General features: G+C 33.8%; 6 protein-coding genes across 6 annotated transcripts; 5 read left to right on the top strand and 1 right to left on the bottom strand.

Moving 5' to 3' along the window:
- The first annotated feature begins 1841 nt into the window (after positions 1–1841).
- Positions 1842–12191, top strand: LOC129905676 (uncharacterized). Its single transcript, XM_055981218.1, has 2 exons — positions 1842–2561; positions 2631–12191. The coding sequence occupies exon 2, from the start codon at positions 11010–11012 to the stop codon at positions 12189–12191; it is 1182 nt and encodes a 393-aa protein (XP_055837193.1). The 5' UTR covers positions 1842–2561; positions 2631–11009.
- On the top strand, positions 11696–22920 carry LOC129905674 (uncharacterized). The gene is made up of 2 exons (XM_055981214.1): positions 11696–12346; positions 12411–22920. The coding sequence occupies exon 2, from the start codon at positions 13473–13475 to the stop codon at positions 15669–15671; it is 2199 nt and encodes a 732-aa protein (XP_055837189.1). The 5' UTR covers positions 11696–12346; positions 12411–13472; the 3' UTR covers positions 15672–22920.
- An 86276-nt stretch (positions 22921–109196) lies between these two features.
- On the top strand, positions 109197–110537 carry LOC129905848 (uncharacterized). The gene has a single exon (XM_055981465.1). It carries the CDS (start codon positions 109197–109199, stop codon positions 110535–110537), a length of 1341 nt encoding a protein of 446 aa, XP_055837440.1.
- A 21960-nt stretch (positions 110538–132497) lies between these two features.
- LOC129907300 (signal-induced proliferation-associated 1-like protein 2) lies at positions 132498–267435 on the top strand. Its single transcript, XM_055983416.1, has 5 exons — positions 132498–132806; positions 261901–263890; positions 263955–265702; positions 265767–265998; positions 266056–267435. Coding segments are annotated over exons 2-5 (3846 nt in total). The 5' UTR covers positions 132498–132806; positions 261901–262026; the 3' UTR covers positions 266058–267435.
- Positions 142149–153240, top strand: LOC129907301 (uncharacterized). Its single transcript, XM_055983418.1, has 2 exons — positions 142149–148003; positions 148076–153240. Exon 2 carries the CDS (start codon positions 151169–151171, stop codon positions 153227–153229), a length of 2061 nt encoding a protein of 686 aa, XP_055839393.1. The 5' UTR covers positions 142149–148003; positions 148076–151168; the 3' UTR covers positions 153230–153240.
- On the bottom strand, positions 200949–201539 carry LOC129905833 (uncharacterized). Its single transcript, XM_055981425.1, has one exon. It carries the CDS (start codon positions 201537–201539, stop codon positions 200949–200951), a length of 591 nt encoding a protein of 196 aa, XP_055837400.1.
- Positions 267436–288358: the final 20923 nt, after the last annotated feature.

Below are 288358 nucleotides of genomic sequence, written 5' to 3'. Positions count from 1 at the left end.
GTATAGGTCTTTCCTTTTTGATAGGAGGAGAATGTTTTGTTTCTCATGTAATTTGAGTAAATGTCAACCTTTTGCTATAAAATGAGTATCATTCAGCGCTATAAAAATGTTAAATGTTTTGGGGAAGCGCACCCTTGTTGCTGAAACATGTTTATAACATTTATGTTTCATGAAATAAATGTATCCAGGTTTCGATCTTGAATTTAATCAAGACAAGTGCATGAAAATACAATTGCACTTTCACCCACATTTAAGTTGTATAAAAATGCGTATAACGTTCAATTATATGCGTATAATTGAATAAACAAAGGCTGGAAGATTTAGATAAGTAAGTATTAGTGTAATTTTTAGATTTTAGGTTTCTAAAGCAAAGCCGACGGTAGGTACTTTCTTTTCAAAAAGAACAACCCGAGCGGCAAGAAGCCATAGAGTCTATACATAGAGGAAAGAATAATTATATTATAGAAGAACGAATTACTTAATACCAATTTGGATTTAAGTTAATCTATAATTTTATATGTGAGTAATAATAATTTCAAATATCTGTGCATTTTAAATTCTGATTGTAAATTTAATTTACCAGCGAAATCAAGAAATATCTATTTCTAAAGACCAGTTGAGAACAAATTCCTGAATTTGGGCAAACCAAATATATATGTACGTATATGGTACATATATATATAAGATACATATTTGTGAAACTAACGATATCTCATATTACAGAAAAGAATTCCTAAACCGTGAAAAGAAGGTAAGCTTCCATTAGCGAAAGCTTAAATCTAGAAGTGTAAAAAGTAATTTAAAAATGATTTCTTTATGTGTAGCTACATAGGTCGTCAAGATATTTGGCGGCCTGAACAAAAGAATAGCGATTCTAACGTTATTTTGTTACAAGAGCCAAGAAGTTAAACCGAATTAAAAAAATCTACCGTCATCGGAATTAACTTGGAATCTAAAATCCAAGTTTTCGAAAGTTGGTTGTCGAGTCAAAAAGGGAAAAGAAGAATCGCCAAGGGGGCGGAAAAACGTCGTCGTTTGCGGCGGCATCATCAAGACAGTTTTCGCTTCATTGGCATTTGCTTACAAAGCAAACAAAAAAATTTCAAATCAATTTTTTTAATTAATTTTTTTTGTTTTTTTTTTATATTAAAAGCATAATTGTAAATTTTAATATCTATATTTTTTGAAAATCAAAATAATTTAAAATTTTGTTTGTGAATTTTTTGCAATTTTAAAGAATTATATATATATATACATATATAAGCACCTATATATATATATATATGCTTTTAGCAAATCTTATTTAATATAAAGAAGAAAGTGCGGTGATATTTATTAAATTTTAAATAATTCTACGAAATTCAAGAAGTGTTAAAAGGGAAGCTCCAAAAAAGAAAATACTCCAAGATTCATCGGAAGAGTGGCCACTGCGACGAATAATTTTGGGGGTAAGTTATTTCATGTTATGTTTGTCAAAAAGGACATTTAAATAATTTAATAAGTATTGCCCCTTTTTAATATAAAATAAATCTGCATTAATAACATTTATCCATAAATACAAAAGAAGTATTTGCTATAATTTTGATTCTCAAGATATAAAAAGATAAAGATACTTTTAAATAAAATTTTCCTAAAATTGAATCCTAATGTGAAAAATAATATGCATAACTACTCTGTTAAGAAATTGAATTTTAATTAAACCTATGCTATCGAAATTAATATGATTTTCTAAATTATTTGAAAAGGGGAAGATGAGGAGGAAGTGATGAACAGGTAAGGGGGGGGGGGGGTCGAGGAAAAGGAAAGGGTGCAAAGGGGTTGTTTGGCGAGAAAACAACCAGGTAGGGTGGGATTTGAATTAACATCTCGCGCATCATAACACCAAGATGTATAGAGCCTGGCATATTTTTTTTTGATAACGAGGAGGTAAAAGAACCCACAGCTGAGCTAGCTAGGGATGATATTTGTGCCAGCAGAACCTCAAAGCTAAATAACTCGTTACAAAAGTTGCAAAAAAAATCGAATTTTCGATGATTTTAAAGAATCTTCTTTGAGATAAGTATACTCGGAACCCAGGCTATGCAAAAAATTAAAATTGATTGCATTCTGTATTTAAACATATTTTTAATCGAAAAACCAAATCAAAAAATTTAGAAAATTGTTTCACTTTCTTGGGTTTTTTCCATCTGGGAACCACTGTGCGCCGTAATAAAGGTGTATACCAAAATTCAGCCCACTAAGATTTGGGTTAAAAATTACTAAAATGACTGGACTAATATAATACATTTCGTTAATTTTCTATAATGTAAACAAAAATACTATTATGAGTAGTCAATAATAAAAATCTTATTTCAGATGAGTTTGTGAAACTAGGCGCAGTGCAGAAGCTGGCAACATTTGTGGACCCAGTAATTGGTTTTGATATAAAGACTGAAACTGTTCTGTCTGCTATTTGTCTATTGGCACAATCAGAAGAGGGCAAACTTCATTTAAGAAAAACAGACATTTTAGATACCTTGCAATCTATCAAAGAAAAGAACGAAGGAAAAGAAGAATGCGAGGTTTGTCAAGAAATTAGAAGAAATTAGAAATTACTAAACATTTTAAATACAAAAATTAAATTTTCCCAGGAGATATTGAGGGACACTACTGCCCTATTGGATTGTTTACAGAAGGAGATATGAAAAGAGCAAACATATTTGAATATAAGCGCAATTGTAATAATGTTAATGGGATCGAAAATACAGTATCAATATGAAACTTTAAGGAGTTAAGCGATTTCTACTCGCCGTCTTCCCGATTTTTGCATTAAAAAAACCAAGAGGATAATATTATTTTATAATTTTCATTTGTCACTTTGACTTTTAATTAATATAACTGATGTTGAAAAGAAATCAAAAACTAAAACAAACATTTAAGAGAAGGAATTGATCATTATCCATTCAAGAAATTCATTTATTTAGTTCATTAAAGATTCCGAACTAAAGAACAATTTGTCAACTTATCGAACCGAAAACTAAATAAAATCCAAAAATGTAAATTACTGAAAAACTAATTTTTTATTGGGAGATTATTTAACTTTAAAGTCCTAAGAATTTAAATCGCTGCTCTGTCGCAAACAACTAATTTATGTCGTTTTCTTTCACTCTATTAAGGAGTACTCTAAATTTGTACTCCTTTTTCTAGAGTGATAAAACATGAGAGTAATTTTTTTGTTTGTAATTGTGTGTGTGACAAGGCAAAAATGGATAATTTCTAGAGATGCCGCGAACATTGATTTGGCCGAATACCGAATATTCGGCCACGCTCCTCGGCCGAATACCGAATATTCGGCCAAGGACACACAGAAAAAAACGTTGGTAATTTCAAAAATTTTATACTTTGTCTCAAGAACAACATCGTATTGTAACGGTGAATAACTGAACTACTTTTAAGATATTTAAATGTCTGAACACACTACCTACTACTGCAAAGGTAGACATCCAAAATCGAATTATATATAAGGACTGTTCGCCAAGATCGAACGGCGGACACATACAAGTGGTGGTCAACACATACTACAAAATTTCATATTTTGACAACATTTTCTAAAGTCTACCTTTCTTCTCCTGGGACAAGTGTTTACAGCGAAAGACTATTTTTCGAAGCAGCAATAGTCTACGAAGATAAACGTTATCGTTTACTACCAACAAATGCGGAACAAATAGTTTTCATTCACCACAACTTGCCTTTAGTAGATTATGAGTACTAAAATTGCAATTTTTTAATAAAACACACATTTTGGTATAATAATTTAAGTCATTTTTCTTCTCCGAATAGGCCGAATACCGAATAGTGGCCGAATGTTCTCGGCATCTCTAATAATTTCCTTGAAAAAATGAAATAGTAATGATGATACGGAAACAAATTTTACGGGCGACTATGATATGAGCAACTATGATACGAGTGTAACGATGTTACGAATTTAAATGTTAGGAATACAAACGCTACGAGTTTTGTGGAGGCTTTTTTTTGGTATTGTATTTGATCTGGCAACAATAAGAGGAACGTTGTGAAATAATGACAATAATGGAATGGAAGAGATGTTATCTGATTGGTCAAACATTAATATATTAGCCAAACAGAAAATGGGATTGGTTGAAATTTTTCTATAAGGTCTCAAAGAATTATGAAAATGATAGTAGTATTATTTTCAGAGAAGCAAAAGAATTGAAACTGGAAGGTTGATTGCCGTTGCACGTACATATGCTTGAAAATAAAAAATCTGGAACATTACCAACGTTAAGGCCAAAACAGTGTAGGTGGGTTTGAGCATCTTGCAGACCTTGTAGACCAAGTTTTGGTATTGTGAGGAATTTTTTTTTCGAGATTTTAATGAAAGGGAGGTCTTAACTAAAGGCTGTCGTTGTACTGTCCGTGCACCTATGCAGTTAAGGGTCCACTTGAAGCAATCCAAACGGTTAAAAATGATTTTTGAACTTTGACGATTTTTATGTGACTTAACATTTTTTATCTAGGTACCTACTCGTACTCGAAGGTATTCTTAATATGTATTAGTTATGCGAACAAAAAAAAAACACCTTATTGTTTCACGCAAACAATTAAGTCAAATTAAGGAAAAAAAAATTAAACATTAATTATAAACGACTTACACGTGAATGCATTTCGAACGCTTCGGTGGCGGTCATCATCAGCACTAACGCAATTGACAAAAAGAATTATTGGTTTTGGTAAATCCAGAGCGAAGAAGAAACAACTTACAAAAAATCTAACTCTTTCTTCTTCGCTCTGCATTTACCAAAACCAATAATTCTTTTTGTCAATTGAGTTAGTGCTGATGATGAGCGCCACCGAAGCGTTCGAAATGCATTCACGTGTAAGTTATTCGTTTTTGAGAAAATTGATATATCTCGAAAACTCTATATTGGGGTGGTGTGGCGTGTGGGTTATTTGGAAGTGTGTTGTACAGACGCCTTAGTAATTGGGTTGAAGAACAGCAGATACTTAGTGAATGCCAAGCTGGATTTCGTCAAGGTTACTCCACCGTTGATCAAATTTATACACTAAGCACTATTGTAGACATTTATCGTGAGGAAGGAAAAAACATTTGATTTCAAATCCGCATTTGACACCGTAGATCGAGATTTATGTCGTTTTCCAAAATTATGGGAGTGAATCACTCCTTTTTTGTGCAATTTTGGAATTTGTTCACGACTAATTTGACAAGTGGAGTGATTTGACGTTTACTTTGCATGTGTTTGTAATACTAATAAGTAAAATAATAACACAATCTTTTAAATTCACTTTTATTGATTTTTTACAATACTTTGTTGATTCTTTTTATAAATAAATATAATTTTCTTCATAAAAAAAATTAAAACAACCACCCAAGAATTTGACAATGACAAGTAGTCCATGAAGTAAAATGTAGAAGTATTGGTTATCACTCCGTCACTCCTTCAAAATTTTGGGAGTGAAGAATTCACTCCAAAAATTAACTCCTTTTTCAATTTTGGAATTTGAAATCACTCCTTTCGGAGTGATTATATCACAGGCAATTATATACAGATATCGCATCCCATAGAAAAAAATGGTCATCAAAATTTTTTCCAGCCGACACATTTCAGCCGACAAGAGCTTTTTAAATTTGAATCAAAAAGGAGAAGAGAATTTTTCAGCCGACAAAAAAGCTTTTTTTTAATTTAAAAAGAGAACAATAAGAAAGGATCTCTTTTCTCTTACGACCATGGCCTTACTCACTCTCCCGCGAAAATAAAAAAAGGAGTGCAAGTGGGTAGATAGAAGTGATTTCAATTTGTCTCTGACTTTCTAAGCAATCAGCTGCTGTGAAATATTTCAAATACATACCTACCTACCTATTTAAATAACAATCAGTAATTTTTATTACTACATACCTATAAATATTTTGAAAAACAATTGAAATATTAATATTAATTTTGTGCAAGTGTTGTGTGAAATTATTTTGTTTTATATTATCTACCTACCTACCTACTTTCTGAATTTTGTGTTTCTTATTTTTTTTTTTTTATTTGGTGATTTTTTTTTTTATAGGTTCCAATTGAACCAAATAAGAAAAATGTGAGTAAAATTTAACAATTCATTAAAATATCTTATTGTTTTCAGTTAGGTACCTACGTATGTACCTAGTTCTTTATTTCTTATTATTGTGGATAGGCACATATCGTCGGCGTAAAGCAAAATTGTTCTCAGTACAAAGGATTTCTTAAAGACTTAGAACAATTTTTCTCTACGCCGACAATATGAAAATATTTTATAAGTGTCGGCTAATGTTGAGATTGCATGGGCACCGATCAGATTGTTCAATTGTGTGTAGACATCTAGACATACATATGAGGTGCAGAGTGTTGGTGAAATATGAGCATGAGCGTAGTATTCGTATCTGCGTATACATTAACCCGATGTCGTTGGGCGACATGACGTCTGTCTGCGTGCGTAAGGCGGCCCATAGACAAAACATTATGTGTGTTCGCTCCGATGTGCGCACAATTGTGGTGTCTGGTGTGTATGTGTATAGCCAGAACTATAATTGGCGGATGGAGTCGGATGCTAATGTCAATTGTTGTTGTATTTCCATAAGTTTCCATCCGACGAGTGCGGTTGCGAGCGCACTCGTCGGATGGAAACTTATGGAAATACAACAACAATTGACATTAGCATCCGACTCCATCCGCCAATTATAGTTCTGGCTTATGGTAGATGGATAGGTAGGTAAGCAGGTTCTTAGATAGAGTAGAGTGAATGAATTGGCGAATTCTATTCATGTTTTTGTTTACATTTGAATTGCATTCAAACAGGTGAATTTTATTTTTTTGATGGAAGCAAGAAATAAAAAAATGAAGCAGGGTTGAAAATAAAATCTTTTTGAAAACAAACAAATATTTACTGCAACTTAATAATATTTTGAATTAAAAAAATACTACTGCACCTGAAAAATATTTGTATTGAAAATAGGTATTATCTTTATTGACAAAAACAATATTTTGCCTCAAAAAAAATTGTAGGTACCTTTTGCAAATACAAAAAAATTCTTCATAGAAAAAACAAGTCAATGAGAAGTGTGGGCAATATATAGTTCATTTTTAATATTCGTCGAACTTCTTACAATTTTAGTTGCAATAATATATTTTTTTTTAATGCAAATATTTTTCAGTTGTAAAACAATTTTTTTTATGCAATTTTTTTTCAGTTGCAGTAAACGTTTTTTTTTTTTTTCAATTAAATTTGTTTTTCTTAAAAACACCTATTCTTTTAAATTTCAAATTCATTTTTTTACTTGCGGTTTACGATTTACGGACAAGTTAAGGATTCGTAAAAATATCGAGCTCGAGATAACAAAAAGCGAAAAATTGGGTCTCGCAATAGTTTTGTCTGTATCCTCTATCTCGATCTGAAGCGATTTTCCTACTTGAAAATTGATAACTAAGAGTTTTTCGTGATACCGTAGACGGAAAATCAATTTGTTTTAAGACAAAAATAAACGGTAGATATGTACGTACTGGACAAAAAAGAAATGGTTGGGTTTCTCAAAAATGGCAAACGAGGTCGTACCTATCAAATAAAAAAAAATATACTTTGAACTGTTATTATTATATTTATATTTATGCAAAAACGAATCTCTTATATGAAAAATAAGGAACATTTCCCAAATATAATTTTTGGATTTTTAAAAAAGTTAAATTTTTGTTTATTTATAAAAAAATGGCTAGAAAAACGTCTCGATTTTCAAATTTTTTTTCTAAAAATTCTTCGTTTTACAAGAAATTAAATGGCATACCTACTTGGTTTGCAGCTAAAAACCATTTTAACGAGATAATTTTGTAACTTTAAAAGAACTTTTATTATAATATTTTAAGTTTTTTGTGTAAGTATAGGTACCTATGTTCTACCCACGTTAAATAACGTTTGTAGGTACATAGTTACTATTTGTTCGACATAGGTATGTACCTACCTACCTACTAACTCAACTTGATCAAAATTAAAGACAAAGTGTAGCAGATATGTTACCATGTAGGTACTTAGGTACTTGTTTCACCTACCTACTTAGATACTCATGATTTCATACCCCAGTTAAAGAAGACAAAAAAAAAAATAAATAATAATCATTTTTAGCAAAAAAACAGAACCGACTTCCATGGCTCAAAACTGGGTTTTATGATTTTTAAAATAGTTCCTATGGCTAAATGAAGATGAAATTGAAATGGGACTACACTGCAGCCACCAGCTTTCCAATACAAAAAGATTTATCAAAATTTGTTCACTCAGTCCAAAGTTATGCGGTAACAAACATAAAAAAAAAAAAAAAAAAAAAAAAAATACAGACGAATTGAATACCTCCTTTTTTTTGGAAGTATGTAAAAACCAAATCAATGCGCTAAAAAATGAAACTGTGCATGTATTCTTTTTTTCTTGATTTCCAAAAAATATCCCAAAACCAGATTTCATTTGCTTATTCCTAACCCTAACCTATCCCATGAAAAAATATTAAAGAACAAAATTTCATTCATTGATTAGGTACCTACCTACCTATACCTACTTTCTTAAAAAGCATTCACACTCCTTTTGCATACCTAAACACAATTACTTAATCCCGCCATTCAAAGAAACAAAAACAAAACTGAATTGCAAAACAAAAAAAAAAAAAAACAACCCAAATATGTACAAGCACATATTCCTTATTCTTTCTTTCTCTTCTAAAAGATCTTTTGTGAGTAGGTACTGCACTACTGAGTAGGTTTTGTTGTTGTTTTTTTTATGAACCTTTCTCGTCGAGCCAGACTGACCAGCGTCAACCGTTGATAGAAATAAATAAAAAACGTGCGTCAGGACGACTCGATACTCGAGCCACAAGGTCTATTTCTATGGACAGAAAGAAAAAAAAATATGTGCACAACGGTCTTGAGTTGTAATCGTATCTGAGTTTTATTTTCTTTGGTTCTCTTTTACTTCAAATGCGACGATTTTCTATTAGCCTTTCCATTTTTTGAATTGACAAAAAATATTGCAACACCACAGATCAACTCATATTTTTATTCCTCATCCCAACCTTCCTTACGAAAAAAATATATGAGAAAAAAAATGCATTTATTGTTCAGGTTGTTTTTTTTTTTTAAATACGTCCACAATCCATCTGCACACACACAATTCTATTTTCCTTCCAAAAATCCCGCCTTAAAAAAAAAAAAACAGTTAAAGCGCGATTTTGCAATGCAAAAACACAACAAAAATACAAGAAAAAATTCAGAGATACAGAAAAATAACGAAAACGATTCCAACTCAAGAGTCAAGACCGTTATGCCCATGATTTTATTTTTCTTTTCTATCCATACAAAAAGATCTTCTCGCTCTGTCTGAGCGAGAGCCGTGAAAACACATGATAATGATACTCACTCTCAAATAACACGTAAAAGAGAATCAGAGAATAAAGAAATTCTAAAGAGAAAAAAAAGCATTTTAAATTTTCTCAAATTTTTCATTGAAAAGAGCTTTTTTAAAAGCTCTTCAAAGTGGTGATTTTCAGTTTCATATGTCACTTTTTTCTATGAAGATGAGACATCTGTATATAATTATTTGTGATTATATAGCTAGGAGTGTCATTCCTTGAATTTTGGAAAACGACATTAATGTTCTATAAACTTTCTGCTCTGGAAATACCATATAAAATGTTGAGGACATTAAGGAAAATATACAAAAACTGTTCAGCGAAGGTATTGGATGAAGTCAATATGTTTGAAAGTTTCGTAACACCAACGGGTTTGAGACAAGGATGCATCTTGAGCACACTTCTTTTCGCTCTTTTCATTAATGATATTGTTTCTTATCTTAATGGAGGGATTGATGTAAGTCGTACTAAAATCATACTTGTCATACTAAAATTTTGCCTGGCAAAAATCCTCGATCGAACCCTCCAAGTGGGTGCCGGGCGGACAATGACCACCACAGTTTATGCTTTGTACGATGTCAAAGCGGTGGCAGCTAAGGTTATGTTGGATCGCTGAGTGGTTCTTACTTCTTAATAGTACAATCCTAAGAAATTCAACTTCACCATAGATTCGGGGTCCCTAATTTCAGTGGTGGTGTGAGCTTTTTGAAACCGTGCCGAAGAATGCAAGACTGGGGGGTAAACCAGTCACTTACGAGCTCTTTCGGATGCCTGGCAAAGTCCGAAATAGACTAGCCTTACACCGGTACACGGCTCTGCCGGGGCTGACCTTTTCTTTCCGTTTCTACTCGTGGGACCTTCTATGAACTCTTTAATCAAAAAAACAAAACAAACAAACAAACAAAACCAAAAAAACATGGCGGGAAGCAGGACTTGCCGGCCACTTGCTCTAAAAAAGCGAGTGATGCGGCAGTCATGCCAACGTCTACTACTTGCAGGACGGAGTCCAATCCTAATGCTAGTAGTACGAACAATCTTCCGGGAACGGCGCCTCTGATGCCACCGGTTCGCGATGAGGAAGTGAAAAACAACCAAACCGTAAACCTAGGTGGCGGAATGTCTCTCCTGGAAAGAAACGAACTTCCGGAGTTGCCAACTCTGCTGCCACCGGCTAGCGGCGAGGTAGTTAAGAACGACCAAACCGCCAACCAAGGTGACGGAACGTCTCTCCCGGAAGGAAGTATGAAAATGTGTGGAAAGGGGACGGTGTCGCTGCTGCCACCGGTCTGTATCACAGACCAAGGTGACGGGGCACCCAAACCAGGAAACAACAATGTCCAAGGGGGGGGGAGGCAGGGATGCTATTAGCAACTCTGTCTCTACCTCCAATGCCCGTAATACCAGTGAGACGGGGAAGAATATCGTGGCGGGAGGGGTTAGTGATACTAAAACCGCTGGCCACGATAAGTCATCCTCGAATTGAGCTGCTCCTTCCCTTGGTGGAGCTGCAGTTCTGAACAAGAACTCCAGCTCGGCCAAGGAAGGGGGCAAAACGAGATCCAGACCCGCTAATGAGCGTCTCCGAGCGATGAAGATCATCGAACTCGATGCTGAAAAAGCCCCGGGGGAGAGAAGTCGTTCTGAACTCGGCAAGCTCAACTGGGCGAGGAAAGTGATGGAGAGGATCAGCAAAGACACTACGTCTAAGCGAGAAAGGTCCTTTGAGGAAGAAAATCCTCAACCCAAAAAAGCAAGGGTGTTGGATGGCGTACCACCAACACTTCGAATTGGGAATACCTTTAGTGACGTGGTCAAAGAAAAGGTTACTGTTGCCGTCATCGACAGAGGCAATTTAGATGGAAACATCTCGCCTGATCATTGGGCGGACGTCAGGGCTCACCTCGGGTTCAGGTTCATCCCTGTTCTCGAGGCGAACCCAGGCCCCCTTCCAAAGGTAAGCGACGGAGGATGGCACCAAAATAGGGCCAAACTCATCGTTTGCGATGATCAGAGATCGTTACATCTCTATAAGCTTGCTGTGGGTGATTTGGGTGAGATCTGGCCAGGTGCTAAGCTGGAGGTTGTGCCAAGGGAGGAAATCCCTTGCAGGCCAAGAGCTCGTACTCTGGTCCCGGCCTTACACACGTCACCAGAGATGGTTCTCCGACTAATTCAATTCAGTAACCCTTCGATGCCCACTCACGACTGGAAAGTCCCAATCATCGAAAAAGAGCCGGTGGCGCGCTATCGTTCGGCTCTTGTTATCATTAACAAAGAATCACTGGATCCTCTGGCTGCAACCGGGGGAGTTATCCAGTATGGATTTGATAGCCTTGTGCTAAAAATCTATAAAAAAGATGTGGAGATGGCAAGGCTTGCAGGCCATACGGCGCAGTCTGAAATGGAGGAATTGGGCATATGTAAAGCACTTTCAGCAATGGAAGTGGATGCATCATGCAGCTCTTCCATTCCAGATCAGCTGTCATCTTCGAAAGTTCCCGAAGAGGGAACAAAACAAACCCCAGTGTCAGTAAATGACACGAACCAAAACCCAGCGTCCGAAAAGGACGCGAAAACAATATCTTCCGTATTGGAAGATGATGAGATGGCTGGAAGTTTGTCCGACATGGACACTGTCATCGTTGCGCAGGAGGATCTTCTTTCTGAGGATGAGCTATTAAACTCTACCTCAGAAACGGAAGACCTAAATGCCACAGTGGTGGAGGTTGATCGTACTGGTTGTAGCCATGCTGCAGGTGGTACAGATTAATCTCCAACACTCCATAAAGGCTTCGGCCGCCCTTCTTCTCCGACTAAGCAAGTCCGGAGAGGATATAGTCCTGATCCAGGAACCTTGGATTGTAAAATCCTTGGTGAGAGGCTTCGGGACGAAAGATTATTCTCTGCTGTATGTGACGGATAAAGGTGAGCCTAGATCCTGCATACTAGCAAAGAAAACACTAACAGTATTTTTACTCCCTAATTACAGCGATCGTGATATCACAACCGCTACACTGCAGACCTCCAAAGGAACATATTGGATTACGTCTGCTTACCTAGGCCACGATTGTGGGCCGCCTCCGGGGGAGACACTTGGGCGAATGATCGCAGCAGCAGCGAGCCAAAAAGTAGATCTCCTCATTGGCAGTGATGCTAATGCTCATCACACAGTGTTGGGGAGTACTGACGTAAATGAAAGAGGTGAGTCACTTTTTGATTTTATTCTAAGTACTAGTCTCCTTATTTGTAATATTGGTAATGAACCTACCTTTGTTACAAAGAACCGACAAGAGGTATTGGACATTACCCTTGTATCACAGACAATTCACCACAAGATAAGGAATTGGGCTGTATCTAATGATCACTCATTCTCAGATCATAGGTATATCCAATTTAGTCTCGAAGATGAATGCACAAAACCCACCGGTTTTCGTAATTATAGGAAAACGGATTGGGTGAAATATAGGGAAACTTTTACTACCTGCTACGATAATCAGGACAATATTTTCCCTTCTAATACAGATGATCTTGACTTAAAAGTCAACGATCTCACCAAAGCTCTAAACAATTCCATGGCTAACTCTTGTCCCCTTACCATAATAAGAGGAAAGAAAAAACCGCACTGGTGGAACAAAGAGCTAGAACCGCTCAGGAAAGACTGTAGAAAGGCTTTCAATAGGGCTAAACAAACAAGGAACCCATTAGACTGGGACCTGTATAAAGTTTCTCTAAAAAGTTACAAGAAACAACTACGGAAAAGTAAAAGATCCTCCTGGAGGAACTTCTGTAGTAAAATTGAAGATTCTTCTGAGGCATCTAGGCTCAGAAAAATCCTTTCAACTAATCCAACCATGCCGAGCTCCCTAAAAGACTCTAATGGCGATTGGACTAGCTCCTATTTTATCAAATTAGCAAAGATCCTATTTCCAAGGATAGACTAATATGGGCAATAAATAGCTTCCATCCATACAAATCACCTGGGCCAAATGGTATCATACCCGCTGAATTACAACACGTCTCAGATATCATACTACGAAAGTTGGAAATTATAATGATAAGCTTCATAAGCTTCTCGTATATTCCAAAGGCCTGGAGAGAAGCAAAGGTGGTTTTTATACCAAAGGCGGGAAAATGCTCTCATGTCACTCCAAAAGATTTAAGACCTATTAGTCTATCATCCTTTCTGCTTAAAACTCTAGAAAGAATGATAGATATCCATCTAAGACAGGAAATTGAACCATGTCTGATCTCTAAGGCACAACATGCCTACACTAAAGGGAAATCGGTGGAAACTGCTCTCCATTCTCTGGTTAGCACCATTGAATACTCTCTACACTACAAAGAGTACACTCTTGTCGCCTTTTTAGACATAGAGGGTGCTTTCAATAATGTCAGGAACTCAGCAATCATGAATGCTCTTGACAATCTCAAAATAGAAGACCCGCTTAAGAACATGATAGAAATCATGCTTAGTAGCAGGATTATCAGTTCAGAGTTGGGAAACTTCAAAACCCGTAGAGCAGCCAACAGAGGGACCCCTCAAGGAGGGGTCTTATCGCCTCTCCTATGGAACTTAGTAGTCAACGAACTGCTGCTAGACCTAGAGGGAGAAGGTTTTAAGGTTATCGCCTACGCGGATGATGTGGCAATTGCCGTATCGGGCAAATACCCACAGACACTTGCAGAACTTCTACAAACAGCTTTAAACAAGCTAATTCACTGGGCTAGAGGATGTGGATTGGATATTAATCCCCACAAAACGGATCTTGTCCTTTTCACGAGGAAATACAAGATTCCAGACTTCAAACTCCCTACAATTAAAGAGGTAACACTTACTCTATCCGATCAAGCTAAATACCTAGGACTCATTTTTGATAAAAAACTGACCTGGAAGCTCAATATTGAAGAAAGAGTTAAAAAGGCCAATGTGGCACTCTTTTCATGCAAAAAAGCCATTGGTGGAAAATGGGGATTTTCTCCTAACATTGCACACTGGCTGTACACATCGGTCATAAGACCAATACTTACATATGGGATGGTAGTTTGGTGGACCGCACTGGACAAAACGATAAACTTAAACAAGCTTATCAAAGTCCAAAGGTCAGCAAGTATGTGCATAAGCGGTGCGCTGAGGTCAACCCCTTCTGACGCCCTAGACATACTTCTAAATCTCACACCCCTAGACATCTTCAGCAAACAAGTAGCAGCTAGCTCAGCTACTCGTCTAAAAGCAACCTCTCAGTGGACCAGTAATCATATTGGCCACACAAACATTCTAAACAACTTCGGATTCCTTCCGGATCGTCTAGACTATACCACACCTCAACTGGTGTTCGATAATAATTTCCAGAACTCCATTCCCTCCAGAACTGAATGGGAGAACCTTAGTACTCTGGATAATGACTCTTTACACTTCTATACTGATGGTTCAAAAACCAATGAAGGTGTAGGAAGTGGCATATTTTCGGAAAAACTGAATCTCAGTCTCTTCTTCCGCTTACCAGACCAATGTAGCGTGTTCCAAGCAGAAATTCTGGCGATTAAGGAGGTTCTCTCTTGGCTCAGAGAAAACGTAATATCCAACACGGATATTCGGATCTTCTCGGACAGTCAAGCAGCCATTAAATCTCTTGCCTCCGTCTCTACAAACTCAATCACGGTCCTCGACTGTCAAACATCTCTAAGGGAGATGTCTGAGCAGTTTAACATTCACCTCGTATGGGTGCCGGGACATAGAGACTTCCCAGGCAACTGCAGGGCAGACGAACTTGCCAAACTAGGAACAATTACTCCTCTTCAACCAGAAAGGAACAATATAGGAACACCTATCGCTACATGCAAACTTATGCTAAAGCAGGACGCTTTAAAGAAAACCAACCTCAGATGGACTCAGAGTAATACTTGCCTAGCTACTAAACAAATATGGCCTTGTATAGACTTGAAACGTTCAAAGGGTTTGTTAAATTTAAACAGAATGCATATTAGCTGCACCATAGGTGTCCTTACAGGACACTGTCTAATAGGTAGACACGCAAAAAGAATGGGCGTGTTCTCTAACGATTTCTGCAGAAGTTGCATGGATGAAGAAGAAGAGGAAACTGTTCAACATCTTCTGTGCACCTGCCCTGCTCTCTCTAATAGAAGAAAACTCTATCTAGGAGAATTCTTCTACGATTACACTAGTGATCTAGTGAAAACGGACGTTAAAAGTCTATCTTCATTCATAAGAAGCACCGAGTGGTTCGGCTAGTGAGTCCCAACTTGCTAGTCTTTTGTGGTATCACAATGGATCCATAAGGGTCTAAGTGTGTCGGGTAATTTGCCTGACAGCCACTTCTACCTAACCTAACCTACCATGCACTTTATAGGCGTATGCCCCTACTCAAAGAATTAAGAAAACTGCACTTGGGAACAGCTAATTGTGAAGAAGATGAAGTTATTGGTATACTGAATGGACGTGATTGGCTGGCTCTTTACAACTTTGTGAAATCAGCATTAAGATATCGAAACCAAATCTTAAGAGAAGCATTTTAATTAAATTTGTAACCAAATGAAAAAAAAAAGTACTGCAAACCTTATTTATAAATGTTTTATTATTGAAATCATAAAATTGTCAATCTGGCAGACGGCTTTAGCCATGTCTTTATAGAATTGTTAACCGAATTCAAAAATGTACTTATGATTGTAATAAAATCTATTTTCTAATCTAAATCTAATCTTTTGGAGATATCCGTTAAAAAGGAGACATTAAATTAAAATTAAAAAAACGGTTCTTGGAAATCACGTACAAATCGTCTGTATCGAGTTTTTAGCAAATCTATCCATCTGTTTAAGCTCTTTTTTCCAATTCTTCAAATTGAAACTTATAACGGTTACAGGGTATAATTATTGGCAGTATAAAAAGTACAATTATTGGCAGCGGCAACGATTGATGTCTCAATGCACGTATTATTGGCACCCCCTGCCACTAGGTACTTTATATGGAACGATATATTGGCACCCCTTTTTAACCAACCATTGCCTTTTAGCCAACCATTGTACTTATGGATGTGTATTCTTTTTTAGATATTTTATAGACAAACCTGCACCAGAGTGTCGAATAATTAGGCTACGATGGATTGATTATCTTCAGTAAAGGTAACGACCCTAAGCAAAACTCGTAATATGTAGGCAATGATTAATGAAATAAAACCACATTTAATTTTTTTTCGAAAATGTGTTAGTTTATACTTACTTTTGTGACTGAGTGTATATAACCTGCTAAAAAAATTGAAACAACTGAAACTGAAATGCAAATTTATTTCTTTTTTATTGTTTAGTGGGTCTCTGACCTCCTTAGCAGAGGGTGGTGTAGTCAGTAGAGCTTATCAGTTAACTTATAATTCTTAGCCTTAAAGCTTATTTTTACATTGCTGCTGTACCTTTCTTACATTTTAAACGTTATTTCTATTGACTATTGAATAGATTTTCTGAAATAAGTACTATAATTTTGTAACTCTTTTGCTAATCATTACCTAAATTTCCAGAAATCAAATACATACACAAAAATCGTACTAATTTTTAGATTTTATTTGTTAATTTTGATTTTTACTTAGGTATACCCAAGCTATTTGTTTTTTACAAATTTCCTTGTGTACTGTTAATTTGTACAAAACAAATAGCTTGCAATGTAAAAATAAACCTTAAAAGAATGATAAATTATTTAATAAAAAGAATTATTAATTAACTAATACTGTTTAAGTAATAAAAGTAAGTACGTATACACCCGAGTGTACCCAATAATTCTCTTGGATACATAAACGTTCGAAGCTGAAAGCTTTTTGAAGATCATCCCGAGCATTTAAAAATTAGACTACGCATGGAAATTTCTCAAAGTTTTCTATTAAAAAAAATTATTTTAAAATCATATATGGGAATATGCTATACTGCTATTTTTTGTTTAAACTAAATCTGTAAATGTGAAAATAAAAAAAAAATAGAGAACATAAGCAACTTTTGAGATACGAACCCAGGATAGTGAGATTGGGAGGCAATCACCTTGTCACCTAGACTATCACGACCATGTTGATTGAGATATCTTGACATTATTAGGGTTTTTCGGATTATCCGCGTTATATATATGTAAATATAAAGTGAGTCCACTACTGTACTCACCCTGAACGTTTCGCTTCAAATTGCAATGAGCGTGGTCACCAGGAAACTGCCAGCGAGATGTTATTAGCGATTTTGGCTACGCAAGTTGTAGCGGGGCGTAGGAGGTTCCGTGTTTTGTTGTAGGCTTGCAAGTTGGGAGCAAACCGTAATCACTGTATCCTTGTTGGTGTGAAGCGGCAATTGTGTGGAACGTGACGAGTTTATTAGGGGTCCCACGTACGAGAAAGCTTAAAACTGTCGTCCCGATTGAAATTTTGATGTCGTTTTATTTCGATCGCTTCACGAACCAGGCGCGGTATATAGTGAGGCTCTTTTGCTAGAACCTTAGCTTTACATATATATAAAGCGGATAATCCGAAAAACCCTAATAATGTCATGTCTTAACAACCGCGAAAACCTTAAAATTCATATGAGATATCTTTTATCTATAAATACACTCAGTCACAAAAGTAAGACAAGACAAACAATTCGTCGCTATTGATTGACATATTTTATCAGAATGTAAGAGGCCTCAGGACTAAGACCAACAAGGTCTACTATTCATCTTCTGTTTGCTCGTATGATATTATTTGCCTCACAGAAACTTGGCTACATAGCGGCATCAATGACTCCGAAATTTTTGATGAAACATTTAACGTATATTGACGAGACAGATACTCTGATCCAAACATCAATACTGTTGGAGATGGGATTCTTATAGCTGTAAAATCTTACTTAATAACTTCACCCATCAATGTTCCTGTTGCACTTGACAAAGAATTTCTCTGCGTAAAAGTATCATTTAAAGACAAAAACCTTTATGTTTTAGCATTATACATTGTTCCTGGTAGCTCACGAGAGGTTTATTCTAAAGCTTTTGAATTTCTCAATTTTATATATGAGTTATTGGATTATCACGATGAAATCTTATGTCTTGGAGATTTTAACCTTCCTAATATCGCTTGGTTACGCTCTCAAGACACAAACTTTATGCTACCAACTGGAAATCTTCGATCTGATGACGCCAAACTAATTGACGATATTACTTCACTTGGACATTTTCAATTGAACGATGTTCTAAATTCAAACAGTAAAATGCTTGACCTCGGTTTTACTACCATTGAAGAAGATATTACGCTAAGAAAGTCAACTGAGCCTTTGGTTCCTGAAGATGACCATCACCCATCATTAATCTGTTCACTTCATATTAACTTTCAATGTTTAAATAATGAAATATCTGACAATAATAATTATTACTCCTTCAATTTTAAAAAGACTGATTTTATAAAACTAAATTCATTGTTGTCACAAATTGACTGGTCTCGTTTAAATAATTGTCTTAATGTTAACTTAATGGTATTTGAATTTAACAATATTTTATTTGATTGCTTTCTTAATTCAGTTCCTATAACGATAATAAAATCAAAATCTTTTGTTCCAGATTGGTACGACAGTGAAATCAAAAGTCTTAAAAATCGCAGAAACAAATTATGGTCTACTTATAAACTATCTCCAACTGAAATAAACTTTAAACTTTACTGTGAATAAAGAGATAATTTTAATAGAAAATCAAGTTTGAAGTATCTGAATTACATTCAGAAGGTGCAAAGAGATCTGAAAATGAATCCTAAGTGTTTTTGGAACTTTAGTAACTCCAAAAGAAAATCATGTTCATATCCGTCTGTTCTCAAACTCAATGACATTACAAGTCACGACCCACGGGTTATAACACAACTGTTTACTGATTTCTTTCAAAGTGCTTTCAACTGTGATACTCCAATCTGTGATACTTCAAACCGTGATAAATCTGACGAAGTGGCTCAAAATTTTGACCAACTGAAATCTTTTACTTACTTGACTGATATGAACTTTAACATTAATACTGACAAAATTGTAAAGTTCATATCTAACCTTGACGATAGTTGTATACCAGGCCCTGATGGTATACCTTCTACTATTTTCAAAAACTGTGTAAGTCACTTGTCATTACCTTTGTCTATTCTTTTCAACTTTTCAATTTCTTCTTGTGTGTTTCCGTCTATTTGGAAAAATTCTTTTATAATCCCTCTGCATAAAATAGGAAAAAAAGACGAAATTAAAAATTATAGGCCTATTGCCAGATTATCTGTGATACCTAAGCTTTTTGAGGCTATTATTTGTGAATCTTTATGTTTTTATGTTAAATCTCTTATTGTTCCTAATCAGCATGGTTTCACAAAAGGTCGCTCCACAGTAACTTTTTTAATAGAATTGGCTGAAAACTGTATTGATTCCTTTAAAAATAAAAAACAAGTAGACTGCGTATTTACTGACTTCAGTAAAGCCTTTGACAAATTGTCACATAAAGTTCTGCTTTTTAAATTGAGAAAATTGGGATTTAGCGATTACTTTGTAAGATGGATTAAATCTTATTTACTTGACAGATCTTACTCTGTACTTTTCAATGGTTGCGAATCAAACAAGTTTAAGATCAATTCTGGAACTCCACAGGGCAGCCATTTGGGTCCTATTCTTTTTATTCTGTTTATTAATGACTTACCATCCGTTTTAAAACACTCAAAGTGTCTCATTTATGCCGACGATGTGACTATCTTTAAATCTATTTCAAATACTCGTGATTGTGAAGAACTCCAATGTGACCTTAAATCGTTTTTCCACTGGTGTACTCGTAACTGTTTGAGTCTTAACATCGATAAATGTAAAACTATGTGTTTTACTAGAAAACTTTCTTTTAATTCGTTTAATTATCTGTTTAATGGTGTGTCAATTTCTCGTGAAAATGATGTTTCTGTGCTCGGTGTCACATTTGATCGCAAACTCGAATTTGTTTAACATATTAACTCCATTACTAATAAAGCTAACTCAATTCTTGGATGGATAAAGAGAGAGTCGAAACAATTTTCCGATCCCTTCGTTATAAAACAACTTTTTATATCTTTCGTTAGGCCTGTTCTAGAATATGCTTGCCAAGTTTGGTCGCCTCACTATGACTGCCATAAAAATAGACTGAAACAAGTGCAAAAAAGATTCCTAAGGTTTGCCCTCAGAGGACTTGGGTGGACTAACCCTTATGATCTCCCACCCTATAACAATAGACTGAAACTCATTGATCTTCCCAGTCTTGAGAACAGACGTTCATATTTATGTTTTGTATTCATTGTTAAATTAATCAATGGTAATATAGACTCTTTGCACCTTCTGTCTCGTAATTTCAATATTCCACAAAGAAACTTGAGAAACATACCAGATAGTATACTTATTTCAAACTGTCGTACTAATTATGAACAATTTTCACCTCTAAATAAAATGTTTAAACTTTTTAACTTACATAACAACAGTTATTATAATTTGTTTGACAAAAGAATAGCAAATTCTAGTAAGTTTAAATTAACATTTTTCTCTATAGTCAATTAAAATCATATATCCTAGATTAAGTATAATTATTGTAAACTAGTAAATTAGTTATGTTAACTAAATAAATAAATAAGTATACACCCCTAACTTTGTTTAACCAAGACCTCAAAAAAAAAATCTAACACATTTTCGAAAAAAATTTAAATGTGGTTTTATTTCATTAATAATTGCCTACATATGTACAAAAAAAAATGTGTCAAATAGTATCCAAATCGAGTGACTGGGGGACGTTTGGATCTGGTTTTGAAAGTTTTTGATCAAAAATTCACTCAAAAAGACCGAGTTTTGATTAGGGTCGTTACCTTTATTGAAGATAATCAATCCATCTTAGCCTAATTATTCGACACTCTGGTGCAGGTTTGTCTATAAAATATCTAAAAAAGAATATACATCCATTGTTTCCTCAAGGAGACCAAGTAACACACACCAAAAGCTATAAGCAAAAACCCCCATACCATAAACGAATCACTGCGCCGTTTTTACCAGTGGTCAAGGGGCAGTTTCATTTTTGTAATATATTATTTATCAAAGCAGTAGCCAATAAGAAACTTGAATTTTTTTTTCGAAACATTTTTAAATATATATTTGAAAAGCAATTTCTATTGGCCGCTTATTTTAAAATATTTTGATTGACGGTTACTTTGATTAAATAAAAATTTATAAAAAAAACCCCCACCAAACCGAAACAACTGAAATGTGAACATTTTGTTTCTTATGTTTGTTTTTTCTTTTTTTTGGGGGTCACTAGCCTCCTGACGAGAAGGTTCTGCATATTCTTCAATTATAAATAGGCACAATGCACGAAAGTGTTGCTCATATAGCTAGAGTTTGCTTCTTAAGCATTTTATGTAGAATGAAGTCAAACATAGAACTTAGCAATAAATTAGTATTAAGTATTGAAATGTTATGAACATCAACTTACCTTTTTTTTAAATAACGCCTTTTTTGTTTTAGTGAAAGAATTGTAAAAAACAAAAATCAATTATGAGCGGAGGAATCAAAATACTGTTGCAAAGTCGGGACTTTTCGAAATTTCACAAAAACTGCATTAAATCGAAAACCATAAGGATTTGGGATGAACAAGTTATCAAATTCTGAGAGCCCTAAAGTTGGCCTATCAGCATATTTCGTTTGATCCATTACTTTTGGGACACCCTGTATAATTTTAGCGAGATAACTAAACTAATACATATTAAGAATTCCTTCGAGTACGAGTAGGTACCTAGATAAAAAATGTTAAGTCGCATAAAAATCATCAAAGTTCAAAAATTATTTTTATCCGTTTGGACAGTACAACGATAGCCTTTAGTTAAGACCTCCCTTTCATTAAAATCTCGATAATCATTTTTATCAAAAAAACAAAACCGACTTCCATGATTCAAAAGGGGGTTTTATGGTTTTTCTAATATTTCCTATAGCTTAAACTGAACGAAATTGAAATGGGACCACATTGCAGCCACTAGCTTTCCAATACAAAAAAATTTATCAAAATTGACTCACTCTGTCCAGAGTTATGCGGTAACAAACATAAAAAATAAAAAAATACAGACGAATTGAATACCTCCTCCTTTTTGGAAGTCGGTAAAAAAATAAATTCCTCACAATACCAAAACTTGGTCTACAGGGTCTGCAAGATGCTCAAACCCACCTACACTGTTTTGGCCTTAACGTTGGTAATTTTCCAGATTTTTTTATTTTCAAGCATATGTACGTGCAACGGCAATCAACCCTCCAGTTTCAATTCTTTTACTTCTCTGAAAATAATACTACTATCATTTTCATAATTCTTTGAGACCTTTGGCTTATATATTAATGTTTGACCAATCAGATAAAATCTCTTCCATTCCATTATTGTCATTATTTCACAACGTTCCTCTTATTGTTGCCAGATCAAGTACAATACAAAAAAAAAAAGCCTCCACAAATCTCGTAGCATTTCGCTGGCAGAGAATTATAGGGTTGTATGTAAACTCACCTTAGTTTTGAGGAAATCGATCTCAAAGTTTTTTAAGGCTGGTTTTTGGATAAAATAGTTACAAAGCTGTAAATTATTGACGTAATCTTATAAAGAACCATAAAAAAAGTCATAAAACCATGAAAAAAACGTTAATTTCACCATAAAAAAGGATTCTATGAGCATTTAAAAAAAAATGACATAGAACCTTTCTATGAAAAAGTTTGTTAAAAATTTTGAAAAAGGTTCTATGTTCAACATAGAAACTTATAGTTATAAAGAGTTAAATGGATTTTATATGGAAAAAAAAGTGAATTTCATCGTGAAATATGCTTTGATTTTATTTAAGTTTTGTACTAAACAGTAAAAGGTCTTGTCATATTCTATTTTAAATAAAAAAAAATACCACAAATCAAGTAGTTGCATTTATAGAAAACAAAAATTCCTGTTTTTATTGAATTAGGTACACGGACCAATGACATTCTATAAATAATTAGAATTTATATTAAATTAAGCGGATATTTGCATGCTTTTTTACTAAAAAGACAGCCGTCTTAAAATCAATCATCTACAGTGCAAAATTTAGGTATGCCAAAAAAATTGAAAGTTTGTTTAATCTTTTAATTTCAATAAAAATGCACATAAAATCATTTCAATCATAGCAAATATCTACTAAGAATTGAAATTTACTTTGATTTTAACAGATTTTAAACGTATTCTACTTATTTTTATTAGAAATCTTAACAATTTAAGAGGATGGGATCTTAGAGGAGTATCATCTTGATTCTAGGTGCCTCATTTGTCTCCATGTATAAATTAAGTAAATTTACTTCAAAACTATAAATAGAAATAAACATATATAATTGTAAAGATGAACAACGAAACACTTCCATTATTAGAGTAAACTCTGACCTTTGGAAAAAAATACTGAATTTGCCAACTAAATACAACTAAAAATTAGTTAACTTTTTTTAATATTTTTGTTTTTTTTGAGTACTAAGTTGAAAGCTGAACCTTGTTTGCAATTGCTTTATCATAGTATTTCTTTCCATTGGATTTAGGTTTGTCCAAAGGTATCTTTTTGGTACTTTTTAGTTTTTTTTTGACTTCTTTAGTTTTAATTTAAGAAAACTAAGTGTTTCTTTAAGTTTTGGTTTATTAATACAAACTTTAGGAATTTCCCAACCTCGATTATGAAAATAAAGTTTTCAAAAAATCACTTCCAATTCTTGTTATGTACACAAGAAAACATTACTCTAACTTTGACAAATAAAGAAAGAGAAAATAAACCTGTTTTTGTATGCTATTTGTCTTTAATAAATTAAAACCGTTTTGTTAACAAGATTTCAAAAGAATATATAAATATTAAACACTTTATTTAACTTTTCTTAAGAAACAAAAATTTATTAGAAAGTTCGAGAGCACAAAAGGCAAAGAACAGTTGCTGAGTTCGTATCGTTCGAGTGGCGTATCTTCTCAATAATGTGCGGCGTCAGCATAGATACAGAGTCGCCACTCAGCCAATCAGCGTCGACAGTGACCCCTATCCATGCATATGGCGTTACAATAGTTGCGTCCAACCAAGTGAGATCACTATGAGCGCTCAGAGATTATTTAAGTGAGATATAAAATCTCAGCTGAGTGCTCACTTTTTTTGTGAGATTCCTGAGACGAAAACTTTTTGGATTCAATTTCTTAGGTTTTTTCTCTTTCTTTAATTTTTTGTTTTTGTTATTCTTTTGATGTTTGTTTTTTGGTGGTGTGCAGTTATAAAAGTGAGAAACTTGTCCCACAAAGTTATTTTGCTTTCTTTCAGAGCTTTTTTTATTAGGTATAGGAACAAGCACTCCACATATTATATCCTCTACCTCTAAAAATATTATATCCTCTACCTCTAGAAATTCGAGAATGTCTTGGAAGGTTCTCGTGTTTGCTTCTCAAAACTTCCTTTCCAGGAGGGGGCGCACAGTGGGGAACCTTGTATGGGAAAGTGGAAAAAAACTCTGTAAAATCTAAAGTACTGGACCGTTTTTGATGAAATTTTCAGGAATAATAGGAAATAAGAAGATAAATCAACACCAGTAATATCCGCCCACTGCCCCACTCACAAAAGTGAAAAATGGCTATTTAAGTTGAAAATACTCGAAAACTAGTACTTTTGCATGAAATTTAACGAAGACAATGTGAATTGCCGTAACCAAGATATATTTTTCTGAAGAATTTTGGTGTGCTGAGCTCGAATCCGAAGTCAGAAATAATTTATCAGCTCCTGTTTTTGAAATATTACCGTTAGAAAATGCAAAAAAAGTTTTATTTTTTACGATTTCGGACCTTGTTCTTTTATATAAGGAAAATTGTCTGAACATATTTAGTAACGGTTTCTATTAGAACCGATTTCCTTCTTTCAAGACCTGTTTAAATTTTTCCGATATCTTTTTTACCGCCTGAGATATCTTGAGTGATTTGGCATGTTATACCTACCATAGAAATTATACCGTCATTATCTCCTTTATTATACAGGGTGTCCCAAAAGTAATGGATCAAACGAAGTATGCTGATAGGGGATCTTAAGGGCTCTCAGAATTTGGTAACTTGTTCATCCCAAATCCTAACGGTTTTCGATTTAATGCAATTCTTGTGAAATTTCGAAAAATCCCTACTTTGCAACAGTATTTTGCTTCCTGCTGCCATTATTGATTTTTGTTTTTTACAAATCTTTTACTAAAACATTACCAAATAATTAGGAACAATTAATTAATCAAAATATTTCTTATTCCATACGCCATTTCGCTACAAATTAACTAACAGTTTCAAGTTTTATAAAAAATCAATTTTTATCTTTTAATTGAGAGCAACACCGCAAAAAAAATTTCTAGGGTGTGAGAATGGTTTATTATTTTAAAAAGTTGCCTTTTTATTGTAGTTTTTAAAAATGTATAAAAGTTTCCAAAGTTGCAGTTAGATCGCAAAATATTACATTTTGAATTCAACAAAACAGGGTTTTTCAGAACAAAAAACAACAAAAATAAACACATTTTCTCGAACTGTTATTTGTTTATTTTTCTTTGAACAAAAGCCTCTATTTTTGTTTGTATTTTTGCTTTGAAAAACCCTGTTTTGTTGAATTCAAATTGTAATATTTTGCGATCTAACTGCAACTTTGGAAACTTTTATACACTTTTGAAAACTACAATAACAGGGCAACTTTTTAAAATAATAAACCATTCTCACACTCTAGAAATTTTTTTTGCGGTGTTGCTCTCAAATAAAAGTTAAAAATTGATTTTTTATAAAACTTGAAACTGTTAGTTAATTTGTAGCGAAATGGCGTATGGAATAAGAAATATTTTGATTAATTAATTGTTCCTAATTATTTGGTAATGTTTTAGTAAAAGATTTGTAAAAAACAAAAATCAATAATGGCAGCAGGAAGCAAAATACTGTTGCAAAGTAGGGATTTTTCGAAATTTCACAAGAATTGCATTAAATCGAAAACCGTTAGGATTTGGGATGAACAAGTTACCAAATTCTGAGAGCCCTTAAGATCCCCTATCAGCATACTTCGTTTGAACCATTACTTTTGGGACACCCTGTATATGAAGCCAAACCCACTTACTACATTTTAAGATATCTCGGGAAATAAAAAAGATATCGAAAAGATTTAAACAGGTCTTGAAAGAAGGAAAATAGTTATAATAGAAACCGTTATTAAATGTGTTCAAACAATATTTTTTATATAAAAGAATGGGGTCAGAAATAGTAAAAAAAATTGCATTTTCTAACGGTAATATTTCAAATATGGGAGTTGATTAATTTTTTCTGATTTCGGATTCGAGTTCAGCACATCAAAATTTCACAAAAGTATATTTTAGTTTCAGCAAAAAAAAAAATTATTTTGTAAACCAGTACAGGTAGGGAGGTACTAAAAAAAAATCAAGCCAGGCTTAAAATTTTAAATGTTTTTTTTTTAATATAAGGATATTTTCAAAAACTAATGTCAGATACAAGTTCATGGTATCAAAATACATATTAAAAAATATGGTTTTCAAAAAATCTTTTCATTTTCTTTTATAATCTGCATATTTAGAAAATACGTTTTGCACATTTGTTTAGCTTCAAATAGTTCTAAGAAATTTATTAGGACGAACTAGGATGAGATTTTTGGTGGTAAATGTTGCTGAGATTCAACACTATCATATGATATCATTGCCCACAGAGGCAAACCGAGGAAGTAGTTAAAACAATTTTTGTACTTAAAATTTTGGGAAAATTATAAGTACCTATCCTTAAAATGAAAAATTAAAAAGAGATTTTTTTTTCCGCAAAAATTATTACTCATATTGTTAATCTGTTTATTTTTAATATATATTTACAAAAAAAAATGTTTAAAAGGTCAAAATTTAACTGATTTTATACCATTTAAAAAATACTCATATTTACATCAGTTTTCATAATTTTTCAACTTTGAATACAAATTTCCATATATAGAAATTTTTTTGAAAGAAATGCTTTCACATCCTGATTCTGCAACATAATTACTGTAAGAAAAACTTCCAACATATAAAAAATCCAGCTTTCACACCAATGAGTTTTTTCCACTTCTTTCCCACTGTGGGGCGCTTCATACTTTTGGAGGGATATTTTGGATGCTCAAGGGTGCGTTCAGATGTTTATCTTCACAGTAGTAGGTGGATGCTTATCTTAAAAGAAGTTCAGTTATTCGTTACAATATAAATTTGTTTAAAATATAATTTTAAAAGCTTTATAGTCTTATTAAGAACAAACCTATTTCTTTTACGCTAAATATTCACTAGGTTACTGTACGTTTTGTCAAAATAAATAAAAAAACAATTTAGTTTGATCTTCAAGTTTATATTTTATTTATCATTTTTTTCTTATTTTAATTTCACTTGAAAATACAAAATTCTTGAAAACCAACGCGAACCGCCAACGCCGAGGAAAAAAAATAATTTAATTTCACTAGGAATTGAATTGAATTGAATTGAATTGAATTGAATTGAATTGAATTGAATTGAATTGAATTGAATTGAATTGAATTGAATTGAATTGAATTGAATTGAATTGAATAAAAAATTATTGTAATTCAAAGATAGTTGCTTAAAATGTTTTGTTGCTGTGGCTATCAAGGTTTCACTAGAAAATATAAAGAGTGTGTTTCATTATTTTTTCCGAATATTTCGAAAACGTGGAACACACCTATGGTGTTTCTCTATTCCTCGGAATATGCCGGATAAACTTTTTTATTGTTTCTTTATCCATTCCGGAATATTTGCAATGCATTTTTTTTTTCATTTCAAATCAGACCTGGAATTTATGGAATATTCTTTCACAAAAATAATATCTATTAAAATGCGCCCTGAAACAATTCTTGCACATACAGCCTAGTACGCTGCTGATGCTAAACGAAATTTTCCATACAAAGTTTCGTTAACGAAATCTTGAACGAAATTAAAATTGTTTTGTTTTTGTTTTTAAATTTATTTTCTGATGTTTTTTCTTGAATTTTTTCATTTGTAGTTTTATTTATTTTTTTTTTTTTGTTTCGCTTCAGCAGCGAACTAGGCTTAGGGTCAGGGGTTCAAACGTGGTTCAGCCTCGGATCAGGAATTTAACTCGCCGATTTCGGCGGATTAGCAGTGGATGAACTTTGGTTCAAGGATGGATTTAGCTATTTAAACCTATATGGAACTAGAATCAGTGCTAAAGATCAATTTTACCACCGAATTCAGAAGATAAAAGTTGCTGAACCACGGATTAAATATTTGTACAATTGGCCCTTAAATAAATAAAAATTATGAGAAAAAGCAATTAATTAATACAAAAATTTTCATTCTAATTGTTTTTATTTTCCCATCTTAAGACTAGTACGCAGCTGAAGCGAAACGAAATTTTTCATACAAAAATTCGATAACGAAATCTTGAACGAAAAATTTCGTTTTGCTTTTTGTTTTTCAGTACGCTGCTCTAGCGAAAAATTGGGGAGTTTTCACTCATTTGTCACCTACTTTCGTAAGCATTTTAGTTGTCAACTGTGGAGACTTGAAAATTTTTCGTTTCGCTTCAGCTGCGTACTAGGCATTATTCATGTAAATAGAAATATAAGAAAAAATAAGATTTTTTAAAAAGCAAACAGTGAGACATAAGGGGTATTCACGATACGATGCAACTGGTCTAGAATCATTTCAAAAGTGTAAAATCTTACAACACAACAACAAAAAATACGTATTAAAATTTTACAACAGTTTTGCACTTTAGCTAAACCCTAACCCTATTGCAAGATAAAAATACAATAGAGTAAAATTATTTTTGACAGATGGCAGCTCGCCGTCTTGATAAGCAGTTTATCTCTTTTATTCTGTTTATTGTGGATCGCCAATCATGTTTTGTTGTAAAATAACACTGGTCACAAAGTTTTTGCCACAAGAACCAAAATACACATTTCTAGTAGTTTTTGGGGTGCTGAATCCGAATCTGAAGTCAGAAAAATTTGATTGACTTCCGTTTTTGAAATAATACTACTAGAAAAGTATATTTTGGTTCTTGTGGCAAAAAAAAAGTTAAATTTTGTTGACCAGTGTAATTTGTGAAAATTAATCTATCCAAACAAAATAAAGAATTAAATTATGAAGAATGTTAAAAACGAAGAAGCAACTATTTACTATAGATAAGAAGAGGTGCGTTCCCGATCTATTGTAAAAAAAATAAAATTTTACACTTTTACTAGGCCTGTTGCACCAGATCGTGAATACCCCTACTATAGATTTTTAAAAAATCTATGATTTTAACATGATTTCAATATGATTTTGTGGTGCTTTTTCATTCGTTTTTTTGGCTTTTTTGTAATTTAACTTCAAGAAATTGGTTAAGCTAACATGAATTAATTAATTATATAAGGGGTATTCACGATCCGATGCAACTGGTCTTGTATCATTGCAAAAGTGTAAAATCTTACAACACTACAACAACAAAATATACGGATTAAAATTTTACAACAGTCTTGCACTTTTGCTTTACCCTAGACCTATTGCAAAATCAAAATACAATAGAGTAAAATTATTTTTGACAGATGGCAGCTCACCGTCGCGTCGCCCATGATAAACAGTTTGTCTTTTTTATTCTGTTTATTATGGTTGTCGGCTTGTCGGTACTCATGTCCAGTAATTTAGTTTCTTTTGATGTAAAATAATTTGTGAAAATTAATTAACCCGAACAAAACAAAGAATTAAATTATAAAAAATGGAAAAAAAAAGAAGCAACAGTGGAGGAACAACCCTGTTAAAAAAAAAAACATCATGGATTTCATTCATGCTTCAATATTTACTATAGATACGAAAAGAGGCGCTCACGATCTATTGTAAAAAAATAAAATTTTACATTTCTACTAGGCAGGCCTGTTGCACCAGATCGTGAATACCCCTATAGTAGTTAGGGCCAGTTGTACAAATTGAGGGTTAACCCAGAGATCAGCTGAACTCGAGTTTACTCTTGAACAAGGTTCAACTTTGAGTGTGTTGTACAGTTGTGGATCAGGTGAGAGTCAGCTGAATCGCAGTTCAGGTTTATATACAAGAAAATTTTAGTATATAATATATACCTTATGTCACTGTCAGTTGTCCTTATTTTAATAAGAACAAGTTCTTGAAAATGTATCGTCTTTTTGATTTAACTAAAAACCAATCTATTAATTGGAATAAAATACACAAAAGTAAATTATTATTTGCTGAAGCTAGTTTTTTGCCATTTCTAGTGGCATTAACATTAATTGGAAAGTGGACTGATCAGGAGGATTCTAGCGTGATTTTTGGTAAAAGCTGTGTTATTATTTTGTTTATTATTTAGCATCACAAACACATCAAAAACAAATAAAAAAACACCCCAATCATTTGGGAAAAGCATATTTATTTCCACCACCTTTCAGCTGAACTTTCAAAAAGTTCAGATTAAAGTGAGAAAGCAACATTTTTTCCACTAAAAATCGTCTGAACCATGGCTGAACCACTGCTAACCCACCAATATCGGTGGGTAACACATGATCGTGGTTTAGCAGTGGGTTAAGACCTGAACCTCGATTGTACAACACTGCAAATGAGTTGAACCGAGTTCAAACGTTGATCCGAGGATGAACCACGTTTGTACAACTGGCTCTTACTTAATTATTTAACGTCTCTGTTAATTTGTTTCGGTTTTGTCCGTAGGTCTCACTGTTCACCTTAGCCTGTCTCACTTATCGCACCCCTCACAAACAGTGAGACGTTTTGACCTTTTCTACGTTTTTGTTTAATGTGATGCTCTCATTCTTTCTTTAACTATAACTTTTTCTGCAACATTAAGATAAAATGACTTCAAAGTTTGGTTGATATAGCTTTGAAACATTCTAAGATAAACAAATTTAAGAGAAAGTAATCTCACTGTTCGCCCCTTCCCACTAAACTAACTCAATTCATCGAAAAATAACGGGGTATACTAAAACAAAATGAATAAGAATTCTACATTTAATTTTTTTTGGATTTCTATCACAACACTTCGAATTCGCATATTGAATAACACTTACCAAAGTACCAAATAAAAATCAGGTAGATGTAACAGTTAACTTTGAACTCATTTATTAAAACAAAAAAATAAGTGCAGCATATTGGCCCATGTATATTTTGCATCCACTTTGACAAATTTTTTAGTGTCAATTTTTGACCAGGTTTTTACTGCAAATATTCCTATGTGTGCCGGTCTATTCCTTCCCTTCCCTTCAAGCAAACGAGTTCTACCACGACTATACAAATTAGTATGGAAATTTTAATCACCGCGGAGCCGATTTTATATGTATTGGTTTTTTCACCACGATTTCTCCTTCGACTTTGTTCATACACAAAAAGTTGCAAGTATGTGAGTGCAATGCCGTTTTTCTCGTTTTGAGGTCGGAATGTCTTTTCTGAACTCAGTTTTCTTGCTTCAAGTGTTGTGCCGTCGTCCTGTCACCTTCACCAGAGTGGTGGTTGATTGCATTCTTTCGTTAGTTTGTGCGCCATTGTGCCATATTCTCTCGTTTTGTGAAGAGAAGTGGAAGAAATGTGTATGTATGTGCCGTTGTGGCACATTCATTTCTATCCAGTAAAGGAAACAAGAGAAAAATTGAAATGCCGTTGTGGCGCATAGTATAAGAAGACAAGGTATGATCATTAGAGTCGCCATTTTACAAAATGGAGTAATAAGTATTTGACGTTAAATCTGGCAAAGTAAAAAGCAATAACAATTTCTAAGACAAATTTGTAAACAACAACACTTTCAACGGGGCAGCTGTCAAACAATTTAGGAAGCCATTTTTTTTCTTTCATCTGAAAGTTCTCGATACAGACTTTTCTCGTGATCATACTTCTCTTTTTATACCATGGTTGTGGCGTATTCTTTCGTTTTTAGAATAAAAAGATATGTTTGTATATGCCGTCATAGCACATTCTTTCATTTTTAAAGTATTGTAATGTTTTTTTCGGGTTCACAATAAAACTTATTTAATTTCCACTTATATTTCCATTCAAATAAGAACACACTTTATTTCAACTCAATTTACTTTTATTATTCGCTCAAACAAACACACTTTTAAATCACTTTATTTACTACTAATAATTCGCAACACTTTATTTCACTTTGTACTTTACTCTTTCACTTTCAAGATTAAACTGTCCGGTCGGTGTCTACGCTGCCCTTTTATACCGGAATTTCGAGATTCGAGAATGTCTTACAATCTTATCCACAACTGTTTTGGTTTCCTGGTTTGGAATGGCAAATGCCTCGGGCCATTTGCTGAAGTAGTCCATCACTATAAGGATGTATCGATTTCCGTTGTTGGTTTCGGGAAAAGGACCTGCTACGTCTGTTGCAATTCTCTCAAAAGGTGCACCCACATTGTACTCCTGCATCTTGCTCTGGATTTTTCTAGCTGGTCCTTTGCTAGCGGCACAAGTATCACATTTTCGGCACCACTTTTCAACGTCTTCTCTCATACGTAACCAGTAGAATTGCTGTCGTAGCTTTTCCAGCGTCTTGTTGATGCCTAAATGGCCTCCAGAAATTCCACCGTGCATCTCTCGGAGAACATCATTTACCTTTGACTGAGGTACGACTAGCTGCATTACATAGGATTTACCATCTGCGGATTCCCACTTACGCCTGAGTAGCCCTTTATGCACATGAAGTGAGTCCCATTGTGCCCAATATGCTTTTAGAGTGGGGCTTCGGTCGGAGATGTCGGCCCATTCTGGTTTCTCTTGATGTTCCTTCCATGCAAGGATGGGTTCGATGTCCGAATCTTCCTGTTGGGCCATTCTGAGTTCTTCATTACTCCAGCCGCAAATGGGATCAGCTCTCGTTCTTCTAACAGCGACAACTTCCTTTTCTTCTAGTCGTGTGCAATGCTTGCAGTCTTGATTGCACGGGCGCCGAGATAATGCGTCTGCATTTGAATGCAGCTTTCCTCTCCGATGTTGAATCTGACATTGATACGTCTGAAGTATCTCGATCCATCTTGCTACTTGACCCTCTGGATTTTTGAAGTTCAAAAGCCAATTTAGTGCACCATGATCTGTGCGAAGAAGGAACTTCTGTCCATAGATGTACTTATGGAAGTGCTTTGTTGCCAATACTAGAGCTAGAAGTTCCCTTCTGGTCACGCAATAGTTTCTTTCTTGTTTCGAGAGTACCTTCCTGAAATAGGCAACGACCTTTTCTTCTCCGTCATGAACTTGCGATAAAACAGCACCAACTCCAACATTACTTGCATCTGCGTCAATGATGAATTGTTTGCCTGGAGTCGGATAGGCCAACACAGGAGCTTCACATAACCGCAGCTTCAGTTCCTGAAAGCTTTTCTCACACTCACCTGACCATTTAAAGGGTTTACCCTTCTCCGTAAGTTGGTGCAAGCTTTTGGCGATTCTCGCAAAATCCTTCACAAATCGTCGATAGGACGTTGCCAGACCGAGGAAACTCCGAAGTTGATGCTTGTCCTGAGGGGTTGGCCAGTTCTTCACAGTGTCAACTTTTTCAGGATCAGTCTTCACTCCTTGGGACGAGATGATATGCCTCAAATATTTAACCTCGGTCTTGAAAAGTGCAAATTTCTTTGGATTCAACTTAAGATGTGCTTCTCGTAGCCTCTGGAATACAGCCTTTAGGTTTTCACAATGGTCATCAAATGTTTTTCCGTAAACGATGACATCATCCAAATAGACCAGGCAAGATTTCCAGGTTAATCCATTCAAAACGCACTCCATCAAGCTCTCAAAAGTAGCTGGGGCATTACATAGCCCAAACGGCAAGACATTAAACTGCCACAGACCATTTCCTGTGGAGAAAGCCGTCTTTTCCCGATCTTCTGGATGGATTTCTACCTGCCAGTAGCCACTCTTCAAGTCCAAAGTCGAAAACCATTGTGCTCCTTCCATTGCATCTAGAGTGTCGCTGATTCTTGGCAGTGGGTATCTGTCTTTCTTCGTCACATCATTCAGCCTGCGGTAGTCGACACAAAATCGAGTACTTCCATCTTTCTTTTTGACGAGAACTACCGGTGATGCCCAAGGGCTTTTGGAATTTTCGATCAGACCATCTTTCTTCATTGTCGATATCATTTCTTCAACTTCACCTTGTTTGGCCTAGGGGAGACGTCTTGCTGGTTGACGAATCGGCCTAGCATCTCCTGTATCGATTCGATGCTGGATGAGTTGTGTTCGGCCGTACTGCCCGCTGGGTGAAGAGAAGATATCAGCATATTCATGAAGAAGCCTTCCCGCAACATTAAGCTGATGTTGACTCAAGTTGTCTGATTTAAGAATTTGAGTCTTTAGTTTCTCCGAGTTCATAGTCATCTGTGTGTCCACCTCGTTGATCTTAGTTATTGCAGCCACAGTTTCACATTGCCCAACAATTTCTCCTTTCTTAAGCTTGATTGGGTACGGTTTGATGTTAAGTATCCGTACAGGTACCATGTTGTTCTTTGGTGCCACAAGAGTCTTCCCGATGATGATGTTTTGGGAATTTCGTTCAACTTCTGGCTCAACCATGAGGTATCGATGGCTTCCAATATTCCCCTTTAGTTTCGTCCGCACAAAAACTTCTGAAGAAGGAGGCAGGCACATGTCTTCTTTGATGACAGTTCTAATTGTTGTTGAGTTTTCATTGCCAAAGACCATTGGAATCTCTACGTTTCTGTATTTCAGGACTTGATAACCGATATCCAAGATGATTCATACTCCTTCATGAAGTCGATTCCAATGATGCACTCATCACATATATCTGCCACCAAAAACACATGCGAAAACTTTAGTTCTGCCAAACGGATCTCAAGACGAACTTCTCCGTACACTCTTGCTGCTTCTCCTGTGGCGGTCTTCAGACGGTAGCTGTTGGTGTTATGTAGCCATGTCATCTTTACCAAGTCTCTTCGTACAATAGATGCGGTGGCACCGGTGTCAATTGTAGCCACGTGTTGTTTGCTGTTTATGATTGCCTCCACTGTCAGACTTTTGTTGTCTCGTTTAGTCTGTGAGACTTGAATTGTGGTTCTGGGTTGGTTCTTACTCGTTTCCCGAATGGGAAAACAAGTTGAGGATGAGTGCTGGTTGTATCGCTTATCTGTTGTTGGGCATTATTCCTGTTTCCACAGTGTTGGCAAGCAGTTCTTCTTGGTGGCAATCTGCACTGCCGCTGGAGATGTCCAGTCTTGTTACAGTTCCAGCATCGAGCAGCTCCGTCTCGCTGGTTTCTTTGGAATGTGAGTTTTTGACAAGAGCATTCCTCCACTGCAACTTCTCTTACCCGATGAACGCCTTGAGAAGCCTGTTCTGCTGCTTCCATAGTGAGTGCAAACGCTAATGCTTCAGGAAGGGAACGTTTTCCAGCTGTTCGAATTGCTCGCTGAAGATTTATATCAGATACAGCACGTACAAAGGCTTCTGTCGCAAACTGATTGATAATGTCGTCTCCTGCTGTCGGATATGCCAGATGAGCTAACCTTTCAATATCTGCTTGGAGTTGTTGCAGAGTTTCTCCTCTTTTCTGGACTCTTGTATTGAGTTGGACGCGGAAGACTTCCTACATATGGCCATCTCCAAAGCGTTTTTCAATGACCTGGACAAGAGCGTTAAAGTTACCATTATTTTCTAGTGGTAAAGTTTGTAACAACTCAGCAGCAGGACCTCTAAGAGCAAGAGTCAGCGCTATACATTTGTCTTCGTCATCCCAGCCATTTGTTGTGGCAGCTGCTTCAAACAGTTTCTTGTAGATCGACCAAGAACTTTGTCCATCAAAGGTTGGTGGATGCATTTCTTTCTTCTTTAAATACTCACCAGAACTTTCTCGCAACTTAATTTTTCGAACCTTGTCAAGTTCTTCGGTAAAACTTTGCATTTTAACTTCCATTCCTTTCAATTTGTAATCGAATTTTATTTCTACTTTCTCGAGTTTTTCTTCAACTTTCTCGAACTTTTCTTGAGATTGTTTTTCAACACCTTTGATGGAAGCATCAAGAGTAATGAACTTGTTCTCGACAGCATCAAGCTTACCTTCGATGAGGTTTTTCTGTTCATCTAGAAGGTTCTTTTGCTCTGTGCGTTGTTGTTCCATTTGTTCTCTCTGTTCTTTGTGCTGTGTCTCAATTTTTTCGAGAACACTACTCTGTTGTTTTTCTAATTGTTCTCTCTGTTCCTTGCGTTGTGTCTCTATTTGTTCGAGAAGATTCTTCTGTTCATCCTTTTGTTCTGTACGTTGTTGTTCCATTTGATCTTTCTGTTCTTCAAATTTTGCAAGGAGAACAGCCATCATGGATGACATATCGGAACTAGTACTTACTCGTTCTTCTATCATTTCAACTTCGAATTGAAATGTATCCAAATCTTCGTTTTTCTGGGTTAAATAATCCTGTAGACGAATAATGAGATCATTTTTCGATCCAGCAGTAGGAAGACCTCGCTTAGTTAATTCCGCCTTCAGCTCAGTCAAACTTAACTGATTTCGTGTTTTACCCATTTTAACTTTTCAAAACGCGAGCACTTTTACTTATTTCAAAATGTTTTACACTTTGTTTATTGTTAAAACACACGCGCACTTTTTATATTATTTTATATTTTTCGCACAAATAAATAAGTTTTATTCCACTTTTCTGACACCAATGTAATGTTTTACACTTTATTAGTTTTAAATAAAATAATAAACAGTTACACAATTTTTTATATATAAATATTTATTTATTTTAAGTTTTTATTTTAAAAATTTACAACTTTTATATTTTTTCATCTACTAACAAACATAAATAAACACACACTCAAACAACCAAAAGCTAGTGCACCCCAATTTACAGGGCTCCCAAAAATACATAAAAAAGATACACCTATACGACCACTCATAAACTACACTACAGCCCCATCCTACAAAATAGCTAAAAAAACTACAACAAATAATAAAAAACAGTATAAACCTAAAAAACAACAAAAGCATTAAAAACACTACACAATTAATAGAAAAAATAAAAAACATAAACATAACTCCAAACCTCAAATTAATTTCATTCGACATAACTAATATGTATACTAACATACCGATCAACGAAACAATCAAAATACTCAAAGACAACATCACACATACAGTTAAACTCACAACACAACAAAATAAAGAATTAATAAACCTATTAAAAATTACATTAAAACAGAATTATTTTACTTTCAACAATCAATTTTATACTCAAACAGATGGGCTCCCCTCTAAGCGGATTATTAGCCGAAATATATCTTAACCATTTCGAAAATAAATATATATTATCAACAACCAACCCCCAAAACAGCAAAATTATAACATATTCTAGATATGTAGATGACACTTTCGTGATCTTTGATGGTACACAAAGGCAAATAGACATCCTAACAAAATACATCAACAACATCAACACTAAAATAAAAGTCACAACAGAAATAGAAAACAACAAATCAATTAATTTTCTCGACATAAATATAACTAAATACAATAATACATTAAAATATAAAATTTATAGAAAAGAAACCACAACTGACACAATAATCCATAATGATTCACATCACCCACATTCACAAAAAATGGCAGCATTTAATGCTTTCATACATAGAGCATTTACCATTCCAATGGACAAAAATGATTTTTATAATGAAATAAACCTAATCAAATGTATAGCTTACAATAATGGATACAAAACAACAACAATAGACAAATTAATAAATAAAAAGAAAAAGAAAATAAACAACAACAAAATTGCAAACGCAACAACAATAGAAAATCCAAAATACACATCAATAACATATACCAACATAGTACCACAAATATTAACAAACCAATTTAAAAAACTAAACATAAACATAAGTTTTAAAACAAACAACAATATACAAAATATACTAAAACCAAAACCAAAAACAGAAACAAAATTCTACTCCGGCGTCTACAAATTAAAATGCAATGATTGCAACAAATTTTACATCGGACAAACGGGTAGAACCTTTGAAGAAAGATTCAAAGAACATAAACCCAAACCAAACACCAGATCTACATACGCATTACATTTAATAGAAAACAACCATAACTACACAGACATTGAAACTAACTTACAAACATTACATATATGCAGAAAAGGCAGAATTCTTGACGCGACAGAAGAATTTGAAATCTACAAAGCTTACAGACAAGAACAGGACAATATACTAAACGACAAACTAACAATTAAACATAATGCACTATATGAAACAGCAATAAAACTTAAACATAAACAGTAAAAAGAAAAAAGAAAACAACATTATAATTAGGGTCAATGTGGGTAAATGTAAACAGGGGTAAATGAAAACATGGCTCATAACAAGCTTCAGTTAAATCTCTTTGATGCATACATAAGTACAAATCGCGGACGCATGTATCTTTTAACTTATACGTCAAGCTCATTGCTGTCAAGAGAGAATTCATTCCACGAGCGTATTTTCCGTGAAAGATAATTTTTTAAAGTGCCAAACAAGTCGTTAGTCTTTCAGAAAAATTAAATATTTTTGCAGATTCAATTAAGTCAGTATAATTTGCAAATACTTTTTTGGTTTTAATTTTGATGTAGATTCTATGTGATACAAGCAAATTTTAAAATACAGGACATTTATGTCGATTTGCATGTGTTTACATTTACCCCAGAATATTTTTCATAATGGGTAAATGTAAACAACGTATTCTGGGGGTAAATATAAACATATAATTTTGCTGAAATTATTGGTTTTAATAAAAATAACGTATTTTAAGTCAATTACTATTGCTAAAGTGCCGCGGAGTCACATTTTAAAGTAGCCAACACCATCATTTTCAGTGGATGATGTTGCAAAATCGGTCTCTGACGTAAAAAAACAAAAAATCTGACGTTCGGAGCTGCTCAGGATGCATATTGGGCGCCTATATAAAGAATCAAAGGAAGAAAACAAAAACTTTTATTGGAATTTGAAAAAGTTTTTGTCAAATACCTTCTTGAACGTTTTTCAAGTTGTTATCCATATGATAAAGGGGAAATTCTAAATTTTAAACCACCGTTTACATTTACCCCAAATTTGTAAAAAAACACAAACATGGTGGGGTATTTGTAAACATGCCATATTTGACAGTAATGTAAACAATTTGGGAAATATTTGTTTATATTTATAAAGAAGAAGTGCCATCATTTCATATTTGCATTTGAAGATACCATTCAAGTTGTTCCGTGAAAACATATAAAAATCTAAAGTCGGAAGAAAAAACAGACATGAAATTGTTTACATTTACCCACATTGACCCTATACAAAAGCTTAAAATAAAATAAAATCAACCAAAACAATAAACAACAACAAAATAGAACTAAAGAAAAAGAAAACTACATTACTATAAAAACTCTAAACAAAGAACAACTAAACTTTCACCAACAACAACAACAGAAGATTTAAAAAAGCTCAGGTCAAATGATAGAATACAACAACACTAAACAACAAAAGTATTCGACCTGATGATGGAGTAACAGCTCCGAAACGCGTCGTCGTCACAAAAAAAAAAAAAAAAAAAAAAAAAAAAAAAAAAAGTTGTAAATTTTTAAAATAAAAACTTAAAATAAATAAATATTTATATATAAAAAATTGTGTAACTGTTTATTATTTTATTTAAAACTAATAAAGTGTATTACCTATACAACTTGGAGACAAAAAACCCAAATCATGTATGTAATGTTTTATTCCGGGTTCACAATAAAACTTATTTAATTTCCACTTATATTTCCGTTCAAATAAGAACACACTTTATTTCAACTCAATTTACTTTTATTATTCGCTCAAACAAACACATTAGGGGTTTTCACGATCTGGTGCAACAGGCCTAGTAAAAATGTAAATTTTTTTTTTTTACAATAGATCGTGAACGCCCCTCTTCCTATCTATAGTAAATATTCACTAAAAAATTTCACTAATTATTTTACATCAAAAGAAACTAAATTACGGGACATGAGTAGCGACAACCATTATAAACAGAATAAAAAAGACAAACTGTTTATCAAGGGCGACGCGACGGTGAGCTGCCATCTGTCAAAAATAATTTTACTCCATTGTATTTTTTTGCAATAGGGTTAGGGTACCTATAGCAAAAGTGCAAGACCATTGTAAAATTTCAGTCCATATATTTTGTTGTTGTAGTGTTGCAAGATTTTACACTTTTGCAATGATACTAGACCCAGTTGCATCGGATCGTGAATACCCCTACTTTTAAATCACTTTATTTACTACTAACAATTCGCAACACTTTATTTCACTTTGTGCTGTACTCTTTCACTTTCAAGATTAAACTGTCCGGTCGGTGTCTACCCTGCGCTTTTATACCGGAATTTTGAGATTCGAGAATGTCTTCGAAGGTTTTCGTCTTTGCTTCTCGAAACTTTCTTTCCAGGAGGGGCGCTTCTACTGGGATATTTTGGGATGTGTTCAGTGGGATATTTTGAGATGTGTTCAGTGGGATATTTTGGGATGTGTTCAGAGGGTAATTTCTTAATTACTAAAGGTCCGTTCACATTTCTACCTTTGCAGTAGTAGGTAGTGTGTTCAGACTTTTATCTTAAAAGTAGTTCAGTAATTCATCGTTACAGTATATATGGAGTAATCTTACAATTTCTTTCCATTGTATTGTATTTGTTTATAGCAGTGTTTTTCAAACTTTTTGAGTTCGTCATCCCCTTGAGAGGAAAAATAGTTTGGCGACCCCCCTACAGAATCCCGGAAAAAAAAAATTTCCCGTGTTGCTTGAAATAAATAAAAAGTGGAGCAGGTCGTGCAGTTATTTTCATTTTATGAATTCAACATTTTTTGCATAACCAAAAGATAGCGAAGTATACGTAAATTACTAAAAAAAGTACAGCTTTTATTTCAAAAAAATTTAAGATCAGTATTATTTTTTAACTCAAAGAAATGCTTGGAGGTCTTGCAAAACTCAAAAAAATTTTGCATGTGGTTGTGTACATCTAGTGCAGGTATCTTTTACTTGCATAAGTTTTTTCTCAGAACTCTTTGCTTGAGCACATGTTTGTAGGTACTGTTCAAACCGACCGTCTTCATTAGACAGTTGGATTTGTATATATGTTTGCAATTTTGTATGGTCCCGTACGCTAGTTTGGCAGGTAGGTCATACTACCTGTTCCTTCACTTCTCAATCCCATTTACCTCTTGCGGGGCTGTACACCTTGTCGCGGTGCAGAGGCTTAGTAGAGGTCAATGACTCTTGGGACTAAAACATTCCCTATGAGGAGATACGAAGCTAAGATGCAGCCAACCCCCCCTCCCCCTCCACCCTCCCCCCCTTTACCTATTTCCCTACACCTTCCTTACCTTCCCTTACCCTCCTCCAAATAAAATTCCCAAGTCAAGGTAGTTGGAATACGTGCCGAGGACTGAATGGTGCAGGGAAAAAAACATGTGCATCGCGATCGTACTGTCCCTATGCGATACCGGGCGACCTCGCATAGTAATTAGCCTTACGTCTACATGGGAGCTCTGTAGATAGTTGACCTTATATTTCTCGCCATACTCGTGGGATTCAAATGGAAACAAACAAACAAAAAAACACAAACCAAAACAAAACCAAAAACAAAAATCATTTACTGATTGACAACGCAATAACGGAGTCAGATGAAGAAGCTCTACTCCGCTCACCAGGGACTGATATGGACGTGGATTTCGTCGAACCACCGCCATATACAGGAGCCGTGCCCGTTCCCAATGCAAAGGGCAATCTAGATGCTCAGGCACCACAAGGTCCAAGCTCTATGATTGAGGGTAACGAACACGTCAACAAGCCCCAGCAGAAAGATTATTTTACTGGGGCTCAGAGGCGACGTATAGCTGCGCAAATCAGAGACGGCATTGAGCCCGAAGAAGCCAGGCGCAGAGAAAAGGCTAGATATGCTAAAGTACTAGCAGACAAGAAGGCAGGCATATCAGTGCAGCCAACAAACAAAGGCAAAAGGGAACGGTCAGCTGACAACTCCCCTGCAGGAGCAGCCTCGAAGAAGCATCGTGCTCACGAGAAGACCAGATTCAGCCCAAATACCAGTAAAGACAAACAAAGCAGTGCCGACAAAACTGGATCCAACCATGGAAAAGAAGACAATCAATCACGACCAAGCACATCAGGGGGCTCCTATCGGGATGCCACAGCCCAATGTAAGGTCGCGATTATGCACTTTCTCCATCCATTACAAACACTTACTGAGCGCGAAACCAAACTGGTCAGAAAAAGCGTTCTGGAAGAAATGGACAAAGCAGATAAAAACTGTCCAGCAATAAAGTTTGTAGCCGTCTCGGACAGAGACGGATGGCTCTCATTTACCTGTCAGGACACAGAGACCAAGAAATGGCTCATGTCTACGGCAGAACAAATAAAGCCATGGAAGGACGTAAAACTACGTGTCACTCAGGGCAACGATATACCCAAGCAACACGTTTGCGTTACTTATGTCCCGGAAGATGAAAATCTCACCAAAGACATTTTTCTAAATCGGCTTGGAAAACAAAACACCGATTTAAACACCAAAGGATGGAGAGTCCTCAGGATCATCAAAGAAAAAAGTGGCGGTTATCACGTTACTTTCTCTGCCGATGAAAAATCCAAGGACTCCATTCTGAAGTCAAAGTGTAAACTGTTCTTGAACTTCTCTCAGATCCAAATTAGGATCAAGGGAAACTCAAGACAGGAAAACACTAGCACACAAGGAAAGAACAAGGGCGATAGCTCTAAGGACCTTGTCACACCAGAGGAAGCAAACATAGATGCTCCTGCAATCAGTGGGTCAACGGTAGAAGTTACCAACCCCAGGAAGTCTAAGACGTCTGAAGACTTATCTCGGACCGATGAGACCCCTGGGGATAACTCTATCGCGGCACCTGGAACTGATGCTGGCGCTCCTGCCAATAAACCCGCTCAACAATAGCTATGGGATTGAGGTGTATCCAAATTAATCTGCAACATGCGAAGGCTGCCTCGGCAGTACTAAGCCACAGATTCAATAAGGAACATCTCGATATAGCCTTTATCCAGGAACCTTACTTAGTGAAAGACCAGATAAAAGGCCTATCAGGTGAGCTAATTTATGATTCTAGTAATGAAGGTAGACCTAGAGCTTGCATTATGATAAATAAATCTACAATAACCATTCCTATTCCACAGTACACCAACAAGGACATGGTAGCTGCTATCATACAGCTGCACACCTCAGAGGGTAGGTCAGAAGCTGTCATTTGCTCAGCCTACCTGGCAGGGGATTCTGCCGACCTCAGCTTTACACCACTGCAGGATCTTATCGACTACTAGGCAGAACAGGCCGGCAAATCATCATTAGTTGTGATGCTAACGCCCACCACACTGTATGGGGCAGCTCCAACATAAACAAAAGGGGTGAGTACCTTTTAGAATTCATTTTTAAAAATAATCTTGAAATTTTAAACTATGAACAGAATCAGGGAAGAAGTCCTTGATCTCACCCTATCCACTTCATTCATAGGTAATGCTATACAAAACTGGCATGTTTCGACTGAAACATCAATGTCAGATCACCGGCAAATTTGTTTTGATATATGTATAGAATCAAAACTCCCCTTAACGTACAGACAACCGAGAGCGACGAACTGGGACGACTACTGCCTAGAAATCTCGCAAACGATCAGAAACTGTCCAAACAGCATCAGAGACATTGACAGTCTCGAAATAAGCTGCAACAGTCTCAATGCAACAATCACCACTGCCTACCATAACGCATGCCCAGAGAAAACTAAATCAGGCACACGAAAAACACCATGGTGGAATGCCAAGCTCTCTAAGCTAAGAACGCTGACCAGAAAATTATTTAACAAAGCCAAGCGCAACGGAGACTGGACTTCATACCGCACTTCACTAACCAACTACAATACAGAGATTAGAAGAGCCAAAAGAGAATCATGGAGAAAGTTCTGCAATGATCTATCTGACATACAAAGCAGTGCTCGCATCCACAGAATTCTTGCTAAAGAGCACACTAATCATATTGGTCTCTTAAAAAACACGGATGGCACGCGTGCGGAAAATGGTTCAGACACGTTACAAATCCTTACGGACACTCACTTTCCAAACTCTGTAGTCATACCCTCAGATCTACCTAGTCCTTCTCCCCAGTTCAGGCTTACCAGGCCAAACAGAGAGGACTGGAAAAGAGCAAGGGATATGTTCTATGAGGGAAACATAAAATGGGCAATAAATTCCTTCGACCCATATAAATCTCCCGGAGAAGATGGAATCTTTCCAGCACTCCTTCAGAAAGGATATGAGTTAATTACACCTATGCTAATAAACATATTTAGAACAAGCTACGCATGGGGTTACTTACCAACAAGCTGGAAAGAAGTAACGGTCAAGTTCATTCCTAAACAGCGTTGCCGCGAAGAAAAAAGCAGAGAGGGCAATTTCGAATTTTTTTGAGGGCCATTTGACAAAATTGTGGGCCAAATATTTTACTAACAAAATTTTCCTAAAAACATAAAAATGCAATTTATTAAAAATTTTATTTATTCTTTTTTATTTGTTTAAAGCATTAATAGCCGATTTCATAAACATTTAACAGGCTTTTAAAATTTTAAATGACGTTTTTGTATGGGACACAAAAAACGATAAATATTTAAAAGGGGTTTATTGGCCATACATTTGTTAAATCTTATTAGTTTACAAAATAAATTTAAAAAAAAACACAGATGAACATTTTAAACTTTTACTTCACAGACATCTTTTAGCTTTGAGCCACTTATTAAAAATAAATAAATACAACTGACGTGAGAAAAATCAAATTACTAAACGAGATAAATTAATTAATTCAGTTTACATAGGTACCTATTTATGTGTGGTGAATACACATTGTAGTTGCGATGCATAGCGATGATATATATTTAATTTTGTAAAGCCTTTTAATTATTACTAAGCACCATATGAAGATGAATCTACTAAAACTTGGATTCGTGGGCCATTTCTAATTGGCCCGGGCAAAGGGCCAAAATATAAGATAGGGGGCCAAATGGCCCGATCGGGCACTTTGTGGCAACGCTGTTCCTAAATCAGGACGACGACCAACTGACCAAGCTGAATCCTTCAGACCAATTAGTCTTACCTCATTCTTCCTGAAAACAATGGAAAAGATACTAGACAGGCATATCAGGGACGGGCCATTGAAAACAACACCTCTTCACAACAACCAATATGCCTACCAGCCAGGAAAATCGACCACGCTTGCTCTTCAGGAATTAACAACGCGGATTGATAAATCCCTTAACGACAAAGAGACTGCGATGGGTTGCTTTCTAGACATTGAGGGTGCTTTCGATAACACTGATTATGCACAAATACAACGCTGCATCCTCAGCACAGGGGTAGATACTACCACATGCAGATGGATTCAACATATGCTTAGTCACAGAAAAATTAATGCCACACTGGGCAATGACAAGATCAGAATCACAGCTGCAAAAGGATGCCCTCAAGGTGGGGTTCTCTCCCCACTTCTGTGGTCCATTGTAGTTAATGAACTGATTGTCATACTTAGCAACGCTGGATTTTATGTTCAGAGCTATGCTGACGACATTGTGATTCTCATTAAAGGTAAATTCGAAGACACGATCTCGAATCTTCTACAAAGAGCACTCAATCTAGTCGCTAACTGGTGCCTAAAAGTTGGACTCAACGTCAACCCTAAAAAAAGTACCATAGTCGCCTTCACCAGAAAAAGAAACAAACACAAACTTATAAAGCCTACTCTATTCGGTGAAGCGATAGAATTCTCAAAGGAAGTTAAATATCTAGGGGTTACCCTAGACGAAAAACTCAACTGGAATTCTCATATACAGAAAACCATTGACAAAGCCAGGACTGCCTTATGGACCAGCAAATGTCTAACTGGTAAAAACTGGGGTGCCAATCCCAAAATCTCTCGCTGGCTCTATACAGCCATTGCCAGACCAATTATAACATACGCTGCACCGGTCTGGTGGCATAAAACAAAACAAAAAACAATTCAAGCCAAGCTCAATAAACTACAAAGACTAGCTTGTATAAATATTACAGGAGCAATGAGAACAGCCCCCACAGCAGCGTTAGAAGTTATTACAGATCTACCACCACTCCATCTCCTACTAAAGAAAGAAGCCATGGTCAACGGCTACAGGCTCATCGCAGTAGATAACTCTAATTCAAAGATAATTCACCCTGATATTCTCACTGAATTAAATAGGGAAGAATTACTTAAAATATCTCTAGTAGACAATTGTCTCCCAAGATATAACTTCACCCAAAACTATAAGGTCACATTCCCCTCACGACATGAGTGGGAACAGAACAGACCCACCTTCAATAGCGAGTCTCATGTATGGTACACAGATGGCTCCAAAACAAATGAAGGTGTTGGGGCCGGAGTATTCGGAATGAACACCAAAACTTATCTGCACCAGAGCATGGACAGCTTCAATTCCGTATTCCGAGCAGAGATATTCGCAATTGAACTCTGCCTCAGAGAAAACTTAAACAGAGCTGTAACAAACAAAAAAAATTTATATTCTCTCTGACAGCAAGGCCGCACTCCTAGCTCTTAGGAGCAATGAAGTCACCTCAAAGTTGGTATGGGACTGCATACAGCTTCTACACCAACTTGCCAGTACAAACAGAGTTCAACTCATTTGGATACCTGGTCACAGCGGTCACGTTGGGAATGAAATAGCAGACACACTAGCCAGAAAAGGTTCCGCATCTGCATTCATGATGCCAAGACCATTCTGTGGCATACCAACAAGCACTGCAAAACTTTACATAAACAAATGGCTAAGAGATATGGCTAATCATTACTGGACGCATTCCGAAGGTAACAGACAAGCCAAAAAATTTATACCAAACATCTCCCACGCCAGAACGAAACAACTCCTCACACTCACCAGGAGTCAGATTCGCATAACCACAGGCTTTCTTACTGGACACTGCTCAGTAAAAAAACACCTCAAGACCATGGGCATTACACAAGACGATACCTGCAGAATGTGTAACGAAGACGAAGAAACAGCAGAACACATATTGTGTCACTGTAATTGCTTAATCAATACACGTCAACGTCACCTCGGAGGGTATTATCTCGAAGCGGAAAACATCGCTGCTAGTTCACCCAAAAACATACTAAGTTTTCTAAACTCAGGATTTCTACGTGAACTTTAAAAAGAGGAAATCGCAATAGGCCCATCAGAGGCCGCAGTGATAAGGCGAATTATTCCCACCTCTCAACCTAATCTTAATCTTAATCTTAATCAATCCCATTTCTTGGAAGGTCCATTTTTTTCATTCATGGTTCGTTTGTAATCATGTGTGCCATTTGTCACGTAGTCCATTTTTGATAGGTATGTATGACTCTCAACCTGCATCATACTCATACAAGTTAACACGACACATTCCCATTCACATTCCCATCCAATTTCCGCTACTAACAAAACAAACACTAACCTTTGCCAAATCAGCATTTACGAAAATCATATTTTATTTGTTAACTTTCCAATTTCCTAGAAATTCAAACATTTAGATTATTCAACATTTTATTAATTCATCTGTTTGTTAATTTTGCATTCTTGGAAACTAAAAAACATTCTTAAAGAATTATTTGTTAATTTTGCATTCTTGGAAACTAAAAAACATTGTTAAAGAATTATTTGTTAATTTTGCATACTTGGAAATATTGTTAAAGAATGATATGTTATAAATAGAAGGTAAAATAATAAATAAAGACACTCTTTGTTAGTCAACCGAATCAGTTGTGTTTTTTTTTAAATCGAGTTATTACAACTTCGATAACTGGCGCCCGAGCAGCTTATTAGTGCGTAACATAAGAACCGCATTAAGTACATCGCGTTACATAAGAACCGCGTACCCGGCAAAAAAATTTATTAAAAATTTAAAACACAAAAGCTTAAGAAAGCCGAGCAGATTTCTAAGTGCGTTACATAAGAACCGCATTAAGTACATCGCGTAACATAAGAACCGCGTACCCGGCAGAAAAATAAAAGCTTAACACAGCCGAACAAGTAGCACCGCGTTACACAAGAACCGCGTAAAGTGAAAGTTTGACGTAAAGCACTACAAAGAATTAAAAACTCTAAATTAAGTGCGTAAAAATTAAACACAGCCGAACAGTAGCACCGCGATACATAAGAACCGCGTGAAGTGAAAGTTCGAATTCATCTAAGCACTATAAAGAATTAAAAACTCTCAATCAAGTGCGTAAAATAAAAACCGAGCAAAGTAAAAGTACGTTGTAACATAAGAACCACGTACTCAATAAACGGATTTTGAATTTCAAGAACTAGTGCGTAAAACATAAGAACCGCACAATAAAGTGTAGTGTAGTGCGAAAAGCACAGTGTACCTATACAAAAAACTTTGTTGCATTCAAACCGTGGGATTACCCAGAAGAAACCGCACCCTAGTAGCTGACGCAAAAAAGAGAAAACCGGAACCCCAATGATGCTGTAAGAACAACACAATTAAAGAACAAAATTTAAAATAAATTATCATAGCTATTAAATATAAATTTTGATAGGAAAACTTATTAAATACCTTTTTTTTTTTATATAATTTTTATTATTATTTGACTACTATATTTATACAATTGAATTCCAAGAAAAAGTTAATCTTATAAAAATCTTAATCATATAAAAATACTGTAAAAACAAAAAAATTTTAAAAAATCCTAACCAATTAAATACAAAAAATCCAATCCCACCCATTTTTTATCGTTCCTTTCCAAAATGCCTGTCACACTGGAAGAATTATCTGAGCAAATAAAACAGCTGGTTGGTGCTGTAAATCAGAACATTGAACAAATTAAATTGGTGAACAATCGTGTACACCAGCTCGAAAGTAGGATTACACCTCCTCAAAATCCTTCCAATACTACCACTTCACAAATCCCCAAAACTGAACAGGATCTTTTAGATATAAGAAAATTACCTGACTGCGTACGAGACCTTCAAATTTTTGATGGCAATGCAGTACAGTACGTTTCTTGGATCCAAAATGTGGAGTCCATACTAAACGATTACCAAATCGTTAAGAATAAACCTATCTACAGGGCAATATTACAACATATTAGGCAAAAAGTAAGAGGCCCGGCCGATGCCGCCCTCATATCTTATAACATATTTGACGAAGATTGGCAGACAATTAAAAAATGTCTGTCACTGCACTACGCTGACAAACGTGATTCTAGAACTTAAGAACACGAACTTAATAGAATGACCCAAGCAAATAAAACCATCGATGAATTTTATGCGCGGGTCAACCACCAATTGTCTCTTCTTATAAACAAAATCAAAACTGAAGATTACTCTCAGGAGACCATTACGGCCCTGACAGAGAATTATAGGAACAGAGCTTTAGAAATTTTTGTCCGAGGTCTCAATGGTGACGTATCAAAAATGCTAATGATTCAGAAACCTCAAACCCTTGCAGAGGCTTAAGGGTCCAACCCATAGAATCCGTTGCGTCCGTTGCGTCGAAGTTTTAAAATTAAATACACACGTTCTTATGGGAAGCGACCCATAAGCGACGGATCGGACGGAGACGGACTTCCCATAAGAACGTGTGTATTTTATCGAGCTGGCAGTCAAAAACTTCGACGTAACGGACGCAACGGATTCTATGGGTTGGGCCCTTTATACATCTTGTTTAGAGTTTCAAAACCTTAACTTTAGAAACTTTTCAATACATAAGAAAAATTTTAACAACAATATTACTGCTCCTATAAACCAAATGAATAACAACCAGCATTATGTAAAACCAATATGGAATAGCTCACCTCCTCCAAGACCAACATGGAACAGCTCACTCCCTCCTAGACCAACTAATCCAAAACCCCCACAGCCTATGGACGTGGACAAATCTATTCAAAGTCGTCAAATCAACTATATGAACCGACCTGAAAATAATATAATGCCAAAAAGATTTAATGGATCTGATAATCTTCCGAGGAAGCAACAACGTCTCTTTGCAACAAACGTTATCGCAGATCAAGACACTATAGATGAAGACGAAGAGGATCCATTGAACGAGGAATATTTCAAAGCATACCAAGAAACATGGGATGACGATGGCAATAATGACGATTTCGCAGAGCTAAATTTTACAACGGAAGCCTCTCTAGCGTACCATACCTAGAGTATGTTACTAGAGATGGTGAAGTATTAAAATTCTTCATAGATACTGGAGCTAACAAAAACTTTGTATGTGAAAGAATTGCTTACAATTGTAAACCAGTCACTTCTCCATTCAAAATACAATCCGCTACCGGACAACTACAAATAAATCGTAAAATTAGTGCCCAATTTTTTAAACCTATCGGCAATAATACCTCTTTTGACTTTTTTGTCCTTTCAAGACTCAAATCATTTGACGGGATTATTGGTGATGATACCCTCAAACAATTAGAGGCTGTAATAGACAGAAAAAACAATATGCTTATTTTAGCCCCAAACATTAAAATTAATCTCAAAGAAAAACAATCAAAAGAAGTCAATAATATCCAAACTGATATAAACCCTGAAAATTATATTCAAAACCTTTTATGCAAATATGAAAAACTTTTCGGACCAATCTCAGACAGTGGTACAATAGATACCAGCGTTCGTGCTGAAATACGAACTACTTCATCCGAACCTATATACACAAAATCATACCCTTACCCCGCTAACCTAAGAGCAGAAGTCGAAACTCAAATCAACAAAATGCTTTCTGATGGTGTTATAAGACCATCTAAAAGTCCTTTCAATTCTCCACTTTGGATTGTTCCAAAGAAACCCAACTCTGCAGGCGAAAGGCAATATAGACTTGTTATTGACTTCAAACGACTGAATGCAATAACAATTGCAGATGCTTATCCTATTCCGGACATAACCAATACTCTTGCAAGTTAAGGGGAAATTAAATACTTCACGACCCTTGATCTTACGTCTGGCTTTCACCAGATTAAGATGAAAGAAAGTGACATATCAAAGACTGCATTTTCAACGGCAAATGGCAAATATGAGTTTACTCGTCTGCCATTCGGGTTAAAAAACGCACCCGCTATATTCCAACGCATGATTAACGACGTTCTTAAACCTCTTATAGGCAAAATATGCTATGTCTATATAGACGATATAATCGTCTTCGGCAAAAGTATATCTGATCATTTGAACAATCTTGAGCAAGTTTTATCGTATCTTGATAAGGCAAATCATAGAGTGAACTTAGAGAAATCAAAGTTCCTAAGAACTCAAGTTAATTTCTTGGGTTATATAATCAATCAAGAAGGAATTCGGGCAGATCCTGAAAAAATAGCAGCAATCCAAAAGATTCCACCCCCAAAAAATCTTAAAGAACTAAAAAGCTTTTTAGGTCTCGCGTCCTACTATAGGAAGTTTATTAAAGATTACGCTAAATTAGCAAAACCTTTAACCAATATAACAAGAGGCGAAAATGCCCAAATTAAAGCAAATCAGTCGAAAAAAGTCGAAGTCCATCTTGACGATCAAGCGTTAAACGCATTTAAATGCCTCAAGGACATGCTTATATCTTCGGATATTCTTATATTCCCCAATTTTGAGAAACCTTTTATTCTTACAACCGATGCCTCCAACTACGCCATCGGAGCCGTCCTCTCGCAAGGCGAAATCGGGGAAGAAAGACCCATTACATTTATATCTAGATCTCTAACCGAGACAGAAGAGGGGTACTCAACTATCGAAAAGGAGATGCTAGCGATAATATGGTCCCTCGATAAATTAAGAACATATCTTTACGGAGCGAAAAACATAAAAATCTTTAGACCATCAGCCGCTAACGTTCGCGCTGAATAATCGCAATACTAACGCAAAACTAAAAAGATGGAAGTCAAGAATAGAGGAGTATGGTGGTATTCTTGTCTATAAGCCTGGACGATCAAATGTCGTCGCAGACGCACTGTCGCGACTCCCCGTGCTTAATATTATAACTTCATCCTCTGGAACTCAACACAGTGCTGAAGAAGATAGTAGTGATCTTATACCGCACTGCGAAGCACCTATTAACGTTTTTAGAAACCAACTTATCTTTTCCGAAGGCAATGAAATGACATGCTACGAAGAACCTCACCCAAAATATCAAAGACATTATATCAAACTGCACTCTTATGACGAAGAAACTCTTACAAAATTCTTAAAGGAAAAATTAAATCCTAATATACTTAATGGTATCAAAATTCCAGAAAAATTCATTCCACTTTTACAAGAAATTTATAAAGCCTCATTTAGCCAATATAAAATAAGAATTACACAAAGAATAGTCACAGATATAAATAGGGAAGAAAATAAATTTAACATAATACAAGAAGAACATAAACGAGCTCATAGAAATTATATCGAAAATAAAAACCAAATTCTTGAAAAATACTACTTCCCTCAAATGACTAAATTAATTAAAAATTTCGTTAATTCCTGTAACGTTTGTCGCTCGAACAAATACGATCGTCACCCCCCTAAACCTCATCTTCAGCCCACCCCTATTCTATCGTATCCAACCGAAATTCTACACATGGACATCATAGAATTTAAAAAAGAAAAATTCATAACCTGTGTAGATAAATTCTCCAAATTTACGAAATTTTTCCATATCAAAAACAAATCCGCTTTACACATCCGGAATAGAATAATAAAATTGATTCATTTCTTCACTGCTCCTAAGATTTTAGTAACAGACAATGAAAGCAGTTTTATAAGTCCAATAGTTCTAAATTATATTGAAGGTCTTGGCATAAACGTTTACCTAGCCCCTCCACAAAAAATCGAAGTTAACGGAACAATAGAAAGAGTACACTCAACTATTATTGAAATAATAAGATGTCTTCAACAAGAATTTCCAGACTTAACTGTTAAGGAAATTGTTAACATTGCTACAGATAGATACAATAACTCAATCCATTCGGTAACCAAGAGAAAACCTGCCGATATTTTTTTCGGACGGTCACAAAGAATTAATTACCAGAACCTACTTGATTTTAAAAATATAGTTAATGCAGATCTTAAATACGAAATCATTCGTAACCAAAAAAACCAACTTAATAGGCATAACAAAAAAAGGTCACCACCAGAAAACTATAAACATGGTGAAACTGTCTTTAAAAGAGACAAACAAATAAAAAGCAAAGATAAACCAGTTTACCATAAAGAAACTGTAGGATTAGATAATAAAGTAACAATAACAACAACCAACGGAAAACGAATTCATAAATCGCACCTTAAAAACATACCTTCTATTACAGATTAAATTGCATCCTCTGTGTGGGAGCAATAGTCAATATCTACGAATACCAAAGTCCACTCGTCGCAATCAAACAAGGAAATGGAAAAATGACCACAGGAAACTATAAAATCATTCATTTTATTAATCTTACAATGTTCGAAGAAGTCATTAGTAAAATTAATACGGACATCAACCATTATATTCCTAAAAACAGCCTTTACCTACCGCAGCTGGAACTACAGAAAGCAAAGATAGAAAGTCTATTAGAGCAACTCCAAGATAAGACCCAAAACAGAGAAAAACGGGCAATCAACTGGATAGGTTCCGCTTGGAAGTGGCTAGCAGGTAATCCCGATGCGACAGATTGGGACAAAATCGTCACCGAAAACAACAAGCTCTCCACCAACAACAACAGACAATATCACATTAACAAGTATTTAACCAAAGTAACGGACACCTTAATTGACAACTACAACAAAATAATTGAAGGAATTAATACTAATATCACAGAAAAATATGAGCAGATTTTTTTTAACAAGCTAAGCCTTTTAAAAGAGGAAATAGGAGAAATAGTTCTCGCAGGGCAACTTGCAAAAAGAGGTATTGTTAACTCAAATTTACTGAGCAAAATCGAAATTTCCGATATCCTTTCTAAAATAGAATCACTTCCATTTAAAAACGATCTTCAAGCTATTGAATTCGCTGAACCAATGATGCTTGTAAAAAAATCTGTTCTACTCTACGTCATTTGTTTACCCCAAACTGAGGATACGACATTTAACAATATTATCGTGAAAACAACAGTCAAGAATAATAAGAGAATTCATTTAAGTTTTTCGAATTTATTTATTTCACAACATCTCCAGTTTGGTATAATAGGGAAATGTTTAGAAATCGAAGAAACCATCCTTTGTAAGAGATCACAACTTCAAAAGCTCAACAAAGACGATTGTGTACTAAAACTATTAAATGGCGAAAAAGTTAAGTGCGACTTTAATTATGAAAATAGGCCAATAATAGAACTCATCAATGAAAGCACTTTATTTCTTACAAATTATGTCGGTAACATAACATACGGCAGACATTTCCGTAACCTGAACGGTTCATTCCTTATAAATTTTTTCAACGAATCTGTCGAAATCGATAACATAAAATATAGCAACTGGGAGAGTAAAACATATCATATACTACCTCCTTTACTTCAAAATAACCTCACCGAAGGGGAAATAAAACTCGACCTACAATACCTACACAAACTTCATCCTAACTTCAAACCTAACTATTCTGCTCATAGGAGCAATAATCAACTTAATTCTGTTCATCTTTTTGAAAAAACAGTCAAAAAACAAGAAAAAACTCCAACTTTCCTCATTTGAACCTTTAAAATTAAACATCCCAGTAGTTGATCCAAGCTCCCAAATTAATTCACTAGAACAAATTACTCTCAAAATCTAATCTACGAGACGCAGATACATACTTAAGAAAGGGGGAGTTAACACGAAACATTCCCATTCTCATTCCCATTCACATTCCCATCCAATTTCCGCTACTAACAAAACAAACACTAACCTTTGCCAAATCAGCATTTACGAAAATCATATTTTATTTGTTAACTTTCCAATTTCCTAGAAATTCAAACATTTAGATTAATCAACATTTTATTAATTCATCTGTTTGTTAATTTTGCATTCTTGGAAACTAAAAAACATTCTTAAAGAATTATTTGTTAATTTTGCATTCTTGGAAACTAAAAAACATTGTTAAAGAATTATATGTTAATTTTGCATACTTGGAAATATTGTTAAAGAATGATATGTTATAAATAGAAGGTAAAATAATAAATAAAGACACTCTTTGTTAGTCAACCGAATCAGTTGTGTTTTTTTTTAAATCGAGTTATTACAACTTCGATAACTGGCGCCCGAGCAGCTTATTAGTGCGTAACATAAGAACCGCATTAAGTACATCGCGTTACATAAGAACCGCGTACCCGGCAAAAAAATTTATTAAAAATTTAAAACACAAAAGCTTAAGAAAGCCGAGCAGATTTCTAAGTGCGTTACATAAGAACCGCATTAAGTACATCGCGTAACATAAGAACCGCGTACCCGGCAGAAAAATAAAAGCTTAACACAGCCGAACAAGTAGCACCGCGTTACACAAGAACCGCGTAAAGTGAAAGTTTGACGTAAAGCACTACAAAGAATTAAAAACTCTAAATTAAGTGCGTAAAAATTAAACACAGCCGAACAGTAGCACCGCGATACATAAGAACCGCGTGAAGTGAAAGTTCGAATTCATCTAAGCACTATAAAGAATTAAAAACTCTCAATCAAGTGCGTAAAATAAAAACCGAGCAAAGTAAAAGTACGTTGTAACATAAGAACCACGTACTCAATAAACGGATTTTGAATTTCAAGAACTAGTGCGTAAAACATAAGAACCGCACAATAAAGTGTAGTGTAGTGCGAAAAGCACAGTGTACCTATACAAAAAACTTTGTTGCATTCAAACCGTGGGATTACCCAGAAGAAACCGCACCCTAGTAGCTGACGCAAAAAAGAGAAAACCGGAACCCCAATGATGCTGTAAGAACAACACAATTAAAGAACAAAATTTAAAATAAATTATCATAGCTATTAAATATAAATTTTGATAGGAAAACTTATTAAATACCTTTTTTTTTTTATATAATTTTTATTATTATTTGACTACTATATTTATACAATTGAATTCCAAGAAAAAGTTAATCTTATAAAAATCTTAATCATATAAAAATACTGTAAAAACAAAAAAATTTTAAAAAATCCTAACCAATTAAATACAAAAAATCCAATCCCACCCATTTTTTATCGTTCCTTTCCAAAATGCCTGTCACACTGGAAGAATTATCTGAGCAAATAAAACAGCTGGTTGGTGCTGTAAATCAGAACATTGAACAAATTAAATTGGTGAACAATCGTGTACACCAGCTCGAAAGTAGGATTACACCTCCTCAAAATCCTTCCAATACTACCACTTCACAAATCCCCAAAACTGAACAGGATCTTTTAGATATAAGAAAATTACCTGACTGCGTACGAGACCTTCAAATTTTTGATGGCAATGCAGTACAGTACGTTTCTTGGATCCAAAATGTGGAGTCCATACTAAACGATTACCAAATCGTTAAGAATAAACCTATCTACAGGGCAATATTACAACATATTAGGCAAAAAGTAAGAGGCCCGGCCGATGCCGCCCTCATATCTTATAACATATTTGACGAAGATTGGCAGACAATTAAAAAATGTCTGTCACTGCACTACGCTGACAAACGTGATTCTAGAACTTAAGAACACGAACTTAATAGAATGACCCAAGCAAATAAAACCATCGATGAATTTTATGCGCGGGTCAACCACCAATTGTCTCTTCTTATAAACAAAATCAAAACTGAAGATTACTCTCAGGAGACCATTACGGCCCTGACAGAGAATTATAGGAACAGAGCTTTAGAAATTTTTGTCCGAGGTCTCAATGGTGACGTATCAAAAATGCTAATGATTCAGAAACCTCAAACCCTTGCAGAGGCTTAAGGGTCCAACCCATAGAATCCGTTGCGTCCGTTGCGTCGAAGTTTTAAAATTAAATACACACGTTCTTATGGGAAGCGACCCATAAGCGACGGATCGGACGGAGACGGACTTCCCATAAGAACGTGTGTATTTTATCGAGCTGGCAGTCAAAAACTTCGACGTAACGGACGCAACGGATTCTATGGGTTGGGCCCTTTATACATCTTGTTTAGAGTTTCAAAACCTTAACTTTAGAAACTTTTCAATACATAAGAAAAATTTTAACAACAATATTACTGCTCCTATAAACCAAATGAATAACAACCAGCATTATGTAAAACCAATATGGAATAGCTCACCTCCTCCAAGACCAACATGGAACAGCTCACTCCCTCCTAGACCAACTAATCCAAAACCCCCACAGCCTATGGACGTGGACAAATCTATTCAAAGTCGTCAAATCAACTATATGAACCGACCTGAAAATAATATAATGCCAAAAAGATTTAATGGATCTGATAATCTTCCGAGGAAGCAACAACGTCTCTTTGCAACAAACGTTATCGCAGATCAAGACACTATAGATGAAGACGAAGAGGATCCATTGAACGAGGAATATTTCAAAGCATACCAAGAAACATGGGATGACGATGGCAATAATGACGATTTCGCAGAGCTAAATTTTACAACGGAAGCCTCTCTAGCGTACCATACCTAGAGTATGTTACTAGAGATGGTGAAGTATTAAAATTCTTGATAGATACTGGAGCTAACAAAAACTTTGTATGTGAAAGAATTGCTTACAATTGTAAACCAGTCACTTCTCCATTCAAAATACAATCCGCTACCGGACAACTACAAATAAATCGTAAAATTAGTGCCCAATTTTTTAAACCTATCGGCAATAATACCTCTTTTGACTTTTTTGTCCTTTCAAGACTCAAATCATTTGACGGGATTATTGGTGATGATACCCTCAAACAATTAGAGGCTGTAATAGACAGAAAAAACAATATGCTTATTTTAGCCCCAAACATTAAAATTAATCTCAAAGAAAAACAATCAAAAGAAGTCAATAATATCCAAACTGATATAAACCCTGAAAATTATATTCAAAACCTTTTATGCAAATATGAAAAACTTTTCGGACCAATCTCAGACAGTGGTACAATAGATACCAGCGTTCGTGCTGAAATACGAACTACTTCATCCGAACCTATATACACAAAATCATACCCTTACCCCGCTAACCTAAGAGCAGAAGTCGAAACTCAAATCAACAAAATGCTTTCTGATGGTGTTATAAGACCATCTAAAAGTCCTTTCAATTCTCCACTTTGGATTGTTCCAAAGAAACCCAACTCTGCAGGCGAAAGGCAATATAGACTTGTTATTGACTTCAAACGACTGAATGCAATAACAATTGCAGATGCTTATCCGATTCCGGACATAACAAATACTCTTGCAAGTTAAGGGGAAATTAAATACTTCACGACCCTTGATCTTACGTCTGGCTTTCACCAGATTAAGATGAAAGAAAGTGACATATCAAAGACTGCATTTTCAACGGCAAATGGCAAATATGAGTTTACTCGTCTGCCATTCGGGTTAAAAAACGCACCCGCTATATTCCAACGCATGATTAACGACGTTCTTAAACCTCTTATAGGCAAAATATGCTATGTCTATATAGACGATATAATCGTCTTCGGCAAAAGTATATCTGATCATTTGAACAATCTTGAGCAAGTTTTATCGTATCTTGATAAGGCAAATCATAGAGTGAACTTAGAGAAATCAAAGTTCCTAAGAACTCAAGTTAATTTCTTGGGTTATATAATCAATCAAGAAGGAATTCGGGCAGATCCTGAAAAAATAGCAGCAATCCAAAAGATTCCACCCCCAAAAAATCTTAAAGAACTAAAAAGCTTTTTAGGTCTCGCGTCCTACTATAGGAAGTTTATTAAAGATTACGCTAAATTAGCAAAACCTTTAACCAATATAACAAGAGGCGAAAATGCCCAAATTAAAGCAAATCAGTCGAAAAAAGTCGAAGTCCATCTTGACGATCAAGCGTTAAACGCATTTAAATGCCTCAAGGACATGCTTATATCTTCGGATATTCTTATATTCCCCAATTTTGAGAAACCTTTTATTCTTACAACCGATGCCTCCAACTACGCCATCGGAGCCGTCCTCTCGCAAGGCGAAATCGGGGAAGAAAGACCCATTACATTTATATCTAGATCTCTAACCGAGACAGAAGAGGGGTACTCAACTATCGAAAAGGAGATGCTAGCGATAATATGGTCCCTCGATAAATTAAGAACATATCTTTACGGAGCGAAAAACATAAAAATCTTTAGACCATCAGCCGCTAACGTTCGCGCTGAATAATCGCAATACTAACGCAAAACTAAAAAGATGGAAGTCAAGAATAGAGGAGTATGGTGGTATTCTTGTCTATAAGCCTGGACGATCAAATGTCGTCGCAGACGCACTGTCGCGACTCCCCGTGCTTAATATTATAACTTCATCCTCTGGAACTCAACACAGTGCTGAAGAAGATAGTAGTGATCTTATACCGCACTGCGAAGCACCTATTAACGTTTTTAGAAACCAACTTATCTTTTCCGAAGGCAATGAAATGACATGCTACGAAGAACCTCACCCAAAATATCAAAGACATTATATCAAACTGCACTCTTATGACGAAGAAACTCTTACAAAATTCTTAAAGGAAAAATTAAATCCTAATATACTTAATGGTATCAAAATTCCAGAAAAATTCATTCCACTTTTACAAGAAATTTATAAAGCCTCATTTAGCCAATATAAAATAAGAATTACACAAAGAATAGTCACAGATATAAATAGGGAAGAAAATAAATTTAACATAATACAAGAAGAACATAAACGAGCTCATAGAAATTATATCGAAAATAAAAACCAAATTCTTGAAAAATACTACTTCCCTCAAATGACTAAATTAATTAAAAATTTCGTTAATTCCTGTAACGTTTGTCGCTCGAACAAATACGATCGTCACCCCCCTAAACCTCATCTTCAGCCCACCCCTATTCTATCGTATCCAACCGAAATTCTACACATGGACATCATAGAATTTAAAAAAGAAAAATTCATAACCTGTGTAGATAAATTCTCCAAATTTACGAAATTTTTCCATATCAAAAACAAATCCGCTTTACACATCCGGAATAGAATAATAAAATTGATTCATTTCTTCACTGCTCCTAAGATTTTAGTAACAGACAATGAAAGCAGTTTTATAAGTCCAATAGTTCTAAATTATATTGAAGGTCTTGGCATAAACGTTTACCTAGCCCCTCCACAAAAAATCGAAGTTAACGGAACAATAGAAAGAGTACACTCAACTATTATTGAAATAATAAGATGTCTTCAACAAGAATTTCCAGACTTAACTGTTAAGGAAATTGTTAACATTGCTACAGATAGATACAATAACTCAATCCATTCGGTAACCAAGAGAAAACCTGCCGATATTTTTTTCGGACGGTCACAAAGAATTAATTACCAGAACCTACTTGATTTTAAAAATATAGTTAATGCAGATCTTAAATACGAAATCATTCGTAACCAAAAAAACCAACTTAATAGGCATAACAAAAAAAGGTCACCACCAGAAAACTATAAACATGGTGAAACTGTCTTTAAAAGAGACAAACAAATAAAAAGCAAAGATAAACCAGTTTACCATAAAGAAACTGTAGGATTAGATAATAAAGTAACAATAACAACAACCAACGGAAAACGAATTCATAAATCGCACCTTAAAAACATACCTTCTATTACAGATTAAATTGCATCCTCTGTGTGGGAGCAATAGTCAATATCTACGAATACCAAAGTCCACTCGTCGCAATCAAACAAGGAAATGGAAAAATGACCACAGGAAACTATAAAATCATTCATTTTATTAATCTTACAATGTTCGAAGAAGTCATTAGTAAAATTAATACGGACATCAACCATTATATTCCTAAAAACAGCCTTTACCTACCGCAGCTGGAACTACAGAAAGCAAAGATAGAAAGTCTATTAGAGCAACTCCAAGATAAGACCCAAAACAGAGAAAAACGGGCAATCAACTGGATAGGTTCCGCTTGGAAGTGGCTAGCAGGTAATCCCGATGCGACAGATTGGGACAAAATCGTCACCGAAAACAACAAGCTCTCCACCAACAACAACAGACAATATCACATTAACAAGTATTTAACCAAAGTAACGGACACCTTAATTGACAACTACAACAAAATAATTGAAGGAATTAATACTAATATCACAGAAAAATATGAGCAGATTTTTTTTAACAAGCTAAGCCTTTTAAAAGAGGAAATAGGAGAAATAGTTCTCGCAGGGCAACTTGCAAAAAGAGGTATTGTTAACTCAAATTTACTGAGCAAAATCGAAATTTCCGATATCCTTTCTAAAATAGAATCACTTCCATTTAAAAACGATCTTCAAGCTATTGAATTCGCTGAACCAATGATGCTTGTAAAAAAATCTGTTCTACTCTACGTCATTTGTTTACCCCAAACTGAGGATACGACATTTAACAATATTATCGTGAAAACAACAGTCAAGAATAATAAGAGAATTCATTTAAGTTTTTCGAATTTATTTATTTCACAACATCTCCAGTTTGGTATAATAGGGAAATGTTTAGAAATCGAAGAAACCATCCTTTGTAAGAGATCACAACTTCAAAAGCTCAACAAAGACGATTGTGTACTAAAACTATTAAATGGCGAAAAAGTTAAGTGCGACTTTAATTATGAAAATAGGCCAATAATAGAACTCATCAATGAAAGCACTTTATTTCTTACAAATTATGTCGGTAACATAACATACGGCAGACATTTCCGTAACCTGAACGGTTCATTCCTTATAAATTTTTTCAACGAATCTATCGAAATCGATAACATAAAATATAGCAACTGGGAGAGTAAAACATATCATATACTACCTCCTTTACTTCAAAATAACCTCACCGAAGGGGAAATAAAACTCGACCTACAATACCTACACAAACTTCATCCTAACTTCAAACCTAACTATTCTGCTCATAGGAGCAATAATCAACTTAATTCTGTTCATCTTTTTGAAAAAACAGTCAAAAAACAAGAAAAAACTCCAACTTTCCTCATTTGAACCTTTAAAATTAAACATCCCAGTAGTTGATCCAAGCTCCCAAATTAATTCACTAGAACAAATTACTCTCAAAATCTAATCTACGAGACGCAGATACATACTTAAGAAAGGGGGAGTTAACACGAAACATTCCCATTCTCATTCCCATTCACATTCCCATCCAATTTCCGCTACTAACAAAACAAACACTAACCTTTGCCAAATCAGCATTTACGAAAATCATATTTTATTTGTTAACTTTCCAATTTCCTAGAAATTCAAACATTTAGATTAATCAACATTTTATTAATTCATCTGTTTGTTAATTTTGCATTCTTGGAAACTAAAAAACATTCTTAAAGAATTATTTGTTAATTTTGCATTCTTGGAAACTAAAAAACATTGTTAAAGAATTATATGTTAATTTTGCATACTTGGAAATATTGTTAAAGAATGATATGTTATAAATAGAAGGTAAAATAATAAATAAAGACACTCTTTGTTAGTCAACCGAATCAGTTGTGTTTTTTTTTTAAATCGAGTTATTACAACTTCGATAACTTACATGTTTTTTTTGGTATGAGGGTTTTTCATTCAGTGTATGTGTATGATTTGGTATCCTTTGTTTGATTGTATGGTTTCAGGTTGTTATAAGCGTAGTCGAATAAGAAAAATCATAATTTTTTGAGAAGTATCATTACTATTGTCATTATTTATGTTTCAACTAAAGTTCTTATATATCAAAAAATTAAAGTATTGTGGTGTTTTAATAATAAGTAATTATGGACAAATTTTTAATAAGACCACTTCCAGTGCAATAACAATGTGTTTGGTACAGTTATCGAGTGCCAATTAGAAAGCCTTATTGGCAAGCTATCAAGTAGCATACCGAGTCGCCAAAGCGAAGAAACCCCATACAATTGCTGAGAATCTCATTTTGCCTGCTGCCCTGGATATAGTTGAAATCATTCTCGAACAACAGAAGGTAGATAAGTTAAGGACCATTCCACTTTCTGACAATACAGTCGCAAGAAGTGTAAGTGACATGCCCGTTGACATTCGTGAACAACTAGTTTAGTTGCAAAAATAAAGAAAAGTCCACATTTCGCATCCCTACTAACAATTATGCTTCTATAATGCTTTACAGAAGCAACAATCGCATCTGTAAAGCTTTGTAGAACCAAAATTGTTTGTCGGGATTGCAACTAGATGAGTCTACAGATGTTTCAGACTGTGCTCAGTTTGTGGTATTTGTCTGTTTCGAAGCAGACGAAAACAATGTAGAAGACATTTTATTTTGTAAGGCTCTTCCTGCTAACACTACTGGCCAGTGTTTGTACGACATGTTTTTAGAAAGCTGTCACGACTACGAATTGGATTGGACAAAATGTTTTGCTGTTTGTAGCGATGGTGCCAAAGCCCTAACCGGCAACAAAAGTGGACTTATTGCAAAATTGAAACTAATAATGCCAAACGTTTCATGGACACACTGCTTTCTTCATCGACAAGTTCTAGCATCTAGCAGGTTTAGGATTGTATGCGATGAAATGGGTTCACTCGACAAAAATCTTCTTTACTACACAGAGGTCAGATGGAATTAAGAGCTGAATTATAGATGTTTTTACAAGATTCAAAATCTGAACATTGGAACCATTTTTGCGACCCCCTTGGCTTTTAAAATTATCATTCCTCGCTAATATTTTTGACCACTTAAATATTCTGAATAAGAGCCTCCAAGGAAGAGAGGAATACATTTTGACTGCAAAAGACAAAATCAGAGGATTCCTTGGAAAACTTCGGTTATGGTCAGTGTCGCTACAAGCAAGCACATTTGATTCTTTTCTCTGCGTTCAAAAGGTAGGATAAGTCTCTGAAATACAGCTCTTGCGGTCCCAAAACCAAAACCTTACGGAACGCTTAACCACCGTTGAAAACTATTGCGAATCACTAGAGAAGCAATTGGAAATGCTACATCAAAAAGCGAACGAAAATATAGTTGTATTGCATCTGCCCCCAGATGAGAAAACAGACAAGGATTATCAAGCAAAACAAACTTGTCTCAGCCTTCTCGATCTAGATGAAAATACAGAATTGTCTTTTGATAAAACACACGAGTTTACAAACCGACACAACAACAAAACCACCATAGTTTTAAACTTCAATAACAGAAACACTGCACAGAAAATTGTAGAAGCCGCGCCGAAGCTTAAGGGAACTGGAATTGTAGTACATCGCGAGCAATCTTTTCTCTATCGGAAAAAAGGTGAACTCTTTTCGATATCAAGAGTAAGCTTTTGGAGAAAAACCCACACGCAAAAATTTTTATCCGAGGATCTAAACTTAAAATATCGGATTTTACGTTCTCATACGATTCGCTACGAGGCGAGGGTTGAAAATAACAACAACTGATGAAATGTCATTTATCAAAACAACCTTTGGTGAGGATTCAATGTGCTTTTTTGACAACATAAACATTGTATATATATTCTTATAGTACTCTCATGAAGTAGAATTTTCTATTTTGCGTCGCCAGCGCTGGGATCGCTAATTTATTTTATGTTTGAACCTTATGCAGAAAATTGAAGTGCAGATCTACCAAAAGATGTCGCTAAAGTATTTTCATGGATTGATAGTACTATAGAAATATATATACAATGACATAAACGTCACATGGTTCGTGTCACAGATTAAGCAACTTTCATCATTCAACATAGGATAGGGATGCCGTCTGCCATAATATTAACTTACATTTTTTTAAACTAAATATTTTTTGTTATAATATTACACTACTTAAAAACAAACTACTCATGCCAGATTTTTTCAATTAATTTTATGTTATGATATTTTTATACTACTAGAAACTTTTGTAGAAGAGGGTAAGGAGGTTGAAGGTTTCAACCTAATAGCCTTTTCACACCAAACCCAAAAACGCGGTTTATGGCAAAAAGTTTTCAAAAACCTGAAAAGCGTTCACACCACAAGTTTACAGGTTTTTGTTTGACGTTTATAATGTTTTGACATCCAAATGTCAAGTTTTCAGTGGGATTTATTTATTTTTGTTGTTACAATCAGCTTGAGCTCACAAAATTGATCAAATAAAATAAACTCTGACAATTTAAATACAATTTTATTTATTTGGTCGTTAAATTATGTAGTTTCATTTTAATATAGAGAGAATAATATATTGGCCGCCTCTCAAATTCTTTAGACAAAGTTCCAACAGGAACTCCTCATCTTTGGTCCCAACATCATTTTTTTTTGTTTGTTTTTTTTTTTGTTCTATGCCATTTTCTGTAGGTAATTAATGAAAGAAATAAAAAAACGAATTTGATTTATATTATCAAAAAAAATTAACAAACCGCATTTGTAAAAAAACTAGTTATCTTTGCCTGTCAGTTCTTTTTTTTGTCTGCTGTCAGTTCTTTTTTTTTTGTGTGCTGAATTGTTGCTGAATTTCTCAAAAGGTTTGTTTGGTTATTTCGTTTGGAGTTGAATGTTTTCATTTTTAGGTTTTTGACGAGTTTAATCAAAAACTTGTGTTTTACGAAAACTTGTGGTTTATGAAAAATGTATGGAAAAACTTGTGTTTTTGATATAGGTTTTTGGGGTTTTTCGCAAAAACCGCATTTTTGGCTTGGTGTGAAAAGGCTATAAGGTGGATTCCAGCTATTAGAAATAATAGACTTGGCCGAGCCAGCGCACAGTGTGGGAATTCGCTAATCTAGCGGAATTAAATTAATAGCGCTTACAAGTTTATGTTTTTTGTTATTTTTTTTTTTTTGCAAAATTGATCTTAAGCATGTGAAAAACTAAATTTAACTACAATCATTACTATATTTCATGAAATTTTTGATGTACAGAGCTCCAAAAGTACAAGTTTCTTGCCTTTTGCAGACCCATTTCAAAAAAATTAATTACGGTTACAAAAAAAAGTCTTTTGTTACATTTTCGTTCGAGAATCATAATGAATATATACAACAAAGAATAAAACTACTATTTCTTACATATTAAGAAAATTTTGTGATTTACGGAGTTGTGAAGGTGCACGTTTTTTGCACTTTGGTAGACTTTTCTAAGTTTCGCAAAAAAGCAATTTGTTAATTCCAATTTGTAATGAATATACACAAAAATGAAATTAGACTAAATAATTTATGCAGCAACTAACTTTTTATTGAGGGGACTTTAAACAAAATATAAATTAAAACCACAATCATTCACACTTTAGAAGAAAAAAAATATTTTAAAAGAGTTTAAGATAGCTTAAGTTGTGACATTTAGAAGATCTAGGACTTCATGCTCGATCACATTTTTCTTTCTTTTTGGAATGCACCTGAGACTTGCGATGAAAGGATCAGAAGTTATCAACAGTCGATTGAAAAGATCTGTCATCGTGTGCAACCGCGATGTTTTTCTGGGGAATAGTTCCCCATATTTCCCATTCTCTTTGTTTCTTGCCTCTTGCGCTTCCTCCGAAAGTTGGACAATTGGAAGAATGCAAGAAGCAATCACTTGTCTGCCATGAAATAATACTTTATGGACGCTTACTGGCATGTAATACCATCCATACTTCTCAAGATATAAGGTCTTAGTCCTGGTCGCACATGCTTCAAAACATCCAAATTAATGGGAAATCCAGAAGCTAGGGCTTCTAAAATAATGTGAAACCCTTTTAGAAGCTCTATATCAATTCCTGTTATTTCAGCCGTTTTATTTTCGTCTCGGAAGAATCGCCTTGCCGTATTGCCATCGTTCGAGTTGCCAGCTTGTTGAGTTGGCATGTCAATGCGTAAGCCAGTCTCCATTTAAAATCTTGTTTGTATGAGTTCTTTCCTGGCTTTAACCTTTTCCTTGCTTTCCTTCTCTTTGACTTGCCAAACCTTAACATCAAGCCTGTATGCTATATGAAGGATACACTCCATAAAACGAATCCAAGAATGGAGTGGACTTAACCCAAAGGACATTGAAAACGCATCCAAAGACTTTCTCGAAATAATAGTGGCATTGTTCATTTCTGATGGCTTTGCACCGCATATGTAACATGTTTGTGATGACGATGTCACAGGTGATAAGGCAGTGCATACTTTGCCATCTACCATTGTTAACAAAAATACTGGTTTAATTGTTACATGAAATTCTTCCTCATGGATTTCAATAGGTGCTAATGCGTTTATTTGCTCAGCTATCAGATCAACTTCCAATTTTATCAAGTCAGTCGTTTCCTTGGCAAAAACAAGTTTTATGGGGCGACAGTATCTTGTTGACGAGGGGGCAGGATTTTGCTAAATTATGGTCTTGATACGATCTTCCTGACAAAACATTTGAATTGGAACCATAGACACGCTGAAAAGGTTTTCGTCATAAAATTCTTCAGACGTGTATTTTTGTTTATATGATCTTTGCTGGACTCCATCACATCCCCATTTAAAAATCAGAGATAATTCTTTAAGTCCTGTTTTAAAATCCTCACAATTCAACACATCTTTCTCTGCCAAACATAAACGCCTGACACTATGATCAACTAAGCTCTGAAAATCACATGTGGCAGCCGATTCTGACACAGTGTTCATATTAGGATAGCATTTCTTCTTGGATTCTTTAATTTTGTCGTATGTGGGCATTAAATTTGGAACAAATTTGTTGAGTTTCTGACGCACAATCTCATATTGATGAGTGGATAGCTGCGCATCCACAATCAATGCTAGCGATTCATCAGCAGATAAAGAAATTCGGTTAGAGGACACTTTTTTGAGTGATTTCTTTAAATTTGTACCTTAATTAAATCAAGAGTAAATAAATGTTTATGATACAATATTGAAAACAAACCTTCTTTTGGGGAACTAAGTGCCAATTTTTTAATTATAGCAGCAGTATCTCTCTTTCCAACTTTCCTCAAGTTTTTTTCATAAGCCGTTCCAATTTCTTCAAAGCTATATGAATCCAAGAGGCTTTGCACTTTTTTCATTTTAATTTTTTCACAGCACTCTTCAAAATTTTTTTTTGGCCTTCCTAATTTTTTAATATTTGAAGTGGATGGAATTTCATCCAAAAATTTATGTGGCAGAGTTAGGGTTTCATTAAGCCAGGAAGAATTAATGCGTTCGAAAACGTCCCGTTTCCTACCACATTTGGCCCACCTCTCATTAATTTTAAAAGAAATCTGACTAACAGTCGCCTTAAGTGCTTTGATTGCATCCTCTGAAAATTGAATTCCATCAAAATAGCTCATAATAAATGAAAACACCCCTTCAACACGCTTTATTTTGGTTTTGGAAATCCAAACCCCAAAAATTTGTGTTTTTGTGATTTCGATAGACATTCTGAAAATTTCAAAAAACAAAACCATATGTGAAAAGCCTAAACGCACCGTAAAAGTGAAACATTGACTTGTACGTACCACAAAAGACGACATTGGACACAACAAAACTAATATTAAAGTCAGAACACAACTTAGCCAATTTTTTTTTTTTTTGACACCACTTCAAATGTGAAAAAAAAATATTTTCGCACCTCTTCTGCAGCACTTTAGAGCTTTAAATGATAGATAATATATCAGGCTTTCAAATACATATAGTAACTAAACCGAATAACCCGAAATACATAAAGTTTTTCTCTCATGAATACAAAAATTTACTAAAAATGCCTATTTTTTTTTATCCCAACCACCAAATAAAAATGTAAACACCCTATAAACCAAAAATTTTACTTACTTTTCAGTTCACTGATATCGTATTTAATAACACAAATCAAAAGTTTTTATAAAAAACATACTCAGGACTCACAAGAAAAAAATACCAAAACTACTTTTGCAAGCCAATTGATAGTGAAATTATCACCAACTGCAACTTCAAGACTAATTATTTTTATTTTACATGCTTCCCACATAAAATTTTTTTCTTATTCGCTTATTAGAAGGTTTAGGCTGCAAGTAAAACCTGTTTTCGCATCAATTTGTGATACTCATTTTTTTAATTAAATTCCGCTAGATGAGCGAATTCTAACACTGTGCAGCGGTGGCATACTTTGTGGTATTAAAAATAATTTTTCAAACAAAAACATTAATTTCAAAACAAGCGAAAACAAAATTATAATAGAATGTGTCATTAATTTGAAAAATTACATAATAGTCCCTATTTACCTCAATTATGGAAATTGGAAACCAGAATTTGAAGATCTTTATAATTATCTTATAAATCAAAATAATGATAATATTTTAGTAATTGGTGATCTCAATAGTCGGATAGGGGATTTTCAGAACTCTCCACTTATAACCGGTGAGCAACTTTCATGTGAAAGAAATTCTTTAGACGGATGCATTAATTCAAATGGAAAATGCGTGATGGATTTGGTTGAGGATTTTGGTTTTCATATCTTAAATGGGACTTCTAAAAGTGATAGTATTGGCAATTTTACATTTATTTCTAGCCAGGGCTGTTCAGTAATCGATTTTTGAGGTTTGTCCAGCTAACTATTCAACACACCTTCCCACTTGTGTATCATGTGAGTTTAAAACCCCAGATTGTAACATTCGGCGTGAAATTGAAAACGGCTCAAGCAAACTTCATTGGATTGAATCAAAATCAGTCCTTTACATTTGCAAGAAAATACTCACTTCAAAAACCTGTGTAAGCAAAAAAAAAAACAACTATTTCTAGAAACCTCAGCTTTAAGTCTGATTAAAAGCAAGGATCCTAGAGTATTTTGGAAAAACGTGCTCATTTTAGGTGGTCACAATAAGGCAGCTATGTCCTCTATTAGTGTTGACGTAATGGCATCATATCGTAAATGTCTGTAAGTTTCGCATTACCATTCGTATATATTGATGAATTGGATGCTCCATTCTCAATGATGGAACTGCTTGTTGCACTTAAGAAAATGAAAGATAATAAGGCTTAAGGCTTAGACGGTATCCCAGCCGAGTTCTACAAAAATGCCACTCCAATGTTATTGGAATATATTCTAGTATTGTTTAATAAAATGTTTGATAAAGAGGATATCCCAGTTTGTTTCCGGTCTTCGTCTATCTTTGCAGTTTTTAAAAAAAGGTGACCCAAATCTTCCTGAAAACTATAGAGGAATTTCCATTCTCAGTTCTCTTAGGAAACTATTCACTCAAGTTCTGTATTTAAGACTTACGAATTGGATTGAATGTAATAACAAAATAAGTTGCTTTCAAGCAGGTTTTAGAGCTAATCTTTCAACAATCGACCAAATCTTTGCGCTCACAAGTGTTGCTAGACGTTTTATAGAGAAAAAAACAAATCTTTATGCATTTTTCATTGACGTTAAAGCGGCTTTTGACACAATCAACAGACACTCGCTATTATTCAAACTCGAGGGTATTGGGTTATCGACCAAATTTATAAAAGTATATGAGCAACTTCTCTTTAATATGACTGCTGTGGTTTCGAACGGCAGGAAAAGTCCAAAGAATTTAGGTCCGATACGGGAGTTCCACAGGGCTGTATTTTGAGTCCGTTAATTTTTTCTCTGTTTATTAACGATGTTGAGGATCATTTACCTGGTGGCGTTTTTTTTGGTGATCTTTTTATAAAAGTGCTGCTTTACGCGGATGATCTCGTGATTTTGACGGATAACCCTGTGACACTTCAACTTCAAATTAATAAGTTGAAACAATATTGTGATCTTTCGGACTTAAAGATCAATACTTCAAAATCGAAAATTATGATTTTTCGTCCCCAGAACCGTAGAACAGGGAACGATCGCACTTGGAATCTCAATGGTTCTATCATAGAAGTAGTTCAAGATTTCAAATATTTAGGTTCACCATTTCACACAATTTGAATTTTCGAGTTCACATAAAAGACAAATTATCCGCACCTAAAACAGCTATCAACTGCATGTGGTCAAACTTTTTCAAAAACAAAAGTATTGATCTGGCTTCAAAATTTAAAGTGTTCGATGCAACCATTAAGAGCTGTTTTTGTTATGGTAATGAAGTTTACGGATACAAAGAAGCAGAAGAGATGGAAACGATTCAGAGATATTTTTTCAAACGTATCTTTAGACTCCCACCGAATACACCGAATTATGCCATTCACATTGAATCTGGGCTACCTCCAATTTTCATAAGGAATCTAAAAGCAAATGCAGACTATATGATCAAAGTCATGCAAAGATCAAACAATAATTTGCAGAAAAGGATTCTTCAAGTGGCGTTACATTGTAGGTATTCCCCTTTCAAAGATTGGAATGAATTGGCTTCGGAACACAATTTAACTTTGGCGTTGGATCTGAACGGTTAAGATTCGTGGAGAACTTCCCTTTACGACTGTATTTTCACGGTAGATGACCAAGTGTTTCAGTCATTTCTCGATCGAGCGAAGGTGTCGGTATCAAGGTCAATATACAGTAAACTTAATCTTTGTCTAGGTTCATCAAATTACTTTCGAAGCGAGTTCACTGTAAACGAGATGAGTTTGATATTCAAGCTGCGCACGGAAATGCTAGAACTAAACTACAGACCTCACAGAAATGATATTTACCCCAATTGCACATTGTGTAATCTGAATGAAGCCGAAACCGTATTTCATCTAATAGCATCGTGTCCTATTTTACAAGAAATACGACGTGTTTATTTTAATAAGAGTTTCCTTTCATTAGATTGCCTTGCGGTTCTTAATGGAGAGTGTGGTTGGAAATTGCTTATCCGGTTTTCTTCAGAAGCGTTTTCATATAGGAATACATACGTTAACCTAACCAATCTAATATAATTTTGTTTTAGCTATACTAAAAGCCCGATTTACACAGGATGTTGCAAGTCTTATATTCTTTTTTTATATTTTAGGTTGTATTTTGTATAAATATTTAACATTAAACATTAATTTTTAATCTTGATATTTCAAAGAATTATGTTCAGAATCTGTGATAAATGTAGTTACCATTAATTTTGTTTTAGCTAAACTAAAAGCCCGGATGTATTCCATTATTACAACACTTTTCAATAAAAAATGTATTAAAAGATTTAATGTCATTATTAAATTATATTTTTGTTTTAGCTTATCTAAAAGCCCGGATTTCTCCAATATAAAAAAAAAAATATTGTTTAACAACCATTTTGTATTTTTTCTTCAATTTTAATTTTAAAATTCATGAATTGTAACATATCATTCTGGCATGTCTTTATTTTCATTTTTTTATCTTTTTATCTTATTATAAATATTAATTATTTTGTACTTCTTTTTTTTTATTTGCTTTATAAAAATAATAATCCTCTCGTAAATTGAAATAACTTTGAAATAACCGGCAGACGGCTTATAAGCCATGCTTGTAAATCTTTTATTTAATTATAAGTTTGTATCTTTTATTAGAAAAAATAAAGATTAATAATAATAATAATAAAACATTCTTGAAGAAAATTCATCCGAAGAATCGATATTTGTTAGCTCCCATATTCCTCTCATGGTACAGAGTTTATCAAATTTGGAGAAGAAGCTTTCGAGTTACTTTCCAGAAGTTGATTCTGGAAGCGAAAATGAACAAAGATGGATTTTAAATCCTTTTTTGAATAATTCGGTTGAACTTGCTCATTTACCTGTAAAACTGAAAGAAAATCTTATAGATTTAGCTGCAGATGGCATTTTAAAAATGGAATTCAATTGACAGCTTCTTGATTAAGAGAAGAGGAGAGTATCCTGAGCTGGCAAACGAAGCTTTGCGGTTGTTAGTGCCCTTTGCCATTTCATACCTATGTTAAGTCACATTCTCTTCAAAGCTGGACATCAAAACTAAGAAGAGAAACAGACTTAATTTGGAAAACGATTTAATCGTTTAAGTGTCAAAGATCAATCCGTGATTTCAACATTTATTAATAAACAAGCACATTTGTCGCACTGAGATATTTTTTGTTTTTATTTTATTTTTTTTTTAATTTTTTTTTTTAATTATTTATTTTTTTGTATCAATATTTGGCTCAATGCCGCGACCCCCATAGGATTTCTTTGCTACCCCCAGGGGGTCACGACCCACACTTTGAAAAACACTGGTTTATAAAATATAGATATAACCTTTTTTTTGCTAACTTTTCTTGATGTGTAGCCTCATATTTTTGCATTCTTTCCGTTGAGATATAGCATGCGTATGCATATTTCTGTTTTTTTCTCACAATCTATTGCGCAGTTTTTTATTTCGCACTAATCTTTACACAACAGTGCGCCGCACATTTTTCTTTCGATTAATTACTTTTTCAATAAACTTTCCGCAAAAAGGTATAGCTACAACGGCCACTTTTTGCAAAAAGTGGACATTTTCAAACACATTTTGTGACAGTTTTTTTTCAACTTCAAAATTAAAAATAATGATGCAGGCAGAAAGTTTATTTTTTGGTTTACAAAACAATAATTGTGTTTTTTTTTTTTTCAAAAACAAAAAGCGCTAGAAAGATATAAAAATTTTTTACCTCTGTAAATTTCTCACTCTTTCTTTTTAGGTCATTGTAGTTAAGGGTTAACGCACACACAAACAATCCGTAACAATTTTTTTCTGCAGCGCTGGCTCAAATTTTTCTCGACCTCCATACTAACTCGCATTTTTGTCATTTTAGTCGCTGAGAGACGTTCAGCTCTATATGTGTGTCTCGCGCATTTCGTCTTCCTGTAAAAGCACACTTTATCTTCATTGGGTGCGTTAAAGGTCTTAAAGGTATCTGGATACCTCTGTGTTGTTGTAATCCCATGTTAAATCACAGCTGTTCGTTAATATGTGTTGACAAGCAAAAAAATGCAAAGGGATCCAAAAAATTTCTAGATACTCGTCTATCTTATGTGAAATTTGAAGAACAGGGGTGATTTGTGTTCACAAACGTATCGGACACAGTACACAATACACATTATAAGATAATATCTTCCGAACGTTGTTAAAATTTGTTTGTCAAAAAATTTAGACCTATCTGTCAGGTCGGCCTTCACAGTGAACAGGATTTTTGTTTTTTGTTTTTTTTTTTTTTTTTTAATTTATAAAATGTCATATGAAGAAATTATAAATTGAAAAATAACGCATTTTCTTTGTCGGATAATAGTCAAATATTAGCGGTTTTTTATTATCCCACTTGATCCATATAGATCATTAATTAACAAGTATTACAACAACTACATGAGATCTTGCTTTTCATCAGGATGACGATTCGTGATATTACCTTATTAAAAAGTGTTATAACTGTTGAACAATGGCTATAAAAATATAATAATTTAACTTTTTTTTAATGCAAAGTAGAAAAAAATATTTGTTTGCTAATTCGCTAATAACCAGTTTAAAAGATAAAATAAGAAGTGGCTTACAATATTTACTGTAAATTAAATTGCATCTAACAATTTTGGATGCTTTTCATAGCCCAATAACATTGGGAATTGAACAAAAATTGGAAAACATTGCAACATTTTCGATGAGGTTGCATTGAGTCAACGGGACTGAAAATCTCAATTTTTCTTTAAAACGAGATCATTACGAAGTCAAAACTCAAAACAAGCTGTTCCGATGCACAATTGTATGTCCATGCTTAAACTGAGCAAACAAATATTTTTTTTTCTACTTTGCATTAAAAAAAAAGTTAAATTATTTTTTTAATAGCCATTGTTCAACGGTTATAACCCTTTTTTTGGTAGTTATTTGTAATAAGAATTATTGTAAAATATGACTGATTAAAAAAACTGATGGAATCCATGTTAAACTTAAGATTTTACAGTTAAAATAATTTATTAAATTAATAGGCTTTTTTTGTACTTTGGTACCAATAACTTCCTAGTAACTCTTGATTTGATAAAAACTTTTACCATTCTGCAATCCCCTTTGGACGCGCATATTTTTAAAATGATTTCGAACACATACCATACAGTGTTTGTTTTAATAGGGTTTTCGTTTGGAACAAAAATCAATTTATTTCTTCATTTAGATCTGGCAAAAAACTGATTTTTTTCAATTTTTGCCTTCGTTTGGCCAAAAAAATTGATTTATTTTTTGATCTTAGATCAGTTTTCCAGATCTGGATTTTTCGGCAGATTTACCCCTGTTTTACTAAAACCACTATGCATCATTATTGAGATAAAAAAAAATCAACGGTCGACAACATTTGACAACTACGATCGCTGCTCTGGTTCACCAACACAAATACACACCAATACTATAGTAAATAAAAAAAAAAAAAATCAGAGACCAACTTGAAGATTCTCCACGTCAACAACGACTCAGTGATGTTATTGTTTGTGATTTGCCAAATACATTAAGCGAGAGCCCAATCAATATTGCGAAAAAATAGCGACAAAGCTTCATCATGCATTGACTCCTCATTTTGATGCTTTTCGATTGCGCTCCCAAAATCATAACAACACTGGTGATACTCCACTTCTGATAAGACTTTCATCTCCTGCTGAGAAGAAAGCACTACTCTCTGCTTTCCAAATAAATAAAGGTTTAACTCTCTCTCAGCTCTTTAACAATGATGAATTATCCAATACTACAATATGCACAAACATTTTGAACCTCCGCATTTACATCAACGAGAGTTTAACACCACAGAATAGCTCACTCATGCGACATGCACTTCAATTAAAAAGGGAAGGGATCTTATTCTCTGCCAGATCTAAAAATGGTTTCATTTATGTTAAAAAGTGTAGTGATGATACGGAGATGAAAATTGAATCGAGTGAACTCTCTACTATAACTATTAATATTGAAGAAGAAGACCCCCGACGCACAGTGTGGGATTTCGCGAATTTAGCGGAATTCAATTCGAAAAATGACTTCTCTTGTTTGATGCCAAAACCGGTTTTTCTTAAAGCTAATAGATTGTAAAAAGTGATAACAAAAGCATTGATAGGTGGGGATCATGTAAACAAAAAAAAAAATAGCTTCCAAGTTGCAGTTGGCGATTTTTTTTCTGTTTATTTGGTGAAAGAGATTACTTTGCCCTTAATTTTTTCTCGTGCGTTTGGTGTGCGTTTTAATAAAAGTTTTATTTTTTTATATTTTCTAAATATCAAGGTATAATTATGTAAGTAATTTTTTATTTCACAGGGTGTTTTACATTTTTGTTTTGGTGATTGAAGTTAAAAAAATGTGTTTTTTTTTCGATTTTTGTACCTTTGTTAGAGCAAAACTTTAGTTATTCCGCGTTATTCCGCTTAGACACAATATTCAATGCAAAGCTTGATTTATTATCTATCAAGAATCACTAAAATTTGACACCCCAATTTTGTTATGATATATTTTTTTTTCTAAATGACCATAAAAAAAAAATGATGGCATACCGTAAAAATCGAATAACTTTTTGGTATTTTGTTAGAAGAAGAATGTTATAGAATTAGAAACTTTTTTTATTTCACAGGGTGTTCAAAAAATTTGTGAATTTGATTTTAAAATAGTTCCAATAAAAATACAGGGTGTTCAAATTCAAAGTTAACAGTAAGAAAAAAAAGAATTAAGTTATTTTAAAAATTAAAAACGAAAACTATCAATTAATAAAAAAAAAGTATTACATCTAATAAAGGGTGTTCCAATTATAATAATAAAAATAAATTAATTAAAAAAAAAAACAATTAACGCGTATTTTTCACAAAATTTGATATTTGATACTTTGAAAATCGGTATTAAAATTAATTTTACTTGTTATAAGTGCTGTGTTTTGTTATTGTGTGTATATGTACTGTGGAGTATTAATTTTCGTCTTTTTATAATGTGGTATGTTGTTTGAATAATTAGCAAACTATCGTTTTAAATTACAAAATATTTCGGTATTATATAATTTAAAGAATGTCTTTCCAAATAACAAAGAAGGACATATTTGATGTTTGGGTCTCAAAAATAAAAATTAAGCGCTTTGAGGCAGTTATGTCATTTGTTTTAAATGTTTTTGTTCATAACGTTTTCTGAAGAAGCAGTTAAATCATTAAAGGCGTCTGTGAGGACAACTTGTTTTAAGTTAGGTCAGTTATGGTCAAAAAACAGTAACCGTGAAAGCTTTGAATGCAAAAATGCTTCCTGGCTCAGTGGCTATTTAGTAATACCACAGCAAATATTTTACGAAATTCCTTCCCCTTCGAATTCTGCAAGTGTGGGTAGACCTAGAAAATCATTTAATGAGTGCTGTGAAAAAATGAAGGAGAAGAAAGTACAAGGCCTCTTAGACTCATTTAGCTTTGAAGAAATTTCAACTGCATATGAAATTAGTTTGCGAAAAAGTGGAAAAAGGAATTAGTAAGGGTGAAATTGTTTACATTAAAAACAAAACATATAGTAAAAACAATTAAATAAATTCAAATTGGCTTTTTATTTTACAAGAATAACACGATTGGTAAAAACAAATTGTCTATTTCAGTTAAACTGATTTTTTTTCGACAGGAAGTTTACGGTTCTTTGAATTTTTGATATCCTTGATGATGTATGGCAGAAAAATTTCGTGACAGAACACTTACCAATTTAAAAAAAAAAACATTGATTGTGCATAAATAAAGCTCCATATTTTAAAACATCCTTTCAAATAGTATCTTGTACGTTTTAGTAGCCTTTTAGAGAATAGTTTCTTTAGTTCATAAACAACGTCATTGACATATCGGTTTGCAAAAAACCTAGTCAATTCTGACAATAATTAACTTTTTTCTTTATTTTATTCATATTTGTCATAAAATTAAACAATAAATCATTCCTCAAAAGTTTTTTTTGTAAATTATGATTTTCAAAAAAAAAGTACTTTTTGGTGAAAATAACCTGTCACTTCAAAGCTCATTTTACAAAAACTTAAATAAAATATCATCAAAATGTGAATTACATTTGATTGTATACACATATTCAATGAACTAATCACAAAAAAAAACTACAATAAAATTTAAAATGCAAGCGTTATTAATTTTATTCCGCTAAAATCGCGAATTCCCACACTGTGCGACGCGACGCCGCACAGTGTGGGAATTCGCGATTTTAGCGGAATAAAATTAATAACGCTTGCATTTTAAATTTTATTGTAGTTTTTTTTTGTGATTAGTTCATTGAATATGTGTATACAATCAAATGTAATTCACATTTTGATGATATTTTATTTAAGTTTTTGTAAAATGAGCTTTGAAGTGACAGGTTATTTTCACCAAAAAGTACTTTTTTTTTGAAAATCATAATTTACAAAAAAAACTTTTGAGGAATGATTTATTGTTTAATTTTATGACAAATATGAATAAAATAAAGAAAAAAGTTAATTATTGTCAGAATTGACTAGGTTTTTTGCAAACCGATATGTCAATGACGTTGTTTATGAACTAAAGAAACTATTCTCTAAAAGGCTACTAAAACGTACAAGATACTATTTGAAAGGATGTTTTAAAATATGGAGCTTTATTTATGCACAATCAATGTTTTTTTTTTTAAATTGGTAAGTGTTCTGTCACGAAATTTTTCTGCCATACATCATCAAGGATATCAAAAATTCAAAGAACCGTAAACTTCCTGTCGAAAAAAAATCAGTTTAACTGAAATAGACAATTTGTTTTTACCAATCGTGTTATTCTTGTAAAATAAAAAGCCAATTTGAATTTATTTAATTGTTTTTACTATATGTTTTGTTTTTAATGTAAACAATTTCACCCTTACTAATTCCTTTTTCCACTTTTTCGCAAACTAATTTCATATGCAGTTGAAATTTCTTCAAAGCTAAATGAGTCTAAGAGGCCTTGTACTTTCTTCTCCTTCATTTTTTCACAGCACTCATTAAATGATTTTCTAGGTCTACCCACACTTGCAGAATTCGAAGGGGAAGGAATTTCGTAAAATATTTGCTGTGGTATTACTAAATAGCCACTGAGCCAGGAAGCATTTTTGCATTCAAAGCTTTCACGGTTACTGTTTTTTGACCATAACTGACCTAACTTAAAACAAGTTGTCCTCACAGACGCCTTTAATGATTTAACTGCTTCTTCAGAAAACGTTATGAACAAAAACATTTAAAACAAATGACATAACTGCCTCAAAGCGCTTAATTTTTATTTTTGAGACCCAAACATCAAATATGTCCTTCTTTGTTATTTGGAAAGACATTCTTTAAATTATATAATACCGAAATATTTTGTAATTTAAAACGATAGTTTGCTAATTATTCAAACAACATACCACATTATAAAAAGACGAAAATTAATACTCCACAGTACATATACACACAATAACAAAACACAGCACTTATAACAAGTAAAATTAATTTTAATACCGATTTTCAAAGTATCAAATATCAAATTTTGTGAAAAATACGCGTTAATTGTTTTTTTTTTTAATTAATTTATTTTTATTATTATAATTGGAACACCCTTTATTAGATGTAATACTTTTTTTTTTATTAATTGATAGTTTTCGTTTTTAATTTTTAAAATAACTTAATTCTTTTTTTTCTTACTGTTAACTTTGAATTTGAACACCCTGTATTTTTATTGGAACTATTTTAAAATCAAATTCACAAATTTTTTGAACACCCTGTGAAATAAAAAAAGTTTCTAATTCTATAACATTCTTCTTCTAACAAAATACCAAAAAGTTATTCGATTTTTACGGTATGCCATCATTTTTTTTTTATGGTCATTTAGAAAAAAAAATATATCATAACAAAATTGGGGTGTCAAATTTTAGTGATTCTTGATAGATAATAAATCAAGCTTTGCATTGAATATTGTGTCTAAGCGGAATAACGCGGAATAACTAAAGTTTTGCTCTAACAAAGGTACAAAAATCGAAAAAAAACACATTTTTTTAACTTCAATCACCAAAACAAAAATGTAAAACACCCTGTGAAATAAAAAATTACTTACATAATTATACCTTGATATTTAGAAAATATAAAAAAATAAAACTTTTATTAAAACGCACACCAAACGCACGAGAAAAAATTAAGGGCAAAGTAATCTCTTTCACCAAATAAACAGAAAAAAAATCGCCAACTGCAACTTGGAAGCTATTTTTTTTTTTGTTTACATGATCCCCACCTATCAATGCTTTTGTTATCACTTTTTACAATCTATTAGCTTTAAGAAAAACCGGTTTTGGCATCAAACAAGAGAAGTCATTTTTCGAATTGAATTCCGCTAAATTCGCGAAATCCCACACTGTGCGCCGCACACTGGGAAAATTTGTATGGGAGTGCGGAAAAAACTCAATAAAAACTGAACCACTGAATCGATTTGGATGAAATTTTCAGGAATGACAGCTTAAGTCGTAAGAAATCATTATTATTCATTTACACCCACTGCCACGCCCATTTAAAAATATTGTAAGAGTAATAAAGGATCCAGATATTGTTCTTAGAAAATTTAAAAACTGCACGGAGAAAAAATAAGGTTTGAACCACCTTATTTCTGGTATATTTAACTTTAATGTAAAGTTTAAATAGGGATGACTCCCCAATAAAATGGAATTCACCTTACTTTTCTAGTAAATTTATAGCCTATGATTAACTTTACAGTAAAGCCTTTTTTTTGTATGAATTTCTAATAGAAATTACTAGAAAGTTAGGTACATATTTTATCTTACTATAAGGCTGAAAATACTGATTTTTAAAGTAAATTGAACTTCTCTATGGAAGGTATATAATTTAGTTACAGATTGGATCAAATAAAGTCATTTTCATTTTTATTGATGACATTTTTCTAAATAAAATTGTATGCATTTTTTTTACAAAAATTAAAATAAAAAAGGTGATTTTTGTAATTATTGAAAGGCATAACAAGGTAACACGTACTTAATCCCTAAAGCTATTTAGAAGTAAGTAACGTATCACGTATGACCCTGTTATGTTTTTCAATAATTACATAAATTACCTAGTTTATTATAATTTTTTAAAGGTGCTGTTTTATTCAGGAAAATATCATCAATAAAAATGGAATTGACTTTATTTGATCCAATTTTTTTCTAATTCTTCATTAATTAATTAGATTGAATGATGTTAATGCATATATGGATACCTAGGTATATTATTCTAACACAAGAAAAAAATTTGCTATTACGGAGCCAATAACAATCCATAAAAGAACACAAAAAGTAATGAAAATATTTCACTTCCAAAAGAAAAACACAAATGGGAAAAGAATTTTTTAGATTTTATTTCTTTATTAATTATTCCGCACCCGGACACCTAAAAGCTTTGACAAAAAAAATATCCAAAACATATGGAAAACAAAATGGCAGACTTTTCAATGACAGCAATTAAGAGTTATTACTATGTATAGGGGAAAATTCCTAGAATTAGGTAATATTATTACCTTAGTGTAAGGTAAAACTTATTCATAGAATAGTTAAATTTGTAAAATATGTTTTACTAGAATCTTAAAGTGAAAAGAATCATACACTTTTTTGGATGAAGGTTTATTTAACTCTACGTAAAGAAAATATTGCTACTCGTAAGGTATATACTACTTTATTTTGTTCACCATAATTTTCTTGTAAAAATTACTTAACGGAGCCAAGAAATGTTCAATACGTAAGGTAAATTTTACTTAAAATCTAGGGCTTTTTACTTTAATTTCCTTACTAGTCATATGGAGTATAAAATACTAGATTCATTTTTCTCCGTGTGCTATTTACAATTTACTTGTAAGCAAAGCATTTTTTTTATTTGTTTATGTTATTGGAACCACCTTACCGATTTTAATTACATTAAATGGAAACGAATAACTCGAATAACTCATTATACTGTTGTCTAGGTCCACGTCCACGCAAAATGAAAAACCCGAATTATAGTTTAAAAATACTCAAAAAACCACTTCTATCATATTTATACAATTTAAATATATTGGCATCACACATTTTTCAAGAGTTTATTCTGTTAAGAGAGCCATTACTCACTTAAATGACTCTGATTCTTCTTAGTAAAGGCGGGGCGAAGGACTCAGATGATCTGTATTTTTCATTAATAATGTCAATTTAAATCTATTCTGTGACATTCCATGAGCTTTCTGCTTAGATCTTCGTATGAAATGCTAAAAACTGCCATTAATATGAAACATTCAAGCTACATACCTATGTATAACGAAAATTCATTTTCCTGAAGCAAGGTCAGAAAATCAAATGTAGGTAATTTCATTGAAGTAGATTTATAAAAAAAAAGTGTTGCGAATTAATTTCACTTTCTCCATTTGACTTTTCGGATAAGGATCTCTAGCAGTCAAAAAAATAAAATAGATTGAATTAAGCGTAATATTCTGGCTTTTAAAAAAGGTATCATTTATAACTGTAAGTGCTACCATTGATTTTTAATATATTCTTTTTGTTATTTTATGTAATTAATTTTAAGAAAATCATTTTTGCGACCAAATGAAGTTTTCAATTGCCAATAAAAAACGCAGTGGCACCTGGTGGAAAATGTTTTTAATAGTCACTAACTGTAGGCAAGTGTAGCTAAAATTATATATACAAAAATATGAAAAAATCAAGCCATTTTTTTTTCTCTTTTCTTTAAATAATTATATAAAATAATTAACATCTTTAAAATTAATAATGTCTTCGGTTTACAATAGACAAATGATGGCATCTTTACGGAAAAATAAAAGTCTATCGGCCCTATTCTGCTATTCGATTCACGTGAAAGTCTAAAATAAGAAGCCTTTCAATGGGGGTTAAAATTAAATTTAAGCTAATTTTTTTTTCCTTAGAATTTCTAAGATAGCGGGACACATCGCTTTGCTTACGAAAAGTTGAGATTTTTCAAAGCCTGTTTGACGTGATTAAGGAATGAAATCTTTCGATTCACGTGAATCGAATAGCAGAATATGGCTGTATGATTTGGCTCAAGCAAAAAAAAATTACACAGCTTTAATTTCAGGGTATTTTCACCTCGTTTTTTATACTTTCAACAACTTGTCCCTTTATAAAGCTCTAAAAAGTAAACTACAAGTCCGATTTTAGTAATTCTTTCTGATTTTGGTTCAGATTTTATTCTAGAATTTAGAAATACTATAGAAAATGTTCTCCGAGGTACTTAAAATTTTGGACTTTTTTCCGCAAAATCCCCAGTGTGCGCCGCCGCAACTCTATATGTCACTAGGAGCGGATTTGCCATCAATTAAATAAATTTTATTTAGATACTTTTTAAATTTAAATTTAAAAAAAAAAATATTCTTTCCTTTTACTTTTACTTTTATCTTCTATTTTTTTTTTATTTTTTTCTTTTTCTTTACTGTAAAGCCTGTTTATTTTTATTTTGTTCTTTCTTCTTTCTTTTCTGAAACTGATTGCATTTTTATTGTTTGTTTGTTTTAAATGGATAGTTTATCGTTAAGATCGGTTGATAGCATACTTTCAGGGGCCCATGAGGGTTCTAAGGTATGGTGTATTAATGCACGAAGCCTTAACATACATAAATTGGATTTTTTTAATTATGTATTTGACTTATCAGGAGTAGATATCATTTGCATTACTAAAACCTGGTTTAGACCAGATATTCCAAGCAGTGCAAGCGGTGGGGGTGTAGCAATTTATTGCAGTACGTAACTTAGTAACAAAGTTATTGCAAAATCAGAGAATGGCGGCATAGAATTTTTAATATTGGAGGTGAGTGATGGCAATACTAAATGTGTTTTAGGTGTGGGCTATAATCCTAATAGAAGTATTTCTCCTGAACCCTCATTCTCAGCTCTACAACAGTTCTCCGCCTCATATGAACATATTATTCTATGTGGTTATTTTAATGCAGACCTTTTACTACCGGATACTCGGGCCAACCAATTAAAAGATTTGATTGCAACTAATGGATTTTATGTTTCAAATTGTTATGCTACTCGTTTTGCTCCAAACTCAACCCCTAGTCTACTTGACCTTATGATTGTCTCTGATCTTGCGAATGTTTTCCTAAAAGATCAATTATCTTTGGATGGTATTTCTGATCATGACCTTATCTACTGTACTTATAACATTGATTTCACACGAGTGCCTACTCCATCCAATTTTCAATTTAGGAATTTAAAATCAGTGAACAATTTTGCGCTGCAAGCTGATGCCTTAGAGTTACCTTGGCATTTATGTCCAAATTTCTCAAATTCAGCCGACAAAGTTGAATATTTTCAATCATTGGTTCTCAAACTATATGAAAAGCATGTTCCTCTTAAAACGGTGTCAGGTCACAGCAAAAATTGCCCCTGGTTTACCTCAGATGTTGTTAGGTCAATTAAGAATCGCAGAAACTTATATTCAAAATGGAAGCATAGCCCTACCAATGCAAATTGGACCTTATTTTGCCGTGCGAGGAATGAAGCAACATTTGTAACTCGCAGAAATAAAAAGCGATTCTTCATGACAAAGTTGGGCGCGAATCAATCATCTCGCAAGCTCTGGAATAATCTTCGCACGATTGGAATTGGTATAAAGGAAGCTGTACAAAATTTGCCCCAACTTAATGAATTCAATAGATCCTTCATATTGAGAACTTCCCAAAATTTAGATTTTGTGCCTAATGATCAAGCCCGTTTTGACCCAATTAATGAATTTGAATTTATTTCTGTGTCAGAATTTGAGGTTAAAGAAACAGTGCGGTCAATAAAATCTGATGCTATTGGTGAAGATGGGTTGCCAATATGTTTCGTAAAAATTATATAGCCTTATGTTTTGAGCACTCTGACACATTTGATCAACTTCTGCATTATGTCTTCATCTTTCCCATTAAGCTCGAAAATAGCTAAGGTCATCCCTGTAGCCAAAAAGCCTAACCCATTTTCTTGCTCTGATTTTCGCCCTATAAGCATACTTCCTTGCCTGTCAATAGTCTTTGAGAAAATTCTGGCCTTGCAAATTACGAACTATATTGGAAGGTTAAAATTATTATCACCATTTCAGTCTGGGTTCCGTGCAAATCACAGCTACCAAACTGCATTGATAAAAGTCCTTGATGATATAAGACTTGAATATGATCTGAACAATGTAACAGTTCTTTGCCTGCTGGACTTCTCAAAGGCTTTCGACAGTGTAAACCACAAAATACTTTGCAAGAAACTTAAATCATATTTTGGTTTTCATGATAGAGCTGTTCGTCTAATTGAGAGTTATTTGTCCAATCGTTCCCAAAAAGTAAAGTTTGGTCAAATAGAATCAGATTCTATGTATTTGGATATGGGTGTACCACAAGGTTCTATTTTAGGACCTTTATTGTTTTGCATATATATTAATGAATTCCCTAATGTTTGCTCAAATGTACGGTTACATCTTTATGCAGATGACGTTCAAATGTATTTAACCCGCCCACTTGGTCTACAGGAAGACTTGATTTGTAGGATTAATGAGGATCTCATGGCTATCTCCTCCTATCTCATGGCTATCTCCAATGGGTCTATTACCAATGGTCTAACTTTAAATTCGCTTAAGTCTCAAACTATTGCGATATCTAAGAAACAGTTTGATACCTCTTCCTCCCCTCCAGTTTGTCTAGCCCAAATCCAGCTTCACTTCCAAGACACTGTTACTAGTCTTGGTTTCAAAATCATCTGGTTGCTTTCAGCTGATGATCATATCAACTGCATAATTGGAAGAATCTACTCTGTGCTACGTAGACTCTGGCCATTCTCTAACATTACCCCAGTAAATACCAAACTGAGACTAATAAAAACATTACTAATACCTCTAATTGAACACATTTCGCATTACCACAAACTAGTCCTTGGATGTTCACTACAGCAATTTCTAGATTTAAGATGCTGTATATTTTAACACAAAATTATACAAAACAAAACACCTCCATACATTTATGAAAAATTAGAATTTGCACAGTCCCTTAGAACTACCAATTTCTTAGTACCGGTTTTCAACTACCTGAACTCTTCACGGCTCTTCATTGTATATGCAACCAAGATATGGAACACACTTCCAAATACAATAAAAAGAATTATTGGAGTAAATAACTTTAAAGCTGAAACACAATCACGCTTTGCCGTCGATTTTGACAACTGCGAAAAGTTCAACTATAGGAAATCTGTGTATCATCACACAATGACGCTTTTCTTACGTACGCTTTTTTTGACAAACGTAAGGAAACGTAAGAAAGCGAGCAAATGTTTAACCAGACTGAACATTTGCTCGCTTTCTGACATTTAACAGACATAGTTACAGTCACCCACATTATTATTGCGCCAAATGTGAATAAAAAAAATAAATTATTGCAAAACTATGTGTGTTTTTTAATTTCTCTATATAGATTTTGCACAAAAAAACGACATCGAGATATTTTAAATCAAAACAATTTACGTATCAAAAACAAAAAAAATTTAATGATGTTTTAGACTGAGTTTATTGTTAAAAACAATATATTTTGATTGGTTATGTTTTAATAACTATAGGATTAAAGAATAAACAAATTTCTATGCATTTTTTAAACACATTAATATCCTTTTTCATTTTTCCACAAATAAATCAAGATAAAGACTTGGCCCAATAATTTTGTGAGTGACTGTGTTTTTTTTATTTGACAGCAGATTTTATGTTGCAATCAGCTGTTCAAAGTCAAAGTGACAGAAGCGCGCTTTAAGGATTTCTCAACGTAACGCAACGAAGCGACGCCCTAAAGCGTGATCAATTCAATCAATTTTTAAATAATTTTATACAGGTTAATAATATTGATTTAATTTTTGAATTAAAAATAAAAAAGAAAGTGAAATAAAAGTCTTATTTGTACATTGGTTATTAAATAAATTAAAATTAAAAAAAAATAAAAATCTTAAATGTATTCGTTTCGAAACGAACAAAATCAATTTATAGATCAAAATATAAATTTAACAAACGAAAACCTCAAAAGTGTGTGTGACCATATGTTGTTTGTTTACCTTTTCCCTGCCCAGAAATGTCCAATTAGTAAAGCAAAAGACAAATATCCCGTTTGTATGTCAGATTTAGGCCGTGTGTGAATTGCGTTAAATAGTTAACCCCGTGTAAAATTTTTGACACTATTGCGGTGAAAAAAAAACCATCTGCAAAAGAAATGTAACGTTAATTTAACTAGGTCCCAGAGCCCATTAAATTTTTAACAGTTGAAATTTTTTTATTCACCTCAATAGTGTCAAAAATTCTACACGGGGTTAACTATTTTACGCAATTCACACACGGCCTAAAGCCTAGTATACAGTTCTTTTTGATAAAAAAAAGGGGTGAAGAAAAAAATGAGCTGTACAATCGTGGTGAGTATAAATTTTTTTCGAATTTTGTTTACAGCTGTGGTTAGTTAAAACAATATTTTTTCGGAAAAAATCAAAAAAACTCTCCCATAAGAAATCCATGGTTTTTTTTTTTGCTAGAAGATCTGTATACTGAGCTTAAATGGGAAATGTAACATTGTGCCGTCACAACATCGTTCCTAAGTCCCTTCAAGCAAACGAGTCCGACCTCGGTCCGAATCGGCTCCGACGTTAGTCCGACCTCGACTACGAAACGGGTCCCACGGCGGCTCAAATTAGGAAATTATAATCACTGCGAAGCCGATTGCATATGTTTTGGTATTTTTACCACGATTTCTCCTTCGGCTTTGTGTTTAAACACAAAAAGTTGCAAGTGTGTGAGTGCAACCTCGTTTTTCACGTTTTGAGGTCGGAGTCTCTTTTCTGAGCTCGGTTTTCTTGCTTGAAGGGGTGCAATGTAGAAGTGTCAAATAGTTACATTTTGTAACTTTTTCCAACTCAGCTTCTGGACTTGAGTTTCAATGTTAATCTGTCAAACACAACTAAATTGGCTAGAGAGGAGAAGATATGAGAAGAGAATTTTTTGTTTGTTTTCATATTTGAAACTATTTAATGTATATTTTCGTTTCAATTTGCTCACAATTCAATTTTAATGAATTATTTCAGTACTAAATTAATTCTTCCTTGTTTATTCATGCATACATTTTTTTTTTTTTAATAATTTAACTATATGCCTGTAAGACCTAAGGTCTTTTAAATGCAACTGCACGGCACTAGTTAGAAGGAATAGAAAGATAGGAAAGAATTTTTGTTGGTACAGTGAATTGAGAATAAGATGATTATTATTTCGTATAGTCCCACGGGTGGCTTCCAAGCTGGGGGATTAAGAAAAGAATGCTGCCTGAGGTAGGGCTCGAACCCACTCCCTTCAGGTTAGCAGTCAAGTACTACATCCACTGCACCATTGCCACCCGCAAATTGATCTCAAAAAATTTTATTTTGACAGATCAAAAAATAGGTGCGTCCCACCAAGTGAAATCTCTGAGCGCTCAGAGAATTTTTAAGTAAGACAAAAAATCTCAGCTGAGCGCTCACTTTTTTTTCTGAGATTTCTGAGACGAACATTTTTTGGATTCAATTTTTCAGTTTTCTTTCTCTTTCTTTATTTTATTTTTTTTTTTTTTTTGTTATTGTTTTGACGTTTGTTTTTTGGTGGTGTGCGGTAATAAAAGTGCTAAAAACATGAAAAATTTAATGAAAATTTGAAGAAAATTGTATTATTATTTTGAGCTTGCTTCACCACATAACTTATGTAAAAAAAATGTGAAGTTGCAGTTGAAGTGTTGGATGTGAAAAAAAAATTGGATTCATGTGAGAAACTTGTCCCACAAAATTATTTTGCTCTCTTTCAAAACGACAATGAGCCCTCATAGATTTTTTCTTGGTGGGACGCACCTAATGTTAGTCGTTCCTAAATAAAAGTTGAAATTTTCTAACGAAATTTAACATAAACAACAACAACGATTTTTTTTTTGGCACAACTACCATAGTTAACTTTATTTAATAAAAGAACGGGCCACTGATATCTTGAGTCTTCAATTCTATATATATAACGCACGTTTTCGAATCGATTCAGCTAGCGCTTAATGCGCCTACAAATACTGCGCATAGTGGCTTATAACGCTAACTCGTTATATAGCCTAGAAAAAAGAACATCATTCAACCTTTTCCTGAAAAAGAACAACGCGGACATTGCCTTAATCAGTGAAACAAATGTAACATAGAGGAACAACATTGATTTCGTCAACTACAAGACTTTCAGAACGGACAAGAGCGAGGGAAAGAGAGGAACTGCTCTGTGCCTTCACAATAAATTTGCCTACTGTGCCTGAAAAGTGACAATTCCCGGCCATAAATGCTTGGAAGCCACCGTTATCATCATCTACAACGAATGCACAGCAAGATTGAATGAAATAAGACACGATCTTCAAATCCTAAACCAAACTGTCAGCAGAAGTTCATATGGCGACTTCAATGCGAGACCTCAGCGATGGATGGATACCGAAAACAACAATGATGGAAATACTATTGTCAACTGGTTGGACGATAACAGTTATCAAAATTCCCTAGTCATCATCTCTCAACCTAAGCCCACATTCCCGAGAACACCATTAACGCTTGACTTCTTTCTTGCAACTTCAAACCTAGTATTCATTCTACCAGAATTGAGAAACTATATCTTCACAACACTCACTAGTGACTCAGACCACAAAGCAGTTATCCTCTCAATAAATCTACAACACCAAATCCTCACCGCAAACCAGCCAGAAGAAGCATTCATCAACTATTCTAAGCTGAATGTTCCAAGGCTTCAGAGAGACATCGACAGAGCAATCATTCTACCTCAGAGAATAGCAATCTTCAAAACAATCAGATCGATGCTGCAATTGACGACTTGGAGAATGCTGTCAGTACTGCCCTAGAAAATCAGAAACAGCGAAGGACTTCCAAAGATAAATACCAACATCTGCCCATATATATCCAGAACCTCTGCCACCATAGACAACGGCTAAGGAAACTGCTCCAAAGGATTCACCAGAGGTAGTTAAATACCAACAACAGCAACTATCAAACTGTACTCAGCGAACTCAACTGTGTAAACACTATGTTTAGGAACTCAGTACAGCACTTCAACGATATCCAGCTCTAGAAGAGACTCCAAGCAATCAAGCCAGGTCCAGATACTTTCAAGAAGATCAATAGTGTTATCGGAAAGAAGCCTCCTATGCCAGTCATCATCACAACACCTAATGGCGAAGATAAAGCAAAAGCGTTTGCCAACTTCTTTGAAAATCACTTCAAACCGAACCCGCCTCTGGACACTGAGTATTTAGAAGAAGCCAACACTTCAGTGCAACGCGCTCAAATAATCACTGAGACCAGGCAATTCAGCGACAACAATCTTGCCAGCGACCCTGCAGACAACTCCGAGCTTACCAAACCAGATTTTATTCTGAAAAGAGTGCCTCATTCAGCGATAATTTTCTTGGCAATTATCCTAAACAACTGCGTTGTCAATTGCTTCTTTCCCAGGAAGTAGAAAAAAAATAAAGTCGTGGCCATATCAAAGAAGGAAAACAACAAGGACGACTCTACACTCCACCCACTCCTAAAACTCCAACACGATGTTGTCGCCTCCCTAAACGAAAACCAAGTCACTCTCGGATGTTTTTTCGATATAGAACAGATATAGAACACTGTCTGGATTCAAGGACTTATTCACAAACTATTCCAGCTGAGATTTCCAATTTCACTAATCAAAATTATTTACAGCTTTCTTCATTCCAGATCGTTCTTTGTACAATTATGAAACAACCAATCAACAACGAGGACAATTAATGCCGGAGTTGCCCAAGTATCGAAGCTAGGACCATTCCTCTTCAATATTTACACATCCGATCAGCCACACCCAGAATTAGCTCAGAATCTCCTGTTTGCAGACGACTCTCTCACGTACGCGAAGTCTTAGTCACCTATTTTAGCCTCAAGGTAAGTAGAAGCCCACATAAGACGACTTTACGAGTTTTATAAGCGCTTGGGCTTTAAAATCAACACAGCCAAATCTGAACTGATATCTATGCTTTAGACGACCAGCCATCCCAAGAAATCCTAGAATACGCTCAGCCAGGAACTGCAGGAACATCAAGATAAGACTTCCCGATGGAACACAAATTTCAGCGAAAAATAACGTTAAATATCTGGGAATACAATTCTATGAGAAGAACCGATTCAACCCTCAAGCAGCAGCCGTTTTGAAAAAATCCAACTTCGCCTTTCATCGCATTCATCCACTTATGTGGAAAAGAAACGGACTCAGCCAAAAGACAAAGCTTCTCCTGTACAAGCAGCTCATAAGGCCTATCATCACCTGCTGTTTTCCTATCTGGTTCACAGTGACAAAATCCCACCTAAACAAGTTAGCAATCCTGGAGAAGAAGATCTTAAGGATCTGTACAGGCATGCAATACGACAGGATACGCAGGAAACACGTCAGCAATGAGAGACTGTATGAAGAATCCCAATTATAAAACTCGACAAATATCTTATCCAATCAAGCAGAAGATGCCTACAGAACCTGAGCAACCATCCAAACCCAATAATAGGAAGAGTCATAAACCACCCAAGACATCCTAACCAGCGGTACCTAGAAGCTAAGGAACTTTTAGATGAGGATTTGATATCAACCAACGACGAAGAGAACATCCCCTTCTACGCTGATCCTGGATAACCTCACTATCGTGGCTAAAAGCCTCACCCCTCCCTAATCCAACCTTCACAATGACAACCGGACTTGAACAACCTGCGTTAAGAAGCTACCAGCAGAATTAATATTTAAAAAAAACACAATTACAATTAACTAAGGGTATTCACGTAACGAGATAATTTTCTACTTTACAAAAAAATAGAAAATTCCACAAAAGGTTTAAATGAACACCCCAGCAAGAAATAATTGCGTAAAAAATAGAAACAAACAGCTGTTTGTTAAACGTCAAATTGAACTTATAAAATTTGTTCAACTAAAAAAATTAAGTCAATTTTGCAAATACTATGCAACAATAAAAAAAAAGTAATTTGCTCAAATAAAATAATATTCTCTTTTCAATATTAACATATTTTATTTGTGAATAATAAGACATAAATCGTTTATCAGGTTTTTTACTATGGTTTCTGCTTCAAATTTGTGAGATAAAATTCTATGATTTGCGGAATATTTTTCACATACAAATTTTGACAGCTCATTTCTACCGATAGAAAATTCTACGGTTTCTATGGGTTTTCCACGTTTACGTGAATACACCTACTATAAATTAAGCTTATAAAAAAAATGTAAAATGTTTAAGAACGTGCTTTTAATATTTATTCCACTAAATTGTAATACCAAGTATTTTTAAGCCTTAACAAAGGAAAACTCAAGTTTTATTTAAGGCTCTAAGAACTTGGCCACCACAATTCTTAAAAATACTTGTGTTCTACCTGCTGCATTATGCCAAACGGAAAACCACCAAATGCGATGTCATCACCATTGGAAGAATATAACTGCAAGCTTTGTCCTGAGCCCGATATACCAGAAATGGCAGCGTGTGACAAATGTAATGCTTGGTTCCATTTCCAATGCGTCAAAGTAGACTCTGCAGTGAACGACACGAGTTGGATGTGTGAACCCTGTCGACATTCTACAGCACACCAACCAAATCCACGTTCGAATCCATCTTCACATCCACCTTCACGTCCGCCTTCACACCCACCTTCACAACCACCTTCGCAGCCACCTTCACATCCTATCAGCCCCATCGAAAATGTGAAGTCCAAATCATCGAAATCCCGCAGAAAAAGAGATCTTCTTATCCAACGACTGAAGGAAGAAAAGCAACTGCGTGAACAAAGTAATCAGCAGTACTTACAAGAGAAGTACAAAATTCTGTGTGAATTTAGCAGTTCGGATGAGGATCTAGAAAAAGGTAAATCGGTAGAAGTAGATCGTACCAAACTAACCAAAATGTGGGTAGAAAAATTAAAAAACCATGCACCAGAAACCTGTGCTATGAAAAATACTAATGAAAACCCTATTAAGTCTGTTGTCGTGCCTCAGAGGCAGCCTGACCCATGCAACGTCAAACATTTTGAAAGTCAACCATCACAGATCCAAACAAAAATGCCAGCTGTAACCATGAACCCTTATGATCGACATGACCCTTATGATCGTATGCGAATCGGTAGACCAGACCACATACTCCATGCTATGATTGCCAAAGCTATGAACCAAGCACCTCCAAAAGCTGATTAGATGGAAACGCTTATTGAATACGCACTCGCAATCCAAAATGTATGTGCCACAATGGAAGCGTCGCATATGACAGCCCACTTGAACAACCCCACGCTTCTTAAAGAGTTTGTTGACAAATTAACACCACACCTTCTTTTAAACTGGGCCATTTTCTCAAAAAATTTGGAACAACCCACGTTGCCAGAATTTTCCAATTGGTTAAGTGAAATTGCCGAAGCTACCTGTTCCGTCACAACGCCAAATGTGAAGCCAATCGAAAGAAGAGAAAGACGTAGTAATGGTTTGTTTTCTCATGACGTGGTTGATGTTCCAAACCAAAGAAATGTTACCTTTGTAACAATTTTCATTCACTTAATGATTGCAACGAATTTAAACAAACTGGACGGTCAGAGAGGTGGAACATTGTTCGAAAAAACAATTTATGTCATACATGCTTGTTAAGACACCCACATTCGCGATGCAAAACAACAACATTATGTGGAGTAGGCGGATGTGCATTGAAACATCATCCACTTTTGCATAAATATACAAGTGCATCTGGGCAGCGATCTGGTTAATTGACTTTGGGTTGCCATTCTGGTAGAAATGAAATCAACCATGTATCGAATGTGCTCTTTAGTATTATACCGGTGAGACTATACGGAAACAATACATTTTTAGAAACGTTTGCCTTCTTAGATAGAGGTTCGTCTTTAACGTTGGTAGATGAAGAGCTCGCTGATGACCTTAATCTCATCGGTAGGGCCGAGGAGCTATGCTTAAGATGGACGTCCGAAAAGAATTCAAAAATAGTCACTTTAAGCATTTCAGGATGCAACGAGGGTTCCAAAAAATACAGTCTTCAGAATGCTCGCACAGTAAGCAATTTGGGACTGCCAACACAATCCGTTTCAAGCCTTGTTCTTAAAAACCGATATCCATATATGAAGGGTTTGCCTATTCTTTCGTACCAATATGCACAACCAAGAATTCTTATCGGTATGGATAATTGGAAGCTTGGTGTTCCTTTAAAAGTGTTTGAGGGTAACTGGTCCGAACCAATGGCAACAAAAACACGGTTAGGATGGTCCGTACATGGGCCTGAAAGAGAAAACAACATTGAAAATGAATTTGCTTTAAACATTTATCAAACCCAAAGTGACACAGATCTTCACCAACTTGTGGAAAAATATTTTTCAATTGAAAACATGGGCGTGCGTATTCCAACACAACAATTGACATCTGCAGAAGAAAAGAGAGCCCTTGACATACTTGAAGAAAGTTGTGTTCGCGTCGGAAAACAATTTGAAGTTGGTCTTCTCTGGAAGTATGATGAATTTATTTTGCCTGACAGTTACCGCATGGCATTTCATCGATTTCAAATACTTGATCGAAAAATTCAAAAAGATGTCGAGCTGAGTGAAAATTTAAATGAACAAATTTCTAATTTAGTGGCGAAGGGATATGCTAAAAAGTTATCGCCAGACGAGTTAGATGTCCATGGCCATGTCTGGTATCTACCAATTTTTATTGTCAAGAATCCAAATAACCCTGCAAAAGTAAGACTCGTGTGGGACGCAGCTGCCAAGTGTGATGGTGTGTCTCCCAACGACTTCTTATTGAAGAGACCGGACCAGTTAGTTCCAATCACAACAGTTCTATACGGATTTCGTTGCGAAGAATTGCAGTCTGTGGGGACATAGCTGAAATGTTTCACCAAGTGCGGGTGCGTAAGTCAGATAGGTCTGTGCAGCGATTTTTGTGGAGATCTGAAAATCATCAAGACAAACCTAGTGTTTACGAGATGCAGGCCCTGACATTCGGCGCAACATGCTCGCCGTGTATTGCCCACTATGTAAAAAATCAAAATGCTATGAGTTTCAGCAGCAGCAAGCCTAGAGCAGTCGAGGCAATTCTGCAACATCATTATGTGGATGATTTCATTGATAGCACCGACACCATTGATGAAGCTACACGACTTGCAAAAGACGTAAAGTATATTCATGCAAATGCTGGGTTTCATGTAAGAAACTGGATGTCCAACTCATCAGCTGTTCTTAATGCATTACAAGAAAAATGTGAAAGGTCAAATTCGAGCAAAGCCTTTGGGATGAATGACTCTGACACGGCAATAACGGAAAAGGTATTGGGCATGCATTGGAATACTTCCTGTGATTCCTTTACATACGTTTTAAATTTTAATACATTAAATAGAAAAGTCCTTACGGACCTTACGGAGAAAAAAGTACCAACAAAGCGTGAGGTTCTTAAAATTTTAATGTCTATTTTCGATCCGATGGGATTTCTCTCCCACTTTCTAGTGTTTGTAAAAATTCTTTTAAAAGATATTTGGAGTATTGAGTTAGACTGGGATGAAGAACTGCCTATACAGTTATACGAAAGGTGGGTAAGATGGCAAAATCTGTTACCAAGAGTTACAGAACTACAGATTCCAAGGTGCTATTCCTCAAACTTAAATCAAAAGGGAACTTCCATTCAATTACATACATTTGTAGACGCCAGCGAAAATGCTTACGCTGCGGTGTCTTATTTTCGAATTGAGCAGGGAAACAAAGTTGAAACTATTATAGTAAGTGCGAAAACAAAAGTAGCTCCCAGGCATGCGCGTAGGAAGGGGGGGTCCCGGGTGGGCCAGGCCCACCCTAGAAAATCCATGGCCCACCCTAGAGAAATCAACAGTACTACGGAACTTTTAGTCCGATATTAGCTCCCACTGACATTTTTTTTTATAATATCGCTTGCTGAGAATTTGTAAATACCCCGTTTATATGAGCAGACTTAAAGGTCGGATTCAGCTTATTTAATTTAAAGTTAATACATTTTTGAGACATTTGAGGTGAAAAGACAATTTCAATTGTCAAAAATTTATTCTGGGAGCCGGTTAAATTTTTATCTTCAGAAGATACATTTTTTGCAGAATTTTTTTTGTATTTTTTTCAATAACTAATCAAGAACCGAAAATAAAGAAAGAAAATTGAGAAAGCAGTAGGTACAACATTATGAGTGTGTATTAGGGAACATTTAAATTTTTCAATATACCTACATTACATAATTGATTTTATATAAAACTCACAGGACAACGCGTGTTGGAAGTTTGTTAATTGCTAATATTTATAATTTTTTTTAACATCATTAATTCTTTTGATTTGCAGAAAACAAATATTTATCTACGTTAATAATTTATCCAAATTCATTCAGCTGAATTAAGCCAAAGATAATTTTTTTATTCACCAGACATTCAAATGTCTAAAATTTATTTTCGGCTAAATAATTTAACCCAATGCACACACGGCCTTAAAGTCACATAATTACCCGCGAATAACAATTTTTTTTGAAAATTTTATATTTTATGTCGTTTTCTATTTGCTTTTGAGATTTTTGTGTAAAAATCTCAGATTTTTTCACGCAAATAGAATATGAAATCTAGTTTTGTAATTGTGCACGACATCTGTTCATATATAAAAAAAAAAACATTTTAAAATAAAACAACAAGAAATGTTCAGACAAATGTGTGAATCTTGATAAAAATCGAGATTCAGATTTTTGAATCTCGGATTCATTTTTTTGAGTCTCAATCTCAAGTCGCAAATAGATCAAGAAATCTGAGATTTTTCCACTTTTCCCCTCTTCACCCCCTCTTTCAGCTGTCAGATTCACAAATCTGATTCTGAATCTCGTCAATTATAGAAAACGACATTAGTTTGGACGTACACATGCGGCTTAAGTTTCAAGAGCACCTTAAGGGGGGGTGTACCGTCACATAAAGGGCTCAACGTTTATAAATTGGTGGAATGCTTTCACATTTATAAAGATAATGGAATGAAATACATTTTGTTATTTGAATTTAGTTAAAATATTCGACCTTATATCTCAATTTGAGGAAATGTAATTTAGAGAGCATTAAAAGCCATAATTTTAGGCGTTGTTTTAATACATTTTATTTTTTTAAATTCTATTTTGGATTGAGATTGAATCATTCTATTATTTTGAACAACGTATTTATCGATCGAATATATTAGCCCCGTTCCATTGGAGGTGGTAGTTTACTCATGAGTAGATCTAGTGCTACAATTAACACATGATCTTCTACTCGAGGACATATGAAAGTGTAGTTGTTGTACTAGATTTCTACTAACGAGTAAACTAGCACCTCGAATGAAACAGGGCTTTTATTATAAATAAAGTTTTGGCAAATTTCAAGTTATTAAAAATAAACAGAGATTGGCGAATTATTTGCCAATGTAAAGTAAAAAAAATTGCGCATTAATGCGGTTATGGCTTCAGGTGGACGATATCATCTGGACCACCCTAGACAAAATCTCTAGCTACGCCCATGCTCCCAGGCGTCCATTGTCTATTCCTAGGCTTGAACTGCAAGCAGCTGTACTCGGAGTACGCCTTATGAACTCTATTTGTAATGCACATAGTTTTCCCATAAGTCAAAAGTTTCTGTGGTCCGACTCAAAGGCTGTGCTTTCCTGGCTCCGCACTGAACCCCGCAACTTCCAGCAATTAGTGATGTATCGAGTTGGAGAGATTTCGGAATCCACCAACATTTTGGACTGGAAATGGATTCCCTCAAAATTAAATGTGGCAGATAAAGCAACAAAATGGAACTCCGATCCCGAGTGGGATGTAAGAAATGAATGGTTTAGAGGCCCAGTTTTTCTTCAAAAAAGCTCAATTGAATGGCCAGAAATGCCAACAATCCAAAACAATGACAAGAACGAGTTCCGGCCACATCTGTTACTAATTAACCAAATGAAAGCAGCAATCAATAAGTTGATTGATGAGAACCGCTTTAGAACCTGGAGAAAGTTGATGCGATCAGCTGCGTTCGTCTTCATGTATATGGAGAAAATGAAGTAAAATGCGGAGCGACGTAAACTTAAAGATTTCGAGCCTCTTAATCTAATTAAGGCTACATATAAAATAAATAAAAAATGTTGTTTTATCATCTGGTGCAATAAGAAAATCTCAAACGCTTATTTATCGACAATGCCAAGCAAATGTTTATTTGGAAGAAATAATTATTTTAAAAAAATGTGCTGAAGAAAAACACCAGATTCCAAAAAGTAGTGCTCTTTATAAACTATCTCCTTTTTTGGATACAAATGGAGTTTTGAGAATGCAGGGGCGGACTACTTTTGCCGATTTAGTTGCAATGGATTGCAGGAACCCAATAATTCTGCCAAAGTCGGATTATATTACTCACTTGTTAGTTGATGATTATCATCTTAAATACCATCATCTGAACCATGAACCACTGTTCTGAATGAAATACGGCAAAAATATTACATCCCAAAGCTGAGAATTGTGCTTAAAGCTGTAAGAAAAGACTATCAATATTGCAAGATTCATAGAGTTCGTCCTCGAATTTCTGAAATGGCTAATTTGCCTAAAGCAAGACTAGGAGCGTTTTTTAAACCTTTTTCATTTGTTGGAGTGGATTTCTTCGGTCCGATTAATGTCACTGTGGGGAGACGGAATGAGAAGAGATGGGGTGCACTTTTCACGTGTCTTACTGTCAGGGCGGTGCATATAGAGGTAGCTCATAATTTAACTACAGATTCTTTCATCATGTGTTTAAGAAATTTTATCGCGCGCCGTGGGTCACCTTTGGAGATATACAGTGACAATGGAACAAATTTCCGAGGAGCGGAAAAGGTGCTTCGGGAAGAATGGAAGAATGTTGACCTTGGGTCAGGTCGCCAATGAGTTTACGACGGCAGATTTAAAGTGGAGGTTTAATCCACCGTCAGCTCCCCACATGGGCGGCGCGTGGGAAAGGCTGGTACGATCAATTAAAACCGTACTTTATCAAATACTTCCTTCAAGAAAAGTTGGTGACGAGACTTTGCGTATTGCCCTTATTGAGGTTGAGCACGTTATTAATTGAAGGCCTTTAACATTTGTATCTATGGAGTCAGTGGATGATGAGGCGTTAACGCCTAACCACTTCCTCCTTGGTAAGTCAGACGGGTCAAAACCACTCTGCGATCTACAAAATATAGATTTCCGAAAGAGGAAGCAATCACAACTGTTGGCTGAACTTTTTTGGAAAAGGTGGGTAAAAGCCTATCTACCAACATTAAACCGAAGATCAAAATGGCACACTAAAGTTAAACCACTCGCTAAAGGAGACTTAGTAGTCATAGTGGACAATGATCTTCCAAGGAACTGCTGGCCAAAATTGCTTGTTGTGGACGTGACCATGGGGAAAGATGGATAGGTTCGCCGAGCAAAAGTGCAAACAAAATCAGGTCTGTATGAGCGACCTGCTGTTAAATTGGCTGTCTTGGATGTAACTGGACCAGAGAAAGGGAGTAAGGCAGATGCGGATAGCAGTCAGCTTACTGGGGGCGGTATGTTAACGCCACCTACCTACCAATGCAACAAGTCATTTCATTGACGACCCTGTTCTCGTTAATTTAATTTTTTACTTTTTTCTTTCTCTTCTTTTTCGCACTTTGCGCCAACTTTCTTTTATATAAGCTTATATAACCTTAAATTTATATACATTGGCTAGTTGCACTTTAAGAACGTGCTTTTAATTTTTATGCCACTAAATTGTAATACCAAGTATTTTTAAGCCTTAACAAAGGAAAACTCAAGTTTTATTTAAGGCTCTAAGAACTTGGCCACCACAATGATACTGCTTTTTAATAAAAAAAAAAAAAACAAAACCATCTGAAAAAAAATTTAACTCAAATTTAACCAGGTCCCAGAGTCCAATAAATTTTTAACAGCTGAAAATTTTGTATTCACCTCAATAGTGTCAAAAATTTTACACGGTGTTAACTATTTAACGCAATTCACACACGGCCTAAATGTAATAAAAACAAGTTTTACTAGCTTTAGCGAAATTTCCACGCCCCCTGCCACGCCCACTTCTGAGTGGAAACGGAAATTTTTATAATTTAATTCTTTGCTTTGTTCGGGTTAATTCATTTTCACAAATTATTTTACATCAAAAGAAACTAATTTACGGGACATGAGTACCGACAAGCCGACAACCATAATAAACAGAATAAAAAAGACAAACTGTTTATCATGGGCGAAGCGACGGTGAGCTGCCATCTGTCAAAAATAATTTTACTCTATTGTATTTTTATTTTGCAATAGGTCTAGGGTATAGCAAAAGTGCAAGACTGTTGTAAAATTTTAATCCGTATATTTTTTTGTTGTAGTGTTGTAAGATTTTACAATTTTGCAATGATACAAGACCAGTTGCATCGCATCGTGAATACCCCTATTGTTAGCAAAAGTTAACATCGGCGAATAAAAGAACGCACTTCGGCGAGACAAACAAATTTATCCAGAATATCCAGAACGCAAAAAGAAAGAAACAGAGAGAGTATGTTTGTTCCTTTATTTTTTCCTGGTTAAGGAATAGAATAAACCGGCGAGACCATATAGTTTATCCAGAAAATCCAGAGAGCAAAAATAAAGAAACAGAAATAGCTTAAAAATAATGTCAATCAGTTGTTCAACCACATTTTTTAATTGAAACACAAACACATATAAAATCAATTTGAATTATTTCATTGATTTTTATTTTCAGGAATAAGATGGGGAAACAAAAACAATTAGAATCAAAATTTTTGTATTAATAAATTATTTTTTCCCACAATTTTTATTTATTTATGTGCAAGAATTGCTTCAAAGCGCATTTTATTTTTGTTTTTGTTGAAAAACTGACAGTTTCTCACTATTACCGTGTCGTGTTCGTGGCTCGTCATTAATATTAAAATTCTTTCAACAAATTGGAAAATTTTAACTAAAAATAAAGGTTTGCATTGCTGAAACGTAGCTTAGCACTTTTCTGATAATCTATTTTGTTTTTTTGTAAAAAATTTTCTTCCCCGGCAACCTAACCACCGCCAACAATCAACAGCAACAATTCATTTCAACAATTTATGGAACTAAATCACACACAACTCCAACTCCAGCCGGTGGCCAGTGTCAACAACAAAAGAAAATGATGAAAATAATTTCATGATTGTGAAAATAAAATAAAAAAATTTTAGTCTAAAAAAAAAAATAAATCGTTTTCTTTTTTTTGATGCAAATGGCTTCAAGCGCGAAACGTCATTCTTTTTTTGTTCCTTTTTGTGGTAGGTTTTCGCTGCTCCGACTCGGGTACGACCTTGGCTCCGTTTTCTTGAAGTGGAGATTTTCACCACACCATTTCCATACTACACACCTACACAACTGCCCATGTGTGAAAGAATATTCCATAAATATTCCATAATAAAATCATCTTTTATTATTTCTTATATATCTATTTTCATGAATAAGAGGGAGAAATAAAAACAATTAAAATAAAAACTTTTGCATTAATTAACTATTTTTCCTACAATTTTTATTTATTTATGTGCAAGAATTGCTTCACAGCGCATTTTAATTTTGTTTTTGTTTTTGTTAGACACAAATGCGTATGTGTGAAAGAATATTCCATAAATTCCAGGTCTGACTTGGAATAAAAAGAATGCACTCCAAATATTCCAGGATGGATAAGGAAACAATAAAAAAGTTTATCCGGAATGTTCCGAAGAATAAAGAAACGAAGTAGGCGTATTCCACATTTTCGGAATATTCGGGTACGACTTTGGATAAGGAATAGAATAGACCAGTGAGACAATTCAGAAAATCCAGAACGCAAAAATAAAGAAACTGAAATAGTTTAAAAAGAATGTCAATCAGCTGTTCAACGATAGTCAAAACACAAACACATATAAAATCATCTTTCATTATTTCTTATATTTCTATTTTCGTGAATAAGATGGAGAGATAAAAACAATTAGAATAAAAACTTTTGTATTACCTAATAAATTATTTTTTCCCATAATTTGTATTTATTTGTGTGCAAGAATTGCTTCAGAGCGAATTTTAATTTTGGTTTTGTTGAAAAAATGATAGCTTCTCACTACACATACACACAACTGCGTATGGGTGAATGAATATTCCATAAATGTTAATCTGTCAAACACAACTAAACTTTCTAGAGAGGGGAAGATGTGAGAAGAGAATTTTTTGTTTGTTTTTCGTATTAGAATTTATTTAATGCATATTTTTGTTTCAATTTTATTTTGACAGATCAACAAAATAAGTGCGTACCATCAAGTGAGATTTCTGAACGCTCAGAGAATTTTTAAGTAAGACAAAAAATCTCAGCTGAGCGCTCACTTTTTATTCTGAGATTTCTGAGACGAACATTTTTTGGATTCAATTTTTCAGTTTTCTTTCTCTTTCTTTATTTTATTTTTTTTTTTTGTTATTGTTTTGACGTTTGTTTTTTGGTGGTGTGCGGTAATAAAAGTGCTAAAAACATGAAAAATTTAATGAAAATTTGAAGAAAATTGTATTATTATTTTGAGCTTGCTTCACGACATAACTTATGTAAAAAAAATGTGAAGTTGCAGTTGAAGTGTTGGATGTGAAAAAAAAATTGGATTCATGTGAGAAACTTGTCCCACAAAATTATTTTGCTCTCTTTCAAAACGACAATGAGCCCTCATAGATTTTTTCTTGGTGGGACGCACCTAATGTTAGTCGTTCCTAAATAAAAGTTGAAATTTTCTAACGAAATTTAACATAAACAACAACAACGATTTTTTTTTTGGCACAACTACCATAGTTAACTTTATTTAATAAAAGAACGGGCCACTGATATCTTGAGTCTTCAATTCTATATATATAACGCACGTTTTCGAATCGATTCAGCTAGCGCTTAATGCGCCTACAAATACTGCGCATAGTGGCTTATAACGCTAACTCGTTATATAGCCTAGAAAAAAGAACATCATTCAACCTTTTCCTGAAAAAGAACAACGCGGACATTGCCTTAATCAGTGAAACAAATGTAACATAGAGGAACAACATTGATTTCGTCAACTACAAGACTTTCAGAACGGACAAGAGCGAGGGAAAGAGAGGAACTGCTCTGTGCCTTCACAATAAATTTGCCTACTGTGCCTGAAAAGTGACAATTCCCGGCCATAAATGCTTGGAAGCCACCGTTATCATCATCTACAACGAATGCACAGCAAGATTGAATGAAATAAGACACGATCTTCAAATCCTAAACCAAACTGTCAGCAGAAGTTCATATGGCGACTTCAATGCGAGACCTCAGCGATGGATGGATACCGAAAACAACAATGATGGAAATACTATTGTCAACTGGTTGGACGATAACAGTTATCAAAATTTCCTAGTCATCATCTCTCAACCTAAGCCCACATTCCCGAGAACACCATTAACGCTTGACTTCTTTCTTGCAACTTCAAACCTAGTATTCATTCTACCAGAATTGAGAAACTATATCTTCACAACACTCACTAGTGACTCAGACCACAAAGCAGTTATCCTCTCAATAAATCTACAACACCAAATCCTCACCGCAAACCAGCCAGAAGAAGCATTCATCAACTATTCTAAGCTGAATGTTCCAAGGCTTCAGAGAGACATCGACAGAGCAATCATTCTACCTCAGAGAATAGCAATCTTCAAAACAATCAGATCGATGCTGCAATTGACGACTTGGAGAATGCTGTCAGTACTGCCCTAGAAAATCAGAAACAGCGAAGGACTTCCAAAGATAAATACCAACATCTGCCCATATATATCCAGAACCTCTACCACCATAGACAACGGCTAAGGAAACTGCTCCAAAGGATTCACCAGAGGTAGTTAAATACCAACAACAGCAACTATCAAACTGTACTCAGCGAACTCAACTGTGTAAACACTATGTTTAGGAACTCAGTACAGCACTTCAACGATATCCAGCTCTAGAAGAGACTCCAAGCAATCAAGCCAGGTCCAGATACTTTCAAGAAGATCAATAGTGTTATCGGAAAGAAGCCTCCTATGCCAGTCATCATCACAACACCTAATGGCGAAGATAAAGCAAAAGCGTTTGCCAACTTCTTTGAAAATCACTTCAAACCGAACCCGCCTCTGGACACTGAGTATTTAGAAGAAGCCAACACTTCAGTGCAACGCGCTCAAATAATCACTGAGACCAGGCAATTCAGCGACAACAATCTTGCCAGCGACCCTGCAGACAACTCCGAGCTTACCAAACCAGATTTTATTCTGAAAAGAGTGCCTCATTCAGCGATAATTTTCTTGGCAATTATCCTAAACAACTGCGTTGTCAATTGCTTCTTTCCCAGGAAGTAGAAAAAAAATAAAGTCGTGGCCATATCAAAGAAGGAAAACAACAAGGACGACTCTACACTCCACCCACTCCTAAAATTCCAACACGATGTTGTCGCCTCCCTAAACGAAAACCAAGTCACTCTCGGATGTTTTTTCGATATAGAACAGATATAGAACACTGTCTGGATTCAAGGACTTATTCACAAACTATTCCAGCTGAGATTTCCAATTTCACTAATCAAAATTATTTACAGCTTTCTTCATTCCAGATCGTTCTTTGTACAATTATGAAACAACCAATCAACAACGAGGACAATTAATGCCGGAGTTGCCCAAGTATCGAAGCTAGGACCATTCCTCTTCAATATTTACACATCCGATCAGCCACACCCAGAATTAGCTCAGAATCTCCTGTTTGCAGACGACTCTCTCACGTACGCGAAGTCTTAGTCACCTATTTTAGCCTCAAGGTAAGTAGAAGCCCACATAAGACGACTTTACGAGTTTTATAAGCGCTTGGGCTTTAAAATCAACACAGCCAAATCTGAACTGATATCTATGCTTTAGACGACCAGCCATCCCAAGAAATCCTAGAATACGCTCAGCCAGGAACTGCAGGAACATCAAGATAAGACTTCCCGATGGAACACAAATTTCAGCGAAAAATAACGTTAAATATCTGGGAATACAATTCTATGAGAAGAACCGATTCAACCCTCAAGCAGCAGCCGTTTTGAAAAAATCCAACTTCGCCTTTCATCGCATTCATCCACTTATGTGGAAAAGAAACGGACTCAGCCAAAAGACAAAGCTTCTCCTGTACAAGCAGCTCATAAGGCCTATCATCACCTGCTGTTTTCCTATCTGGTTCACGGTGACAAAATCCCACCTAAACAAGTTAGCAATCCTGGAGAAGAAGATCTTAAGGATCTGTACAGGCATGCAATACGACAGGATACGCAGGAAACACGTCAGCAATGAGAGACTGTATGAAGAATCCCAATTATAAAACTCGACAAATATCTTATCCAAGCAGAAGATGCCTACAGAACCTGAGCAACCATCCAAACCCAATAATAGGAAGAGTCATAAACCACCCAAGACATCCTAACCAGCGGTACCTAGAAGCTAAGGAACTTTTAGATGAGGATTTGATATCAACCAACGACGAAGAGAACATCCCCTTCTACGCTGATCCTGGATAACCTCACTATCGTGGCTGAAAGCCTCACCCCTCCCTAATCCAACCTTCACAATGACAACCGGACTTGAACAACCTGCGTTAAGAAGCTACCAGCAGAATTAATATTTAAAAAAAACACAATTACAATTAACTAAGGGTATTCACGTAACGAGATAATTTTCTACTTTACAAAAAAATAGAAAATTCCACAAAAGGTTTAAATGAACACCCCAGCAAGAAATAATTGCGTAAAAAATAGAAACAAACAGCTGTTTGTTAAACGTCAAATTGAACTTATAAAATTTGTTCAACTAAAAAAATTAAGTCAATTTTGCAAATACTATGCAACAATAAAAAAAAAAGTAATTTGCTCAAATAAAATAATATTCTCTTTTCAATATTAACATATTTTATTTGTGAATAATAAGACATAAATCGTTTATCAGGTTTTTTACTATGGTTTCTGCTTCAAATTTGTGAGATAAAATTCTATGATTTGCGGAATATTTTTCACATACAAATTTTGACAGCTCATTTCTACCGATAGAAAATTCTACGGTTTCTATGGGTTTTCCACGTTTACGTGAATACACCTACTGTAAATTAAGCTTATAAAAAAAATGTAAAATGTTTAAGAACGTGCTTTTAATATTTATTCCACTAAATTGTAATACCAAGTATTTTTAAGCCTTAACAAAGGAAAACTCAAGTTTTATTTAAGGCTCTAAGAACTTGGCCACCACAATTCTTAAAAATACTTGTGTTCTACCTGCTGCATTATGCCAAACGGAAAACCACCAAATGCGATGTCATCACCATTGGAAGAATATAACTGCAAGCTTTGTCCTGAGCCCGATATACCAGAAATGGCAGCGTGTGACAAATGTAATGCTTGGTTCCATTTCCAATGCGTCAAAGTAGACTCTGCAGTGAACGACACGAGTTGGATGTGTGAACCCTGTCGACATTCTACAGCACACCAACCAAATCCACGTTCGAATCCATCTTCACATCCACCTTCACGTCCGCCTTCACACCCACCTTCACAACCACCTTCGCAGCCACCTTCACATCCTATCAGCCCCATCGAAAATGTGAAGTCCAAATCATCGAAATCCCGCAGAAAAAGAGATCTTCTTATCCAACGACTGAAGGAAGAAAAGCAACTGCGTGAACAAAGTAATCAGCAGTACTTACAAGAGAAGTACAAAATTCTGTGTGAATTTAGCAGTTCGGATGAGGATCTAGAAAAAGGTAAATCGGTAGAAGTAGATCGTACCAAACTAACCAAAATGTGGGTAGAAAAATTAAAAAACCATGCACCAGAAACCTGTGCTATGAAAAATACTAATGAAAACCCTATTAAGTCTGTTGTCGTGCCTCAGAGGCAGCCTGACCCATGCAACGTCAAACATTTTGAAAGTCAACCATCACAGATCCAAACAAAAATGCCAGCTGTAACCATGAACCCTTATGATCGACCTGACCCTTATGATCGTATGCGAATCGGTAGACCAGACCACATACTCCATGCTATGATTGCCAAAGCTATGAACCAAGCACCTCCAAAAGCTGATTAGATGGAAACGCTTATTGAATACGCACTCGCAATCCAAAATGTATGTGCCACAATGGAAGCGTCGCATATGACAGCCCACTTGAACAACCCCACGCTTCTTAAAGAGTTTGTTGACAAATTAACACCACACCTTCTTTTAAACTGGGCCATTTTCTCAAAAAATTTGGAACAACCCACGTTGCCAGAATTTTCCAATTGGTTAAGTGAAATTGCCGAAGCTACCTGTTCCGTCACAACGCCAAATGTGAAGCCAATCGAAAGAAGAGAAAGACGTAGTAATGGTTTGTTTTCTCATGACGTGGTTGATGTTCCAAACCAAAGAAATGTTACCTTTGTAACAATTTTCATTCACTTAATGATTGCAACGAATTTAAACAAACTGGACGGTCAGAGAGGTGGAACATTGTTCGAAAAAACAATTTATGTCATACATGCTTGTTAAGACACCCACATTCGCGATGCAAAACAACAACATTATGTGGAGTAGGCGGATGTGCATTGAAACATCATCCACTTTTGCATAAATATACAAGTGCATCTGGGCAGCGATCTGGTTAATTGACTTTGGGTTGCCATTCTGGTAGAAATGAAATCAACCATGTATCGAATGTGCTCTTTAGTATTATACCGGTGAGACTATACGGAAACAATACATTTTTAGAAACGTTTGCCTTCTTAGATAGAGGTTCGTCTTTAACGTTGGTAGATGAAGAGCTCGCTGATGACCTTAATCTCATCGGTAGGGCCGAGGAGCTATGCTTAAGATGGACGTCCGAAAAGAATTCAAAAATAGTCACTTTAAGCATTTCAGGATGCAACGAGGGTTCCAAAAAATACAGTCTTCAGAATGCTCGCACAGTAAGCAATTTGGGACTGCCAACACAATCCGTTTCAAGCCTTGTTCTTAAAAACCGATATCCATATATGAAGGGTTTGCCTATTCTTTCGTACCAATATGCACAACCAAGAATTCTTATCGGTATGGATAATTGGAAGCTTGGTGTTCCTTTAAAAGTGTTTGAGGGTAACTGGTCCGAACCAATGGCAACAAAAACACGGTTAGGATGGTCCGTACATGGGCCTGAAAGAGAAAACAACATTGAAAATGAATTTGCTTTAAACATTTATCAAACCCAAAGTGACACAGATCTTCACCAACTTGTGGAAAAATATTTTTCAATTGAAAACATGGGCGTGCGTATTCCAACACAACAATTGACATCTGCAGAAGAAAAGAGAGCCCTTGACATACTTGAAGAAAGTTGTGTTCGCGTCGGAAAACAATTTGAAGTTGGTCTTCTCTGGAAGTATGATGAATTTATTTTGCCTGACAGTTACCGCATGGCATTTCATCGATTTCAAATACTTGATCGAAAAATTCAAAAAGATGTCGAGCTGAGTGAAAATTTAAATGAACAAATTTCTAATTTAGTGGCGAAGGGATATGCTAAAAAGTTATCGCCAGACGAGTTAGATGTCCATGGCCATGTCTGGTATCTACCAATTTTTATTGTCAAGAATCCAAATAACCCTGCAAAAGTAAGACTCGTGTGGGACGCAGCTGCCAAGTGTGATGGTGTGTCTCCCAACGACTTCTTATTGAAGGGACCGGACCAGTTAGTTCCAATCACAACAGTTCTATACGGATTTCGTTGCGAAGAATTGCAGTCTGTGGGGACATAGCTGAAATGTTTCACCAAGTGCGGGTGCGTAAGTCAGATAGGTCTGTGCAGCGATTTTTGTGGAGATCTGAAAATCATCAAGACAAACCTAGTGTTTACGAGATGCAGGCCCTGACATTCGGCGCAACATGCTCGCCGTGTATTGCCCACTATGTAAAAAATCAAAATGCTATGAGTTTCAGCAGCAGCAAGCCTAGAGCAGTCGAGGCAATTCTGCAACATCATTATGTGGATGATTTCATTGATAGCACCGACACCATTGATGAAGCTACACGACTTGCAAAAGACGTAAAGTATATTCATGCAAATGCTGGGTTTCATGTAAGAAACTGGATGTCCAACTCATCAGCTGTTCTTAATGCATTACAAGAAAAATGTGAAAGGTCAAATTCGAGCAAAGCCTTTGGGATGAATGACTCTGACACGGCAATAACGGAAAAGGTATTGGGCATGCATTGGAATACTTCCTGTGATTCCTTTACATACGTTTTAAATTTTAATACATTAAATAGAAAAGTCCTTACGGACCTTACGGAGAAAAAAGTACCAACAAAGCGTGAGGTTCTTAAAATTTTAATGTCTATTTTCGATCCGATGGGATTTCTCTCCCACTTTCTAGTGTTTGTAAAAATTCTTTTACAAGATATTTGGAGTATTGAGTTAGACTGGGATGAAGAACTGCCTATACAGTTATACGAAAGGTGTGTAAGATGGCAAAATCTGTTACCAAGAGTTACAGAACTACAGATTCCAAGGTGCTATTCCTCAAACTTAAATCAAAAGGGAACTTCCATTCAATTACATACATTTGTAGACGCCAGCGAAAATGCTTACGCTGCGGTGTCTTATTTTCGAATTGAGCAGGGAAACAAAGTTGAAACTATTATAGTAAGTGCGAAAACAAAAGTAGCTCCCAGGCGTCCATTGTCTATTCCTAGGCTTGAACTGCAAGCAGCTGTACTCGGAGTACGCCTTATGAACTCTATTTGTAATGCACATAGTTTTCCCATAAGTCAAAAGTTTCTGTGGTCCGACTCAAAGGCTGTGCTTTCCTGGCTCCGCACTGAACCCCGCAACTTCCAGCAATTAGTGATGTATCGAGTTGGAGAGATTTCGGAATCCACCAACATTTTGGACTGGAAATGGATTCCCTCAAAATTAAATGTGGCAGATAAAGCAACAAAATGGAACTCCGATCCCGAGTGGGATGTAAGAAATGAATGGTTTAGAGGCCCAGTTTTTCTTCAAAAAAGCTCAATTGAATGGCCAGAAATGCCAACAATCCAAAACAATGACAAGAACGAGTTCCGGCCACATCTGTTACTAATTAACCAAATGAAAGCAGCAATCAATAAGTTGATTGATGAGAACCGCTTTAGAACCTGGAGAAAGTTGATGCGATCAGCTGCGTTCGTCTTCATGTATATGGAGAAAATGAAGTAAAATGCGGAGCGACGTAAACTTAAAGATTTCGAGCCTCTTAATCTAATTAAGGCTACATATAAAATAAATAAAAAATGTTGTTTTATCATCTGGTGCAATAAGAAAATCTCAAACGCTTATTTATCGACAATGCCAAGCAAATGTTTATTTGGAAGAAATAATTATTTTAAAAAAATGTGCTGAAGAAAAACACCAGATTCCAAAAAGTAGTGCTCTTTATAAACTATCTCCTTTTTTGGATACAAATGGAGTTTTGAGAATGCAGGGGCGGACTACTTTTGCCGATTTAGTTGCAATGGATTGCAGGAACCCAATAATTCTGCCAAAGTCGGATTATATTACTCACTTGTTAGTTGATGATTATCATCTTAAATACCATCATCTGAACCATGAACCACTGTTCTGAATGAAATACGGCAAAAATATTACATCCCAAAGCTGAGAATTGTGCTTAAAGCTGTAAGAAAAGACTGTCAATATTGCAAGATTCATAGAGTTCGTCCTCGAATTTCTGAAATGGCTAATTTGCCTAAAGCAAGACTAGGAGCGTTTTTTAAACCTTTTTCATTTGTTGGAGTGGATTTCTTCGGTCCGATTAATGCCACTGTGGGGAGACGGAATGAGAAGAGATGGGGTGCACTTTTCACGTGTCTTACTGTCAGGGCGGTGCATATAGAGGTAGCTCATAATTTAACTACAGATTCTTTCATCATGTGTTTAAGAAATTTTATCGCGCGCCGTGGGTCACCTTTGGAGATATACAGTGACAATGGAACAAATTTCCGAGGAGCGGAAAAGGTGCTTCGGGAAGAATGGAAGAATGTTGACCTTGGGTCAGGTCGCCAATGAGTTTACGACGGCAGATTTAAAGTGGAGGTTTAATCCACCGTCAGCTCCCCACATGGGCGGCGCGTGGGAAAGGCTGGTACGATCAATTAAAACCGTACTTTATCAAATACTTCCTTCAAGAAAAGTTGGTGACGAGACTTTGCGTATTGTCCTTATTGAGGTTGAGCACGTTATTAATTGAAGGCCTTTAACATTTGTATCTATGGAGTCAGTGGATGATGAGGCGTTAACGCCTAACCACTTCCTCCTTGGTAAGTCAGACGGGTCAAAACCACTCTGCGATCTACAAAATATAGATTTCCGAAAGAGGAAGCAATCACAACTGTTGGCTGAACTTTTTGGAAAAGGTGGGTAAAAGCCTATCTACCAACATTAAACCGAAGATCAAAATGGCACACTAAAGTTAAACCACTCGCTAAAGGAGACTTAGTAGTCATAGTGGACAATGATCTTCCAAGGAACTGCTGGCCAAAATTGCTTGTTGTGGACGTGACCATGGGGAAAGATGGATAGGTTCGCCGAGCAAAAGTGCAAACAAAATCAGGTCTGTATGAGCGACCTGCTGTTAAATTGGCTGTCTTGGATGTAACTGGACCAGAGAAAGGGAGTAAGGCAGATGCGGATAGCAGTCAGCTTACTGGGGGCGGTATGTTAACGCCACCTACCTACCAATGCAACAAGTCATTTCATTGACGACCCTGTTCTCGTTAATTTAATTTTTTACTTTTTTCTTTCTCTTCTTTTTCGCACTTTGCGCCAACTTTCTATTATATAAGCTTATATAACCTTAAATTTATATACATTGGCTAGTTGCACTTTAAGAACGTGCTTTTAATTTTTATGCCACTAAATTGTAATACCAAGTATTTTTAAGCCTTAACAAAGGAAAACTCAAGTTTTATTTAAGGCTCTAAGAACTTGGCCACCACAATGATACTGCTTTTTAATAAAAAAAAAAAAAAAACAAAACCATCTGAAAAAAAATTTAACTCAAATTTAACCAGGTCCCAGAGTCCAATAAATTTTTAACAGCTGAAAATTTTGTATTCACCTCAATAGTGTCAAAAATTTTACACGGTGTTAACTATTTAACGCAATTCACACACGGCCTAAATGTAATAAAAACAAGTTTTACTAGCTTTAGCGAAATTTCCACGCCCCCTGCCACGCCCACTTCTGAGTGGAAACGGAAATTTTTATAATTTAATTCTTTGCTTTGTTCGGGTTAATTCATTTTCACAAATTATTTTACATCAAAAGAAACTAATTTACGGGACATGAGTACCGACAAGCCGACAACCATAATAAACAGAATAAAAAAGACAAACTGTTTATCATGGGCGAAGCGACGGTGAGCTGCCATCTGTCAAAAATAATTTTACTCTATTGTATTTTTATTTTGCAATAGGTCTAGGGTATAGCAAAAGTGCAAGACTGTTGTAAAATTTTAATCCGTATATTTTTTTGTTGTAGTGTTGTAAGATTTTACAATTTTGCAATGATACAAGACCAGTTGCATCGCATCGTGAATACCCCTATTGTTAGCAAAAGTTAACATCGGCGAATAAAAGAACGCACTTCGGCGAGACAAACAAATTTATCCAGAATATCCAGAACGCAAAAAGAAAGAAACAGAGAGAGTATGTTTGTTCCTTTATTTTTTCCTGGTTAAGGAATAGAATAAACCGGCGAGACCATATAGTTTATCCAGAAAATCCAGAGAGCAAAAATAAAGAAACAGAAATAGCTTAAAAATAATGTCAATCAGTTGTTCAACCACATTTTTTAATTGAAACACAAACACATATAAAATCAATTTGAATTATTTCATTGATTTTTATTTTCAGGAATAAGATGGGGAAACAAAAACAATTAGAATCAAAATTTTTGTATTAATAAATTATTTTTTCCCACAATTTTTATTTATTTATGTGCAAGAATTGCTTCAAAGCGCATTTTATTTTTGTTTTTGTTGAAAAACTGACAGTTTCTCACTATTACCGTGTCGTGTTCGTGGCTCGTCATTAATATTAAAATTCTTTCAACAAATTGGAAAATTTTAACTAAAAATAAAGGTTTGCATTGCTGAAACGTAGCTTAGCACTTTTCTGATAATCTATTTTGTTTTTTTGTAAAAAATTTTCTTCCCCGGCAACCTAACCACCGCCAACAATCAACAGCAACAATTCATTTCAACAATTTATGGAACTAAATCACACACAACTCCAACTCCAGCCGGTGGCCAGTGTCAACAACAAAAGAAAATGATGAAAATAATTTCATGATTGTGAAAATAAAATAAAAAAATTTTAGTCTAAAAAAAAAATAAATCGTTTTCTTTTTTTTGATGCAAATGGCTTCAAGAGCGAAACGTCATTCTTTTTTTGTTCCTTTTTGTGGTAGGTTTTCGCTGCTCCGACTCGGGTACGACCTTGGCTCCGTTTTCTTGAAGTGGAGATTTTCACCACACCATTTCCATACTACACACCTACACAACTGCCCATGTGTGAAAGAATATTCCATAAATATTCCATAATAAAATCATCTTTTATTATTTCTTATATATCTATTTTCATGAATAAGAGGGAGAAATAAAAACAATTAAAATAAAAACTTTTGCATTAATTAACTATTTTTCCTACAATTTTTATTTATTTATGTGCAAGAATTGCTTCACAGCGCATTTTAATTTTGTTTTTGTTTTTGTTAGACACAAATGCGTATGTGTGAAAGAATATTCCATAAATTCCAGGTCTGACTTGGAATATAAAGAATGCACTCCAAATATTCCAGGATGGATAAGGAAACAATAAAAAAGTTTATCCGGAATGTTCCGAAGAATAAAGAAACGAAGTAGGCGTATTCCACATTTTCGGAATATTCGGGTACGACTTTGGATAAGGAATAGAATAGACCAGTGAGACAATTCAGAAAATCCAGAACGCAAAAATAAAGAAACTGAAATAGTTTAAAAAGAATGTCAATCAGCTGTTCAACGATAGTCAAAACACAAACACATATAAAATCATCTTTCATTATTTCTTATATTTCTATTTTCGTGAATAAGATGGAGAGATAAAAACAATTAGAATAAAAACTTTTGTATTACCTAATAAATTATTTTTTCCCATAATTTGTATTTATTTGTGTGCAAGAATTGCTTCAGAGCGAATTTTAATTTTGGTTTTGTTGAAAAAATGATAGCTTCTCACTACACATACACACAACTGCGTATGGGTGAATGAATATTCCATAAATGTTAATCTGTCAAACACAACTAAACTTTCTAGAGAGGGGAAGATGTGAGAAGAGAATTTTTTGTTTGTTTTTCGTATTAGAATTTATTTAATGCATATTTTTGTTTCAATTTGCTAATAATTCAATTTAAAAGAATTATTTCAGTACCAAATTAATTCTTTCTTGTTTATTCATGCATTAAATTGATCTCAAAAAATTTTATTTTGACAGATCAACAAAATAAGTGCGTACCATCAAGTGAGATTTCTGAACGCTCAGAGAATTTTTAAGTAAGACAAAAAATCTCAGCTGAGCGCTCACTTTTTATTCTGAGATTTCTGAGACGAACATTTTTTGGATTCAATTTTTCAGTTTTCTTTCTCTTTCTTTATTTTTTTTTTTTTTGTTATTGTTTTGACGTTTGTTTTTTGGTGGTGTGCGGTAATAAAAGTGCTAAAAACATGAAAAATTTAATGAAAATTTGAAGAAAATGTTATTATTTTGAGCTTGCTTCACGAAATAACATATGTAAACAAATTTGTATCACAATTTAATATTTGAAGAAAAGTTGGAATTGTGTGAAGTTGCAGTTTAAGACTGGGTTCCCTTTTTCAGCAAAGTCAAATCTCATGTAAAAGCATTTGTGTGTATTAGTGAATTTGTTTCGCTCTCTCGCCATCGAATTCTCTGGTTTTTTACTCTCAGGATGTTGGTTATGGTTTTCATTCATTGTCTCTTTGTGAGATCGCCATCGCACTCACGCGTGCGGGGTGACATGCAAATGGATGTAGGTATACTACATAGATCTTTATATGGATATGGTTTGTGGACGAAAACTGGTTTGAAATTCAATATTTTCATGAAAGATTTCTGGAGTGTCTACCTAATTATTTTTGAAATGAAAAAGAAACTTGTTTCCATGTTGCTGTTGTGGATGGCATTTGAGTTTTTTGTGTATCAGAGAAATTTTTTGCATTATAATAATAATTATAGTTGTTCAGCGGAGAAGCAGGTAGAGGATGTGTTATATGGGTGCATTGATATAATATACTTGACAGTATCCTTTGTGTAGTTTGTATAAAAATATGAGTAGATGCGCAGAAGGATTGATTTTCAGGTTCTTGCTCACTTTTGAGTTGTTCTTCGTTGAGAAATTTTTTGTCTCGCACACGCGCGTGCCGGCTGACATGGAAATGTATTTACTTACAATATATAGAATGTTTAGGTGCTTATGTGTATGTTGTTTGAGGATGGACTCGATATCAATCCAATTTACTTTCAACACCTTTTTAATAAAGATTTTTTTAGAGTCACCAATGCAATGAACTCAGTTCGTAACTGAATCGATTTTGTTTTTTATTTACCTATACCTACATTATTAGGAAACAAAAATAAGGCAGCATTCATAACTTATAAGTTACTTTTTTTTAAATCTTGAAATTAATTTTTCAATTATGTAATCAAAGTTTAGGGAAGTTTTCAAAAATAATTTTCAAGCTCAACACTTTGAAAAAAAATGATCTATTTTTTCAAACTGATATTTTATTTATAAATTCAGATAGGCATTAGCTACTTTTTTGCTTGTTTCCTCAGTAGGTGTAATTTTAAAAACTTTTTTTTTTGCTAAGGAAACATACTGAGCATCTTCACCTATTCAAAACTACTTCTATAAATACCATCAAGTACATTCTAACCACAAATACACTTATATAACCCTTTACCCATTCCCCCGCGAAAATATAACTACATATTATACCTACAAACCTACAAAAAAAAACCGAATCCGCAACATATAAACAAAGACAATGAAAAACAAAACGACATATTTATATTATATAACCCCGCATGCACGCGCGAGTGTAGTATAATAAACAATACAACCCAGAAATCAACCTAAATATAGAAATCAATCATTGTGCACAAGCACATGTCAAATGTCAATACACATTTTTACACACAAACAAATGCATACCACATATCTAATCCTTTACCTATATCCCCGCACGAGCGATGTGAATATTACACAATGCAAAGAATTTCGCTGACACCAAAAAAAACCCAAAAGTGTCAACTCGCAACCGCGGCGGGTGCGATATTATAAACACGAAATGAATTGTTAGAAGAAACCCAAGAGTCAACAAGAACAAAACAACCCTTTTTGAAAACAAAAGATAATGATCTTGCAAAAAATATCTACTATCTACCTACTCTCTGCAGCATCTTCATAATTTCATGAATGATTTCTGCCTGCCTGAGTGAGGAAATAGGAAACAAAAAAAAAAGTATTATGTAAACACAAAAAACAAAAACAAAATATAACGAGAAAATGAGAGCGCAAGAGCAAGTTTTTTTTTCAATAAATAGAAAAGAACAGAAAAAAAGAGTTCATCAGCGCCAGCTTATGCGTGGCATTCTTTTGAACTAAATTTGCATGTGTGCGTGATCAATGGAATTTTCAAAGTAAAAAAAGCTAAAATAGACACTTTTTCAACAATTTATATTAAAAATACTGTGAGCAAAAATATATATTTTTTTTTTGAAACTGATTTGAAATATAATGAAAAAAAATAATAAAAATAAATTGTGGATGCTTTGACTGCCCCTTCCTCAGAAACAGAATGCAAATATTGGTTTATTAAAATCAAATTTTTAGTGTGTAAATAAAAAAAATATTTTTTTTGGCAAACGGGTTGCATGAACAACTTTATTAACTTCTCATTAAAATATACAAAAACATTTTAAAAAATAATCACGCTTTGCCCCACGACTAAAATGCTAAAAAAGTGCATTTTGACACCTTTCCTTCAAATTAACCCTTCAAACTAACTTCAAATTAAATTTTAGAAATTTTTTTGGATTCTCCTAATTTCCCTTTATTGTTTTCTTTTTGTTTCATCTAAAAACACTAATAAACGGTAAAGTTATTCTAAGAAGAGTGAGTAAAAAAACATGAAATTACAACAAATTAACGAAGCTTTTTTTCTAATAAAAAAAAAAAAAAAAAAAAAAAATCTGTTTCGCGTACTGCATGAAAACACATTTGGTCATTATAAAACAAAAAAAAAATAAATAAAAAGTTTACAAACAACGGTGCCCCAACCAAAATTCTGATTCAATCTAACTTTGCAGGAAAAAAAATCATTTTTGACCCTTATAAAAATCGCACAAGAAATGTTTCTAAAATTTAAATGATGCAAAAATATTGGTACGTTTATTACCTTTTCAAAAAAGTAAGTTTCATAAGATTATCTTATAAACTGCAAAAGTAATACAACAATTAGTCAACCATCTTCCATTAAAATGCTATGGAAACCCCCCCTTAAGTGTTGGATGTGAAAAAAAAATTGGATTCATGTGAGAAACTTGTTCCACAAAATTATTTTGCTCTCTTTCAAAACGACCATGAGCCCTAAATGAGCCCACATATAAGTTGAAATTTTCTAACAAAATTTAACATAAACAACAACAACGATTTTTGTTGACACAACTACCAAAGTTATTTTTATTTAACAAAAGAACGGGCCACCGATATCTCGAGTCGTCAATTCTATAGGTATATAATACACGTTTTCGATTCGATTCAGCTCCCCGAGTCGGATCGGAACGATAAATCCGGATTCAATTCGATCCAGGTATATATAGACCTTAATCCTGATTCAATTCGGATTCAAATCGCCGTATAAACGGGAAATACCCTTCAAGCGAGAAAACGGCTATGTGAAGCTGGCACCCCCAAATGCAAAATTTTTTTTCAAACCTATATGGTTCGATTGCCCAAGGTTAGCCCAGGATAGCCCAAGATTTTTTTTTCGCTAGCCCACCCTTAGTTTTAAGATTATAACGGAATTATTTTTTTCACCTCAAAAATCACAACAATAAAACGAAAACGAAAATATTTAAATTTTTTTTCCTGTGAAAAAATCCTTAGTTTAAAACCGTGGTTTGTTTGCCCAAGGTTAGCCCAGGATAGCCCAACTTTTATTTTTGCTATCGTAAGCTTAGTTTAAAAATTATAGAAGAATTAGTTTTTATTCACCACACAAAAAAAAAGTACGTATACACCTCAGTGACCCTTTTTTAATTTATAATTATGAACAATTAAATTCACTGGTGTTTGCATTGGGCCTCAAATGTTTTTAATTTGAATTAACATTTTTACTTGATTGAATGTAGTCCATATAACATTCCTGTTAAGAAGCTTAAGTTGACATTTAACATTAAAAGCCACAACAAACGAATAATTTTTCAAGTCTCAAAATCAATTTTTTGTTTTGTTTGCCATATAAGTACCTCGAAAAGCTACCTGCTTAGTAAAATATATCCAAACGTATTTCAAAAAGTAACAACAAATATGAAATGGTGTGAAGTGATTGCTTTTTCAGAACACGAAAAAACACTTTTTTCAAAACACCAACTTCTTAAAAATCAAAATTTGTTTTTTTTCAGTGTAAAATTTATCCTTTTTTCATTTTTCCTCAATAAACCATTCTAATTCCAACTAATTACATCACTTTTTGCTAGCCCACCTTCAGTTTAAAAGTTATAACAAAAAAACTTTTTTCAAAGTACCAACTTCTTAAAAATCAAAATTTTTTTTTTTTCAGTGTAAAATTTATCCTCTTTTCATTTTTTCTCAATTAACCATTCTAATTCCAACTAAGTACATCTTTTTTTTCGTTAGCCCACCCTCAGTTTAAAAGTTATAACAAAAAACTTTTTTCAAAGTACCAACTTCTTAAAAATCAAAAAAAAAAAATTTTTCAGTCTAAAATTTATCCTTTTTTCATTTGTAATTGATGTAGGTAATTAGTTGGAATCAGAATGGTTAATTGAGGAAAAATGAAAAAAGGATAATTTTACACTGAAAAAAACAAATTTTGATTTTTAAGAAGTTGGTACTTTGAAAAAAGTTTTTTGTTATAACTTTTAAACTAAGGGTGGGCTAACAAAAAAAAGTGATGTAATTAGTTGGAATTAGAATGGTTAATTGAGGAAAAATGAAAAAAGGATAAATTTTACACTGAAAAAAACAAATTTTGATTTTTAAGAAGTTGGTACTGAATGAAAAAAAGGTTAAATTTTACACTGAAAAAAAACAAATTTTGATTTTTAAGAAGTTTGTACTTTGAAAAAAGTTTTTTGTTATAACTTTTAAACTAAGGGTGGGCTAACGAAAAAAAGTGATGTAATTGGTTGAAATTAGAATGGTTAATTGAGGAAAAATGAAAAAAGGATAAATTTTACACTGAAAAACAAATTTTGATTTTTAAGAAGTTGGTACTTTGAAAAATGTTTTTTTTGTTATAACTTTTAAACTAAGGGTGGGCTAACGAAAAAAAATGAAATGTAATTAGTTGGAATTAGAATGGTTAATTGAGGAAAAATGAAAAAAGGATAAATTTTACGCTGAAAAAAACAAATTTTGATTTTTAAGAAGTTGGTACTTTGAAAAAAGTTGTTTGTTATAACTTTTAAACTAAGGGTGGGCTAACAAAAAAAAGTGATGTAATTAGTTGGAATTAGAATGGTCAATTGTGGAAAAATGAAAAAAGGATAAATTTTACACTGAAAAAAACAAATTTTGATTTTTAAGAAGTTGGTACTTTGAAAAAAGTTTTTTGTTATAACTTTTAAATAAAGAGTGGGCTAACGAAAAAAAGTGATGTTATTAGTTGGAATGAGAATGGTCAATTGAGAAAAAATGAAAAAAGGATAAATTTTACACTGAAAAAAAAAAATTTTGATTTTTAAGAAGTTGGTACTTTGAAAAAAGTTTTTTGTTATAACTTTTAAACTCAGGGTGGGCTAACGAAAAGTGATGTAATTAATTGGAATTAGAATGGTTAATTGAGAAAAATTGAAAAAAGGATAAATTTTATACTGAAAAAAAAAAATTTGATTTTTAAGAAGTTGGTACTTTGAAAAAAGTTTTTTGTTATAACTTTTAAACTCAGGGTGGGCTAACGAAAAAAAGTGATGTAATTATTTGGAATTAGAATGGTTTATTGAGGAAAAATGAAAAAAGGATACATTTTACACTGAAAAAAAATTTTTTTGATTTTTAAGAAGTTGGTACTTTGAAAAAAGTTTTTTGTTCTAACTTTTAAACTAAGGGTGGGCTAACGAAAAAAAGTGATGTAATTAGTTGGAATTAGAATGGTTAATTGAGAAAAAATGATAAAAGTATAAATTTTACATTAAAAAAACAAATTTTGATTTTTAAGAAGTTGGTACTATGAAAAAAGTGTTTTCTCGTGTTCTGAAAAAGCAATCACTTCACACCATTTCATATTTGTTGTTACTTTTTGAAATATGTTTGGATATATTTTTTTAAGCATGTAGCTTTTCTAGGTACTTATATGGCAAACAAAACAAAAAATTGATTTTGAGACTTGAAAAATTATTCGTTTGTTGTGGCTTTTAATGTTAAATGTCAACTTAAGCTTCTTAACAGGAATGTTATATGGACTACATTCAATCAAGTAAAAATGTTAATTCAAATTAAAAACATTTGAGGCCCAATGCAAACACCAGTGAATTTAATTGTTCATAATTATAAATTAAAAAAGGGTCACTGAGGTGTATACGTACTTTTTTGTTTTTGGTGTGGTGAATAAAAACTAATTCTTCTATAATTTTTAAACTAAGCTTACGATAGCAAAAATAAAAGTTGGGCTATCCTGGGCTAACCTTGGGCAAACAAACCACGGTTTTAAACTAAGGATTTTCTCACAGGAAAAAAAATTTAAATTTTTTCGTTTTCTGATATGAAAAAAAGTTTTTTGTTGTATCTTTTGAAAAAATAGTGCAATCAAGAAAAAAAAAGTTGGGCTATCCTGGGCTAACGTTGGGCAATCGAACCATATAGGTTTGAAAAAAAAAATTTGCATTTGGGGGTGCCAGCTTCACAGAGCCCAAGAAAACGGAGTTCAGAAAAGACACACCGACCGAGAAAAACGGGGTTGCACTCACACACTTGCAACTTTTTGTATATGAATACAAAGTCGAAGGAGAAGTAGTGGTGAAAAAACCAATGCATATAAAACTGGCTCCGCGGTGATTATAATTTCCATACTAATTCGAGCCGCCTTCGGACCCGTTTCGTAGTCGAAGTCGGAGTGGATTCAGACCGGGGTCGGACTCGTTTGCTTGAAGGGTAGCTTAGAAAGAATGTCAATCAGCTGTTCAACCACATCTTTTACTAGGCCCAGTGTGAATTGCCTCAAATATTTTAATCCGTGTTAAATTTTTGGCACTATTGATGTTAATAAAAAAAATTTCAGCTGTATGGATTATTGTTAAAAAAATTTTCTGCCATGATACTCATTTTTAATAAAAATAAAAAAAAAACAAAACAAAACCATCAGCAAATAAAATTAAACTCAAATTTAACCAGGTCCCAGAGCCCAGTAAATTTTTAACAATTGAAAAATTTTTATTCACCTAAATAGTGTCAAAAATTTAACACGGTGTTAACTATTAAACGCAATTCACACACTGCATTAAAACACAAACATATATAAAATCGTCTTTTATTAACCCCGTGTTAAATTTTTGACACTATTGGGGTGAATAAAATTCAATTTTTTTAATATTTTTCTTTGCCTCTTTTTTGCCAGGAAACTCCTTTTTAATAAATAAAAAAAAAAAAAACAAAACAAAACCATCTGCAAAAATAGTTTAACCTAATTTAACCAGGTCCCAGAGCCCATTATATTTTTAACAGCTGAAATGTTTTATTCACCTCAATAGTGTCAAAAATTTTACACGGTGTTAACTATTTAACGCAATTCACACACGGCCTTAAAACACAAACATATATAAAGTCGTTTTTCATTATTTCTTATATTTCTATTTTCCTGCATAAGATGGAGAAATAAAAACAATTAAGGGCCCAACCCATAGAATCCGTTGCGTCCGTTCCGTCATGGTTTTCAACTGACAGTTCGATAAAATACACACGTTCTTATGGGAAGCGACCCATAAGCAACAGATCGGATGGAGACGGACGGATTCGACGGAAGAAGTAACCCAACTTTCTACTTCTTCATCCGTCGTATCCTTTGACATTGGTTGTCAACAATAGATCAGTTCGATTTTCTGTTTCTGAGTGCACACCGGGGATTTTCAGAACTAAGAACTGTGTTCTTTTGTGAACTTTAATTGTATATTTGTGAAGAAAATGTAATAAAAGTAACATTTAATGATATATCTAATAAATTATATCAATTAAATACTCAAATTCTGTTGTTGAGTTCAATTTTACTATGCCAAATAGTCATACCTACAACTCATAATTTGTTATAAAAAGTTGTTTTTAACTGAAGAGCAAGTACCTACAGGAAATCTAGTCGTGCATTTTATTTTATTAAAAAAAAGAATAATAATAATAGTTAAAAATTTCTTGCATCAGAACTTCCTTAGTGCAAATTCAGCGATAAAATATCGAACACACCTTGGAATTTGAAATCAGCTGTCAAAAAGCAATCCGTCATACGACGTATTTGGCGCATTCACAAACCTAGGTGCTCGTAGTCGACTCGTTCTGATTGGCTGAAAAGAGCTAAGAAATTAGTTAAAATTTCCCCTCCGACGTAGTGTAAAAATTTTCGACTTCAAAGTTAGCTGACATTTCTCAGTCAGTTTTTGATGGAAACATATTCTGTTTGAATTTTAAATTTGGTGGAATTGATGAAAAAAGCATATAAAATAAAATTTATTGTGCAGTATGTGAATATAAATCAGGAAACTTAGGAATTTCAAAGAAAAAAGCTATTTAAACCACTCAAAACACATTTTTTTTATTGCATCTGTCACCTAGCTTTGTAGTGCAAATTCGCATTCCAAAAGCTAGTCGAAACTTGACTACGTAGCACCTAGGTTTGTGAATGCGTCCAGTGCCGAAGAAAAAATAAAAAAAAAACGAAAAAAAAAATTTTTTGACATTTCAATTCTGAGGAAAAGTGGCGTGTATTTTGCATGTATGCATTTGTTTTCCTCAGAATTGATTTGATTTCATTGGTTGGTTCTTTCTTGTATTTCTTTAATAAACAGTTATGATAGAAAGGAAAAAGACAAAGACAGATTGCCTAAAAGCCCAATTCTATGGGTCACCCCTTTCTGTCCCATCTTCAACTTCAACGGATGGATTGACGGCAGACAGATTCTATGGGTTGGGTTTTTTATGCCGTGTGTGAATTGCGTTAAATAGTTAACACCGTGTAAAATTTTTGACACTACTGAGGTGAATACAAAATTTCAGCTGTACCCAACTAGCACAACAGCTTCTATAAATTGAGATCTCGTAGGTATTACTTTTTGTACAGCTTGTATTGAGCTTGCTTCGGAATCTAATTGCTTATAGAAGTTCGAACTTGTTTAACAACTTGTAATAAGTTGTTTAAATACTGTTAAAGAAACTTAAACAAAAAAAGCTTGTTTTCGGAAAAGCCTGCTTAATGAATTTATAGAAGCTTTACAGAAATTACCAAGTTTAGTATTTGGTTTTTGGTTTTGATATTGAATAATCGAGCTGGGACACTTTTTGGTTTTGACATTGAATAATTTAGCTCGCACATTTTTTGTTTTGACATTTCTGCTATTTGAACTGAATAAGTTCTTGACTCATTGACCTATTATATAATAGGTCAATGTCTTGACTTCATTAATGAATATACTAGGATGGCCGAGTGGGTTGAGTGGCGGACTGCCACTTTACTATTTTACTTGTTATCGGTCCCTCTATTCACTGCGTCAATCCAAACCCTCCATCTGTTGCCTAGAAGCCTAAAACATCATTTTTTGTTGCACGAGTTTCCATAAGATTGCATGTGTTTCCAAAACTTTGAAGCCGTTTTTCTCAAAACTACAATTTTGCAGATTCGTGGTTTTAGCTTTGTGCCCACGACATGTATTAAAGATCTAAACATGTTCTTCCGAAACTATCTGTCAAATCTAAAAGCTTCGGTAAAACTTCGTTTAAACTTCTTAAAGAAGATCAAACTTGTATAACGTTCTCCTTTTTCCATGTCCAACAACCTTACTAATGTTTAAAAGAAGCTGAAATGTAGCTTTTGTAATACCTTAACCGAAGCTGAAATGTTAGTTGGGTATGGCTTATTGTTTAATATTTTTCTCTGCCTCTTTTCTGCCAAGAAACTCCTTTTTAATAAAAAAAAAAAAACCATCTGCAAAAAAATTTAACCCAGATTTAACCAGGTCCCAGAGCCCAATAAATTTTTAACAGCTGAAAATGTTTTATTCACCTCAATAGTGTCAAAAATTTTACACGGTGTTAACTATTTAATGCAATTCACACACGGCCTTAGAATAAAAACTTTTGTATTAATAAATTATTTTTTCCCACAGTTTGTATTTATTTATGTGCAAGAATTGCTTCAGAGCTAATTTTAATTTTGTTTTTGTTGAAAAAATGACAGCTTCTCACTACACATAAACACAACTTCGTATGTGTGAAAGAATATTCCATAAATTCCAGGTCTGATTTGGAATAAAAAAAATGCATTCCAAATATTCCGGAATGGATAAAGAAATAATAAAAAAGTTTATCCGGAATATTCCGAGGAAAAAGAAACGAAATAGGCGTGTTCCACGTTTTTGGAATATTCGGAATAAATAAAGAAACACACTGGGGGTAAAAGATAGTTTTTGGAATTTCCCCATATATTAATGGATACGTTCAGGTACGCAATCCAAGTACCCTATCCAAGATACCTAAGTATCCGATACGTTTGTGACCACGAATCAGCTGTTCATAAAATTTCCCATAAGGTACACGAGAGACGAGAGTCCAGAAATTTTTAGGATACCTTGGGATTTTTTTGCTTGTCAACCTTAGAGGATATAATATATGGAGTGGGATTCGACTGGTTCGAAACGGAAACCGGAGTAAAACAAGGGTGTTTGCTCAGTGCCCTCCTGTTTGCACTTTTCATCAATGATATTGAAACTTATCTACCTGGAGGTGTTCGGATAGCTGGTATGACAATTAACGTTCTCTTGTACGCCGACGATTTGGTGATTCTCTCAGAAACTCCAGATAATTTGCAACTCATGATAAACCGACTATCTTCGTACTGCGTTATATGGGGACTTGAAATTAACACAGACAAGTCCAAAGTTATGGTGTTTTCGAGAACTTCACGCAATCAGAGTACAAACGCATGGGCATTCAATGGAAACGTATTAGAGGTAGTAAACCAGTATAAATACCTTGAAGTGCATCTTAATCAAACAATGAACTACAATGAACACACAACCCTAAAAGCTGCCTCATCGCAAAGCTTGCTGAATATGTCGTGGAAAAATGTATTTTCGAATCAACGTATTGTTCTGTCAGTAAAATATAAGATCTTTGACGCTGTTGTGAAATTTTCTCTCTGCTACGCTACTCAAGTTTGGGGTATAAATGAGTTTGATGAAGTAGAAAAGTTTCATAGAAGTTTTTTGAAGAAACTGTTCAGTCTTCCGATGAAATCCCCGAACTATGCCCTATATCTTGAAACAGGTCTTCCTAAAATATACACTAGAGTGATTCGGGGGAACCCCATAAAATGTTCCGCCTTTGCAGATTTTTAGATAGCCAACATTTCAGCTCGATTGGATAAGTCTAAATGGTGCCGACACTCGCTCAAAGTATCAAAAATCTCTGTTTTTTCACTGTTTCTTGAAGTTTTTCGATGAGTGCATGCCTCCATTTTATTTTAATTTGATGGCTGTCATCGACAAGCGCCCTTCAAGCAAACAAGTCCGACCTCGGTCCGAATCCGCTCCGCCTGAGGCGGAGCTGAGTCCGACTTCAGCTCAGAAAATGGTCCGAAGGCGGCTCAAATTAGTATGGAAATTATAATCACCGCGAAGTCGATATATATGTATTGGTGTGGTGAAAATCTCCATTCCGAGAAAACGGAGCCGAAGTCGGACCCGAGTCGGAGCAGCGAAAACCTACCAGAAAGAGGAACAAAAAAGGGATGACGTTTCGCATTTGCGACCAAAAAAAGAACCAGATTTTTTTTTTTCTTTTCACTGAAACTGTTTTATTTTTTTTATTTTTCTTTATTTTATTTTCACAAACACAATTTTTATAATTATTTTCTGGTGAAGGCCAGCGGCAGGAGAACTCGATGTAATTCGACAAATTGTGGATGTTGAATGTATGTGGGTGCTGGTGGCGTCAGGCTGCCGAAGAAGATTTCCTATAAAAAACACAAAATGATTAGTTTATTATTTAAAAAATCACTGCGCGAGCAGACTCACCCATATTTTATCGATGAATTCTTTTTTTGGCTTAAAATGATCCCATATTATATATAGTAATTTAATATTAAACAAGGCGAGACACGACACGCCACAAACACTGCAAGAAAAAAAATAAAATGAAGTTGACGCTTTGTTTTTCTGTTCCCTTTGTCTTTCCTTCGTCAATTTTCCTTTTCGCAATTTTTCACCACGATTCTCGTTCGACTTTTGTGTTCATACACAAAAAGTTGCAAGTGTGTGAGTGCAAGCCCGATTTTCGCGGTCTGAGGTCGGAGTTTCTTTGTTGAACTCAGTTTTCTTGCTTGAAGGGCGTGTTTATTTACAGCTGCGGAACCGGACTCTCATTAAAAAGGAAGGCAGTGACCCCTATCCATGCATATGGCGTTACAATGTATTAAGTATAGGAAAGGAACAAGCACTCCATATATTATATCCTCTAAGGTGTTTGTGTAACTACCCTTGAAGCAAGAAGACGGAGTTCAGAAAAGGCACTCCGACCGAGAAAAACGGGGTTGCACTCACACACTTGCAACATTATAATTTCCATACTAATTTGAGCCGCATTCGGACCCGTTTCTGAGCTGAAGTCGGAATCAGCTCCGCCTGAGACGGAGCGGATTCGGACCGAGGTCGGACTCGTTTGCTTGAAGGGTAAATCTACTTTGTAAAAATAAAAAAAATGCCTCACTGGTTTCTTCAAATACCCATTCCTGTACTTCTTAGTTTTAAGCAATCTGTTTCCCTTCAAGCAAACAAGTCCGACCTCGGTCCGAATCCGCTCCACCTCAGACGGAGCTGAGTCCAACTTCGGTTCAGAAACGGGTCCGAAGGTGGCTCAAATTAGTATGGAAATTATACCAGAGGCGGCGCTAGACCAAAATGAGGCGTGTGCTAGAGTAAATTTTCGGGGCCCCTGAGAAAATGAATTTGGACTATTATTTTGAAAAAAAGTATCAAATCTTCCGTCCAAGTTCAAGTTCAAAATTCTAATAACAAACTTAAGACAAAACGTTTCATTTCAATGTAAGCACAGTTCCTTTGGGAGGTGGCAAAGTACTACTAGTAGTTTACTAGCTATTTCCAAGACAGTATATGATAGTACTAGATTATAATTATTAGAAGACTACCACTTCCAATGGAACAGGGCTGTAGATGAAAAACAAAATGCACGACTCGATCTCACGAACTTTTTCTTAAGTTTCAGATTGCTTTAATTTTTAAAACTTTTTATATAAATAAGATTTTTTGTTAAATGTTCTAAAACGTACATATCAAAAAAAAATAATTCGTTCTTCAAATCAAACAATAAAACAACATCTAGAATGAATTTCAGTTTTTAGAAAAAATCAAAATCGTAATTAATCGCTATAAACATTTTTCGGGAAAAAACTATTTAAAGTAAAATTTGAAATTTTGCAGAAATTTTTAATCTACATTCCAAATTTCAGAAAAATTAAATGCAAAATTTTCTAAAATTTGACAATTCAAATAAAAATCAAACTTTTTTCATCAAAATAAAAACTAACTCTTGATTGTTTTTTTGATTAAATTGTACTTTTCTAAAATTGGTACAATATAATATAGCTATTTATTTTAATGTAGAAATTCTTGTTTTCGTCAGTTTCTTGTTTAGAATATAAAAATATCAATTGAATTACCAATTGGAAAAGGGGAATAAATCCATCTCATCTTATTGTTAGCAAAACGCAAATAACTGGACAACTTCTTTATTTGATGGTTCTAAGAATGTGGTTAGGCTAGTCTCACGTTAGTCTTAAAATTTGAAAATTTACACTTTTCAAAAAACCTGTAATATAGCTGAGTGCCATTGCTATATTAAAAGAAAAAAATTAAAATTTATCAGTAGGAAGAAGGAAATAAGGCCGGGATTTGTTTCTTTCTTTAAACTATTGTTTTTTTTTAAATCACTTTTATATGTATATGATTATTTCTATTAGAAAATCGTTTTTTTTTTTCTTTCTTTTGTATAGAGACAAGAATTACATCAAAATGTAATTTTAGGAATATTGAGGACTTATTGCTTCTTTTAATTGGTGATTCAATTTTGCTTTTGAGTTGAGGAAGAAGAGACCGGAAAAAACCAAGGGGCTCCCCCTGCTAAATACAGGAAGATATATAAAAAATTGGAATTGTTTTTGTTGATGTTTGCTTTTCTCTGTTAGATACTTATCAATCATTTAATTTTTTTTACGAAATAACTGATAAATTATTCGCATGTTTTTTTGAGCAAAATTTTTGATTTAAAACGGGTTTTTAAAGTTTGGTGGATTGTAAATCCGTCCGTATTTTGAAACATCAATGAATCCGCAAAATTCGAAAATTCCACAGAAGAAAATGGTCCTTTTTAATCATTAAATTGGCGGCAGAAAACAGAAATGTTCTTAAGTCCTAAGTAACAAAGTGTTCAAATTGCTAAAAAGTGTAAAAAAATCAGTTTATATAAATTGCGAGCGTAAAGCCCAGCACGCAGATCGCGCTAAACTAAATTTTATTTCGACAATTTTTATCTCTACACGCGTTCGCTGAAAGCCAAAATAAATTTAAATTTAAAAATAACGACTGAATCACAGTTTCATTTACCTATACCTACTTACATTCAATATAACATACATATTTTTTTACCTGCAGAATACCTTTTTTACGCTCTCATTTTGTTTTGTTCCTCTTCTTTTATTATATTTCAAGTTTTTTTTTTGCTTGCAGCAACAACAATGACCACAAATGTCAAAATTTACCTGTGAAAAAATGCGTTGAGCATTATTTCGCGAGCTAAATTGCGTGGAGACTTTTTGCAAAAGTAGTAGATGAGAATTCGAATTTAGCGCGTGAACTGCGTACTACCTAGCTAAAAATCCTCGCTAAAATTTATCTTTGGAGGAAATTTGTATGAAAGATAAATTTTAGCGCGATCTGCGTACTAGGCTTAAGCGAGCAAAGAATTTTTTTAAGGGAAGTAAAGTTTACCCATTCTTAACCTTTACAAAAACTTATTTCATACAATTTTAAATACCTATACAAAATTGAAAAATAGAAAAAAGAAAAAAAAAAACTGTTTTTATCACTGAGATTTTGTATTTTTTAAATTTAATTGGGAATTTTAAAAGCAAAATTTTAGATAATCCAAGTTGCTTGGCAAACTAATTATTTGCTTCACTTGAGAAAAAAAAAAAAACAAACAATAATCTTAAATTGTTTGATTTATTTTTTATTTCCTACTTTTGCAAAAAGTGGCCAATGTATGCTTCGACTCATCTCGATGAAATTATGGAAATCGAGTGGAAACAAGCCAATTTCAATTATTTAATTGTTTTGAATAAAGAGAAGAGACATGGTTTTTCGGATTTTATTATTTCTGAGACATTTTCATTTAGCGACCGCGGGGTCCCTCTAAGCGCGGGGTCGTGTGCGGGGGCACACTCCGCACACCCCTTCCACCGCCACTGCCGCGAACATTCGGCCACTATTCGGTATTCGGCCTATTTTTCTGGTATACCAAATAAATATAATAAATATTTATACCAAAATGTGTGTTCTATTAAAAAATTGTAATTTTAGTACTTATAATCTACAAAAGGCAAATTGTGGTGAATGAAAACTATTTGTTCCGCATTTGTTGTGTAGTAAACGATTACGTTTATCTTCCCCTTCAAGCAAACAGGTCCGACCTCGGTCCGAATCCGCTCCGCCTGAGGAGGACCTGAGTCCGACTTCGGATCAGAAACTGGTCCGAAGGCGGCTCAAATTAGTATGGAAGTTATAATCACCGCGAAGTCGATTGCATATGTATTGGTGTGGTGAAAATCTCCATTCCGAGAGTGTGTGAGTGCAAGCCCGATTTTCGCGGTCTGACGTCGGAGTTTCTTTGTTGAACTCAGTTTTCTTGCTTGAAGGGTCGTAGACTATTACTGCTTCGAAAAATAGTCTTTCACTGTAAACACTTGTCCATGGAGAGGAAAGGTATACCTTTCCATGGACTTAAGCAAATGTTGTCAAAATTGGAAATTTTGTAGTATGTGTTGACCACCACTTGTTTGGGTCCGCTGTTCGATCTTGGCGAACAGTCCTCAAATGTAATTCGATTTTAGATATCTACCTTTGCAGTAGTAGGTTGTGTATTCAGACATTTATCTTAAAAGTACCCCTTCAAGCAAACAGGTCCGACCTCGGTCCGAATCCGCTCCGCCTAAGGCGGAGCTGAGTCCGACTTCGGATCAGAAACTGGTCCGAAGGCGGCTCAAATTAGTATGGAAATTATAATCACCGCGAAGTCGATTGCATATGTATTGGTGTGGTGAAAATCTCCATTCCGAGAAAACGGAGCCGAAGTCGGACCCGAGTCGGAGCAGCGAAAACCTACCAGAAAGAGGAACAAAAATGGGATGACGTTTCGCATTTGCGACCAAAAAAAGAACCAGATTTTTTTTTTTCTTTTCACTGAAACTGTTTTATTTTTTTTTCTTTTCTTTATTTTATTTTCACAAACACAATTTTAATAATTATTTTCTGGTGAAGGCCAGCGACAGGAGAACTCGATGTTAGTCGAAAAATTGTGGATGTTGAATGTATGTGGGTGCTGGTGGCGTCAGGCTGCCGAAGAAGATTTCCTAAGAAAAACACAAAATGATTAGTATATTATTTAAAAAATCACTGCGCGAGCGCACTCACCCATATTATATCGATGAATTCTTTTTTTGGCTTAAAATGATCCCATATTATATATTTAATATATATAATTTAATATTAAACAAGGCGAGACACGACATGCCACAAACACTGCAAGAAAAAAAAATAAAATGAAGTTGACGCTTTGTTTTTCTGTTCCCTTTGTCTTTCCTTCGTCAATTTTCCTTTTCGCAATTTTTCACCACGATTCTCGTTCGACTTTTGTGTTCATACACAAAAAGTTGCAAGTGTGTGAGTGCAAGCCCGATTTTCACGGTCTGAGGTCGGAGTTTCTTTGTTGAACTCAGTTTTCTTGCTTGAAGGGACTTCAGTTATTCATCGTCATGGTATAAAAAGACAAGGTATGATCATTAGAGCCACCATCTTACAAAATGGGGTAATAAGGTTTTGAAGTTAAGTCAAAAGCAACAACAATTTCCAAGACAAATTTGTTTACAACAACAATTTCAATGGGCTGGGCTGTCAAAACCTTAAGTAGCCATAAGTTTTGACAGTTCTCGATACTGAGTTTTTTCTAATGATCATACCTTCTCTTTTTTTACCATGATTCATCGTTACAATACGATGTTGTTAGGAATTTCATAAGCCACATCTATTGAGACAAAGTATAAAATTTTTGAAATTACCAAGGTTTTTTTTTTGATTGTCTTTGGCCGAATATTTGGCGGCCGAATATTCGGTATTCGGCCGAGGAACGTGGCCGAATATTCGGCATTCGGCCAAATCAATGTTCGCGGCATCTCTAGTTCATACACAAAGAGTTGCAAGTGTGTAAGTGCAACCCCGTTTTTCTCGGTCGGAGTGTCTTTTCTGAACTCCGTTTTCTTGTTTGAAGGGCTTTGTCTTTTTCCTTTCTATCATAACTGTTTATTAAAGTACAAGAAAAAACCAACTAATCAAATCAAATCAATTCTGAGGAAAACAAACACATACATGCATAATACACGCCACTTTTCCTCAGAATTGAAATGTCAAAAGTTTTTTTTTAATTTTTTCTACGACGCTGACGTTTTGCTTAAAAGCCCAATACATAAACAAAACATCCTCTAAATTTCTTGATATTGAATGAATTAAACAGAACAAGAAGTCTTTCTGATATGTTTTCATATTTTATTCGTCTATCCACCTGTGTTGAATTAAAAAAATCTTATATAAAGGAAATTTTATGAAAAGTAAAACAGAATCTTATCGTAAATCCAAGTAAGTGTATAAAACAGTATCGATCTTTGTTTTCAAATAAAAACTACATTATAAAAATTCCTAAATAAACACATCACTTCTAATGGAATCCTAGTTAACAAGTTTTGCAAACTAAAATGTGATCCTATTCAGTTTGCATAGTTTGGGAAAGGATTCCATTGAATTGTAGCCCTGATTTATTGAAAACTCACTTTGATTAGTAAAAATTGTACCCTATAAATAATAAACGATTCTTATTATGTATTTATTATTAGTAATCTTTTGACGTAGAGCAGGAAGCATGGATAGGTTGCACAAAAATGTCGACAAAAACTGCAAGTTGGTTGTATTTGTTGATGATTATACGTGCAAAATCCGTTGGAATTGAAATCCTAGATGCTCCTTTTCAAAAGTTATTCATATTTTTGTATTTCTAATCGGGACAATTTGGAATAAAAATCTTGGGGAGAGTACGATAACTTAGGCGACAAGAATTGATAACGGTATTTTGTAGAGGAGTTTAATACAGTAATTTATTACTATGGAGGGATCCATCTCCCCCCGTTTAGGCGGGAGGGGCAATTTTCTATAATATCACGTTAAATACAAAAAAAAATATTAAAAACAACGGCAACACTTACAGTTATGAATAATACCTTTTTCAAAAGCCAGAATTGTAAACTTGATTCTCATTTTTAAATCAAATTATTGCACTTAATTGTTTTCGAAATAATCAACTTCAAAGTAAAAATTTGGGAAAAAAAAACACATTAAATACTATTTTTACCAAGAATGTGAATTTAAATACGAAATAAATCAATCAAATAAACTGCCTCAATTAATTTATACTCAAATTCTGAAAATTATATGCTTCTATGCCTTCTAGTTTTTGAGAAAATTGACAATAAGAAAATTAACTTTCATCAGATTGCATTTACTTAACTATTTTCGCCATTTTTCTGAGTTAAACTTAAAACTGCAAGGAAAATTCATAATATAACGAATATGACCAAATGCAACATTCAAATTCAAATGTGCATTCAAATGCACACACACCACATATCGCTCTTTTGGGACATCAGAAGAGAAAAGAGGATTTGAGGATTTCCTATATGCAATATGTCAAATATAGGTAAATTGGCATTGTCAGTCGATCTTATAAAAAAAACTACGAAAAAGATCTTAGCTCTAAAATTGAATAAGTATGAAAAAGGCTTGCAGAATTATGTTTTTGAAAGACTAGTTCTTTGATTTTTTTCCATAAAATATAGAATTAATGCAGAATCATGTGAAAATTGGGGCAAGCGATTTCTAGGGTGACTCCGAGTAAGTTCCAAATTCGATACTTATAATGCCCGATATTATAAGTATTTTTGTGCACTTGAAAACTTTCATGTAAAATCGTTTGCGATTTTCACAGTAGGTAGGTAGGTACCAGAGATCCAAATGAGTATGTTCGGACCTGTTCGAACAATTTCAATTTTTTAAAATGATCGTTCGTGCTCGATCGTTTTCTCTCTATACTCGTAAATCGTCTTACTCATAAACAAAAATACTCACAAACAAAACCATACAAATTGTTTGAACTCTTGAGTATACTCGATCCTCAATACCCACAGACAAAATTACTCGTAAACAGATTGACTGTTCATAAACACTATGCTTTACTCGAAATGATCGAAAGTGATCGAAGTGATCGAACGTGATCGAAAAATCATGAACAGTTTGAACAATGAAAACAACCACTTCCAATTTCTACGCCCCATAGGTACCTGTTGCATATATTTTTTTTTTTATTTAGGTTTGCGGTACAACTGCAATTGAAGCTGGTTATTTCAATTTTACAATTGCGGTTTTAGAAAGAGTTAATCAATGACTGAGTAAATAAAAAAGTAATTTACTAGGAATGCCCAGTTAATTTGTGCAGGTAGGTGCGTAATAGAAACATATCCTTAAGAAATATGCAATAATGCGATTTGGGATGATTGTTTTTAAAACAAATTACTATTTTTTCGGGTAGGTATATTCGGGAAATTACAAATCTGCATGAAAGGTTTAAAGGGAAAGTTATGAATGAAATATTTTAGTTCAAAATCTGATCGAGAATAATATTTAAATATTAATCTTCTGAGTGATTGTGTCGATGGCCGATAAGAAATCAGATGTGTCCGTGAATCTGTGTATTGAAGATATTATACCGTTTTCCACTGTAGAAGGCTCTGGAACGCAGGCTTTTGTTAAAGAGTGTATACAAATGGGTACTAAATACGGAGAACATGTTAACGTGAAAGACATGCTTCCCACTGGAATAACCAGAAGCAACAATGTAAAAAATATTGAAAACAAATCAGTGGAAATAGTTAAAACAGAACTCGGTTGTATTAAAAACTTTTCGGCAACAAAATGAGATCCTATCTGGCGCCTACTCTTCATAACATAATTAATGAAAGTTTATTTGAACGGGTATTGGGTGTCAATAGTTCCTTAAAGATAAATTCAATTAAATTTTTTTTTTCATGTACATATACAAGTGTCATAGTTTTTAACTTAATTTAATTTATTCAATTTAAATTTCATAAATTAATTGATGCCAAAAGATTGTCTAAAAAAATCAAGGAAAACTAATATAAGGGAGTGAGGGACAATCTTCAATCGTTCAAGCGATAGATGCAATTTTCTTATTAATTGACTTCAAACACAAAAAAAAAATATTTGAACACAACGGCAACAGCAATATTTAAATATACATTTTTAAAAAGCTAGAAGCTTAGTCACATTTGTAAAACTAATTGTAATGGTAATTGAACTCAGACGTTTGAAAAAAAAAAAATTATGGAGAAAATTTTAGCACCTCGTTTTTAACCCTTTCGAACCCAGCGTTACTCTCATGTAACATATTTTTAAAAATTCGTAAAAAATATTCCATTAAATATTTTTTTAGGTTTCGATGGCTCAAATGAAAGATAACGATGTCTAGTTACTGGATTATTACAAAAATTTAGTCAAATATCATACCTTTATTTTTTTTTATCGAAAAAGGAACTGAATTTCACATTTTTTCTTTTTTTTTTGCAAAAAAAAAGTTTTTTTATATATGGTCATAATTTTGAAAAAAGAGATAAAAAAAGTTAATCCAGAAAGTGTTTTGCTTTTTGGCTTAGAAAAAGGAGCATATATTATTGTTCTATAAAAAGTTGTTTTCTCAGTTGTCCGACTTTTTTTGGTGGTCATAGGCAGTGTATTTTAAATACATGTAGCATGAGAGTAACACATTAGTTTTGCTATTTATTATTTTGGAAAATAACTTTTTACTATTCATATTTCTTAGTTGTGATGTTTTTGATACGATAATACTGAAAAAACATTTTTTAATATTGATTTTCATAGCTTGGGTTCGAAAGGGTTAAAACTTTCGTAATACAAAATGCATTTATTTTCAAATTTTTTTGTCCAAATTTATTATGGTTTGAAATTATAAAAGGAAATGTCAATATGTATTACGGTTTATGAAAAAAATTAAAAAGTATTTCATTTTCGAAGAACTTTTTTTAATAGAAGTTTTGAAAAAAAACTTAACTTATTTTATTTTTATTTAACAACATTTAAATATAAAGTTATTTTTTATTTATTCAATAGCCCTTATTGTTGAAAGTTAAAAAGCAAAAGTTTAAAGTTCTTATTTGCCAAAATCTTAGAGAAAATCAATTATTTCAATGCAAAAATTCAGTTTTTATCAATAAAACCCATCGAAATTGAAGTAATTTTTAATTTTATTTTCAAAAGTGTGATATATATTACCATTTCTGCTTCGAAATTCAACAAAAATTTTTGTAAAATAAATTCATATTTTATGAGAAAAAGTTTGGAAAAAAGTCATTTTAAATTTTTTAATAACATTTTTTTTTTTAATTCTGAGTTTGAGGACCATTTTTTCAAAAACTTTTAAATAAATTAAGTGGATTTAAATTTAAGAGATAAGAATGAGCTTCTGGCTTTTGAAAAATGTATTTTAAAATATTGTAGGTGTTGACGTTGTTTTCAAAATTTTTTTTTTGTGTTTGAAGTCAGATTGTGAGAAAATTGCATTTATCGCTTAAACGATGGAAGATCGTCCCTTACTTCCTTATATTTGTTTTCCTTAAATTACCTAGAGAATCTTTTGCTATCATTTGTTTTACGAAATTTAAGCAAAAAATAAAAATGTTTTTGTTCAAAAAAAATTTAATTTTAATTTAAAAAAACAATACGGCAACATTGGCAATTTTTAATCTATAGACTTTAAAGTATTTTTAATTACCTACGTTTAAAAAAAAAAAATCGTCAAAATCAGAGCTGTTCTGCCGGGTTCCATAATAATTGGCTTTTTTTTTAGTACATTCAAAGATAAGATGCTTAATTGTTAAACCAGCTTGACCTACAGTGGCGACAAAATAAATAGCACATGTACCCTAAAATTTCTAAAATGAAAGTTTTTCGCACTTTTTTAACTTAAAAGAGCTGTTTTATTAATGAGGAAGTAAGAACACAGATATATTTGATTTATTAAAAAAGAAATTAAGTACATTGAATTCTTTAACAAAAAATAACAACAAAATCATTAATACAGCTCAAGTTTTTTAGGACAAAATAAATAGCACACTTCCTAAAAACAAAAACAAATTAACAAAAATTTTAACACAGTTAAAAGAAAATAACTAGTATTTGGTTGGGTAACCCTTATTATTTATCACAGCATAAAACCAGCGGTAAATAGACGTAACAAGACTCCGAAATCGTTCAAAAGGTACTGAGTACCAAGCTCGTCGAAATTCCTGCTAAAGTTTGTCCAAATTTGAGGTATCAGACCTGTTAATCGCTTTTCCCACGTCACTCTACAAGTCCACAATAGGATTCAGATCTGGGGACTGGCTTGGCAATTCCATAAAACCGATTTTTAGGACGGATAGCAATTGTTTCACAGACTTAGTCTTATGTTTTGAATCGTTATCCTGTAGAAATGTCCACTTTAAAGGCATTTCCTTCTCAGTAAAAGTTGGAATAGTGTCCCTTAGGATTTCCTTGTATTTAAGGTGTTCCATAATACCCTCTATCCGATGAAATGGCCCCACACAATGCCAAGAAAAACAAGGTCCGTCAAGATAGCACCCACACCCCCAAATTTCCAAAATCTGAGTATGCAATAATTTGTTGCTAATTTGTTGCTAATTAGTTGCTCTAATCCCGAATTTGTTGCTCCACCCCTTCCCCCTCAAAATTGATGGAAAAGGTGTGGGTGCTATCTTGACGTCAAGATAGCACCCACACCCATTAAAATCTCAACATTTAAAAAAACTGAGTACGCAATAATTTGTTGCTAATTTGTTGCTAATTAGTTGCTCTAATCCCGAATTTTTTGCTCCAAGATTTGACCTTGAAATGCACTTCAACAGTTTTCTCAAAAAAGCTAAATTCCCTAAAAATGAACGCACAGCGACAAAAAAGGTGTCAAATTAAAGGGCTTCTCAACACCTTTTCAAAAAGGTCTCATTCAACTTTTGAACCCATCTCCTTCATGTCCAAAATGCATTGTGGAACTTGTGGAACATATCAAAACGTCAAGATAGCACCCACACCAAGAAAAACTTACAAATTTAAAAAAATAAGTATGCAATAATTTGTTGCTAATTTGTTGCTAATTAGTTGCTCTAATCTCGAATTTGTTGCTCCACCCCTTCCCCCTTAAAATTGATAGAAAGGGTGTGGGTGCTATCTTGACGTCAAGATAGCACCCACACCCCCTAATTTCAAAAATCTGAGTATGCAGAATCTTAGGGATAATTTGTTGCTAATTAGTTGCTCTAATCTTGAATTTGTTGCTCCATGATTTGACCATCAAATCGACTGCAACAGATGCAATTTTTGTGGAGACTTTTAATCTATAATTTTTTTCAAAAAACTAAAAATGCCAAATTAAAAACATGATTTCATGCACTGCAAAAAATAACTTTAAAATTTTCCATCGCTTTTCATTCCAGCCTTAAAGTCCAAAAACTAGTCAACTCTCACCCCTAAAAGCGGTGTGGGTGCTATCTTGACGTCAAGATAGCACCCACACCCCCAAATTTCCAAAATCTGAGTATGCAGAATTTTAGTGTTAATTTGTTGCTAATTAGTTGCTCTAATCTTGAATTTGTTGCTCCAAGATTTGACCATAAAATCGGCTGCAACAGATGCAGTTTTGTGGAGACTTTTTATCTATGATCTTTTTTAAAAAACTAAAGATGCCAAATAATAAACATGATGTGATACTCTGCAAAAAGTTACATAAAAACTTTAAATCGCAATCCATTCCGGTATTATAGGCCAAAAACTAGTTTTTGATGACGTCACTTCGACAAAAAAAAGTAGAACCTCAACGATAGATAGATAGATAGATAAAATTCTTTATTTCATAAAACAAGGTTTACAATATTTATTCCTAAGAATAAGGACGTGGCAATTCTGCCGTCTGCCTGATATGACATTTCATAATAAAGAAAGAAAAAAAATATATTGAAAATATTGAAATAATTTATAAAAATTGGCTAATGAACAAAATTCAATAACATAATAAAAACTTATTAAATAAGGAAAAATTTAACAATTAGTTGAAAATATAAGTAACAATTTTGAAGTGATTTGAAACACAAAATACATTTTTTCAAAATTTATAAAAACTTTAAACATGTTATCAATTTTCAAGTGATTTGAAACACAAAAATAAATTATATATGTACGAGTTCATAATAATAACACAATAATGGTATAAGTTTTACAGGATTTGACTCTATCAATTTTGCAGTGATTTGAAACACAAAATAAAAATAAAATAATTTAAACTGCAATAGCTGGGATAACTTTAGAATTTCTCATAAGTAACTATTCCGAAAAGTCAGTGCATGTTTACAATATTTGTATAGGTTAGACCACCCTTGGGCACCATTAAGTATTTCGCGCAAACGAATTGGGGAAATAAAGCTCTCGTCTAAATGTAATCTTCTTATCTCTTGAAGTATTGGACAAACCGCAATAAAGTGGAGAGTGTCTTCAGCTTCTCTTCTGTTACACAAACCACAAATTTGTGAGAGATCAGGGCGATGAGGCATACAGTTGAGGCTAAGCATTTCAACCCGTGCTCTAAAAATGTAGCTTATAGCTTCAGCCGATAGTTCGTTGGTGAAATAGTTGTTTTCCGATTGCAAGTGGTGGTTGAGAGTTCTGTATACGTTTCTGGATGTAGTTGATGATGCTTTGGCTTGGTGCTGGATGTAGGCTTTTTCATCTATCTTAGAAATAATACTTTCAAACAAAGCTGGCCATTGGTCCACATTTGACTCCGTCGGTAAAAAGTTCACATCGTGAGATAGGGCAAGCTGTTTCCATTCCTTAAAAGGTGTTGTATTGGTAAGTAATAGACGCGACATGATGATTTTGTGCAGACTTCTCTCTTCTCTTTTCATAACTCTTACTATGTAATCAGCGTTGGTTTTAAGATTTTGAGTATAAATTGGCGTTATACCAGACTCTACATAGATTGCATAACTCGGAGTTGACGAAGGCAATCTAAACAGTCGTTTGAAAAAATGCCTTTGAACGGCTTCGAATTCTTCGAGAGGCAAGTAACCAAAAACTTGAGCACCGTAGCACATACAGGTGTTGACTGTAGCATGAAACACACGGTATTTAGACTTAATATCAACTTGTTGGTTTGCAAAAAACTTGGGCCACATCAAGTTTAAAGCTAGTTTAGCCTCAGTGCTTTTTTCCTTAACATGTTTCACAAACTTCAAATTACTTGTAAGTAAGACTCCAAGATACTTAAATTCTTGTACAATGTCAATTGGTATATTGTTGAGAGACCATTGTTCTTCAGGCAACCTCCTTCTTTGGCGTGCTTCAAAAACCATTACCTTCGTTTTTGTAGTGTTAACCTGAAGACCCCACATCTCGCAGAAGCTTTTAAGTCTATTGATTTGCAACTGGAGGCTGAAAGGGTTTTCAGCCAACAGAACTAAATCGTCGGCATATAGTAGGACTTTAACTTTAACGTCAGCAAACAATATTCCTCCTGGAAGCGCATCACATACATTGTCAATAAACAAGGCGAAGAGAATTGGGCTTAAAATACAGCCTTGAGGAACTCCCGTCGTGGTTTCGAACCAGTCCGAATATTCAGCACCATCCCAAACCGTAGCAGTAGTAGACATCAGAAAGTTAAAATACATCAACAGAAACTTTCGGGAAACTCCTAAAGATGAAAGCTTGTAAATCAGAGCCTGCCTATTTACCCTGTCAAACGCCGCTTTGAAGTCAACGAAACATGCATATAATTTTTTGCCCTTCTCTATAGATCTCCTAGCTATACTGGTGAGAGCAAATATATGGTCCATAGTCGAAAAACCCGGTCTAAAACCAGCTTGGAACATGTTCAGTAGATGGTTGACCTCAACCCACCTTGAAAGTCTTTCGTAAAGAATTGAAGCCAAGATTTTTCGCATCGAGTTGAGAATTGAAATGCCTCTGTAGTTTTCTGGCATGGTTGAATCTCCTTTTTTAAAAATTGCGAAAATTACTGCTTTAGTGAAATTGAGTGGCACATACGAGTTATCATAGAGTCTATTAAAATAAACCAACAAATAGTTTTTCAATACATCAGTACTATTTTTATAAAACTCTACCGGAATACCATCGACGCCTGGAGCCTTGTTATTTTTCATTTTTTTCAGCGTTAATTCAAGTTCACCAAGAGATATAGGATCATCCAATTCCGAGATGTTGGTATTGGGTAATGCATAACAGAAAGTGTGGTGGTTCTCATCAGCCGACAAAAGAGTTTTAAAATGAGCTGCTAGTGTCTCAGCTCCGAGAGTATTCACCACACTTCGATTACGACCACCAAGCTCTCGAACACTACACCAAAAGTCCTTAGAGTTCTTGCAGATGATTAGATTTCTTGCCATATTGTTGATATACTCAATTTTTTTATTAGCACATACTTTCTTGAACTCTTTATTGACATGTAAATAAATATTTTTAAAAAACAAAGAATTTGTAGCTCTGAAGAGTTTAAGATATACAAAAGAAAGTTTACGAAGTTTTTTGCAATCACTGTCAAACCATTTGTTCTTTGGATTAAATGAGTTGTTATTGTTTTCGTTATACGGTGCTGAGGCTTTTATAACGCTTACTATGTGTTTATCGCACATTTCAATGTAATCTGGAGAATCTGGCGAAGGAAGAGCTCTGCAGTTTCGGTCTAAAAGTGTTTTGTACGAGACAGCGCGATTTTCATTCCATTTTAATTTAAGGAAATTACTGGAATACCTCAACGAATTAAATCCAAAAATCTGAAAAATCAGAAATTTGATTCTCCTGTGATGTTTAGATCTAATTTAGATACTAAATTTTTCCATTACGTACCTACATATATAGGTAGGTCCTACCTAACTAACAAAAATATATCACATCCATAATATGTATAAATTTCAAAAATCTGAGTAGGTATACCTACTTGCTACAACCAATAACCACTTAAGAAAACAAAAATTAGGTCTAACTATAATGCTCCGCATTTTTAAATGTGCCGCAAAAACAGATCAATCTTAATTCGATGTAGATGGTTTTAATTTATCATAGTTAAAAAATTAGGAAGACGAGACTTTTAATTGGAAAGCATCATTAGCGCACTCAAAAATTTTTGGCTTTACTCACTAAGTTCCTAAAGGCCTCAATCCCACATTTGACCCCTCTTATATTGCCCAATGTTTTCAAAATTGAAATTGAATTTTAAAAATTAAGCACTCAGTTGTTTCAAACAAAGGAATATGATAACAATAAGCATTATTGTTACAATTTCTTGAATTTTTAAAAACTTGTACAAATTGTGAATAGTGTGGGTATTTGTATCCTAAAATGTTTATGCATTTTTCCGTCGGCTAATTTTATCTATATATAACCTTAATTTTGGAGAGATGCATTTCACATTCATTTAATTTCATTTACTACCACCATTACATTTCTAAAACCCTCAACGCTCTTCATCCAATCAGATCCCTACAAACAAAATAAAAATTTATCTTCCTATACTAAATAAAAAAAAATCACACATTGATTTTCTTAAGAATAATCGCGTGTGTATACGTTGATTTTAATTTTGGCTCCGCCCTCGACGGCTACTTTGATGAAATGTTTCTTTCTTTAGTGCTTTAGTCGGTTTCAGAACTGCTCTGAGGTAAGTATGATTTGCGTTCTCTCGAGTCAAAAATATTATGACTAAGGTATATACATACATATACACATAGATATAGCTCGTAGGGTCTTTCTTAATTTCATGTGGATTTTAAATGTTGATATTAGTATGAAAGTTTTTTTTTCTTTACTTTACGATAAAAATCGTTGCATACCTTAAGGGAAACAGTAAGAAAGTAAGTATTTTAAGCCCTGATTTTTAAATCGTTAGTTAGACTATGAGAAAAATAAATTTCATTATAAAAAGATGGGTGGCATAACAGCTGACATAAATTTTCTTTTTTTTTTGTAAACTTGGTTTTGTTTTGTTTGATATTAGGTATAAGAACTATGAAATTATACAGTCTATCTAAAAAATTATCTTGAGAGAAAGGGTGATTTTTTTTAAATGGTAGGTATCCTAACTAATTCATTTTCTCATGGAAATTCCGAATAAAGTAAGTCTATACATTTTTTTTCATGTGATAGGGTGTTTTTTTAGGTCTAGAGAAAATGTGGGTTTATTTGAAAAAATGAGTAATAATAGTGGTATTCTATTGAAATTCAGCAATTATGGTACTTTTCAGATTGGAAACAATAAACTATAGTTCCTATAATAATAGGTAAAAAGGGTGGTTTTTTGTAGTGAAAACAAAATTGATGGGCTACCCTAATGAAATTTGGTAAAAACCTTGTACTGATTGGATGAAGAGCGTTGAGGGTTTTAGAAATGTAATAGTGGTAGTAAATGAAATTAAATGAATGTGAAATGCATCTCTCCAAAATTAAGGTTATATATAGATAAAATTAGCCGACGGAAAAATGCATAAACATTTTAGGATACAAATACCCACACTATTCACAATTTGTACAAGTTTTTAAAAATTCAAGAAACTGTAACAATAATGCTTATTGTTATCATATTCCTTTGTTTGAAACAACTGAGTGCTTAATTTTTAAAATTCAATTTCAATTTTGAAAATATTGGGCAATATAAGAGGGGTCAAATGTGGGATTGAGGCCTTTAGGAACTTAGTGAGTAAAGCCAAAAATTTTTGAGTGCGCTAATGATGCTTTCCAATTAAAAGTCTCGTCTTCCTAATTTTTTAACTATGATAAATTAAAACCATCTACATCGAATTAAGAAAAGATTGAGCTGTTTTTGCGGCACATTTAAAAATGCGGAGCATTATAGTTAGACCTAATTTTTGTTTTCTTTTTCCCCTTAAGTGGTTATTGGTTATAGCAAGTAATATCTGTAGGTAGGTATAACTACTCAGATTTTTGAAATTTATACATATTATGGATGTGATATATTTTTGTTAGTTAGGTAGGACCTACCTATATAGGTACGTAATGGAAAAATTTAGTATCTAAATTAGATCTAAACATCACAGGAGAATCAAATTTCTGATTTTTCAGATTTTTGGATTTAATTCGTTGAGGTGCTACTTTTTTTTTGTCGAAGTGACGTCATCAAAAACTAGTTTTTGGCCTATAATACCGGAATGGATTGCGATTTAAAGTTTTAATGTAACTTTTTGCAGAGTATCACATCATGTTTATTATTTGGCATCTTTTTGTTTTTTAAAAAAGATCATAGATAAAAAGTCTCCACAAAACTGCATCTGTTGCAGCCGATTTTATGGTCAAATCATGGAGCAACAAATTCAAGGTTAGAGCAACTAATTAGCAACAAATTAACGCTAAAATTCTGCATACTCAGATTTTGGAAATTTGGGGGTGTGGGTGCTATCTTGACGTCAAGATAGCACCCACACCGCTTTTAGGGGTGAGAGTTGACTAGTTTTTGGACTTTAAGGCTGGAATGAAAAGCGATGGAAAATTTTAAAGTTATTTTTTGCAGTGCATGAAATCATGTTTTTAATTTGGCATTTTTAGTTTTTTGAAAAAAATTATAGATTAAAAGTCTCCACAAAAATTGCATCTGTTGCAGTCGATTTGATGGTCAAATCATGGAGCAACAAATTCAAGATTAGAGCAACTAATTAGCAACAAATTATCCCTAAGATTCTGCATACTCAGATTTTTGAAATTAGGGGGTGTGGGTGCTATCTTGACGTCAAGATAGCACCCACACCCTTTCTATCAATTTTAAGGGGGAAGGGGTGGAGCAACAAATTCGAGATTAGAGCAACTAATTAGCAACAAATTAGCAACAAATTATTGCATACTTATTTTTTTAAATTTGTAAGTTTTTCTTGGTGTGGGTGCTATCTTGACGTTTTGATATGTTCCACAAGTTCCACAATGCATTTTGGACATGAAGGAGATGGGTTCAAAAGTTGAATGAGACCTTTTTGAAAAGGTGTTGAGAAGCCCTTTAATTTGACACCTTTTTTGTCGCTGTGCGTTCATTTTTAGGGAATTTAGCTTTTTTGAGAAAACTGTTGAAGTGCATTTCAAGGTCAAATCTTGGAGCAAATAATTCGGGATTAAAGCAACTAATTAGCAACAAATTAGCAACAAATTATTGCGTACTCAGTTTTTTTTAAATGTTGAGATTTTAATGGGTGTGGGTGCTATCTTGACGTCAAGATAGCACCCACACCTTTTCCATTAATTTTGAGGGGGAAGGGGTGGAGCAACAAATTCGGGATTAGAGCAACTAATTAGCAACAAATTATTGAATACTCAGATTTTGGGGGTGTGGGTGCTATCTTGACGGACCTAGAAAAACATCACCAAACAAGAATACTAGCCCCACCATCCTTAACAGTCTATATTTTATACTGCGGGTCACATTTCAATTGCCCCACGCAGGGAATTTCCGTATGGGGCATTTGGAAATGCCCCATATGGGCCATTTCCAAATGCTTATTGAACATACAAAGCCGGATTTCCTCAGATTCCAAAGCCTTTTGGACTTTTTTAAATGGAAAGAAACGTTCTTTAGCTCTTCAAGAAAATATGGAATTTGATGGTCGTATTTCTTCTGATTTACAGAGTGAACTTTTCTCAAAATTTTATAAGTCACTTTATGTTCAACATTCCGAACAAACAGAAAATGTATGCATTAACAGTGCTTATATCTCAAAACTTCATCTCTTTGAGTCTGACATTCTTAATGGAATCTCAAAATTAAAATCTAGCTCAAATCCTGGTCCAGATGGAATTCCATCTCTGGCTCTGAAGCAATGTCAATTCAAGTTAGTGTTCCCACTACTAATAATTTTTAATAAATCTTGTAACAAATTACCGCGCAATAACTAAGCTCTGCAATACCTTAATTATTTGAGCTTATTGTAAAAGATCGTTTGTATATTAGTATAAAAGAGCATATTTGCGTTGAACAACATGGGTTTATGTCAGGCAAGACTACTTCAACAAATCTCATGCTTTATTGTAAATATGTCGTCGATTCATTAGAATCTGGTTATCAGGTAGATACTTTCTACACAGACTTTATAAAAGCATTTGATTCTATTTGTCAAGAAATTCTTCTAGCTAAACTGCGAGCTTTTGGCATTCACGGATTGCTTCTGAAATGGATTTCCAGCTGCCTTTATAAAAGAACACAATGTGTGAAATATCATACAAGCTTCATCAGGAGTTCCTAAGGTAGCCATTTTGGACCACTTCGTTTCAATATATTTGTTAATGATATCCCATCTCTTCTTAAAAATGCATCTTGTTTTATGTATGCTGATGACATGAAAATTTTTCTTTGTATCAAAAATAGAATTGATCAGCAAAATCTTCAAAATGATTTAAATGTTTTATTCCATTAAATATCACAAAATATAATGTGTTGTTATGGTCACCTTGAAGCAAAGGGGCATTGGGTAGGCTTAAGGAAGTGAACCTCAGAAGAGTATGGGAATTGGCTTAAGCGTAAGCGATTCAAATAATGTTTCTGGACATAATAGTAAAAATGGCCACTTTGAGCAATCCAGCAGCAACTATCAGTAGGAACGACGGTCTACTAAAAGCCAATGCTGGGGAGAAGTACAAATTTTAGGTTAGGTCGGCGCTAATGCAAATATGTACCTACCTTTGCATATATGTCTTGTATTGGGCTCATAGAATGGTAATACCCACTCTATGAGAATGGAAATAGTAACCACCGACACAATTTCTTCCCTCATGCCTGCTAGGGCGGTGGATTTGACTCTTGGTCGGTCAGACCAAGCTCAGAAAAAAAGATCTGATTTTGTTCAGCTGCTTCTGGGGACAAGGGCTTCTCAACAAAAAGAACAAACACAACAGGATGTGTATCTTTATGATAAGACCAAGGGAACGCACGAATTAAAGCGAAAATGTAGAAAAGAAATAAATTTCATAAATTTATGCAAGCCGGCAAAAGAAAATCTATTAATGAGGAGAGAAAAAAGAAATATGCTTGTCAGTTGTCATAAACTTTGACAGCTTTGAAAAGAGCCGCTGCAAAGAAAAGTTTTGTGTTGTTCTTTAGGGTTGAGATATGAGATAAGGGATAGGTAGTGCAATCTGTTATAATAAAAACAAAAAGGGTTTGGATATTATTTAATATAAAACGCCTAAAAGTTGAATAATAATTTTGATATCGAATTTGAATTTGAATTCAAATACAAATATGAAACCCCCACTACCTTTACACATAGTGCGGTACAACAACTGCATCCGCAGTTAGAGAGCCGATTCTAGTTGGAAGTAGGATGGTATGACTAGGAACGTAGTTTGGGATATGGTATATGGTTAGTCGTGTAGGAGCAAGCAAAACGTGAACTTATTTTCCATAAGCAATAGTAAAGTGAATCATCATTTTAAGTGGACAAAGGAAGTCTAGTATGAAATCTTTGTCTTGAATTTAAAGTAAGATAGATTAATATAGTTTCAAAGTAAAGTGATAGTAAACCAGTGTTTTTTTTTATAAAATTTAGAATATTTTGGAGTGTCACAATATCTAATTTTGAAGCTCAACACGCAAAGGAAAACTACAAACTTAAGTTTTTTTCTACTAAACAAAAGGGGTGAGTTTGACATACCAAAATTGTGTAGTTTTGAACGTAGGAACTTATATAAAGTATGTTTTATGGAATTAGGGTGAACTGGTGGTTTTCGAGAAGACGAAAGTCGAAACCGCTATCCATAAGAAGCGCTTAAGGAAAAACGGGATAGCGGTATAGCGGAACAGTAGCACAAAAGAAAGTCTTGTGATCGAATTACGACTATTTGAAAAGATACTGCTAGGCAAAAGAAAAACGGAAACGTTAAGCTGGAAAGTCTGTCGATTCACCAGACTTAGTCAAGTAAAGATTTAAAAACTAAAGGCATATTCGAAATAAAGTGCCATTAAGATACCAGCACCATACATTTTATATTAAAATCGATATACATAGTAACGAATACAAATTTACACGCGGCAACCTGCTACCCGGTGGTACAGTAGAGTACCCGCTTTTATGGGTTCACCCCCTTTATAAAATTAGTAAAAAAAAAAAGCAATAAAATAGTATACCAATACACCCAATAATCTAACATAATCAGCAAATCCAGGATCCTGCGAACGAAATCGAAGATTCGCCAGAAGAAGCAACGATAAATATATATATAATCTATTTTGGCGTGATAGTTTTTTTTTGTTTTATTTCATATTTTTTTGTTATTCTTTCTTTTTATTATTGATATTTTTTTTTTGTTGTTAATTTATATTTCCTTAATTTATTCCGTGATTGAACGCGTTATAAAGAAAAAAAACGGTTGGCGGGCGTTTTATGTTATAAAAAGGTTTTATCTTTGCGTCGTCCCATCTAAGATAGGGTTCCTCCAACGCTATTTAAACCGTGTTTCCAAGGTAGTTTACCATTTGGCACTCCCCCGATACACAGAGCTCTATGTATAGGCAGGAAAAACCCCGAAACTAGTTAGTTTTTTTTGCGTTGGCGACAATTTTGGCCAAATTATAAATTTTAAAGTGGTTTGGGGAATCCGTAAGGATTACGGGACGGACTTTAGGAGCCGCTCAAATTGACCGTTACGCCAACGGTTTTCAACTTATAGTTCATATATTGTAAATCATTTTATTTTAAATATTGTTTTCTTGTTTTATATTAATTTTAATTATTGAATTGGAATTTCATTAGTTTTCAGAGTTAATAAGAAAAGCAAATCGAAAACTAAAGAATAAAGCGTAATTTAAATCTAAATAATAAAGCTAAACTTAAATCTTAATTTTGGAACCATATTCAAAATTAAAGGCCAATTATAAAGTGAACCTGTAAATTCAAAACGAAGTCAACGAAATATCAAAATTAATTTTGGAAACAAAGCCATTTTTTTTGCATGGTTGTGAGAGAGTCTTTGATGTGTTATTTTTGTCTTGTTTTATGGAAATTATTTATTTTAGTTAGGTTTTAGATGTAGAATAAATAAAGATTTGTAAATCACGCCAAATTTAAAGCAAACAAAAATGGTGTTGTTACTGGACTGTTACGGCAGCCCAATGGAATAAAGATTTTTTGTTTCAGGGGGGTGTAATTAGGCTGGTTTAAGCCTCTCGGTGGGGGTAAGTATGACTTGACAGCGAAATTAGGTCTTTCTTTAGGGGGATTCCAAAAAGACTGGACCAACGGAATCCCAGGTAGGGTGGGAAAAGGTCATGCTGCGCCGTCATCTGCAGCGCCTCAAAGTGTGAGTTTGTTTTGTGTGGGTGGTGAATTTTTTTTGGTATAGAATTTCGGCATGATATATGTTTTGAAAACAGGTGAGGTACTGCTGTGGGGGCAAGACCCCCCCTAATCCGACGAGTTGAGCCGTGTGACGCAAGCATGCCGCGGCCCCTACAGCGTGCAATCTACCCCCTTTCCCCTTAACCTTCGTCTTCAAATATGGGAATCGTGAATCTTGGAAGAATGATTCTGGAGCTGAGGATCATGGAAGCAACGGTCCTGCCCACGAAGAAGACATGGTTGCCTCCTATTACCCTCCCTATTGCCTGGTTTCAAATGGCGCCCAACGTGTTGTCCTAGTTTTTTCCTTGTGTACTGATTGGATTCACTTGCAATGCCGAACCAAATCGTAAGTCTTATACAGGAAAGCTCTCAAGCATACCTGAATAATTGCAACGAAGTGATTCGACATTCCCAGTGGAAGCAACCAGTACATCTTTTATGTAGCTGTTCTCGTCAATGATGCTGAGTGCTCAGCATGTCTTCAAGCATAAGGTTTTAACGTATAGAGTGAATTGCGGCGGAGTATCTTGGGGTCAACGGCGAGGCAAAATCCCATTTCTGTTCCAGTTGAGTTTCGATCGTGCAGTAGCAAATCGTAAGTCTTGTTCCAGATAGCTCTTTAGAAGGCTGGAGCAATTGCGACGAGGCGTTTCAGCTTCGAGTGATAATTCAATCGGAAATTGTCCTGTGTTATAAAGTTATAAATTTCAAATCGTCAGTAACCACACTTTGAGGGCAATTGCATTTTTATTAAAAGGTATTTGCTGTCAAGTCATACATAAGCGGGAACATAACCAATGATCCACCGAGTAAGCCCCGAAAGCACCCCCGTATTAAGAATTGAAAAGAAAACAAAAAAATAATCAGTAGATTTTGGCAAAACATTTTAGTTATTTGCACATTGTTTAGTCTTTATTTTGAGAAAGGTAGAGTGTATTAGAGTGTATTAGAAGGTGTTAGTTTTTTCGTATTTTTGTTAAGTTAATGAAAAGTAAGTAATTATTTTAAGGTATAGATAACAATAAAAAAAAAAAAAAAAAATATAAAAAAGCATCAAAAAAATAAAAAAAAAAAGGTTAATAGAATAGTAAAGTAAGATTTTCGAATAGTTTAGATTAGGTCACGGAGTTTAGAGGAAAGTCCTCAGATTTGGTGACAGATTATAGAGATAAGATTTTGTTTATAATTATTTTTGATTTTTTTTTTTGTTATTTTATTTTGATTTAGGTAAAAAAAAAATTAATAGTAGGTTGTCGAATTAGAGATACATTTAGATTTACAGTAAGATATTAGATCAGTTAGTGATAATTTAGGTTAGAATAAAATACATTTAGATTCAAGGCAGTGTTTCGATAGAAAAAGTCCAATACTCTTTTCAATTTAAACACAATTTTAGAGTAAGAAATTTTCTTGTTAGAGATAAGTTATTGAAGTGATCCAAATTAGGTAAGACATAGTAATCTCATGAGCATAAATGAAAAAAATATTTTAATAACAGAAGGAGAATTATCCAATCGTGTACTAACTCGCACTCTACTCAGGCAACACATTTTAGAGTCCAATATGACTACACTACATACACCTCCGAAGGGAAAGAAACCTGAGAAAGCTACGCAACTCCAACCGGTAGGGGATGCATCTGGGGCGTTCGAGCCGCCGGCGACCGGGAGCGGTACTTCTGGTGTACCACCTGAAAGTACTATACCTTCTATAGGAAATAGTGCAGTTGTAGTTGACCAAACCGTCTCTCAGTTGGGAAACGGGCTTGTAGGGACAGAGGGTAACTCCTCCGGAGGTACTACCGGGTCAGGGGTATCAGAAGATACAATCGAAGCGCCTGCTTACAGTAGTATTACCGGGACGGGTGTTGACAGACGTGAATCGTCCGAAGTAGATGAATTATTAGGGTTTTCGGAGGCCGAAAAACAAAATGTGATGGCCCCAACAATTAGTACAGGTGGCAATCCTGCTGCGAATAGAAAAACTAATAATAATAGCGGATTAGTAGCAAATGTAGGCAATGGATTAGCAGCTGAATTGAGAAGAATGGTAGAAGCGACTGTTAGTGAGGCCCATGATTCTTATAACGAGTCAATGAGGGAGAGTATCTGCCAATCTGTGCGAGCAGAAGTCGAACGGGGACTCGCCGAACTACTTAAAGACGTTGGGAATGTCAATCGTCCAGTGCTACCAGTGGTAACAGCTGAACCCACACAAGCGTCGAGAAGCACTCCGGCAGTGAGCCAGCCGTTCCGTCAGCCGACACAGGTACCAACAGCAAGCCAAACTCTGCAGGGCACCTTACCACGACTGTTCCAACACACCACTAATCATCATGCAGGTCAAATACTAAGCAGAGCTAGAAGTAACAATTCTGTATTGGCGAATGGGATACAACAGTCGGGAAATCAGCCTGGATATCAGCCTGGATATCAGACTGGATATCAGCCTGGATATCAACCTGGAACTCAGACTGGATATCAGCCTGGATATCAACCTGGAACTCAGCCCGGATATCAACCTGGATATCTGCCGGGATATCTACCTGGATATCAACATGCCCATCAACAGAATCCATACGGGGCCGCAATGGGTCCTACCAGCGGGTATCCGCAACCGGGTTTTTCACCTTATGGATATCCAAACATGTCGACGAGAACACCAATTCGGATTGATAAATGGGGTATATCATTCAATGGCAAACCAGAATTCATGACGGTAGAGGAATTTATATTCCAGGTTGAGTTTTTGCAAATCCAACATCAATGCACCTGGACTGAGGTTTTACGGGATTTTCATATTCTACTATCTGGGGGCGCAAAAGTATGGTATTGGCAATTTCAACGAACGATGGTGCGTCCTGAATGGTCCGTGTTAAAGGACGCCTTAATGCGCGAATATCGAAATTCAAAATCAGATTTCGAAATTATCCAAGAAATTATGGACCGAAAACAGGGTCCCGGGGAATCAAGTGACGATTTTTTCGCATCAGTAAACAAACTAAGAGCTCAGCTCAGGGTACAAACGCCGGAGATAGATTTGGTAAGAAGTCTGAAGAAAAACCTCAACGAGCGGATTAGTAAGCTAGTGTATCCACAATATGTTTACACCATGGACCAGCTGAAGTTGGCCTGTAAGGAAGCAGAGTATGCGTTTCCGGTCAAGGAAAGAGAAGTGCCCAAGCATCCTCGGCCCCAGCATCCCGGTAGATACGTTGCTCACGAGCTCGAGATGGAGGCGGGAATGATGTCATACCCCCAAGAGCAGTTGGAAGCGTTTCAACATTCCGGTGCACGGCCAAAGAGCCAAGCAAAGTCATTCACCTGTTGGAATTGTCGGTTGACGGGACACTCCTGGCTGCATTGTCCAGAACCCCGCATCATCTTTTGTTACGGGTGTGGAAAAGAAGGGGTCATTTCGACTAAATGCACCGAATGTAAGCCGGAAAACCCAGCACGGAACGCGAAGTCGGTGGGGGACTCGCGTTCGACTCAGACCCCTCTAGATCAAACAAAGAGCAATTAAATAATCAAGAAAAGCAGAATTTACAAATATTAAAAAATGATAAAAGTACAATAAATAAGTTAAAAATTTCAAAGATGTCAGTAATAAAACCATTACATGTTAGGATTAGGGAATATAGTGAAGCGCGAGATAGAATTTTCAAGGGTAACGTGGGTGAGATTTCGAAAAAGATTGCTAAAACTAGAGAAAGATTTAAAAGGAGGAAAGAGGTAAGAAAGAAAATATCTTCGACCGTCGTAGAGACTCACGCTGACCCCAGGCCGTATGCAAAAGTCTCAATTGCAGGTAAAGAAATATTGGGATTGTTAGATAGTGGGGCCAGCGTGAGTATTTTAGGTAGGAATTGCACTCAATTTGTGAAAGAGGCAAACATGGTAGTACAAACGTACAAGTCAGGGGTGAAAACCGCGGACGGTAAGAATCAAGCTATAGTGGGAAAAGTAGAGATACCCATTACATACAAAAACAGCAAGCAGATCATTACGCTTTACCTAGTTCCCAGTTTAGACCAAGAATTGTACTTAGGAGTGGACTTCTGGAAGATGTTCCAAATAGCGCCAAATGTGGTTAGTTCCGTATCGATCCCGGAAGATGATGCCGACCTTCTTAATGCCCATGTATTAAATTATGAACAACAGTCCCGATTAGAAGCAGTCAAGCAGAAATTTTTGGATTTTGAGCGGCACGGTCTCGGGAAAACTGCGATTATGGAACACATTATAGATACAGGGAATGCGGTTCCGGTGAAGCAAAGACACTACCCTGTTTCTCCAGCGGTACAAGCCCTCTTGGACCAAGAAATAGATAGAATGCTTAAGCTCGGCGTTATTGAGGAGAGTGAAAGTCCTTGGTGTTCACCCGTGGTCCTCATAAAGAAGCCTGGACCAGACGGCACTACCAAGCATCGTTTTTGTTTGGATTCACGCAAAGTCAACGAGGTGACCAAAAAGGACGCGAATCCTCTCCCCCATATCGACGGGCTTCTCAGTCGTCTACCAGATACATACTACATCAGTAGTGTGGATCCGAAGGAAGCATTTTGGCAAATACCGCTGGAGAAGGAGAGTAGAGAGAAAACTGCTTTTGCGGTACCGGGGAGAGCCTTGTACCAGTTCACAGTAATGCCTTTTGGGTTGTGCAACGCGGCCCAAAGACTTTGCCGTTTAATGGACAAGGTAATTCCTGCACGACTTCGGGATCGGGTTTTCGTGTATCTGGATGACTTGCTAATTATCGCGCCTGATTTTGATACACATATCGCTCTGCTGGACGAAGTGGCCGAATGTTTAAGGAAAGCCAATCTCACCATCAACGTCAAGAAATCCAAGTTTTGCTTTAAAGATCTAAAATACTTGGGTTTCATAGTTGGTGGTGGGCAATTGAAAACGGATCCCGCGAAAGTTGAAGCGGTAGTCGATTTTCCTATGCCTAAAAATTCTAGACAGGTCCGTAGGCTACTGGGTCTAGCAGGGTGGTATAGAAGATTTATAAAAGATTTTTCTACCTTGACTGCTCCTCTGACGGACACGTTAAAAGGGAAGAATACGAAATTCGTCATGTCGGAAGAAGCAAAAGTTGCGTTTGAAAAATTGAAAATAGCTTTAACAACAGCTCCGGTTCTAACCCACCCGGATTTTAAGAAAAGATTTTATATTCAATGCGACGCATCTGACTCTGGGATTGGTGCGGTACTATTCCAGAAAAACTCGGAGGATGAAGAGTCCCCAATATCATATTTCTCTCAAAAGCTTAACTCTTGTCAAAGGAACTACACCGTCACCGAGAAGGAGTGCATGGCAGCGGTGATGGCAGTGAAAAAGTTCAGGCCCTATGTCGAGGGTATGGATTTCACCATAATAACAGATCACTCTTCCCTAAAATGGCTAATGACTATGAAGGACCTTAGCGGTCGCTTGGCTAGGTGGAGCCTGGAGCTACAATCGTATACCTTCGACATAGAGCATAGGAAAGGATCTTTGAACGTCGTACCAGACACTCTTTCTCGGGGGCACTTAGATAGCATTGAATTGGAAAACGTAGTCTCTCTGATAGATTTGGACTCTGATGAGTTCAAGTCCGATGAATATAAGGAACTCCTAAGTACAATTCAAAGGCGAGCAGAAGAATTACCCGATCTTAAAATCGAAGATGAGTTTATTTACAAGCGATCGTTACCTATCTGGGGAGATGAAACTTACTTTGAGCACTCTTGGCGATTGTGGATACCTTCAGGTCTTACTGAAAGTTTAATCGCCAAGGCTCATGACCCGCCTCAGGCTGCGCATGGTGGAGTGGCTAAAACCCTCCATCGTCTTCGACAGCATTTTTATTGGCCGAACATGACGGTTCAGATCAAAGAATATGTAGCTAATTGTTCCGTGTGCAAACAGTCAAAATCGTCGAATCAAGTCCTACGTCCTCCCATAAATAACAATTATACCACCGATCGTCCCTTTCAAAAACTGTATATAGATTTCATTGGACCTTATCCAAGATCGAAAACGGGAAATGTATATGTGTTCGTTGTGCTTGAACACATGTCTAAGTTTGTGTTTTTGAAAGCATTAAGAGCGGCAAACGCAGCTAGTGTAGTTCAGTTTTTATATAATGACGTTTTTAATATGTTCGGTGTGCCTGAAGTAATCCACTCGGATAACGGGAAACAGTTCCTATCCAAGGAGTTTCAAAATTTAATTCAAAACTGTGGTATCCGCCACTTTCGTACGGCGAATTACTCGCCACAATCAAATGCCTCTGAGAGGGTAAATAGAACGCTTTTAGCAGCGATACGTTCTTATTTAAAATTAGATCAGAGAGATTGGGATCGCCACTTAAGCGATATAGCGTGTGCACTTAGAAGCTCGGTGCATTCGGCCATAGGAGTATCGCCATATTTCGCACTTTTTGGGTCGAATATGGTGACTCATGGGAGTATCTACAAACTAGAACAGAAATTAAATACCTTAGAGGATGGAGAGCTATTAACTCTACCTAGGCAGAATAGGCTTCAGTTAATTAGATCCAAACTTAAGGAAAATATCGTAAAAGCTAATGATAGGAGCGCTAAAACTTATAATTTGCGAACCCGTAATATTCAGTACGTACCGGGTCAAGAAGTGTACAAACGCAATTTCATATTAAGCGATAGTACTAAACAACTAGCTTCAAAACTTTGCCCTAAGTACGTCAAGTGTCGTGTCGTCAGAGCTGTAGGCAAAAACATGTACGAAATTGAAAACTTGGCAGGTAAAACCCTAGGAGTTTACCATGCCAAGGATTTAAAGCAATAGGGTCAGTTCTAAAATAAAAAAAAAGATAATAATAGTAATGATAAGTATAGCCAGACCTCATGGAGTATACGACTAATTTCGAATCGCGTTAGAATCACTTCGGTACTCGTTCGTGAGTGAGAGTAGATCAAAGCATAGTTTATTTCTATTTATAAAAATCTGTGATACATTCCTACAGAAACAACACCAAAAAACTATATGGGAAAAAAAAACGCAAACTGTGATACAAGGATCTGTGATTTACCTCACCAGACTCAACGTCAAAATGAACCCAAGTACCTGATAAACTGTGATATTTTTTTTTAGTAATAAGTTAGTTGTATACACCATGATCTGTGATATTAGTTTTTGAAACACAACAGAGTACCTATTTATTTATTTATTTCATGTAAACCACGTTTAAGATATTTGTGTGTAATCTCATAATTAACGATAGTCAAAATTAGAGAAGAGCAAAAAAATAAAAACAGCAAAAAGAAGAAACCGACAAAAAAAAACAGAGGGTTACCTAGAGAAAAATCAACCATGCAGTCGACCGTTAGAAATGCAAAACTGATCGAACAAAAAATGCTCAAATAAAATAATAATAAAAAAAAAAAAAAAAAAAAAAAACACCAATAAAATATTCTTAAATAATGTGGGGATGATATCTTTAATGGTGATGCAACTAGAAAAGTACAGGATCTAAAACTAAATCTTGATCGCACAATGACCTTCGAAAAGTTAGTGCCTAAATTTATAACTTGTATGTTCTTATATAAGGTAAACCTATAATTATTTTATTCAACAAAACAGCAATTTGCATTCAAACAAACTTACGATAACGTATAGTCTTAAATTATAACCATCGGTGTTCACTCCACAGTCTGAGTGTGTATCCAAATCACTGTAGTTGCCCGGCTTTGGTGTTATGGGTTCTTCCCCAACGTTTTGGCAGAAGTTCGGTATCGGGTAACACATATAAATTCACATGTTCTGCTTACATTGATAAATAGGAAACACACCGGCTCCTAATAAATATCTTCGAACAACAATAGAGTATTAGATTCCACAAGATTCTCCTTATTATTCAGTGTTGTAATAACAATGCGCCCTTTCCACCGCCCCCGTCTCTTAAAGATAAGATTCCGGCGTCGGTGTTTTGTTATGGTCACCTTGAAGCAAAGGGGCATTGGGTAGGCTTAAGGAAGTGAACCTCAGAAGAGTATGGGAATTGGCTTAAGCGTAAGCGATTCAAATAATGTTTTTGGACATAATAGTAAAAATGGCCACTTTGAGCAATCCAGCAGCAACTATCAGTAGGAACGACGGTCTACTAAAAGCCAATGCTGGGGAGAAGTACAAATTTTAGGTTAGGTCGGCGCTAATGCAAATATGTACCTACCTTTGCATATATGTCTTGTATTGGGCTCATAGAATGGTAATACCCACTCTATGAGAATGGAAATAGTAACCACCGACACAATTTCTTCCCTCATGCCTGCTAGGGCGGTGGATTTGACTCTTGGTCGGTCAGACCAAGCTCAGAAAAAAAGATCTGATTTTGTTCAGCTGCTTCTGGGGACAAGGGCTTCTCAACAAAAAGAACAAACACAACAGGATGTGTATCTTTATGATAAGACCAAGGGAACGCACGAATTAAAGCGAAAATGTAGAAAAGAAATAAATTTCATAAATTTATGCAAGCCGGCAAAAGAAAATCTATTAATGAGGAGAGAAAAAAGAAATATGCTTGTCAGTTGTAATAAACTTTGACAGCTTTGAAAAGAGCCGCTGCAAAGAAAAGTTTTGTGTTGTTCTTTAGGGTTGAGATATGAGATAAGGGATAGGTAGTGCAATCTGTTATAATAAAAACAAAAAGGGTTTGGATATTATTTAATATAAAACGCCTAAAAGTTGAATAATAATTTTGATATCGAATTTGAATTTGAATTCAAATACAAATATGAAACCCCCACTACCTTTACACATAGTGCGGTACAACAACTGCATCCGCAGTTAGAGAGCCGATTCTAGTTGGAAGTAGGATGGTATGACTAGGAACGTAGTTTGGGATATGGTATATGGTTAGTCGTGTAGGAGCAAGCAAAACGTGAACTTATTTTCCATAAGCAATAGTAAAGTGAATCATCATTTTAAGTGGACAAAGGAAGTCTAGTATGAAATCTTTGTCTTGAATTTAAAGTAAGATAGATTAATATAGTTTCAAAGTAAAGTGATAGTAAACCAGTGTTTTTTTTTATAAAATTTAGAATATTTTGGAGTGTCACAATATCTAATTTTGAAGCTCAACACGCAAAGGAAAACTACAAACTTAAGTTTTTTTCTACTAAACAAAAGGGGTGAGTTTGACATACCAAAATTGTGTAGTTTTGAACGTAGGAACTTATATAAAGTATGTTTTATGGAATTAGGGTGAACTGGTGGTTTTCGAGAAGACGAAAGTCGAAACCGCTATCCATAAGAAGCGCTTAAGGAAAAACGGGATAGCGGTATAGCGGAACAGTAGCACAAAAGAAAGTCTTGTGATCGAATTACGACTATTTGAAAAGATACTGCTAGGCAAAAGAAAAACGGAAACGTTAAGCTGGAAAGTCTGTCGATTCACCAGACTTAGTCAAGTAAAGATTTAAAAACTAAAGGCATATTCGAAATAAAGTGCCATTAAGATACCAGCACCATACATTTTATATTAAAATCGATATACATAGTAACGAATACAAATTTACACGCGGCAACCTGCTACCCGGTGGTACAGTAGAGTACCCGCTTTTATGGGTTCACCCCCTTTATAAAATTAGTAAAAAAAAAAGCAATAAAATAGTATACCAATACACCCAATAATCTAACATAATCAGCAAATCCAGGATCCTGCGAACGAAATCGAAGATTCGCCAGAAGAAGCAACGATAAATATATATATAATCTATTTTGGCGTGATAGTTTTTTTTTGTTTTATTTCATATTTTTTTGTTATTCTTTCTTTTTATTATTGATATTTTTTTTTTGTTGTTAATTTATATTTCCTTAATTTATTCCGTGATTGAACGCGTTATAAAGAAAAAAAACGGTTGGCGGGCGTTTTATGTTATAAAAAGGTTTTATCTTTGCGTCGTCCCATCTAAGATAGGGTTCCTCCAACGCTATTTAAACCGTGTTTCCAAGGTAGTTTACCATTTGGCACTCCCCCGATACACAGAGCTCTATGTATAGGCAGGAAAAACCCCGAAACTAGTTAGTTTTTTTTGCGTTGGCGACAATTTTGGCCAAATTATAAATTTTAAAGTGGTTTGGGGAATCCGTAAGGATTACGGGACGGACTTTAGGAGCCGCTCAAATTGACCGTTACGCCAACGGTTTTCAACTTATAGTTCATATATTGTAAATCATTTTATTTTAAATATTGTTTTCTTGTTTTATATTAATTTTAATTATTGAATTGGAATTTCATTAGTTTTCAGAGTTAATAAGAAAAGCAAATCGAAAACTAAAGAATAAAGCGTAATTTAAATCTAAATAATAAAGCTAAACTTAAATCTTAATTTTGGAACCATATTCAAAATTAAAGGCCAATTATAAAGTGAACCTGTAAATTCAAAACGAAGTCAACGAAATATCAAAATTAATTTTGGAAACAAAGCCATTTTTTTTGCATGGTTGTGAGAGAGTCTTTGATGTGTTATTTTTGTCTTGTTTTATGGAAATTATTTATTTTAGTTAGGTTTTAGATGTAGAATAAATAAAGATTTGTAAATCACGCCAAATTTAAAGCAAACAAAAATGGTGTTGTTACTGGACTGTTACGGCAGCCCAATGGAATAAAGATTTTTTGTTTCAGGGGGGTGTAATTAGGCTGGTTTAAGCCTCTCGGTGGGGGTAAGTATGACTTGACAGCGAAATTAGGTCTTTCTTTAGGGGGATTCCAAAAAGACTGGACCAACGGAATCCCAGGTAGGGTGGGAAAAGGTCATGCTGCGCCGTCATCTGCAGCGCCTCAAAGTGTGAGTTTGTTTTGTGTGGGTGGTGAATTTTTTTTGGTATAGAATTTCGGCATGATATATGTTTTGAAAACAGGTGAGGTACTGCTGTGGGGGCAAGACCCCCCCTAATCCGACGAGTTGAGCCGTGTGACGCAAGCATGCCGCGGCCCCTACAGCGTGCAATCTACCCCCTTTCCCCTTAACCTTCGTCTTCAAATATGGGAATCGTGAATCTTGGAAGAATGATTCTGGAGCTGAGGATCATGGAAGCAACGGTCCTGCCCACGAAGAAGACATGGTTGCCTCCTATTACCCTCCCTATTGCCTGGTTTCAGTGTTTATCGTATTTTAGTTCCCATGATCCACAACTACCATATGTTCAACCAGATTCTTGATCACAAATCTGAGATTCGTTATCTTGGAGTCATTTTTGATATAGATTATGTAATTGCAAGGGCTAATTCAATCCTTGAGTATTTTTCAATTGTTTGGTGTCCTTCTACTTCCATTGGGATAGCTCGTATTGAAAGATTTCAAAAGGCTTTCACAAGATTTGTAGTTAGGCAACTGAAGTGGAGAATAGATACTCCTTCATATCCGTCAAGATGTGCTTTGATTGGACTTGATTCTATACAAAAAAGGCGTTCTGTTCAGTGTGTACTGTTTGTCCATGATGTATTTTCATTCCACAAATCGTTTATAATTTTGAAATTTATATTCCGGAGAGAAGATTGCGTCTTCGTCATTTCTTTAACAATCCTAAACATAGATGTAATTATGGTTGCAACGAACGAAACAAAAGTTTTTTATTTGTTGATTTACAGAGACAATTTTTTTCTAAACTTATACATTTTTGACCCTTCAATAAAAAAGGATTATTAAATATAAATAAAAGTAATCGTTTTTTGTTGTTTATAGCATAAAATGTTTACTCATTAAAATACTGAGTACCAATAAAACACGGCTTATGTTTCCACCTACTTCTCCAGGGTGAGTTAAGTGAAGACATCCATGTATGTTGAGAAACCGAAGGGGCCCTTCAAGCAAGAAAACCGAGTTCAGAAAAGACACTTCGACCTCAAAACGCGAAAAACGAGGTTGCATTCACACACTTGCAACTTTTTGTAAATGAACACAAAGTCGAAGGAGAAATCGTGGTGAAAATACCAATACATATGCAATCGGCTTCGCGGTGATTATAATTTCCATACTAATTTGAGCCGCCGTGGGACCCGTTTCGTAGTTCAGGTCAGACTCATGTCGTCGGAGCCAATTCGGACCGAGGTCGGACTCGTTTTCTTAAAGGGGGTTTTTGATGGATCGTCAAGTGATGAAACTCAATCAAACTGTGTAAGGGCTGAAGCAAGTTTAGTTTGGACTACCAAACTAGATCGAGTCCTCCAAAAACTTGAATTGAAGCGTTCACAAGTGCATTCTTGCATATACGAGTACTTCCATCGAATGAATAAGACCATAACGTTTCTAGCAATCTACGTCGATGACATCCTAATCTTCACTAACGAAACTGCATTCTATGAAAACCTTAAACTAAATCTAATGAAAGAGTTCAAGATGAAGTTTTTGGGAAACGCGAAGAATTGTAAGGAATGCAGATTACATGTGACAAAGATGCAGTGTATCTAGATCAAGAAAAATCAAAAATACATATGTACCCATGATTATGAAAGTGGACTAAGTCACTTTTTGAATTGTTTGAAGAAAAACTTACATAATTATTTTCTTATAACGATTTATTTATATTTCTTTTATGGAATCACTAGAGGAGCAATAAAGAAGTTTATTTACTGCGATTTCGCTTTCAAATAAACTTTACCCCTTAAATAATAATTATTTTTAGGCTAGATTGCCATTTTTGGGAGTGACTTAGTCCACTTTAATAATTAAGGGCACATATACCAGATATTTGCTTCGCAGTCATCAAGTTAAGCAAATTCAATAACTGGCAAAGAACATTAGGCTGCTGTGAAGTGATTGTTTAGATATCTGAAAGGAACCAAATTAGCCAAACTAAAATGTTCAAGAAATGGAAATACTGAATTTACTCGGATTCAGACTGGACAAGTGATTGTGACGAAAGAATGTCTGTCACAGGATACGTATGTATCTTACAAGTCGGTGCCGAGTCCTGGGCGACAAAACATCAACCAACTGTTGATTTAGGCCATGGTATAAAAAGAGAAGGTATGATCATTAGAAAAAACTCAGTATCGAGAACTGTCAAAACTTATGGCTACTTAAGGTTTTGACAACCCAGCCCATTGAAATTGTTGCTGTAAACAAATTTATCTTCGAAATTGTTGTTGCTTTTACTTTGCCAAATGCCAAACGTCAAAACCTTATTACCCCATTTTGTAAGATGGCGGCTCTAATGATCATACCTTGTCTTCTTATACCATGGATTTAGGCCTCAACTCAAGAAGCTATGTGGATTCATGGCCTCGAGTCTCAACTGAACCAAAACAACTCGGACATGCACATGCACATATATTGCGGCATTGAAAGTACAGTTCATCTGTGGTGCGTTCTTTTATTCGACAATGTTAACTATTGTTAACAATAGTTAACTTTCATCGTTCCTAAATGAGAAAAAATTTACAAAGTGTAACATCGTGACATCACAACATCGTTCCTAAATCCAATGTTGAAGTGTCAAATAGTTACATTTTGTTACTTTTTTCAACTCAGCTCCTGGACTTGAGTTTCAATGTTTATCTGTCAAAAACCACTAAATGGTGAAGAGAGGGGATGATGTGAGAAGAGAATTTCTTGTTTGTTTCCATATTTGAAGTTATTGAATGCATATTTTTGTTTCAATTTGCTTAGAATTCAATTAAAAAGAATTATTTCAGTACCAAATTAATTTTTTCTTGTTTATTCATTCATAAAATTAATCTCAAAAATTTTTCTTTTGACAGATCAACAAAATGTAACATTTAGTCGTTCCTAAATCAAAGTTGACATTTTGTAACAAAATCAAACAAAAACAAATACAACGATTTTTTTGACATAACAACAATAGTTAACATTATTCAATAAAAGAACGGACCACTTGCATCGACAAGTAAGTACCTATCAAGATCCAAACATATTGATGTTCGACATCATTTTATTCGTGAGAAGAACATGAATATTATCTCTTTCCTTGGAATTGGGACTTTATTTAACAAAACAAATATCTGCCGAAAAACATACTTTCTGTTCCAATAACATGGGTTTAAATTTGAGGTGAATTTTGTTCGAGTGGGGGTGTTGTAATACTTTTTTTCGATCAAAATTTATAGATAACTAAGTTTTGATTTTGTTGTTTAAAGAAAATAATTTTCAATAAAATATTTATTTTGCTGTTTGCTCTATTTGAATCAAAGCGTTCTTATTCATTTAATTCTGCTAAAAATTTTATTTTTGAGATTAATTTGTGTTGATGATTTTTTTCTTCTATTCAAGCGATTCAACCTTACTGCGATTGCTTTCCACTTTGCAAGTTCAGGATTTTGCTTTATTATTTCCACCTTACATACTCCCTTATTGTTTTCTGTAGCTTAGTATTTTGTACCTAAATAAAATATTTGTAATAAAAAACAACAAATCTTTTATAAAAACAACTTATATTTTCACACAAGAGCTTTTCTTTGCACAAAAAAAAAAGTTCAAAGTAACGTCAAACGAAATAAAAAAATATTCATTCACAATGAACTATTCTGCAGTGCTAAGCAAAAAGGGCGCATATCCATTTTTGTTGTTTTGAGATAAATGAATTTTAGTGTTTCTGGATTTCGCACCCTAAAATTTATTATTTTTCAAAATTTAAAAAAATGATAATATGTTCTTTTAAAAAAATGTATTATTTTATGGCATTCATGATTTTATTATATGTTGTGTATTTTAAGAGAAAATGGACATAAGCCCTTTTTGCTTAGTAAAACACATAAGATGTGCAATGCCGTGCTAAGTAAAAAGGGCGCATATCCACTTTTGTAGTTTTTAGTACCTACATTGAATTTTATTGTTTCTGGTTTTCGCACCTTTAAATTAAATATTTTAAACAAATTTAAAAGAATATGGAAAAACCTACGCCCTATTTTAATAAGTAAAACACATGAAGAGTGCAAATGTGCTCTTTTGGATAAATGAAAAGATTCGGAAGAATTGCCATAATCTGGCAATTAACTTAAACCAATAAAATAAAAGATGTTTCATAACATTTCATAAGCCTTAAAAAAAAAAAAACATCAAAAATAATAATTTAACATGAAACATACTTAGTAATTTACTAAAAATGGTTTAGCATTTTACTAAATAGTTTGAATTTTTTCGCTAATGTATCTCAGTCATTTTCCAAACAAAACGGAAAGTGTTTTCCAGATATTAAGCCGGTTTTCTGGTAAAATCTGGCTTATTTTTTTTTGGATAAGATTTGTTTTTCTGGTTAACGAGATACCTCGGGTGATTTGTTTCGCGACAGACAATTTGATCCCATTTTGTATGACATTTGCTTTCAGAAAACTTAATTCGGTATTACGCACATAATACTTGGGTTTTAGCACCAAGGGCATATTTTCTTTTTATGGGATGCTTCCAATTATGACCGATTTTTTCTGCTTTGCTGTTATAGTCGCAAAATTTGTCATTAATCTGTTAAATCTTTTTTTTTAAGTCAAGGAAAGCGTATTTCACTCAATTGCATTTCAGAACATGTATCACTTTCATTCGAGAAGTAAATATGTAATTTTAAATGTTTTAAGGAACTTGTCACGTCACTATCAATACTTGGCGGAAACTCAGAATTTACACAATTGTTAAGTGTTCATTTACAAAATTGTCCCCTGAAACCTGACGCATGTCCATGAAATAGGTACCTGATTGTAAAAAGATTCGGCCGATATAAATATTATTATATTTTATCGTTTATTTTACATATATTTAATCAAAAAAAAAGTATTCAAAGTTACTTTTGAAATAACGAATACTACTTTTTAAATGGTTTTTATATCCTTTTTTTGAAGATTGTTGAAGTCGTTTTTTTGATAATATTTTGTGTGTAGAAATTTTCAAAAAAATTTCAATAACGAATTAATCGACATATTTACAAAATTTGACCCCTTTTGAAAAATTTGATTTTCAAAAAAAAAAAAATTTAAATTAAAAAAAAATCCGAAATTAATATTTTTGAAAATTTTTCTTAATTTTTAAATCAAAGTTACTGATTTTAAGTAAAAAGGCGTTACGCAAAGAATTCTGGCTTTTGTGCCTTTTTTGCTTAGTAAATGGTAAATGGTGCGCCCTTTTTGCTTAGTATCATGATAGAAAATGGATATGTGCCCTTTTTCATTTGCGGTTTTGGGCCATTTCAAGTTGGAAATACGATTTTTTTTATCTCACCCAAAAATAAAGTCCTGCTTAACGTTTTCAAATATGTCACTAACTCATTTTTTGATTTTTGGCTCATTCACAATCGATCAAAAATTACCAGTTGATGCTCATAATACCGATTTTTCAACTAGTTGATCGATATTATCCATGGTATAAGAAGAGAATGTATGATCATTCGAGTCGCCATTTTACAGAATGGAGTAATAAGTTGTTGACGTTTAATTTGGCAAAGTCTAAAGCAACAACAATTTCCAAAAAAAATTTTTAATTTGGGATTTTGTTTTGCCGGAAAATTAGTTAATGTTATTGTTGCAATCTTGTATTGCCTCCAAAATTTTTCGAAATAAAACTCAATTGTTTTTTTGTTTCGATCAATATATTTCGGCAACAAGCGCCATCTTCAGGATCTATTAAAACAATAAAGTTATATATAATAATTACAATAAATATTAAAAATATAAAATTATAAATAGTATACATTAAAAAGAATATCACAATTTACTTTTTTACAATTTATTTTGATTTGATCGGTGTGCAGTGTTTATACGGTCTGTATCTGTGGTGTTTAGACTGTGTGTAGTGTTAACACGATCATTTGATACTCGTTGTAGATTTCCATTATTTCCATATGAGATGAGATTGAAATATGTATTTGTGTAATCTTTTTTGTCCGTTTTGAAATTACACGCATCTTCTCCAATTTTAACAATTTGGTTTACTTCATGAACCTGTAACTTGAATTTATTGCGTTCATATCCCAATATTTTGGTGTTATCGAAATTAAAAGAATGGCCAGTTTGTTGTTTGTAGTTAGCCAATGCTGCAATACTTTTCGAATTAGCTGTCCCTGAATCAACGTTATCACATTCATTTGAGTGTTGTTTGAGTCTTTTTTTTTTTTTTGAATCGTTTCACCAATGTATTTTTTGGGGCAGTCTTCACATGGAACACAATAAACAACACCTGACTTTTGCGTCAGAGGCAGTTTTTGTTTTATGTTGGCAAAGAATTTTGAAACTTTTTTTTACTGGTTTTTATTAGCTACCTTAATATTTGGAACGAAATATTCACAGGATTTAACCAAAGATTCTGTAAGACCTGGAACATAAGATATTGATGAATAGATTTTAGCTGGTTCAGCAGTTGTTTGGGTTGAAATGTCCTCTATTGATAACTAAGGATAGCTACTCCTGTCAAATCTTCTCGTTTCTGAACCTCTATTAGAGTTATTGTAACGTACCGATGCAATAAGTTTGTTGGTGACATCAATTGGAAAATTGGTTTTCTTCAAAATATTTTTTATGCGATCAATGTTAGTTTTCCAGTGTAATTTGTGACTAAATGAGAAAACTTTCCGAATAAAATTCTTAGCCGTATTATGTTTCATATGTCCGAAACATTAAATTGAAGTATTCTGTCAAATCAAAATAAATTGTAAAAAAGTATTTATAATTTTATATTTTTAATATTTATTGTAATTATTATATATAACTTTATTGTTTTAATAGATCCTGAAAATGACACTTGTTGCCGAAATATATTGATCGAAACAAAAAAACAATTGAGTTTTATGTCGGAAAATTTTGGAGGCAATACAAGATTGCAACAATAATATTTTTTAACAACAATTTCAATGGGGCAGCTGTCAAAAACTTAGGAAGCCATTTTTTTTTTCTTTCATCTGACAGTTTTCGATACAGACTTTCTTCGCGTGACCATACCTTCTTTTCTTATTGTGACTTGGGAAATAGCTTTCCATGCCATCTACCACTTGGAGCGACATGACAACCTGAAAATGATATAGATTTTTTTTCGATTTGCAGTTCAATGTAGTTTCCATAAGAAAAAAAAACAAAAAAGACATCGAAAGACATTTATTTTTCGAATTAATTTTATATCAACGAGTATCAATTTTATGATTATAAAATGATAATAATATGTGTTTATAACTAAATCAGGTTTAAAATATATCAAAAATTATAATAATACCTGTGCAATTTGTCTTCAAAAAGTGTAGCAAATCACAAGAAAACAACAACAAATACTACAAAAAATAAAGAAACTATTTTGGTCTAATTTTTTTTTTAATTGTTGAAAATAAAAAAAATGCTTACCTACTATTATTTGTGAAAAAGCAAAACAAATAAAAGAATAATTCAATAATTTCTATTATTTTGTATGGTATTTTTTGTTGTTTTCAGGCGATTCACTTATACTTTTTGGAGACAAAATACACAGGTATTAATATACATATTGATATATTTTGAACCTGATTTAGATATAAACACATATTATTATCATTTTACAATAATAAAATTGATACTCCTTCATATAAAATTAATTCGTAAAATAAACGTTTTTCGAGGTATTTGTTGTTTTTTTCTAATGGAAACTACATTGAACGGCAAATCGGAAAATAATCTATATCACCAGGTGCCGTGATTCCAAGTGTCAATACCATGGATATTATCGACTATCAAATTAATACTCATAATAGGGCTGATTAAGAGATAATAATGCAAATAAAATTGTTTGTTGGTGGTTTGACAGCTATGCAATATCTAACAACAAATCATTCGTTAATTAAAAAAAAAAAAAACAACAAATACTAATAATGACACCTGAACAATTTTTTTTTGACATAAAAATGCAATGGCTAGTGTCAGTAGGAGAGTCACAAGAACATATAGAAAGCCATAAATGACCCTATTTAAGAAGGAATGCATATCCCTCGCTGTACTTGGAGCAATGTGAAGATATGTCTTGTTCACATAGTGAATCTGTTCATTTTGATCCCAGCAACGCTAGAATAACATACGAAATGCAAAATGAAGCTGGTGTAAACTGTGGTGAAATTAATGCTGAAGAATTGAATCATGCGTCATCTGCTCAAACTGCGAAGCTCATTTAAAAATTAACATGCTCCAAAAAATTAGTCGAATCAATAAAAAAAGGCATGAAAAGAATTCTATTGAAAAAGAAATCGATTTAACGCAAGGTTTAAATCAAAATACCAAGACTTTTGCTAAGCTGATTTTATCTCAGACCTCAAGAGAATATTCCAATGAGGAAAAGTGGATTTCGCAATGCATTTTTTTTCGTTCTTCCTGTAGCTACAACTTTCTTCGGGATCAACTTGGTTTGCACTTGCCACATCCATCTACCTTGCATAGATTGATAAACATAAAAAGTCTTTCTCCTGGGGTTCATATTAATGTTTTGAACGAAATAGGGAACGTAACATCAAAACTATCAGCAAAAGATGGAGAATTCATTGTAATTTTTGACGAAATGAGTATACAAAAAAACCTGACCTACAATAAATTCAAAGATGAAATTGAAGGTTTTGTGGAGTATGGAAATGATGATTTTGCTAAATCTGCATGTGTTCATGATTCGCAGTGTCTGTGGCAATTTTAAGCAGGTGTTATATCATGTAGTTTGTCCAAGCAATATCCCTATGAAGCAACTTTCAAAAATTTAGATTGTTTTTTATTTTTTATTTTGATCAAAAGATATAACATGTTAAAAATCCGTTATCTCTGGATTGTGAATATAAAAGTAATAAAAATATAGTTATTATCTCTCTATGGTTAAAATTTCATTTATCTATTTATTAAAATAAAAAGATATAGATATCTAAATAAAAAACCGTTAAAACCACAATTTGGTAAAAATAACTTTAGAGCTCGTACATGCGTGCGCTGCGCATAACCAACACCTAAAAATAAAAAAGTACTCAAAACTACCCCTAAAAATAGGCGTTTTTCAAAAATTTATATTTCAAAACGCAACGCCTCAGAAAAAAATTAGTATAAGAAGCCTGATTTTTTTTTTCATTAATTTCATTAGCTTTCTAATGACACCTTTAATGGCACTAGAAATTTGTAGAAAAGATGAATTAATAAAAAAAAAGGAGCGGAAATAAATGCACGCTTAACCCAGCTAGTCTTAATAAATTCCTTTATCTTGAATATAGGATTATAAGAACTCGAGCTGTAAAGCCAATCATATAACTTGATTTTTTTGTATTTACAAAAACAACGGAAAATGTATTTTTTTTATATGTGGATGCGTCGTCAAACGACCAACTCACCTGCACTCAGCGCAACACAACCAACCAGAACACAAAAAAAAAAAACCATAACGAACCCATTTGTTTTCATTTGTGAAGAATGATCATGTGCATATTGTGTGAGTGTGTGTGGTGTAGGTATTGAGAGAGAAAACGAAAATTAAAAAAAAAACTTTAGTTCTTTCTTTGTCTTTTCTTTCATAGTCTGCTTTTACATGAAGACGCAAGAGTCAAGATTCAATGAAGAGTAAGGGAGAAAGAAAGTTCGAAAAAGAGGGATGGAAGATTTTTTACCCTGTGAGTCCCCGGTCGAAAATTTTGAGACTCATTTTGACGTCTCTCTTTGATCTTGTTCTTTTTTTTGCTGTTTTGCTTTAATTGATTTCGTCAGTGGCAGAGTTCGCTTTGTCGGATGTATATTATTTGGGTGTATACTAACTTTTGTTAATATATTTAAATGTTTTCGTTGCACATAGAGCCCCCTGATGTTGTTTTTTGTATATTTTGGTGCTTTTTTTTAAATAAAAATAGATACGAAAACAAGAACAAGATAAAATAAAAAAAAATAGCTGTCAAATTTGCGTCTTATAAAAAATACTACGTGTAGAAGCGCGCGACGCACCGAAGGGAAAATCAAAAGGAAATTCGAAGATAATTTCTGCGCCTTGCGTCTTCATGTAAAAGCAGACATAGTCTGAAATTCGAAGATAATTTCTGCGCCTTGCGTCTTCATGTAAAAGCAGACATAGTCTGCTTCTACATGAAGACGCAAGGTGCAGAAATTATCTTCGAATTTCCTTTTGATTTTCCCTTCGGTGCGTCGCGCGCTTCTACACGTAGTATTTTTTATAAGACGCAAATTTGACAGCTATTTTTTTATTTTATCTTGTTCTCGTTTTCGTATATATTTTTATTTGAAAAAAAAAGCACCAAAATATACAAAAAACAACATCAGGGGACTCTATGTGCAACGAAAACATTTAAATAAATTTATAAAAGTATACATCCGACGAAGCGAACTCTGCCACCGACGAAATCAATTAAAGCAAAACAGCAAAAAAAAAAGAACAAGATCAAAGAGAAACGTCAAAGTGAGTCTCAAAATTTTCGACCGGAGACTCACAGGGTTAAAAATCTTCCATCCCTCTTTTTCGAACTTTCTTTCTCCCTTACTCTTCATTGAATCTTGACTTTTACGTCTTCGTGTAGAAGCAGACATAGGAAAGAAGAGGTTTTTTCAAGAAAGAAGATGAGCGAGATGATTTTGGGTGTATTTACTGAATATGTTAAAGCTTTTGGAAAAGCTTTTTTTGGTCAATTTCAGTTTCATATATCATTTCTCTCCATATGAATAAGACATGTGTATAATTTATTATCTGTGGTTATACTCTGTCCGATAAAAATTGGCCAAAAAGGCAAGACTGGTGTGTATTTATAGTCCAGTAATTTTAGGTTTTATCTGCGGAAAAATTCCTACGAGGCTCGATGTTGGTATAGACCTTCGTTACGGCGTTGTAATGAAGATGTGAAAAATCGACATTGATATCGTGCCGGCGTTAGAAGTTATAGAGGTCAAAAGGTCACGAAAATCAGTTTTTCGCATATATCTCGCGACCTGTTGCTCGGAGGTCAATGGGGATCCATAGAAAAATTGTTCGTTATAAAATTATCTACAAATATTGTTTTATGCGTTTTTCTGTAAAACCAACCGTTTTTGAAATAGAGCTATTTCAAGCGTAGGCATAATACATGACACGTAATAATAGGTTTGTTTTATTTAAGAGTGAATAATTTTGTATTTGAATACTAGAAAATACATGTTTAATCTATTTTCTATTTTGCTTTTTATTATTATGTTTTTATAAGTTTCACTTGTAATCGATATTCAAACTCACTTACCAACTACCTAACTAACTTACTTACCTACTAACTATACAATAAAATCTTAGCAGTAATCTTTGACCCTCAGGTCAAAATTACCTACCCTGAGACGTTTTGGTCTCAGGGTAAAGGCATTTGGGGATCAAAACAGCCCAAATCAATCTTAGACTACTTCTAAGAGTCATATCGAAACTTTAAAAATATTTATGTAGTTTAAATGACGACGTTATAATATAGTCTCTTTCTCAGCGCTCTAATCCGAAAACGGTTGATTTTACAGAAAAATGCATAAGGCAATATTTGTAGATAATTTAATGATGAACAATTTTAAGGCATAATACTTGACACGTAATAATAGGTTTGTTTTATTTAAGAGTGAATAAGTTTGTATTTGAATACTGGAAAATACATGTTTAATCTATTTTGCTTTTTATTAATATGTTTTTTATAAGCTTCACTTGTAATCGATATTAAAACTCACTTACCAACTACCTAACTAACTTGCTTACCTACTAACTAACTATGTAATAAAATCTAAGCAGTAATCTTTGACCCTCAGGTCAAAATTACCTACCCTGAGACGTTTTGGTCTCAGGGTAAAGGCATTTGAGGGTCAAAACACCCCAAATCAATCTTAAACTACTTCTAAGAGTCATATCGAAACTTTAAAAATATTTATGTAGTTTAAATGACGACGTTATAATTTAGTCTCTTTCTCAGCGCTCTACTCCGAAAACGGTTGATGTTACAGAAAAATGCATAAGGCAATGATTGTAGATAATTAAATGATTTACAATTTATTATGCCATGTATTATGCCTTCGCTTGAAATAGCTCTATTTCGAAAACGGTTGATGTTACAGAAAAATGCATAAGGCAATATTTGTAGATAATTTTATGATGAACAATTTATTGACCTCCGAGCAACAGGTCGCGAGATATATGCGAAAAACTGATTTTTGTGACCTTTTGACCTCTATAACTTCTAACGCCGCACAGTGGAACGAGTGTATGGGAAAAACGGCAAAATTAATATCTTGGGAATAAAATAAGAAATTCAGCCAAATATGCTTGAAATAGTATTTTATCACTTATATCTATGATTGCAACCTAAAAACAAAGAAATTGATACACTAAAACATATAAATCTAGGATATTTCATATAAAAGAGCTGAGCAGCGAACTTGTTTTCTTTTTTATTTTTATTTATAATTGTTTGCTTATGTTTTGCTATCTAGATAACATTATTTTAATATCTAAATAAATAGTTAAACAAATTTATACTTCTATACATAAAGTAATCACCATCACTTTCGGAAGAATTATGCGTATTACTAAGATCTAACTCCATGGGTATAATTCTGCAATTTAACTATTGTTAACCCAGTAAAATTCATATTTGGGTCACTTTTTGAGAATTGAAATGCAGCTCTAGTTTTGATGTTCAAATTTAAAGATCTGACGTTATAAATAAATGATTAATCAAGTCGGTAATTAATTCAACATCGAACTCTTTTGTGTATGATCCAAACTAGCTTTCCTTATTTTTTTGTACCTTGCTTACAACGCTTCTATCGAAAGAACACCTAGGTATAGGTAAATGAATAAACCTTATTATGTTTTTTGCATGGAGTAAAAGTTTATATTCACTGCTAGACATACAGTACCAGCTGTACTTCGAAAGATAAAGATTTTTTGTTCCAAAAATTAGTTCTTCAAACGTGTCCATATTTATTTCTCGACCAGCAGCAAGTGTTGTCAAAATTAATGCAAATTTAAAGATGATATTCTTATCTATACGGGTTATTTCTGAACTCAACTTTGGATTCGAAAAAGAACATCGACTAGTATGTTACGAGTCTAGGTATTGGCCGCGGGGGCATCTTTTGGTGTCGGAATAGAGCTGTGGTACGCTTGCTCTTCGCTCGGCTAAGCTCGAAGGATTGGGGTTGGTTCTTGCGCTTCTCCAAACACCACCTACTCAGCAATCAAAATCTCGTACCTGTTAAAAGGGATAGGTGAATAGGGAAGTAGATATAAGGATTTGGAATAAAAAGTAAAAGGAAGCGCACAGACTTTAATACCTATGCCACTGTATTGGTGAAAGGGTGAAGTCAATGTAGGATCTTGGTTGATAAAAAAAATACAAAAATCTAAATTTTCTTACTCTAACCCTAACGACAATCCATTAATTAATTCTATATGTTTATATCAAATGTAGATATAATCCCTGAACTAAACCTATAAATAATCCTAATCTAAGTTTCTAAAAATAGATAATTTTTGTATTTATCACCAAATTCCACCGTGACATCATGTCTCACCAACACAGTGGCTCGTTGAGTCATCAAAAGCACTGCCAGATGTTGTTGGCAGAAGATTGGCCAAACCCACCCTTGTATCTAAGATACAACCATTGTCATCTTTGCGGCCGGAAGTTTAAAGATGCCCCCTAAAGTAATCCCCCAGCTACAATCTAAGTCCTGGGGTCGAATTACGGCATACGTTCGTTAACGAATGGTTTCTACGTGTCCCTATCGTTTTCTAATAACACAGCCACACAAAAAAATATAAAAGTTCTGGCCTGGGGTTGCGACTAGGTTTTCCATATAGTTTTTGGGTCGCTGAAACCGAATCCGAAGTCCGTTTTGCCCCAACACGTCAGGTTTTCGAGATAACCTCAAAAAATGTCACGAAAGAAAAATATTTTTTTCTCTGATCTGGATGTGCGAATATGTTAATCATATAGTTTTTAGATCGCTGAATCCAGATTTGAAGTCAATTTTGCTCTATCACGTCAGGTTTCTGAGATATCTTCAAAAAAATGCGACTAGGTTTTCCATATAGTTTTTGGGTTGCTAAAACAGAATCCGAAGTTTATTTTGCCGTATCACGTCAGGTTTTTGAGATATTCTCAAAAGATGTCAGATAAGAACTTTTTTTTTTGAGTTTAGTAATTTTTTGAGGATATTTCAAAAACCTGACGTGATACGGCAAAAAAAAACTTCGGATTCTGTTTTAGCAACCCAAAAATTATATGAAAAACCTAGTCGTAACCCCAGATAAGAAATTTTGTTTTTTTGGTTTTGACATTTTTTGAGGATATCTCAGAAACCTGACGTGATAGAGCGAAATTGACTTCGAATCTGGATTCAGCGGTCCAAAAACTATATGATTAACATATTCGCACATCCAGATCAGAGAAAAAAATATTTTTTTTTCGTGACATTTTTTGAGGTTATCTGACGTGTTGGGGCAAAACGGACTTCGGATTCGGTTTCAGCGACCCAAAAACTATATGGAAAACCTAGTCGCAACCCCAGGCCAGAACTTTTATATTTTTTTGTGTGGCTGTGTAATTAAATAGAGACAGAAATAATCAAAACGTTAACGTATGATCGTAATCGTGTGCCGTAATTCGACCCCTGTTTTAAGTTATGTTTATATGTTTGTATGTCTAATCATGTCTAATTATATGTATATGTAAAAATCTGTTTTATTCATAACTATAACCTGAAACAGTTAATAAGGAATGAGAAAAGTAAGGAAAAATTTGTCATGTATGTAAATTTATCTATGAGTTGTTATGTATCTATAAGTTGTTATGATGTATCGGTTAGTTGTTATGATGTATCTGAAAGTTATTATGATGTATCTATAAGTCCGTAGGTAGGTTAGTAAGAATCTGTAACTAAAGGTAAGTGTATGTAATACATACTATGTATGTAATACATACTATGTATGTAATACATACTATGTATGTAATACATACTATGTATGTAATACATACTATGTATGTAATACATACTATGTATGTATTACATACTATGTATGTAATGCATACTATGTATGTAATCTAAAGGTAAGTAAGTCAGTAAAAATATGTATGTAAGCTAATGTATCGTCATGTCCCTAGGTAAGTATGTAGAAAGTATCTATGTAAGTACGTCATTGTCAAAGTTTCGTATACTAAGTCAACCCATTGCTGCTTGATGAAATATGTTTTTTATCTTCCTACAGTTTATTCCTTCAAAACGCCAAAATTATCTCCCGTTGATCATCGCTGGCCAAGTCGAGCCCATCTCACACACCCTTGTTCAAATTTTAACACTGCATTATTAGATCATTAATAATTCAATAATTTTGATTCAAAAATTTATTAATATATTACCCATTTCTTATACTATGATTTTATAAATTCAGTTATAGAAAATTATTAAAAAAAAATTGAGAAAATCAAAAAAGTATGTTTAAAAACTATAAATTTTAAAAATCTTCATTTATATATTTTTATTCAGAAGATAAATATTTTACTTTAAATCAATAAAGTAATTTAATTTCACTTTTTATAGCTGGCTCAACTTTTGTTAACCAGAGTGTAGTATTCTCTTTTCACTCCAAAATTTTATCTTTTTTATATGACTAAGAAAAATTTTTATTTTTAAAGAGGTTCAATTTTTTTGGACCAGAGTGTATTTGTTCCTTAACCATATATATATATATGTGTATGTATAGGTTTGTATTTCAAATTAAAATATAATATAAAAAAATCACTTACATTTCATGTCCCTCGTAGTTTTGCCGGCAGCACGTTTCGAAGATACATTCGGTGGTGATTTGATAACTTGTATCTTATGCTTTTAAAGTGGTAAACCTTTAATGCATACATATTTGTAGTTTAGCTCAGGGATTATATCTACATTTGATATAAACATATAGAATTAAGGGATTGTCGTTAGGGTAAGAGTAAAAAAAATTAGATTTTTGTATTTTTTTTATCAACCAAGATCCTACATTGACTTCACCCTTTCACCAATACAGTGGCATAGGTATTTAAGTCTGTGCGCTTCCTTTTACTTTTTATTCCAAATCCTTATACCTACTATATCCTATTCACCTATCCCTTTTAACAGGTACGAGATTTTGATTGCTGAGTAGGTGGTGTTTAGAGAAGCGCAAGAACCAACCCCAATCCTTCGAGCTTAGCCGAGCGAAGAGCAAGCGTACCACAGCTCTTTTCCGACAGCAAGAGATGCCACCGTGGCCAATACCTAGACACGCAACAAGTATTGACATCATTTGTTGTGCCATACTCAGGTTTGGTCCACCAGAGGTCCCATTTTTTGCCTGAAGTTCTCTAGAATATTTTTTTTTTTTTTCATCAAACAGAAGCTTATGTTCTGAACTTGCAAAAAAAAAAAAAAGTGAAGCCATCGTTGGTTATTGCCCATAAAGATCTCCTTCTTTCTCTGGCAATGCTGCCATTTTTGCTTCAAACTGACACAAAAAGCCTCGAAATTTCTCCTTCATTAAGCTATTCCAATCCAATTAACTGCTTTGTTTTGTTCGAAAAGTTTAAAATTTTCACGATCGAGCCATATTTTGAATAAGTCACCATTTTTTATGAACGCAGTTGATCCCCTAAAATGTCAATTTCATAAAGAATTGCAAGTTAGAGCAGGATTTTTTTCGTGATTTAGTTTAAGAACACATTGCTGATTATAAAACAAAAAAGAACCCAAGACCCATTTTCCGCTTTCTTAAAAACCCTTTTTAATGAAGATACCTTCATTACTATTTTTAACCATTGTTGAATTGATTTATAACCACTCGAATATTTCCAAAACTATCAAAAAACTTTCAAAAAATAATCCGAAAAAAATACCAATGTTAACCCGTCGATTACTCGTACACCAATTGATCAATGTATTTTTTTGTACATTTAGAGCTTTCATATATTTAGGAAGACTAAACAATTAATAAGAAGTACTGCTAAAATAATTGTATTTTTTATTTATTGCTATGGGTCGTGCTACTGTGCGCCGCCGCCGCACAGTGGTGCCATTCTTCGTTTTTGGCGACAAAATTCATTTGCACGGCCATTTCTGGACGAAAAGTCATGAAATTTGGTACACTGAATGATTATAGTATGGAGAATACGAAAAGGCTGCCAATTTTTTTTTATTCAAAATGGCGGCTCCAAAATGGCGGAAAGAATGAGCGTTAAAGTAGAATTTTCATTTTCAAAACAGTATATAAGCAAGAAATTGGGCTAAAATCATGTCAAAAAGAAGTTAGATTTAAGATTTAGGACTCATAGATTAATATTCATTACAAAAAAATCAAAAAATTTGAAAACAAAGTCCAAAAAATGCCAATTTAGTAAAACACACTTTACGACCTCTCATTACGCTATTTCATGCATTTTTTTTAAATTTATCACAATTTTGAGATCTCTTCTATTTATGTTTCATAAGAAAATTGAAAATATTGGGGTTATATGGTTGCCAACTATGTTTTTAAGTAAATATAAGAAAACATGATATAATGAAAAGTTTCAATTTTCAATAAAACTGAGAATTTATTTTTTCCGTAAACCAAAATATGCTTTTCTAATAGATTTTAGCGTTTTAAATTCAAATCCGGAGTCAAAAAAAATCTATGACGTCACGTTTCGAAGATATAAATTAATTTGATCTGCTTATATCTCAAAAACGTGACGTCATAGATTTTTTTTTTACTCCGGATTTGAGTTTAAAATGCTAAAATCTATTAGAAAAGCATACATATTTTGGTTTACGGAAAAAATAAATTCTCAGTTTTATTGAACATTGAAACTTTTCATTATATCATGTTTTCTTATATTTACTTAAAAACATAGTTGGCAACCATATAACCCCAATATTTTCAATTTTCTTATGAAACATAAATAGAAGAGATCTCAAAATTGTGATAAATTTAAAAAAAATGCATGAAATAGCGTAATTAGAGGTCTTAAAGTGTGTTTTACTAAATTGGCATTTTTTGGACTTTGTTTTCAAATTTTTTGATTTTTTTGTAATCTATGAGTCCTAAATCTTAAATCTAACTTCTTTTTGACATGATTTTAGCCCAATTTCTTGCTTATATACTGTTTTGAAAATGAAAATTGTATTTTAACGCTCATTCTTTCCGCCATTTTGGAGCCGCCATTTTGAATAAAAAAAAAGTTGGCAGCCTTTTCGTATTCTCCATACTATAATCATTCAGTGTACCAAATTTCATGACTTTTCGTCCAGAAATGGCCGTGCAAATGAATTTTGTCGGCAAAAACGAAGAATGGCACCACTGTGCGCCGGTGCGATATCAATGTCGATTTTTCACATCTTCATAAGAACGCCGCACAGTGTGGGTTTCGCGAATTTAGCGGAATTTAATTCGAAAAATGACTTGTCTTGTTTGATGCCGGTTTTTCTTAAAGCTAATAGATTGTAGAAAGTGATAACAAAAGCATTGTTAGGTGGGGATCATGAAAAAAAAAAACAGCTTTGAAGTTGCAGTTGCCGATTTTTATTCTGCTTATTTGGTGGAAAAGATTACTTTGCTCTTAATTTTTTCTTGTGCGTTTGGTGTGTGTTTTAATAAAAGTTTTATTTTTTTTATTTCCTTAATAACCTTGATATTATATAATTATTTTAATTATATAAGTAATTTTTTATTTCACAGGGTGTTTCACATTTTTGTTTTGGTGATTGAAGTTAAAAAAAAGTGTTTTTTTTTCGATTTTTGTACCTTTGTTAGAGCAAAACTTTAGTTATTCCGCGTTATTCCGTTAAGAGACAATAATTAATGCATAGCTTGATTTACAAAGCTTGATTTAAATAGCAGTTAATCGACGAGAAATTTTGAGATCTGCCTCCAATTCATTTGACTCTGGGGCAAAAATCAAACAAAAAGCTGGTGTTTCTGCAAGTGTTTCAACACTCCACAGAGTAATTAACAGCACGGATCATTTTAACCCATTAAAAGTCCAAAAGAAACCAACTTTAAACAAGCAACAAAAAGGTATTCGTTTAGAATTTTCTAGACTCCATATGAGCTGGAAAAATGAGTGACGCAAAGTGGTTTTTCTCATTTGAAAAAGGTCAATTTTGATGGCCCCGATGATTTCAATTATAAATCCATCAAAAAAACAGGGTTTTCATATTTGCATACCTAAGTTAATAATCAAGTGCTCCGTCATTTATAATTCGTGGCTTAGACAATGTGCTGCTTTCTGAAGATAGAATCAATTTATTTATGGCAACTATAAGAACGCTTTGTTAAAGATTCAGTGAAATATGGGCTAAAATCGGTCGAAACTGTGGAAGCTTGAAATTCACATACTTTTCCCGACTCATTGAGAATTTAAGACTACTGTAAATACTCTAAGATCAAATAACTTTCTCATATGATAGCAGACCATCATAAGATAAAACAAAAGAGAATTTGATGAGTCCTGCAAATAAGGCAAAAAAACCCAATGTTAACCTTTATGTAGTTTCAGAACTCCGCACATAGAGGTTGCAGTTGCCGATTTTTATTCTGCTTATTTGGTGGAAAAGATTACTTTGCTCTTAATTTTTTCTTGTGCGTTTGGTGTGTGTTTTAATAAAAGTTTTATTTTTTTTATTTCCTTAATAACCTTGATATTATATAATTATTTTAATTATATAAGTAATTTTTTATTTCACAGGGTGTTTCACATTTTTGTTTTGGTGATTGAAGTTAAAAAAAAAGTGTTTTTTTTCGATTTTTGTGCCTTTGTTAGAGCAAAACTTTAGTTATTCCGCGTTATTCCGTTAAGAGACAATAATTAATGCATAGCTTGATTTATTATCTATCCAGAATCACTTATACACTCCGCTTCAACTGAATAAGCACACAAATTTTCAAAGGTATTTTGTCCATTTTTTCCTAAGTTTGAGCTTTCATCTAACATTTGATGATGTTTACAGTTAGCTTGCGATGTTGAGAAACCAAATCAGAAAGAATAATTCTCAAAGTACCGCTATTTTTTTTTCGTGTTCTCTTACAAAGCGTCCCATATGGAAAAATGCAGCTTTTTTTTGCGTCAACTGAATAGACACACGGTCTTTCAAGGTCAATATCTTCGTTGTTTATGAGAGTTTTGAGGTGTTTGGCATACCAAATCAAAGGTTGAAATGTTCTTAGTGAGATTTTGTCATTTAATTTTTTATTTATTTTTTTATTTTTATTTTATAATTTAACTATATGCCTGTAAGACCTAAGGTCTTTTAAATGCAACTGCATTTAAAAGCTTTGAATACTGTCGACAGAGCCAAAATTAATTTGTTAACGGAACAAGTACTGACCGGGTCTGCTATAGCTACCAAAATTGATCGGAGTTTTAGTGTGTTGCCTATTCGTACCTCAAAAATAAATGTTCGTACAGGAAAAATATGAATTAAGGTAAAAAACGGCAAAAATAGCAGTTAATCGACGAGAAATTTTGAGATCTGCCTCCAATTCATTTGACTCTGGGGCAAAAATCAAACAAAAAGCTGGTGTTTCTGCAAGTGTTTCAACACTCCACAGAGTAATTAACAGCACGGATCATTTTAACCCATTAAAAGTCCAAAAGAAACCAACTTTAAACAAGCAACAAAAAGGTATTCGTTTAGAATTTTCTAGACTCCATATGAGCTGGAAAAATGAGTGACGCAAAGTGGTTTTTCTCATTTGAAAAAGGTCAATTTTGATGGCCCCGATGATTTCAATTATAAATCCATCAAAAAAACAGGGTTTTCATATTTGCATACCTAAGTTAATAATCAAGTGCTCCGTCATTTATAATTCGTGGCTTAGACAATGTGCTGCTTTCTGAAGATAGAATCAATTTATTTATGGCAACTATAAGAACGCTTTGTTAAAGATTCAGTGAAATATGGGCTAAAATCGGTCGAAACTGTGGAAGCTTGAAATTCACATACTTTTCCCGACTCATTGAGAATTTAAGACTACTGTAAATACTCTAAGATCAAATAACTTTCTCATATGATAGCAGACCATCATAAGATAAAACAAAAGAGAATTTGATGAGTCCTGCAAATAAGGCAAAAAAACCCAATGTTAACCTTTATGTAGTTTCAGAACTCCGCACATAGAGGTATTTGCGTGATCTACGCGGCCAAAAGTCAAAATATTAAAGTAAACAAATAGCCGTTACTATTGAGTTACACAAGTAGGAGACCCTCCATCAAACAATAGACTGAAACCTCACTCTTCTCTAATTGCTAGAATTTAAAAAAAATTGTCTGAACTTCATCATTGAATTTTCGGGGCACGTGACTGATTTGTGCGGTCTTGAGAAATTGTTAGCTTTTTATTAAAATTTGAGTGATTAATTTTTTTCAAAATAGTGATGGATTCTGAAAATACAGGTATGTGACTATTCAAAAACAATTTATTACCGACTTCCAAAAAGGAGGAGGTATTCAATTCGTCTGTGTTTTTTTTTTTTTTTATGTTTGTCACCGCATAACTTTGGACTGAGTGAACCAATTTTGATAATTCTTTTTGTATTGGAAAGCTGGCAGCTGCAGTGTGGTCTTATTTCAATTTCGTTCACTTTTAGCCATAGGAACTATTTTAAAAACCATAAAACCCAGTTTTGATGCATGGAAGTCGGTTTTGTTTTTTTTTGCTAAAAATGATTATTTTATGAAATGTGTTTTATTTTAATATTTTTTTGGTGATCGTCAAAAAGTGTCCAAAATAAAGTTTTTTTTTAAGAATTTTGTGTAGGTATGATAAGATATTTGGTTACGGATCCTGTTAGACCCCGCAATGTTTGTAATAATAAATAAATTATCCCACGCCTCTTTCCCCTCCAGATACCGCACGCGCTGGGGTCCATTTACACCGAGTATGATGGCACTTGCGGTGGCTAGTCATATCGGCACTTAAATTAGAGTTTTTTGAAGAAAAAAATAAACACGAGATAAGAGCGGGGCTGCTTATTACAAGCAGATACAAAATGTAAAAATAAATATGTATCTATATAGGAGCATGGGGAAGCATTCCACCATATAGAAAAAAAAAAATTAAAATAAAGTATTAAATAAAGTTAAAATTTAAAAATAAGTAAAATATAAAAAAAGTGTAGAAAAACAAAACAATAAATAAAATAAAAAAGCATGCTTAAGCACTTGTTAGATCAGTAAAAAAAATAATAAAAAAAAAAAATAAAAAGTCCAGTATCAGTTTCTCTTTTACTATTTCACTATTTACTAATCTTTACTAATCTTTAGGTCCAAGAGGGCTATGAAATACCATATAGTAGGTTTTTTTGTGTGATCTTGCTGTTATTGCAATCAAAAATAATACAATTTTTATTAACATTCCTTAACATTCTCGTAATCGGTTCATTTTTGCCATAATCAGTTCTATGAAGAGCTTGATGAAATTGCGGGGTCGTTCTGAGAGAATGGGAACTTACGTTAAAACTAATTTGCTGAAGGAGGGTGGAGTTTTCAATTACATTACAAAAAATTTGGTGTATGAAAATAACATCGGCAACTTCGCGACGTTTTTCTAAAGATTGTAAGTTAATGAGTTGCAAACGTTCTTGATAAGGGGGCAAGTTGAAATTATCAACCCACGGAAGTCCTTTTAAGGCAAAACAGAGGAATCTACGCTGTACTGCTTCAATTCTCTTGATGTGGACTTGGTGATAAGGGGACCAGACTTGGCTAGCATATTCAAGTAAAGGCCTCACAAACGTGGTATAAAGTGATTTCGTAACATAAGGATCAGAAAACTCTTTAGACCAGCGCTTGACGAAACCTAAAGCAGAATTAGCCCTAGATACAATATTGTCATAGTGGGATCTGAAGTTAAGTTCATTATCACAAATTACACCCAAATCCTTAATGGTTGTTACTCTTGAAACAATACATTCATTGATAAAATAGTCACGTGGTGGAGGACGGAGTCGTTTACGGGAATATGTGATTGCTTGGCATTTTTCAACATTAAGATCTAAGTTATTTTTCTGACACCAAACAAAGAAATTGTCTAAATCAATTTGCAAAAGCAAAGGGTCGTTTGACGATGAAATTGTCCTAAAGATTTTCTTATTATCTACGTACGTAGAGACTTCACAATGCTGAAGGACTGATTCTACGTCATTGATTGTCAAAATAAAAATTATGGGGCCTAAATGACTTCCTTGTGGGACGCCCGACTTTGCAATAAACGGATCTGAGATTGAAGATCTAAAAAGTACTTGGTATTTACGATTATAAAGGTATGAATTCATCCATTGAATAAAACCGGGAGGAAATCCTAGAGCTTTAAGTTTAAACGATATAATTTTATGTGATATTCTATCAAACGCCTTGCTAAAGTCTGTAGCAATGACATCAACTTCGTTCTTATTTTCTAATGATTTCAAAGTGTACGATACAAACTCGGTTAAATTAGTGGTCGTAGACTTGCCTTTCAGAAAACCGTGTTGTCTGGCTGAAAACAATGATTTACAATTAAAATATAGTGTGTCGAAGATAATACTTTCAAAAAGTTTTGGGATGCACGATAATTTGGCAATTGGTCTAAAGTTAGCAATATCACTTTTGCACTCTTTTTCTGAATAAGGATGATGAATGAATCCTTCCAGATTGATGGAAAAAACCCTAGAGTTATGGATTTTTGAAACAGAGTGGCAATAGGTGAGGCTAAATGGGCTACGCATTTTTTAGTGCAATCGCGGGCAAGCCATCAGGACCCGATGAGAAATCATTCTTAAGTTTATAAATTTTTTGTATCACATCTTCAACAGTAATATTAATTGATACTAGAGATGTTTGGTTACAGTTATTCATGTAGGTGAAGTAGTTACTATCAGGCACAAAGTTACTATCAGAAAACGCAAGGCTGAAAAAATTGGCAAATAAATTAGTTATAACTTTCGAATCACTAGAAGAGTGATTTAAATAATTTAAGGTATTAGGATAACCATCTGACTTTCTTTTTGTTATTAATATGAAAACTTAGAGGCCTAAGCTAACAAATTCTTGAAAATTTAGCCACGGAATAGCGCGGTTGCGCGAATTTTCAGCACATAGAAAATTTTAATATATTTGCATAGTTAGTATTAAAAAAATTATAATCTCAATTTTTTCTCTCGTAATCAAGTAATTTTGTATAGGCCATTTAAAAATATTTTTTTAATTTTTTTTTTCAAAAAAAAAAAATTCACGAAAAAAAATTTTTTTTTCAAAAAAAAAAAATGTATTTTGTAAATAAAATTTTTTTCCTAAAAAATTATTTTTTGTAGAAAAGACAACTGATTTTTGTAATTTGCGTGCTATAAAATAAAAAAAATGAAAAAACAATTTTGGCCGCTTAGATTGTTGAAATACATCTATGTGCTCCGTTTATCAAAAAATTGGCTAATTATGCATACAAAATTATTTCTATTTCATTTTCGTATGTAATAGATATAAATAGTACCAACAAAAATGAATGAAAAGTTTTGTTTTTGTGCGAAATTAATTTTTTAAGAGGGTATATCAAAGTGCCAAAAACGTGTTCGTGTTATTAATCGTACTTCTACTCATTATTTTACTTATTTAAATATTATAAAAAAGAAATGGTAACATTTTTTGTTTGTGACCGTACAGTACTTTTAAAAATGAGTCAACGAAAGGGAAAAAACTTGTACTTTCAGAGTTCTGTACATACAAAATTTGACGAGATATTTAAATAATTGTTATTATGTTTCATTATTGATATATTTATAATTAATCTTGCAAACAAAGAATTCCCAAAAAGTTAAATTTGTAAGCGCTATTAATTTAATTCCGCTAAATGAGCGAATTCCCACACTGCGCGCCGTAACGAAGGTCTATACCAAAATCGAGCCCAGTAGGAATTTTTCCGAAGATTGGGTTTTACCCCAAATTTATGCCTAAAATTACTGGGCTATTAAAGTATTCACAATTATAAGAGTTACCATTCGTAAACTTCCTTCATAAACTTCTCCTATTTTTTTGTTCTTGTGAAAGAACTTTAAGGATTTATGCTTTTTTCAAGCTTTTAGAACAAAAAAAAATCATAAGTTGTTGGTGGCTGTTTGTTTTTTTTTGTATATTTAGGAAAACGGTTAATGTCCACATTTTAACATGCGCCGTAATGCAGTAGTAGTCGTAGTAAATAATTTTATTTCCATAATATGTATGACCCAGCAACCAAAGCCAAAGCTATTTGTATGGAATTATTGAAAGCTAACAACGATAGCATAGTAGAATCTTCTAGATCATTGAATTGGGTTGGATCGATGGCGAACGTAATGGTGAAAATGCGTGAAAGCGAAGATGTTGGTAGAGCTTTGAAAGCGGCATCAGCTCTTCGAGGAACGGGAGTATCCATACACCGAGACTATCCAGCAGCAACTCTAGAGAAGAGAAGATTTTCATTGAAGATTAAAACACAAATAAACGCACTGCTACTTTGGGTATAAAAAAAACTAAGGAATCGCCTGTGAGTTTGTAGTCGAATCTGAATCAACATTCCTCAAACTGATGTTCGACAACTTAGTGTTCCACTTATTTCGATTTATCTGAACTGCAATCATTGGGAAAGAAATTTTGCTCAGCTGCAAGAATTGGCGATGAGTGATGACATCCAAAACTCAATAATCATAGGTGATTTGAATGCCCGCACGGTGCCGTGAAATAACGCCGAGCGAAATAACGCCGAATTCCAAAATTCGGCCTTATTTCACTTTACAAAAGCGAAATAACGCCGAATTTCAACATTCGGCCTTATTGCACTTTGTCAAAGTGAAATAACGCCGAGTCCCAACTGAGAAATAAGGCCGAATGTTAGAAAAGTCAGCATAAGAGCAAACGCAAGTTAACCGGTATGTTACCCTTTTTCTTATTTTCAAAGGCATATAAGGCCCAAATTTATTTGGGCACAATGGCTCCCATACCAATTTGGGACTTATGTTCATCCCATCGAGGTATAGGTTCCAAAAAAGTTTTGGCTCTTATATGCCTCTTAATTATTCATTAACCTAGATAAGTTTCAAGATGTGATACAAATGTGGCGCAGGGACATAAGACCCAAGGACATAACGAACACTCTTTATTTTTGGGAGTTATGTTCCACTTGAGTGGGACGACATTTAATTTAAGAATTATGTCTCACTTGAGTGAGACATTAGCCCAACATATTTTTTATTTAACTGGGATATAAGCCCCACACTTTTCAAAATATAAAATAATAATGTAGAATAACTTTGAATACAACCAACCTCGCATGATAAGCGCGGGTGATTTGGAAAATTATCTCGCAAATAGGGCGGTCATCACAATACAAAGATAAGAAACGAATAAATCCCACCTGTTTTAATTGGTTGAAGGCAAAGCGGAAAAAAATTTGCTTACATGAGAATCTATTTAATTTTCGGAACCCAAACGCGAAGCGGAAAAAAATTTAGCCCACGGGAGAATCAATTTTGAGGTGTGAAAATAAAAATTCGCGCGAATTGGCGATGAGTGATGACATCCAAAACTCAATTATCATAGGTGATTTGAATGCCCGCACGGTGCCGTGAAATAACGCCGAGCGAAATAACGCCGAATTCCAAAATTCGGCGTTATTTCACTTTACAAAAGCGAAATAACGCCGAATTTCAACATTCGGCCTTATTGCACTTTGTCAAAGTGAAATAACGCCGAGTCCCAACTGAGAAATAAGGCCGAATGTTAGAAAAGTCAGCATAAAAGCAAACGCAAGTTAACCGGTATGTTACCCTTTTTCTTATTTTCAAAGGCATATAAGGCCCAAATTTATTTGGGCACAATGGCTCCCATACCAATTTGGGACTTATGTTCATCCCATCGAGGTATAGGTTCCAAAAAAGTTTTGGCTCTTATATGCCTCTTAATTATTCATTAACCTAGATAAGTTTCAAGATGTGATACAAATGGGAACCCGTCAAAAGTGTGAAAACAAAAAGTATTCACGACTTTTAGTATTAGGTAGGAAAGTATGAAACAATAAATGTATTCAAGGAAAAAAGTATGCGCGACAAAAGTTCGAAAAATGGAAAACTATTATTTTGACCGGGTTTTGAGCTGGCAACAATTACAAAGAGAAAAGAGAATTTGCGAAAACAAAATTGGCGGTGGACAATTCTGATTGGTCAAGAAGGAAGAAATAGACGAATTTATTGTTAGATAGGGCTGGGGTCTCAGAAAAAAAGAGAGTATACAGAAATATTTATTCATAAGGATAGGAGGTCTAAATTTAATTTTCAGTCTCGCAGGTCGCAGCTGCGATGAGCAAGGCAAGAACAAAAGTGTGAATAAATAGACGAATTTATTGTTAGATAGGGCTGGGGTCTCAGAAAAAAAGAGAGTATACCTACAGAAATATTTATTCATAAGGATAGGAGGTCTAAATTTAATTTTCAGTCTCGCAGGTCGCAGCTGCGATGAGCGAGGCAAGAACAAAAGTGTGAATAAATAGATGAATTTATTGTTAGATAGGGCTGGGGTCTCAGAAAAAAAGAGAGTATACCTACAGAAATATTTATTCATAAGGATAGGAGGTCTAAATTTAATTTTCAGTCTCGCAGCTGCGATGAGCGAGGCAAGAACCAAAGTGTGAATAAATAGATGAATTTATTGTTAGATAGGGCTGGGGTCTCAGAAAAAAAGAGAGTATACCTACAGAAATATTTATTCATAAGGATAGGAGGTCTAAATTTAATTTTCAGTCTCGCAGCTGCGATGAGCGAGGCAAGAACCAAAGTGTGAATAAATAGATGAATTTATTGTTAGATAGGGCTGGGGTCTCAGAAAAAAAGAGAGTATACAAAAATATTTATTCATTTAATTTTCAGTCCCGCAGCTGCGATGAGGGAGGCAAGATTAAGAGTGCGCTCGATTATTTTTTTTTAATTAGGGAGAGTGGTGTTTTTGTATGGAAGGTGGACGTCCCGCGGCCAATATATTGTTATAGGCCAGTCATTATGTCGTAAAAAACGGCTTAGAAATGCAAAATGACCGAGAAAGCTAAATTTTGGATATGTTGTAGTGGATGCTTAAAAAAGCTTAACTTGAAGTTTTCGACCAAGATTTCCTATGAGCTTTTTCCGCCACTTTGAAAAAAAGGATAAAATTGGTTTTTTGACAATAACTCGGCTATCCGACGAGATACGAAAATTTTACAATAAGTTTTTTTGTAGCTTTTACCATGTTCTACAATTCATGGATACATATTTTTTGCGTATCATGAACCGTTTTCGAGATATCGATTAAAAAAGTCAAAAATTTGGGACATGCCATTTGTTTTTTGACATTATCTATTTTTGTGTGATGAATATCGAAAAAATTATTAACATAAAATTTGTAGACCATACTCAGACCTACAATTTTGTATTTTTAGTTTTTTTTTTGGACAAAAATTACGACTTCCAGCTGGCCGCAAGGTCGTTAAGTCCGCGCCCACCGCCAAGAAAGCCGCTCGTTCGGTTGTAAAAAAAACAATCATTCATGTTTTTTTTAATGTTTATATTATTATATCATTAACACATGCATACATATGTATGTATTTATTTAATAAATAATGAGAAGAAAATAGTAATGGTTTCTTTTAACCCCAATTTTATTAACCCAAATTTTGTAAGTACATATACCGGCTTTTTGTGTTGAGTGTGCATTTTGTAATTTGTTTCAATCTCTATATTATTTAGTTTATCAAAATTGCAATTAGATCAGTGTCAATAACTTTTGAAAATAAAAAAATTATTAGCAGCATATGGCTGGTTGGAAAATTTAGGATAAATGGATAAATGAAAGGGAAAAAATAAATTGCCCACAAACTAGTTGGTAGAAAGGGGTATCTTCGTATCTCGTCAGATAGCCGAGTTACTGTCAAAAAACCAATTTTATCCTTTTTTTCAAAGTGGCGGAAAAAGCTCATAGGAAATCTTGGTCGAAAACTTCAAGTTAAGCTTTTTTAAGCATCCCCTACAACATATCCAAAATTTAGCTTTCTCGGTCATTTTGCATTTATAAGCCGTTTTTTACGACATAATGACTGGCCTATAACAATATATTGGCCGCGGGACGTCCACCTTCCATACAAATACTCCACTCTCCCTAATTAAAAAAAAATAATCGAGCGCACTCTTAATCTTGCCTCCCTCATCGCAGCTGCGGGACTGAAAATTAAATGAATAAATATTTTTGTATACTCTCTTTTTTTCTGAGACCCCAGCCCTATTTAACAATAAATTCGTCTATTTATTCTTTCTTGACCAATCAGAATTGTCCATCGCCACATTTGTTTTCGCAAATTCTCATTTCTCTTTGTAACTTTTGCCAGTCAAAATAATAATTTTCAGTTTTCGAACTTTTGTCGCGCATACTTTTTTCCTTGAATACTTTTATGTGTTCATACTTTCCTACCTTATAAAAGTCCAGAATACTTTTTGTTTTCACACTTTTGTTCTTGCCTCGCTCATCGCAGCTGCGACCTGCGAGACTGAAAATTAAATTTAGACCTCCTATCCTTATGAATAAATATTTCTGTAGGTATACTCTCTTTTTTTCTGAGACCCCAGCCCTATCTAACAATAAATTCGTCTATTTATTCACACTTTTGTTCTTGCCTTGCTCATCGCAGCTGCGACCTGCGAGACTGAAAATTAAATTTAGACCTCCTATCCTTATGAATAAATATTTCTGTATACTCTCTTTTTTTCTGAGACCCCAGCCCTATCTAACAATAAATTCGTCTATTGTCCACCGCCAATTTTGTTTTCGCAAATTCTCTTTTCTCTTTGTAATTGTTGCCAGCTCAAAACCCGGTCAAAATAATAGTTTTCCATTTTTCGAACTTTTGTCGCGCATACTTTTTTCCTTGAATACATTTATTGTTTCATACTTTCCTACCTAATACTAAAAGTCGTGAATACTTTTTGTTTTCACACTTTTGTTACGGATTCGATACAAATGTGGCGTAGGGACATAAGACCCAAGGACATAACGAACACTCTTTATTTTTGGGAGTTATGTTCCACTTGAGTGGGACGACATTTAATTTAAGAATTATGTCTCACTTGAGTGAGACATTAGCCCAACATATTTTTTATTTAACTGGGATATAAGCCCCACACTTTTCGAAATATAAAATAATAATGTAGAATAACTTTGAATACAACCAACCTCGCATGATAAGCGCGGGTGATTTGGAAAATTATCTCGCAAATAGGGCGGTCATCACAATACAAAGATAAGAAACGAATAAATCCCACCTGTTTTAATTGGTTGAAGGCAAAGCGGAAACAAATTTGCTTACATGAGAATCTATTTAATTTTCAGAACCCAAACGCGAAGCGGAAAAAAATTTAGCCCACGGGAGAATCAATTTTGAGGTGTGAAAATAAAAATTCGCGCGAATTTTTGCTAGCATACATTTTTGTATCTCTTTATAAAACATATATGAAAAATACAAGAAAAGGACGAAAGCGAAAAATATGACAACTCTAAATTTTTTTTGTGTCTGCTGTTTTCGGAACATTCAATATACAGTGCTGCCAAGATTTCAGGTTAAGCCCCGAGGCGTTTTTTTTGTCCAGTTAAGACCGGTGGTAATAAAAAACACACCTAACAATGCAGGAATAACACGAAACTCAAAAGATAAAATCAGCAATGCAAGAGGCAACAAACTCATCGAGCTTTGAGACACATTCGGCTTTCAAATTTTGAATGGTACAAGTTTCGGAGACAAAGAGGGCAACTTCACCTACATTGGAATACGAGGGTCATCTGATGTTTGTCTCACAAATGGTGGATGAAACTCGTACATTACGAACTTCGAGGTAGGAGAAGCACTTTATTCAGATCATCAGCCTTTGATTCTAGAGTTTGGAATTGCAACTACAGAACGAAAGGAAACGGTAGAGCTGGAGCTTTTACCAAAGCTTAAATGGAAAAACGCACAATGTTACAGAGAAAAGTTAGATATAGCTCTAAGAATTCTTCGTAAGAGTAATGGAGGCAGCTTCAGAGCCCAATATATAAAAAAATCTATTGTGAAGAAAAAGCGAAAAACCTCGCAAATTGCACAAATTCAGCATACTTTTGGAATGTAGTGCGTAGGGGGAAGTGGTCACCCTTCGTACAGTTTTTACTTATTTATTTTTAGTTATTTATTAACTCACTCCAGTTTCGAGTAAAGGGACTTTATATATAATATATTACACTTTACAAAACAGTTTGACACTTCTAAGTCAAAGGCTTAAATAGTTATAGCCATTTTACTGGGATTAGATTTTTGTACGAATTTAATTATATAAACATAAAAAATACATATCCATATAGCAAATTTAATGTATTAAAAGAATTCGCTGTGTATTTAAAAAAAAATTGGGTTCCGTTATTTTTGTAGTAGATCTCCTAGACGACCTCAAAAAAAAAGGTGTAAGATATCTCTGATCCAAGTCACTTAAAATTAAAAAAAACCAAAATATTCATTTTCGGGATAGACGAATGCAGGTAATGAACGGAGGAATAGTCAAAATTTTGATTTTTGACAAAATGGCAGCTCCCCAAAGAAAAAAATGTTTTTTTTTTCACGAAAATGTTGACTTTTAAGTGGCTTAAAAATCGAATTATTGTCAAAAACCTTTTTCCTTCGTTCATTACCTGACAAAAATATCTAAGAAAATTGTGTAAAAATTTCAAGCCTCCAGCCGTTTCGGAGAAATTTTGCTCACCGCCAGACACCTTTTGTTTGGAGGTCGTCTAGGAGATCTAATACAAAAATAACGGAACCCAATATTTTTTTAAATACTCATCGAATTCCTTTAATACATTAAATTTGCTATATGGATATGTATTTTTTATGTTTATATAATTAAATGAATCTTAACAAAAACTCCACAAAAAAGATGGTTTTTTTTGCACTTACAACTGGATACAACCCCTTAACCCTTATTCTGCTTGAACAAAAAAAATGAAAAATATTTAACTCAAACTTTGTTTATATAATTAAAGTATTAGATCTCACCATTTTTTTTAAATTAGGAATTCATTTTGACTCTACGAGTAAAAATAGAAATTGAATTTTTAAAGAAAAAAAAATATTCTTGGCCGCCGCATCACAGCCGCACCAGCGCCGGCAGTCGGTGGTTCGGCGAAATAGAAATTTTATGATCATGGTGGCGGTGGTCAAAAAGCCGTGCGAGGATGCTGCAGCGGTCAGTGGTGCGGCGGAGTTCGATTTTTAACTGGGATCATTTAAATTATAATAAATAAATTCTTCTTTAACAAAAACAAAAAATAATAAAAAACTTAAATTTTCGCGCCATGATTCTGAAAGAAATTATTTATTTATATAAAAATACCAACCTACATTTATAATAGAATGCGAAAAACTAATTTTAAAGGTTTAAATTTCACTTCAATAAAACTGTAACTCCGTGTTTTGATTGTAATCTGCTCAAGAAAATTTAATGGGAAGCATACGTAGGCGTACGAATATGCCCCATGTTTGACTGTACGAATGCTCCCCAAGCTGTACATAATACAGAAAACCGGTTTCTGAAAAAGTGTACTGAGATTTTGCAATATTTATAATTAAAACACAAATTTAAAACACATTTTTAAACCAAAAATTCTTCATTACTGTTTAGCCAAAAAAATACAAAAATTACGCACAATATGACATCAAAAGTACCCAAAAAAATTACTCAAAGCACTAAAAACACAAAACGTCTTGTAGCGACCGAATCTGTTGCACTTAGGATTCAAAATTTATTGAGCAGCTCGGCACCTACTATGTCTATGCACACTAGTAAGCAAGTGTTTGAATACCGTTTAGTTTTTGTTTTATGCTCACTGTACGCAGGGTAACCGTGTACGAAGGGTAACCACTTCCCCCTAACATTAATGGAACGGGACTCACTATAAACAAAAACTTAAATGCATCTTCATTGTACTCTCACTTCAAAACGCTGTTAATTCCACAAAGCTGTACAAATTCCATGTGCGAAGGAAGGGGGGTCCTGGGTGGGCCAGGCCCACCCTAGAAAATCCGTGGCTCACTCTAGAAAAATTGACAGGACTATGGAAATTCACGTTTTTGTTGTTGTTTTCCTTGTCTTTTTCATAAGTTTTCATCCATTGAGTTCTGGTGCGAGCGCTGTTGCCCTCCGTTTCATGTTTCATCTGACAATTATAGTTCTGGCTTTAGTCTGGTATTAGCTCCCACTGACAGTTTTTTTTTTTTTTCATAATATCGCTTGCTGAGAATTATAGAGTTGTTTGTATGGGCCTGGCTACACAGTGTTGTGCCCAATCACGTTCCAGTTTACATTTACTAGGAACAAACGTCAAAAAGAGGGAAATCCTCACCCCTTGCCTACAACCTGACTGCTTAGACGATTGAAAAATCACCGTGTAGCCCGGCACTATGTTTGTGAATATTGTTATCAGCCAGCGATAATGTAAGTACATACCTCGTTTATATGAGCAGACTCAAAGGCCGGAGCTGTTTCAATTTAAAACTTTGGCACCAGACTTTATTTCGATATTTAGGCCGTGTGTGAATCAGGTAAAATATTTAGACGAGAATACATTTTTCACACTTGCGGTGAAAAGATAATTTTAGTTGTCAAAAATTTATCTTGCTCTGGGAGCATGTTAAATTTTAATTTTTATCTTCAGAGGAAAAATTGTTTGTGTATTTTTTTCAATATCTAATCAAAAACTGAAAATAAAGAAAGAAAATTGAGTAAGTAGTAGGTACCTAAACACTATGAGTGTGTATTAGGGAAAATTAATATTTTTCAATATACATATTTTATTTTATTGATGAAAAAAATTGTTAGTGAATGGCAACACAAAAATAAAATTCACAGGACAATGTGTGTTGGAAGTTTATGTTATTATTTATAAATTATTTTAACATCACTAGCCGTGGGATAATACCACTTGATCCATATAGGTCATTAATTAACACGTAGGACAACATGAGATCGGGATCACGATTCGTGATCCTGATAGAAAGCAAGATCACTATTTTCGATCCACGATCGCATAAAGTTGTAGTAATTTGTATTAATTAATGATCTATTTGGATCAAGTGAGATAATAAAAAACGGCTATTAATTCTTTTGTTTTGCAGAAAAAAAATATATCTACGTTAAAAATTTATCCAAATTCACACAGGTACATTAAGCCAAAGATAATTTTTTTTATTCACCAGACATTCAAATTTCAAAAATGTATCCTCGACTAAATACTTAACTCAATGCACAAAATTTAATTTCCTTAATTTCGGCTTAAGTTTCAAGAGCACCTTAAGTAAAAAAATAAAGCAAATAAAATAAAATTGAAAACTTGATAAGGTCAGTTTTTAAAGCTAATAGCTGTCATATATTGTGACTGAATTCAACATGTGTGTCCCTCAAAATAAAAGTGCTTTAACTTCATCCAATTGCATTTCGAGATAACAAGCTTCTAAAAAAAAGGAATTTCATATACCTTTACCTATCACCACACAATATAAAAACAAAAAACGGTAACTATCGAAGATATATTGCGTAATTGGAGTTTATTCCTCCTTATATTGAATGATATTAACAAAATACGATACCATTAATCAAAAAAACACATTTTGTCAAAAAAAATTGAGTTACACAACCATTATTTGTGACAAATTTTAAATTATTAAAAATAACAGAGCTTGGCGAATTATTTGCCATTGTAGGGAGCAAAGTAAAAAAAATGCATGGCTTCAAGTGGACGATATCATCTGGCCCACCCTAGACAAAATCTCTAGTTACGCCCATGACAAATTCCCTTCAATTTGCTTCTCCCTGCTTTGAAGACGACGTACTGGATTCACAAATAACAGTGACAAAAACGAATGCGGTGATCAAAGATCTGCAAAATGGCAATGCACCAGGTTTGGATCGTATTCCGGGGGAATTCTATAATATGCCTGGATATTTCAAGAAAGCTTTGATATTCCAAATCTACAAAAAGGGCTACAAATCCGATCGAAACAACTATAAGGGAATATCTGCTTAATTCTATTAATTTGAACTACCGGAGAGGTACTTATAACTTTCGTAGCTTGGATTTAATAAAATTACCCCAACACCGTTCTAATTATGGTAGGGTCAATGTGTGTAAATGTAAACAGGGGTAAATGAGAACATGGCTCATAACAAGCTTATATTAAATCTCTTTGACGCATACAAATCGCGGACGCATGTATCTTTTAACTTATACGTCAAACTCATTGCTGTCAAGAGAGAATTCATTCGACTAGCGTATTTTTCGTGAAAGATAATTTTTTAAAGTGCCAAACAAGTCGTTAGTCTTTCAGAAATATTAAATTTATTTTTGCAGATTCAATTAAGTCAGTATAATTTGCAAATACTTTTTAGTTTTGAATTTTGATGTACATTCTATGTGAAACAAACAAAATTTAAATTACAGGACATTTATGTCGATTTGCATGTGTTAACATTTACCCCAGAATATTTTTCATAATGGGAAAATGTAAAGAACGTATTCTGGGGGTAAATGTAAACATATATTTTTGTTGAAATTATTGGTTTTAATAAAAATAAAATATTTTTTAGTCAATTACTATTGCTAAAGTGCCACGGAGTCACATTTTAAAGTAGCCAACACCATCATTTTCAGTGGATGATGTTGCAAAATCGGTCTTTGACGTAAAAAAACACAAATATGACGTTCAGAGTTGCTCAGGATGCATATTGGGTGCCTATATAAAGAATCAAAGGAAGGAAACAAAAACTTTTATTGGAATTTGAAAAAGTTTTTGTGAAATACCTTCTTGAACATTTTTCAAGTCGTTATCCATATGATAAACATGCCACATTTGACAGAAATTTAAACAATTTGGTCAATATTTGTTTGTATTTATAAAAAAGAATTGCCATCATTTCATATTTGCATTTGAAGATACCTGTCAAGTTGTTCCGTAAAAACATATTAAAATCTAAAGTCAAAAGAAAAAAAAGACATGAAATTGTTTACATTTACCCACATTGACCCAATGCATGTTCCCTTAACTCGCATGTGTAAGCTTCTAAATTTGAATACTAATCTGTTTGATTTTAATATTAATAAAACTAGTCTGAAAAAATACTAAAAACCAATGTACCACGCTCATAAACTTTTTTTTTGTATTTATGTTTAATCTTTACTGATTCTTTTCTCATTTATTGTCTTTATACCTAATTTTATGTATGTATATTGAATTATTTTTTTCTCAACACTCTTGACTATTAAAACATTTTTGTTTTAAAATTTTGACACTTTCTGAAAATTAAACATGAAATATTAAATTTATTTTTTGTTCATTTTAGGTTTTTTTTATTTTGCATAGATATAATAAATACTTGTACTAAGTAGTCCCAATCTTTGACCTTCCTTTGATATTCGTATCACCATTCTCTTTACTTATTTAGTTCTTTTTAATTTGTTTTTACCTTCAAAAAACACTAAAAAGTGCCGATACGATAATCATCCGCAAATGACTTCGTACTCGGTGAAAATGGGCCCCAGCGCGTGCGGTATCTGGGGGGGAAAGAGGCGTGGGAATATAAAAAAAATATCCTTTTTAAATGTATCGTACAAAATTTTAACGACTATTTTACAACGGCGTCTTACAACTTGGATCAACCACAACAATTTGCTCAAAGAGTACCAAGCGGGATACTCAACTGTCGACCACATTTTTGTACTTCGCAATGTAGCCGAATCTTTTGCAGCGCAGGGAAAGAAATTATACGCGTTATTTGTGGATTTAAAGGCTGCATTCGACACAGTCGATATAAGATCGTTGATGTACAAATTGTACTGTAGGTAGGTAGGTAGAGATGGCGGTCATAAGCAGCCTAGCTTGATGACCCAATTAGCGCAAAATGCGCCGTTTTGATACAAAAACTTGTGAAACCTATGAGTTATAAATGGATTAATTGGAATAAAGTGATTTCAATACATACGAGTGTTTAGGCTAGCCTAACTAAAACCACTTCGTTGCATTGAGGAATGAGATCAAGTCTTTGATCTTTAATTCTGAGATGTTATTTATATCGTTGAAAGATTCACTGCCAAGAGAGAGCATTCTTCTTCTAGCAAGGGCAGGACATTGGCGTAGGAAGTGGAATACCGTTTCTTTTTCCTGCTGATTCAAACAACTGCGACAAAAGGTGTTGTAAGGAATACCTAGCTTTGCTGCGTGTTCTCCTATCGGCCAATGTCCCGTACATACCGCAACGATCCTGCTAATTTCTTTTCTGGGTCTAGAGATTAGGTCATATGTTTTGGATTTATTATAGGTGGGCCAGATTTTTCTGGATATGACGCAGCTAGTCAAGTTGTGCCACCTATTGTTGGCTTTTGTTAGATATTTTAAGAAGATATCGCCCTTCATGACTCCCATGGGGATGTTAACTATTTCTGCTAGAGACTCATGAAGGGCCAATCCTTGCCTGGCCAGTTCATCCGCCTTTTCATTGCCTTCAAAACCACTGTGACCTGGGATCCAGATGAGAGTGATTGTGAGGCTTCCACTCAGCAATGAGAGTTCCTCTCTGCACTGCTGAACTAATTTGGAGGATGTCGTGAACGAAGCAATTGCTTTTATAGCTGCCTGACTATCTGTTAGTATAGCTATGCTTTGGTTTTGATTTGGATATAGGCTAAGTAATTTGCAAGCTTCTTTAATTGCCAGCAATTCCGCTTGGAATACACTGGCAAAGTTTGGTAGTCGAAAGGATTTTGAGATGTTGGGGGATTCATAGTAGACACCCGCACCGACCCCACAATCCATTTTTGAGCTTACTTACTTACTTAGGGTGACCAGCGCCGTAAGGCGGCTACAATCCGCTGTGGATTTGGGCCTCAACCAACAAGCTTCGCCAGCCAGCTCTATCCTTAGCTCGCTGCTTCCAGTTGCGCACGCCAAGTTGGTTGAGGTCCCCTTCCACTTGGTTGCGCCACCTCAGACGAGGTCTTCCTCTACAGCGCCGTCCCTCTGGATTGGAGTCGAAAACTTTCCGGGCCGGAGCATTGTTGTCCATGCGCTCCACGTGACCTAGCCATCTCAGGCGCTGCACCTTCATCCATTTTTGAGCCCTCAGTGAAAATGCAGGTGTCGAAGTTTCTCGTCACAATGCCCTCTTCCCAGTCTGATCTAGACGGGAAGCTGACCTTGCAATTCATTACAGTATTCAAAATAGGAGTGCAGTAGTCCGTGGGTGTCAGAAGCATATCCGATGGTAGTGTCACTGTGACCTGTTCTTTGGATTTTCTTAAGTTTGTTGATGTTATATGCTTTATTTAGTGCAGGCCACCAAACAATGGCGCCGTAAGTAAGAATGGGTCGTACCACCGCTGTGTAAGTCCATAGAACCATTTTTGATTTAAGACCCCATTTTTTCCCAAAGGTTTTACTGCAGGCATAGAAAGCAATGCTCGCCTTCTTAACCCGCTCTTCTATATTTAGCTTCCAGCTCAGTTTAGTGTCCAAAATTACACCTAAATATTTTGCACTAGAAGAATGTGATAAGATTTGGCCGTTAAGCTGAGGTAGAGGGAAGACAGGGATTTTGGTTTTAGTTGTAAAAAGCATCAGTTCCGTTTTACTTTGATTAACTCCTAGGCCACAGCTTGTAGCCCAGTTGCTTTTCTCAAAGCCGTGTCAGTGATCTCGCTGATCACGGGTAAAAATTTTCCTGATACAAGTACAACCAGATCATCCGCATATGCCACTGCCTTCACTCCACTTCTCTCAAGCTTCACGAGGATATTGTTCATAACAAGGAGCCATAAAAAGGGAGAGAGAACGCCACCCTGAGGCGTACCCCTGTTGACTCACTTAAAACAGTTTGAATTTCCTAAACTTGCTTGAATTCTTCTCTCTCTTAGCATTGAAATAATCCAACTTCTGATGTAGTCTTCTACTTCAAAAGTCACTAGGGCCTCGAGAATAGATTCGGTTAGGACATTGTTAAAAGCTCCCTCTACATCTAAGAAGGTAGATAGGGTATATTCCTTAAAGTGGATCGAGTTCTCAATTGTTCTAACAACTTCATGGAGGGCTGTTTCCGTAGATTTGCCCCTCATATAAGCGTGCTGCGAACTAGCTAAGGGACATCTTTTGAAAATGTCTCTAATATGAGTTTCCAAGATTCTTTCTAAGGTTTTAAGTAAGAAAGATGTTAAACTTATTGGCCGGAAATCCTTCGCGGATTCATGTCCTCTTTTGCCCACTTTGGGTATGAAAACCACGCTAACTTGTGTCCAAGACTTGGGCACATGATTAAAAGAAGGCAGCCTTTAAAGATTTTTTCAAGCCATGGAACTGCTATCTCTAGCGGATTTTGCAGCATAATAGGAAGAATACCATCAGGGCCTGGGGATTTATACCGAGAGAAAGTATTAATAGCCCAAGCTATATTTTCTCTTGTTATCAAGGAGTTTACTCGCTCTGTCGTAACTGATAGCAAGGTGGGACTTATGTTCACTTCAGAGGTGCTATCCACACACCCCGGAAAGTGAGTAGTCATTAGTAGTTCCAAGGATTCAGCTGGATATAGTGTCCAGGATCCGTCAGGCTTTTTAAGAAACGAGGGGTTAGAATGTTCTTTCGATAAAACCTTGCTTATCCTGGCGGAATCCTTAATATCTTCTATGGAATGACAGTATTCCTCCCAGCTTTCTTTTTTGGCTAAAGCTATAGTACGCTTATAGACTTTTAAGCAATCTTTATAGGGTTGATAAAATTTGTATTTGTGGCAGATGTTGAAGATTGTTCTAGTCATCTTCCTCAGATTAGACAAGTCTTCATTCCACCAAGGAGGAAATGTTTTGCTGCTATGTCTCACTTTAAAGGCAGTGATCATCGATCTTTCAAAGGTTATAACCTTTGATTCAAGATCTTCAACCGTATCTGTGCTCAGATTGGGTACCCTCAGTATTTGAACCCTCCAATTTGACAACGGTCAAATCAGAGGTGCTAAGATTAGGACACAAAAAAGCTTTTAAGTGTTTTTTAGCTAAAATACAAGTTCTTGGCTTACCTTGGTTCGAACTGACGGGCTTGTAAAAAAGGTCGTATTGGCTGTCTTGGAGGCCCCTTACTCGGAGGCCATTAACCCAGGGCTCTTGAATAATGCCCACATCAAAGTTTTCCTCCCTCAGGAAAACTCTCAGGTTATCTGAAGCACATTTAGAGTGCTTCAGATTAACCTGAATGACGCGCAGCATGTTTTCAATTTGGAATAGATTCTACACAGTCAGTTACCAGCTCCTTGCCGGAGAACCCTGCCTCTTTGGGGACATCGTCATCCTCGACAGTATCCTCAACTAGGTTAGGGTCCGTTTCCTGACTCTGCAGAATCTTTATCTTGGCATTCCTAATGCCAAAACGTAGCTTGAAATCGGCTTTTTCGAGAGCCCCACGACTGACCTCGCAGATCCTCAGAAGGTAAAACGCGCTGTTCTTCTGCGGCTCTTCAGCCTTAATGACTACCCAGTCATGCATAGGAATCAGCGGGTTTAACTTCTGGAGACTGCGGATTAGCTCCGGTCCGCTTGGCTTGATGCTCATGAGGGGCAGCCAAATGCGAGCCAGTGGTTGTCTTGGAATTTCCTTAAGCTTCAAGCCATCCCATTTGTTGCTGACCTCAGCTACACTTTTACTAAGGAAATCCCTAGAGAACACATCCTCGCACTTGATTACCCTGTATCGCCTAAGCATCTCACCAGAGTCGAAACTTGGGTAGGGTCCCTCAGTTGCAGATAAGGTATATAGAAAGACCATCTCAGAAAGCTTAGCCTCGATGGAGTTCCACACCGACATTAGAGCTCTGTTGTCAGTGGAGAGCTCATCTACAACCGCCACTTGAAGATCGTCTCTGACAATCTCACTAAAAGTGCGCGATTACCCCGCTCCTTGAGATGGTGCTTTCTTGTTGGTGCCGTTTGCTTTAGACTTTTTCTGAGGAGGATTAGCTTCCTCAGGTGATCTAATTTTTTTTTTGGCTCAATGAGAAGATTGTTGTACTCCTCAACAATCTTCCCATATTTGATCTTATCAGCAGCATCGTTTTCGTGCGGAGTTCCAGCTTCCTCATTTAAAGCAATCTTGCTTAGAATGAAGGATGCCCTATTGAAATCCGCTCTCCGATGCGAACTTGCTTATCTTCTCTTACGCCGGGTAGCATGGCTTTGGCTGGCTCTGCTACCCGAATAATACAGTCAAATAAGGAGAAAAAAGGGATAAATCTCGGAATGAAATGTTAGTAGAAATTTTTTTTGCTCAATATCTTCCTTTTGCCATTCTATAACATATCTCAAAAGTCTAGAAAAATCTCATGTCCGCTTGTCGCGATTTCAAGGTCAAATCGCGAAATATAGATTTTCAAAATTAGCAAAAATAGGCTATGGTATTATATACACATATGATACATGATTTCAAGGTATTTTTTAATGCTGATTCCAAAAAATCTTAAACCAAGACAATCTGACGTCTCTGGAAAAAGTTATACCTGTTTTTCATCTGTCAACTCATATTATTATAACAGTTGCAAACTTACTGCCGAAAAACCCTTAAAAGTTATGGTAGATGAACCAAATTTTGCATGAAGATTTTAGAATCCATCATTATTAAAAATCAAAACAATCCATTACAAAAAATATATGTACCTACGAAATAATGGTATTTTTTGATGGAGGGGCAAATTTTAGGATATGCACTAAAGAAGATTCTTGTTCATCTTAGGAATAAGTGTTAATAGGCTAATTTTTTCATTTTAATCTTTGTTTGGATATTCTTTAACTACCCTCAAAAATCGAAAAAAATCTCATGTCCGCAAGTCCTAATTTTCTTGGTTTGAAGATAAGGTGCAGATTTTAAAAAATTAATAAGAAAAGTTTAAATTTTTATATGTATACCAACATAAGCGACATGATTTAAAGGTATTTTTTAACACCTATTCCAACAAAACTCACAAACAACTCAACCTGACCATCCCTGAAAAGTAAAGCACCTTATTCATGTTGATCTGACACAAATTTCAATTTTTTAAAATCTGCACCTTATCTTCAAACCAAGAAAATTAGGACTTGCGGACATGAGATTTTTTAAGATTTTTGAGGGTAGTTAAAGAATATCCAAACAAAGATTAAAATGAAAAAATTAGCCTATTAACACTTATTCCTAAGATGAACAAGAATCTTCTTTAGTGCATATCCTAAAATTTGCCCCTCCATCAAAAAATACCATTATTTCGTAGGTATATATATTTTTTGTAATGGATTGTTTTGATTTTTAATAATGATGGATTCTTAAATCTTCATGCAAAATTTGGTTCATCTACCATAACTTTTAAGGGTTGGTTTTTCGGCAGTAAGTTTGCAACTGTTATAATAATATGAGTTGACAGATGAAAAACAGGTATAACTTTTTCCAGAGACGTCAGATTGTCTTGGTTTTAGATTTTTTGGAATCAGCATTAAAAAATACTTGAAATCATGTATCATATGTGTATATAATACCATAGCCTATTTTTGCTAATTTTGAAAATCTCCATTTCGCGATTTGACCTTGAAATCGCGACAAGCGGACATGAGATTTTTCTAGACTTTTGAGATATGTTATAGAATGGCAAAAGGAAGATATTGAGCAAAAAAAATTTCTACTAACATTCATTCCGAGGTTAAACCCTTATTTGACTGGATTAGAAGGATTTATTCGATTTATTGCGGGTCGAAGTACAGGGGTACCGCCTACACTTCCAGTTTTTGAAGGTTGCTCAGAGGTGCTAGTACCTCCAGCATCATCTGAACAGCCTCCGATTGTCCCCTGGCTCGAGGCCAGAAGTTCATCTTCCATCTCGGAAGTCGTACAGTCTGTCTTGTCTTTTTTGTCCATTTTTTAATTTGAAGTTATAAATTGAAGTCCCACGAGTAGGTCGGAAAGGAAAGGTCAACCCCGGCAGAGCCGATTACCGGGGCAAGGCAAAAATTATGACGGATCCTGCCAAGGCATCCGAAAGTGCTCGTTCTCGACTGGCTTATCCCCCAGCCTTCCATTTCTTCGGCTTGGATAATGACAGCGCTCACCCCACCACTGAAAATTGGGAACCTTGTATCGATGGTAAAATTGCATTTCTGGTTGTTTAACTATTGAGGTGTTGAGGAACAACACAGCTATGCAACCTAACCTTAGCTGATCCCCATCTTGCCAAAAACGCACAAGATAAGAACTGTGGTGATCATTACCGCCCGGCACCCACTAGGAGGGTTTGATACAAGGATTTTTGCCTAGCAAAAATTGTACTGTAAGGGAATGTCTCACAAATCTGGAAGAGTCATAGAAAATCTGCTTGAAGATACATGGGCTGCTGTCTGTTATGGTGGAGTAGTATCAGAATGGTTTGAAACGAAAATTAGAGTGAGGCAAGGTTGTAGTCTGAGCCCTTTGCTGTGTGCGCTATTTATCGACGATGTTACAGACATCCTGCCTGGTGGAATTGAAGTCAGCAGTACTTCTATTAAAGCACTTCCGTTTGCAGATGATATAGTGATTTTAGCTCATTCACCGGATACGTTACAACTGATGATCAATCGATTATGCGAATACTGTGCCAAATGGAACCTAGTGGTCAACCAAGAGAAGTCGAAGATCATGATCTTCAATAGAGGAAGAGGCAGACTACGAGCAAATGAGAAGTGGCACTACAATAACAAAAGACTTGAAGTTGTCAGCGAATACAAGTACCTTGGACTGATCTTCACCTGCAATTTAAAAATGGAAAAGCACTTGAAAAATAAGCTTGCAAAGGCAAAAACTGCAATAAACTCCACTTTGAAGAAGTGTTTCTCCAACAAATATCTAAATCATAGCACAAAATTTAAAGTTTTTGAATCTGTTGCAGAATCAATCATGCTTTACGCAGCGCAAGTGTGGGGAGGGCAGCAATATGATGAAGTTGAAAAACCTTTACGCTTCAACTTAAAACGCATGTTTAAACTACCATCGAACACACCAAACTATGCGATGAGCCTGGAAACTGGATTATCAGCGTTATTCATAAAAACACTAAAATTACAGTCTGATTACATTATAAAGGTCTTAAAAATGGATGAAGGTCGACTTCCGAAGAAGATCATGATGATAACAGTGAGCAGAAAAATTGGATGGTATGATGAGTGGCTGTAATTTCGTAATTTGTTTGTGTAATTTCGATCTAAACCTAGACCAAGAGCCTCACAATAACTGGAAACCAAGACTACGAGATCATTTCCACCACAGACATAAACTGCAGGAATGAGTATGAAAGTGAAGCAAGAAGATCCCTTTACAGATAGGTGTACAGTAGACTCAACATAGCCGTATTTAAGGGGGGGGTTTTGGGTGTTTAACCCCCCCCGAAATTTTTTTTCAAAAAATCAAAAGATACCTATATTATAAACATATACAAGTCTAATATGTGCAGCACTAAATGATTTGTTTTTGTATTTTAGTGATTTGATTACCTATATGAAAATCTCCCTTAAAATCACTACCAATTTTGCATCGTTGCAGAAGCTGTCGATGAAGTTTGTATAAAGGAAAACAAAAATTGTTTGGTCCATCACAAAGAGTTTTTATCTCTTTGACCATTTCCTTAAGCACTATGTTAACACCTTAAAATGCTCTTTTAAGAACCCTTTTAATACCACAAGTACTTATGCAGGGTTTTTGGTGCCGAGACTAAATTATGCTTTTTCAAAGGGTTTCGGTGGCCGAACTCGAATCCAAAGACGGACTTATTCGATCACATCTCGTTTTTGACATATTACCCTTAAATCTATTTAAATCTTTCAGACATCTTTTCTACTGTCCGAGATATCTTCAGTTGCTTATTACCCACTTTTGTTCTATGTTAACCTTAAATCCAGTATGTAAGCGAAAATAAATGTATCGATTTTTTCAGAGACTGTAGTACCTACCAACGCCAGGAAATAACCTCGAAAACTGGTAAAAAGCGGGATTTTCGATTTTCTAACGGGAATATCTCAAAAACGCGATGTGATAGAATTTTTCTGAGTTCGGATTTGAGCTCAGCACATAAAAAAACCTTTAGAAAAGTATATTTAAAAAAAATAAGTAAACGCTAAAAAATAACTTTGAAAACTGGTAAAAATCGGCATTTTCAATTTTCTAACGGGAATATCTCCAAAACGTGATGTGATAGAATTTTTCTGACTTCGGATTCGAGCTCAGCCTATAGAAAAGTATACCCTGGTTTCTGTAACAAAAACCTTGTTGACCAGTGTAATTAGCTCATGTCAAACAACTTGGATTATTTAAAATTTTGGTTTTTAAGTATTGCTAATTTCATTTAGAACTCAATAGATAGAATGTACCTGTCAATTTTCTGCTACAAAATTTCAGTGCAAGAAAAAGTACTAACGCTCGCAATTTACATATATCAACCAACTTATCACTCTTTGTACCTACAAAACTAGAGATGCCGCTGAATATTCGGCCATTTTTAAATTACGTTTACCGTAAGCAGGGCTTTTTTAAACTTTTAACTACGAATTCCTCTCCTAAAAATACTTAAAAAGGATATTGGCAAATTTTTCGCTTCTACACAGTTCAAATGACTATTTGATTTAGCGGGATTTAGAATCGAATTCAGTTACATATAGTTGATACAAAGTATTGTGATTTCTAAAAAAAATTTTGTTTGGTCTGAGCTAACCCCCCCCCCCGAAATGAAATCCTAGCTACGGCTATGAGACTCAACTATAACTTCAAATTTTAATTTTAATTTTTTCGGACTTACCGCGATTTTATTTTGTTATTTTAAACGAAATGAATCGATTAAATTATTTTCCCGACGTTTCGACAGGGTTACACTTGTCGTGGTCACTGGTTGACTGTTGGTTTGTAGGTGGTTGTTGTTTTTTCCTTTTTTCTATTTTCTCGATTCTTGTCTTGTGCGGAGATTGTACCGGTGCGTTGCTTGTGCATACATTTGGGTTGGAGCTTGTTGTTGCAATAATTGTTGTGATTGTTGTTGTTGTGAATTCACGTAATCTTGTGAACTAGCAAAACTGATAGCATCAGTCTGCACAAGCATATTGTTTTGATTTTTGTTTTCTGTGTGTTTTCTGTGAAGCTCTTTGTATTTAAAAGTGGATCCCAAGCAGAAGAGAGATTAAATTAGAATGCATTTTAATTTCGATTGCTTCTCTTACCAATCTGGGTACATACCTAGTAACGTTCGGTGGAGATGAATTTAGCTTTATCGAATCTGATAAAGTGATCATCATTATAAAATAAATGCTCACAAATGTCACTTCGTTCTTTTGTATTGATGGAACATATAAAGTTCCTTCAACCTTGTAGAAATCGCTCGTTTAGTTTCACCAATGTATGAGGAGCCACAACTACAAGGAACAGAGTAGACTCCAGGATTTTGAAACTGAATTTTATCTTTTGGGGATCTTTAAAGTTGGCGAATTTTCGCTGGTGGTTTGAAAACAGCTTTTATGTAGTCTTTTGATAAAATTCTTCCTATTCCTTCGGAAATGCAGCATAATGTAAGACTCTGCTGGGTTCCCGGCCACAGTGATGTGTTCGGCAACGAAAAAGCGGATGAGCTTGCAAGGGAGGGCTCAGTTCTTGATCCCTCTCTCATAGACCATAACATCAGAATCCCACAATGTGAAATAAAACGAAATATTGTCAACAATATTTCACAAAAAACAAATGAAAGATGGAACCTCCTAGAATCCTGCGGTCACACCAGGAAACTATGGCCGAACTTCGACGAGAAAAAATCAAACAAGATCTTACTACTTAGTAAACCTTCCTTAAGATCACTAATAGGCATCTTAACGGGACATAACCTACTAGGATACCACAAAAAGAAAATGGGGCTTAGTACGGATGATCTATGCAGAGGCTGCGGCAATGAGGACGAACAGGAAAACACTGTTCACTTCCTCTGTCACTGCCCAGCACTCTGTCGCACTAGGAAAAAATTCTTAGGAAACTACTTCTTTAATGAATTAGAAGAACTTTCGGAACTTTCAGGCAATAGCCTACTGAACTTTGTAAAGTCCTCCAAATGGCTCGAACAACCATAGCATTCATAGGTTATCACTTTTTCAGGAAGTTACAATACTTCAGGGTATCACAAGGGATCTACATTGATCTAAGTGTGACGGTAACAAGATCAACTGTCAGCCCATTTAACCTAACCTAACCTATTCCTTCGGAAACTCTTTTTCTGTACGGACGAAAAACTCGTTTTTCACTCAGTTTTGGTGAATTTTCTGAAACATTTCTTTCTTTCGGTTTCCAGGAGCGTTGTTTGGAATTGTAACCATTTTTCAAAAGAGCGGCGTCAACGTATTTTAATTCTTCTTTAATACGTTCACCGTCACAAATTGAATATGCTCTATTTACAAGAGCAGATACCACGGAAGTAAAATTTGATGGAGGGCGATGAGAAGCGGCGTGTAGGTACTTTTACTATATACCGTATGCCCTATGGTTTCATCTTGCTTTTTATTTATTTTGATATCTAAAAATGCCACTTCCATAGTAAATTTAATTTTTGGATGAACAGAATTTAAATGGTTGAAAAATATTTCAACATCATTTTTGTTGAGAATACAAAAGGTGTCGTGAACATATCTTTTCCAAATAATCGGCTTAGTTCGAGATGTCATGATTGCCTGTTCCTCAAAATGTTTCATCCAAATATCTGCAATTATGGGTGCAAGTGGAGAACCCATGGCTACTCCATCCACTTGTAAGTAAAATTTTTTCTTTATACAGGGTGTTTCAGGAGTAATGTGCCAAAAAGCTAGAGCGGTTAGGTTAGGTCCCCTTCGTTTAGCGGGGAGGGGCAATTAAAAAAAAATTGACTTAATTTGGAAAAAAAAATTATTAAAAATCAACGCTTATACTTACAATAACGTGCTGTACTTTTTGTAAAGCCAAAACATTAGTCTCTTACAAAACTTTTAAACAAAGCCATTTTATGGCACAGTTTTTGAAAAATTAATTTTTAAAATCAAAATTAAAAAAAAAAAAAATTGGAAACAAATTTCAAACTAATTTTTTTCAAAATTTCATGTCATTAAGTACTAATTTAATTTTTAAAATTCGAAGCTTTTATTTATTTTTAAACAAAAACAGAAAACCAGATTCAAAAATATGTTGTCGTTTTCGAGAAATTAACAAAAAGCCAAAACGATTGTCTAAAAAACCTCATTATATTCTGTTTTTTACGTAGCTGGACTTGTTGATAAATTAATTTACGAAACATTAACAATTCGTCAATTATTTTTTAAACATTCAGACTTAAATAAGGATACAATAAAGTGATACCGTATTGAATTAACCCTGAATTGATCAACTTTTTTCATTGATAACACCTGAAAACTTACCTGAGAATATTAAATATGAAATTTTCATACTATGTCTGGGGTGCTCGCTACCCATGGATTCTAGCTGTAAGGGTCTTAAGGCAGTATAATTGTTATATTTTAATGAAAAAAAAAATGAAATAATACTTGCGCAAGCAGTTCAAAATAAAAAAAGGACTTTTTAAATCATATTATTTGACTTTTAAAGGTTTCAAGAGAATCATTTTTTCCTAGATAACATTTAAATTCTTTTCCTTCGTATTGTGACGATGCATCACAATTTATATATCCATTTCCAATAAAGAAATGAAAATTGTATAAGTAATTATACACAATCGGCATACTCGCAATGCCCACACATTAGGCGTGTTTTTTTGGCATCGCTATCTGCAGCCAAATTGTATTTCCCAAAAAAACGTATCCGCAGTTGCCCATCCGCAGCTGTCTAGCTGTCAGATAATAAAACAAAAACAACAAAACCGAATTTTATTCAAGATTATTTTTGAGTAGTTTTTACGCATAATTTATTGATTTTTAAACGTTAGAAATGAAACAGACCAAATTAAATTACTAAAAATGGATTTTCCTTATTTTCCATTTGTACATCCATCTGCATTTGTTCAAAGTTTGATTTTTTATTTGGGTTCTGCTTTCGGATAAGTTTTTGACATATTGGGATATGTTCGTAGATTTGGGTACAGTCGTCGTTCATGAATTTGGAGTTTTTATAGGTGGCCCGTTTATATGCAGGGTCGAAAGATCGAAATTGAAATTCGTATGTGAAATGTGGAAGACTTTTTTTAATTTTGACAATAAGGGTCAAAATTTGTATAAATAACTTTTACTTAACTTTAAGGTATAACTACAACGGCCACTTTTTGCAAAAAGTCAAAAAGTGAAAATTTTCAAACTCATTTTGTGATAGTTTTTCTGTCCACAAAATTAAAAATAATGATGCAGAAAGCTTATTTTTTGTTTTAAAAAACAATTTTTGTAGTTTTTTCCTAAAACAAATAGCGCTAGAAATAAATAAAAAAATTTTACTTTTGTAAATTTCCCACTTTTTCACTTTTTAGGTCATTGTAGTTATGGCTAAAGTCTCAAATAGATCATGAAATCTGAGACTTTTCCCCTTTTTCCTCACTTTACATCCACTTCTAGCTGTCAGATTCATAAATTTGAAAAAAGTGGATATATCCAAACTCATTTTTTGAAAGTTTCTGCATACCAAAATTAAAAGCAATGATGCAGACAACTTATTTCTTGATGTCAAAAACAATTTTTTTAGTTTTTTTTTTAATATGGCGCTAGAAAGAAAAAAAAAAATACTTTTGCAAATAAAAACGACATTACAGAAAAATATTAAACACCGTATAATAATTATGTGCGACTTTTTCCTTGATTTTATTTCACTAAAAAGCATTTAAAGTTTAGAGTAGGTTAAGTTTTCATCAATGGTAAATATGTATATAAATGAATTGTAGAAATAATTTTATGTGTGCGTTCCAATACTAATTCAAAATAAACTTAAATAAAAGAACGCACTTTAAGTACGTTGCAGATTGCACTCTGCGAACATAGCTTCGAGACTCTTGATTTATCCGATTATCCGAAATTTTCTCCGATCGAGTATCGATACTCGAAAAAATGTCAATTTCTTATCCGCAGCTAGATTTAAGTTTAAGTTTTATCCGCAGCTGGGTGTTGTATTTGTAATACATGGAAGCTCCCACTGCAGATAGGGATAGCGGTGCCAAAAAAACACGCCTATTATGTATCTTCTCTGAAATGCATACGCATGCCATGTGACGTAGCCACATTGCTTAAAACAATAGAAACAACAAAATAAACAAAGAAAATTAGAATTTTAGTTTTCATGCAATTTTAGCTTTTAGTAGTGTTATACTTCACAGTAAGTTTTAGCAACGAATAACATATGAGGAAGCAAAAATTGTGATTAAATCGTCGATCTTGCGATTCTCTGTTTCCAAGTACCTATTCATTTAGTGTATAGATACAGAGACAAGTAGACCCGGAAAAAGACTTGGCAATTATAGGTAGCTCTTCTTGATCGTCATTTTCTTGAATTTTTGGTACTAAATAGTAATTAAGTAGCTAGTTGTATTAGGGAATCAGAAATCAACACAGGTAGTTTACGATAGAAATTAGAACAGGAAATTATTATTATTATACTAACAAACTATACCGGAATTATCTCCACATTTTGGGGACAAAAGGGTTTCCATTGGGATTCCCACAGACTACTCCATCGAGCTTCTCTTTGGACAAAGGTTCTCCTAGTGAGTTTCGACCAGAATTATCTCCACATTTTGGGGACATAAGGGTTTCTATTGAGATTCCCACAGACTACTCCTTCGAGCTTCTCGTTGGACATAGGTTCTCCTGCCGAGTTCCGACCAGACTTCTCTCCGTATTGTGGGGACATAGGATTCCATTTGGATTCCAAAGACTTCTCCTTTGAGTTTCTTAGCTCATTAGACAAAGGTTCTCCTAGTGAGTTCCGTCCAGAATCCTCTCCAGGTTGTGTACTGGGGACATAAGGGTTTCCATTAGGATTCCCACAGACTATTCCTTCGAGTTTCTCGTTGGACATAGGTTCTCCTGCCGAGTTCTGCTTGAAGTGAACAATAAATAAAACCGATTGAAATTAAGGATTAAAAGGCTGTTTCCTTGAGTTTGGAACTTTCAAAAACCCAAGTTTTGTTGCTTCTTTGGGAAGAATCCTGGAACCCCCCCGGAGCTTACCTCAGCATAAGCAAAAAAGCATCACAGTATTTGCCATTTCTCTTGTCATCGATTAATCTTTTGGGTGTACATTATTATTTGTTATTCAATTTCCATTAAGAAATTCGATTTTATTGCCTGAAAGCTCTTAAAGCTAGAATCCATGGGTAGCGAGCACCCCAGACATAGTAAGAAAAATTGTCAGGTAAGTTTTCAGGTGTTATCAATGAAAAAAGTTTATCAATTCAGGGTTAATCCAATACTGTATCACTTTATTGTATTCTTATTAAAGTCTGAATTTTTAAAAAATAATTAAGGAATGTTTAATGTTTCATAAATTAATTTATCAACATGTCCAGCCACGTAAAACAGAAAATAAATAGGTTTTTTTAGAAAAAAGTAGTTTTGGTATTTTGTTAATTTCTCAAACACGACAAGGTATTTTTGAATCTTTCTGTTTTTGTTTAAAAATAAATAAGAGCATCGAATTTTAAAAACTAAATTAGTACTTAATTACATAAAATTTTGAAAAAAATTAGTTTGAAATTTTTTTTTCACTTTTTTTTCAAAATTTTGATTTTAAAAATTAATTTTTCAAAAACTGTGCCTCGAAATGACTTTGTTTAAAATTTTTGTCTAATGTTTTAGCACGTTATTGCAAGTATAACCGTTGATTTCACCGGCACGATAATAAGCAGCAGCTAGTAAGCAGTTTTGGAAATACATAAATTCAAAAAGGAAATCAGTTGGTCTTCCTAATTGTATGCAGTATTCTCGGAATATATCTAGTGAAACGAGTGTTATATGTGACTTGTTTGTCGATTACTTTAGCTCTGTTTACTCAAACTAATCTTTTACAAAGTTTCCTGATTTCTCTCCTGTTGAAGTTGTGGATATATCAAGCATAAGTTTGGATGTTTCTGATATCTTTGAAGCCTTAAATAAGCTTGTCATTAATAAAGGTGGTGGTCCCATTGCATTAAATAAATGTGCCGATTCCTTAGCTCTACGTCTTTTTTTGATATTCAGCAAATCACTTAATATCGGTGAGTTGTTAGACACTAAGAAGATTTCTTATATAACTCCGGTACATAAATCAGGATCAAAGCAAGATGTGATAAATTATAGACTAATTTGCAAGCTTTCGGTGATTCCAAAAATGTTAGTATGTAACAAATTAAATTTCATGATTAAAAATATAATATCTGAATCACAACATGGATTTCTTAAGGGTCGATCGACCGCTACAAATCTTGCTATGTTGTCCGACTCCGTCATAAATGGTTTTAGTGATGGTTCGCAGACGGACATTATTTTCACTAATTTTGCTAAGTCTTTTGATAAAGTTAACCATGAAATCCTGATTTTTAAGCTTTCTAGGCAAGGATTTCATTCTAGCTTTATCAAATGGATTTGTGTAACCGAACTCAGTTTGTAAAAATTGGATCCTTAAGATCAAAGAAAATAACAGTTACCTCAGGTGTTCCACAAGGAAGCCATATAGGTCCATTGTTTTTTATTCTTTTTATTAATGATATCCCTTCCAACTTCAGATTTTCTAAATATTTTATGTATGCTGATGATCTTAAAATCTTTCGATCAATTGAATCAACCAATCATTGTCTTCTTTTTCAGCAAGACCTTAATAGTTTTGTAAATTGGTGCAGTGAGAATCAATTGCTTTTAAATGTTAAAAAACTGCCACAGAAAACTGAATCCAATAGTTTTTGAGTACAATATCAACTTTGTCATATAAGAAAGGGTAACGGTCAAAAAAGATTTGGGTGTGTTTTTGGACGTACGTTTTTCATTCGCCGATCATATTGACTACATAGTTAATAAAGCTAATAGAATGCTTCGAAGAAATACTCTTGATTTTTCAGACCCATTCACGATACAAACTCTTTATATCTCACTAGTAAGATCGATATTAGAATACTGTTGTGTAGTTTGGAATCCCTACTATGAAACCCATTCTTTAAGGATTGAGAGAGTCCAACGAAGACTTACAAATTTATTGTTCTTTAAATTGATCTGGAATATTGAAACACCATCATATTCAACAAGGTGCTTGCTTTCAATGTTCAAACGCTTGATTTAAGAAGAAAATATTTTTGCATAATGTTTATCAAAGATTTAATCAACTTTCATTCAAATTGTCCTCAGTTGTTGGAGCGTATAAATTTCTATTTTCTATCTAGAAATCTCCAAATTAACTTTCATTTTCGTGAAAATTTTTACAGAACTAACTATGGTAGAAACGAACCTCTTGCACGTTGTATAAGAGAAACAAACCTTGCAATTGATTACATTGACATTTTTGGAAACAGGGAATGGTTCAAAAAGAATTTGATGATGGTCTTACCATATTATCAATAATTTTCTTAAATTGATGTTAATATTTAATGTTATTTATCTGCCCCACCTCTGTTTTCTAATAATTGTATGTATTTGCATTGTAGGCACGCTGAATCCGAATTTCAAGTCCGTTTTGCCCGGTCACCCTCCAGTTTTGAGAAAAATGCAAAAAACTCCAAAAAAAGTCATAAAAATTCAAAATGCAGTCACAGCTCAAAACTGGAGGGTGATGGGGCCAAATGGACTTGATTTCTGCAGGGTGATGGGGCCAAATGGACTTGAAATTCGGATTCAGCGTGCCCATAAAGAAAGATATGTCTGGTTCCTGGTACATGACACTTTTTTTTTTGTGTGCCGGTGTTTTTAATAATTTTTTTTCCAAATTAAGTCAATTTTTTTTTAACTGCCCCTCCCCGCTAAACGAAGGGGAACAGACCCCCCCTTCCATACGATTTTTTTCTTGTCTCGACCTAACCTACACGCTCTAGTTTTTTGGCACATTACTCCTGAATCACCCTGTATAGAAAATATCCAGATGTAAGGCACATTTCAAGAAGTTCTATCAGTTTTTTGTCATCATCCGAGGAATATAACTGGGTTTTTATTATTTGTTTTTGATTTATTTATTTAATCAAGCAGAGCAACTTCTCTTATAGACTAATTTTTAACAAATTAATGTAAATAATATTAAATAATATAAGTTAATAATGATAATATAAATATAATTTAAAATTTAAAAATGCAAATACATACAATTATTAGAAAACAGAGGTGGGGCAGATAAATAACATTAAATATTAACATCAATTTAAGAAAATTATTGATAATATGGTAAGACCATCATCAAATTCTTTTTGAACCATTCCCTGTTTCCAAAAATGTCAATGTAATCAATTGCAAGGTTTGTTTCTCTTATACAACGTGCAAGAGGTTCGTTTCTACCATAGTTAGTTCTGTAAAAATTTTCACGAAAATGAAAGTTAATTTGGAGATTTCTAGATAGAAAATAGAAATTTATACGCTCCAACAACTGAGGACAATTTGAATGAAAGTTGATTAAATCTTTGATAAACATTATGCAAAAATATTTTCTTCTTAAATCAAGCGTTTGAACATTGAAAGCAAGCACCTTGTTGAATATGATGGTGTTTCAATATTCCAGATCAATTTAAAGAACAATAAATTTGTAAGTCTTCGTTGGACTCTCTCAATCCTTAAAGAATGGGTTTCATAGTAGGGATTCCAAACTACACAACAGTATTCTAATATCGATCTTACTAGTGAGATATAAAGAGTTTGTATCGTGAATGGGTCTGAAAAATCAAGAGTATTTCTTCGAAGCATTCTATTAGCTTTATTAACTATGTAGTCAATATGATCGGCGAATGAAAAACGTACGTCCAAAAACACACCCAAATCTTTTTTGACCGTTACCCTTTCTTATATGACAAAGTTGATATTGTACTCAAAAACTATTGGATTCAGTTTTCTGTGGCAGTTTTTTAACATTTAAAAGCAATTGATTCTCACTGCACCAATTTACAAAACTATTAAGGTCTTGCTGAAAAAGAAGACAATGATTGGTTGATTCAATTGATCGAAAGATTTTAAGATCATCAGCATACATAAAATATTTAGAAAATCTGAAGTTGGAAGGGATATCATTAATAAAAAGAATAAAAAACAATGGACCTATATGGCTTCCTTGTGGAACACCTGAGGTAACTGTTATTTTCTTTGATCTTAAGGATCCAATTTTTACAAACTGAGTTCGGTTACACAAATCCATTTGATAAAGCTAGAATGAAATCCTTGCCTAGAAAGCTTAAAAATCAGGATTTCATGGTTAACTTTATCAAAAGACTTAGCAAAATTAGTGAAAATAATGTCCGTCTGCGAACCATCACTAAAACCATTTATGACGGAGTCGGACAACATAGCAAGATTTGTAGCGGTCGATCGACCCTTAAGAAATCCATGTTGTGATTCAGATATTATATTTTTAATCATGAAATTTAATTTGTTACATACTAACATTTTTGGAATCACCGAAAGCTTGCAAATTAGTCTATAATTTATCACATCTTGCTTTGATCCTGATTTATGTACCGGAGTTATATAAGAAATCTTCTTAGTGTCTAACAACTCACCGATATTAAGTGATTTGCTGAATATCAAAAAAAGACGTAGAGCTAAGGAATCGGCACATTTATTTAATGCAATGGGACCACCACCTTTATTAATGACAAGCTTATTTAAGGCTTCAAAGATATCAGAAACATCCAAACTTATGCTTGATATATCCACAACTTCAACAGGAGAGAAATCAGGAAACTTTGTAAAAGATTAGTTTGAGTAAACAGAGCTAAAGTAATCGACAAACAAGTCACATATAACACTCGTTTCACTAGATATATTCCGAGAATACTGCATACAATTAGGAAGACCAACTGATTTCCTTTTTGAATTTATGTATTTCCAAAACTGCTTACTATCTTTTTGACTTAAGTTTCTATTTCTAAAATATTGCTGTTGAACAAAAAATTGTTCAGACAGTTAAATTTTACATTGCATTTTAAATAATTCTGTCGATAAGCAACATTATTTTTATCAAGTTTGTATTTTTTGAAAGCTTTATTTTTCCTTTAAGATTTATTAGCCTTCTATTAAACCAAGGTGGTTTCGAATATGACATTATTGTTTTTTTTTGGAATGAATAAATCAAAAGCAGCTTCAAGTGAGTTCAAAATTTATCAAATACTTGACTTAAACTCAGATTCTCAAAAATGGGTACCCATTGTATCGACTTTAGCATCAAAATTTGCACGGTTATAGTTATAAGTGAAATCAGACGATTTCATTGGTTCTTTAATAAATGATAGAAACCTGCAATCGATAATAAGACATATGTGATGAATTGAATTTTGTACGCCAGGAAAATAACACGGTGTAACACTCAAAATATACGCGGGCGGAGACCTATCACGTTTTGTAGAGCTAGTTGCACTGATTACGAAACGGTATTTAAAAAGTCCCTAACACCCCCAAAATCTGGAGTTATGTTTCTATGTCTTCTAGTTTTTGAGAAAATTGAAAAATTATTTTATCAGATTTTTCTTTTTTAAAAATATTTTTTTTTGATAATTTTTTTTTAGAAAACTGCCCCTCCCACCTAAATGGGGGGAGATAGACCCCCCTTTCAAAGAAAAATTGTTTATATTGAACTCCTCTACAAAAATCCTGTATCAAATCCTTGGCACTACGTGCCAAAACAACATTTTTGTTCTATACCGAAAAGTTCGAATTTCTTTATCTAGGTTGAATTCGTATTTTTTTTCTAAGCCAATTTTGGAGTGATTTTCATAAAAAATACCTCGTTTGATTTGGAAATAAATATTATTTTACAATATATTTTTGAAACAGCATGTTGTTGTGAAAGTATATACTTTAATTTGATGTCGAAGTTGGATAAATGACGAACAAAATGGAATTTTTGAACTTTGACAGCTTATAAATTCTAGGTGGTTTAACCGATTTTCATGTTCAATGGGTGAAGGTCAAAAAATCCGTTTTTCGCCCCTGACTGCAGATTTTAGGGGTGTTAAGGACTTTTTAAATACCGTTTCGTAATCCGCCCACGTATATTTTATTTAAAACCTCATTTTTGTAACACCGTGTAATTTTTAACGACATAGGCTTCGAAATCCGTGTCCACAAATACTAAGTCTAAAATAAAATGCAAATGATACATATCTATTGAACTGCCAGGTCGAATATAGCTTGCACTTATATATAGATTGTGATTTTTTTTGAAAAGAAATCGTTATAATAATCTGATCAACATCTATATTTAATTCCTTATTATCAGAAACTAGCTCTAATTGATTACAAACATAGATGCTTTTTACAGCAATAATAACACCACCACCTCGTTCAAGACCAGTTTTTAAAGAACATCTATCTTTTCGAAAAACATTAAATTGTTGACTGCTAAATAACTCTAAAGTTAAGTGGTTTTCATTAAGCCATGTTGGTGCGGGGAACTAAGTCCACGGGAACTAAGTCCACTGAGGTAGTTAGTTACCACTCAGTGGGAACGAAACCCACTTTAGTAAAGTGGAGTAAGTTCCCATGCTAGGTGGGAATCTAATTCCGAAAAAAAAAACGTGTGGTTTTCGTTCCCTCTGAATGTTAACTTAATTCCCATTTCACCAAGAAGAAGTTAAATAAGAAGAAAAAGAGTCGCGAGTTTTTAATTTGATTTTTTCATTTCGAGATCCAGTTTTCAAGAAACTGAAAAAAGTGTAACACCCACGGAACTAACCCAATTGGATCTTAGTTCCATTTAATTTGGAATTAATATCCACGGGACAAGGCACAGTTTAGTTAAAAAAGTGTTGTTATTGGCTGGCGACTTTACATACCCTTAGCGGAGCAACGAAGTTACGTGAGCGGGACAGAGAACCCTAAAAGGGATTGAAAATACTGAGAACCCATGAAGCGACCCAGGCAAGGTTTCAGTTAGTTAAAAAGACGCCAACAATGGCCGCTAACGCTAGTTCGTTTCTCTGTTTAGGTAATGTTAGATCGCCAGGCAGACGCAAATGTTTGTATGTTAGTGAAGTGTTATAATTTGGCAAACGGGAAGCGGAAAAACATTTGCTAACATGAGAATCTATTTAGTTTGTACAACCCAAGCGCGAAGCGGAAAAAATTTTTGCCCAGGGGAGAATCAATTTTTAGGTGTGAAAATGAAAATTCGCGCGAATTTTTATTTTCACACCTCAAAATTGATTCTCCCCAGGGCAAAAATTTTTTTCGCTTCGCGTTTGGGTTGTACAAATTAAAAAGATTCTCATGTGAGCAAAAGTTTTTTCACTTCACCCTGTTATTAACTCAAAAAGAATACATATCAAAAATATTTTCGAAAAGACTTTCACTTTCCATGATTTATTATTTTGTCACGATGCTATTTCGACTAACCATTAAGTTTGCCAACTTCTTTTTTGTTTTTCAACATCTTTTAATTGTGCTTTGCATTGGACTAGGTACTACCGACAAAAATGAATCAAGACCGGTTCTACTATTTCAGTTCTACTATTTCATCAGCAGTGGTCATATTAACTTGTCTCTTCAGGTACTTATACGCAAAAATAAAAAAAAAAGTTCATGTGGGAAATGAGTGAAGAAATTGTTTTTTTTGGGACTTATGTCTCAGTAGTGATTGACATACCTAAGTCCTGAATTGGATTCTAGTAAAGTGGGACATAAATTCCGAAAAATCGGGACTCATGCCCTTGCGCGTTTTTTTTACTAAAAAGTACTTTTTCGAACAATCACCCTTATTTAATTACTTTCGTTTTTCGTTATTAAATCGTTGTTGGAAATAAATTCTCTTTTAATTTTTTTGAGTGTGTACTAGGTTCCCATTAGAGAGTGGAATACAATCCCTTCTTACTGCACAAACATTTTGGTAATATACATTAAAATTGAGGAGACAACCACCCAGCAAACGTAGAACTCCAGAAAACCGGTGAAATATGTACGTAAACGAAGTACTTCTTTTCCACTGAAAAAAGATAGGAGCTTGGGAAAAAACTCAGTTATATACTTTCTGTATATAAGAATACGTGAAGCAGCTTTCTCTTTCTTGCATGCAAGATGTGCTTCTGATGTATATTTACGAGTACTTTAACTACAGAAAAACCACTGAAAGGAGAGTGGGCATTTTGGCCCATTGGTGTAACACATTGAGACATACATCAAATGAAAGGTCTCAATGAGTGTACTATTTTTTTGTATGGGCACAAGTCTGTATCTCGTGCAGGGAAAGTGCAGTGATGCATTTTATGTCTAAAAATGTATGTAATAAAATTCAGAAAAGTATACATTTTGACTAGAGGCTCGATTAACTTGGTTCAAAAAAATTACATAACTGTGTTCTGAGATCAATTGGGCTATTCCATCACCAGTTTTCACCCATGAAGCAATGCATTTTTCGGTTTTTAAAACACTTTTGTATGGGACGTGCCTCATTTGTGTAACACATTGATACATACTTCAAATGAAAGGTCTCGATTAGTTTGTTATATTTTTATATGGCCAAAAGTCTGCAGTGATGCATTTTATGTTTAAAAATGTATGTAATAAAGCTCAGAAAAGCATACATTTTGACTAGATGCTCGATTGACTTGATTCAAAAACATTATAATAACTTTGTTTTGTTGGACTAATCCATCAACTGCTCTAATTTAAAAAAAAAATGCATTTATCTGTTTTTATGGATTTATGAAATGCAATACCAAAAAATGTTTGAGTTGGTATATGATTTTCTGTACTTTGAAGTCGTGTGCGAAACTACCTTGTTGGTTTGAAAGTAATTTAAATATACGATGGTTGTGACTAATTTTTCAAAAATGCAAATCAAACTTTAAGTTATATTACTAATAAAATTTTGGAGTGAATTTAAACTCCAAACCATACCTTCTTTTGTTCTAAAAACACAAACATGTAAAATAAGCTGTAATACATTTTTGAACATAAAATGCATCTTTCCACCTTCCACGAGAAAGAGTTTTGTGTCCATTCAAAGAAATAATGCGCTCATCAGTACCTTTTATTTGATGTAAGTCTCAATGTGTTACATTTATTTTTGAGCATAAAATGCACCACTGCACTTTCCCTGCACGAGATAGAATCTTTTGTCCATACAAAAAAATAACACACTCATTGAGATCTTTCACCTAATGTGTGTCTCAATGTGTTACACCAATGATCCACGTCCCATACAAAAGTGTTTAAAAACCGAAAAATGCATTGCGTCATGGGTGAAAACTGGTGATGGAATAGCCCAATTGAACTTCCAACACAGTTATGTAATGTTTTTGAAACAATTTAATCGAGCATCTAGTCAAAATGTATACTTTTCTGAATTTTATTACACATATTTTTGAACATAAAATGCATCACTGCACTTTCCCTGCACGAGATACAGACTTTTGCCCATACTAAAAAACAATACACTCATCGAGACCTTTCATTTGATGTATGTCATAATGTGTTACACCGATGGGCCACGTCCCATACAAAAGTGCCCAGTCTCCTTTGTTCTCTAAAAGTACTTATAAGGAGTACTATTTTACCGGTTTATATCCGGACTGGTAAAATCCATTGTTTAATTTCATCTGAAAATAAAAAAAATTTTCAAAACAAACAAACAATTCTTTTAAACAACCATTATATTTATTGGAAAAACAGAAAATAGTTTTTTTCTTGAAAACAAAATACATAAATAAAAAAAGATCCCTGGGCGCGCGTCTGTGGCCTGGCCAGTTGAGAAGAGTGAAAAAGAAAAAAATACTCTGCTCTTTGGTGGTGGTTTTTGTATCTTTTTTTTGATTTTTTTTTATAAATGCACAAGGCTAAAGCTGTGAAGTGGTGTCAACCTTTTCCGAGTAAACAGAAAATAATTAACAACGCATTTTGATGGTGGAAATCAATTTTTGTGGCGTGCCGAAGAATGTGTGTGGTAGATTGTTTAGAGAAAATAGTTTTCAGTAATAACACTGAGAAGATTATTTTTTTTTGAAATTAAATTGTTTTTTTTTTCATTTTTATTCTCCAAATGGAGCACAGAAAATTTTTGTTTGCTTAACTAGTATCGTCGCCCTAGTATTGAAGTTCCGTATACGCCATTTTTACATTTTTGGGAAATTGCATTTAAATGTTCGGAAGATAATTGCGAAAGAACTAACCGCTGGTATTTTTTGATATTTTAGTATGATATATAATTAAAATGTGTCTTTTATATACATGCTATTGGACATCTGCAATTCGTTTTGTTTTCAAAATATTTAAATTTTTGTCCAAAATGAGTTTGCCGTATACGCCATGAAAATCAGAAGTTTCTTTTATTCATATACACGTACGTCAAAGAAAAACATAACGTACGCCAAAACAATTCTCAAAATTTTCTTGCATTGCATGAAAAATTTGACGTATATGCCAAAATTTCTTGTTTTTGTCAAAACAATAGTGAATATCTCGGCAACGAAAAAATATAGAAAAAAACGGATAGCTGATTTGAAAAGAGCAACTTCGAAAACATACGACGGCATACCTAGTTCAAAAAATGCAATTTGGCCTATACGGCAGTCCAATACTAGGGCGACGGTATGTTGCTGTGGCTATCAAGGTTTAACTGGTTTCACTAGAAAATATATAATGCAGGAAAAGTCAAATGAAACGCGAGTCGCCATTACAAAAGAGACAAAACTTTCTGCATTGCATACATCGCGCTCTTTTCCTCCCATTTACCAAAGAAGAGTTTATTTTTTCAGGAGAAGCAAAACTACTATTTTTTGAGGGGAGAGATTTTGGTAAATAAGCAAACACATACATCCTCAAAATAGACTTTGTTGGTGGTTGTATTTTCCCCTAAACTACTGAGGTTTGGTTTGCAGGGCAGGATCAGAATCGAGGAACAGGAACATCTACAGCATCATCATCAACATCGTTTGCAGTTTCAATCCGGAAACCGCATTTATTGCACTGGAGGAACTCCTCCAAAAAATCATTAATGACCTGGGACCTGAATACAGCCAAACGACGAAAGTAATAAAAAGCCAGCCAACGAAGACCACCCTGCCAGCGAGGAAGTTATTGTCAGTGATAAAGCGGACATCAGTGACTCTGCTTCTAGTTCCGAGGACGGAAGCTTAAGGGAACTAAAAAATCAACAAAAATTATAGACAACAAGCCATCATCACCAACGGAGTCACCAACAATTGCCCCACCACAAGCAGGAAGCCAGCTAGGACCAAAAACTGCAACCCAAACGAGTGGGCAACACCCGACGGCTATCATCACCAACTCAACCCATCCAAACATCAAGCAACAAGACAACAGGAATGCCACCAATCTTCTGCTTTTCCGGCAACATTGCAGAAACCAGGCGATTCTGCAACGGAAAAAAGATGAACGTGACCTTCAAAAACCGAAACACTAAGACGACAATCATCTCTTTAGGAAACCGCCAATCATTTGAAGATGTTAAGAACTTCCTAAAGGCTAGGAAGATTCAATTCAACACAGTTACGCCCCGAGAAAACCGTAAAAACCTGCTACTGCTGAAAGGACTCCATTTCACTCTGGCAGCCATCGAAGTGGAGGACGAACTGAGGATTGAGGGTCTCCCAGTAATAAAAGTCACGGAATTTAAATCGAAAAGGGCGCAAGCAAAGCAGTATATAACTTTATTGTCGAACTCAACAAGAACTGTGACATCGCTGAAGTCTTCTCCAAGACCCTGATAATGAACCACAGGGTTTATTGGGAGCGGTTAAGGTCGAACGACATCGTGCAGTGCCGCAACTGCCAACGCTTTGGCCACACTGCCACCAACTGCGTGCGCCAGTACGTGTGCGTCAAATGCAAGGAGGAACATGAGCCAGGCCAGTGCAAAAGGAAAGAGAACACCGGTTTGGACGTTTGGTGCGCCAATTGCCAAAAGGAACGACATCCAGCCAGCTTTAAGGGATGCCCAACACTAAAAGCTAAGCTCACAAAGAGAAACACCATGAAGGCGGAAAAAAAGGCTCATCAAGAGTTTACTGCAAAATCAGCCTATGCGCTGACCCGCCCAGCAATCAGTTATGCATCAATGGCCCAAAAAGCACGAGGAGTTAAACCTACGACAGCAACAACAACACCAAAACCAACAAGCACCAAGAACCAGATCCAGCAGCAGCCACAACAACAGCAAACAAGGACCCCAGCTAAAACCATCCCTGTCAAGACAGGACCAACAAGACCAGGCCCAACATCAACACCACCATCGATGAACTTCAAAAATGAGGTTGAGCGCCTCTTTGGGGATAATCTTATCACTGTGATGCAGAAGGCCCGTTCCGCCGTTCCCCCAAATAATCGGCAACTGAGTGAGGGAAATAAGTCCGCGGCCTTAGCTACCTTGATTTTTACGTTATGCAATTAAAGAAGCTCCGCATACTGACGTACAATGTCAATTCATTGTACAGCCTGGAAAAGAGGACATCATTTCACTTGTTCATGAAGAACCACAATCCAGACATTGCCCTAATTAGCGAAACCAACGTGACAAGGAAAAACAATATCGATAGCCGTGGATTTAACACCTATCGTCAGGATAAATCGGAGAACCATAAAGGGACCGCAATATTTGTCAAGAAGAAACTGATCACAAGCGAAACCATCATCACCGGCCTCCTCACCAGTGAAGCCACTGCCATCATCTTAAACGTAGGGAGAGATGAAACTTTGACGGTTATCAGCGTATACTTTAAGTGCAGTTCCACCGTCAGAAACATCCAAAAAGATCTGCAAACCCTCAATGGCATCCTGTCAAGAAGCACTTATGGACTCATTGGCGGTGATTTTAATGCGAAACATCACCTTTGGATGGATACAACTATAAGCATCGGAGGCAAGGCGATAGCTGGTTGGCTGGATGTCAACAATTCTCTACACTCGCTAGTAATAGTCTCCCAACCAAAACCAACCTACCCGAGAACGCCATTAATGCTAGACTTCTTTCTCGCAACATCAAACATCATCCACATCGAACCAGCCTACAGCAACTTCAACTGTTTAACAGTACCCAGTGACTCGGACCATGAAGCTGTTCAGCTTATTATCCAGCTTCACCAACCCATCTCCCTAGCAGCACAACCATCGACATACTTCATTAACTACTGAAGTCTTGACGTAGACCGGCTGCAGAGAGACGTCGAACAAACCATCACGCTCCCTCGACACAATAAGAACCTTGAGAATACTGAAATTGATGCAGCTATTGACTCCCTAGAAATGGAAATCACAAGCGCAGTGGACAACCAAAAACAGCCGAAGATATCAAAGGACCGCTATCAACATCTCCCAGAACAGGTGCAAAACCTATACGCCCACATACAACGGTTAAGGAAACGCCTCCAAAGGATCCACCAACGGGACCTGAATGTGCACTATATCATACTCCGTAACTCCATTCAACACTATAACAACACACAGTTCCAGAAGAGACTGCAGTCAATAATCCAGGGCCTGATGCCTTCAAGAACATCAACCGAATTGTTGGACAGAAGTCACCATTGCCGGAAGTCGTTAACACCAACAATGGAGAAGCAACAACATCTCAGGAAAAAGCAGAAGCATTTGCAGCCCACTTTGAAGGTAACTTCTAACCGAACCCTTCCGCAGACACCGACTTTTTAGAGGAAGTCGAGGTATCCTTGCAAAGGACTTTGCTACCTAACCCGGATAAAGTGACATTCAGCGACACCAATCCTGCAAGTGATCCTACTGACAGCCCAAACCTGAGTACCCCAGAAGAGATTGCCGAAATAATTTACCTGTCCAAAACGAAAAAATCAGCTGGACCGGATGGCATCTCCAACTTCATCATAAAGAGGCTCCCGCAAACAGTGATAATCTTCTTGGCTATCATCCTCAACAACTGCATAAACAACTGCTACTTCCCGCAGAAATGGAAAAATGCAAGAATTGTGGCGATTCCTAAGAAAGGTGCTCCAATTACAGGCCAATCTCTCTTCTCTTCTATGGATAGATGCCCTTATCCATAAACTTCATTTACTAAGCTTTCCTTTGGCAAAAAAAAAAAAAAATTATTTTTTCTTTTCTCTCTTCCAGAAACTTTTATGTGTAAGTGGAGGATCGGTAATCACCAATGAAAGTCATTCGAGCTGGAGTTGCTCAAGGATCCAAACTTGGCCCCTTTCTTTGCAGCATCCTGACATCAGACCAACCGCCATCTTGCCAACCATAGCTGCCAGGAAAGTCGAAGCTCACATTCGGAAACTGTATGAGTTCTACAGGAAATGGGGTATCCGGATCAACTCATCCAATTCGGAACTATTGTGCCTTAGACGACCAGGAGGAAGAGGCAGTCGGTCGGCTGGAAGCTGTAGAAGCATCAAATTGACACTTCCAGATGGAACTAGATTGCCAGCCAAACGCAGCGCCAAGTTCTTAGGAATCAACTTTAACGAGCTCCTCAGATTCAACAATCGCTCCCAATTGGTCCTCAAAAAAGCCAACTTTGTCTTCCATCGCCTTCACCCTCTGATAAAAAGAAGAACAGGATTAAGTCAACCAACGAAACTCTTGATCTACAAGCAGCTTCTGCGCCCAGTCATTGCCTACAGCTTTCCGGTATGGTATACCATCTCCAAGACAGCCATGAAGGAACTACAAATGTTCGAGAGAAAAATACTGAGGATGTGCACCGGACTTTACTTCGATCGACAGCGACAAAAATACTACAGCAACAAGCGATTCTACGAGGAAGTAAAAATCATACCACTGGACAAGTATCTACTGCAATCGACGAAGATACTTGTAAAAAATATCGCTAATCATCCCAATCAGCTGATGAGAAGAATGACAGCCCAACAACGACATCCGGAACCTAGATACCTTTGCGCTTTGGATATACTGGATGAGTACATAATTTCAATGGACAACGAAGAAGCAGTTACCTTTTACGCCGACACCCAGTCGGCATAAATTACCGTGGCTAAACGCCCAACTCAACCAACCCCACAACTGGACATCGGGTCTGAACACCCCGAGAAAAACCTAGTCAGCATACTTTTTAAATTAAGTATATCCATGTATAATATTTATTTATATTTTATAACTTAGTCATTGTAAAAGGTTAGGCCCCCTCTGTGCCAACAAAATTTTGTATCAATCAATGTATCTTAGAAATAAGTTAGTTTTAAGTCATATGTAAATAACAAGTTCAATAAACTAAATTGAATTGAATTGAACAATAGCAGCACTTATTAGTTTTTGGGCTTATAATCAAAAGTACGAAAATTCCCACCCATTGGCCAAAAATCGGTACGAAAGATTGAATTTACGTGTTCCAATGGGCATCCAATTTTAAAATTAACAAAATTTGGTCTCCATTCATCTTTTTCTGTCTGATTATATTTTGCCAACAATTTATAACAAGAAAAAAGCTTTGCACACAAATTTGTTTTCTTTGAGACGTATGAAACTATGGATTCTGGTTTTGTATTTGGTTTAAAACTTGATATATAAAACCATTTTAGTTTAAAATACACCTCAAGATCAGTATGGTCATCACTTATACCAGATTTAGTATCATTTGGTTTATTGTTAATATTTTCGTGATCTACAAAATCTTCATTATTCGCATTTACTTTACCATCTTTATCCTCGTCTTTGTTACGTACATTGTCGCAATTATTTTTGAAATCTCCGTCAACAATTATACTTACTTACTTACTTAGGGTGACCAGCGCCGTAAGGCGGCTACAATCCGCTGTGGATTTGGGCCTCAACCAACAAGCTTCGCCAGCCAGCTCTATCCTTAGCTCTATGCTTCCAGTTGCGCACGCCAAGTTGATTGAGGTCCCCTTCCACTTGGTTTGGCCACCTCAGACGAGGTCTTCCTCTACTGCGCCGTCCCTCTAGGTTGTAGTCGAAAACTTTCCGGGCCAGAGCATTGTTGTCCATGCGCTCCACGTGACCTAGCCATCTCAGGCTATAACAATTATAAACTCAGAAATTGGAGAGGTAGGAGGCAATGATTGTTGCTGACTTTGGCTCTTTACATTATCATCTTTTCCAGCAGATAAAGTAAGAGCATTATCTATAACAACGTCATCGATGTTATCATGAACTCCAACAACATTTACTACACTCTGAGTAAGTTCAGAGAGAGAAAGCGCATTGTCACCATCAACAGTCAATCGATTAGAGGGACCAGGGGAAACCGAATAATTACTGGAATTTTTAAGAACACGATTTATAGCAGGAGACGAATGTGCTAAAGAATTTTTTTTTGCTATTGGCTTTGCTCTTAAGCCCTATCAATTCTTTGCTTTTTTGTATTTTCTCTGCTAACATCCAAGTGACCTTTCTTTGACTATTTTGATATGGCAAATTTACATTTGGTTTGTTGTTTTTGTCAAAAGAATTTAATTCGCATAGTGACTAGTGATGTGCCTCGGGTATATACCAATCGGGTGGGTATTTACAAATGGGTATTTACCGGGTTTATACCGGGTAAATACCCAAACGGCGGGTATATACCCAAAATGAGGGTATTTACGATTTACAGACGAAAATGAAACATCCCACTAGGGGGAGGAGTGATGTCAAGAAATATTTTTTGCATAAATTCCATTACATGCCCTTTAGAACGTTTTCAATCAATACTTGTATTTTTAATAAGCTTTTATTAGCTTCACTTGTAACAAACAAACTAACTAGCAATGTAATAAAATCGAAGAAGTTAATTTTGACCGACTTCCGATTATCGTATCAAGCTGAAACTTTGTACACATATGTAGTTCAGACGTCAACACAATATTTTGGTGGTAAGGGGAGGGGTGTGAGTGGGTCGAAACACCCCAAATCAATTTTAGCCTTCAACTTATTGTTGAAGCGGATGCTGATTTATTGATCTAAAGCCAAAAAGATCCTTTCCCGTTCTAAAATCGATATCTCAGCGTCGAAATCAAACTTTAAAAAAGAAAATTTAAGCTGGATAAACAAGTTATCCGATCCATATTGGGGTTAAGCTGGAAAGATTTTTTCCAAGTTTTTAGACCAAAAAAAAAAAGGAAAAATTTCCAATTTTCTTTTTTTTGGATTTAATAGGATTGAGCCGAACATGTAGCTTGAAAAAAAATCATTATGATTTCTCAAAACTAGAAAGTTTGAGCTTTATCTTGTTTAAAATTTTGGAATTTTTCTTTTGATCCGTTAATTTTTTCCGCTAGTGTCTTTAATTAAATAAAACTTTTTTTATAAATAGGGCTGTTTTCAAGCCGTTTCAATTTAAGCGGATTTTGCATAAATTACTTTTTTCTTGCTCATAACGTCATAACTCTGAAAATATCATTTAAAACTATACATCCGTTTTTGAAAAACAAACACTAATAAACGTGGGTGAACAAAAAAATTAATTGTTTTTTCCTCCAAAATTTAACACAACAAAATAACCTCAATCAAGAAGACCGAACAAGTGTGCCCCTGTCATGTTTATATAATACTAGCTGACCCGGCGGACTTCGTTCCCCCTTTTCCAAGTTTTATTTCCAATTTTTGATTTTGTAATGTGTTAACCTTTTCCCATTACACATAGGTACATACATATGTAAAACTGTTTAAAATATTAAACAAAGCAAATCATTTGTTTGACAGCTATTACAAATTTTTATCGGAATTTATTCAACCAATAAAGGTTATATAATTCACAAATATACAAAAACTGGCTCTGGTTTCACTTCTTATTTTTTTTTTGCAAAAAGTGCCTAAATCGATGAATCCCGCCTGCCATTATAGAAAAATATGACTCATTCTCCCTTTCTTTTGTGAAACTGTTAATGATTTGTGTTTTGCACCAGAGGCCTGGAATTCCAACACCAAGAACGATCTTTTTACTTTTTTTTTGTTTAAACAACCTGTTTTCTTATGACGTTATCACGTAAAATTATCGTCCGTAAACCGACTATACAAACAACCATTGTTTTTGTTTTGTTGACTTTCGTTTTAACTTCCCAAATATTTATTTGCGGAATGTAGCATCCACTTTCAACGCTCATTTTTAATCCACTTTAAAAATAGTATTCTCTCTCTTACATATTTTGGTTTCATTGAAGTTTGTATTTGTTCGTTTCTTAACCGTTACCGTGTGAGTAATGTTGGAGCCAGTAACCAAAACAATAGCAACAGGATAAAATCTTAAAAAAAACGATTAAAAATGAAAAGATTTCGTCTTAATTCTTTTCATACATACGTCGAAATATTTCTTTAAAAAAAATAAATCATTTGATTTTTATGCGGAAATTGTATTAATGGTAGTTGAAACAACTTAAACAAATTTTAAGATGCAGTCATAAATTTAATTGAGATATACTGATGGTAAACAATTTTCTTTGCGGGACTAACATTTTAAAGAGTAAATTCATGTTTGTTTTTATTACCCTTGAATATGAGCGATTTTGAACCCCAAATATTGAATTTGCTTATAACTTGACAACATACCAGGTCCAACTATAAAACAAAACCTGTCTCGAACGAACCTTATCACACACACACACACACACACACACACACACACACACACACACACACACACACAAAATTTCATAAAAATCTATATCTACTGTCATTCGGACTTCAAATATGGAATTTAACTATAACTTGACAACAGCGACACCTACTGGGTCCATATCACACACACAAAATTTCACAAAAATCTCTCCAGTCTGGTCAAAATATGCAATTTTTCTAAAACTCGACAACAGCACCACCTACCGGGTCCAATTATAAAAAAAACCTGTCTCGGACGGACCTTATCACATAAACAAAATTTCACAAAAATCTGTTCAGTCGTTCGTTCAAAATATGAAATTATCCTAAAACTCGACAACAGCACAACCTAACGGGTCCAATTATAAAAAAAAACTTGTCTCGGACGTACCTTATCACATAAACAAAATTTCCCAAAAATCTGTCCAGTCGTTCGTTCAAAATATACAATTTTCCTAAAACTCGACAACAGTGCCACCTACTGGGTCCAATTATAAAACAATCCTGTCTCGGATGGACTTTATCACATACACAAAATTTCACAAAAATCTGTCCAGTCGTTCGTTCAGAATATGCAATTTTCGTACAACTCGACAACAGCGCCACCTACCGGGTCCAATTATGAAACAAAACCTGTCTCTAATGGACGTTATCACACCCACCAAATTTCAGAAAAATCTGTCCAGTCGTTTAGAAGGAGTAGGGTCACAAACAAACGCACAGGAGAATTATATATATAAGATAAGGAGCCTATTTCAGAGCTTAATACACTGTTTACATCAGCTACATCAATGACTTTAAACATTAATTGCGGAGGGCTGTTGGACTTCACGAAGCATTTTTTGAACATTTACACTATTTAAACCATAAGAAATATTTCCCGAATTTCAATCGGACTCAACTATTGGCTTTTGAGGTTGCTGATGTAGTGGATGTAGTTGATGTAGTAGCTCTGAAACAGGGCCCTGTTTGTAGCCCTTATAAGTAAATACCCGTTTTTACCCTCGTTTTTGGTAAATACCCGATATATACCCAGGGTATAAACCCACAAATGGTATATACTGGGTATTTGCCCATCACTAATAGTGACTCTTGTAGGAGTGCAAAGTTATGATTGACTTTTCAAATGTGCACAGACAATACATGACTTTTATAATTAACACATTTCCAGAACAAATTAACATTAGAATTAATTAATTTTATTTCGTTTGCTTCTAACAATGTACACTTTCCATATTATATCAAGACATTCCAAAACCGGCACATTGGTGAACAATGACGTTATGTCGCAAATCACTGATCAATAGTGCTAATAATATTCTGTCTTGTATTCAACCACCAAAATTGTATGGACTTCCAAAAATTCATAAAGAAAATGTGCCTTTGAGAGCGATTGTGAGTCAAATAGCCTTATTGCCAAGGAATTATCTGCACGATTAAAACCTTTGGTCCTAGATTTTGTTTCTGCTGTCGAAAATTCTAATCATTTCATATCTATGAAACCAAAATAAGTATGAGCTGCTGAGTGGACGTGCTTTGATTCTGGTGACACTGTTTTTATTTATTTTTAATCGAAAACGCAATCAACCCCCAAAAAAAGTTATTGTGCTTATAGTTCCATTCATTCTGAAACGAACTACACTGTTGTTTTGTCGGATAAAGTGTTCATTTTTGATCAAATTAAAGTTAAATAATTTTCTTAAATTTCTTTTTTTTTCTTTGTCTCATTTTAAACAAAAAAAATTCGTACTTTGAGTGAAATTTTACCGACTCTCTACACTAACACTACTTATCTTACATAAACAAACTCACCCGCTTACATAAAACACATAAAAACTCTCGTTCGCATGGCAAATAATACACGTTCAGTTTCCCGCACTAAAAGCTCCTCCTCCGTAAGTTCGCCCCGTGTTAATCCATCTCCCCTCCGAACAACCACTACAAAACCCATGGGGCTTGACGATCACTCTTGGATGGATGATAAGCTTCGCCAACAAAGTGAGTTTATCGTAAAATTATTGTCTCAAAAACTTGAAGAGTCTGAGAAAAGAATAACAGAGGAGCTAGGCCGCGAAATCAAAGACATTAAAAAAACATTAGTGACATAACTAGCCGAGTTGACAAACTAGAATTAAATAATTCTGATTTAAATTTAAATATTAATTCACTCAACACTGATATGAACAGTATTAAAATGTCACTTGCAAATGTTACCGCGGAGTGCAATAACACTAAAACTTTATCAAACGAAAAAGCCACAGAACTTAGTAATGTAAACAATAACTCTAGTGACATTGCCGAAGAACTATAGAAACTTAAACACACGATGAACACATACGAAAATCAAATTATCGCCAGAGATGCTTTTATCTTCAGTATTCCGTTCGTGCAAAATGAAAATTTAAGATCTATTTTCAATTTAATTTGCGATACCATTAATATCAAACCACCGTCACTGATTAATATATACCGCATTCGCCCGAAGCTTAATTCGCTAAACTCTGCGCTCAAAATTAAATTTACTTCCCCGTATGACAAAAACTATGTTTTAACTTCCATCGCACAATTCCGTAAAGTAAACAATAGACAGCTTTGCCTTGAAGACATTCACTTCGTTCTTGATGGATCCCCCGCATCATCTTCTGCAATCCATATACGCGAAAGCTTAACTCAAAAAAATAAATTAATAATGCAGCGTGCACTTGAATTGAGAAAGAGCAAACAAATAACACTTGTCTTCTCCGCGCGGGGAGTTGTTTATTGTCGTTTTCCAAAATTATGGGAGTGAATCACTCCTTTTTTGTACAATTTTGGAATTTGTTCACTAAGAATTTGACAAGTGGAGTGATTTGACGTTTGCTTTGCATGTGTTTGTAATACGAAATAGTGAATAAAATAATAACACAATCTTTTAAATTCACTTTTAGTGATTTTTTACAATACTTTATTGAATTTTTTTTGTTAATAAATATAATTTCCTTCACAAAAAAAGTTAAAACAACCACCCAACAATTTGACAAGCAATCCATGAAGTCAAATGTAGAAGTATTGGTAATCACTCCGTCACTCCTTCAAAATTATGGGAGTGAAGAATTCACTCCAAAAATTCACTCCTTTTTCAAGTTTGGAATCTGAAATCACTCCTTTTGGAGTGATTATATAGCTAGGAGTGTCACTCCTTGAATTTTGGAAAACGACATATGTCAAAGGTAAAGCAGATGACACAGCTGTTCCTGTTGTCTGCATGGAGGGACTCGAAGACGTTGCCAGATCATCACTTTCGAATGAAAATTAATATTTTTTTTTTTTTTTGCTTTTCTTTTTTTTTCTTATATATTTTCAAAATTATAATTTAACTTTAATACATACAATTAAATTAATTTTTTTTTATTCGTTCTTTTTTAAATTATTTACTTTTTAAATTTTCTTTCTTTAAAAAAAACTTTATTTTTGCTTGTTGTAATATCTAATAATAGATCAATGCGTTCGATGGTTCGAGTTCTGAGCAAGCAGAAATGTGGGCTCCGGATTTGTCACATCAATGCGCAAAGTTTGCTTCTAAAGATTGATGAATTTCGCGATATTTTTACTCATTCCGATGTAGATGTTATTTGTGTCACTGAAACTTGGTTGAGGGATGAACTAAATGATGATATCTGTTGCTTAGAGGCTTTTTCGATTTAATAGAGTGAACCGTGTTGGGGGAGGCATTGCGATTTATGTTAAGAGAACAATTAAATGCAAACTTAAACTTTCAGCCACTAAGGATAGCACTATTGAATATTTGTTCGTTGAAGTTGTAGGTAATGATGGAAATTTGCTTTTGGGTACTATCTGCAGGCCTAATAGATACATAGATTTCTCACCACTATATACAGTATTGGAGGAAATCTCTCTGAGCTCCCCCAATATTGTACTCTGTGGAAATTTCAATTGCAATCTTTTAAATACAAATGTTCTGACACATAATGAGCAAACTTACAATTTAAAACCAGTCAACACTAACGTACCAACTCATTATTTTGGTAGAGATGCTTCGTTGTTGGACCTGATGTTTGTTAGCGATATTCATGATGTTGCTTTTTATGATCAGCTTTCTGCGCCAGCTTTTTCAAAGCATGATTTAATTTTTCTCACTCTAAGATTTAGTCTTGATTTCTCCGTTGAAAAAATTACTTATCGAGATTTCCATAATATTAATGTTCAGGAACTTGGCGATCGTACACGAGAAATAAACTGGGATGACATGTATTATCTACCGTCATCAAACGACCAGATTGAATTTTTAACTTATAATATTTCTAATCTGTTTAATACTCATGTTCCATTAAAAACAAAAATACTTAAACCAAACAATAAACCGTGGTTCACTGTAAATATTAGAAATTTAATCCAACAGCGAGATGATGCTTATACAAATTGAAAGCGGTATCGTTTGAATGAGCTGCGTCGTGCGTTCTGTTCGCTTCGAAATAGAGTGGTAGCGGAAAAACGTAAAGCCAAATCCCTTCATTTCTCTCTACAGCTCACCACAACGTTAAACGGACGTCAGCTTTGGAAAAACATTCATAATATTGGTATAGGTAAGACAAAAATCAGACCAGCTGAGGATATTGATTGTAACATCCTCAATAAAATATTTGTGTCCACTCCATCTGGACAGACCCCCCAAATCAGCGTCGAAAATAAGTGCTGATGTGGTCGAAAGTGTTCTTTCTATTAAGTCAAAGGTTGTTGGGCTCGATGTTCATCCTTCTTTTTTGTGTATGATTTTGCCAATTGTATTACCCTACATAACTTTTGCTTTCAACACTATTTTGATGACTGGCGTGTACCCGGACTTATGGAAAGTTGCCAAAATCATACCGCTTCCTAAAAATGCCAAAAAAGACGAATTTAGGCCTATCTCCATACTGCCATTTCTGTCAAAGGCCTTTGAAAGGATTCTGCAAAAACAAGTAAATGCTTATCTCGCTGCCAACTCATTGCTTAGTCCAAAGCAATCTGGTTTTCGTAAAAAACACAGTTGTATAACTGCAATTTTGAATGTAACTGAAGACCTGAGGCAAGCTTTGGACAAAGATCAGATTACTTTCTTGGTTTTGCTTGACTTTTCAAAGGCTTTTGACACTGTCAATCATGTCAATTTGTGTAGAAAACTTATGCAAAATTTTAATTTTTCATCCGGTGCTACAAAATTAATTTTTTCTTACCTCACTAACAGAAGACAAGCAGTGCAAGTTGGAATGAACTTCCATCTTCACTTGCAAATTGTTCATCTCACATGTACGCTGATGACATTCAGTTATATTTTAGCTGCCCACTGGGACTAATTGAGCATGGAGCATTTTGTGTCAATGAGGACTTGGAAAAAGTGGTAAATTGGTCGCAGTCAAATGGTCTTGTTTTAAACCCTAAAAAATCTAAGTGTCTTGTCATTTTTAGAAAATCTATTGATCTCACATACTTTCCACCGATTGTTCTGAGCAATGCTCCAATCGAATACGTTTTAACAGCAAAAAATTTCGGAGTGACCTTTAACCGCTTTTTGACCTGGGATAACCACATTAATGGAATTGTTGGCAAAGTATATGGTGCACTTCGTACACTTTGGGTTACACAAGCTTTTACTCCAACAAAAACGCGTTTTCACCTTGCTAGGTCTTTGATTATTCCTATCCTATTATATAGTAGCGAAATTTATTGTAATTGTAATTATGTGAGCAAACGTAAACTAAATGTCGCATTTAATTCTACCGTACGTTATGTATACGGGCTACGGAGATACGACAGAATATCCGGTTTTGCTTCGCGCCTACTGAATATGCCATTTGAAAACTATCTCGATTATCGAAGTTTAATTTTATTCTCTGATATTCTTCTAACACGCCAGCCACAATACTGCTTTGAAAAAATTAGAATTGGATCCTCGCACAGATCTCATCAGTTAATCGTTCCTCGTTTCTCATATCTAACATCGGAGCGACAATTTTTGTAAATTCCGTCCGTCTTTGGAACTCATTACCGCGTAACTTAAAAGAAAACCAAAGTGCAACAAGCATTAAAAAAGTTCTAAAAGCTCATTTTTCAATTCAATTTAAATTTGCTATTATACAATATTAATTGAACTTATATATTTAGATATCTCATATCCTTAATTTGTTTTCAATTTTATTAATTAAAGTAACATTTTTGGCTCAATTCTGTAAAATTAGCTTACCTCTATTTTATAATTTTATAAGATTTTATATCTTATAGATTGTAGGCAATCACGAAAAATGAAATAAATAAATAAATAAAAATAAATAAATATGATAAGGAATATAAAAATAAATCACAATGGAATGTCTAGATATAATAAAAACCTTCGGATGATGACAAAAAAGTGATAGAACTTCTTGAAATTAGCCTTACGTCTGGATATTTTCTATATAATGAAAAATTTTACTTACAAGTGGATGAAGTAGCCATGGGTTCTCCACTTGCACCCATAATTGCAGATATTTGGATGAAACATTTTGAGGAACAGGCAATCATGACATCTCCAACTAAGCCGATTATTTGGAAAAGATATGTTCACGACACCTTTTGTATTCTCAACAAAAATGATGTTGAAATATTTTTCAACCATTTAAATTCTGTTCATCCAAAATTTAAACTTACTATGGAAGTGGAAAATGAAAACTCTTTGGCACTTTTAGATATCAAAATAATTAAAAAGCAAGATGGAACCATAGGGCAAACGGTATATAGAAAAAGTACCCATACCGATCAATATCTACATGCCACTTCTCATCACCCTCCATCAAATCTTACTTCCGTGGTATCTGCTCTTGTAAATAGAGCATATTCAATTCAACATCTTAAAGAAGAATTAAAATTGAAAAATGGTTACAATTTTAAACAACGCTCCTGGAAACCGAAAGAAATAAATGTTTTAGAAAATTCACCACAACTGATTAAAAAACTAGCCTTTCTTCCGTACAGAAAAGGAGTTTCCGAAGGAATAGGAAGAATTTTATCAAAAAACGACACAAAAGCTGTTTTCAAACCACCAGCGAAAATTCGCCAACTTTTAAGATAAAAGATAAAATTCAGTTTCAAAATCCTGGAGTGTACTCTTTTCCTTGCAGTTGTGGCTTCTCATACATTTGTGAAACTAAACGAGCGATTTCTACAAGGTTGAAGGAACATATAAAATCAATACAAAAGAACGAAGTGACAAAATCAGCTATTTGTGAGCATTTATTTTATAATGATGATCACTTTATCAGAATCGATAAAGCTAAATCCATCTCCACCGACCGTTGCTATGCACCCAGATTGGTAAGAGAAGCAATCGAAATTAAAATGCATTCTAATTTAATCTCTCTTCTGCTTGAGATCCACTTTTAAATACAAAGAGCTTCACAGAAAACACACAGAAAACAAAAATCAAAACAATATGCTTGTGCAGGCTGATGCTATCAGTTTTGCTTGTTCACAAGATTACGTGAATCCACAACAACAATAACAATCCAAATGTATGCACAAGCAACGCACCGGTACAATCTCCGCACAAAACAAGAATCGAGAAAATAGAAAAAACAACAACCACCCACAAACCAACAGTCAACCCGTGACCACGTCAAGTGTAACCCTGTCGAAACGTCGGGAAAATAATTTAATCGATTCATTTCGTTTAAAATAACAAAATAAAATCGCGGTAAGTCCGAAAAAATTAAAATTTAAATATGTGTAAGGTCTAAAATCTAAAATTATAACCTTCAACATGCAAACTACTTCCGAGACGAACTAGGTGTAGAATCCATCTCAACGATTCTAAGGCTGAGGGTAGAACTTCTTCCTCTCATTTATAGGCCACACCGAGATTACCTTCCAATATTGTACAATATACAGGGTGTCCCGGGATGAGATAAGAAGATTTTGACGGATGATTCTTGGGTATATTCTAAGAAAAAAATTGTTCAACAGTCACTCTCCATCTGCAAAGTTGATACCCTTTAGCGATGATTTAAGAAATCACTCACTTTGGTATGCCTTTACTCATGTTAATGTTAATAACTCAATTCGATCTTGCTATGAGTAGGAGTGAGTAGCATATTTTGATTGAGCTCTAAAAAAGATTCTTAGTTCTTCAATAATTTAATAAAAACTTCCGCAAATAGTCTACGATAATAGAAATTCAATTAATCTATGAAAGTTGTTATATAATTATTTGTTTATTTCTTGTAATCGTGGTTTAAAATTGATTTTAATTTACAAAGTAATAAGCCTGAAATAAAATTCAACAAACAACTATATCAGTATGTATCCCGCAAGTGCTAGTGCTAGTGCAAAGGCTATCCCTAATGTGGAAAAGAGAAAGTTGAGATCTGACAAAGGAAACTCTATCACTTCAAGCCCACGTTTTAGTCCACTGACAAAATGTTCCCCCGCAAAACCAGTTTCATATGAAAAGCTGTGGAGTATGATCGAGACTCGTTTTCAAGAGCTGTCAACAAATCTAACGTCAACAATTGTTTCACAATTAACAAATAAAATTAATGATTTGCAAAATAGTTTAATGATTTTGAAGCTAAACTCAAAAACCTTGAACAAGAGATACCAATCTATCAATCACTCAATTTTTTTCCTGTAACACGGTATGCCAAACTAATTCTGAAAACATTGAATCCAACTGTTCTCGATTGGTCAATCTTCAAAATGATCTATCAGCTGTGCTTGTTCACAGTACAGATAATGCCCTGGCCGCCTCTGAACTACAACACCAAATTGATGCACTTGCTAGGAGAAATATTGCAGCAGATGTTGTTCTACATGGTATACCAATCACTCCTGATGAGAACATTGCCGTCATCTTCAAGAAGTTCTGTGAAGTCATTGAGCTCCCTCCATTGACGCCGATATGTATTAATCGCTCGAAACCTGTACAAAACTCCTCCAGTAGTGCTATTATTGTGAAGTTGCCGTGTATACAAGCTAAAGTGGCTCTGTTAAAAAAAAACGGCGGAGTATTATAAAAACAAAACGAAATCTGTTGCGTTGAGTGACCTTGGTTTTGATTCTAGTAAATTTGTAAGAGTTTATGAAAGTCTTACTAGAAAGGAGCATACTTTGTTCAAGAGGGCAAATGAACTAAGACGAAATATGGACCACATTCATTCTGTGTTTACTAGAAATGGAAGAGTGTTCATTAAAGAGACAGCTGAAATGAGACCTATCTGCATAGTTGACTTGCCTATGCTGGAACATAAGTACAGTACAGCTGATATTAACTCGTCCCTTTCGACTACTGTTCCTGCGAATATTAATACTTCTGCTGGAAAATCTATGCTTTTCGTTGATTCTGGTGTTGCTGGTGTTCCTGGTGTTGCTGATGTTGCTGTTGTTGCTGATTGCGTTGCTGATGAAGACACTGCTTTGTAGTTTTAGTTTTATTTTGTTTTTTTTTTTTCAAAGTACGTATGTAGTTAAATGTTTGTTAAAATGTTTGTTTTTCTTTTTATTCTTTTTCTTAAATGATTAATTTATTTAACTTTAGTTATTATATTATTTTGCGTATATCTTTAAAAGAAGTTAATTTTTTGATTTATGTCATGCAAATCTTTGAATTCTTTTTAATTTCTGAGCTTAATTATATGATTTAAATTGAATTTACTCTCAATTAATTTATTCATCTTATATAGCTGTGAAAGTATTTTTTTCTGAATAATATTTAATGGGTGTGGATCCTGACACTGTTAGGTGTACTCTCAATGTACTGTGTGGTGCACACAATGGGTTAAATGTTTTACATTTGAATGCTGGAAGTGTTCGCTCAAAGTATTCGGTGCTTTTCCAAATGCTTAGTACATCCAAACTTGACATCATAATGGTATCGGAATCTTGGCTTAATAATGGTTTTTCTTCACAACTCATCAGCTTACCTGGTTTTAAAATACTGAGAAACGATCGAGTTGAGCGAATTGGAGGTGGAGTATGTATGTATTTGAAAGAAAATATTTCAGCTAAGAGTATTTACTCGTCATCTTTGTGTAGCATAGAGTTCTTGTGTGTAGAAATCAAAAATGAGGATGAAAAGTGTCTGTTAATTGTTGTTTACTGTCCTCCAAATAAGTTTAGGGAGGAGAACTTAAGGGAGCTTGAGGATACGTTACTAATACAAAGTCAGAATTATAACAACATAATAATTGGTGGTGACTTTAATGTCAACATCTTAGCAAATAACAGGGTTGTAGAACTTTTTCATTATTTTTGTGATAGGATGAGCTTGTCCGTTGTTAACAGCCAACTACCCACTTGTTTTCAATCAAGCGATAATCCTTCTTTGATTGATATGTTTTTGACAAGCTCAAAGTCTAAGTTACTGGAATTCCATCAGGTTCGTCCTACTTCGGAATTTATTCACGATTTCATCTTTTGTTCAATACAGTTTAACATCAATAATTTTAGAAATGCATAGATCTTATCGAAATTTTGATTTCCCTGGACTTGAAAGTGAGAGTTCAAATTTACAATGGAACTTAATTTATAGCCTTATCGATGTTAATGATAAACTTCTTCTTTTCAATACACTTGCACTTAGCCTGTATGTTAATTTTGTTCCATTGGTTTCTAAAGCTATAAAACCTAGACCATGTCCTTGGTATAATCACCAAATTAAAAAATGCATACAAGAGAGGGAACGTTTTTTCCGAAAATATAAAAGAAATCCTACTGTATTTAATAGAAGAAAATACACTTTTGCTCGGAACAGGGTGACTGATCTAATACGCTCCTCTAAACGGTCTTACCTACTTCAAAAACTTGACCCATCACTTAGCTCAAAAGAGCTTTGGAAGAATTTAAAAGAAGTGGGAGTGGCTGTTGAAAAGAAATCTCTAGTGTGTTCTTTTAGTTCACAAGTTATGAGTTCTGTTTTTTCACCACTTTGTTCTGAACCAAATGATATTGATACTCCCTTTAGTGAACGTGATGCTTCGGATTGTTTTTGTTTTGGTTGTATTGATTTAACTGAAGTGCACTTTGCTGTTCGTTCTGTTAAATCGAATGCTATTGGAGGTGATGGTATTTCCCCAAAAATTTTAAAACAAGTTCTTCCAATTGTGCAACAATATATGCTGCACATTTTTAATCATTGTATTACCAGTTGTCAGTTTCCAGAAAGCTGGAAGTCTGCTAAGATAGTACCTGTTCCTAAAAAGGTGAGCCCTTCGAGTCCATCAGATTTTAGACCTATAAGTTTGCTGCCATTTATGGCTAAGGTTTTTGAAAAAATTATTGCCAATCAAATTCAATCAAACTTGATTGTTAATAACAAAATAACCAAATGGCAGTCAGGGTTCAGAACTAAACATAGCTGTGAAACAGCTGTTATTAAAGTGACTTCTGACATCCGTTTTGCTTTAGATTCTAGTTCTATCAGTCTGTTGACACTCCTTGATTTTTCCAAGGCATTCGACTGCATAGATCATTCAATTCTTTTGGTAAAACTAAAAAATAAATTCAATTTCTCAAATAATTCTATTCGTTTGGTTAGTGAATACCTCAGGAACCGTTCTCAGACGGTTGAAACGCGGATGGGATTGTCTGAACCATACTGTGTGAACTCTGGTGTACCTCAGGGCTCGGTGTTGGGACCTCTTCTGTTCTCTATATTTATTAATGACCTTCCTAACCAAGTCATTGATTGCAAAGTACACATGTATGCTGATGATGTGCTTCTTTATTTCTCCCGCAGAGTCGGTTTAATGGAGGATCTTGTCATTAGAATGAACGAGGATTTACGAAGAATTCAGCTGTGGGCTGATTTAAACAAACTTAAACTTAATCCATCCAAAACAGTTTCTATGCTATGCTCCCGAAATCAAATTAATCCTGTTGACTTTCCACCTGTTATACTCAACAATGAAATTATTCCCTATGTTAATAGAGTAAAGTACCTAGGGTTTAGCTTAAACAGTGATGCCATCTCTGATTCCATAAGGAAAATCTATGGAGGTCTTAGTAGTCTTAGATGTTCTTGTGGCCTTCTGTCAATAGACATAAAAAAACGTCTCATTCAAAGTTTAATTTTGCCATTCTTTACTTATAATTGTTCTGTTTACCCCAACCTAGATTGTGTTTGTAAACAAAAAATGAATGTTGCATTTAATGATTGTCTGCGTTTTATTTATAATAAAACTAGGTACACTAGTGTTAGGCAATATGGCAATTCTTTGTTCGGTATGAGCCTGGAGAAATACTATGATTACAGAAACGTTTTAAAACTTCATAACATTATTCATAATAGGTGTCCTGAGTACTTAAGCGAACAACTTCAGTTTTCACAATCCCCTAGAGGGTTGAGAATTAATTCACCACATTTTTTACATTCGGTTGGAGAGCGTTCTTTTTTTGTGTCAGCAATTCGACTATGGAATAATCTTCCATCAGAACTACAAAGAATAGTTCCTTCATCCCCTTTTCAGAAAAAGTTATTTTCACACTTCACTTCAAACTTATAAATTTTTTCATTCATAATTTGTTTTTTAATAAATGATCTTTAAAAAAAAAAAAAAAAAAATTATCTTATTTTGTTATAAATCTTTTATGTACAAATTTATATACCTTTTCTGTAAAAATTATTATTATTTATATAATTTAAATTATAATAAATAAATACAAATACAAATACTCCATTAATACTTATGATAAAAACTTCATTAATGTCTTGATTTTTAGAAGAAATGCTGCATTTAAAAAAGTTAATATCTTTTTTTATTGCTCAGATATTAATTTTTAAATGGAATTATTTTTTTCTTACCCATGATTTTGGGGCCGATTTTCTTCGATAAATGCGTAATAAACATAGTGTTTTATAAATTAATTCTTATAAAGAAAACAATAATGAACAAAAAAGTTGCAAAAAAGTTTGCAAGAAAACTCATAGATTTTATGATATTTAGGAAAACCTGCACCAGGTCAAATCTCTAAAATATGTGTTTTTTTTGCTTTAGTCAAAAATGGGTACGAATTAAAATTTTTTTTTGTAGTTTTAGTTTATTTCTCTATAAGACCTAGTAACAACAATTATTTAAAAAGTTCTTCTTGATTTTGTGTGCTTGATAGAGCCCGTTTTTTTTTTGGATTTTATTGCTAATATTAATTGATGGAGGTTCTCCAATATGATTTACCAGATTCAATCCAGGATATTTCACTGATTCAATTAGCTACTTCATACTACCAACAAGATGACGCTCCAGCCCACTAAGGACACGAATTTTAAGATTGACTGAAGATTACGGTTATCATTGGATGGGAAGAAATGGACCTGTTCAATGATTTGCAAGTTCTCCAAACTGTAAAATATTACCTTTTTTTATGAATAGAAGTGAAAAGCGTTACTTATTCGACATCAATAGCACTTCTTGTGGAACAAGAAGAATGTATTCTCTGATTAATCATTGAAAAAGGGACAATAGATATAATAAATTAATATTCCCAATAAAATAATTGTTTAAAAAATTGTTATATTTATTGATGTTTGGGCTTAAATGATCGGTTTTGTGGATGCAATTAATTACCTAACTAAAAAATTAATTCATATTTTTCCCAACGTTTCGCTAGTATTTTCCAGTTTCTTAAGGGGTTAATATTTATTATCTATAAAAACAAATTATAAAAGTTGTGGTTTTAGTACTATGTCTATTGTTATACAATCAAATGAAAAAAAAAAATTATATTTTAATTATTTAAATTATTAATTATTTTGTCTATTGCACCTACTTTTTTTAATGAATTTTGAAAATTACATTATTTTAAATAAATTAACAATTAATAAACAACACATTAATAAATTAACACTTATTGGACAACAAAACTTAAGACTAATATCACTTCTTATCACAGATCAATTGTTGTTACTTATGGCAACACTATATATCGAGCTGATATTGTCTAGGTCTTCTTTATGATTCATTGTTGTTGTTGATTTTTGTTGTATTCGCAGACTTTCCAATGTATAGCGGGTGGTGGTGCGGTTCTCTTTATCTAATATTGTTACATTGTCAAAGTCTGCGAGATGATCATTATCTATCATATGCTGCGAGAGTGCTGTAGCTGATCTCTTCTTTCTTATGTCAGCTTCATGTTCTGATAGTCTTATTGCAAGCTTACGTTTTGTTTTACCTATATATACCATGTTGTTGTTGTTGCCTTTGCATGGTACTTGATACATTACATTATGCTGATCTGTTTTTTGTGTGGGTGGTTTTGTTTTTGTAAATATTGAATTTAACGTGTAATTAGCTCTGTGTGCGAAACTGCATTTTTCTCTATCAATTCTTATTGTTTTGTTAAGAGAGCTGTTATCAGTTAAACGTGGAATGTATGTTAGGCCGTGTGCGAATTGCGTTAAAATGTTGGTCAAAATTTCTACCACGATTAAAATTTGACGTTTGGTTAAAAAAGGGATCAAATTTATTTTTTTGCTGTGCGAATTGGGTTAAAATCTATTAAATGTTACTTTTTTCTTGGTACTACTTTGAATAAAATTCCCTCAAGATAAAACAAAATTACCCTCAAAAATGGTTTTTCTTATATTCAATTAACTATTTTTTTTAACAAAACCCAGTTGAAAATATATCAAGTTAAATATTCTAGTATGAAAATGTAAGAAATTCTCAATTTCACATACTTTTTATTTATTTTATCGATAAATTTCCATTTCATTATGATCAAAAAGAAGTTTATTAATTCAGTCTTCTAACACTAATTCGTAGTTCACCAGCTGCCAATAAAATAGAAATATAAAAAATAAAAAACAAACAAACAATAAGTAGATTTTCAATTTTTCAAGATGAATTTTAATTTGAGGAAGTACTTTGTATTAATACTTTTAACATTTCTTAAAATATCAACGCATTATAACAAAAATAATTTCAAATCTATCTTGATCTTTCTATCTTGAGAAACGTCAAATTTTAACCACTAGTGTCAAATTTTACCCTGCTCCGCAGCTGGGTAAATTTTAACCCATTTTATTCACCATGCTAGTGTCAAATTTTAACCAAACGTCATATTTTAACCAACATTTTAACGCAATTCTCACACGGCCTTAAAGAGTAATATCTAGGTTTTGATTTGGTTATTTTTGTTTTGTATTGTTGTTAAAAATACATTTTTAATTCGTACCCATTTTTGACTAAAGCAAAAAAACACATTTTTTAGAGATTTTACCTGAAGTGCGTTCTTTTATTCGCCGATGTTTTCTATTGTTAACAATAGTTTACTGTCATCGTTCCTAAATGAGAAAAAAGTTACGAAATGTAACATAGTGACGTCACAACATCGTTCCTAAATCCAATGTTGAAGTGTCAAATAGAAACATTTTGTAACTTCTGCCAACTCAGCTTCTGGACTTGAGTTTCAATGTTAATTTGTCCAACACAACTTAATGGGGAAGAAAGGGGAAGATGTGAGAAGAGAATTTTTTGTTTGTTTTCATATTTGAAATTATTTAATGGTAATACAGTCAAATAATGTGAAAAAAGGGGTAAACCTCGGAATGAATGCTAATAGAAAATTTTTTTGCTCAATACCTTCCTTTTGGCGTTCTATAACATACCTCAAAAGTCTACAAAAATCTCATGTTCGCAAGTCGCGATTTAGAAGGTCAAAGCGCGAAATGGAGATTTTCGAAATTAGCAAAAATAGACGATGGTATTATATACACATATGATACATGATTTCAAGGTATTTTTTAATGCTGATTCCAAAAAATCAATAAAATCAAGGCAATCTGACGTATCTGACAAAAGTTATACCTGTTTTTCATCTGTCAACTTATATTATTATAACAGTTGCAAACTTACTACGGAAAAACCCTTAAAAGTTATGGAGGTAGAGGAACCAAATTTTGCATGAAGGTTTTCATATCCATTATCATTAAGAATCAAAGCAATGCAATGAAAAAAACATTCATATTTATGACAAAATGGTATTTTTTGAGAAAAGTGGAAATTTTGGGATATGCACTAAAAAACATCCTGGTACAATCTTGGAATTAGTGCTAATAGGCTAATTTTTTTGTTTCTATCTTTGTTTGGATATTCTATAACTTATGTTAAAATATAAAAAAATCTCATGTCCGCAGTGACATATTAACAAAATGTAACATTAGTCGTTCCTAAATCAAAGTTGAAATTTTCTAACAAAATCTAACAATGCAGGTTTTCCTAAATATCATAAAATCTATGAGTTTTCTGACAAACTTGTTTTCAACTCTTTTTTTCATTATTGTTTTCTATATAGGAATAAATTTATAGAACACTATGTTTATAACACATTTATCGAAGAAAATCGGTCCCAAAGTCTAAAATTATCATGGGTAAGAAAAAAATATTTCCACTTAAAAATTAATATCTGAGCAATAAAAAAAGGTAATAACATTTTATAAATGCAGGTATATATGTATATAACAGTTCTTCTAAAAATCAAGACATAGTATATGTATATACATTAGGGCGTTCGTTATTTTTGAATCAAGTTCCTAAGTGGGAAAACTGTTTCTAAATACAAAAAAAAAAGACCCATAATTTTTTTCAGATTTTTATTTTGACACTAGATGGCGCCCCAAGAGGGTTAAAGTTTTTTAGCACTTGAAATAGGTATGGTATAGGTATTTTTTTAGATATAGACTTTAATAAAATTTTTTTGATGAGGTCCTTGTCCACGTTAAACAACGTTTTCAAAAAGGTATAGATCATTATTCTAGGACCAGGGGTTTAGTCAGGGCATGCATGGCTTTGTTGGATTTTATTTTATTTTTCATGCTACTCATATGCTTGTTTAAATAAAACATAAAACATACAATGCATGCCCTGACTAAACCCCTGGTCCTAGAAAAATGATCTATACCTTTTTGAAAACGTTGTTTAACGTAGACAAGGACCTCATCAAAAAAATTTGATTAAAGTCTATATCTAAAAAAATACCTATACCATACCTATTTCAAGTGCTAAAAAACTTTAACCCTCTTGGGGCGCCATCTAGTGTCAAAATAAAATTCAGAAAAAATTTATGGTTCTTTTTTTTTGTATTTAGAAACAGTTTTTCCACTTAGGAACTTGATTCTCGAAAAAAAGTGAAATAACGAACGCCCTAATATACATACATAGTGAGCTTACGTTTAAAAAAAATTCCGGGTATTTACCAAAACGAGTTTAAAAACGGGTATTTACTTATAATCGCTACAAATTCGATTGTTTGTCATCAGGGCCCTGTTTCAGAGCTACTACATCAACTACATCAGCAACCTCAAAAGCCAATAGTTGAGTCCGATTGAAATTCGGGAAATATTTCTTATGGTTTAAATAGTGTAAATGTTCAAAAAATGCTTCGTGAAGTCCAACAGGCCTCCGCAATTAATGTTTAAAGTCATTAATGTAGCTGATGTAAACAGTGTATTAAGCTCTGAAATAGGCTCCTTATATTATATAAACATGACAGGGGCGCACTTGTTCGGTCTTCTTGATTGAGGTTATTTTGTTGTGTTAAATTTTGGAGGAAAAAACAATTAATTTTTTTGTTCACCCACGTTTATTAGTGTTTGTTTTTCAAAAACGGATGTATAGTTTTAAATGATATTTTCAGAGTTATGAGCAAGAAAAAAGTAATTTAAGCAAAATCCGCTTAAATTGAAACGGCTTGAAAACGGCTCTATTTATAAAAAAGTTTTATTTAATTAAAGACACTAGCGGAAAAAATTAACGGATCAAAAGAAAAATTCCAAAATTTTAAACAAGATAAAGCTCAAACTTTCTAGTTTTGAGAAATCATAATGATTTTTTTCAAGCTACATGTTCGGCTCAATCCTATTAAATCCAAAACAAAAGAAAATTGGAAAAAAACTTGGAAAAAATCTTTCCAGCTTAACCCCAATATGGATCGGATAACTTGTTTATCCAGCTTAAATTTTCTTTTTTTAAGTTTGATTTCGACGCTGAGATATCGAATTTAGAACGGGAAAGGATCTTTTTGGCTTTAGATCAATAAATCAGCATCCGCTGATTGCACAAGAAAAGGAGTGTTTTGAAATCTTCAATAAATTTCATACAAAAATCTAGGCGGTTTTTAAAAAAAATATTTTTTTTTTTGCAATTTATGGAAAAATCAAGAAAAAACGTGCTTTTGGTTGCTATCGGGATAATCAGGCGCTAACTTATATCAAATGGTTAGATCAAAAAGCGTAGAGCGGTTGTGTGTAGTTTTATTAATAAGTTTGAACAAAGCGCGCTTTACTTTTTTAAGACTAACCATTTGACATAAACTAACAAAATTATTTTATAGTTTTTAATGCGTGATAAAAGCGTTGTTTGTAAAATTATATATTTTACTATGTATTTTACTTTTTATTCTTATCATTATTCTTATCATTATTGAAGGTATTCGACTTACATATGTAGGTTGTATGTTGTATAAGCCTCCATGATTTTTTTTCCATTTAATTGATTTGGAATGTTTCAATGTTTTTAAGCTTCCGTTTGTTACAATAAGTTGAAGGCTAAAATTGATTTGGGGTGTTTCGACCCACTCACGCCCCTCCCCTGACCAGTCGGTCAAAATTAACTTCTTCGATTTTATTACATTGCTAGTTAGTTTGTTTGTTACAAGTGAAGCTAATAAAAGCTTATTATTTTTTTTCGTCTGTAAATCGTAAATACCCTCATTTTGGGTATATACCCGCCGTTTGGGTATTTACCCGGTATAAACCCGGTAAATACCCATTTATAAATACCCACCCGATTGGTATATACCCGAGGCACATCACTAGACATACTCCAACAAAGTGGTATGAATTCTCAGATGCATCGAGGTTACATATCGTACATAACCCAATGTCGTGGTTTTGGACAGCTCTTGCATTCAAATTTAGCAATCCACTTCGTGTTTTGAGTACGATCATCCTTGTGGGTTCGAATCCAACAACTATTTAGGGATATCGCAGTAAGATAGGTTGCTATTTTCATCATGGAAGGAAAAATTTCCTTATAAAAAAGACGGATTTCTTAAGAAAAAAAAATGTTTCTCGGTTATTTATGGAATATTCTTAACAATGCTATACCATTTTGAAAAGAGAATTGAATACACCAACTTTTTAGGTAACTTGCCGAAACATCGCAGTGCATTTTTTTTACACTACGGTTCGTTGAATTAGAGTCATGTAAAATTGTTTAGTACTTAGTTGGGCAAAAAAGTAATATTTGCTTTAAAACTGATGCAGCTGAATTAATGTTTTTGAATGCATTTGGTAGCAGGGTTATTCACGGTTCCTTAACAAAAGAAAAAAATGAGAAAAATTAAGATTTTAAGTCACGGCACATGAAAAACCGTCACAGGGTGAGCATTTTTTCGATTTTTTTTTGAATGCCCATAACTCATAAAATATATGGCTACGATTTTTTTTCATTATTTTTCTAATAACTATCACAACCTACCCTATCTAGCGTTTTCGTTTCGACGTTAACTTTTGGGACACCCTGTATACCTGAATAGAATTGAATCCGGATTTGTCGATCCGATCCGACTCGGGGAGCTGAATCGAATCGAAAATGTGCATATATACCTAACGAATTGAATACTCGAGATTTAATTTACGGTGGAAATTGTGTGTGATTGTCTTCTTATTTGCAAATTCACTGCATGTATGTCTAATGATATCTAGTTTCACTTGCACTTTGTTTTTGGCTAGATTTTTCTATTTTACTGCAAATATATTTAAAAGAAAAATTGTGTTTTCGATTCTATTTCAATTCGATTCCTCGATCTGGTATAGTCATATACCTGGATTGAAATTTCAATTCAGATTCAATTCGATCTTTAAATCGGTCATACAAACGGGGTAAATGTCTAACATCTACAACATAATAATTTTCATTTTCTTGGCTGGGAAAATTATGTTCGGACATTTCATTTCATATGACTCGTTCGCCAGAGTAGTGTACCTTAAAGCCTTGTTCCGCCGCTGTTTGAGATAAAATTTAGCTCCCATACAAATTATCGAAAAATTTTATCCGAGCTAAAATGGATCCCATACAAATCATCGATAACTTGTATGGGAATTTTATCTATCAATCGATAGACTTATGTCGTGCCTTAACAAAATGAAACTTTTATTTTTTATCATTTTTTATTGCAGGTATATTAGACTGATTCAAAAAAAAAATTTTTTTTTCAAAGCATTGTTGAAAATATTGTTGGAAATGACGAAAAAAAAATACTGTAAAATTTCTATTTCCCATACGATTTGTATGGGAAAGATTGTGTATTTGTGTTTAGAATTTTTTATCTTTTTAATGGTTCATCCAAAAGGCTTGAAAAAATCATTTTCTTTTATAAAATTGTCCGCTCTACAAAAAAAAGCTCTTGTTAATTTTTTTGATTTACCCCCGCGTTTCGAAGTTATTCAACTTTAAAATATAAAAAGTATTTTTTTCTCATTTTTTTCCGATTTTTTGACGAAATAATTAGGTTTTTCAAAAAATTTGGCAAAATTTTCGAATATTTGTATTCTATGTTGTGTTTTGGTTTCACAGATCCTTTTATATAACTCTCAAACCCCTTATACTATCATATTAGATTTCTTCAATAAATTCGAACTATTCATTTTTTTTTCAACTAAAAATTATTTTAATTAATTTTTCGCGTCCGTTTTTTTTTTTTAATTTTATTAATGCGATCAAAGCACACATTTCAATTCACCTTTGGGTGTTTAACCGTTTACATGTTTTATTAAACATTAAACAAATCATAATTATGATGAAGAAATAGTAACTTATTCAAATTTTTATCTTTTAATCTATTTCTTTTGATATTCATTATTTGTCCGGCCTTCGAAAAAATCCGTTCAGATGGAACGGATGTTGCTGGGCAACACAAACATTTATTGGCGCCAACTCGTAGCATACTGTTACTTTTATCCCAATAGTACAATATAGATTCGTTCCTGTTTATTACAGGCTTTTCAAAATACTGACGTAGGTCAATTATTGAATCACTAACTGGTGTTGTGACGTTGCTGACTAGGTAGAAAAATTAAATCGTTTAAATGACTGCCATCAGAAGTACTAGTTTCACTTGGATCACTTGGTTTTGTTCGTAAGGGATCTGAGGAAGCCATCATACCAGCATATTCTTTCTGAAGTAGTTGGGATGCATTATCCGCCTCTTGAGATGTTCTGAAAACGTATTTTTTTAATCTGGGGTCCATTAATGTGGAGAGTATATTTATACTCCGAGTATTGAACGGTTTCAATCTCTGGTTAACTGAATTATTCAGTGAATTCAGAACATTTCGTCCTTCAGCACTCTTTAGATTGCCTTGAAAACTTGTCTGTTTTATAGTAATCCCTCGTATAAGAGGTATAACTAACAATAATGAGGTGATTCACCACAGTTTGGAGCTTATAGGCAATAGCGTTTTTACAGTTCGGTTTTTGATCCTCTTAATGAATCTTCTCTGGTAAAAACTAAAGATTGTTGTTGTTATCTAAAATAGACAAACATAACTATTCTTACAAACTTGGTGAAATGGCATTCCGAATTGTGTCTATAGATACGTCTACTTGGGTAAGACCGACTATCGATGTTTTCTCCAGACTATCGATAGTCCCGATAGTTTCAAACTATCGATTAATCGATTAAACTATCGACGTTTAAGCTACACTACGCCAGAGAATGATGTATAATTTTTTGAGGACAAAATTGATTTTATATGCCGTCAATTGTTTCAATTTATACATGTACTGATGGCTTGGTTTGTTTTTTTTTTCTTCTCAGAAATAAACAAGCTTTTTTTTACAAAATCAATTATAATACCTGTTAAATAAATTAACAATAGAATTAAATTAACAATAAATTAAATTAAATCTAACTGAATTCAACATAAAACATGCAAAAATTAGCAAAACAAACAAATATATTTTGTCGTCCGCTACTACGGATACAAACTTGCATAATGAAAAAACTACACTTCCAAATGAAAAAAAAAACACATCTGACAAATTCGTTGTTAGACATCCGTGTTCAGACAAAAGCGAAGACACGATTGTCTAATATTGAATCATAACAAGCAATGGCGAGCCTCCACAAGACATTTCTTGTTAAGACACGTCAACATGACAAAAATTATCTCCTGTGGAGGCGGCCTTTAAATCAAAATTGAAATTTTCTAACAAAATCTAACAAAAACAAATACAAAGATTTTTTTGACACAACAACAAAAGTTAACTTTATTTAATAAAAGAACGGTTTCTTCAAACACCCATTCCTGGACGGTGTTCACATTGGCCTCAGTCAACCGACTCATTTTGACCTAAGGCCACACCGTCGTGTTCAGACACAAAAGTAGTGTGAACACTCCACATTCATTTTGACGTTTGTAGTTGTCATAATTGACAATATTTACAATTCAAAATATTTTTTTTTTCGAATAAAGTTTTAAAGATGAGTTCAAATTCAAGTGATGATGATGAAGATAATGTTTTGGCATACATAAGTGCAGTAAATACCACCGCCTTATGTATCCTTGAAAAACAAAAAAAAAATTAAAAAAAAGCAGAAGTGAGTGGGTGAAGCTGTGGAAGCTTAGGCGGAAGGAAAAAGGCGCTTTCCATTTGCTCCACCAAGTGCTGAGGCTGGAAGATAAGGACTCGGTCAGACGTTATTTGCGAATGAACGAGGACTGCTTCTTTGAGCTCTTAGAAATGGTGAAAACCAGCATTGAGAGGCAGGACACACAAATTCGGCCTGCAATTTTGGCCAATGAAAGCTTATCGTGTGTGCTACGTTTCCTGGCCACAGGGGAATCATACAGAAGTTTGGAGTTCCAATCAAGAATTTCGTTGGCATTCCTCTCTGAAAGAGTCCAAGAAATCTGTAAGGCGTTATATGAAAATTTGCGGGGAACCTATTTGCAAGTAAGGAATTGTAATTAAATTTGAATTGTGTGATAAAAATAAATATTCTTCTCTAGTTTCCCGAAGGTGAGCAATGGAATCAAATTGCCAATCAATTTAAAGCTCGGTGGCACTTTCCGCTTTGTATAGGTGCATTGGATAGAAAGCACGTCGCTTTCAGAGTATCAAAAACGGATGGCAATTATAAAGGCTTCAACAGTGTCGTCTTGTTGGCCATGTGCGATGCAGAATACAAATTTTTATTTGTGGATATCGGCTGCAATGGACTTATCAGCGACGGAGGTGTCCTGAGTCGCAGTGACCTTGCAGGAATCCTTTTGCAAGTCGATACGTTTTTACCAAGCGATAAAGTTATCGGCAATAATAGACTTTTGCAGTACGTCATTGTTGGAGATGACGCGTTTCCATTTGAAAAACACCTCATGAAACCCTTCCCATATCATACCAACAGTGAATCGGAAAAAAATTTCAATTTTCGTCTAAGCCATGCCAGGCAAACGATTGAACATGCCTTTGGGATTTTATCAAACCGGTTCAGAGTGTTGTAATTAAATATACATTTGAGACCTCCAAAAGTTAAAAAAATCATACAAGCCTGCTGTGTGTTGCATAATTTTTTAATTACGAAAAGTGTGAATTATGTAACAGAGATTAACGTCCGATCATCAGAAACTCCTGCAAATGTTGAAAACCCCGATGATGGACATAGTACAAGCAATCCTAGAAGGCATAGTAACGAAGCTGCAGAAGTTCTAAACTTTTTTTCGGATTATTTTAATAACGAGGGAAAGCTTTTTTATGTATGAGTGTTTTTCTTTACAATAATAATAAAAGACTTCAAGATTTATTGGCAGTTGAATTTTATTTTGGTGGTTGGGTTCTAATATTTTATTTTATATAGAAAGTTGATTCTTACATTGTTGGTGGTTGAGTGTTTATAAAAAGAGTCATGGGCTTGGAAGCTTGAGGTGTATACGTTATTGGTACATTTGCCTGTTTTTGTGAATTAGAAAGTTGTGTTGTGTTAGAGTTTGGTGTTTGTTTTCTTATATTAGTTGGTATTTTTCTTTTTTGAAGGTTTGTGCTATAGTTTTTAATATTGGAGTTAGTGAATCTGTTTACATTTTTATAAGTCTGGTTTTGTGCACTCAAAAGTAGTGTTGAGGTAGAATTTGCTGTTTCTGTAGTCGTTTCTGTTTCTGTTTGGGTTTGTGAATTTGGATGATGAAATGTCCTTTTCGGATTATATGTACCATGTTCAGAAGGCGGTTGTTGTGAACTCGAGATTAGTGTTGTGGTAGTTTTTGGTGTTTCTGTTGTTATATTAGTCGGTAAATAAGTATCTTCAAAATTGAAGTCCAGTATTTCAAAATTGGATTGTGTATCTGTATATGATAAAGGAGTAGGTGCGTGTGTATTTGAATGAATGTACGTCGGGTTGGATTGTATATTCTTTGTTTTTTGAGTATTAAAGTTTGGTGATGAGAATGTGCTGTGTTTATCTTGTGTTTGTGTGTCTGATATCAGTGTTGAAAATGTATTTTTTGTGTTTCGCAAGATGAATTTTTCCTAGACTTCACGAATTATGTTAACTATTTTCCATTTGTTGTTGAAAATGTATTTTTTGTGTTTCGCAAGATGAATTTTTCCTAGACTTCACGAATTATGTTAACTATTTTCCATTTGGAATCCATGAAAAGGTCCTCCGGAATGTCTTCGAATTCCTGCTCCACGAATTTACCTATATTGTAGGCTTTCGACCGCTTAACTAGTTTTTTGTTATGCATATGGTTAGCCATTTCCTCGGTTACCTGCAACGACCTCGTAATGTGAACTTGTAAACCAGTTTTCTTTTTCTTTTCCTTGCATTCCTTTAAACAAAGTACGTATTTTAAAATGTATTGTTTGCTTTTTTTAATTTAAGAAAATTGATCTTACCTGCTCAGGTTCATTTTCCAGTGTGTCATCCCAGACTTTCTTCGTGAATAGATTTTTCTAAAAGATACAAAATGCAATATTATACATCATATAGAATCTATATCGCAAGTAAAAATTACCTGTGTAATATTTGAAACTGAAGGTGTTGACTTTAGGAATTGGTCCAAGAAGTTAAGCTCATCGTAGCATCAGAGTTTTGGCGTGTATAAATCTTGGACTCCTGCCCCACTTTTTTTTTTTTATTTATATACCGCATTCCTTTCACGAAAGTACTGGTTTCTAATGTTTTTATTTTGCTTTTAATGTCTTCTAATGTTGATTCAGGTCGATATATTTTGAGCTCCTCCGTGATGCTCTTGTATACATCAACCTTTTTATGCGGTTTAGTGCATCTTCGCACTGCGAATTGTACAACACGGGGTGCTGTTCGTATACCATAATTAAATGTGTCGTTTGAATTCTATTCCAATCACTCATCTTAATTGTTTGTTTCAAGAAATCAAACACGAGTTTGCAACTTTGTTTCAAAATATTTATTTAAAACGGTAGTATTCGTGTAAAATGTTAAAAAAAAAATTATTTGTTTTCTCGCTCCAACTTTAAGGCAAGATTGGGAAACTTCAAATGTCAAAATAGCAAATGTCAAAAAGAGTCCAAAAATTTTTAAATCTGTTTAAAATTTCTGCCTCACTTCGCCATCTCTTTCTCACCATAAAGTGCGAGTGAGAAAAAACACAAAGACGTCAAAATGAGTCGGTTGACTGAGACCAATGTGAACACCGTCCTGTACTTCTTAGTCTTAGCCTGAAAGCCAACGAATGATGTCGAAACAAAATGGCAAACTTTCAATGCACCTCTGTCATAACTGGTTATTAGCGAAATACCCTATTTTATTGAAAGCAAATAAAGTTGAAAGCATTTCTCTTCTTGTCTAATTGTGGAACAAAAAATATTAAACTATGATGACATTTCACTACAGACTGTTACTCCAACTAGATGAATTGCTTTCTCAAGGAGAATTTCTAGGTTATGTCGTTTTCTTTCACTCCAATGAGAGTACCCTTTTAGTACTTATTTTTGCACTTTTGAATGTTTTGTGTTCTTTGACGCCACAAAAGTGTAAAAAAAATTACTCCGGAGTAATTTTAGTAATACGGAGTACCCCGGATTTACTCCACATTTTTAGTCAGATTTACACCGATTTGCACACACACTTATGAATTTGAAGCTTGACATTTAAAAAATTTGTTTGAAAAGAGAAAAATGCGAAAAGTGTTTCTTTAAAATTCTTTTGTTATTAATAAAAACAACCATTATGAATATATTCCGCCATATATATATTTCTTCCATTATTTCCGTTAATTCTTTACTTTTTCCAAAATGAAATTGAAAACCGAATAAAAGAGTTTTTCAGCCACATTCTTCATCAATAAAAAATATCTCGTGCCAGATAAAAAAATCCCATTTTTTTTTCTGCGATGATGGGATATTTTTATTTACAATTACAACAAAATATACCAAAAGTATACAACTTAAGTCCGCTTCTACACGAAGACGCAAAGCAAGAGACGCGCATAAGAGCAAAGGAGAAATCGATCTTTCTCTCTCCCTTGTTCTTATGTGCATCTTGTGCGTCTACGTCTTCCTGTAGAAGTTGTTAGACGAAAACAAGAACAAAATAAATCCAAAGAAAATGTCTTTCAAATTTGCGTCTTCAAAAAAATACTACGTGTAGAAGCGCGCGACGCACTAAAACGAAAATCAAAAGAAAATTTGAAGATAATTTCTGCGTCGTGCTTCTTCGTGTAGAAGCAGACTTATCAACGAACGCTTATTATGCTTCATATGTTATTAATATTAATTTTTTTTGTTCAATTCATAAATGTTATCACTAGGCTTGTGTAGTTCGCGAACGAACTAGTTCATCTTCTTGAACTAGTGAACTTAGTTCACTAACTTAGTTCAATTTAGTTCGCAAATAGCGAAAAAGATTTGTTTCAACAAACTAAACAGCAACCTAGAGCAGTTGTAATATGACATTACAAAACAGCTTGCGCTCACCTTACATTATAATTTTTTTAAATATATTTTTTGAGTGAAAGGAAGTCCCAATTGTATAGTGAATTTTAAAATTTGGTCCTTGTCTCCTTGTCTTATACGACGAAAGCGCACTTTTAACCCGACAGACGATTAAAGAAGGGCATATGAAATTACATCCAATTCTTTGTTCAGCTTTGTTTAATTCTTTGGTCCTTGCATTACTATGATTTCGATTTAATGAAAGCAAAACGTACTTCTTCCAGACTTTCGTCACACGGAGAAAAAATAAGGTATGAGCTACCTTATTTCTGGTATATTTAACTTTAATGTAAAGTTTAAATAGGGATGACTCCCCAATAAAATGGAATTCACCTTACTTTTCTAGTAAATTTATAGCTTAGGATTAACTTTACAGTAAAGCCTTTTTTTGTATGACTTTCTAATAGAAATTACTAGAAAGTTAGGTACATATTTTACCTTACTATAAAGCTGAAAATACTGATTTTTAAAGTAAATTGAACTTCTCTATGGAAGGTATATACCTAATTTAGTTCCAGATTGGATCAAATAAAGTCAATTTCATTTTTATTGATGACATTTTTCTAAATAAAATTGTGTGCATTTATTTTACAAAAATTAAAATAAAAAAGTTGAATTTTGTAATTATTGAAAAGCATAACTAGGTAACACGTACTTAATCCTCAAAGCTATTTAGAAGTAAGTAACGTATGACCCTGTTATGTTTTTCAATAATTACATAAATTACCTAGTTTATTATAATTTTGTAAGGTGCAAACAAACAATTTTATTTAGGAAAATATCATCAATAAAAATGGAATTGACTTTATTTGATCCAATTTTTATCTAATTCTTCATGAATTAATTAGATTGAATGATGTTAATCCATATGGATACCTATATATTTTTCTAACACAAGAAAAAAATATGCTATCCGTAATTACGGAGCCAATAACAACGCCTAAAAGAACACAAAAAGTAATGAAAACATTACACTTCCAAAAGAAAAACACAAATGAGAAAATAATTTTTTTAGATTTTATTTCTTTATTAATTATTCAGCACCCGCACACCTAAAAGCTTTGACAAAAAAAAAATTTCCAAAACACATGGAAGACAAAATGGCAGACTTTTCAATGACAGCAATTAAGAGTTATTACTATGTATAGGGGAAAATTCCTAGAATTAGGTAATATTATTACCTTAGTGTAAGGTAAAACTTATTCACAGAATAGTTAAATTTGTAAAATATGTTTTACTAGAATCTTAAAGTGAAAAGAGTCATACACTTTTTTGGATGAAGGTTTATTTTACTCTACGTAAAGAAAATATTGCTACTCGTAAGGTATATACTACTTTATTTTGTTCACCATAATTTTCTTGTAAAAATTACTTTACGGAACCAAGAAATGTTCAATACGTAAGGTAAATTTTACTTAAAATCTAGGGCTTTTTACTTTAATTTCCTTACTAGTCATATGGAGTATAAAATACTAGATTCATTTTTCTCCGTGCAGGAACCAGAAAGCTCGACAAGTATATGAACGAACTCCTAAAAGGAGTGATTTCAAATTCCAATATTGAAAAATGAGTGAATTTTTGTAGTGAATTCTTCACTCCCAAAATTTTGAAGGAGTGACGGAGTGATTACCAATACTTCTACATTTGATTTCATGGACTACTTGTCAAATTCTTAGGTGGTTGTTTTTATTTTTTTTGTGAAGAAAATTATATTTATTTATAAAAAGAATCAACAAAGTGTTGTAAAAAATCAATAAAAGTGAATTCAAAAGATTGTGTTATTATTTTACTTGTTATAAATGTCGTTTTCTTTCACTCTATTAAGGAGTACTCTAAATTTGTACTCCTTTTTCTGGAGTGAAAGAACATAATGAGAGTAATTTTTTTATTTTTTGAATTGAATTGAATTCTTTATTGAGACTTAAAATTCTATTACAAAGTGTGTTCTTATCTATATCTTAAGTACTACTGCGGCTATAATGTTTTGCCTGCTTTGACAATTTATTTGAAATAAATTCTTCCTTATTTCGTGACCTTTCTTTATTAAATTTATTTGAAATGCCTCGTGGCTGTCTTTTATATATGGTTTGACTACTCTTGCTCATGGGAGTATAATATTCGTTTGGATTGACGGAGGGTCATTTAACAATAAATATATACATACATACAATAGACTACTACTAAAATAAAACTAAATAACGAAGACAAACAGATGCCAGAAATGTATATTTGATGTCGTTTTGCAAGAGTTAGAGCGAGAGCGCACTAACAATATTATTTTACTTCTCATTTGGAAAATATTTACATTGTATTTGATATTGAAAGTGTGAGAATTAGATGGCATTTTACATAAAGTCGTTTTATAAGTAATATTTCATTTTCTCTTTTGAGATGTATCTTTTATTATTTTTTTTTCTACATCTTTTATTATGCGAACACATATAACATTCAGATTTGAATACATATAATGACTATATATACTAACATGTAACATATGAGTTGAGCATTTGGATACGACTTTTTTTTTTTTTTTTAGTTTTTGTTGTTCTTTTAGATTTTATTATTTATAATAAGAAATTATGAATTCTTAAAGAATAAACGTTTGTACCAAGGTATTATCACAGCAATTTAACATTTAATCAGTCTTTCATTCTGGCAATAAGTGATTAGAATAATACCAGGTATGATATATACTTAACAATACGCTTAGAATAAATCAGGTAAGTACTGTCCACCATAAACAGTAAACAAAATTCATTTTGATAGTTTCTTTTTTTTTTTTTTTTTTTAATTTAATTTTGCGGATGACCTTCAAGAAATCAGCGCAATTTTCGTATACTGAGTGCGAACAGAGGATATGTGTTAAATCAAAAGTAGTCTTAAAATACATAGAGAGAAAAAGTGATTAGCCACGATTTTGGCCCAATGTGGCCTTGGCATAAAACAAGGGAGTGGGTGTTAATGAAGAATCCAGGTTTAGAGAAAGAATACCGAGTGGAGATAAGTAACTAGTGCTATCCCAGGAGGACCCTGACTGAGACTCGACGACTTGATTAATCAGGTCGTTTTCTACTAGTTCAAGATTATTAATTGCTTTTTTCATTAGAGAGAGGTTATAGCTCAACAGCGGAATGGTCAGTAATTTTTTTATTAAATTGTGTGTGTGACAAGGCAAAAATGGATAATTTCCTTGAAAAAAATAGTGATAACAGGCCTAGGGAAAACATTTAAAAAAAATAATACGTGTAGGTATTATTTTTTTGAAGACGCAAATTTGACAGTTATTTTCTTTGGTTTTATTTTGTTCTTGTTTTCGTATGACGCCTTCAACAGGAAGACGTAGACGCACGAGATGCACATATGAACAAGAGAGACAGAAAGATCGATTTCTCCTTTCCTCTTATGTTCATCTTGTGCGTCTACGTCTTCGTGTAGAAGCAGACTATGTATTTTAATTCCAAAAAAAAACACCAAAATATACAAAAAAAAAAAAAAAACAACTCCCGTGCGGGGTCTATGTGCAACGAAAACTTTTATAAATTAAAAGTGTTACTATACACGCAAGTAATACACAACCGACGAAGTAGATTCCGCAACCGGCGAAATAAAATAAAGCCGAACAGTAAAAAAAAGAACAAGATCAAAAAGAAACGTCAAAAAGAGTCACAACATTTCTTACCGTAGACTCACGGTAGAAAATCTTCCTTCTCTTTTTTTCGAACTTTATTTCTCCTTTGCTCTTATGTGCGTCTCGCGCTTTGCGTCTTCGTGTAGAAGCGGACTTAGTTTTACTCATATATATTATATATATATATTTTTCATTATGCTTCTGATCGGTTTTTTCAGCCTAATTGACACACACCCTTAGTTTGATTTTATAATTGTAAAATAAAAATATCCCATCAACGCAGAAAAAACAGGATTTTTTGTTATATGGCACAGGATTTTTTTTATTGATGAAGAACACTGGCGGAAAATTTTTTTTATTCGGTTTTCAATTTCATTTTGGAAAAAGTTAAGAATTAACGAAAAAATGGAAGAAATATATCTGGCGGAATATAATACAGTAGAAAATATATTCATAATGGTTGTTTTCCGTTAATAACAAAAGAGTTTAAAGGAAAACTTTTCGCATTTTTCAATTTTCAAACAAAATTTTAAAATGTCAAACTTCAAATTCATAAGTGCAAATCGGTGTAAATCTGACTAAAAATGTGGAGTAAATCCGGGGTACTCCGTAGTACTAAAATTACTCCGGAGTAATTTTTTTCTTACACTTTTGTGGCGTCAAAGAACACAAAAAACCTTCAAAAGTGCAAAAATAAGTACTAAAAGGGTACTCTTATTGGAGTGAAAGAAAACGACATAAGTATTACAAACACATGCAAAGTAAACGTCAAATCACTCCACTTGTCAAATTCGTCTTGAACAAATTCCAAAATTGCACAAAAAAGGAGTGATTCATTCCCATAATTTTGGAAAACGACATTGATTAATATAGTGACAATTTAGCAGCATTATATCGATATGTTTACATTTTGCAATTTTTGACTTACAATTGTATTTTATTTTCAGGATGTTAATATAATGTAAAAATATTTTCCAAATACGTTTTCAAAATGATGATTGATATGAGATATCCATTATATTAAAAAAACATACTGCTTTTCGTATGCCCCTTAAGATGATATAGCATTTAAAATGAGTACTTACAACTCAATAAACTCAACAAAAAGCTCAAAATTTAAGAACCGTGGAATATATTCAACACCACAAAACAATTTTACCGAATCTCAATATAAAGGTATGGATCCTCCACTAAAAAAAGAAGTACTCTGCGCACATTCAAATCAATCTGATTCGTTTGCTACATCGAGCAGAGACACATCAAAGAAGTTTCAAGTTCACAAAAATGACAGTTTTTTTGATATGCTACAAGACTATCAGCCAGCAGTTCTTGGAGTTATAGGAACTAATCAACGATCTCCAGGACCTGCCGAATTCATGCAGGATAAAGATATGCAGTACTATAAACATACTTCTAATGAAGGTTATATAAGCCAACCGACTGATTGCAATCCTTCAAATATAAAATCAAGTCGTGATCTAAAAGTAAAAAACAAAATTCATCGCTTTTTAGCTCAACCGAAACCTAAAACTGATGATAGTAGTCTATTGGGCTCATTATTATCAAACAAAACATGTTCAATGGACGAAGACGTAGCAAAACAATCAACTAATTCTGTCTCATTAGTAAAAAGAACGTTTTTGTCCACTGAAGAATTTCAAGAGCAGGACCGACGGAGAACATTTGGCCATTATGATTGTCAAAGTATAGCAGCAAATTTAAATTATGTTAAAACTAATAGAAAGATCTCAACTAGCGCAATCGATAGTTCAGGGGCCATAACCAAACCTCTCGATTCTATCATATCTGAATTCAAAAACTTAATTCCGAACTTTAATCACGATAATGAGCTATTAGAAAGCTGTCCGCTTTTTTGTAATGAAATAGGCACAGAAAATGAATTAATCTTTAGGTGTAAAAAATCAAGTACCAATTACCAAGATGGCTTTATTTCACAACCACCTCTTAAATCAATAACTCCCTGCAGAGTTTCCATACTAGAACCTCTACCAAATGAAACACTGTGGAAAGTTGACGTTTGTCCGTATCTAAATGACGCTTGTCCTATTGAATCTGTTGACCATGGTGCTCATTACTACAGAAATTATTTTCTCAATCAAAGACATGAAAATTGGTTTGGGATTGATGAGAATTTAGGCCCATTAGCCATTTCCATAAAGAAAGAAAAAATCAATGACAACGGCACTCGTCGAAACCAAACACGTCCCAACTATCTATTTCGAGTGATTATTAGAAACTCGGAACTTTTAACTCTTCGCGGATTGATCATAGAAGATTTTATTATAAATTCTCGTGTGTCTGAAAAATCTTTAACGTCCAAAGAGCTTTTAGAATATATTGCTCCTGATATTCAATTAAGTTGTCTGCGTTTAGGTTTAAGTACTTCGAATGCTGAGCAAGAATTACTTAAACTAGATGAACAAGGTCTACAAAGTAAATATAAAGTCGGGATATTGTATTGCCGTAGTGGTCAGTCGTCTGAGGAAGATATGTATAATAATGAACATGCCGGTCCAGCATTTACCGAATTCTTAGATATAATTGGAAAACGTGTGAGACTGAAAGGCTTTCAACATTATAAGGCTGGTCTTGACAATAAATCGGACTCAACTGGCACACATTCTGTTTATGGAGTTTATAAAAACTGCGAAATTATGTTTCATGTATGCACACTCCTGCCTTTTACGCCAAATAACCGGCAGCAGCTATTACGAAAGCGGCACATTGGCAATGATATTGTAACGATAATATTTCAGGAGCCAGGTGCTTTGTCGTTTGACCCTAACAACATCCGTAGTCAGTTCCAGCATGTGTTTCTGATTGTGAGAGCAATTAATCCGTGTTCAAGCAATACAACTTATCGTGTTGCGGTTACGCGCTCCAAGGAAGTGCCATATTTTGGCCCACCTCTGTCAGGTTAGTTGGAGTGAAAAAATTTCTGTATCAGAATTTTTGTATTTATTTTGTTTTCTCTTTTCAGCGTCAGCCCTATTTCCAAGAAACAAATTTTTTGCTGAATTTATTTTAGCTAAAACAATCAACGCTGAAAATGCTGCACATCGTTCTGACATATTTGCTAATTTAGCTACCAGAACGAGGCGAGAATATTTGAAAGACTTATGTATAAATTACAGTTCTAACACCTCTATAGACCCTGGAAATAAATTTTCAATTTTTGCTAATAGAAAAAAAGACAAAAAAAAAAATCGTTTTTCCACCGATTTATACCAGCGTGGAGCAATCTGCTGGCGCATATTGCTGCAGAATCATGGTTCAGATATTACAACTGAATGTTACATGGCTATTTCAATTGAGACATTTATTATAATGGAAGAATCATCAAAAAGCGTAATTTTTGCAATGCCTACACGATCTATTCTTGGCTGGTCCACTTGCGGTTACTCTTTCAAATTGTTTTACCACAATGGTGAATGTATTACTTTCCAAATGTCTTATTTCGGTTCAATGGATGAACAGCTTCAAGTTGTAGAGAGATTAGAAGGCGTAACATTGGGAAACGGAGCTTTAAATTTAAATATGAAGAGAAATATGATGGGACAGTTGGGCTTCCACGTACAGCCAGATGGTATAGTGACAAGAGTTGATGCAACCGGACAGGCCTGGGCTGCTGGCATGCGACGAGGTTACCGTCTTGTAGAGGTGTGTAAAATAATTGTGGGAACGCTTTCTTATGCTGAATTAATCGACCTGTTAAAGACGTCAGTTCAAATAAATGCAATCGTTATAAAATCAGTATCCGATGGAACTCCACGTCTAGGATGCTTTAGTAAAAGTTGTAAAATAAATTTAATGACTCAAAAATTACATTATTACACAAATAGATACCATATGAAAAATGTAATGTCTAAAGAAGTAGGCCAACATTCCGCTTTGAACTTCAAAAGCAGTGGGACATATGAGCAACGTTCTCTACCACATAAATCAAAAAATTGTTCAAATTATAACGGAAGCAGCTATTTTTTATCCATGTCCCTAGATAACGGATATAAAAAAGTCTTGCAGCAGCCTGATTCGAATTCGCATTTATTTTTACAAAATGATAAATGGTACGATAGTTTTGAATATCACGAGAAAGGTAAATTAACTACGTATCTATACAACAATCAGTGTTCGTTGAAGTTATTCGAAGAAAATGGAGAACCATCTGATTTGGCCATTCAATCTAGAGCCGAATCATCTTTGCCCCACAGTGGTAAGTCAGAAGTACAAACATGGGTGCAAAACGGTACATCAAGCTTACTAGAAAGAGATATTCGGAAATTTCATTATAGAAATTCTGAATATGAAGTGATTGAATTCAAAACTCCTAAAATATCTCAAAATGGTAGTTACCTTGAGAAGGACATCACTGCAAGTAACTCAATACCTTCTCAGACCAATAAAGCAGTTGCATTTGATTCAAGATCCAAAAATAAGCATCCTATTTATGAATTAAATTCTATCCTTTCTACGCCTAACATCAATACAACTAAAGATGATATTGTGTTAAATGATTTAATTCCGTTCATGAATAGTATGCAGGTGAGGAAAAAAAATTATTCCAAAAACAACCAATTTCGACCCGAGTTATATGAAACAAAAAACCCTAACTGTGGTTCTTATATCGACGATTTAAAAAAAGGTACAGTTCCGGTGTTTGAAAGAGATATCGAAATAAATGGACTGGATGCTAATGTATCATCACAAATCAGAGATAAACTAAAAAACGTAACTAAAATGTTGCTTTCTATTTGAAAATAATGTTGTATACATAATATTTATTTATTTAAAGACTGAAAATCATCAAAGTTTTGAATCTTGTAGTGATAAGATTTTAAACAAAAATAAATACATTCAAAGTGCTACTGGCAGTTCAACAAGGCACAGTCAAAGTACTGATGAAGATCTAAACAAAATGTCAACTGCACCCCCTCTACTGCCGTATTCAAAGCCATTGGACTGGACCACACTAGTTGACACAGCTACCAAAGCAATTATACTACATCAAAGAGATGACAACAGCTGTAAGTTTTCTTTATTAAATAACTAAAAAAAAATTAAATAACACAATTTTATTATAGGAAACCAAACTCTGCAAGAAATTTTTTTCTAATTAATTGAGAAAATAAATTCTAAGAGAGCAAACAACAGAACTTAAAGTGGATGTTTAACAGGTGTTTTCATAAATGGTTCTTTCAAATGATTAAGTAGAAAGGCCTTCATTTAAGGAAACCTAAGACAAGTTATTGTGTATCAATACTTACAAAACAATGTGATTTATCTATTAAGTTACTTTTCTATTTTTGATTAAGAATATAAGGATTGCTGGAATACATAATATAGTGGCTCAAGGATAATTTTATAATAAAAAATTAAAAATAAAAATATTTTGAAAAGTAGCTAGTACCGATTAATAGGATGGAATTACTTTTAAATTTAATATATAATAGTTTTTAATAAAAAGATGAAAACATAAACCAAGAAAAATTGTTTATGATTGTAAATTCGATTTTTTTAATTGTTTGTTTATGGCCTTTAGTCCAAATAATGTGTTTCGCCCGAGCGCAATAGTTGGGCTCATCAGATAGATGCTGTTGTACCCTTCTATGATACGTATACATATCGTCGACGCAAAGCAAGTCCTTAGGCCGTGTGTGAATTGGGTAAAATATTTAGCCATTTAGCGGTCAAAAATTTACCCTGTTCTGGACCCGGTTAATTTGTTTGCTTTTTGTAGTTTTACGATGAATATTCACTGTAAACTATTTTAATACATTTTTGATCACTTACATATTTAGGTCCTATTACGTCCGTGTGTGATCCCTTAGGAGACAGAGCTTTAACTACACATGCGCGGAATTGTATACGATTTCTGGAGATGCAATTCAGCTCCCTCCAGCCCTTTCCAAGTTGTGCTGACTCTCCCTCGACTGTTCTCCACTATATGCTTTAAGTCTTCCAACTCTACTGCCTTCTTGAGTTTGTGTGTTCCATTACATTGCTTGGCTTGCAGTGCAGTCATTGCCGTTTCAAAACGTATCTTCAATCCAATGCTACCTCCGGTTTTGTGTAATAGAGCCAATAGATTCCTGGCCCGTTCTCCTTAGAAGTTCTTCTTTTATTATTATTTTAGAAGAATTTGATTAAATTTTGACACCTCAAAACAATTTTGCCCGTAGTCTGCGTATGGGTAATGTCGAATACCTTTCAATTGAAAAATCGAATTTTCGGCGATCTCGAAGCGAATTTTTTCTGAAAATCATGTTCCATAGAAAAAAAATTCGCCTCAAACGAAGCAGAATTCGAATTTTTTTTAATCCCTCTTTTTTGAGAGATTAACACGGATTTGCACACACACTTGGAACATTTGACATTTCTCAAACGTCAAGCTGAAAGTTTTCTTCGTATTGTTTGTTTATTTGAGAACACCAACTTCAAATAAAGAGTAAATTTTAATTGAATATCGTATTTTTATTGCGGAAAAATATGAAATAAATAAAAAAAAAAACAATGTGCGATCAAAATATATTTTTTCCTGGCATAGTTCTTGTGAAAAAGTCAAATTACTGTGACTTTTCTTCTCGTAATTGTCGTCAGAAAATTTTTTCTCTGTAAAACCACAGCATACGGCCAAAATAATAACCTTCTACTTCATCTTCACTCAGATCTTAATAATAACTGCAATTTCCCTTTGATTCTGATTAAAATAAATCTATATTACCGAAGAAAATAAATAAAATTATTGATCAAAGGAATCTCTGGTTTTATTTTGCAGAAATTGTTTTGGTTTCAGCTTGACGTTCGTGTAAAAATTGTTGTCAAATGACACACATACAATCGCAAAAAGAATTCGGTCTGTTTTCATGTTCCTTTTTAACACCAAAAATTCGATTTTTTTGAGGCGATTCAAAAAATTGAAAGGAATTCGACAATTAGGTCTGTTTGGGTACTGCCTAAAACAGAAATATTTCAACTTTTTTCAACTTTTTTAACCCAATTCCTGTTTGGGTACCCTGAAATTGAGCATTTTTTCACAAAAAAGATGGCCGCGAGAGAGAAAAAAATTTCCCCTTCTTGCGAATTTCTGCCCAAAAAATTTCATCGAACAAAAATCTGAAATCTGTCAAAAGGTAGTGCTTTCTCTGTTTTTCTTTATTTGTTCTTGTCGCACAACATAAAGAAAACAAACTACAAACATGGTGGCGTGGATTTTTTTCTTGTTTTTTTTTTATTTATTTCGTTTTAGTGATGTAATGCTCAAAACAAATTAATATTTTATGAACAAAATAATAAAAAAAAGTGTTTCAAAAATAAAACAAAGTGTTTTTAATATTATTCATTCTTTTTTTTTTTTAATTTGTGTTTACATTTTTTAATGAACAAAACATGGCGATCTGGCTATGTTTTGTGTTTTTAATTTTATTTTTTGTGTTTTAATGGTTAAGAAGTGCTTTATTTTATAAATGAGTTATGAAAAAATGAATAAAAAAGTGTTTGTAAAACAAAACAAAATGTTTTGATATTTTTCCTTTCTTTATTTTTTTTTCAATTGGTGTTGTTGTTTACATTTTTGTTGTTGTAGAAAAAGTAGCAGAAAATTTTGTGCCAAAAGCGTTTGGGTACTTTTACACAATTTTTCTTTCTCTGAGAGAATTTCATCCCCACTCCTTAAAATTTGACAGGTTTCATATTTTTGTGCAAAAAGAACCCAAACAGACCTATTATTGGGGCGCATGTCATGAGTTGGTCGCTGCACATAGGAGTATTCTGGTCGAAAAGCTGGACAAAAGTCGATTTTCTAAAAATCAAAATTTTGAATTAAAGTTTTTACAAAGCGGATGCTAAATATACATGGGATCATATGATGCACTTCTTTTTTTGTGGTAAAGTGTTTGGTGTGTCAAAACAAGTTCAAAGTCAGCTGTTTATTTTCTGGAATTTTTTTTTTTGTAATTTTTGCTGATTTGGTGAGTATATTTAGAGATTGATTGTGAGCAAGTGTGCTTTTAAACATTAAATTTTCATAGGAAAAATTCAATTGCATGTATTGAATAATAATTAAAGAGTAGTTATGGAAATATTAAATTTTTTTTGTTTGAGTAAATGACAGTGGGAAAAGAGTCTGCCACATATAGATATTTTTATTACTTTTTTTTAAAGTCTAAGTGTTTTGTTATAGTATTCCCTCCTATTTTGCTTCGATACATAGATTTAGGATAACTTTGACTATTCTTTGAATTTAATATCAAAAAATTGGGTGCGACTTTTTGCGATTAACAAAACAATTTGCGAGTGAAATTTTCACTTTTAGAAAAATCACTCATACGCCCTACGTTTAATTTTAACTGGTTGTTAACATTTTCCAGAAATTTTTTTATTGATATTAATGCAATTGGATTCACTTAGCCTAAAAATCACAATGGTTCCATTCTAGAAGGTCTAATATTTTAGATATTTAATTTTTTCACATTTTGGGTGTATTAAATTTCATACTATTTTTTTTAGTTTTTCTTCTCACAAGCGTTTTTAAAGTTTTGCTGAAAAAAATTAATTTCCTTGCATAAATAATAATTTTTAGCAAAAATAATTAGTTTTACTTCAAAAAATAATTTTGTCCAGGTTTTTGATCGAAATACTCCTATGTGCGCTGGTCTGCCCTGTCAGCAAAAAAAAAATTATAAAACATCTGAAGTGCGTTCTTTTATTCGCCGATGTTAACCATGGTATAAAAAGACAAGGTATGATCATTAGAGCCGCCATATTACAAAATGGGGTAATAAGGTTTTGACGTTTGCATTTGGCAAAGTCAAAAGCAACAACAATTGCCAAGACAAATTTGTTTACAACAACAATTTCAATGGGCTGGGCTGTCAAAACCTTAAGTAGCCATAAGTTTTGACAGTTCTCGATACTGAGTTTTTTCTAATGATCATACCTTCTTTTTTTATACCATGGATGTTAACTATTGTTAAGAATAGTTAACTTTCATCGTTCCTAAATGAGAAAAAAGTTACGAAATGTAACATCGTGACATCACAACATCGTTCCTAAATCCAATGCTGAAGTGACAAATAATTACATTTTGTAACTTTTTCCAACTCAGCTTCTGGACTTGAGTTTCAATGTTAATTTGTCAAACACAACTAAATGGGGAAGAGGGGGGAAGATGTGAGTAGAGAATTTTTTGTTTGTTTTCATATTTGAAATTATTTAATGGATATTTTTGTTTCAATTTGCTTAGAATTCAATTTAAAAGAATTATTTCAGTACTAAATTAATTCTTTCTTGTTTATTCATTCATAAAATTGATCTCAAAAAATTTTGTTTTGACATATTAACAAAATGTAACATTAGTCGATCCTAAATCGAAGTTGAAATTTTCTAACAAAATCTAACAAAAACAAATACCACGATTTTTTTGACACAACAACCAAAGTTAACTTTATTTAATAAAAGAACGGGCCATGTGGTGCGTTCTTTTATTCGACGATGTTAATTATTGTTAACAATAGTTAACTATCATCGTTCCTAAATGAGAAAAAAGTTACGTAATGTAACATCGTGACGTCACAACATCGTTCCTAAATCCAATGTTGAAGTGTCAAATAGTTACATTTTGTAACTTTTTCCAACTCAGCTTCTGGACTTGAGTTTCAATGTTAATCTGTCAAACACAAATAATGGGGAAGAGAGGGGATGATATGAGAATAGAATTTTTTGTTTGTTTTCATATTTGAAATTATTTAATGTATATCGATACCTTCCCGTAAGAATGTATTAAGAGACATTTTTTTTGAAAATGACCTTTTGATGTGGAAATATACTATAAGTTGAGCGCCATTTTGGTTGTTCTATCATGTATACAAATAAAACTAGAGAGAAAATAAAATTGTGCAGCCCATACATTTGCTCACAGAATAATTTTGTTTTTTGCGTTTCCTGAACAATTTTAGAAATAATGTCGCTTAATACATTCTTACGGGAAGGTATCGATATTTTTTTTCAATTTGCTAAGAGTTCAATTTGAAAGAATTATTTCAGTGCCAAATTAATTTATTTGTTTATTTATTCATAAAATTAATCTCAAACAATTTGTTTTGACTGATCAACAAAATTTACCATAATCGTTCCTAAATAAAAGTTGAAATTTTCTAACAAAAGGTCTGTTTGGGTTCTTTTTGCTCAAAAATATTAAACCTGTCAAATTTTAAGGAGTGGGGATGAAATTCTCTCAGAGAAAGAAAAATTGTGTAAAAGTACCCAAACGCTTTTGGCACAAAATTTTCTGCTACTTTTTCTACAACAACAAAAATGTAAACAAAAACACCAATTGAAAAAAATAAAAAAACGAAAAATATCAAAACATTTTGTTTTGTTTTACAAACTTTTATTTTTATTAATTTTTTCATAGATCATTTATAAAATAAAGCACTAAACCATTAAAACACAATAAATAAAAATAAAAACACAAAACATATCCACATCGCCATGTTTGTACTTTGTTTTTTTTTTTCTTTAAAAAATGTACCTAAACAAATTGAAAAAAAAGAATTGAAAAATATTAAAAACACTTTGTATTGTTTTTGAAACTCTTTTTTTATTATTTTGTTCATAAAATATTTAATTTGTTTTGAGTACTACACCACTAAAACGAAATAAATAAAAAAAAAACAAGAAAAAAGCCACGTCGCCATGTTTGTAGTTTGTTCCGTTTGTCTTGTTTATGTTTTGCGACAAGAAAAAATAAAGAAAAACAGAGAAAGCACTACCTTTGACAGATTTCAGATTTTTGTCCGAAGAAATTTTTTGGGCAGAAATTTTCAAGAATGGGAAATTTTTTTCTCTCTCGCGGCCATCTTTTTTGTGAAAAAATGCACAATTTCAGAGTACCCAAACAGGAATTGGGTTAAAAATGTTGAAAAAAGTAGAAATATTTCTGTTTTAGGCAGTACCCAAACAGACCTAAAATCTAACGAAAACAACAACAACAACGATATTTTTGACTAAACAACCAAAGTTAACCTTGTTTAATTGTGACTTGGGAAATAGCTTTCCACGCCATCTACCTCTTGGAGCGGAAACCTCAAAATGATATAGATTTCTTTTTCCATTTGCCGTTCAATGTAGTTTCCATAAGAAATAAACAAAAAAGACCTCGAAAGACATTTATTTTACGAATTAATTTTATATGAACGAGTATCAATTTTATGATTGTAAAATGATAATAATAAGTTTTTATATCTAAATCAGGTTTAAAATATGTCAATAAGTATAATAATTCTCATGTAATTTGTCTCCAAATAGGAAAGCAAATCGCAGGAAAACAACAACAAATACTACTATTCCGGTTTAGTTTTCTTTCAAAATTGTTGAAAATAAAAAAAAATGCTTACTTTCTAATTTCTTAATTTCTATATTTTTTATAGTTTTCTTTTGTTGTTTTCAGGCTATTCGCTTGCACTTTTTAAATACAAATTACACAGGTATTATTATCCTTTTTGATATATTTTAAACCTGATTTAGATATAAACACATATTATCATCATTTTACAATCATAACATTGATACTCGTACATATAAAATTAATTCGTAAAACAAATGTTTTTCGAGGTATTTTTTATTTTTTTCTAATGGAAATTACATTGAACGGCAAATCGGAAAATAATCTATATAACTTTGAGGTTTTCGTCGCTGTCCACCAGGTGCCGTCATGCCAAGTGTCAATAAAAGAACAGACAATAGTGGTTATCTCTCACAGTTAATATAATTAAAAATATATTTATCTCTTTCCCAAAAAAAATAAGAAAATATAAAATTTCTTTATTAAATACAATGATGATAGCCCAGTATTTTTAGTTTTTTTTAAGCCCAATCTGCGGAAAAATTCCTACTGGGCTGAATTTTGGTATACAGCTTAATGACGGCTTTGTTATGAAGATGTGAAAAATCGACATTGATATCGTGTCCGCGTTAAGAGTTATAGGGGTCAAAAGGTCACGAAAAGTTTTTCGCAAATATCTCGCGATTTTGCTCGATTTTTGAGGTTTTTATCGAAGTAGCTTAAATTTTTTTAGTTTTATTAACTTATCTTATTACGTAAATACGGATTAACTAAAAAAAATAAAAATGTATACATTGGGATAAAAAATATTATGCAAAAGGGGGAACCACGTTTTTTGGAAATGTTGTACGTTTCCCTTTTTTGTACAATAAGTGCCTTCATTATTTAGAACACACTTTTTAAACATGGTTCAATTTTAGTTTTGGGCTTGTTATCAATTTTCCAAACATGAATTCCATAGAAAAGAGCTTCTCAAGAGAAAAGTTCCAGAATACCTTATAACAGTACAAAATTAGCTGCTGAAAAAGCTTAATGGTAATTTAAGGTTTATACCAAGCTCAAAACTAAAATTGAACCATGTTTAAAAAGTGTGTTCTTAATAATGAAGGCACTTATTGTACAAAAAAGGGAAACATACAACATTTCCAAAAAACGTGGTTCCCCCTTTTGCATAATATTTTTTATCCGAATGTGTACATTTTTATTTTTTTTTTTTTGTTAATACGTATTTACGTAATAATATAAGTTAATAAAACTAAAAAAATTTAAGCTACTTCGATAAAAACCTCAAAAATCGAGCAAAATAAACCAAAAATATGTATTTTTTCGTATGTGAGTGCAATCTAGTCACCTTCTCTGCGCTCTACTCGCGAAATGGTTCATCTTACAGAAAAATTTGCTGGGCATATGTCTGTGGCAACAAGGAATAACAACATAAGTCAACTTATGTCGAAATTGAGATTTTCACAAAATCTGATGCACAATAAGCGATTCTATCTACCATATTTTTTTCATATTTTTATCTTAAGCGGCTTATGAATTACAGGTAAAAGAAAAATGACATTAGCATTGACTTCTTATGGGAAGCCAAACTTTCAAAACGCTCTCCTGAAAAGTTGTAAAAACTGACTTATGTTGTTTTTCCTTATTGCCACAGATGTTGTAGATAATTTCACGACCATCAATTTTTATACCCTTTGATGATTTTTATAACCTCACAGAGAGAAAATAAGGCATGTACCACCTTATTTCTGGTACATTTAACTATTATGTAAAGTCAATATAGGGATGACTCCCCAATAAGATCAAATTTACCTTACTGTTCTAGTAAATTCGTAGCTTCTGATTTACTTTACAGTAAAGCCTTTTTTATTATGAATTTCAAACAAAAATTACTAGAAGTAAGGTACATATTTTACCTTACTGTAAGGCTGAAAATACTTCTTTTTAAAGTAACTTGAACTGGTGTGGAAGGTAAATAATGTATGAGGAAATAAAGTCAATTTCATATTATTAATGGTAGTTTCTTAAAGAAATTATTGTAACGCATGAATCTTCCAATATTATAACAAAATAAAAGTATTAATAATAACAATTATTGAAAAACATAACTTAGGTAACACGTACTTCTCCCTCCAAACCATTTAGTATGAAGCAAGTGAGCCAGTTATGTTTTTCAATAATTTTCAATATCACTTTTATTTTATTACAATATTGGTAGATTCATGCATTACAATTTTCTACAGGAAACTATTTTTAATAATATGAAATTACCTTAATTTGTTAAGAATATCCCAGCCGCAATTACGGAGAAAACGATGCTCAAGATAAGACAGAAAATAGGTACTGAAAGAAAAAATTATATTTTCCAAAAGAAAAAAAAAACACATCATGATGTAAAATTCTGGTGTTAGACTTCGTTCCAGTAAATCGAAGATATAATCCTCTTTTATTAAGTCCTTGAAATAGTGCTCCTCCATTAGGCATTTCATGTTAAAACTCGTCGACATGAAAAGAATCATTTCCATTGGAGGCTTCAAAGAAAACAATTATTGTTTATTTTTGTTAATAGTTTAATTTATTAATAATTTTTCAACTACAAATTATAAAAACAAATGGAAAAGACATTTGCACTTACTTTTTCTAGAATTATTCAACACTCAACTATGTTAAAAAAAAGCACACAAAGGGAAAGCGAAATGGCGCACTTTTCAATGTCACCATGAGTTTTTTTTTGTATCTAAGACACTGTACTGTAAGGTAAAACTTGCAAAATCCACCCAGAAACACTTAAATACTTTTTACTAGAATTTTAAAGTAAAAATAGTGATACAATTTTTTAGTTGAAAATATATTTTACCTTACATAAAGAAAATATTACTACAGGTAAAGTTTGTACTACTTTATTCTGTTCACCATAATTTTCTTGTCAAAATTACTTTACGGAGCCAAGAAATGTTCAATATGTAAGGTAAATTTTACTTAAAATCTAGGGCTTTTTACTTTAATTTCCTTACTAGTCATATGGAGTATAAAATACTAGATTCATTTTTCTCCGTGCTCTGATGACCTCCGATCAATAGGTCGCGAGATATTTGCAAAAAACTTTTCGTGACCTTTTGACCCCTATAACTCTTAACGCGGACACGATATCAATGTCGATTTTTCACATCTTCATAACAAAGCCGCTATTAAGCTGTATACCAAAATTCAGCCCAGTAGGAATTTTTCCGCAGATAAAACCTAAAATTACTGGACTATGAGTAGCCCGAGGCCAGGAAAAAAGAAATTGGCGAATTATAGGTATGCCCTATTAGCTCATGCCTATATTTCGGAGCCTAGTGCAAAACGATTAACTCCCTGATGTCTCAAATTTAAAAGACAAGTTTGTTGTAGGATGAAAAAATCTCTTTATCATCAGTAGACCTCGGATTTTGCATACTTTCTTATTTTACATCGTATTGATGCCAAACTTTGTATTTAGACGCTTTATCATTCAAATATAACAAAAAATCGAAAATATGCAAAATATATGCAAAAAATATGCACAAAAATATGCGAAAAATATGCTAAATATATGCAAAATTTCATCGAAAAATTTAATTGATTTTTATAAAATAAGTGCTTATTTAAAGCAAATGCTAACACACTGTTGAGATATAAAAAGTTAAATCGCAATGCTGAAGATTTGCGTCTGGACTGGAACCTGTCACAAATGAAAATATCAAACTAAACATACATAGAAGTTCCCATTTTTTACTTCCTGTGACGTTGAAAGAATCTTTTCTGCATGTCCCTCAAATAAGCAGAGCAAAGTGAGCAGAAAATAAGTTTGTTATTCCATCTTTTAGTCAAATTAAATGATAATTAAGTGTCCCAAAGTTAAATTAAGTGCTCAACCACTTAACAATAACAAGAAAATGTCTAAAAATGTTAGTACAAAATAGGTTTTAGAATAATAGTTTTCAATTACTAATTAAAATAAAAAATCTCATTTTTGGAAAAAAACAACATTTTTTGGAAATTATACATACTACATTATTGCATTAATTTTTATTAAGTACCCCATTTTCTGACGAATTTTCGAACTATTTCCTTACAGAACAAAAATATTCTGCTAACTTTAATTTTTTTTTCTCAAAATTATCAAACTTTTCAAAAAAAAAAGTCTTTAATAACACGGTGTTACAAAAATGAGGTTTTAAAATATACACGGGCGGAGACCTATCACGTTTTGTAGAGCTAGTCGCACTGATTACGAAACGGTATCCCAAAATCTGGTGTTAGGGGCACTAGAAGACATAGAAACAAATAGTTTTCACGGTTCGATAAGGAATTAGTTGAGGCAGTTTTTTGTGTGAGTAATTTTTTTTTTATTAAAATTCCAATCTGGAAAAAAATATTATAAAATGAGTTTTTAAACATTTTTTTTTCGCCTATTTTCAACTTTGAAATCGATTATTTCAAAAACTATTGATTATAATATATTGATTTAAAAATTAGAATTAAATGTACAATTTTGCCTTTCGGAAATGGTATCATTTATTACTGTAAGTGCTGCCGTTGTTTTTTAATATTTTTTTTTTATTTTGATAATTTTTTTTTTAGAAAACTGCCCCTCCCACCTAAACGGGGGGAGATAGACCCCCCTCCCACAGAAAAAAATGTTTGTATTGAACTCCTCTACAAAAACCCGTTATCAAATCCTGGCGCGCAAGTTATTCTACTACGTGCCAAAACAACATTTTTGTTCTATACCTAAAAGTTCGAATTTCTGTATCTGGGTTAAAATCGTAATTTTTGTTTTCTAAGCCAATTTTAAACTGATTTTAATAAAAAATACTTCGTTTGATTTGGAAATAAATATTATTTTAGAATATATTTTTAAAATAGCATGGTGTTGTGAAAATATATACTTTAATTTGATGTCGAAGTTGGGTAAATGACGAAAAAAATGGAATTTTTTAACTTTGACAGCTTATAAATTCTAGGTGATTTAACCGGAGTTACATGTTTTATACACTGTTCAAAAGGTATATTTATCTCCTATTAGAAACTGTAAAAAAAATCGAAAATGGGTAAAAATTTGACGAAGCTAAATTTTTTTCAATGGGTGAAGGTCAAAAAAACCGTTTTTTGCTCCTAACTCCAGATTTTGGGGGTGTTAGGGACTTTTTAAATACCGTTTCGTAATCAGTGCGACTAGCTCTACAAAGCGTGATAGATCTCCGCCCGCGTATATTTTGAGTGTTACACCGTGTAATAAAGTGCTCGAATAATTTAAATAAAGTAAACCATTTTCTGAGATTTTGTAAAAAAAAAGATTGGGAAAATGAGCTTCTTTTTATTGGAAAGCTCGTAGAGAATTGTGGTAGTAAATTAAAATTATTAAAGGATTTAATAATCCAACACAATTTTGAAATAATTTTTTTGAAAATAACGAAAACTTAAGGTAGAGTTTTGGGCATTTTCTGGAAATTGCTCTGCTAACCTTAGGGCCAAAGCACAGATAATAATTTATACAGATGTCTTATTCATATGGAGGGAAATGATATATGAAACTGAAATTGACCAAAAAAAAAGTTTTCCAAAAGCTTTAATATATTCAGTAAATACACACAAAATCATCTCGCTCATCTTCTTTCTTTAAAAAACCCTCTTCTTTCCTATGAAAGAAAAGACAAACAAAGAACTAAAGTTATTTTTTTTTATTTTCTTTTTTCTCTCTCAATGCCTACACACACACACTCACACAATACGCACGGTCATTCTTCACAAATGAAAAAAAAATGTGTTTGTTATTGTTTTTTTTTTGTGTTCTGGTTGGTGGTGCTGCGCTGAGTGCAGGTGCAGGAGAGTTGGTCGTTTTACGACATGGTATAAAAAGACAAGGTATGATCATTAGAGCCGCCATCTTACAAAATGGGGTAATAAGGTTTTGACGTTTAAGCGTGCATTTATTTCCGCTCCTTTTTTTTACTAATTCATATTTTCTTCAAATTTCTAGTGCCACGGCGGATACATTTTCTTTTTTAAAGGTGTCATTAGAAAGCTAATGAAATTAATGAAAAAAATCAGGCGTCTTATACTAATTTTTTTCTGAGGCATTGCGTTTTGAAATATGAATTTTTGAAAAAAAAAACCTATTTTTAGGGGTACTTTTTTATTATTAGAGTACTTTTTTATTATTAGATGTTGGTTATGAGCAGCGCACGCATGTACGAGATCTAAAATTATTTTTGACCAAATTAACGTTTAAACGGTTTTTTATTTAGATATATTTTTTGGAGCATGTTAATTTTTGATTTTCGGTTCATTTGTATTTTCATTTTCTAGACACTATTTGCTTTCTTTAGCTTTTCCATGCTTTTTACATAAAAAGACTGCCTTTTTAAATGAGCTTCGCAGTTTGAGCAGGTGACGCATGATTCAATTCTTCAGCAATAATTTCACTACAGCTTACACCAGCCTCATTTTGCTTTTCATAATTAATTCTAGCGTTGCTGGGATCAAAATGCACAGATTCACTATGTGAACAAGACATATCTTCAGATCGCTCCAAGTACAGCGAGGGATATTATTCCAGTCAAAGCGTCGGAAAAAAGGTCCTAACCTTGCGCACAGAGGCGCTGCGCTGTCAGTTTTTATTTCATGGATCAATAGGGGTATATTTAAAAGGCTTAAACCCAATTTTTCACCACCTGATCATTCTTTTTAGCGGAGTTATTCACAAAAATGCATTTTTTGGGATATTTTACTTCTAAGCTTATATCTTTGCTCCAGTTTGTCGTAGACCAAAAAATAAACATACATTCTCTTCCTCATAATATTTTCTATCGTTTCTACTACAAAATGGCAGCCAGTTAAAGTCAAATTGTAGTTCTAAAAAAAAACACATTTCGAAAAAAGCTTATATTATGGTTAACATTTTTCTGACTTATTTTGAAGCCCTCTTTATTACCTGCAAATCAACTCATTATCACCAAAGATGACCGAGAAATTGATAAATGAACGCAAGTAAAACCGGTGCGAAAACACCCAAAAATTACGTTTTTTAATAATAACTTGTGTTCAGGATGTCCTACGGCAAAAAATAAAGCAATTAATTGTTCGTTACAACATTTTCTATTGAATAACTCCGCTAAAAAGAATGATCAGGTGGTGAGAAATTTGGTTTAAGCCTTTTAAATAAACCCCTATCGATCCATGAAATAAAAACTGACAGTGCCTCTGTGCGCAAGGTCAAAGGACGCTTTGACTGGACTATATCGTCCCGTTTCTGCTTGAACCTCGGAAGTACATTTTTTTAAGGACTTGTTTTTTCTCTTAAACATTGCTCTAAAACTTACAGAAAGAATAGATAAAAGGATTTTAGTTTAGAAAGAACTCAATCAATATGTCTTAAACATAACTTGATTTTCTTTTGTTCAATTCATATTTTTAATTTCAAGATAAATGTATATTTCTTTTAAAAACAGAACAAAATTTTCTGTGTAGATACGTGGTTCACGCCAGGCACGTAGTCAGGGGGGGCTTGAGGGGCTGAGTTTTGTTTTTACCATTTTATTTAAGAAACTCGGAGAATTTTCGTTTGTAGATATTTTGATTTCAACTTTATGAGCCTATGGAATTTAGGAACGGTAATGATTTGAAATGCCAAAAAAACCAGGCGATTTAAAAGAGACCTTAATATGGTTTGAAAGGTGATCAATTGTAAATAACAAATAAATAATTGAGAATGAGAAGGGGTAAAAAGTAAAAATGACATCTTAAATTTTGGTGTTATTGCGTTTTATCTAGTGTCATTATCATTAGTTTAGAAGTTAGCTAAATCTCTTATTTTTCATATAAAAAACTATAAACCAAAAACTTTAAACGACCGACGATAACCTACTCGAAACTCGAAATCAAAATTTAAATATTAAATTTTATTCCCATAAATTGATCTCAGGAAGTTGCTATGACAAGTAGTGTTTTTATGCAAAACTATGACATGTATTTGCAGGGAAGTTAGATTGTCTTGATTTTAGTTCCATGAGATTCAGCAGCGATATTATAGCTACTCTAAGAACCTAAGATTATTTTTTAAATGCTACTGTTTGCTTGTTTTTATAGAAAATTAACATGATGAACTAAGGATCCACATCCATTATGTGGATCTATTGATAACATAAAATAATTGCCATTTTCTTTGATTTGGATAAATAATATGTGAAACTCTTGCACAGCCATGTGAGCTAATTCCAAAATGAAGTGCACTAAAGATGTACTTTCTTAAACAAGGATGATACCTAGAAAAAATTGTTACCACATGATAGATCTTCCTTAGCTTTTACCAACATTTCTAGATTATGAATGTTTTTTGTGAATCCATCTTACCACAATATGCACTTAAAGTATGAGTTTTCAAGTGCATTTTACTTACAGAAGGCAATATTTAAATCGTTTTGAACTTAACTTTTTCGAATTGTGGAAGAAAATTCAATCAATGTAATATTTCAATCCTAATTTAAGAAAGTGCATTGTTATTTCACATCTTATACCTACATCCAACTCAAAGAGCCATCCAAGATGGAAATAATTTTATGTTATCAACAGATCCACATAATGGCTGTGGATTCTTAGTCCATCATTTGTGTATTTTGCATAAAAACATATAAACAGCATGTCGATGATGAATTTCAAGGAAAGAGAACTAAAACCAAGACATTCGGACTTTCCTGAAAATAGTTTTGTATGAAAAAACACAATACATAATTTGAAATTAAGAATCGTCATTGCAATTGCAAATATAGTGTTATATTACATTTCGTCGCCTCAATAAAATATTGTCGTATGTGCAAAATTGAGGTTTTGAGATTTGAATGCAGTTTTGCTAATTGATTTTTTCTCTTTCATTCTGTGAAATCCGTTTTTCGATATCTGTCCTCGTTTCCGAGATAATCAGTATGCATTTTGTCGTATGTGTAGGTTTACAAACATTTTCAGTATCTATTTGTCGTAAGTGCACTGAAAACGTGCACATACGACAAAAATTATCACATACTACAATTTTTTCATACAAAATCTGTGTTTTTCTTCGTTCGGTAAAAAATTGTAGTATGTGCTATTTTTGCTACACATACGACAATACTTTACTGGAATGTCGGTAAACGTTTGTCGTATGTCTCATAAGGAAATACACAGACGAGTGTAATTTCAGTCGCAATCAAGATGTGGAGCAGAGCGGACGAGTCACCTGCGCCAAGTTTATGGGAGGAGCTTTATGCGTAATATGATAATGCATACTAAATGCTTAGAAAGTGGTTTAATGATTTTATTTTATTTAGCATGAGCAACGAAATATTGGATGATGAATTCCTCGATATCGATCCGTTAGGTTCGCCCAATGAGTGTTCTGAATCCAGTGACAAGGATTTTTCAGCAGACGATGAAGATAACGATCCCACGTACCAGTTAGAAAATCAAAATGAAAACTCGGCCCTCCGAAATTTTTATGAAGCTGCACATGATATTGTTATGTCTATACTCCATCCACATCTACAAATAATCAACCAAACGATCGGAATCTACCATTCTAATTCTAAAAATTGTTCAAAAATAACATAAAAATGTTTTATTTTTTTTATGAATTAAATGTGATTTTAAGTTTTTTTCTGTTTAGACAAAACAAAGTATAGGTATTTATTTTAACGGCCATTCCACACGGAGCAGACACAAACATTGACTTTGTTTTAAGTCTATCTCGTTGAAGAAGCAACCATTTTTCTTGAAACTTGGTAGGTGTTAAGGGCTCATGATAAAGTTGATGTTCTAGAAGTTTCCCGAAAAACTAATTTAATGTACTCAAATTATTCACAGATAAAGCGGTAACGGAGAAGACGCGTACAAATCTTCTCCGTTACCGTCTTTGTCTTTTAATTAATTGAAACTTCTAGAACTTCAACTTTATAATGTGCCCTTAAGACCTACCAAGTTTCAAGAAAAAAGATTGCTTTTTCAACGAGATAGACTGGATAATAAGTGTGAAAATGTCCTAAAAATGCGAATGGAATGGCCGAGAATTAAAAGTTCATCTCATGAGTTCTAAAATTTTTTGAAAAATAACATAAAAATATTATTTTTTCTGTGAATTAAATTTTATTTTAAGTTTTTTTCTTTTGTTTTATTGTTTAAACAAAAAAAATATGTATTTTAAGAATTAAGAGTTAAGTTGTTCTACTTTAAAATAATAAATTAAGACTGGGTTCCCTTTTTCAGCAAAGTCAAATCTCATGTAAAAGCATTTGTGTGTATTAGTGAATGTGTTTCGCTCTATCGCCATCGAATTCTCTGGTTTTTTACTCTCAGGATGTTGGTTATGGTTTTCATTCATTGTCTCTTTGTGAGATCGCCATCGCACTCACGCGTGCGGGGTGACATGCAAATGGATGTAGGTATACTACATAGATCTTTATATGGATATGGTGTTTGTGGACGAAAACTGGTTTGAAATTCAATATTTTCATGAAAGATTTTTGGAGTGTATACCTATTTATTTTTGAAATGAAAAAGAAACTTGTTTCCATGTTGCTGTTGTGGATGGCATTTGAGTTTTTTGTGTATCAGAGAAATTTTTTGCATTATAATAATAATTATAGTTGTTCAGCGGAGAAGCAGGTAGAGGATGTGTTATATGGGTGCATTGATATAATATACTTGACAGTATCCTTTGTGTAGTTTGTATAAAAATATAAGTAGATGCGCAGAAGGATTGATTTTCAGGTTCTTGCTCACTTTTGAGTTGTTCTTCGTTGAGAAATTTTTTGTCTCGCACACGCGCGTGCCGGCTGACATGGAAATGTATTTACTTACAATATATAGAACGTTTAGGTTCTTATGTGTATGTTGTTTGAGGATGGACTCGATATCAATCCAATTTACTTTCAACACCTTTTTAATAAAGATTTTTTTAGAGTCACCAATGCAATGAACTCAGTTCGTAACTGAATCGATTTTGTTTTTTATTTACCTATACCTATACATTATTAGGAAACAAAAATAAGGCAGCATTAATAACTTATAAGTTACTTTTTTTTAAACCTTGATATTAATTTTTCAATTATGTAATCAAAGTTTAGGGAAGTTTTCAAAAATAATTTTCAAGCTCAACACTTTGAAAAAAAATGATCTATTTTTTCAAACTGATATTTTATTTATAAATTCAGATAGGCATTAGCTATTTTTTTGCTTGTTTCCTCAGTAGGTGTAATTTTAAAAACTTTTTTTGCTAAGGAAACATACTGAGCATCTTCACCTATTCAAAACTATTTCTATAAATACCATCAAGTGCATTCTAACCACAAATACACTTATATAACCCTTTACCCATTCCCCCGCGAAAATATAACTATTATACCTACAAACCTACAAAAAAAACCGAATCCGCAACATATAAACAAAGACAATGAAAAACAAAACGACATATTTATATTATATAACCCCGCACGCACGCGCGAGTGTAGTATAATAAACAATACAACCTAGAAATCAACCTAAATATAGAAATCAATCATTGTGCACAAGCACATGTCAAATGTCAATACACATTTTTACACACAAACAAATGCATACCACATATCTAATCCTTTACCTATATCCCCGCACGAGCGATGTGAATATTACACAATGCAAAGAATTTCGCTGACACCAAAAAAAAAACCCAAAAGTGTCAACTCGCAACCGCGGGTGCGATATTATAAACACGAAATGAATTGTTAGAAAAAACCCAAGAGTCAACAAGAACAAAACAACCCTTTTTGAAAACAAAAGATAATGATCTTGCAAAAAATATCTACTATCTACCTACTCTCTGCAGCATCTTCATAATTTCATGAATGATTTCTGCCTGCCTGAGTGAGGAAATAGGAAACAAAAAAAAAAAAGTATTATGTAAACACAAAAAACAAAAACAAAATATAACGAGAAAATGAGAGCGCAAGAGCAAGTTTTTTTTCAATAAATAGAAAAGAACAGAAAAAAAGAATTCATCAGCGCCAGCTTATGCGTGGCATTCTTTTGAACTAAATTTTCATGTGTCATGATCAATGGAATTTTCAAAGTAAAAAAAGCTAAAATAGACACTTTTTCAACAATTTATATTAAAAATACTGTGAGCAAAAATATATATTTTTTTTTTGAAACTGATTTGAAATATAATGAAAAAAAAATAATAAAAATAAATTGTGGATGCTTTGACTGTCCCTTCCTCAAAAACAGAATGCAAATATTGGTTTATTAAAATCAAATTTTTAGTGTGTAAATAAAAAAAAAAATTTTTTTTGGCAAACGGGTTGCATGAACAACTTAATTAACTTCTCATTAAAAAATACAAAAACATTTTAAAAAATAATCACGCTTTGCCCCACGACTAAAATGCTAAAAAAGTGCATTTTTAAACCTTTCCTTCAAATTAACCGTTCAAACTAACTTCAAATTAAATTTTATTAATTGGATTCTCCTAATTTCCCTTTATTGTTTTCTTTTTGTTTCATCTAAAAACACTAATAAACGGTAAAGTTATTCTAAGAAGAGTGAGTAAAAAAACATGAAATTACAACAAATTAACGAAGCTTTTTTTCTAATAAAAAAAAAAAAAAAAAAAAAAATCTGTTTCGCGTACTGCATGAAAACACATTTGATCATTATAAAACAAAAAAAAAATAAATAAAAAGTTTATAAACAACGGTGCCCCAACCAAAATTCTGATTCAATCTAAATTTGCAGGAAAAAAATCATTTTCGACCCTTATAAAAATCGCACAAGAAATGTTTCTAAAATTTAAATGATGCAAAAATATTCGTACGTTTATTACCTTTTCAAAAAAGTAAGTTTCATAAGATTATCTTATAAACTGCAAAAGTAATACAACAATTAGTCAACCATCTTCCATTAAAATGCTATGGAAACCCCCCCTTAACGTAAACCGTTTAAAAAGAAAAAACCTTGTTCTATGTGTTTTTTTTTCGCATCGAACTTGATTTATATTTTATGTCGTATGTCGTAAACAAGTAAAGGATTAAACTTTGTTTATTTTTTGTCGTATGTGTCATCAATTTGTCGTATGTGTTTGACTAACAAATTTTTTCTGTGAAAACACAGACAATTATATACAGATATCGCATCCCATAGAAAAAAATTGTCATCAAAATTTTTTCCAGCCGACACGTTTCAGCCGACAAGAGCTTTTTAAATTGGAATCAAAAAGGAGAAGAGAATTTTTCAGCCGACAAAAAAGCTTTTTTTTTAATTTAAAAAGAGAACAATAAAAAGGATCTCTTACGACCATGACCTTACTCACTCTCCCGCGAAAATAAAAAAAGTGGGTAGATAGACGTGATTTCAATTCGTCTTTGACTTTCTAAGCAATCAGCTGCTGTGAAATATTTCAAATAGGTATATATCGTCGGCTTAAAGCAAAATTGTTCTAAGTACATAGGATTCCTTAAGGACTAAGAACAATTTTGCTTTACGCCGGCGATATGTACATAAACTGTTTGTAATTGAAAATATTTTATAAGAGAGTGTCGGCTGATTTTGAGATTTCATGGGCACTGGGCACCGATCAGATTGTTCAATTGTGTGTAGACATATAGACATACATATGAGGTGCAGAGTGTTGGTGAAATATGAACATGAGCATAGTGTGCGTATCTGCTTATACATTAAGCCGATGTCGTTGGGCGACATGACGTCTGCGTGCATAAGGCGGCCGGCCCATAGACAAGATACTTGTGTGTTCGCTCCGGTGTGTATGCGTCGCTTAAATCTGTGAAAATTTTGGTAGATGGATAGGTAGGTTAGCAAGTTCTTAGATGAACTTTATTTTTTTGATGGAAGCAAAGAAAAAAAAGCAGGGTTGTAAAAAAATCTTTTTTAAAACAAATATTTACTGCAACTTGATATTGTTTCGCATTAAAAAATGCCATTGCACCATCTTTATTGACAAAAACAATATTTTGCCTTATTAATTGTACCTATTGCCATAAAATTCTCCATAGAAAAAACAAATCAATGCAAAGTGTGGGGGTGTGGGCAATAAATAGTTCATTTTTAATATTCGTCGAACTTCTTACAATTTTAATTGCAATAATTATTTTTTTAATGAAAATATTTTTCTGTTGTACCTCATACAATTTTTTGTATTGATGCAATTTTTTTCAGTTGCAATAAACGTTTTTTTTTTCAATAAATTTTTTTTTTTTCAAAAAATATTCTTTTATTTTTTTACTTGCGGTTTACGATTTACGGAAAAGTTAAGAATTCGTAAAAAAAAATCGAACTCGAGATAACAAAAAGCGATCTATCTCGATCTGTAGCGATTTTCCTACTTGAAAATTGGTAACTAAGAGTGATTCCGTAGAGGGAAAATTTGCTTTAGGACCTTTTAAACCTTTTATAGAAAAGGTCGCGTTTCTCAAAATTTTTTGAATTTTTTTGAAACTTTTTTTTTATTCATATTCAATTATACAGGGTGATTCAGGAATAATGTGCCAAAAAGCTAGAGCGTGTAGGTTAGGTCGAGACAAGAAAAAAATCGTATGGGAGGGGGTGGGGGTGTAACACAATAACGTGTTACACATTTTTGAAAAGCCAAAACCCTAGTCTTTTACAAACATTTTTTAGAAAGCGATTTTATGGCACAGTTTTTGAAAAATTAATTTTTAAAATAAAAATTTTGAAAAAAAAAATTTCAAAGTAATTTTTTTCAAAATTTCATATAATTAAGTACTAATTTAGTTTTTTAAATTCGATGCTCTTATTCATTTGTAAGCAAAAACAAAAAAACCAAATTGAAAAATATTTTGTGATTTTCGAAAATTAACAAAAAACCAAAACTACTTTTTTCTAAAAAACCTCTTTATTTTTTGTTTTTACATGGCTGGACTTGTTGATAAATTAATTTATGAAACATTAACCATTCGTCAACTATTTTTTAAACATTAAGACTTAATTAAGGATACAATAAAGTGATACCGTATTGGATTAATCGTGAATTGATCAACTTTTTTCATTGATAACACCTGAAAAATTACCTGAGAATTTTTCTTACTATGTCTGGGGTGCTCGCTGCCCATGGATTCTTTTCTTTTCAAAATTTTTATTATAAAAATTAATTTTTCAAAAACTGTGCCATAAAATGGCTTTGTTTAAAATATTTGTGAAAGACAAGGGTTTTGGCTTTCCCATACGATGTTTTTCTTGTCTCGACCTAACCTACACGCTCTAGCTTTTTGGCACATTACTCCTGAATCACCCTGTATAAATCACTTTTGTATGCATATAATATAAGAATATTGCGCGAAAAAAATATTGTTGATTAATGTACTTAGTAGCTGATGCAGAATCAATAAATGTTATGTATTAAATTATCATCTGAACTAAATTGATAAGTGATGTAACTAAATCATTTTTTATGGTTTAGGTATCTTATAATAATTTTCATAATTGTATGGGTTTAAATTTCACTGTAATTGCTCACTACGTGACCGTTCTTCTGTACCTACTAAATATTAAAAGAAATGAAAGATAAGTTCAAAATTCTGAGTTTGGGGACCAGTTTCTCAAATACACTGCTTTCAATTTCCGTATACTTGATTTTGAAATTTGTCAATTTGTTAGAAAATTGCTTCTGTCGCTTTAATAATGTCTTCAAACAACTCAGGCAATCTTTTCATATCATTTAGGAATTTTTTTTTTTTGAAAAAAAAAAAACCAACAAAACACAAATTAAAGTCTTAAGTAATTTAAATTTTAAAAGCAAAACGGAAGCAGTGCAATTTTTCAAGCAATTTTTCATAGAGATAAGAGTATTTTTAAATTACCGACGTTTGTAAGAAAAGATCATGAATATCGGATCTGTTTCCGCCCTTTACAACATTTTTTAGCTTCAGTTACTCCACTAAATAATTTTATTGTTAAATTAGTAATTTTCTTAACTCTACACAAACGAAACAACAACAAAATTAGAATGTGTAATTCCTTTCGTTTATCTACAAGACATG

The sequence above is a fragment of the Episyrphus balteatus genome, chromosome 1 (assembly GCF_945859705.1).
Source record: "Episyrphus balteatus chromosome 1, idEpiBalt1.1, whole genome shotgun sequence".
NCBI lineage: Eukaryota > Metazoa > Arthropoda > Insecta > Diptera > Syrphidae > Episyrphus > Episyrphus balteatus.
Note: the sequence above shows the minus strand (reverse complement) of the source record. Positions and strands in the feature narration are given on the sequence as shown.

Coding starts and splice junctions, on each gene's coding strand:
- LOC129905676 (XM_055981218.1), top strand. CDS start 11,010: ATGAAGATCATCGAACTCGATGCTGAAAAAGCCCCGGGGGAGAGAAGT.
- LOC129905674 (XM_055981214.1), top strand. CDS start 13,473: ATGATAAGCTTCATAAGCTTCTCGTATATTCCAAAGGCCTGGAGAGAA.
- LOC129905848 (XM_055981465.1), top strand. CDS start 109,197: ATGCAGGCCCTGACATTCGGCGCAACATGCTCGCCGTGTATTGCCCAC.
- LOC129907301 (XM_055983418.1), top strand. CDS start 151,169: ATGAGCATAAATGAAAAAAATATTTTAATAACAGAAGGAGAATTATCC.
- LOC129905833 (XM_055981425.1), bottom strand. CDS start 201,539: ATGTCGGTGTGGAACTCCATCGAGGCTAAGCTTTCTGAGATGGTCTTT.
- LOC129907300 (XM_055983416.1), top strand. CDS start 262,027: ATGAGTACTTACAACTCAATAAACTCAACAAAAAGCTCAAAATTTAAG. Junction 263,891..263,954: donor TTTTGGCCCACCTCTGTCAG/GTTAGTTGGAGT, acceptor TTCTCTTTTCAG/CGTCAGCCCTATTTCCAAGA. Junction 265,703..265,766: donor TCAGAGATAAACTAAAAAAC/GTAACTAAAATG, acceptor ATTTATTTAAAG/ACTGAAAATCATCAAAGTTT.